At 42.7% G+C, this 288,358-nt stretch overlaps 5 protein-coding genes and 1 long non-coding RNA gene across 15 annotated transcripts; 2 read left to right on the top strand and 4 right to left on the bottom strand.

Moving 5' to 3' along the window:
- Window positions 1-3,019: 3,019 nt before the first annotated feature.
- C2h4orf46 (similar to human chromosome 4 open reading frame 46) lies at window positions 3,020-6,152 on the bottom strand. The gene is made up of 2 exons (NM_001107685.1): window positions 5,895-6,152; window positions 3,020-4,515 (listed from the first exon to the last, which is right to left on the bottom strand). The coding sequence occupies exons 1-2, from the start codon at window positions 6,072-6,074 to the stop codon at window positions 4,360-4,362; spliced, it is 336 nt and encodes a 111-aa protein (NP_001101155.1). The 5' UTR covers window positions 6,075-6,152; the 3' UTR covers window positions 3,020-4,359.
- Window positions 6,153-6,534: 382 nt separating this feature from the next.
- Window positions 6,535-28,586, top strand: Etfdh (electron transfer flavoprotein dehydrogenase). Of its 2 annotated transcripts, NM_198742.2 has the most exons (13): window positions 6,535-6,742; window positions 10,736-10,873; window positions 11,456-11,685; window positions 13,832-13,913; window positions 14,323-14,441; window positions 16,537-16,614; window positions 19,323-19,469; window positions 20,697-20,837; window positions 22,387-22,530; window positions 24,085-24,253; window positions 26,611-26,793; window positions 27,321-27,542; window positions 28,229-28,586. In NM_198742.2, the coding sequence occupies exons 1-13, from the start codon at window positions 6,709-6,711 to the stop codon at window positions 28,390-28,392; spliced, it is 1,851 nt and encodes a 616-aa protein (NP_942037.2). In that variant the 5' UTR covers window positions 6,535-6,708; the 3' UTR covers window positions 28,393-28,586. The 2 variants fall into 2 exon arrangements, with proteins under 2 accessions (NP_942037.2, XP_006232569.1); XM_006232507.2 differs by lacking the exon at window positions 19,323-19,469 and having other exon boundaries at window positions 6,601-6,742.
- A 708-nt stretch (window positions 28,587-29,294) lies between these two features.
- Ppid (peptidylprolyl isomerase D) lies at window positions 29,295-41,308 on the bottom strand. Of its 3 annotated transcripts, NM_001004279.1 has the most exons (10): window positions 41,164-41,308; window positions 39,254-39,394; window positions 37,222-37,328; window positions 34,616-34,804; window positions 33,612-33,734; window positions 33,338-33,444; window positions 32,111-32,252; window positions 30,305-30,391; window positions 30,181-30,223; window positions 29,295-29,541 (listed from the first exon to the last, which is right to left on the bottom strand). In NM_001004279.1, the coding sequence occupies exons 1-10, from the start codon at window positions 41,246-41,248 to the stop codon at window positions 29,453-29,455; spliced, it is 1,113 nt and encodes a 370-aa protein (NP_001004279.1). In that variant the 5' UTR covers window positions 41,249-41,308; the 3' UTR covers window positions 29,295-29,452. The 3 variants fall into 3 exon arrangements, with proteins under 3 accessions (NP_001004279.1, XP_063138186.1, XP_063138187.1); XM_063282116.1 differs by lacking the exon at window positions 41,164-41,308 and having other exon boundaries at window positions 36,336-37,328; window positions 39,254-39,295; XM_063282117.1 differs by lacking the exons at window positions 39,254-39,394; window positions 41,164-41,308 and adding an exon at window positions 36,336-36,442 and having other exon boundaries at window positions 37,222-37,324.
- A 19,494-nt stretch (window positions 41,309-60,802) lies between these two features.
- Fnip2 (folliculin interacting protein 2) lies at window positions 60,803-172,567 on the top strand. Of its 4 annotated transcripts, none has more exons than XM_008761100.4 (18): window positions 60,803-61,397; window positions 113,347-113,473; window positions 116,237-116,389; window positions 118,664-118,764; window positions 118,862-118,933; window positions 121,873-121,973; window positions 122,129-122,218; window positions 123,692-123,763; window positions 128,630-128,759; window positions 134,597-134,798; window positions 135,670-135,758; window positions 139,442-139,588; window positions 139,705-139,874; window positions 146,844-148,173; window positions 149,180-149,336; window positions 163,114-163,314; window positions 166,752-166,867; window positions 169,260-172,567. In XM_008761100.4, exons 1-18 carry the CDS (start codon window positions 61,303-61,305, stop codon window positions 169,336-169,338), a joined length of 3,432 nt encoding a protein of 1,143 aa, XP_008759322.1. In that variant the 5' UTR covers window positions 60,803-61,302; the 3' UTR covers window positions 169,339-172,567. The 4 variants fall into 4 exon arrangements, with proteins under 4 accessions (XP_008759322.1, NP_001258096.1, XP_008759321.1 ...); XM_008761099.4 differs by lacking the exon at window positions 60,803-61,397 and adding an exon at window positions 61,431-99,330; NM_001271167.1 differs by lacking the exon at window positions 122,129-122,218 and having other exon boundaries at window positions 61,238-61,397; window positions 169,260-170,229.
- Spmip2 (sperm microtubule inner protein 2) lies at window positions 164,745-279,237 on the bottom strand. 4 transcript variants are annotated; one of them, NM_001024301.2, is made up of 5 exons: window positions 278,687-278,851; window positions 223,981-224,213; window positions 208,876-208,934; window positions 177,623-177,809; window positions 164,745-164,898 (listed from the first exon to the last, which is right to left on the bottom strand). In NM_001024301.2, exons 1-5 carry the CDS (start codon window positions 278,745-278,747, stop codon window positions 164,851-164,853), a joined length of 588 nt encoding a protein of 195 aa, NP_001019472.2. In that variant the 5' UTR covers window positions 278,748-278,851; the 3' UTR covers window positions 164,745-164,850. The 4 variants fall into 4 exon arrangements, with proteins under 4 accessions (NP_001019472.2, XP_063138440.1, NP_001388904.1 ...); XM_063282370.1 differs by lacking the exons at window positions 164,745-164,898; window positions 177,623-177,809 and adding exons at window positions 197,607-198,961; window positions 228,393-228,628 and having other exon boundaries at window positions 278,687-279,237; NM_001401975.1 differs by lacking the exons at window positions 164,745-164,898; window positions 177,623-177,809 and adding an exon at window positions 197,607-198,961 and having other exon boundaries at window positions 278,687-278,856.
- A 1,360-nt stretch (window positions 279,238-280,597) lies between these two features.
- On the bottom strand, window positions 280,598-286,475 carry LOC134485630 (uncharacterized). Its single transcript, XR_010063834.1, has 3 exons — window positions 286,150-286,475; window positions 283,731-283,796; window positions 280,598-282,079 (listed from the first exon to the last, which is right to left on the bottom strand). It is a non-coding gene; the product is annotated as an uncharacterized LOC134485630 (long non-coding RNA).
- Window positions 286,476-288,358: the final 1,883 nt, after the last annotated feature.

Genomic DNA, 288,358 nt, shown 5'->3' with positions numbered 1-288,358 from the left:
CAGCACTCAGGTTCTATTGGATCAGCTTCCTGAAGGGTATTTGGAAGAGCTGATTTATAAAACAGGTTAGAAGAGGCAGTGGTGGAAGGCATCATAGAATGAAGGTAGTTTTTAGGAGTTGTCATGGGTGTCCTTAAGGTTAAGCTCAAGCAGCAGAGCAAAGCAGGCCTGAAGGAGGCGAGAAGCTAAAAACGAAGACCTAAAGTGTAAGGCCCTCAGAGCATTTGCCACCGTGCTGCCGTAGACCACCGACTGCTGCTAAGGGCAGTCAGGGCAAGAATCTCTAGGCCAGCAATCTCAGTGCCCATTTTCTGGTCTGGTGAGTTAGGGTATATGATGAATGGGGCGGTCAGGGGAGAAAAGCTTCTTGATGATCTTAGGGCTCCCTTTCAAAATTGAGAGTCTGAAACCAAACTCTTGGCTTCCCAGCAATCTGAAGTCTGTAAAAAAGAACAGACCTGGGCTGGAGAGATGGCTCAGCGGTTAAGAGCTCTAACTGCTCTTCCAGAGGTCCTGAGCTCAATTCCCAGCAACCACATGGTGGCTCACAACCATTCGATGCCCTCTTCTTCTATGTCTGAAGACAGCTACAGTGTATTCATATACATAAAATAAATAATATTTAAAAAAGAACAGACGTAAGCCAGCAGTCCCTCGACCTAGCACTAAGATTTTCATGACAGATGGATGGGAAGTCTGTAGACCCCAGAAGATTTACCCATAGAGACACAGCTCTGGTGCTGGAGAAAGATGATCGCCCTGGTGATGAAAGGAGGGCAGAAGCCCTAGGTGGCTGTGGGGAGGTGGCGAAAAAGCCCTGGTGGTACAGACAGAAGCCCCGGATGGGGCAACTCACATACACATACCACCACCATGACCACATAATTGCTTTGGGGGTCCCTATTCTTGTGTAAAAAGATCCCAGCAAATTTTCTTAATTCTATCTCATAAAGGTTTCTGGGAACCAAGTAGATCCTCTACTTGGTCTTCTCTTTGCCCCAATACCCAGTGCCATAGTTTGGGTCATCCATGTCAACATGGAAATTGCAATAAGCAAACATGTCTGTAGCCTCAGTTCTAATCCAGCAGCCGATCATTATGGGTTTTTAAAGTTCGCAAAAAAGTATCTGGGGAGTGAATGTTGTACAAATATTAGCTCTACTTGTAGATAGTAACTCAGCTCTCCAAAGACACATGTACACATGTATGTGTGTATATATATACACATGCAAAAACACATACACATGTAAGAGATACTTACAAGGAACTGACTCATAGCTCTGTCAAGTCTGAAAGCTGACAGGCTACTGCAAAACCAGAAGTCATCAGTGTCCAATTCAAAGGCTGTCAGAACCCTCCTGAGGGCCTTTTCCTCTATTTGGTCTTCTCCTGTTTGGATGAAGTTCACTTTACTTTGAATATAATTTGCTTAATTTTTAAAAATTTAACTCAGCCTATCACACCAGCGCTTGAGAAGCAGAATCAGGATGAGGAGTTCGTGACTGACTGTGGCTACATACAGAGTTTGAAGCTAACTGGTATATATGAGACCCTGCTTTTAAAAAAAAAAACAAAAAAAAAAAAATCTCGGGGTCTAGGGTTAACAGTGTATGCAGATCCTTAGGTTTGATCTCCGTTTCACATTTGTACACATACATACACGTATATACACACAAAAGGGGGCAGGAATATCCTTAAACCTTAACCATACCCTGATGGGGATGTGGGGGGGCCAAACAAAGCCCAGAATCAGACCAAATATCTGAGCACCTGTAACACCACCACATGAGGAGACTAAACTGACAGACCTGAACTTTAACTTCTCTCCAGTCTGCTCGGGTGTAATACAAGCAAGCATCAATAATGTGATGTCACAGGATACTGAGGGTTTTAAGGGACCTAAGGAAGAGCTCTTCTGCACACGTGCATGCGCACATTTATCTCTGCTGTCCAAAGAGGCCAGAAAAGTAAGTCAGGTCATCTGGAACCTGAGCTACAGATGCTTATGAGGCACCATGGGGGTGCTAGGAACAAAATCTGCATCCTCTCACAAGAGCAGCAAGTGTTCTCAACCACTGAGACATCTCTCCAGCCCTGGGAAATTGTTTTCTCTCAGTTTCCATGCCCTGCTCTATGAACAGATGTCACTGTCCTCAGAGCAGAAGAGTTTATATAAAATAATGCTCACACATTCTAACACAGTGCCCGTGACACAGTTCACTTCACATCACCGAGACTATTAAATTTTCCTCTGAAGTTTGTAATGAAATTATTGCCAAATCAAAGTTTCTCTCAGGACAGTAGTGGCGATGCCTTTAATCTCAGCACTCAGGAGGGAGAGGCAGGTGGCTCTCTGAGTTCAAGGTTAGCCCGGTCTGTAGAGCTAGTTCCAGGAGCCAGGGCTACCCCATCTCACAAAACAAACAAAAAACATTGTAGTTCTTTAAGAAAATGATTATCCTGAAGCTTTCTCACCAAATAAAGCACATATTATATAAAAGGGGACAATTTCTAATCCCAGCACTTTGGAAGTGGAGGCAAGGTAGGAATTTAAGGTCATTTTTGGCTACGTGGCAACTTCAAGGTCAGTCCAGTCTACATTAAAAGGCCATGTCTCAAAAACAAAGCACCTGTAGGTATAGGAAATTTCAAAACACAAATTAAGGGCCCAAGGAGTGCCTGCTTAGCACACACAAGGCCCTGCACTCAGTCCTCAGCAGGGTTGGGAGTGGTACGGGATATAAATCACCAACTGCTTAATACCATTTAATCCAAAATTAACAAAAACTTAACATTTCTGAGACAGTGGCTATGGTGAGAAAAACAAGGGGAAGGGTGTAAGAGGTGGCAACGTAAAGTTCCAATGAGTCAAACACTTGGGGGTGAGGGGATAGCTGAAAATATAAAAATACAAACTTAACCCTGCATGGGAATATATGGGACTCTTTGAATCATTCATCTTTTATGTATGATTGAACTATCTCATAAAATTTTAAATAATAATAAAAATAAACAAATTTACTTGTAATACATTTATTTTTATATATTTTTTAAATTGCAATTTTCAGAATATATAAGTATTTCTCATACAGAAATAAGCATTCTGCATTCTTTGGTACAGAAATCACACTATACATGTTGTGTGATCTTTTTTCTTTTTTCTTTTTTTTGGAGCTGGGGACTGAACCCAGGGCCTTCCGCTTGCTAGGCAAGCGCTCTACCACTGAGCTAAATCCCCAACCCCATGTTGTGTGATCTTAAAGAAATAAAATCACTTTGACTATGTCAAAACTAGTCTTTGCCCATCCATTTGTCCCCTACCACAGCTCCCAGTGAGAGTTCTAGTCACAGCAATGTATCGACACAGACATCACATCAAAGATACTTCAAACTCCTATGTATCAAAGTAGTACATGGCTTGAAGACAGATGGCACTAAATACATAAAACACAGTACAGATAAACTGGAACCTTAACACTAAGGTCAACTGACAGCAAACCCATACAAACGGTTAAACGTTAGACACTGGAAACCAACTTTAGAATTACATAAATAACTTGCAAAGCTCCATTTAATAATACTTAGCATACAGCCATAAATTTGATATTTCAAAGACAGCAATTGAACATATAGAACACCAACAAGAGAAATATCAACTATGGAAGCAGTTAAGTATAAAAATAAATAGGAAAAAAAAGTATGCATTCTATAAAAGTTTTCATTTTATGAAGTAAAAGCTTTTTTAAAAATAGTCATAGAATGAGTAAAAATATATTTTAAAATCATCATCAAAATTCAAAACTTTCTACTGGGCACGGTGTTGCACACCAGAAGTCCTGGCCCTCAAGAGACTAAGACAGAAGCCTTCACAGGGAGACTGCTTCAAGGCAAAAAAAATGTCAAATTCCCATAAAAAAAAAAAAAAAGAGTATTTTTCCTTCAATTATACTCATCGAGTCTTATTCACAGATAGTGAGTGCTGTGGGGGTGGCTGTGGGATTTGGGATAAGGGAAGTCTGTGGGGCTGGACCATGCTCCTGAAATCTTCATCGCCTGCCTCAAGAGACACACCGGGGTCAACTCCCAACTCAAGCATTTTTGTCATCTTCTCTCTAGTATGACAGTTACTTACTGATGGAATTAGCTCTCATAAAGGAAGACTACAGAAGCTTAGAGGGCAGAAAGCACTTAAGGCAAACACTGTCATATCAGGGAAAACGCATAAGCAAATAAGAGGAGTTCAGTATTCTGCTTTCACAGAGCAAGAATACTAAGAAGAGTTTCATTCTCAGTATAAATGTCTGGAGTCGGGCAGCCCCACACATGCGGTCCATGTGCCAGCATCTTCTGGGCCAGGCATTAGTTGTCGGGTTTCAGCGAGTCATAGCCTTCTTTCAGGAGGTCTCGCCACGTTTTAAGGAAACGTGCATTTTCTGTACACTTCAGGGCAAGTTCTTCCACTTGAGCTGATACTGCAGATGTGGCTTCGAGGAGTTTAGTTAATGAAAATGCCGCCTGAAATTTAATGAAAGAAAAAAGTCAAATGGGTTTGTTTATGGTATGAGGACCCAGAACCTCTAGCACTGAGCCACGCTCTGGACCTCATACACGCTTATTTTTTTAAAATCTCGTCTAACTTCATAGTCTAAATATAGCTTAAAACCTTCAATCAAAGGCCCACATGTTTTTCTTTAAAAGAAGGAATTTTCAAAGAAACACTGGTTCTTTCTTTAACCCAAAGTCTCAGAACATGGGAGACACATAGCTCTACCTGACCTACACGCAGAACCTCTAAATTTTTTTCATTATGCAAGGAAACAAAATTTCATATTGAGGAAACATACCTGCCATAAAAACACCCACTAAATATGACAAGTCAGTATTTTTAACAGAAAACACCCCCCAATTCCTGTATACTTCACCAAGGCAATCTGGAAACCTCTTGACTAAAAGTAACAGAGCCATCCAAAGGACTTCCTCATAAACCACTTTTGCTGGCAACTGGGTAAGAATAGCTCTGTTCCACTATTTTCACCCATGAACATTTATTTTTGAACTACAAAAAAAAAAAAAAAATCAGAGAACTGATATTCTGAGCTGAGCTGACAGAACATCTAACATCACACACAGCTATGAAAAACTCACTTTTAAATCAAATGTTTTCCTCACCAAAAATATATAAAGTAACACTTTTTTATATCACATCAGCATTTATTCTACACATTTATCTGCAACCAGTATTGTTTTGGGAAAAAAAATTAAAAACCTGGACCAGCACTTTAGCCATCTCTTTTGATGAAACAGTAAAAACCTGTCAACCAGTTCTAGTTTCCAATCTTTAGTGTGGTTATTCCACAACGCTCTCCCAGAAAGTTTGTCCGCTACATACTTCATTCCTCTCTCCCTCTCAAGAGTCCTTATAAAGTGACGCTGTGACCCTCCAACCACCTCAGTGTCATATGTGTTGGGAGTCAGGAAGTGATTTTTGGGAATTCGAGATTGAAAAAAAAAATCCCGTAATTTTTGCATTACAGGGATGTCTAATCTGTTCTGTCTAACCATCAGTGAAACCAATGACCTCGGCTGCCGGCTGTGATTAGCCCTGGTCCACTCAAGTCCAACACAGAGCAAGTATGCGACACACAATAAATAGCATCACCAGCTAGCCCTGGGCTGATGACCAAGAAGCGCAGGCTCAAGTCCCTGCTCAAAATGTTCCGAAGGATGGAAGGAGGCGGAGAGAGGATCCCGGTAGCGGTGCTGTGGGTGACTGCAAGCAGAAGAAGGAAAGAAAGATGCGGACGGAGAGAGCCGAGGCTAGCCCTCAACTCCAAGAACTGCAGGCAGGAGCACCCTAGCTGCAAGCAGCTCCCGGCCGCAGCGGCCACACTCACATCTCCGATCTGCAGCTCCACTTGCTCCAGCGGGTCCACCGTTGGACCGTGGCTCCGGCTCGGACCCCGCCAGCCCAAACTCACTGGCATGCTGAGGGACGATGAAGAGGCGCCTGACGACGGAGACGAGGGAGGCGGCGGCGGTGGCGAAGAAGCCCGAAACTCCTCAGAATCAGCCATGGGACTGAGCTGGTACCGCCGGACAGGACCGAGCAACCGAACCCTCACCAACTGCCTTTCGACCGCTCGCGCCCAAAGCCCACAGGCTCCGCCTCCTCCCACACGGAGTCCCGCCCCATCTTCTCGTTTGTTTCTGCCCTGGACCACAAGTACTTTTCATTTTCCCAGACAGCCAATCAGATATCAAGTCAGGCACTCCTTGCGCACACCTCGGGTCCGGATCGGGAGACACTGGAGCTGAACACTACAACTCCCAGAATGCTGAGCGACTCATCCCCGCTATGCTTCTAGTGCGCACGCGCACATGCGAGACCGTGTGGGCCTCTTCCGTACACTAGGTTCCTGGATGAGGATGACTGGGAGATGGAGTCTTCTGCCTTCTCCTCGCTTGTACGTGACCCGGAAACCTTACTGGGTATCGTGTCCTCTGTGGCGCCGGCGCAAAGCAGAAGAGGGGCGGGTACGCCGCGAAGCAAGGGCGATCAGCAGATCCCAGAGGCTGACAGAAGCTGAGCAGTAGGGGCTTCTTGGCAGGTGATGGCGCCCCTCGTGGCCTAGAAGTCCAGCGCCGTCCTCAAGCCACAGACCCGCCTCTCTCTGTTGTATCTGATCAAGTCTCCGGGTCACTTTGAACATGTTGGTGCGACTAACCAAGCTGTCCTGCCCTGGTGAGATGAAACTCCTGGTGGGGACAGATGGAGCATGGTGGATAAGTTGGGACAAAAGAGACTGGGGCCACACCTGGGGTACTGCAAACACCTCTCTCCTTGTCTGTTTTCTTAGGCTAAACTAGGGCAAAGGTCAATGCCGTCAGCGCCTGTTGGCGGACCCTGGCTTGCCGACCTTGGAGTTGCCCCAGTTGGCAGAATTAACATCTAGGTTAAAGGTCATGAGAAGAGGAAAATGTCAACATTGCCCCCTCGGTGGAGTTCCCCCCCAATGCCGGTCCTAATCCTTACCCCAAGGCTCAGGTATTATCTGCAGCCTTATTAGAAATGGGAAAGAAAGAAAAACTTGTGTGGGTTGTCTCCTTGGTTCTGACCTGACTTTCATCTTTGCAGCCATGATAGTCCAATCTTAATTGAAGTCTGACCTGTCATATCGTGTAACTCATGTATCAACAATTATGTCTGGAGTCGGAAATTTTTCTGCATTATCCTGTTAACTCCAGGCGTTTTCTGTTAAGGGTGCTTCTAAAAGCAGTTTCATGACAGTTTTAAGTTTTTACTTGAAAACAACCCCCTAATTCAAACAAGTTTAGAGGATCTTGAATTCTTTTGTAATTGGCTTAATATAAATCACTACTGAAGTAAATTTGGCTGTAGGATTTTTAAACGAATGAATGAATATATATGTGTGTGTGTGTATATATATATATTTGTTTAAACAATATGTTTTATATTCAAACCAAGTATCTATTACACAGGATATGTTATACTTTTAGAGCTATTTACAGCCTAATTTAGATGCAGTCTTGGATCCAGTCAGTGACTTTTCTTTGAATGCTGGTTTGATACATTTTCATAACTCAGTGTTACTGCTAGTGTTGACACTAAATGTGCTTAAGTATGTAATATGTATGGCTGATCTGTGTTCAGTGGACTCTGACTTTGCTTCCCTACCATAACCCTGTCTCTATTCCTAAATGTTCAGATGTCTCAAGAGAGACACCATGCTCATTTAAGTATTTATGCCTTTTTAAATGTCTCTGGTGGAAATCAGAGACCACAGATTCAATTAGTAGATGTATAAATAATAGAATTAAAGTTTGTCATATTCCACTTACTAATTTTCAGATGTAAGTGATAACTTGTATATGGTAAACTACAGTATATAATAAATACTGTTTAAAATGATGTTCGTATGTTTGAACTCAAACTGAATTACTTATTGATATCTTTCCCCCCATGATTTGGGGTAAATAAAGCTTTAATCTTGGTCTTAATAAAGTATTCCATCGTGATTGATTGATTGATTGATTGATTTTTCGAGATAGGATTTCTATGTGTGGTCCAGGCTGCCCTGGAACTGGCTCTGTAGACCAGGCTGGCCTCAGTCTCACAGAGATCCACAGAGATGCCTGTGCTGAGATAAAGGCATGCACCACCACTGCCCAGCAATATTATAATTTTTAGCGTGCAAAACAAGCTAGAGATCTGTTTCCCTTCTACTTTAAAATTATCAAAAGAAATGTATATAGTACTTACAAGACATTAGACTTCTACTCCAACTGTTTTTCCCACTTCATTCAACTTAGTACTTATTGCCTTGATGCTAGGAATCACTTGAGAAACTATTTGTTGAAATATTTAAAAATATTAACCATGTAAGTGGTGCCAAAAGATAAAATTAGTTTATATAAGGTTAATTTTTATTTGAAAGATTTCTTCTTTCTGTTTAATTGAAAGAAAAAATGTACCATGGCCTCAGGTTCCAGGACTTCAGAGATAATTACTATTTCAAAATTTGACAGGTATTAGAAGAAACTATCTGAATTTCTATTTACCTGCTGTAAATAGGGATTGCAGCTACTCCACGTCTCAGAAAGTTATGAGGGGCATTTTGTTTGGAACAAATTCACATATAGCACAGGTTGGTTATGATATTATGTAGCTGAAGATAACCTTGAACTTCTGATCTTCCCAGTGTGCATTGCTTTACCTGGTTCATGAGGTACTGATGATCCAACTGGACAAACACTCTACCAACTGAGCCACAACCCCAACCAAGACATAATATTAACATGGAAAATTCTTAACCAGTCATCATGTCCAGGAAAGTGTAAATTGTATGGTCAAAACAAAACTCGTTGTCTTTACTATTTAACTATCTTACTATCATAAGATACAATCCGAGTTAGAAAAGACCTCACTATTGTGATAGAAATCGAACAATTTCACAGGTTTTTTGTATATAACCATTGAAATTGTTACTAGGAAGGTCCTGATCCTGTTAAGAAGGGCATAATTGGTCTTGTTGTGTTGCCTCAGCTGGCTGGAAGTCCCTGTGCAGTCCAGACTAGCCTCATAGTCACAGAGATCCCCTATTTCTGCCTCTGCCTCTAGGTGCTGGGATTAAAGGCATGTCACCATGCCCATCTGAATAGCTGTAGCTCTTGTATTTCAGTCTTTGATCTACCTATCACTGTATTCTTTAACTTTTTTTTTTTTAAGATTTACTCATTTATTATATATAAGTACACTGTAGCTGTCTTCAGATACACCAGAAGAGGGCATCAGATCTCTTTACAGATGGTTGTGGGCCACCATGTGGTTGCTGGGAATTGAACTCAGGACCTCTGGAAGAGCAGTCGGGGCTCTTAACCACTGAGCCATCTCTCCAGCCCCATTCTTTAACTTTTTTTTTTGAACTTGCTTTAGGCTTTCCGATGAGTTGCAGAGCAAATACAGAGTCCCCACGTGTCTTTCCCACCTTAACATCATATATAATCATGGTGAATATCGAGACTAAGAAACTGACATTGATGAAATGTTATTATACTACAAAATTATTGAGGTTGCCATTTTCTGGTCCAGGATCTAGTCCATGCAGCTTTTAGTTAGCATACCTCCATCTATTTCAATGGGACAGTTCCTCTGCTTCTTGTCATTTGTGATCTTGATACAAGCATTTTAGTGAATGCTTCTTAATCTAAACTTATTTGGTGGTTTCTCATGATTTCCTGGTTAGACTGAAGAGTAAGGATTTTGAGGGTATGTACCACACAGGTTAAGAATCTTTCTCATGGGGTTGGGGATTTAGCTCAGCGGTAGAGTGCTTGCCTAGCGAGCGCAAGACCCTGGGTTCGGTCCCCAGCTCCGGAAAAAAAAAAAAAAGAAAAAGAATCTTTCTCATTACATCATATCAATAGCATGTGACATCAGTGTTCTGCTGGTCATATTCAAATGGTATGTGATTCAAATACCATTTGATTCACTTTATTCAAATTATAAGTACTGTATTTTTTACTATAAAGTTCCAGTTTTTCTCTTTTAATATTCCACTTATTAGAAACTATTAAGGTCCAGTCCACACTCAATAGGGGAAGAATCAAAGAATATGTGAATATATAATTATTATGTATATTATATAATATTATGAGATTTTTAATAAAAACGTGTGATTAAGCTTGGTATAGTGATAAGCACATTTAATTTCAGCCTTTGGGAGGCAGAGGCAGGTGGATTTCTGTACTTCAAACCCAGCATCATCTATTTAACAAGTTCCAAGCCAGCCTGGGTGATCTAAGACCATGTCTCAAACAAACAATCAAAAACAGTGGATTGAATGGAATTCATTTGACATAAAGAACAATGTATATATTCTTTCCAAATGTTTTTGGAAAAACAAAACAAAAATAGAAAAAAACATATGTTTTTTAATGAGTTTTTTAATATGCCATTTAATGAGTAACTATCCCTCTCAAATTCCAAACCATTCATTTTTATTATACTATCAGCCATTCATTTTATTCTCTTACTCATTTTAAGATTTGAAATTTTGCTTCATGAGCAAAAGTTAGCTGTATCATTCATATAAGAAAAAACATTCCATTTAGATTTGTGTCAATTATTTAAAATATTCGTTCAGCTGAGAGACTTTTCAGTATACGACAGATGAAAACTAATTTTTAAAAAGATACTGTTTTCATTTTTATGCAGCATATCAGTGGTTTCATGCCTTAAAAATTAAAAAGTGCCTACCTCTGTGTGCTCCAAGATGCTCTTCAACCTCTGCTGTACCTCAGATTACCACTCACTACACTATTCATCCCCGGGAAAAAGACAAAAGATGGGAAGGTAGGCCATAGTTTTCATAATATTCTTGAGACTTCCCTAGATATTTTATATTATCTTGTTGGTATTAATATTTTATTTTTCATGATAATTTAAAAGCATCCAATATATATCCCAGATTTATCAAATGTGTCACATCTTACGGCTTAGATAAGTAAAAACTTGTTGTTGTTGTTCATTTGTTTCTTTTAGAACAGGACTTCATGTAGTGGCCTGACCTTGAACTCCTGAATGTAACAGGATGACCTTCAACTCCTGATTCTCCTGCTCTTACCGCCCAGTTGTCGTGATTATAAGTGTGAACCACCATGCCTTCTAAATTTATAATAGTGGATTTCAAAGCCAAAAGTCTGTTCATGAGAAACAAAATAAGATACATACTGAACCTAAGAGAACCTGAAACTCATCAAATTATATACTTACTATAATTATTATGCACAGCCCAGAGAGAATATCTATAAATTATACTATTAAGCATGGTAAACACACTAAAACACATCTTAATGTATCCTAAACCAGCATAAGACTTATGTGGTCCTATTAATCCCAGAGTTGTTCTTTATCTTTAACCTGTTTTCCTCCCAGGAGTGAATATGGAGAGATTTGCAGAAGAAGCAGATGTGGTAATAGTTGGTGCCGGCCCAGCAGGGCTCTCTGCAGCTATTCGGCTAAAGCAGCTGGCTGCTGAACAGGAAAAGGACATCCGTGTGTGTCTGGTGGAGAAAGCTGCTCAGATAGGAGCTCATACGCTCTCAGGGGCTTGCCTTGATCCAGCTGCTTTTAAAGAGCTCTTCCCAGACTGGAAGGAGAAGGGGGTAGGACAATGATTCTTACACAAGGTCTAATCTATGCTGTCTCTACTTTCAAATTAGTAAAATAAAGAAAACACTTATCATGTAAATCTAAATTTTAAATTGTTAGGTAAATATATATATTTTTAATTTTTTTAAACTTAAATAGAACCAAAGAAAAGGAACCTGAGCCTATAGCTAAGTAGTATAGCAAGCATGGCAAGACCTGGGTTCAGTTTCCAGCACCACACACAAATGAACAATAGCTGGAAAGCTAAATATAGTTGATTGCTCTTGTACTTCTACCATGGAGGAAGCAGAGTCAGGAGGTTGATGAATTCAAGGCCAGCATAGCTCCATAGCAAGACCTAATCTAAAACAAGAAAGAAGAAACAGAATTATATCTTGACATAGTAACTCATATTTTTTAAATTGTATGTATTTACTTATTTTATTATGTATATGAAAGTCTTGCCTGCATATATGGTTGTACACCACCTGTATGCCTGGTGCCTGTGAAGATCACAAGAGAACTTCGTCCCCTAGGAACTGGAGTTATAAACAATTGAGAGCCACCATGTGGGTTCTGGGAATCAAACCCAGGTCCTCTGGAAGAGCAGCCAGTGCTTTTTAACCTCTGAGCCATCGCTCCAACACGTAACTCCTATTTTATATAACGCTGCCTATATGTCTCATTTATATACTGAACATATGAGAAGCCATGATCTTGAGAATTTCTTTGAACAATTTACCTAATATAACACTTTGTTGTTCTAAATGTTTGCCTAGTAAAGTATTATGTAGACTTTTCTGGGATAATGCAATATCTAAAACCAAAGAGGAAAGTTTAATTTTCTTCTTTTAAAATTTATTTTAGATTTTTATTTTATATGTATGAGTATTTGCCTGCATATAAGTGTGTGTATCATGAAAATGCCTGATGCCCACAGAGGTTAGAAGAGGGCATTGCATCTCCTTGGAACTTGAATTACAGATAGTTGTGGGTGCTAGGAATTGAACTCAGGTCCTCTATATAAGCTAGCACTCTTAACCACTGAGCCAACTCTCTGGCACCTGAAATCAATTTTCTAAAGAAATAATTAATGTGGTTTCTTCTAATCTCAGCAGAAAAGGGTACAAGTATGACCATCCAGAAGACTCTGTTAGTTTTCATTGCTTTCAAAATTAATATGAAATTGGTTAAAATCTTACTTCAACTTTTTCTTTTGTAGGATGAGTTATATTTGTCCTCCATCCAAAGTTAGAATATTTGTGAATATCCTTTAATAAATGTTGAATAAGTGTATAAATGTTATTTGCACTCATTTTTTGTGGAATAAACTATAATGTGAAAACTTGATTTGTGCACTCCTTCCCAAAATAGCATGGTTTAAAAAAAAAAGACCGGGCTGGAGAGATGGCTCAGCCGTTAAAGGCTAGGCTCACAACCAAAAAAAAAAAAAAAAAAAAAAAAAGACCAAAACAAAAAACCAAAAACCCTAAAAAGGGACTTACTCTGTCTTCAGGTTATCAGAAACCGGAATCATTAGATTGGCAGTGTCAGCTCTAATGTCAAAGCCCTTTATTGTCTTGAGACCTCTACACCACAGCTGTCAGTTCTACATACATGTCGAATGTCTTTATCCCCAAAAGGACAACTTTTCTAATTTTTCCTCCAACTAGGCAGAGTTTTAACTTGCAGCAGGCACCGAGGCCCACAGAGACAGGGAGGCATGATGTACACAGTTCAGACATGTTTCAAGAGGCCTCTCAAAACCACCAAGAGCTATGGGTTGGCTTTTCAGATTCCCATCTTCAGACCAGAGAGATGGTCTGTGATTAAGCGTACTGATTACTTTTCCAGAGGACCAAAGTTCAATTCCCAGCATCCACGTGGCAGCTTACAACCATCTGTAACTCCAGAGCCACCTCTGGCCTCTGTGGGCCCCAGGCACATAAAGGTACACAGCTGTACATGCAGGCTAAACACTCTTAGACACTCTTACACATTTCTAAGGAAAAAGGATTTCTGTTTCCAACAGACACAAAACAATTTAGTTACAAGGTTTTCAAAGCAAAGGAGGAGTTCCTTTTCTCTCTTCTCTTTCAGAGGCATATTCACCCAACATACAAGTAACATCATCTCCTTCCGGTTCTCATTTGTTCCCAGGCTCCACTTAACACTCCTGTAACAGAAGACAGGTTTGCGATTTTAACAGAGAAACACAGAATTCCTGTGCCAATTCTTCCAGGTAGAGTATGCACAGTCGCGAAAGCATGGGCTTGCACGGCTGGAGGGGCTGCATCTCAGTGAGGAAAACCCTCAGATGAGAACACAGAAGCCGAAATGTGGAGGACTTGCCCAGAGATGGCTAAGCAAGCTAATGAGAAGGCCAGACTAGGGTGCAGTTCTTTTGTCTTCCTCTCTAAAAGAGCCTTGAAAGCCAGCGAGGAATTTTTTATTTCAGGCTTTAATATTGACTTTATTTTAATAAGCTAGGACTATACCCAAACTTTTAAAAAATGTCATGATAGCCAAAAAGATAATGTGTATATTTATGCAGCAGTACACACTGGTTAGATTTTTTAAATTAAGTACATTAGATTATCCGAGTGCCTTAGCAATAAAATGTCAGGTTTTAAATTGCATAAAAATTGCAGGTCTTCCGATGAACAATCATGGCAATTACATCGTACGCCTCGGACACCTTGTGAGCTGGATGGGAGAACAGGCAGAGGCTCTGGGAGTTGAAGTGTACCCTGGATATGCTGCTGCTGAGGTCTGTGTAGTTTTGTTTTTTTTAACATTTATAGAAAACAATCTCTTTCTTACAAAAGTAAACCAATAATTTTACAGAGGTAAATTGTTTAGAAAAATCTTAGCATTTTAGAATAGCAAAATTGGGGAAAATACTAAAAATGCTAATCCAAAGAGGAATTGAATTTCTTCTATTGCTCCCGTCATGTGATTGAACGCCATGGGGATATGAATCTCTCTGTGGACTCCTGGTCATCTTTTCATGTATTCAGTGGAAATCATCTGCTGTGTGGCTTTGCAAAACAAGTCTATGCCCCCTTCCAAGGACACTCTTCTTGTCTTTTTCACTCTTTCCCCACCTTTACTCACCAGGTTTTACTTTCCCAGGCTACTATTCTCATTTCTTTCAACCACCATGCTGTGTAATTTGACCTCCCTCACTATTGTCGTCCTCCACCAAACACATTTCTTTCCCTTTTCAAAAGTGGCACCATGATGAATGAACTAGTTCAAACCTGTGTAGATTATTCTCCATTCCAAAAACTTCTTCTATTAGTTCCCACAGAGTGATAGTTTTTGGGAACCATTTCAAACTGTTGACCCCAAGGAATTAAATTTGAAAATCCAAAAGAACCTTCAATGTCTTCAAGACATTAAAGAACTTGTAAACAATTTGTTTAAATCAATTTAATATTCAATGAACAATAAACCAAAAATCCCCCTACTTTCACAGGCTGAGAAAGAAATATCCTTTTAAAAAGCCAGGCACCTGGGCATGATGGTGTGCCTTTAATCCCCAGCATTCATGAGGCAGAGACAGGCAGATCACTGTGAATCTGAGGCCAGCCTGGTCTACATTAGGCTAGCCAGGCCTATATAGTGAGACTCTGTCTCTATAACAGAAAGGAAAGGGCTGGGAGGATGAAGCAGTTAAGAGCACTGGCTGCTTCTCCAGAGGACCCCGGTGTAATTCCTAGCACACACAACTGTCTTTTAGTCCAGGAGATCTGCCACCTTCCTCTGGCCTCTGAAGGCACAGCATGAACATTCAGGCAAAACATAAAATATAGACATAAAATGAAACATACATAAATTTTTTTGAAGAAATAATGAAAGAAGAGTGAGAGGTAAGAAGTGTTGTGGTAAAAATTAAAAAGAACTTTTTCAATCAGTTCCTGTGAGCCGGATCCTCTCGCTCCAGCTGCGACTCTGCCACACAAGCCACCCTCTCCCAATGGTCCCCTAGGCCGTAGGTACCACGCCCCACACACACACACACACACACACACACACACACACACACACACACACACACACACACACACAGAGTTAATTTTTACATGCTGTGGCTAGCTCAAAGGCTGGGCTTTGAGCCTAAACAGTCCTCTGCTAGCAAATGCTCCCGTCCAGTACTCCTGAGACTCCCACACCTTCCCCTATTACTCCAGGTCCAATCGGGGAAGGCCACCTACCAGAATTCTTACATGACTGGTTGACTTTCTCTCTTGCATTATGTCCCATCCTTCTCCCCGATCCTGCCACTCTCTCCCCTCAATCCTGGTGACTCTTCCTTCCTCTCTTCCCATTTCTAGCCCACACAAATCCAAAGGTCCCACCTTAAGTCTATCTGCCCAGTCATTAGCTGTTGGCTCTTTATTGATTGATCGAAAAGCATTTGGGGAAAGGACCTTCAGTATTTGGACATGCAGACTCCCAACTTTGGGGCCGAATTAATTCAACGCATTAGAACCAATCCCCAACGGTTAGCAGGCTTTATTGTTTGCTTTAGTGCTCGGAACCAGACCTCAGTTCCATGTCTACCCCGTTCTCCATTGCTGCTCTCCTTGGGTCAGCACCCACCTGACCCGCTCTCCTTGGTTCATACACTCCCATGATTCCAGGGTGCAGTTGCATTGACTGTCCAGAGAGCATTTTTCTCTAGAGGAAACAGGAGTGGGGTGTCACAGTAGTTTCTCATCTTCTTGATTATGCTTCATGGTTATTTACGTTCCCCCACCCTTCTTGCTTCAAAAATAAACTGTAATCATCATCATTTCAAATATGTCAAAGTTAATATGAATCTGAGGTAATACTAAGTTTGTTTTTATCATTTTTAGGTCCTTTATCATGAAGATGGTAGTGTGAAAGGAATCGCCACTAACGATGTGGGAATACAGAAGGATGGCGCACCAAAGGTATGCCTACGAACAACAGCTATGTGCTGAGGCAGGGCAGGGCATGGCGCACATCCGCAGGCCCAGTACTTGGGAGGCCGAGGCTGAGGCTCAAGGCCAGCCTAAGCTAGCTACATACCAGATCCTTTCTCAACAAAAAGAACCAACTCAAGCATGGTATTTAGGTCTTCCTACAAACTGCACAGTATGGAGGTTTTAGAATATACTTAGTAGTATTTTTAACAATTGTTTAAAAACAAGAGACACGTTTGAGCTCAACACAAGTATAACATGTTTAAGAATAATTTTTAAAAGATAAAATCTGAGTCATATACCTGTGGAACAAACATGAAAGCTTTGATTCCATTCACTCAATGAGAGACTTAGTAAGTTGTGGCAACTAGCACAGTCATCTGCATCGGCACTCCTTCAGTCTCATTCACTCTGTTCACAGCAGCCATCTTTCGGGAAACCTAAAACTGGTTCCCTCCTCTCCTCCACGACGTCGGTCTGACAGGTGAACACAGGTGCACGTTAGCTGCAGCCGCTGCTGTGTACAATCCGTACTACAAAGCCTGAAAAGTCGCTCAGACTCACAGGAGTCACTACGTAGATCAGTAATGAAACTACATATAACTTAACAGGCATAGCTAGCACCAGGCATGGGAGCACGTACCTGTTATCCTACTATTTGGGAGGTTGAGGCAGAGGGATGGCTGTGGACTCTGTTTTAAAAGTGGGGGGGTGGGGTAGAAAACCAAGATTAAAAAAGAATGTTTTATGTAAGCCTAAATAGATTGGAGCTTCAAAAGAAAAGAATTACAGAGCTTGCAACTGTCAGGTTCTTTTCCTACCATAAGAATAAACACAAATTCCCATCACAATACATTGTCCGTCTGTGTTTACTTCCTAATCTCCCAACTACATGGTCGGCTTCTTGAGGACAGAGGTAACATACAGTTACCCTAGACCTGGTGATTGCTTATTGCTTAACCCCTTTCTCCTATTCTTGAACAGAATTAGGAATCTAGTCTCCTCCAGTAAGTTTTTCTGCTTAGAAAGCCAGTGGCAAGCACACAAGCCATGCCATGCTGCTTGCCTGTGCAATTATTCTCTATACATTATGACAACCTAATTACAAATTTGTAAAGAAATTTACATATAACAAATAGTAACGTTACAACATCACAACAAAGACCACACATGTTCCTCTCTGAATACACACATACATATGTATATATTACATGAATGTAATGTATAAAAGAAGCCAGGCATAGTCGCACATACCTATAATCAGGAGGATAAGCTGATACCCAGCGCTCAAAAGTTGCCTGGTCAACATACTGAAAAACCGTGAGAGAAGAAGAAAACCAAAAACACCATAGAAGAATGTGGTGGGGTCTCCTGCTCCATGTTTGCCATGGGGAAAAGCAGAGGTGGTTTCTGCTGTGCTCCACTCATTTTTTATCCTACTTAGCTTGATTTTCGCCTGTGACATTTTGAAACAGCTCCAGCTTTTCAGTCTGGTGGTCAACTCGGTCTTGTCTATTGGTATATGCTTATCTGTGATATGATTATATGGCACAAATAGACACCCCTCAAGAAAAAACCAATTTACCAATCAAAGTGAAAAGCGGGCTGGTTCTCTGAATGTGCCTAGCACTGAGGTAGTTCTGACTATTGAGACTGAAGAATTCTGGGTTCACTGGCAGCTTGGCCTTCACTGCAAGACAGAAACAAAAACTTAATCTATTTGACCATTAAAATATGAATGTTTCAAAAAATATGAATGTTTCATTTCTGGTATAATGCATATAATATACATACACTTATGATGTGCAAATAACTATGAAGCATTACTTTGGTATAAACCTATTAATTATATAAATAATATATCTATATACACATACACCTCAAAAAATATATTTTATAATGGATTTCCTTAATTATTGTTCTTAAGTAACTGTCACCTGCCAGATGTAAATGCAGTTAGAAAAAAGTCTCTAATTGTAACCTGTTTTTGTTTTATTTTGAGACGTAGTCTCTTCATTGTGGCCTAAGCTGATCTCAAATTCATAATCCTCCTGCCTTGGCCTCTTAAGGTCTGGGATTACAGAAGTATGCAACATGTTTGGCCTTTATATACATGTATGCATGCATACATACATACATACAAACATACCTACATACATATTTGATTAATTTTTTAGTGAGAGGGAAATTTGTTTTGCAATACTGTATGTTGACAGTAGGGAAAAGGTTAAAGTAAATAAAGCAAGTAGATGCAGAGTGTGTTGAGTGCAGTCGAATGCTTAAAAGGATGTAACTAGGCTGGTGAGATGGCTCAGCACTTAAGAGCACTGGCTGTTTGCTCTTCTAGAGGTCCTGAGTTCAATTCCCAGAACTTCATGGTGATTTGAAGCCCTCTTCTGGCATGTAGGTGTACATGCAGACAGCACTTCCACTCTTTAAAAAAAAATGATGTAACTAGATTGTATATGGTGTTTAATGCATATTTTCTTTTCATAACTCATAAGAAATCTACTGCTTTGCTTCTGATGGTAAAAGCAAACTCAGGAATGTACAGAGATGGGAAATTTAGACTCACTTATAATAAATAGTCCTGATAGTTTTCCTTCCAGTACATAGGTCTACTATGTTTTGTGTACCTAAATCGTTGTTAGCTTATTTTATCAAATACTGTTTTTTAACAAGTTTTTGCTTTTCAGACAACATTTGAGAGAGGCCTGGAGTTGCATGCCAAAGTCACAATCTTTGCAGAAGGCTGCCATGGACACCTAGCCAAGCAGCTTTATAAAAAGTTTGATTTGAGGGCCAGCTGTGATGCCCAGACTTACGGAATTGGTTTGAAGGAGGTATCCTGGTTTGCTTGTGCAATTTTAACCTTAAGTGATGGAATTTAATTTGTATTATCATGTAGTTTATAATATTGATTTAATTTTACTCTAATTTTTTCATTAATTTAAATGGTTTCTTTATAACTAAAACAGGTCAAATGATTGCCTAAATTATGTCTACAGCACCTCATAAACTTGAAAATATTTGAACCTTAATATTTCCCATAACATTCCCTTCGATGGCTTTCTCATGTGCTACTTATAGAATGGCCAAATCCTACAAAGAATTATTTATTCAAAATTATGTGAAAATATTTCAAGAAATACTCATTGTATATTAATCTATAATTTAATAAAGTTAAATGCATATTTTCTTTCTTTTTTTTTTTAAAGATTTATTTATTTTATGCATACGAGTGCACTGTAGCTGACTTCAGACGCAACAGAAGAGGGCATCGGATCCCATTACAGATGGTTGTGAGCCACCATGTGGTTGCTGGGAATTGAACTCAGAACCTCTGGAAGAGCAGTCAGTACTCTTAACCTCTGAGCCATATCCCCAGCCCAAATGCATATTTTCTTAATTTATTCTACACTCTATTAACCCTTTAAACTTGTTTTTTGTTTTGTTCTGCAGTGCTAGGAATTAAACTCAGGACCTTGACTGTGTTAGGCAAACCTTCTACCAGAGCTGCATCCCGAGCTAGTTTAAGAACTTTACAAAATCTTCCTTCCTGACTCCCAAAGGCCTCACCACCATGACCAGCATATTTTTTAAAGGGCTTGGGATGTCAGAGTGCTTGCCTAAAATGTATGACAGCCTGATTTCAGTGTCCAGCACTGAAAAAATAAGTAAATAAATATTTGTGAATAAAAGCTGGCAATGAACAATGATCTTATTGTAAGATGGCTGAAGTAAGAATGATAAAATGGCAGCTCTGAAGTTTGCTACTCCATTGATTTTCCCCTCTCCCGCAACAGTAGGCATGCTTGAGTAGCCAGTACTCCAGAAATTTTTCAATAATCTTTTCTATAGTCATAAAAGAAATACTTAATTTGAAGTGCTAATGGGTTCATCACTTTCATGAACCATTTCTTTATGTTGGCTTACAATCATTTAATTATATTTTTGTCCAAAATAATTTTGTGCTGCTTTCATGTAATTAATATTACACAATATTACATGTTACATAATATTAATGTAATTAATACTGTAAGACTTCAAGGACTGTGTTTTGTTTTTAGTTATGGGTTATTGATGAGAAGAAGTGGAAACCTGGGAGAGTAGATCACACTGTTGGCTGGCCCTTGGACAGACATACTTATGGAGGCTCTTTCCTCTATCACTTAAATGAAGGTGAACCTCTAGTAGCTGTTGGTTTTGTGGTAAGTTTTCTCCCATTGCAAAAAGTTTTACTAGAGGTATAGGGTGATCCATGTGGAAAGTAGAGCTTTATATAGAGAGAATACTTTTCTATTAGAAAGCTGACTTTTGAACTTACCAGCATGTAAAATCTCTATGGCTACTGTAGACATTCATCAACTTGCTTAGCTGTAATACTAGTAGCTCCCACACTCTAGGCACTGTTCTAGAAGGTTAGTGGAGATTGGTCAGTCAATTTTGTAGCCATCCTGTGTGCTATGAAGCATATCCTTATTATGAGCAAATTAAATAAGTCTATCCAAATGCCACAGGAACTCCTTGTCTTAGTTGCTGTTCTGTTGCTGTGAAGACACCATGACCAAAGCAACTCTTATAAAAGAAAGCATTTTATTGGAGGCTTCCTTACAGTTTCAGAGGGTTAGTCCATGACATCAGTGGTGCCAGAGCAGTAGCTGAGAGCTTTATACCCTAATCTGAAGCCAGAGAGAGAATGGGCCTGGTCTAGTCTTAACATCACCAAACCCATCTCCAGTTGCAACCTTCCTCCAACAAGGCCACACCTCCTATCCTTCCCAAACAGTTCAACTAACTGAGAACAAAGCATTCAAACATATGAGCCTGAAGGAGCCATTTCCATTCAAATTACCATAATGATAGAGGTGGGATTCATGCCTGATGACTTTAGAGCCCACTTCCACTATGGCATGCTGCTACTAAAAATAAGTTGGCCCACAGTCTGAACCTACCATTTAAAAAAAGAAATCAAACAAACAAACAAACAAACAAACAAAAACAAATCACAATTTCCTCTTCATTGCTATAGCAATAAATTATATCTTAAACATTTTGAACAATCAAGTTTCGACATCTTATAGCTAACAGCAATGTCAAGGGTTAGTGTCATAATCCTTTTACATGATTCATCATTAAATCTCTGCACTCAGTACATAATTTAACCCCAGTTGTCAGGCTTTGGTGTGTCACCCTGTGGTACTTATCCTAGTGACTCAGGCTTATGAAAAGAGAAAGGTGTAGCTATTAATTTGAGCACTGACACAGCTGTAAAAGCTGTACTTCCTCCCACTGTTTTTACACCACTTTAATTCTGCCCTAGTACTACTGTAACATAGATTACTCTTTTTGTTGCTTGTTTTTGTTTTGTTTTGTTTTTAAGGCAGGCTTCTGTGTGTAGCTCTGGCTATCCTGCAATTCTCTGTAGACCAGGCTGGCCTCCAACCAAGAACCACCTGCCTCTGCCTCCGAAGTCCTAGGATTAAAGGTGTGCACCACCACTGCCCGGGCTGGATTACTATCTTACTTGTAGAGTTGGTATTGGTAAGTTATGTAATTACAACTCCACTTGTGGATACTTATTTACAAATGCATTGAGAATCATTTTTTTAATTTGGACCTTAATTTCCAAAGCACAGTGGCTTCTTGAGATCTTCTTAATCTTTAAAGTTTTTGTAGTTATAAATGCCAATTATCCTTTTGCTTACTTTCTTACCCTCAGTGTAGTTTTCTCTGCTTTAATTTTTGTTTTGCTTTAAGGTTGGCCTGGACTATCAGAATCCATACCTGAGTCCATTCAGAGAGTTCCAGAGGTGGAAGCATCACCCCAGCATCCGACCAACCCTGGAAGGTGGGAAAAGGATAGCCTATGGAGCCCGAGCTCTCAATGAAGGTGGCTTGCAGGTAGCCTCCAGCACTTCTCAAATTAAGAACATAATTTTTATTTCATAGGACAAAACTTTAAGGAGCTTAACAAATACTTATAAATTATGCATAAACACAGTGATTACAGTATACCATGAATTTAGTTTCAAGAATATATTGAGAGCTGGAGAGATGGCCCAGTGGTTAAGAACACTTGTTCCTGCAGAAGACTGAGGTTCTGTTTCCAGCATCTGTAGCACAGCTCACAACATCCACAGCTCCAGTTCCAAGGCATCTGATACTTGCTTCTGACCTTCTCAGACATCAGGCCCACACATGGTACACAGGCATACAGCAAAACACTCATACACATAAAAAGGAAAAGGGTTATATTGATTTGATTGGGGTGGTGGTGCACGCCTTTAACCTCAGCACTTGGTTGGCTAAGGCCGGTGGATTTCTTGAACTTGAAGCCAGACAAGAATGGTGAGACCCTGTGTCCAAAATATATATTTCTAGAGATATTTTCATGGGCCTTTTGTTTACTTTTTACTAGAAAAAACCTGTGTGATTCATGCTTTCCTTTTATTGTTTTACTTACACCAGGAAACTGAAAAGGAAATTTTTCTTTTAAAAATCGTTTATCCCAACTAAGTGTTTCAGGTGGCCTGTTATGATTCTATCTCTGGTTATTCTGTTAAAAGTAAATATTTTGAAATGTTTGTTGGGTATATGTGAAATGATGAAATAAGAACTAAATGGCCAGATAAAAGTTGTTGGTACTGTTATGAAGAGTATCAGTCAGACAGATAAGATAATCTGAAAAGCAGCTCTAAAGGCTAGCCCAAATGACTTGGAAGGAGATAGCATCTCTGCTTTCAGGATTGTATTTAAAACATGATCACTTCTGCCTCTAATAGTCTAGATTCTCAAACTGTTTTAGAAATTGGTGTTTGGTTTCCTTTAATCTATTAGAAAAGTAACATGGAGGTCACATGACTTTAAAATAAAGCTTTGAATCCTTTTCAAACTGAGTACATGTTCCATGCAGTCCTTACTTCAGTTCCTACTCCCTAGACAGTGTACTTTTGTCGGCTAAGCTGAAAACAGTGGCACCTTTTTTGGCCAATACCTTTATTACTCTGGTTGTTTTATCAGAAGTTGAAAGCTCCAGTTGCTTAGAGCAGCACCTAGACGTTGTAATGCCATTAGAGTACATTCTTTACCTCCACGTACCAGACTGAAATAGACACGGACTCATTTCCCAAAATACATGTAAAGAAAATTACAATTTTCACCAAAACTTAGAAAATGTTTGAACTGTGACAGATACACATAAATAAAAGCATGTTATTTTAAACATATTGTTTTGTTAATTGTCCCATACAAGACAGGCATGGGATAGGAAGAGGAAAAAAAAATAGAAAGCAAGCCACAGTCCTAACCCTACACGCGCCGACTGTTCCCCTTCCTTGCGACACCCCTTTTCCAGGCGTTTACTCTTCTTTGCCCTACAACTTTAGGTTTGAAATATTTGTGTTTGTTTTGTCTCATTTGAGCTGACGAATGTATTATTCTTCATCTTCTTTTCAGTCCATACCAAAACTCACTTTTCCTGGTGGCTTACTAATTGGTTGCAGTCCTGGATTCATGAATGTTCCCAAGATCAAAGGTACCCACACAGCAATGAAAAGTGGAAGCTTGGCAGCAGAAGCAATTTTTAAGCAACTAACTAGTGAAAATCTCCAATCAAAGACAGCAGGTGAGAAACTCCTATATGAAAGAAATACTAAGACAGGCAGACATTTTCTTCTAAAGATTTATTTATTTATTTAATCTATATAAGTACACTGTAGCTACCTTCACACACCAGAAGAGGGCATTGGATACCATTATAGATGGTTGTGAGCTCAGGACCTTTGGAAGAGCAGTCAAGTGCTCTTAACCACTGAACCATCTCTACAGCCCCTACAGTCAGAAATTTTAACTGTCATTTTCTTCACATCCAAAGTAGAGCACCAGTGATGTCCCCTTTCAGCACATGGTACACCTGCACCTTATGGGATGATTCAAAAAGGTATCACACAAATTCCCAAGTATAGGTGGCAAAATCAGCCACCTATTCTTAGTATATTGTAAGCATAATCACAACTCTGCTGTGACAGAAAACAACTACGACCACCATAGTAAAGTAAGAGGCCGTCTGACTGGACCTGGTGGCACACATTGTTAATCAAAGAGAGACAGGCAGGTCTCCGAGTTCCATGCCAGTCCAGACTATGTAATGAGACTGTCTCTAAATCAATTAATTATAAAATGACCCCTAGCAAGTTTCTTATTCTGAAACCCAGTTTTCTCTTTGATTTCATTTTTCCTTATTATTTGTAAGTTATGTATTTATTATTATATATACTTTTATATATAAATAGATATAATTTATAAATTAATATATACTATATTCACTTTGAATCATTTGCCTATATATTATAAAATAGTATATATAATGTTATATACATTTATACATTATATACTATGTATAAATATTAACTATTTTCACTGTTATTACTGTTTACTAGTTTTTTACTATTAATATTTGCTATTTATTTTTACTGTTATTACAGTATATGTAATGTGTAGGAGTTAGGCATGCATAAGCCATAGTACACATTTAAAGGTCAGGAAACTTTCAAAAAAAATCAACTATCATTGTTCACTTGTGTACGTAGGTCTCTGCACATGCGTACAAGTTCCTGCTGAGACCCCCCCCCCCCCCAGGAGCTGGGAACTCAGCTCCATGGTTGCCAGTTTGGGGTTTGTTTGCTTTTTGGGGGCTTGTTTTGTTGTTTTATTTCTCTTTGCCAGTACTGGGTATTGAACCTAGAGTTCTACAATTAAACTACACCCCCCTGCTGTTGACCTCATTTCCACAGTCCGCATTGCAGTCACTGGTGTCCACTTCTTGAACATCTATGTCACACATCCTCTTCTCTCATGGTCTCTGCCTCTGTTCAAACAGCCAATTGGGATGCACATGGATGGCCTCCTACTTTGCACTGTTCATTATCACGCGCCATCATGTGACACACTATATATTTGGCTTAATTTATCTTAATTTATCCTGGCACCTGGAAAAAAACTCCAGCAAAGATTGTTCATTTTCAGTTCCAAACAGTGAATATAAGCCTAGTCCTTAGAATTGCACATAACTAAGAATTAGCAGGTCAGGGACTTGAGGTATAGCCTAATGGCTGAGAGATTGCCTAACATGAACAAGCCTCTGGGTTTGATTGTTCCCAAGCTCTGGAGAGAGAAAAACCAAACCAAACCAGTGTTAAGCACAGCTTGGTTATGCCTTCAAGTATCTTGAGAATGAAGATCTAGCACATGGGCTTGTTAAGAGGTAAGAAAACCAATAAAAGCCAAGGAGATACCTAGACAAGGCAGGTAGACAAGATGAAGTACAGACGGTAGATAGAGTGTTCTCTTAATTTTTCATCAAGTACTATTCCCTATGGGACCATAAGCCCTGCTGTAGCTGTACCATGCATACATAGTACCAGATGACCCTGGAATTTAGAGTTATAAGAAAGGAATACAATCCCTTGAAATTTTTAACAGAAAACCATTAACTAAAGATGCAAGTCAGTTAATAAGCAATTGTTCCCCTTAAAGATTAAATGTACCATACTAGATATAGCACTTGCCCAGTGTTCATGAAGCACTAGATTTAATCCCTACCATCTGTACCCCCATCCCCCAAAAGATTGATTTCTTAGTAGTATTCTTAACAAACTAGATGACTTTAAACAAGTTCTTTACAAGTTCAGTAGGAGGTTCAAAATCAAGGAGCATGCTCTCTGAAGTTTCTAATTTTCCTCATCTTAGATTTACACATTCTTTCCTCCCTTTTCTGCCTGTCTTCACCTCACCATCATCTGTCTGTCTCTTGTAAAGTGGGCATGTCTAATAGATTAGGGACTCACTCTATTCCACAAGACCCCAATTATGTCTGTAACCATTCTGTTATACTCAGACATGATTCTGCATGGGTCCACATGACGTTTTTAAAAACTAAGCCTCACTATCTATCTTTCACTTAATATTTGTTTTTCATAAAAGGACTCCACGTAACTGAGTATGAGGACAATTTGAAGCAATCCTGGGTGTGGAAAGAGCTACATGCTGTCAGAAATATAAGGCCATCCTGCCACGGGATCCTGGGGGTATATGGAGGGATGATTTACACTGGAATATTTTACTGGATATTGAGAGGAATGGAGCCATGGACTCTAAAACATAAAGGTAATTCAAATATACTTAATGCTAGTATTGATATTAAGTACCTATATATGGAAAAATGTATGTGTGAGGTGTACTTTTAATAAGAGAATATAACCTTGTTGTAGGGTTGTTCCCCCCCCCCTTCTTGGTAGTGTTGGGGGCCCAGGCTGCACTGCTCAGTAGCAAACACTTTCATTAAGCTCATCTCCACCCACCCTCTTCACATTTTAAACTTGCTTGTCAGAGCCATGGTAAATATGGTTCTGTTTGGATGCTGGGGGTTGGGGTTCAGGGGGTGGGGGGACAAGCCAGACATGGAGTGGTATAGGCAAGACAGTTAAGTTCAAGGCCAAGTTCTGGACCACATAACAAGACTGATTGAGAAACTGAGGATGAAGTTCAATTGTAAAAGCCTATCAGCATGAGCTGCCTGTATCACCAACACACACACACACACACACACACACACACACACACACACACACACACAGAGTGAGTCCTGGAAAATGATGTTACTTTATTAAACATCTTCCTCAAAATTGCTTAAGGCTCAGACTCTGAACAGCTCAAACCAGCCAAGGACTGTACACCCATTGAGTATCCAAAACCTGACGGACAGATCAGTTTTGACCTCTTATCCTCTGTGGCTCTGAGTGGTACTAATCATGAACATGACCAGCCAGCACATTTAACCTTGAAGGATGACAGCATACCTGTTAATAGAAATCTGTCAATATATGATGGGCCTGAGCAGCGATTCTGCCCTGCAGGTGAGTAACAATTTCTTTCTGTTCCTAAACATTTAACAATTTCCCAGTTCAAGATGCTCCCTTCCTATTGCAAAGAGACCATTAAAACACACACACATGTGCACACAACACTCTATGCTCAGCACCCTAAATGAAACCCATTTCTTGAATGTCCTGAATCACAATGATAAAATAGTAGGGATTTTGGTTAGGTTCTCTTTGGATGACCTATCTCCAAAATGCTTTCATGTCTGCCCTCATACAAATGGACTACAGAAAAGAAATACCTGTTCTCGGGTCTTTTTAAACGCTGTTCTGAAATGATGGTTCACGTGTACATGTATAGACATGACCACACCGAGTCCAGTGACTGACACTAAATTCATCCCAAGTACTGAATCCCTTAAGTGCTAAGAGCTTTCAGTTAAAATTAATGAAAACAAGATAAGTAATATGGTAGAATAAACAGTACTCAGATTTATGAAAATCACTGTATGCTCAAGTGAGATTGGAAGATAAATATTCAAGAATAAGCTCCTATCTTTGACTTGTCTGTCAGAAGGAAGGGCTGGAGTCAATTTCTTTAGCTTGTTAACTAACCCAGAGAATACTGCTGCACTTCTTTTATGTGATTAGTTTATACCCACTCACTTTTTCATTATTTGCCTTTTGTTGCATAGCTAAATATATATATAATTTTTTTACAGGAGTTTATGAATTTGTTCCTCTGGAACAAGGTGATGGATTTCGGTTACAGATAAATGCTCAGAACTGTGTGCATTGTAAAACATGTGATATCAAAGACCCAAGTCAAAATATTAACTGGGTGGTCCCAGAAGGTGGAGGAGGACCTGCTTACAATGGCATGTAAAGCCCAAGTGCCTCCACTTACTGGCACACTTGACAGCCAGTTTCTAGAATACTGTAAATGTATGCCAAACTAACCTCCCATATGTTTGGATAACTTCTGAACAAGTGTCCTTCAAACACTGAAGTAAAAAACTTTGTATCTAACGTCCCATAAAATCATGAAATATTTGTCATTAATAAAACTTTATAAATAAATAATAGAGCATCTACTTACTTTTCAAGTCCTTCCAGTACCAACAGAAACTTGTGCTACTAAGCTCCTACAATATATTTGTCTTGCAAAACTTAAAATCTTTAAGTATAAAAACAAATGTTTAGGGCTGGAGAGATGGCTCAGCGGTTAAGAGCTCCCCACTGCTCTTCCAGAGGTCCTGAGTTCAATTCCCAGCAACCACATGGTGGCTCACAACCATCTATAATCAGGTCTGGTGCCCTCTTCTGGTGTATCTGGGGACAGCTACAGTGTACTTATATATAATAAATAAATCTTTAAAAAAAAAAAAAAAAAAGGCTGGATGCCAAGATTTATTTAAAAAAAAAAACAAAACAAATGTTTATTGTAGACCACGAAAGAAGATCCAGAGCTCAACACTTACAAGCAATTTTATTGAGACAGAGCCATACCTGCTGGTTTATACACATAATTGTAACAGGTTACATCCTTCTCAACCTTCTGAGTGCTACAACCTTTTAGTGCCATTCATGACCCCAAACATAAATTTATTCTTTTGCTACTTTGGAACTGTGATTTTGCTACTGTTCTGAACCGTAAGTAAAAATATCTGTGTTTTCCAGTGGACCCACAGATTGAGGACTACTGGGCTAGAAGGTCCTCTTAGAATCTAAACATTGGCCAGATACCACTCTTGGTGAAAATGCAGACAGAAACACTTTATAATGAGATTCACTGTAATTCGTAACTTTATTAAGGAACCGATGTCAGCACTGCTATGTAAACAATGACAAAGATCAAGGGAAACACATCAGGGATTATGTAGACAGTAATATACATTGTCCTTTATATAATCAATGTATAATAGTTAAGGAAACTTTAATCCTTATTAAGCAAACATTTTTGCATACACTGCCTTCTCTTTATCTTTCTGTGCCTTTATCATTTGTTTGACTTTAAGCAATTCTGCCTGGATAGCTGGGGAGGAAAAAAGGGAAACAATTACTTTTCAAAGCATCTAAAGGATTGGAAAGAAGACCAACAACCTAGTAGTGACAATAGGCATCCTGGGCATCTCTTCGCAGTACTATTTAGACCTGGTGTCACTTTTGTCTGCATTATCTGTTTTAGCTACTCTGCAGCACACCCAATACAGAGAATGTTTGGTCACAGCCACATTCAGCTTGAGGAAGGAAGGCATGTCCCAAACTTTAGAATCACAATGAATCCTTTCTTACTGTTGACCTTCTGACTAGCACTGATGGAGTAGAACCTGCACCTAAACGGCGTTCCCAGAAGCAAGACGAAGCCATGTTAGAAGTCGAGGATGTTGCTGAGCAGAATTAGAATGTCCGCTCTGCATAAGGCAGGGACCTGTGGTATTTGTCTGTTTACTATAGTCGGTGCCTAACCCAGTAAGAGGCACTCTTTTTTCTTTTTTCTTTTTTTCGGAGCTGGGGACCGAACCCAGGCCTAGCAAGCGCTCTACCACTGAGCTAAATCCCCAACCCCAAGAGGCACTCTTTGTGGACAAAAATATCTGTCAAGGTTAAATGTACATGAGTATCCACCTTTGAAAAACAAAATGAAGTGTCACTACAAAATCCTGCAATTTACCTTTATCTCCTGGGGCTATCTCCTGCGCCTTCTTAAGATCAGCCTAAAATAGGGGAGAGAATGTAAGAATCATTAAACATTAAGACTTTTAAGGTGATTATTATAAAACAATAACAAAATTTACCAATGCTTGATCATATTCTTTCAATCCTTGCCATCCTTGTGCTTTTCGGTATAGTGCTTTAGTGTTTGAAGGGTCCATTTCAAGAGCCTATGAAAGAATTAGACCATCAGTATTTGTATCTAAAAGACCTGTTATCAACTGACTCCAACTCTCTGGAGCTAGAGGACCTGTGCCAGCCAGCACGAGGTAGAGTTTATGAGAAGAGAGCTATGAGTGGACGTGGAAAGGGATAGGGTTCTTATCAGTCTCCAGAGTGCTGTTCTCAGCACTGTTTCTAGCCCAAGTGGACCCAGACTACTGAAGAAAAAAAATTAAATAAAAGCTTAAATATAGTCATTTTTCTGGAATCCTGTGACTGGTTCAAGGACAGTCCACCACTTCCTGAAAACCAAAATCCAGGGGTATGCAAATCACATGAATGCCATGTAAGTATGTGTCCAGCTAGGTTTATAGGTAATGAGGAAAACAAGCTTACGTGTTTATCTGAGAGCCCAAGGACACTGGGGAAGAGGGGACAATTATACTGTAACATGAACAACCTTTAATAGGCATCTCCCCTAAACATTTTTAAAGCAATATATTCTGTTGGCATGACAGCTCTTAAGAGAGCAAATAGTGAGAATTTTTTGGGACGGAATATTACCTGCCTTACAGAAGTAGAGATCCAGAGTGGACCTTCTCTTTTGTACTTTCCTTATTTCATGTTCCCCTTTAAATATACGTGTATACATTTCTTATCATTTATCCCACCTACTTAAGCAAGGGATATGGGATGGCTGGGACTCCAGGTTAGCCTTGTAATCTACACAAGTACTGCTATTCCACAAGGCTACACATCCAGGTCTTTAGTTCTTGCTGAGCACTGATACATGCTCTAAGAATAATGTGCAAAAAACATTTAGTCTGGAAATTTTTCTGGATGGCCTACATTAGGACAGTGTCTATGTATTCTAATAGTAACTAGTCTGGATGCCAAATAGAAACTGCCCACTGTGTCCTATCCATAGCTTTTTGATGATGCAGGCTTTTAAAAAGTAAATAAAATTGGCCAGCAAAATGGCTCAATGGATAAAGGCACTTTCCATGCAAGCCTGAACCTCCAATCTCTGGACTCCTCCTAAGGGCAGAAAGAAAACCAACTCCACAAATGTTATCTTCTGACCCTTGGACATGCACCATGGCCATAGACATAATAGGTACAAAATGAAGATAAGCTAAGCCCAGCATGGTGGGAACGTGCTTGACCCCAGCACTTGAAAGGCCAGGCAGGAATACCTAATATCAAGTGAGCCTAAAGGACATAAGACCCTGTTTCAAAAAAGCCAAGACTTAAGTCTCAAGTCATAAAGCAAAGCAGAAAACCCTGCACAGGCAGAAGAGAAAGCATGTCTACACACACATGCTTTAGTCTTGCTTTTGAGAACAGGGTCTCCCCCACAGCAAATGATAGCTCTGGCTTCCTGACTTTCCTACCTCTACCTCCCCAGCACTGGAATTACAGGCACAGGTCACACGCATACCTATATTCTTAATCATTCCAGGCTTTGTGTTCACATGCCTAGCTCATAAATACCAATAAATAAGCAGATAATCATGTTTTGATAAATAAAAGCAAAGTACATATCAGGTGACAATATTAAAAGCAAAATTAATGAATTTACAGAAAGAACTAGCAATCCAAACTAGAGACAGGATGACTTATGTCACATTTTGTCAAGTCTCATTTTGGTGCTAGGCAATAAAAATACATTAAGGACTTTTTCTAACTTGATAAGACAAAAATATAAATAAATCATGCAGACTTACCTCCAAGCAACTGTCAATTGCCCCCTGCCAATTTGACATCTTCAATTTACAAGCACCAATATTCAGCACACAACTTAAGGCTATGGGTTGCAGTCTGGATACATCTGCTTTCTCAATAACAGCCTTTGAACTATCCAAGTACCTAGAAAACATTAATAAAAGTAACAGTTAACTCCACACTGCTTCTTCAACATTGTGTCTAATATTAACAGTCCATCTCACCCTTGAAGATCACAACTTTTTCATGTCGCTTTTCCTTCAGATGCAAGAAATTAAACCCAGAGCCTGCTAGGCCTACCTTCCCATCACTGAGCTACATTCCTAGCCCTATTTCTCCAGGTCACTTTTTTACATCAACTTTCCCCCAAAGCTAACAACTAATATTAACCCCCATACCAGTTATGTACAACTCAGGTTCATATTACACGCTTTCCAATATAATTATGTTCAGAACCCATATTCCTATATTAGGGAATTCAATGGAAAGAGGCAAAGAACTATGTAATGCTATGTGGTGTGTGTGTAGGTCAGAGAACAAATTTGGGGAGTCAGTTACTTAACTTTTACTATGGATTCCAGGAAGTTTAGGTCCCAGGTTTGATTAGTAAGTGCTTTTACTCACGGAGTTATTTTGTCAGCTATGTAACACTGATTTAGAACTGTTTAAAGATCCTGGAAGTTGAGCTGAGGATCTGTTCCCTAGAACTTAGTTTTTAGTTTCCTTTCTCTAAAAGGAATCAACTTAAAGAAACTGCTTATTCCAGATTAAAAAAAAAAAAAAAAAAGGGGGAAGTAGTTATAAGAGCATCCTAAAGCAGGGGCTAAGGTATTGATACAACATGTCAAAACCAGGCTGGGAGTGTAGCTCAGCGTGCTTATCTAACCTGCCAGGGGCCTGGGACCACGAGAACATGGAGGGACATGAAATCGATGACACACTCTTTGTTGTTGTTTTGAGACAAGGTTTCTCTGTGTAGCCCCCTGGGGCTATCCTGGAGCTAGCTCTGTAGACCAGGCTAGCCTCCTACAATCCAAAGTCTGCCTGCTTCTGCCTCCCCAGCACCACACCACCAAGAAATGTTACTCTTTCAAAACAACTGTCATTACGTAAGTAACTTGCTAAATGTGAGCGATTCTGAGTTTAGTTCATAATAATTCAGTTTATACATTCTAAAAGTAACTTATTAAAAATGTTAAACTTATTAAACTTGTTAAAAATGCTGTTACCTTAAAACCTTTGCATATTTTTTAATAGCCATCTCCCAGTTTTGAGACTTGAAAAAAGTATTTCCAATGTTTTTTAAGTCTTCAGATATTAATAAAATTTTATCTACCTGTATAAAAGGACATAAATAATGTTGGGTATTAGTAAATAATGTGACTTTAACACTATGATATGAAACATATATGATATATATACATGATAGGCTAACCAAGCTTTTAGTACTAAATATTTTAATTCACTTAAGTAATTAAAATGTGTCCATCTGAAAATACTCACATCCTTTAAGTCTATGTCTGCATCCTCAGGGAAATCTGGATGACTATCCCCAGAGCCATCTTTGGGGAATATTCCCCATTCATCCCCTTCCTTCAATTCTCCACATTCTGCAATAACACAGAGCTGAAAAAGCAGTAAGCTGAAGTGAGTATCTAGAGATCTTAGAGTCTACCTTTGCAGGCTGCATAGCTCACAGTTACATACATTACTACTCATGTGGCAGACTTGTCAGGGACACATCTATCTGCTAAATTACAGCAACTTCCTTTCTTGTACATTCCAGCTAACACAACAATGTCACTCTTCACAGCGTTTCACTGTTAGGGACTGTGCTATGAGCACAGTGGGTTGAGAACTACATCACTATGCATGAAGCTGTCTCGGGTGATACAGTCTGTCCTGTATTACTGGTTGGCACACTTCCTACAAACAGCTGGATTTCTAATTCCTGTGCACTGTCTGGTTGCATTATGGGTCTTTCATAGTCACCTTGCTGCATGGGCATTTAGAATACAATATAACCTGAAACCATTAAGCAATGTATGCAAGCTATAAAAGCAGATCAAGAAAAGTAACAAGTTCTATGTCAAACTTCCAGTTAAACAACAGTGCACTACCTTCTTTCTGGTATGTATTATAGTTAATTACTACTGACACACAAGTCTCATGGTTATGGGAAGACTTAAACAATCTAACATAGATCACTTCATTAGATCCCACTGAAGCTGGTAAGTCTTAAAATCGCTTTGTTGGGCATAGTCGTTAAATCCTGGCACTAGAGTAAAGTTAGCACAGACAAAAGGATTGAGACTAATAGACAATTCAAGGAAAGCCAGATCTCAAAGAAAAAAAAATAGTTTCAAGAAAAGTTGCCAATCTAGGTCCTATTGCCAGTATAGCAAAAGTATCCTAACCTCTTTCCTACTTTTCTGAGGCAACAATTATGCATTTCTCTGACAGGTAACTAAGCTGGTCTGTTCATTTTACTGTAACTTTTTACTTACTTTGGCAGGTTTTTCACCATTCACTTCTACATTTTCAAGCATCCTTGCCACACCTAGTCCTTTTATTACTTGACCAAATACCACATGTTTCCCATCCAAATGAGGAGTTGGAACTGTTGTGATAAAGAACTGAGAACCATTTGTATTGGGGCCTGCATTTGCCATGCTCAGCAAACCCTCCCGATCATGCTGCAGAGATAAAAATCATTAAAAGAAAAACAAGTTAGAGGCCTAGTATGAATTTCCTTTACTTGGCTTTTCACCTAAAATAGATGGGGTGTATACTAAACTTTATTTTTACATCAACTTTGCTTATAAATGTTAAGTACCTTTTGCTCTGGTTTTACTTGAAGAACTACCACCTTAAATGAACAAAACTCTTTAAATGTCAGTTTAACAAGAAGCAGGTCGTTTCTAAACTGGCCATCTGCAAGAGATGCTTACACATCACTCTTAAAGATGAAGATGCCACACTAAGGACATCTAGTAGTTAACTGTGCTCTTTCTGTGACAGTTACTATTTTTCTGAGAACCCCTATAGTCTTCCCACCATCAGAAATAGGCCTATATTATGATTCTAATTTTTCACCAAACTGAAAAAGTAATGTCCTATTGAATTGAGACAAGTTATTCAGATTAAGTATTGAAAATAATTCCAATCTATGGGTTTCATTCAGGTGAATCAATGATCCAGAGACAATGCAGAGGAATAGCCTGTACTCAGTCTGTTCCAGTCAAGCCAGTGTCCCTGCTCTTCTGCTTCACATAGCTTAGGCTTTGAAAGGCATACCTCCAGTGCGTGCCTCAGAACTCTCCCACCTGTGTCCCTCTACCCATCGACCCAAATCTGACTCTGCTTTCAAGGTCACCAAATTTTCACAATGCCACAGCAAGTTGTGTTTTTTTGTTTTGTTCCTTTTGCATCCTTTCTTTTAATCAATGCAGTGGTGGAACAAGCTGTTATCCCTGACAGCCTTCCTGGTGTTTTCCTTTAACTACTCAGTAGACAGAAAGCTTTCTTTCCTTGGCCTTCACTGTCTCCCCTATTGCTACCACCACTTCATTTTGAAATCTGTATTTCTAGTCCAGCCTGGCAAAATTTCTGCCACCTGAAGGCCCAGTTTGCCTAGCTTAAGTGTTTAAACCTCATTGCCTCTCCTACCTACAGACTTGAACTATCTAAATCTTTCTCCTATCACACTGGCTAGCTGTGGTCCATGTGCTTTTAAATCCCAGCACTCAGGAAGCAGACTAGTGATCTCTGAGAGTTTTAGGCCAATTTGTTCTGCACAGCTAGTGCCAACCTAAAAGTTGAACATCTATAATCCAAAAACCAAATTCGAACGTGTTACAAAATCTGAATCACAACTTTCACATTTAGATAAGGAATGCTCAACCTATAAAATCTATGCAAATATTTCAAAATACAAATAATATGGGCATATTTCTAACATGGAGTATTTCATGTAGAGGATACTCAACTTGTATCGAAGTCATACTTAGCATTTGCATGTGGTAAACTGTATATTATCCTTCACAGCGCCTTGTACTTTAATCTTGACTCTGAGGTACGATTATAAACAGCCTCTCAAGTTCTTTTTTACAAGCTCTCTCTGGTATAATGACAGAACCGACCAATAGAAATTCTCTTTCCAAATCACCCTAATTACCTTGTTTATATTCCTCATTGCCAAAGACATCACTTTACTTTTGTACTTACATGTCTGTTCTTAAAACGGGAATGGTGCAATACACCCCGAACATTAACCATATCCGCTAGGTGGAAAATCCCCTGACATCCTGGATATTAGCGATGGTTTTGTTGTTCTTCAAATTCAAGGATAAAGATGCACAAGTTACCATCCTTACAATAATGAGAACATTTTTCCTGGGATCAATTGTGCCATATGGAAGCTTAAAACTCATTGGCTTAACTGAAGCATATAAAAATTAATTGTAGTGAAGTTAAGTATGCTATTTTTGCCAAAATATCATACTGGCCAGGCATAAACTGGATAAACTGCTGCTTATCTGCCATTCAGTATTTGGGAGGCAAAATGCAGAAGGATGGTAAATTCAAGGTCACCTGGACTACACAATAAAACCTTATCTCAAAAAGCAAACTGTTACTGGATTAAATCCTTTTCATATCAAAGATGCATACTGAACTGGCATGTGGTGCAAGTAGTAGAGGACTTTGCCTAGCATGCACAGGACCCTGAACTCAGCCCCAGTACTACACATCCTTAGAAATGCTTATGTATTTGTCTCTTTTATAAGAAAAGTACAATCCGTACCAGGCTGCTGACACAGGTTTGTAATCCCAGTGCCTAAGAAGGGTAAGTAAAAGGGACTGGGAGTCCAAGGCATGGCTCAGCTAGGATGAGTTTAAGGCTAACCTGAGCAATAGGCAAGACCCAGGCTCAAAATAGAAAATGGCAAAGGGGAGCTTAGTGATGAACCATTTGGCTGTCATAAGAGGTCCTAGTACCAGAAGGGGGCGGGGATGACAGCAATCTAGCCACATCCAAAGTTATTTTAAATGTTAATCCAAGTATATTTCAAATACAGTCTTTATATTAGCAAAACTAAGATTTTTTCTTTACCTTATAATGAAAATTCTCATCTTCAAATTTTTCACCATAAATACTTTCTCCACCTGTCCCATTCTGATTTGAGAAGTCTCCACCCTGAATCATAAATTTCTTAATAACTGCAAAAAAAAAGAAAAAAAGAATATGACCATTAGTAGCTGAAGCAGATGCTAACTAATGAAGGAATAAAAAAGATAACTTCCTAAGTTCAACTTTAGTAGTGCCCCGACCTCCTCCCCTGCTCCCAGCTAACAGCTCTACTTGAAGATTTCTCACAGCCTAACTCCAAGTTACTTCTTACTAATGACTCCCCACCAACTCTCAGGAAACTAGTTTTCTGAGCTAAATCAGAGGTAGTCCCTATATCTGTTAAACTGAAACACAGGAGACAGACTTCGCTTCCGTCATTACGCTAACTCTACTACCATTTTATTACATGTAATAATCTTGTCTTTTCCAACAATGAGTTCCTTAAATATCACCTTATTCCTTGAAAAAAAATACACACCTACTGAGTAATGCCTGCTAAATAAACACTAAATATCCCTCATGAGGACTAGACTGCCCACCCATGTTCAAAGACCCCCAGGTTCAGCGGCCTGGGCACTGGAGTACACTGCAATAATGCACACAGCTAGCCAAGAGACAAGGAAACAGAGTCGGGAGGTACACATGTGCAGCCTCCTTGGGCTCTCTCCTTCTCAAAGTGGTACAGAGCTTACATTTCTCATGGCAACAAAAATACAGAGAGGCCTGGGATAAAACTGCCCAAGAAGTCCAGGCAGAATCCCAACACCCCCAAAATATTATATATAAATTTATAAAAATCGTAACAGTATACTCTGCCTAACATGTTCCAAAATTCAAGACTAAAAAGCAGATGTTTCATATAAATTACATTTGTAAAAACAGTGCAGACCAATCATTAACCTTAGATTTAAGAAATGGTTCAAGTGACTAGTTGCCAACTGATTTTTATAAGAATAGCTAAGCCAACTTTTATATTTTATAAGCAATGCTAAATCCACTGTATAAACTATTTCCTTAGCATTACTTATGTGTATATGTGAGTCTGTGTATGTGTATGCCATGTATGTGCAGTACCTGTAGGGGGCAGGTGTTTGATTCCCTGAAAGTATAGTTACAAGAGGTTGTGAACCAACAAACGTGGACACAGAGCACCCAACTTGGGTCCTCTTAGAAAAGCAGTAAGTGTTCTTAACTGTTCTACCATTCCTCCCTTCCCATGTTAACTGTTTTCTAGATACATTTTTATTAGCATACTTTAATACATTATGAAATACAAAAGTAAGTCAAGTTTAAAACATTTTAAAAATCAGTGTCCATTTTTTCTTTTTCTTTTGGTTTTCTCAAAACAGGGTTTCTCTGTGTAACAGTCCTGGTTGTTCTGGAACTCATGATCCGCCTGCCTTTGCCTTCCAAGTGCTAGGATTAAAGGCATGCATAACCACCACCTGGTTCATTTTTCTTAATAAATAGTATTTTAAAGAAAATTGAAAAGCTGGATTCAATTCCCTGCAATATCGGAAAATTACTAACTCTGTCATTTACTTGTTTATTCATAAATATTTACTGAATTTACTTGACTTTCATTAGTTAATAAAACAAAATGATGACTGTATGTGGCTCCTGAACTCTACTGAACCTAACCACTAGGCAAACAGGCGAGTAATGTATGTAAGGTAATAGTTTAAGCACACATTTCCAAGGTATCCCAGACACCAAACGTCCAATACTTCGCAAACAATTCTGCCTGGGCTGTCAAATGATTTAAGGTTGGCTTATTTATCTGTCATATTTTCTCTTTCCCAGTGAAATGGTTTGAAGAGGAGAGTTAGCAGAGCTGCCCAGAGAAACTTTAGTATGCTCCCACAATCCATCCTGCTGCACACCGCCAAGCCTTTATGACACTGAGCTACCACTTTGTCCAAGTGTCCATCAGGAAATTGACATTCTTCCTCCATTCCTAAGAGCAGTACTAATATCTGCATCGATATTGGACAGAGGAAGTTCATATACATACTTCGGTGGAAAGGGCATCCTTTAAAATGCAGAGGTTTCCCAGTTGTCGGTCCAGTGCCCTTTTCTCCTGTACACAATGCACGAAAATTTTCTGCAGTTTTAGGAACAATATCTGCAAACAATTCTAAAACAATTCGTCCAACTGAAGGAAAAGAAAAGGACATCTTGTCAGTTTAGTTTCTTGCAAAGTCATTTAGTTCTTGTTTTAACCACATGTTATTAACTGTAGTCACAATGTGTGACAGGTCTTCTTTAAATGGAATTGCTTACCTGTCTTTAAATGAAATTGTGCATCCTTTGACTGACATCTACCCTGGCGATGGTACCTATCATGCTACTTCTCGGAGTTCAACTTTTTAAAGAGTCCACAAAAGTGAGATCCTATAGTAATCTTATTTCACTCAGCATACCATCCTCTAAATTCAACTACAAAATTATAAATTAAGATTTCCTTCTTTTAAAAGGCAGTGCTATATTCTATGTATACAGCACACTATGTTTTCATGCTTTGAGTGACACTAGATGGGTGCTGTATGTTGGCTGATATGAATAGTGCCACAGGAATACATACAAACTCCATCTCCCAACCACGGAACTGCTGGATCTCCTTGTCATTTTTCTAATATTCCTATTTAGTCTAAGGAAAGCTTCGACTATCTAAATTTGAAACATCACACTTAAGATTACAATTATAGCATCCAGGTGATTAGCAGCATAGGAAGGACACCACAATTTAATGTACAAATGGCTTAAAGTCCTGAATCACTGAAATAATTTTCAGACTTAAAAAAATATTTATTCTGTGTGTGAGGCTGAGGAATGCAGGTGGAGATCATGGGACAATCTCTGGCATTCAGGGTTGGTGGTCAGGCACCTTTACCTGCTGAGCCATCTCAAGGGCCCTGTACTCAGAATTTCTAATCTCTAAGTAACTAACAAAACACATAGTCCAGGAAAGGTCTTAAGCCACTCTCATTGCTCTATGGAAACTGCCTCTTGTAACCTCTGAAACAGTTCCCTTCTCAACAATCCAAAACTGTAATAAAATCTGTTACAAAACAAAGTGAGTTAGTTCACGTGCAAACGTGTGTGAACCCATCCCAGTAGGTCTGGCCTACAACTCCGACATGTTTCAGAACAAGCCCAACTCAAGTTACCAAGCAACATGTTCTCACCCAGTACACAGGAGCTTATGACTATTCTTTAACCTTCTCAATGTTTCGACCCTCTAATACAGTTCCTCAACATAACTAATTTTGCTACTGTTACGACTCCTAATCTGATATGCAACCGTGTAAAAGGGTCGTTTAACAACCTCCCTCCAAAGAGTCTCGACCCACCGATTAAGCCACTGGCTTTGGGCTTCTTGGCTCTGAATACAGACATGGCGCTCAATTCCATGATGGCAAAATAGCCTACCTAAACTGCTACTATAATCAGTAATGAGGAAAAAGCACTAAGCAAATAAGTCACTTTAATATGTAAATGACCTGGTAGCTCCCGATGCATTTCAGGTACCAGGAGGCACATGGCGTGACTAGAACCCTGCAGGCACATATCCAAGAAGCGGACCGAACTATCCACCACACTCGTCAAATCATTTTATTTTATAGTAAGTGGTAATGCAAAGGTTGCAGGGAAATGCGACCAAATAAAGAGACAAACATAAGGGACGCCACGATTCCTTAAGTAGAAATTTCCAGAAACTTCCACCGGAACTACGACCATCGCCTACAAGGGAGAGGACTCAATCTGAACTCGTGGACGCCAGGTCTTGCTCTGGGTGAGTTTCAGGGTGCTATCTCCCTTCTCATCACAGGCCCCGAGCCGCCGAACAGCCAGCAGGCCAAGAAGAACCCCAGCAGGGCGGCCCCAAGCGCTAGAAGGGCTGAGCCGACCCGCGCCGCTCACCTCGCTCCCCGCCGATGTCCACGTCAAAGAAGACTCGCGGGTTCTTGGAATTGGAGGGCTTGCCTGCTGGGGATGGGTGGGACATCTTCACTGCAGGCGCTGGAAAGCAGGACACAAGTGCCTCGTGCACGAGAGGGGCTCAAACTCTACCGCACGTCTACGTTATAAGCTGGCGACACGCTGAAGACCCACTTCCTGCGCACGACCGGAATCTGCGCTCTAGTTTCCGGTGACGTCTTCACCTTCCGGTTTCTGCGCCTGTCCCCTAATCGTTTACTCCTCTAGTGGCTAGAGTGACGGTCGATTGTTTTTTTTAAAGTCCCTGCGCCGTTTCGCGGTCTTTGCTGCATCGCTGGGTGGACAATTTAGAAACCATCCTAGCCTCGGCGCCGCCACGAACTGCCAATAACTGAAACTTATACCAGTAACTGTTCCAAAACTTAGTTTAAAGTCTGTAAAATGGGGATAAAAATGCCTAATCTGAGTAGACAAGATGGTTCAGCGGCACCTAACAGTGCTTGACCTGAGTCTGATCCCCGGAATTCAGACGGTGGAAGGAAAAAGTGTTAGTACCCAGTTGCCATCTGATCTCCACAAGTATGTGGTAGCATACACACAGGAGAGCACATGTATAAATTAATTGGTTTCTTCTTTTTCTTAATGCCCACTTCGAGAAGGCGTTTTAGAGATTAAAGATTAAAGTTATGTCTGACATAAACTTGTGGCTCCTAATAACAACTGTCCTGTTACTATTACAATGTTATTGTCATTTGGCCATCACGTTGTTAGTGACCCAGTCTACAGCAAAGGCTCCAAATGCGCCGATATTGAGAGGATTTTGACTTCTGTTAAAACTGGACACGCTATTTTTTTTTTTTTTCGGAGCTGGGGTCCGAACCCAGGGCCTTGCGCTCCCTAGGCAAGGGCTTTACCGCTGAGCTAAATCCCCAACCCCAGGACACGCTATTATTATTTTTTTTTTCCAAATGAGCTTGGTGTAAAATATACGTCTTAAAGCTGAATGTGCTTATTCAGTCCTGAGGAGGTAGAGGCAGGAGGATCCACGTGAGTTCCAGGCCAGCCTGAGCTATGCAAGTAAGACCTTGTTTCAAAGAATAAAAAGGTATATTTAGAACGAGTAGCTTTGGTGGACAGGATGATTCTTTTGTTGTACAAAAGTCTGAGTGTAAAAACTAATCCAAATGTTACTCTCCTACCATCTAGTTTTTTCCAGTGTGATGGTTATATATGCTTGGCCCAGGGAGTAGCACTACGAGAATGTATGGCCCTTTTGGAGTAGGTGTGTCACTGTGGGTGTGGATTTAAGACCCTCATTCTAGCTGCCTGGAAGCCAGTATTCTGTTGACAGCCTTCAGATGAAAATGTAGTTCCTCCTGCACCATGCCTGCCTAGATGATGCCATGTCTCTGAACTTGTAAGGCAGCTCCAATTAAATGTTATCTTTTTTAGAGTTATCTTGGTCATGGTATCTGTTCACAGCAGTAAGACCCTAAGACACACAGTAAATCTGTGGCTTTTTATGAAACTCGTATTACTAGAACCAAACCAAATGAAAGAATCAAACTTTTTAAAAATTATGTGTTTGTGTCTGAGTTTGTGTATGTGAATTCAGATGCCCACAAGGACCAGAAGAGGGTGTTGGTTCCCCTGGAGCTGCTGTCATAGGTGGTTGTGGTCCTGCTTATATCCTCTGGAAAAGCAGAAAGCTCTCTTGACCTCCGAGGCCAACTCATCAGCCCTAAGAATTCAGCCTCTGAAATCACTGAAAACCAGATCTCTAGTGAAAAGACCAGCCTCTCTAAAACCACTTACTCCACCAACTGTCAGCTCCTTCAGGACAGGTCACCTGGGCTCTGACATCTCAGCAAGGAACAGGAGGAAGAGCTGTCTGAGGACCTGGTTTTACCTAGACAGAGAGGGCCCTGTCTGAAAGCATTACCATTATTTTATCCTTTCTGTTTTTCATGAGCACAGGACAATGATATTAACACATCCCACTCCAGTCTCTTTTTAGTTCACATTGCACATCACTCCACCCCAAGCAAGCAGCTAAGCATTCTGTGTTCATTGCTTCAAGAGAAAGAGCTGCCTTCCAGGCCTGGTGTTGCAGATGACTTGATTTTTCCTGGCCTCCCTAGAACTTGCTCTGTAGATCAGGCTGGCCTCAGACTCAGAGATCTGCCTGTGCCTGCCACCACTATCCCCTCCAAACCCATCTTATATAAGATCATGCATGGTTTTATTCTCTCAAAAGAAAGTAAAACCAGGCATGATGGTCCATACCTATAATCCCAGCACTCAGGAGGCAAAAGCTGGTGGATCTGTGTGAGTTTGAACCTGATTTGCTCTAAATAGAAAGGTCCAGGCCATCTAGAGCTATAGAGTAAGATCAACTAATTTAACAAGAAATGCACATTCCTGATCTAAAAGAGGAGGGACGAGGGCTGACAGAAGAGAGTAAGAAGGAAAGCAAGTACATGGCAGTTTGCCACTTGACAAGAGTGGGGGAGATTGGTGGGTTGACTGACTGACTGATTGATTGATGATTGATTGACACATCAGCCATCATAACTCTGAGAATGCATAAGCATTCACAGAGCAGCTAAAGAGATTTAGGAGCAGAGAGATCAGGCATGATGGTGCCTGAACAGCTCAAGCTGGGCTGCAGGTCACAAAGAGCAAACTTCAGCTCATGAAGGAAGCAAGAAGCTGGGGAGGGGACAGATTCCCAACATTCCTAGATACTCAACTGTTTAGGAAAAAACAGGCAGAGTGTTGGAGCACACACCTGTAAGTCCAGCACTTAGGAGGCTAAGGAAAGAAAATTATAAACGAGACCACCCCAAGACCCTACCATCAGGGGAAAGGAAAGGAAAACAACCCCCTATCTCAGGGAGTGTGCAGGAGGGAACTCTGAGCTCGGTAGAGGACCATGAGAACAGATGCCTGAGGTCAGCTGCTGAGCTGGATGCCTGTGTGCCTGGATGGCATGGAGAGCTAGAGGCCTCTATCCACTTGCCACTGTGTTGAACCTTCTGACATTTAGATCTAACCTCAGGGAAAAGGGATTCCATAAGTTGGCAATGATCAAATTACCAGTCCTTTGGAAGAGACAATTTGAAATTAGGAGTGTAATTCCAATTCTTGGGAGACTGAGGAAGTAAGATTGTGAGTGCAAAGCCAGACTGGGGTACACAGTCTCGAATGACTAAGAAGGGGGCGGAGGGAAATGGAAGAGCAAAGAGGCAGGAAAGGAGGGAAAGAAGAAGGGAGGGAGGGAGGGAAGAATGGAGGGAGGGAAGGAAGAAGGGAGGAGGGAAGGAAGGATGGAGGGGACAGGAAAAAAAAAACAACCCCGAATTGAAATCTAAAGTGAGTTACAGACAAATAAGTGTATTTCAAACATGGTTGAGTTAATGGGCATAGACTGTGGATCACTGAAGTTCCTACCAGGACCTGAGGCAAATTTAAAATAGCACACATTCTCAAAGGTAACAAATTAGAAAGGACCCCAAAGATTAGCGAAGACAGACCACTGTCCTGTTCGTACTGTCAGGCTCTGATTGTATCACTGGACTTACAAAAGGGATTGATTGTTAAATGGATAAGGGCACACAGTTACGCACTGAAGGTCGGCATCATATGCAGGTGGTCACACACAGGCAGGACTTCCTCCCCCTGGGACCTGCTCTCGCCTGGCAGAGATCCCGGAGAGGAGGCGGGATAGAAATGCAATTTCAGAGCAGGTTTTCTGAGCTGCAACAGAGAATCAGTGAAAGGCAGCAGATGCCACCAGGGGGCAGCAGAGCTTTTGTTTCCATCAACTCTGCCCAGATAAGCAGCGTCCTGGGAGTTCGTACCTCTGAATTCCCCAAGCTTAGGATTCTTCGACCATTTGGAGGCTTATGTATTAGCAAATTTTTTTTGAGGAGCAATGAGATTATTTTCTCGGAAGGGATAGTTAAAATTAATTTTCACTGTTTTCCATTGTAAAAACGTGTGTTTACCCTCAGTTGATTAAACCAATCCAGTGACAAACTTGTTTACATCAAGATCTCCATGGGAATAATTGCATTAGCTGAAGTAATTTTGTCTTCCTTTTTCTTTCTTTCTGTTTTCCGGTACTGGGAATTGAACCTAGGTACTTGTACATGAAAGGCACACACTCTACCAACTCTCTCCGGGCCTCTAAAATGTAAACACTATAGTACAATAAATCAAAAGGGCTTTTTTATTTTGGTCCATGAAGCTCTGTAATCTGCCAGAACACTTACCTAGCATATAAAAGACTCTAAACGTAAACCCCGTTCAACCATATAGTTTGATAAGGAAATGAACACATCTTTTAATGGCTTACTCTTGCTCCTGGGGGAAAAACACTCAATCCTCAGCATGTCCACAGAAGTCTGTCAGTCAATGAGATCTAGTAGACTGCCTGTCTGCATAAGCTCCTCTGCTCAGTGTACCCGTGTCAGAGACGCCAGGCCTGTGACCTGCACAGCTTTCTTCCTTGTTTGTTTTTTAAAAGATTTATATTATTTTAAACTGTGTATATGTCTGTGCACGAGTGTCTGTATGGAGGTATGGGCACATGAGTGCAGATGTCTGAGGAAACCAGGGGTGTCAGATTCTCCTGGGTCTGCAGTTAAGGCAGTTGGGAGCAGCTAATGTGGGTTCTGGGAAATGAACCAGGGTCCTCTGCAAGAGCAGTATGTGCCCTCAAGTACTGCATTACCTCTGCAGCCCCCGGATCCTTATTTCCCTTGACTTCAGTCTTTGGCTGCAGCTAAAGAAACTTCTGGAAGTTAAGACTGACACCAGCTCTCACTCGGCAAAATGAGTAGGAGGAGTTCTTTTTCACTTTCTATAGGAAAATGTTTTATTTGCCTCCATTCACGTCCTAAAGTTATAAAAATACAAATGTATAAAAGCCGAATCAATTTGTAAGATATCAGATCAAAGCCAAATACATAAAGATAAGAGAGACTTAGTGTTGGTGTCAGAAAGACATCTACATACACACACACACACACACACACACACACACACACACACACACACACACACACATTTGGCTGTTTTTCAATCCTTTATCTTCCTGAATCTGCCTGTTGAGTGCTGGGATTCCAGGTATGTATCCCCACACTGTTGTGGTGAACTTTTGCAAATACTTAAGCCTTTAAAGAGTGTTAGATTTGACCTGGCTGTGTAGCCCATGTGTAGAGCACTTTGCCTAGTGTGTGTGAAACCCTGAATTCCATTCCTATCACTATGCACACCAAGGGAAGAATCCGTCTTTCTAGTGCACAGTGCATCAGTTTTAGAATCACATGGAATAACATTTTAAATCATAGAGGTCTAATAAATGAGGTAGAATAATAAGGTTATAGTATAGTTATTTGAGGACTAAATATATCATGTAAAAACCTTCACCTTACAGTAACGACTAATAACAAATGTCACAAAAACATTTTTAAGAAAAATTTTTTCAGGCACACACTTTTAATCCCAGCACTCAGAGATAGAGGCAGCTGGATCCCTGTGAGCTTAAGGCCAGCCTGGTCTGCAGAGAGAATCCCAGGATAGCCAGGGCTATTATACAGAGAAACACTGTCTCAAAAAAATAAATAAATAAAATAAGAAAGAAGGAAGGAAGGAAAGTAAGAAAGAGAAAGAAAAATTTCAGGGATAATTTAAAACTTTTCAGTATACCTTTATTTCAATGGAAAGTAAACAATATAATGAGATTAAATTTTTAAATAACTACTGTTATTTATTACATGATTACTTAATGGCATGAGTGATCTGGGTAGTTTCAAATGGATTAATTCATTTATTTAGACGTACATGTATGTGTGGCACAAGCAAGTATGCACACATGTGGGTGTGGGTACACTCAATGATGTAGTGCTTGTCAGAAGGCTGATGTGAGTATATCTGTTGTAGAAATTTTTAATCCCAATCTGGGCTTTCTACCCCCTAGTTTTTGTAAAAACACACACACACACAACCTTTATATTGACACTAAGCCTTACACAGCGCAGAGCTTGGTAGGTATCTCTATGCTATTAGAATCTACTTTCCTTTAGATAACCCAAGATATTAGTTATATTTCATCTGGGCTGCTCTTAACGCCAATCGGCCAGCCCTCAGGGACACATTTTCATGAACCTCCCTAACCCATGGTGGCTTCTCCTCCACCTCACCTTCTCTCCCTTGTAGTTCTCCTTAAGAACATTTATATCAATTTCCACTCATTTCTCCCTTCTTTGCAGATTTAATATATCTGTGGATACATATACTTAAATTTGTTTTTATATTTAATAATATAGGACCTAGTGCTTGTCAAATTCCGGGTTACCGACAGGAAAGCAGGAAAGAAAGCATAGAGGGTAGGTATCTGCCCAGCTCATGTGCTGTTTAAGGGTTACTGTAAACACAAAGGTAGTATGTGTCTTTTTTCTGGAAACTAAATGGTCAAAGATGGGGTAGAAACCCCTGATCAGGATTAAAAATTTCTTCAACAATATCTTGCTTAATAGCTTTCCCCTCTTGTTTTCTGAGGCAGAGTGGCTCCCTGAACCTGGAGCTTGCCCCCGTCTGGCAGCTCAGCAAGTCCCAGAGAGTTGCCTGTCTCCACACTCTCAGAGCTGGGATTACAGACACACGGTGAACATGTGTGTGGAGGGTCCAAACTCCAGTTTGGTTTTTCAAAGTTACACATTCAGCAGATAGACTGAAAGTTTGGTTGGTAAACTGCTTGCCTGGCAAGCACAAGGACCTAAGTTCAATCCCCAGACCCTACTTAGAGGAAGCCAGGCAGGAAGACACTTGTAATCTTAGCAGTAGAAAGGCAGAAGCATGTGGGTGGGTCCAGACTGTTTTATGAGCTCAATGAGAGATCTTGTTGATTTTTTTTTAAAAGAGAGAGACACTAAGTTACTTTGTTTTTCTTGTATAAAACCCCTTACATGGCATCAACATCTGGAGCTTGGGTCCTCTGAACAGAGACTCTGGTGTGGGTTTTCACAGAGGGTCAGTGAATTCCTGATAAGGAGACATGGTGAACACAGTCTCTTTCCAGAGGTCAGGTGATGAGTAACTGTGGGTCTTGGAGATGGCATCAAAGGTGGCCTTGGCAAAGTTTCCCAGGTTGTCGGTGCAGCCCCTGGCTAACGAGTGAGTAGCAGTCATCAATACCGGCCAGCAGCAACAGCTTCTTGAGCACAGGGACATAGACAGATGCCCGCTCTGGGTGTAGGAGTGAGATACATCAGCACAGAGCCACAGCAGCCTGTCACCTTGTATGGGACAGTATGGGGCTTACCCCAATAGCAGCCTCTCCACACAGGGATGCGGAAAGCTTGGCCAAGATGATGGCCCCTTGGATGGCAGAGCTACCTCTCAGCTACCTCCTTGGAGCACTGAACACCAAGACCATTGTAGTCCCCAATAGCGACAAAAACCTTGAACTTTGTCCGCTAGGACGTCTGAGTCTGCATCTGCACTGATGTGACCTTTAGAACCTCATCCTTAGATGCACCCAGGAAAAAGTCAATAATGTCAGATTCCTTAATGGACTAGGAGAACAAGTAGATCTCCTCCACTTTCATGTTTTTGATCACATGGCCCAGCTTGGTGCCAGGGGTCCACTCCTTGTCTTTGGCTTTACCTCTATGAGCTCCTAAGCCTGAGCCCCCAGATACTCTAAGCCCTCCCTCCCAGTGTCCAGCATCAACATCCACTTGGTGTTTTCCTGAAGAAGAGATATAGTCTTTCTAGTTTTTGTGTGTTTGTTTGTTTTAAGGTTTTTAGGGACAGGGTTTCTCTGTGTAACCCTAGCTGGCATCTCAGACTCAGAGATGCACCTGCTTCTGCCTCCCAAGTGCTGGGATGAAATGCCTGTGCACAGCCTAGCTTGTGACCTTGTCTTAAAAAAGTATAACAAACAAAAATGAGGGACGGCCTGAAGAACAACACCCAAAGTTACAAAGCATCCCTACCTAACATGCATACCCACACAGAGTTACATTCATGTATGCATGCATATGTATATATATGTGTGTATATGTATATACATGTATTATATGTATGTATATATGTGTATATATATATTCACACACACACACACACACACACACACACACACACACACACACACACACACACACAAAGCTTTCTAGTCACCCAGGTACCGAATTCTAGATTTGGAGAACATATTTTCATTTTCTTGGTTATGGGATTGCACAAACAAAAATGTACATGCAGGGCTGGCCCTGTAGCTCAGTAGCAGAGTGTTTACCCAGCACCTACAGTGCTCAGGGATTAATCTGCACCACTGAGCAATAGAAAGCATTATCCCCCTCACACCTCATTTACACTGTTTTGTACTTTGCTTCTTTGCTTGACAATCGATATCCATTACCCACTCCTACACACACACACACACACACACACACACACACACACACACACACACACACACACACTCAGACAAGCTTGTACTTTGTGTCCCTGGCTGGCCTGAAACTTACTCTGTAGACCAGGATAGCATTGATCTCACAGAGATCCACCGGCCTCTGCCTCCTGAGTGCAGGATCAAAGGTGTGTGCTACTTGCCTGGTTCTTCATTCTTTTTGTAAGCAATGTGTTTGATTGTTGAGTCCTTCAAAATAGGTCCCTTGTGGATGGAGGTTTGGGTCTCTGTGCTTTTCCTACTATGTCCACATAGAGATATCTAAGCAATTATATTTTACAATTATGTGCACATGTGTGCACGCGTGCGTGCTTGTGTGCGTGTGTACACATGTGAATGCAGGTAACAGTGGAATCAGAAGAGGGGATAAGATTCCCTAGAGCTAGAGTCATAGGAGGATATGATCCCCCTGACAAGGATGCTGGGAATTGAACCTGCACCTTGGCAAGAGCTGTACATCTTTTTATTCTCAGAGCCATTTCTCAGCACTGTATTCACCTTTATTTTTTTATTTTTTTATTTTTGCCTGCGTGATAAATTATAGTGAAAGAAATTGGTAGTCAATAAGAGTATGCATACAGGACTGGGGATTTAGCTCAGTGGTAGAGCGCTTACCTAGAAAGCACAAGGCCCTGGGTTCGGTCCCCAGCTCCGAAAAAAAGAACCAAAAAAAAAAAAAAAAGAGTATGCATACATTTTAATTTTTGATATCTATTGTCAAGCTGTTTTGTGTAATGGCTGTACTAATTTATATTCCCCCAAGTAACATAGAGAGAACTATCTCATATAAAGAGCTGCCCCTACCAAACTATCACTAAAAATGAATTTTTAAATTTGTCTGTCTGCCTGTCTAGTGTTTTGAAACAGGCTCTCAGGTAACTCAGGTTGGAACTGAACTTGCTATGAAGTTGAAGTTGGCCTTGAACTCTTGAATCTCTGACTTCCACCATCCAAGTTCTAGGATTACAGGTGTTCTAGGATTACCACCCCTGGCTTTTCATCTTTTCTTTCTGTCTTTTCTTTTTCCAGGTTTTGGTCTTTGCAAATCAGATTTGGGAAGTCCCTTAACATTTAAAAACTTATAAAGTACAAACTTTAAATGTATTCCTTCCTAATTCCCAAAACAGTAATACTGTCATTGTTTTGCATATGAGAAAATTAAAGCTTATTGAAGTCAAGTGACTTGCTCCAATCATCCATATTTAAGAAACAGCTAAATTATATATCTCATAATAATTATTTTTGATGATTCAAGGCTTATTTCAAAAAATTGCATCATATGTAGTGGAGCAAAAAAGAGGCTAGGACAAGAGGTCTGGCACAAGTCTAAGGCCAGCCTGGGCTACATAGTGAGTTTCAGTCCAGCTACAAAGTTAGACACTTTCTAAAAAAAAATCCAGTTCAGACATTTTTCAGTAACTTCCTGCCCTTGTTATCCAGAGAATAGTCATTGAATTATAGATATGTGCCCCAGTTTAAATGCATCTTAGTAAGCAGATGTAAAGTAAACTGCCTTTAGCAGTCTCATGGTATCACCAACTTTGAAATGTCTTTCCAAGTCCAAAGCTGAGTCCTTATCATTCCCACCCAGGGCTCAGTTTCACAGCCAGCTGTACAAAGATAGATACATTTATACTCTCTTAAGAAAATGTCACTAATTCTGGCATGCTGAAGTCACAAGAATAACACACTTGAAGTCTGTACTCTTTGTACCCATAATTCAATGATTTTGAGAAACTAAAGGTCTGGTCTCGCTCCTATGTAGCTGGAGTCAGTTGGCAAGACAGATCACCAGAAACCATTTAATAGCCCCTGACACCCTTTGTCATGACTGAGAGAATGTGTGTGGGGTGACGGAGCTAATTACACAGAATCATGCACTTGTGTTACATACAGATAGAATTAGGAGACATTACACACACATTTACTGGGTGTGGGCCTTCAGCATGCTGTAGGTTTGACTTATCTGAAGTTCTCATTAACGTATCTGAAGTTTCTGCCACAGAGTTCACAAAGAAAAGGTATTATTACCCCAACTTGAACTCAGTCATTCAAGTCACCCTAAGAATCTCCTAGGTGGTACTTCTGTGGAGAAAAGAGAACATCCAGGAAATGAGTAGCCATATCAAATACAAGGCTGTATTTGCACCAAAATACATTCCTCATGGATGAAATGCACACAGGACTTTTAAAGAGTTTGAAAACTATATAGTATATATGTGTGTATATGTGTGTGTGTATGAGTATATGTGTGTATGTGTGTGTGCATGTGTGTGCATGTGTGTGCATGTGTATGTGTGTGCATGTGTGTATGTGTGTATGCATGTGTGTGTATGTATGTGTATGTGTATGAGTATGTGTGTGTATGTGTATGTGTGTGTATGTGTGTATAGGTGTGTATGTGTACGTGTGTGTGTATGTGTATGTGTGTGTATATGTGTATGTGTATGAGTGTGTATGTGTGTATGTGTATGTATGTGTATGAGTATGTGTGTGTATGTGTGCGTATGTGTATGTGTATGAGTCTGTGTGTGTGTATGTGTATGTGTATGTATGTGTGTGTGATAGATGAGAGGGGGGAGGAGGGAGCTAAGAGAAGCCCTTTAAAAGTATAATTGACTATTCAGAACCTACAACATTAAATATTAACAAATAAGACTTTCATATTCAAAAATTTTGCATAAGTAGCATACCACCAATGCCATAAGGATGACTCAGTAGGTAAAGGTACTTGTCACCAACTGACAAGCAGTGTTCAATCCTGGCACTCACATGTGGAAGGCCAGCACCTCCACTTTCCTGCTGTAGCAATACACTCATATACATATTCATACATACATTCACATACATACATACATACATACATACATACATACATACATACATACAATATGATTTAAAAAACAAATGCCTGCCACAAATCAAGCCAAATCACACACTAGAAAATGTCCACACACTTCTTGATTAATGCACAAAGAGCCTCTGCCAATAAAGAAGAGAAAGCAAGTGAAGTGGGCAGGGGACGAAAATGCATTTTTTTCCAAGTGGCTTTTAAATTGATGTCCAGACTTGTTCAAAACAAACAAACAAACAAAGAAAGAAACAAACAAAAACCCATGAAAATTAAAACTACACTCTGTCAAAAACCCAGCGTTAGCCAGGGATGGGGCTACAGGTCTGTAATCCCAGCACTCAGAAGGCAGAGGTAGGAAGATGACCACTAATTGCTATGGTCTATATGGAAAGTTCCTGGGCAGCTTGGGCTTCATAGAGAGACCCTGTCTAAAAACCAAAACCAACAAAACCCCCATCCAAAGCAACAAGTTAATAGTTCCTGTTGACAGGCTGTGGGGAAACTGACATGTCCGTACATTATTAGTAGAAGAAGTCTGCAACCTTCATCAAAACATAAAGGCCAGACAGATATGGTAGTGCATGGCTGCGGTGCTAGCACTTCAGTGCCTAAGACAGGAGGCTTGCCCAGAGTCTGAAACTAGCCTGGGATATTTATATTTAATAAGACAGCGTCTCAAATAAATAAACAAACCCACAAGGCTTTGACCCCTCGGTTCTAGGGGAATGCAGCTCTGAATAGGATGGTTTGCAGGGATTCATAGAGGAGGAAATGAGCTGCCCCGATGTCAGGGAAGGAGTCCGTGCAGAACACCAATGCCTCACTTGAGAGTAGTGTGCAAGATGTGTACTATAAACTGCAGGAAAGCCTGCGAGCTGGGTCAGAATAAGCAACAAGGAGAACAGTGGGAGGCAGGTGGGAGCAGCTTTGGCAAGCACAACTTGGAGGGACTGGTAACTCACTCTAAGGCAAGGGGAAACCACTGAGGTATCGAACTGAGGCCTTATTAAACATGACCTGCATATTTTAAAAGAGCAGTCTACTGTCACAAAAGGAACTAAGCAGTGGGTATGAAGAACATTTGGTAGGGAGTGAGAGGTGATGGGATTGAATAGAATGGCAGCAGTAGTGGGTTCAATGGCCAGGTTACAGGCACCTTGTGACTGAGACGTTTGCTTGATTCTTTCATTGAGATGTTTCTTGGTTTCTGGCAGCGCTGGTGACTGACTGAACCTTAGACCTTGCACATACTAAGCACACACTCTGTACCACTTAACTGTATATCCCAGCCCACTGGGTGTATTTTGAAATCGGAGCCACCAGGATGTGCTGGCAGCTGAATCTGGGATATACAGAAAAGGATCTAAAAATGATCCTAAGATTCTTGGCATGAACGACCAGAAAGACAAGGTTGTTGCTGATGCAGTGAAGAAGGCGAAGAAAGTTGCAGATTTGGGGAGAAGCTGGCTGTTAAAGTATGGGTACGTGGCTCTGCAGTGTAGCTCATACGATCCTAACAGTAACTGCAGCAGGAATCAGGAGTTCAAGGTCATAGTGAGTCTGAGGCCAATGTAAACTGCCCGAGACAACAAACAAACAAACAAACAAACAATGATCGGTCTAATTGACTTTAGAGGTGTGGAAAAGCTTCGAAGTCAAGGCCAGACTGGGCTATGTGGGGAGACTGTCTCAGAAGGAGGAGAGATGGGGCTGGGCATGCGGTGCACTCAGGAGGCAGAGGCAGGCAGGTCTCTGTGAGTTCAAGGCCAGCCTTTTCTATAAAGTGATTTCCAGCTCAGCTATGGCCACCCAGTGAGGCTGTCTCCAAAAAATAAATAAAAAGAGGAAAGATGTGTGTTAGATATTCAGGGACTTGTGCTTCCTGGGAGCATCTAGGCTGAGGCTGTCAATCAGAACTGTGTGTAAAAATACCAGTTACAGCCTGAGAACTAGGTGAGAGAAGCAGCAGAGTTGGCGTAGACAGAAAGAACTGAGGTTTCGGTTGTCGGGAAGTTTGCCCAGAAACAGTCTCAACGAACAGACCGAGGGGGCAAGGATAACTCATCTGACAGACTAGGCATTACAGGAGCAAAGGGGTGCTGATGTGAGACTGGGGGAGGAAAGACCAAGAAAGAATATGGGTTACAGAACAGACATCTAGAGGGTGAAGTGAGGGAGATGCAGGACACCCTGGGAGTTCTTACAGTGTTGATGGAAACAAACAAGGAGAGAGGGGTGATGGAACTGAACCTCCTGGAACTATAAGACAGGGTCAAGGGGTCAAGGAGAGAGAGAGAGAGAAAGAGGCAGAGAGAGAGAGAGAGAGAGAGAGAGAGAGAGAGAGAGAGAGAGACAGAGACAGAGAGAGAGACAGAGAGAGAGACAGAGAGAGAGAGACAGAGAGAGAGACAGAGAGAGAGAGACACAGAGACACAGAGACACAGAGACAGAGAGAGACAGAGAGAGACAGAGAGAGACAGAGAGAGGGACAGAGAGAGACAGAGAGACAGAGAGACAGAGAGACAGAGAGAGAGACACAGAGACAGAGAGACACAGAGACAGAGAGAGAGACACAGAGACAGAGAGACACAGAGACAGAGAGACACAGAGACAGAGAGACAGACAGAGACAGAGACAGAGAGAGAGACAGAGAGAGACATGGGGATAGACAAACAGGAAGAGATGAAGGAGAGACGGGGGAGAAGGGAAGGAGGGAGGGAAGGAGGGAAGAGACAGGTGGCAGGGAGGAAGAGCTGTCTGGGAGTTCAGAGGCTGCTCTGAGCTCTTGCTGCTGCACACAGGAGTAGGACACAGTACACAGTAGTCCTAACTTGGGGTGGGGGAGATAGCTTTATAATCTTTAAACACTTTAAAGAAAATGCTAGATTCTTCTCAGGTTTCTGGGTCTGGGCATCTTAGGATTTCCAGTGACTTCTTCCCAGCCTCATTTTGAGGCCAAGAAGCAGAGCAGCCCATAGAACAAGCAGCTCAGATCAGTTCGTTGGCATTTTGTCTAGGCTCCGCCCCACACAGTTACCTGGCAACAGCCAGGCTCACTATAAAAGGGGCTCCTTGCCCTCTCCTCTCTCTCTTGCTTTCTTGCTCTTGCTCTGTCCTCTTGCTCCTGCTCCCCCTTCTCCCCATTCACCTACCCCCTCCCTCTCCATGTGCTCATAGCCGGCCTCTTCTCCCCTCCTCTCCTCTCTCCTCCTCTCCTCCCCTCCCTTCCTCTCCCTACCCCTCCCCTCCCCTACTCTCCCCTCTCCCCCCTCTCTGCCTTTCTCTGTCTCAACTCTCTCAACTCCCCTCCCTATGTCCTGAATAAACTCTATTGTATACTATACCGTATGGCTGGTCCCTCAGGGGGAAGGGATGCTTCAGCACCGGACTGCTTCGGCACCCCCTCCCCCCACATCTCACTACACATCCATCAAACATATTCCTTCTCAATTTTTATAAAACACAAGTTCTTTCACAGAACTCTGCAGGCTGAGTGGACCATGGCTGGCTCTTCACAGGGGTCAGAGGAAATACCGATAGCGTGGTTCTACCACACCACAGCCTGTCATCCATTTTCTAGGGTTTGGGATTCTTTGTGGCTTTTTTCTGGCACACCCCCAGAGCCTTCCTGAATTAAGTCTTTCATTCATTCATGTATCCAGCAAGTGTGTTTTCCTTAGCAACCAGTCTAGCTTTATGCCACACACCTAGGAAACTATTAACAATCTCATTAGAGTTTCCAGTCCATTTGAGAAAACGAGAGAAAAAGATGAGAAGGAAAAGAAAAAGCACATTTAAAGTAGCCCAAACCAAGAGGAGCTGGAGTTTGAGAGCAGCCTGGGCTACACCAGCAGCAGCAGCAGCAGCAGCAGCAGCAGCAGCAGCAGCAGCAGCAGTAGCAGTAGCAGCAGCAGCAGCAGTAGCAGCAGCAGCAGCACCAAATACCCCCAAATTAAAAAAAAAAAAAAAAAAGCTGTATGTGAAGCCAAGAATGGTGACCAAGGCCTGGAATCCCAGCACTAGGGAGGCTAATTGGGTGAATGTTGAATCGGAGACCATTCCAATCCACAAAATATAACTCTGCCTTAAACAAACAAACAAACAAACAAACAAAAACAATACCGGCAAACTAATGAAAATTCCATGTAAGGCTGGGAAGGAAGCTAAGTGGTAGAACCCTGGTCTAGTATGTGCAAGCCCTGGGTTTAATTCACTGCTTTGGGGCAAAAAGAACACATGCAAGTAAAGGAAGAAAAAATGGGGCAGTATGTAGGACACAGCACTATTAAGAACTATGAATGAAGAAAATGTCTTCACTTTTGATAACTGCAACAATCTGGAGAATTTTATGCCAAGCCAACAAGTCTGGCGTAGAAAGATAAGAACTACATGGCCCTGCAGGTTTACAAACCTAAACAGACTAAATTCACAGAGGCAGAGAATAAAATGTGGCTATTGGAGAACAGGGGTTAGGGAATCAGAGAGTGGGGAGATTGACCAAAGGTCAAGTCTCATAAGGAGTAAGTTTTCTGAATGCCATATGTTGTTACCATGGTGACAAAGCTAATAATAGTGTATAGGGGATAAATATAGTGTATATTCTTTGTGAAAAGAATAGGTTTTTAAATGTTCTCTTCACAAAAAAAGAATGCTAGCTAATGAACAAGATGGATATAGTTATTAAAAATTCAGTATACACAATATCCCCACCACCACCACTACACACCTGTACACTCCCAATTATGTACACATAAAGTAAGAATAAAAATGTGGTGAGGCATGATGGTGCACACCTGTAATCCCTGGCAGTTGGGAGGGGAAGCCAGGAGGATCTTAAATTTGACACCAGCCTGGGGTACACAGAAGATCCTGTTTCAAAATGGAAATGAAAACAGAGCCATGAGGTAACTCAGTGAGCAAAAGCACTGCTTCATCCCTCCCCATCCCCCAAGAAGGATAGAGCTGGGGAAAACCTTCAGAGAATAGCTAATAAAACAGAAAATGTACTTGTGCTCTGCGCGTGCGTGCGTGCGTGTGTATGTTGGTTGCAGGAGGACTTTGTGGAGTTTCTTCTCTCTTCTTACCTTTAATGTGAGTTCAGGATCGAGCCCGAGTTGCCTGGCTTTTAGGTACTGGGACAGGCATGGTGGTATATAATGTAATCCCAGTAGTAGGGGCAGGGGGGATGGGGAGATCCAGGTCATCCTCAGCTGCATAAACAAGTAGAATCCAGCCTCCACTACATGAGTCTCTCTCAAACCAGCACCATGCCAAAATGCAGGTAGGTTTCTAAAAGGAGGAAATGTTCAATTATCATGTTGATTATGAAAGTTTCCTGATTTTAGTATCACGTGAATGGTCTCCATTGCGACAGTGTCGGGTAAATGGAGTTGTATCACCCAGTGTCGGGTAAATGGAGTTCTGTTTCAAATACTCAGGATCAATTTACATGGATTTGCTCCTCTATCACTGGGCCATACCAGAGATTTTGAGATCTTACATATTTCTTAGCTCCAACTCTGTTTACTGGGGCAATGATTTCATTAATTTCTTTATTTTGAGGTAGGTCTTGTGCAGCCTAGATTGGCCTTGAACGCCATATGTAGCTGATGACTATCCATCTTCCCATCTTTATCTCCATTCTGAGTGCTAGGATTATAGGCAAGTTCCACCATGCCTGTCCCCAGGGAGTATTACATCTCTCAACAATTATTTCTAACTATACTACTACCATTACTACTACTACTACAAAAAAAAGAAAAAAGGTAAAATGGAAAAAATTTTTTGTAATTGGTGGTTTTTGTTTTGGAGACAGTGTTTCACTTTATAATTCACTGGCAGCCCAGGCTTGCCTTGAATTTGTGGCCCCTCACATGCTGTGATGTATGAATCATCATATCCCACTAAGGATATAGAATTTGGAATCTCCTACAAGGTTGATTCAACAGTGAAACAAACCATTACTCTTAGATCAGCCTTCGTTCCTTTATTGAATGGCACCGAGTCTGCAATATTCTTTAAAAGATTATAAAAGTAATTTGGGGAGATTATCTTTGTCATTATTCTAGAGCTGTAATTAATCACTGAAAGAGAGGAAAACCTGATGAAAGAAACATTTTGAAATATTAGAAAAAAATTGATTGACTGGGCTGGGCATGCAGCTCTGCTTGTTTAACATACACAAAGCCCAGCACTGGGTAAACCAGGTGAGTAACACATGCCCATAATATTAATATATATATTACATGAATCACATGAGAACAGAGTAGTTTGCTCTAGGTTAAATCCCCACTACCAGCAACAAAAAACTGTAATGGGACCATTGGAGTTGAGTATTTTCTCTGGCAGACAAGGAGTTAAAAATACAAATTTCCTCATGATACAATAAGCAATAGAGAACAATTTTAAAAATGAAATTCTCTTACAGATTTTTGGATTCAGATAAAATTTCTCTTCTAACAGAAAGCATCTGTTTAGAATAGCAGGACGTGGACTGATAGTGATGACCAATACCTCTCTCTTCACCATATCTTTTCCTGGTTTCATCTTAATAATTACATCTTAGTTAGGAGGGAAGAAACCTCTCCTGTTTTCCCTCTAGCCTCTTCAAGAAGGAGGAGTACCAGGTTTCAGCAGGTCACTAACGGTGTCCATGATAATATAACAGAATCAAACTAAAACAGACTACAGAGCATGTATATATGGAAACAAGTCACATGAACTGGTAGACCGGCTTGTGGAAAACAGCCCTCACAATTCTCGCTTTCCATTTTCTTGTTATTCTGTCATCTCCAAGCATTCACAGTATTCCTGTTCTTGACATACAGAGCCATGTGGCCGTACTAGAGACTGAAGCTAAGAAACGAGGAAGCAGGGGTTGGGGATTTAGCTCAGTGGTAGAGCGTTTGCCTAGCAAGCGCAAGGCCCTGGGTTCAGTCCCCAGCTCCGAAAAATAGAAAAGAAAAAAAGAAAAGAAAAGAAACGAGGAAGCAATCGCTGGATTGGGGGCCTTAGGCAGCTCAGAGCTATGCCCCACCTCCTCTTGTGATCACTTATTTGTGAAATATGTTTGCTTTTAAATGTGTAAATACCCTCTTTTTCTGTTTGTTTTATTTTTTTTTTAACTGCGTGTGTTTGCTGTGTAACTTTGTGCACGCGAAGTGTCCTAGGGGCCCCAAAGAGGGAGGAGGATTCTCTGAACTGGAGTTCCACTTAGTTGAGTTTTCTGACCCACTTTCTGGGAAGCACTCTCTAGTCCTGTACAAGAGCAGCTTATGTTTATAACCACCGAGCCATGTTTCTCCATCTTTAACTTTTCTTTGATCAAGTCTAAGAAATCTTGGTAGGTCATTTGTTCACCGTTCTCAAATTTGGGGGAGACAGAGTTGAACTCAAAAGTAACTCCAGCTCAACTACCTACCAGATGAAGCACGTTAGAGGTCTAGGCTGCAAAACAGATTGATAAACTGTTTTGAATGTGGTCAGACTCTTCCTAACCGCAGGTTCTTTAGCGTCTTGCACCACAGCACATTAAATTCTCAGGGGGTCTGAGGCGTGAAAACACTGGCAAATGAGTCTAAGCACACACCCTTCTTCTGTAAATCAAAGTATCTGCTGCGATTTTTGTCTTATGTGCTCTGTCTATGTGAACAGGAACTAGGAAAGAAACCATTTGAGTGTATATTTGGGCTTAACACACACACACACACACACACACACACACACACACACACATGGGCTTAGCACACGTGCAGCTTTTTCTGTGACCTACGTACTAGTGGGACCCAAGATACCAAACAAAACGGTGACCTGAATAAAATTTATATTTAAAATTGAGCCTGCAGATTTACTCTGGTCCTGGCAGCAGCTTGCTGGGACCTCAAATGCAGCAGGGGCCAGAATATCCAGCAGCAACCTCTGGCATCAAGTTGCTCCTCCAGCACACACTTTCCTCTAGGGAGTCCTGTACCCGACAAAATGAGGACAAAGTTCAAGGGCTTTTGTCCCCAAAGAACAAAAACCCCTCAGTGGGTCAAGTGTGCGAAGACTCATGCACCCCGCCCAACTCTTCAGCCCCAGTAAGCGCCCGGCGAGTGATAACTTCGGGCGTGCCCCTAGTGATGTCGGCGCAGGGCGGGTAAAGCTGGCCAATGGAGACGTGAGGCTGCCATGCTCCTCCCTCTCTCCCGCGCTCCTCCCCACCTCACCCCCGCTGCGGTCATAATTCCCTCCTCCCGACAAGCCTCTCACCACTCCACCCTCCCCTTCCTTGGCGCTCCTCCTACATCGCCCCTCCGGACACACTCCTTTCTCCCACTCCCTTGTATTCCTCCCCATCACTCCTCCCAACACGTTTCTCTCTCCATCTCCTGCGCTCCTCCCTGTTCCTCTGGCTCCTCCCACTCCCTCGTGCTGCCCTCTGGCGCTCCTCCCCCATCCCCTGGCGCTCCTCCCCCTCCCTCGTGCACCCCCCGCCCTGCTGTCCTCGTGCTCCTCCCTTCCCTCGTGCTCTCCCTCCTCTTCTTCCCGTGCTCCTCCCTCTCCCTCGTGCTGCCCTCTCCGCGCTCCTCCTCCCGCGGGAGCGAGCTGTCAGCCGGGCGGGCCGGCTCCGTCATATGACCGGCCAGCGGCCGCGGCGCCGCACCTTCCGTCCGCTGCAGCGGTCCGGCGCTCGCGCCCCTCTGGGCGGCCGCGCCCCCGTCGCCATGGCCCGGCCGCGGCCGCCTTGGGCTGCGCGCTGAGCCGTCGGGTCCCGGAGCGTGGCCGCCCGGGCAGCCGCGTGCACGCCATGGCCCCGACCCTGCTCCAGAAGCTCTTCAACAAAAGGGGCGGCGGCGCAGCGTCCGCCCAGGCCCGGCCGCCCAAGGAGGAGCCGGCCTTCAGGTGAGCGCGTGCGAGCCGGAGGGAGGCCGCAGGCGGGCTGCATGGAGACCGGATCCCCGCGCCGCCCTGTCCCCTCCTCCTAGGCGGGACCCCGCGCCACCCGGTCCCTTCTTCCCAGCTACTCCTGGGAAAGACCCTTGTTTCTCAGTCTCCTCTGTCCGGATGGGACCCCACGCTTCTCTGTCCCCTTTCCGGGTGAGATCCATCCTCTTCCCTCCCTCATCGAGTCCTTCCAGGTGGGACTCCTCTTTGCACTTCTTTCAGGGTCTCAGACCTGCGAACCGCCCTGTCTCTTCTCTATTGCTCCCTCTGTGTGGGAACCTAGCGCCGTCCTCCTTCCTTGCTCTCCAGGTCTCCCCAGGTGGGAGCCCCGCGCCATCCTCTGCCCTTCTCCCTCAGGTGCTCCACAAAATTTCTCCATATGCTCTCGTGTCTGAGCACCGCTGGGACCGGTGTGTACCTTCCAGGGACTCTGGAGGGAGAGTCACCTGCGTCTCCCCTGCTCCAGAGCCTCTAAGCTGTCATTTTGCAGGCAACTCCAACCTGCTGAGTATGTGACAGTATTTTGAAGTTGGAAAGGGTGAAGCCACGGGGAAAAAAAGCAGCTTCTTTCTTGCAGTGTGTGACAAGCTCGCCAGCGGATGAATAAAAGTGTGTAATTTCCTTATCAGTTAGAAAGGCTGATGCCGCATGATGAGTGGAAAGGGAGGGAAATGCTTTTATGACACGTCTCAGGTTCTAATTTAACAAAGCAGAGCTGATATTTAATAGTTCATCTTCGGAACACATACCTTTGAATTAGCATGTGTTAAGCTTGCTCAAAATCCACAGCTCTAAGTGGCTGTCTTGCATTTTCGTCTAAGCAGTGGACTCGCTGGCCAGTATTTAAACTCCCTGTACTATTCTGCCTTTGAGTGATAAGTTTCCAAAGATGCTTTCCTGGGTCCTGTACTGTCTCTCAGCCCTACTAGTTGAGAAAACCTTTTATTTGCCGTTTAAGTTTTCAGCATTAAAAAAAAAAAAAACCCCAAAACTAAACCAAAACAACAACAAAACAAAACAAAACAAAACAAAAAAAAACAACAAAACCTGAACACCTCACATCAATTGTGGCCTTCTGGGGGTACTTTATGTCCAGAATGTCTGCAAAGGCAGTTTCTTGTTAAAGATGTATACACTCAGTACAACAAACCTTTCAAAAGTAAAACTTTGAATTTTTCTTTTTTGTTTTAAAGACTTGATCAGGCTGGCCTCAAACTCTCGGCAGTCTTCCTGCCTTTGCTTCCCAGGTTCTGGGAACACAAACATGAAGCATCACATTTGAAATGAATTTTGATTAATTTTCATGTTCCCCATTGCATAAAAAAATTCATTCAAAACATATACAGACCCTTACTATAGTTATACAAGATTTTCTTTTAACTTGCATTTCCAAATGGTCTTATGTAGCCCAGGCTGGCCTCGATCTCCTGATTGCCCTGTTACTGCCTCTCAGTTGTAAGATTACAGTAAGCCAGAGCTACCATACCTGACCCCAACTCCGAGAGAATGAGCATTAAGCAGAATAGCATTTGTTTGTGTGATGTTTGGAAGGTAAGTTGTGAGGGTTCCTTATATCACAGTGTCATTTCCGTCAGGCAGACTGGTCCTGAGCTTTTTATTTGTCTGCTAGTGATGCTGTGCAACGTCTCTGAATTGTAGAATTACTTTGGAGTCAGGACACGTAAATTTTTCTTGGATTCCCAGACTAGATCAAGATTCCAGGTTTGGAGAGGGAAAGGCTTGTCTAATACAGGTGTCTTCACTTCGGCAGCCCTTACAAAGGACTTTACAGCCATTTGAATGCCTGTGGAGATGGCGTCTCGGTCCTTGTCGCTGTTTCTTGAGTTCCCCGTCTACTTGTCTACCACCACTCTTTCCACGGATAAGGTTAAATTTGGTGTATTTTGAGCAACAACATCAAGAACTAAAAAATGTGGCTATATTTAGGATTTGTCCATATTAGGAAAGTTGATTCCCACTTTGTGAGCACAATATTAGTACCACATTCTGTCTTCTCATTGGTGTATAAGGGAGAAAAAATGTAGTCTTTAAATTTTTTTATTGCATCATATATTTATGTGTGTGCATGTGGGTGCACATACTCAAGCAAGTTCCACAGCACGAAGGTGGAGGTCGGGGACAACTTTCAGACCTCTGTTCTTCTCTCCTACTACGTGGGGTCTGGCACTCTAACTCAGGTGATCAGGCAACAAGTACTCTTGCCTGCTGAACCACCTTGACAGCCCTCAAGTGCTATTGTTATCAGTTGTTTACCTCAGTTTTTTTTTTTTTTCCTTCAATAAGCTTTTTGAGGTGGATGTTTCTGAAGAATTTTGAGATTGCCTCTCTTCCCCTTTTGAGACAGAGTCTTATGTAACCCAGGCTGACCTAGAAGTCAAGCTTTCTCTCAGTCCTCATGTGATCAGATGCTGGGGTTACAGATTCACCAGCATGCTGGGCCATGTGTATGACCTCTCTTCCCATCTGGGCTTTCCTCTCCTCATCATCCTGTAGTTTGCCTGTTGTGTGTCAGTTTGTTGTCTAGAGCGAGTGGCTCTAGTCCCACACTGTTTCCAGATCTTATCTGTCAGCCATCACCTATAGAGCATTGTCACAGTCAAGAGTATACCTCATACATTTCTTTTATGATCTGGGAGCCACCCCCTCTTGGTTTTTTAGTATGCCTTGGTAGAGACAGAAAGAATCAAAAGAGGCTGAATTTACAGTCTTACCAAAAGCAGTCAGGAGCAGTAACAATTGTATAATTGTAATGTTTTCGCAATGTAGATCCTGTTTAAAATCATAGTGTGACATTTGAGGAAATTCTTTTTGCTGATCTTCCAAGTGGTTTTCACTTTTAATTAATTGATAGGTATCAATTTGAATAACCCTCAGGCTAAAAATGAATACAGTTCAGAAACAGAATGTCTGGATTTAGGTCAACATGCTTACATAGTACTTAAAACTTCTTTTTTATGTATGTGTGCCTGAGTGTATGTATGTGCATCTCATGCATCCGAGATCCCCTGGAGCTGGAGTGACCATGAACCCTCATGTGCATGCTAGGAAGCAAACTTGGATCCTCTGTAAGATAGTAAGTGCTCTTAACGACTCAGCCATCTCTCTAGCCCCTACATAACATGTTTTAATGGTCAGGGTATATCCAGTCAATGTGTGCTGTGTCTCCCTTATATTTGAAATATTATCTTTATTATCTATATTATCTTCTTTCTCCCTTTTACTGAGGACCAAACCCAAGGTCTCATGTATGCAAGTTAAAACATTATTTTCTTTTTAAGATTTATTTTATGTATATATGAGTACACTGTGGCTGTCTTCAGACATTCAGAAACACCAGAAGAAGGCATCTGATCCCATTACAGATGGTTGTGAGCCATCATGTGGTTGGAAAATTGAACTCTGGACCTCTGGAAGAGCAGTCAGTGCTCTTAACTGCTGAGCCATCTCTCTAGACCCCTAAAAACATTATTTTAAGATTGTTTTTGTTTGTTTTGGGACAAAGTCTCATGTAGCCAAGACTCCTTCTGCCTCCACCTCCCAAATGCTGACATTACCATTGTATGCCACGCTATCCGTGGCTCTTGTATTATTATTATTTTTTTAAATGTTTCGGTGGGCTTCAGACTGAACCTAGAGCTTTGCACATGCTAGGAGTTTTCAGGTTTTTATTCTTTGGGATTTTTGAGGCAGGCAGCCTAGACTGGTCTGGAACTGCTGATTCCCGTGCCACACACTTGAAGTGTGTACGTGATGTGTGTTTAAATTGCAGGCATGCACTATTTTTTTTTTTTTTTCTCGGAGCTGGGGACTGAACCCAGGGCCTTGCGCTTGCTACGCAAGCGCTCTACCACTGAGCTAAATCCCCAACCCCGCAGGCATGCACTATTATACTTGGCTCTTATTTTTGCTTTTGGAGACAAGGTTTTTCTGTGTATCCCTGGTTGTCCTGAAACTTGCTCTGTAGTCCAGGCTGGCCTCAAATGAGATCCACCTGCCTCTGCTGTCTTAAGTGCTGGGATTAAAGGCATTTGCCACCATCACCTAGCTTCTTGGGTTTGTTTGTTTGTTTGTTTGTTTGTTTTTTTGTTGTTGTTCTTTTGTTTTTAATATATCTAGTAAATTACTAGACCAGCTTCCACTTAAAAGGTGGTGAAAAAGATGGGCTGCTGTTTGCTTTCTTTTATTCTGGATTGGTTAGATGAAGTGAACATCATGTGGGATATGGAGAATAGACGAGAGCATTGCAGCTGCCTGGTAGTTAGCTGAGTAAATGCCACTGAGAGGGAGCTTTGTGGTAATTAGCTGTGTAAATGCCACTAAGAGGGAGCTCCCTTCTTTCCTCTAGTCCTGAATACCTAAGGCCAAATGGCCTAGTTATTGGTAATCCCCATTTGTTCTGTTAGAACAATTCAAATAATCTGGTACAGGGCTGGGATAAATAGAATTAAATCCACTTACTGCCAGAGAGTGGCTACTGCCAGTTTACAGCTTGGCCTTCCACCTGTACAAAGCCTGCTAGGACACCCATGCTATGTGCCCTAGAGTTGAGGGTGGGAAGTACATCAGGTCACATACTGAGTAAGTAGACACACTGTAGAAATGATGACAAATATAAAACATAAGCCAAAGTCGGAGAATAGACATGGCTTTATAATCAGCTCAGAATTAAGAGCTCACTCACCATTCTTACGGTAGGTGTGATTTGGAGGAGACTGCCTTCTTTCATAATGCCAGCTCCCAGCGTGTGGCTAATTCTAATGGGATTGTTCTAAGGTAGGGTGGAGAATATTCTAGGAGGACAAGGTGAGAGAGACAGACGGAAAGAGCTGTAGGTACATGATGTGTGTGCATTTGTATGGGCATGCATGTGCCACAGCATGCTTGTGCTCAGAGGACAGCCTTGGGTACAGGTCCTGGCTTTTCACTTGGCTTTAGACAGGGTCTTGTTTGTTTGTTTGTTTTGTTTTTCTGTTGCATTTTCCACTAGTTGACCCGCTTCCAGGAATTCTCTTGGTTCTGCTGCTGGGATTACAGACTTTTGTGCTATGTGGCTGGCTTTTATATGGGTTGTAGGGATTCGAAGTCTTGTTCTTGCATTTCCATGGCAAGCGCTTTTACCCACTGCAGCATTTTCCTAGCTCCATGCATTCACACTTTTAATTCCCCAAAAACAAGACTGTGGAGATGTCCTTTCCTGCCAAACTGGCTTTCTCTTGACATAGCTCCTGTTCTGACATATCATCCAATACTGATAGCTTATGCTAGTGATATTAGCAGAGGTGAATAGGGAAATTGTGCTATCTAATGCCCCTAGAAGATCCACACGCCGTGGTGCATGCCTATGTCCTAGCTTTTGGGAGACTGAGGCAGCAGGTTCAGGAATTGAAGGCTAGCCTCAGCTTTGTATAGGGAGTCAGAGGGCAGCCTGGGCTAAGTGAGACCTTGTCACAACAAAATAAACAAAAATTTATCTTGAAAGACAAAATGGGGACACATACTACCTCATGTAACATGTTGACATGAAGTCAAACAGTACAACTGTAGACTTTTCTGCTTATCCAGTGTTAAATCTTAGGCAAAACGATACAGTCCTATGTAAAGTAATTTATTTAGGTGAAGAGTTAATGAAGTGCATTAAAAAAAAAAAACTTCCAGAGAGAATAAAATGCAATTCAAAATGATTTTAAGTAGGAACAAGTCATCTTAGGTAATGAAGTTTAGTATGAGTCTATTGAAGCTTTACTAAAAATTAAAATATTTTCTAAGTTCAATTTCTTCCCATGGAGACTTGAGAAAATTGAAGTAAATATTCTCCCCCACCTCTCTCTCTCTTCATTTTGTTTCCATATTGTTGATTTTTAGCCTTGATGTAGTCAGTAGTGGAACACAGACCCTGTGATTTCGGAGAAGCATTAAGGACAAATAGCAGGCAGCATTTCAGGCCTGTACACACGTGACTGCACATTCAGAAATACTTATAGAAATGTAGTAGTTTTTTTCTGAGTTATTTGCAAGATTTTTTCCCCATCCCAAACACTTACTTACCTGGGAACAGACGAAACCCATTCCTTTGTAGAGTTTAGTTCCATTCTGCAGCCCTGAATTTGATATGTCAGAGACAATGCATCCTGAAGCTGCAGTGTATCATTGAGATGACACCATACTCTTCCATAGTACAGGGGTCTGACATGTTACATATTTCAGTGGCTTTTAATCACGTTTAAAATTTTTCTCTGGTGTAAATTATATGGAACAGTGGGTTTCATTCAGGCACTTTCATACATGTGTGTAATGTGCTTTACTTAAAACCATGGCTTTATGACATTTCCATACATGTACGTTATATGTTCTTACATCAGTACCCTATTGCCCCCTCATCTCCGTTCTTTCTTCCCGGTCACCTTCTCCTACCTCAAAGTTTTATAATCGAGAATGAAATTTTAGTTGAGCTGGAGTTGTAACCTGGTTGGTAGTACTTACCTAGCATGCAGGAAACTCTGGGTTCCAATCCAGCACCATGTAACTGGGTGTGACCATGCATGTCAATGCTATATAATCCCAGCTTTTGGGAGGTAGAGGCAGGGGGACCTGAAGGTTAAGGTAATTCTTGCCTACTAGGTAAGCTAGAGGCCAGTCTGGGGGTACACTAGACCTACCTAAGAAGTTAACTTTCTACCTCTAACCGAAGAGATAACTGAAAGATAACCGAAAGGTTCCTGTTTCTAAAATGATGTGCTTGTGGTGGATTTCAATATATAAATGAAACGTAAATTTAATATAAATCTTCTGGCCAGTCTTGCTGAGGCACCTGTCTGTGAGCCTGGGAATGGCTTTTCTCTAGAATTGGAGCATAGTTCTACTGCCGAATGTGGGTTCCCAGCGTTGCTGGAGATGTCTTTAGAGAAGGGTAACAGAATTATTTTTTTGAGACAGGATCTATGCAGCCCAGCCTTGTACCCAGTGTCTTCCTGCCCAAGGCTCCTGAGTGCAGGCAGGGATTAAAGGGATGCCTACTACGCTGGGCTAGGTTAGATGTTTATAAAGAAAAACTGTATAATTATGTTTTTGTTATTGTTTTTCTTTGAGTCACAGTGTCACTGAGTAACCTGGGCTGGTCTGGAATTTGATGTGTAAACCAGGCAGGCTCCACACTGTATCTTCCTGCCTCGAGCTGTACTGTGCACAGCTGCTATAAATAAGTTCTGAAATGTGAGGTTGCCATGTCACATACTACTGTTGGGTGAAGTTTGTGGGATTGAAATTTGGACCTGGGCACATGCAAAACTTACAGCTCCAAGGAGGACATTGGAGTTTGTTGTTGTTTTTTAATTGTTGTTAGTTTAGGTTGTGTTTCTGTGGTTTGCGTCTAAAGATCAACTTAAGGAAGCCACTTTGTTTCTTGGCAAAGGAAGTTGTTTAAAAAAAGAAAAAGGATCTTTCTTGCCTCCTTGCTTTCTCCAACTGCTTTGGCTGTGAGCCCGAGCCACTGGTGGGTGACTAGGAGGTAGGAATGGAAATTGTGTTACTTCTCTAGCTACTGTTTTCCTTGTGTGTGCAAAAAGGGACAGATGATTTACAGGGATAATGTGGACCTTTGGGCTTGGGTTGTGAGGTCATGTTCTTGGCTATGAAAGTAAGTTGGTGAGTTCCTCTCTCCCAAGCATTCTTTATCTCAGGTTTGTAAAACTGATTATTATATAAAAGAGGAAAAACAGGATGGACTTTTCCAGCTCACTGGGCATGTAATAGTGATTTCCCTCCACCCCGCCCCGTCTGTAAATGGAACATGCATGACTCACCACGGCCACACAAGGCACTTGTGTAACCCTGCCTGAATGGGAGGGTGGGATGAGGATGGACGGAGATGGGCTGGCATCCCACCTTGTTCAGTAGGCTCTGCCCAGCTGCCATTGCATGGACTTCTGAGAAGGACAGTGTGCCTTCTCACATACTGTGCTACAGAGGCTTGAAACAGTGCTTTCTGTGTGTACCAAAAGAAGGCAAGATACCAATGTAATAAAAATGCGGTCAGTGAAAATGTTGTAATGTTGTAAATTCATGTTCTGTAGTAGAGTGTTCTTCTGTTACATAAGATTTTAGTGTTAAGAGCCAGGGAGATGGTTTGGTGGGTAACAGTGCTTGTCATCAGGCCCGGGACCTGAGCCCAATCTCTGAGTCCTACATGGTACAAGGAGAGAACTGACTCAGGCAGGTTGTTTATTGAACTCCACATGTGTTTCATGGCAGGTGTGTCTACATACATGCATGATGCCTCAGATATTTAATCTCTCTTTTTTAAAAAAATTATTTATTTTATGAATGTGAGTACAGATAACTGTCTTCAGACGCACCAGAAGAGGACATTGGCTCCCATTATAGATGGTTGTGAGCCACCATGTGGTTGCTGGGAATTGAATTTAGGTCCTCTGGAAGAGCAGTCAGTGCTCTTAACTGTTGAGCCATCTCTCCAGCCCCCTAGATATTTAATCTCAGTTGGGGCTTTCTAACCCACCTTTAGTCATTCAGTTCCTAGATAAAATGCACACAACTTCTATATTTATAATAAGCCTTAATCAGCACTAGAGCTGGGCAGATATCTACCCTCTAAGCTATTAGTTTTTACCTCCCTATAAATAACCCTGAGTTATAACTTGACACATTACACATGGGCAGCTCTTACTCCAACTGGCCACATGGTCAGTTCTTATGATCCCTTACCCCATGGCATCTTCCTCTCTCCTCCTCATGGTCCCTCTCCAGACCCCAAGCCCTGGGTACCCCAAACTCTGCCTATCTCTTTTCTGTCCACCTATTATAGGCTGTAGGCATCTTTATTTACCAATGAGGGATAACTTGGGGGACAAGGTTACATAGTATCACTTGTTTATGTGCAGATTCTCTCCTTCCTGGGGGCAACCAGGTCTTGGGGGCCAGTATTTAGCATTACAATACAAGCAAAAGGCCAAGCTTCAACAATTTTCCTTTCTTGTCTAAAAAGATTCTTTTATAATAATAAACAACATGCAATAGGAACAATTATGAAAATTATTAGGTAAGAGTTACATTTAAGGGGTTGGGGATTTAGCTCAGCGGTAGAGCGCTTGCCTAGCGAGCGCAAGGCCCTGGGTTCGGTCCCCAGCTCTGAAAAAAAGAAAAAAAAAAAAGAAGAGTTACATTTAAAAAGTCTAGTTTGCTCATCTTTGGCAATGTTGTTGTAAAAATATAAAAAATAAAGTTTCAGTGTCTTTTATCCCACTAGGTCTGCACCACAGTGCCCCAAGATATCTGCTAGATATCTTGGCAGAAACATATCCCAACTCCACGGTGGCCCAGTGTTTCTTGCTGCCGCACACTTTCCTACACTCAAACCATCACATAAAAGAACACACAGCACAATAATCTTTGACCCAATTGATAAGCTATAATTGCCCACTTAATCATACAAATCCCGGTGCCTTCCATCCCTTAGGAACATTAAATAACAACCTGTAAATACACAGAGCGGAATCTTAACATCAGCCTCCATTGTCCTGCCACGGCTTCTCTCTCTCCCTCTCCTGTCTCTTTCTCTTTTCGTTCCAGTCTCCTCCCGCTCCTTCAAACTTCTCTCCCGCCCATCCTTCCTTCTCCTCCAATGACAGGCCTCTTTCTATCCTGTACCTGCCCCTCACCTATATTTTACAAATTCAATGGGGAGAAGGTTCAGGTGAAGTCACCTGATTCCTGAGTAGTGACTAGGCAGCTGTCCTTGGGGCAGTGGAGTTACCATCAAAATACAGATAACTCCAGGGCAAACCACAACATTTCCCCCTTTTTGTCCAGTTAAAAAGCCTTTTCATTTATATATAGAGTACAATTATTACCATTCTACAGTTTATAAAACATATGATATATTCAACACCCTGTCCATCACTATATCAGTTAAACAGAACATTTAGTTATCCATTCCAGCTTAAGAAAGGCCTAAAATCTATATTATATCTTGGCTAGCTCGTATACTATCTGATAACTATCCAATAAAATATGTATTTTCAGAGTTAAACAGCCTGATAGGCTATGAGACTGTAATCAGTCTTCAACCCCGTCAGAAATCTTTGAATGAGCAAATATCTATACACATAGGAAGCCTAACATGGCTTCCAGAACTGAGAGGTTGTAGAGACAAATCTCCACTAGCAAAGTCCCCAGTTAGCAACTTGTGAGCACAAGTCTTCAGCCTTCTGGCCCAAAATCAACTGACAGACCCTTGAAATGCAGATTTTGAAGGGCTGATCACCCTGTCTTGGCAGAGTTTATCAGTCAACTATTCTGCATAATTTGTCCTTTTCTGGACAGTATCAGTCTGCAGATGAAACAGGCAGTTTTGTGTAGTGGCTGCCTAACCACACAGTATTGCCTCACCTGGAGGTAGAGATGTGCACATTCTTCACTAAATCCACAAAGGGGAACCGTTAGGAGCAGATATGTCTCAACAAAAGATAAATAACTTTAAATCTCAAGTTTTATCGATTTTTGACATTTTTGAAAACCATCTATCTATATAAGACAATCTGGACTGTTGTCTTTATATCTTAATAATATCTTGAAAGTACTCTCACAAACTCAGAACCATGAATTTGCTATTTGGTCCTTAACTCACATGTGTAATCAACTCAGAAGTTTATAATGACATCAATAGAAGGACTGGCTGTCAACCTTGTACTTTTAAACTCTTTTAACAAATAAATTCTATATCAAAGCAAAGATATGATTTTAGCTTAGTTACCAAATGAGATTATGACGGTACAACTCAATCTAGCTAATTCCTCCCTGTTAAATTACAACCGATTCTAAATTCCTCATTAAAAACAACTTTAGAATAACCACTTTCAGCCCCCCAAAGTCCAGGGAATTGGGCGACGACTTCTCTATAACCTTTTCAAGCTGTACATGGGCGTTGAGATATCCTTGGGAGTAGGGGGTAGGAAGAATAAAGCAAATGCTGTAGCTGATGTGTCCTGACTGGACCCAGCTGAAAGTCCTTGAGACCAGGAATCCAAGTAGACACACTCTGTAAAATACAACTCTCAAGACAAAAGTTTAGAATCGAAATCTCTTTTTGTTTGATTCTCCTGCATTAATTTTTTCAGGCTGTCTACCTCTATCAAATCTGATTAGTATGACTCTATGAGGTTTCCAGAGCCTAATCACACTTTTTAAAAACACAAAGACAAAATCTTTCTCCCAAAATACTGTGTTCCTTAGTCTGTAACCAGAAAAGCTTGTATCTTGCACTCTCTCCCAGAGTTATAATATAACCATAAAATTCAGAGTCACATCCATTATGAAGATTAAACAATTTTTTTTTTTTTTGGTTCTTTTTTTTTCGGAGCTGGGGACCGAACCCAGGGCCTTGCGCTTCCTAGGCAAACGCTCTACCACTGAGCTAAATCCCCAACCCCTAAACAATTTTTTAAAAAGAAAGTAAGCTAAATAATGAGCCTGATAGGCTTTTGTACTCTGTGATATCAGGAAATTAACCCAAAATTCCTGTGGAGCTCATGTTAAGAGAATCTGAGCTTCCTGTTGTGGTAGATATAAAAAATAACCACAAACCCTCGCTAGCCGGCGTCAACAAGCCATATGGCCTTTAGCGGGGTAATTCATAAAACAAACCAAATACCTTCTATCAATTCCAATATCAATAAGCAACATATCAAACCAGGACTTTAGTCCAAAATATATCATCTGTTAAGCTCTCTACCCGGAGCCACAGATTCTTCTTTAACCTTAATAACTTCTATAATATATGTCTGCATTCAGTCTGCCTGGTGTTACAGACATTCATCACAACTCTCTACTTGGAGTTAGTAATTTTTCCCTCTCTAAGTTCTGAACCGTGGATGAAAATCCCCACCTAATTCAGGTAATCTCTTTACTCTCTCCTTTCTAAAAACAAACTTAATCACCTTTTAATAATACCTGTAATTAAAAAGTAGCTTGTCTAACTAGGATTTCAACCAAAATTCTCGAGTCCACGTTAAAAAGAATATGAGTATCCTGAAAGGCTTTCTAAACAACTTTCTTTAAAAAGCAGCTTTTAATCTCTAACTCTTTGAACTGCCATTACTTATTACACAGCCTGGGACCTATAGTCTGCCAGCCCAGGCTGCTTCCCTGTTTTTTTGTTAAATTCCCGAGCTTGAGATATCACATGACTTAACATGGCGCTGGCCTCCTCTTAGAAAATAAAAACTTTATCTCAACTCTTAGGATTACTAGTGGATTCTTGCCCATCACATTGGTTCGCCACTGTTATTGTAAAAATATGAAAAATAAAAAAAGTATGGTTGTCTTTTATCCCACTAGGTCCGGCACCGCAGTGCCCCAAGATATCTCCTAGATATCTTGGCGGAAACACCACGGTGGCTCAGACCAGTCGCCCCACACTCCATTACACTTAACTCTACACATTAAAGAACACACAACACAATAAACTTAGATTCAATTGATACGATATAATTGCCCACCTAAACATACAAAGCCCAGTACCATCCATCCTTTAGGAACATTAATAGCAGCCTGTAAATACACAGAGCAGAATCTTAACATCAGCCTCCATTGTCCTGCCACGGCTTCTCTCTCTCCCTCTCCTGTCTCTTTCTCTTTTTGTTCCAGTTTCCTCCTCTTCCTTCAAACTTCTCTCCTGCCCACCCTTCCTTCTCCTCCAATGACAGGCCTCCTTCTGTTTTGTACCTGCCACTACCTGTATTTTACAAATCCAATGGGGAGAAGGTTCTGGTGAAGTCACCTGATTCCTGAGTAGTGACTAGGCAGCTGTCCTTGGGGCAGTGGAGTTACCATCAAAATACAGATAACTCCAGGGCAAACCACAACAGGGCAACTCTGGAGAGAGTATTTTATTATTTGTCCTATCTTGGTGAGTTCAGAGTTCTGTATCTAGGGGTTGGGGATTTAGCTCAGTGGTAGAGTGCTTGCCTAGCAAGCACAAGGCCCTGGGTTCGGTCCCCAGCTCCGAAAAAAAAAGAAAAAAAAGAAAAAAAAAAGATTTCACCAGAGTTCTGTATCTAAATCACTTTCTATCTTCTATTACCTTCCTAAAAACATCTCTTTAGACCTACAACATCTTCTTAAATCCTAAATAATTTAAGCTTATAGTAAGGCTGACTATGTAGTCTTCAACCCCATCAGAGACCTGTGAAGGAATAAATATTACCTGAGTATGCAGGAAGTGTAGGGTCGCTTACACACACACACACACACACACACACACACACACACACACACACACACACACCTTAAAACGAGAAGTCAGAGGGACAACCTGTGGATGTTGGTCCTGTCCTTCCACCATGCCGGTCCTGGGGATGGACCTTTTTGTCAGGTTTGGTGGCATGCACCTTTATCTTCTTACTGGCCCTCTGCTTTAAACTCCCAGTCCCAGTCCTCCTATTTCCACCTCCCTTGCTGGCTGGGATTATAGATGTATGCCTTCTCACTGTACCATGATTTACTTAATTTGCAGATAAAGCTCTGAATTTGTACCTAGCATATAGTGTACAGTGGGATATATATTGTTTTGAAAAATGATTTTTCATCACTTTTCCTAGAATTAAAACTTTTTTAAAAGTACTATTTTATTCTGTTTTTTTTACTTACAGGTATGAGTGTTTTGCCTGTATGTATGTATGTATGTATGTATGTATGTATGTATGTATGTATACTGTGCGGATGCCTGGAGCCTACAAAGGCCAGAAGAGGGTGTGCAGTCCTCAGAAATTGGAGTTACAGAATATTGTGAGTCATCATGTGGGTTGGTTGAACCAAACCCAGGTCCTCTGCAAGAACAGTGAGTGCATTTAAGCACTGAGCTATCTCTACAGCCCTGGATTTTTTTTTTAAAGTCATAAATAAGAGCTTGTCTGTATTCCATAGATAGATCTTTAAATTAATGGTCATTGCCGCTTTTTTAACCTACTGATACCTAATAGAAAATGAAACCTAGTTACTAGGTATCATCCTGTCTGTGGGTGTGTAGAAACTCATCCTCCCAGAGCCCAGGGGGAGCCTGCACACCTGCTGGGCGCACTGTCTGATTTCCCCTAAACTTACTTGCATGTTGTTATGGCAACTGTACTTTTTCACAAGTTGGAGACAGGTTAGATGTTAGCCCGCACATTCCTCAAGAGATGGAACAGTGTTGATTTAGGATGTGTGAAGAAAAAATGACAAGTCACTAATCCAGACACTTTAGTCTTTCACACCTTAGATGCCAACTCTCTTCTCTGACCCTCACATTTGCACATGCAAGCACACATGCACACACACATGCACACACAAGCATACACAACGATTTTAAATGATTAAAAACCAGAAATCTGTGTTAGTGCTCACCTGCACTTAGGTGAGGTGATGGCAAGGTCCGTTACATAGCAAGTTTCAGGCCAACCTGGTCTACATAAGGAACTTTAAAACAAAACAAACAAAAAGCACTTTTGTTATAGACAAAGAAATGTTTCTCTTTTTTCCTCCCATTAATAATTAGTATTTGTTTTCCTGGCTACAAAATAATAGAGCAGGCATTCAAAAGGATAGATTGATAATCTCTACCCCAAAACCAGAACCAAAAACCTTGTCTGAATAATATATCAGACACAGTCAGTGAACCTCACCTATGAAACTCTGGCATTCCTGTGTGTCAATAACAACAAAAATGTAGTATATACACACAAGTGATGTGAATTAATTTGTGGTAAGACAAATCAGGTCTCTGACTTAAGATACAGCTTACCTAGTTATGAAATTGGTGTTGGTATGTCAGAATATGCAACAGGCATTTTATCTGCATATTGGATGAAATAAGAGTCTCCAGAAAAAGTATCAATATTTTCCATGTAGGTTTTTCCATTGATAAATTAACTTGAAAATGGGTTAACAGGAAGTATCATTAATGGTGGCCCAGAGTGTGCATGGCATGAACTATGAGTAAACATTTCCCCTGAGCATATCAGGTAGCGGCTGTTTGCTTTAGAACGGTACATTGAATAAGTTAGTTGCTAGGGCATAAGGAGATGGCAGGAGCAAGTGGCACCAGCGTGCAAAGATGGACTCTGGGTAGTCTATGTGTTCTCAGTGTTCAGAACTGTTCAGTGTACAGTTCTGTGGAGGACTGTAAACGTTGGTAGCTGGTTCTTACTACAAAAAGCTCTCTGTCTGTCTGTCTATCTGTTTCTCTCTCTTTGTATGTATGTATGTATGTATGCATGCATGCATGCTTGTGTATTGCTTACTGCATATGTTCCCGAACAAATTGTATATTTGGGTTGTTTTTTTTTTTTTAAGATTTATTTTTGTTTAAGATTATCATTATCTTTTTTTTTTTCAGAGTTGGGTCAAATGCTAGTCAAGTATTGTACGACTTGCTTACGTACTGAGCCACAGATTATTAATATCTTCAAACCACTTTTGTTTATATGTGCGTATGTTCCCCAGCATGTGTGTGGAAGTCAGAAGACAACTTTGTGGAGTTGGTTCTCTCCTTCACCTGTATATGGGTTCCAGGGATTGAATTTAAGTCATCAGGCCCAAGATTATTAATTTTTAGATGAACCTGGTAAAAAAGCAAACACATTTTATAAGAAAGATGTGCAAGTCTTACTTGATGTTTATAGTTTCTTTCCTCAGGGGCTACTATTATTCTATTTCTTTTGTATCCTTCTATAAATATTTTATGCAAATATAAGGAAATATTCTTATTTTTGTTTATTTTGTTTGTTTGTTTTTTGTTTTTGTTTTTGTTTTTTTTCAGAGCTGGGGACCGAACCCAGGGCCTTGCGCTTGCTAGGCAAGCGCTCTACCACTGAGCTAAATCCCCAACCCCTTCTTATTTTGTTGCATACAGTGTGACATTGCAATATGCTGTTTTGCTAACCTGTCTTGTGTTTGTGTATGTGCACGTCAATAAATGTCCATGCTTACACATGGACGAGGAGGCTAGCCAGCGCTCTGCAGAGTTGCTTTCCTTCATATTCCCTTGAGCCAGGAGAGCTCATTGAACCTGGAACCTGCCATTTTGACTGACAGCCAGCAGGCCCCACTTGTCTCCACCCCCAGCACCTTGGGGTCAGAGGCACATGCAGCTGTGCCTTACTCTTCCATATGTGTTCATTGAGTTCAGGCCCCGATGCTAGAGGAGCCGGCTCTCTTCTCCTGAGCCACCAACCCAGCCTACTGATGAGTAGCTTGATTTCCTTTGAATAAATGTGTGCATACCCATTAATTTAGTTGTTCTCTGGGCTGCTAGACATTGAAGTCAGCTGACAAGCCTAGATTATTCTCTTAGAGACCCTGACTTTTTGTCTGGGCTTTCAGTGTCTATGAAACCCTTCCCAAATAATTCATTTTGATGACTGATGGCTTATTTTGATTGAAATGACGAAATTCATGCTTAAAGAAAGGGTCCTTATGCATAGGTCAAGTAGATTTTCAGGGTAATTTCTGCCAACCTCTGAGTTTCCACTTGCTGTCACGCTTACCAGTGGCAAAGCTGGAGGCTGTTTAGGAGATGATTTAACCACAGTACACTGTGCGGTGGGAGTGAACTTGGATACCAGCTCACGCAGTGGTGGTTGATCTCACAAGTTCAGTGTTACTTATGTCATTATAAGACTTGGCGTTCATTAGGCACATGTGCATGCATCCGTGTGCATGTGGTATAGCACCCAGGTAAACACTGGGTGTTTCCTCAGTTGCCCTCATATTCTTCAAGACAAGGTCTCTCACTGAATGTGGAGCTTGGTTTGGTTCTAGAGTCACAGACGCACACGGTGTAGCTCCCAGATTTCAAATGGGTCCTGGAGATCTGGTCTCAGGTACTCATGCTTTATTTGACCTAGCCGTCTGTTTGTCGACCTGAATAGCTCAAAAGAAAAAGCTCTTGTTCATAAAGACTTAAAAAGCGTATGTAGAGATGGTCATTCTTTAGGCATTGTCATTATGCTGATCAATGACAAACACCAGTTGTACAACAGGAAAACTACAGAGTTAGTGTCCTAGGATACCAAATGATTATGAATATTTTAACATACACTGTTTACTATAAATTAAACATTCCAAACTGTTAAGTATCTAAGTCAAATATGAAATGTAAATATCAGCAAATATGAAAATAGGTGACCCAAGAACTGGAAAGCAAAAAGGAAGTTAAAAAAAGTGTGACGGGACGGGGTGATGATTGTGGACAAACGGCAGTTATATCTTACACTATGGAGACATATTTTCAGACGTGTTATCCTCCAGCGTGCTAAGCACTGTTGGTATTGTGTGGCTGGTTTGGAGAGTGTGAAGGGAACGGATCTAACTTCTGCTTACTCCAGCCAAGACTATTAATGTGCACCCTAGCTCTAGTTGGTGTAGATTCATATCCCATGATTTGTGCATCACTGTGTCTTCCCCATAAACCCAATTTGCACTGAACTTTGATCTTAACACTGCTGGCTAAGCCCCTTGTGCTCCTGCCCCTTGAGTACTGGGTTTATAGGCAGGCATGGCCATACAATAGGGCCAAGCCTCATGCTAGATTTTAAATTTATTTCTTTACATTTTATTATTCATGGGTAGGACCTGCATGTGTGTTGATGAATGCACACAGGGTGCAAATATGGAGATCCAAGGACCTACTTTTGGGAGTCCTTCCATTGTGTGACGTGGGGGGATTAAATTCAGGTTATCAGGCTCAGTGGCAAGTGCTTTCTCACTGACACTTTGCCAGGTCCCCATTATTCTTTGCTCCCTTCTAGTAGTGAGTTTTACAGCTGGGGCCATTGAAGTTAATATTGTATTTAATATAATATGAGGTAGGGTGAGCTTGACTTGACCTTGTATGCCAGCATGTTGTGGGCCTTTCCTGAGAGCTACGAGTAAATAGCTTTTCCCTCCAGATAAGATGCTAAGGATAGACCAAAGAAATGAATCCACCCAAGTCCAGCTTGCTCAACCAGTGAGTTTACTGGGGTGACTTACAGAAGAGCAATGACTAACCTGAAAGCTGAGTCCCCAGACCACAGGCTGCGCCACACCAGTCCTTTCCGCAGCAGTTGCTAACTGCTTATATGACCTTAGGCAGAGGCCCTGTGAGTCTTGTAAGATTTCTGAACTTCAGAGCCTGGTAAGGTTGGAGGGATTCCTGAGAGGTCAGCTTCCCTGGTCTCCAGGAGGAAGTGTTTGAACTCACAGGAAGTAGCTGGAGAACATGAAGAATGCTGGCGGTCTGGAGGGTTCATGCCAACTCAAGGTTCCTGCAAGGTTCCATCATCGGAGCTGTTGTTCCACTCACCAGGCTGTGGTAGGTAACCTTGTGGCTGAGGTTCTGCCATGCTCTTTCTTTCAGTTTTAATTTGGGTGTGGGAGGGAGCTGGGATTGAACCCAGGGTCTCACATGTGTTAGCTGTGCCTCTGATTATTTTAGAAACCTTTAGTGTAAGATACTGAGCCTACAGCGCACCATTTTCTTTCCTTTTGCTTTTTAGATTTTCTTTAAAGATTTATTTATTTATTATATATGAATACACTGTAGCTGTCTTAGACACACCAGAAGAGGGCATTGGATCTCTTTACAGGTGGTTGTGAGCCACCATGTGGTTGCTGGGATTTGAACTCAGGACCTCTGGAAGAGCAGTCGGTGCTCTTAACCGCTGAGCCATCTCTCCAGCCCTAGATTTTCTTTCTTTTTATTTTGTGTGTTATTGTTTGGCTGAATGTTTGTCTGTGTATGCAGTGCCCATGGAAGGCAGAAGAGGGCATTGGATCCCCTGGGACGGAAGTCTCAGATGATTGTGAGCCGTGGGTAATCAAGCCTGGGTCCTCTGGGAGAGCATCCGGTATTAACCACCGAGCCACCTTTCCAGGCCCATCACTATCTACCTTCAGAGCTTTATCCCAGAGACACCATTAGTGAGGAGAGCACATGAAGATAAAGCCTTGTTTTCTGCCCATTTAAAAATGCCGAGAGCAGGACCTGGGCTGTACACGTGTAATTTTAGTATTTGGGAGGCTGAGGCAGAAGGAGTGAGAGGTCAGGGTTAGCCCAGGCCACATAATGAGTTCTAGGACAGCCTAGCTCCAGCGAATCCCTGAAATAAACAAAAACAAACTCAGATGTGGGTTTGTATGATGTCAACCTTTGGGAAAGTAGGTTTGCACACGCACACATCTCCCCGTCTTCCCAGAAACGGGAGGGGCCGTTCACTCACTGGTTTTGGCTCTGCATTGCATACGTTCTCTTGGGTTTCTTCTGGCCTCATGTAGTTTCAAAGATCCATCTAGTTTAAGGCTGAGATTTGCATTGGAGTTTAGCACTATTTACCTGCTGTCCTGCTTCTGCTGCTATCTCATCAGGACAGATGGATGGATGTACAGGTGCCTCTTTAGGGATAACTGGGCAGGATGTGAGAAATAATAAAACCAAGCAGTAATATTTTAAGTGACAGCAGGGTTTGAGCCCAAGTAACCTGGGAGAATGGTAGCATAATTAACAGACATGGGTACTTAGAAGGAGAAAGGATTTTTAAAAGGAAATGTATTTGGTTTCATGTGAGTTGTATTGAGGTGAAGTTGAATACTCCAGTAAGAACGTATGATGTTAGAGTTGTCAGAGAGATACTGGCTAATATTTGCCAGAGTACCAGAATAAATCTTAAACTCTTTGAAAACTTTCTTTTTTGCCGCCACCCCCCCCCCCACACTAATTTCTTTGTTACAATTGCTTTTCCAAGCTCAGGTCAGCTGCCATCTGTGATTTTCTTTGTTGATTGCTTCAAAGGGGATGCTGGTCCCTCTCAACTTGTGAACATAGCATTTTATTTCTTTTATGTGGCAGTTAATAAGCTCTAAACCTGTTTTTTTAAACATTTGTATGTAGGTCTATAATTTGATTTTGAGACATTTGTGAGGGGGTGGGGAGGACTACAGAAAAAAGTGTAAGGGGAGCTGTGAGTGGAGGCAGTATGGGGGGCTGTGAGTGACAGGTACTACCAGAAGAGGGAAAGGGAGAGTGGGGGACTCCCAGTACTATGAACATTGTGGAAGCCTGTTACTTTGTAAGCTAATTTTAAAAATAAAAATGTCTTTACGAGTTGTAAAATTAAAGTCAGCACAACTATTTTAGAAAGCAAAACTTGCGGAAGTGTCATTTATGCTTCTTTTTTCCTTTTTCAAACAGTTCAGTTTGGTGTTGCATTTAGTGACTGGTACTTCAGTTTTTTGGAAGGTTATTGTTTTGTGGTTCTTTATATATTCTAGATATTAAATACTGATGGAAAGTATAGCCGATAAAGGCCTTCTCCCATTCTTTAGGCTGTCTTGTCTGTTCATTCCATTGATAGTTTCTTTTGTCTGTTGAAGCTTTTAATTTAGGGTAATCCTATTCATCAATTTGGAGGACCGTTTTCTGTGCTATTCATGTGCCATTCACACATTTCTAGCCTATACCTCTCTCCGCAAATGTTTTTCCTTAGCAGGTTTGCATTTCTTGTTTCTGTGTGGTCCTTTAGTTCAGTGGTTAAGAACATTGGGTGCTCTTCCAGAGGACCTGGGTTTGATTTCTGGCACCTACATGGTGGCTCAAAACTATCTGTAACTCCAGGCTTTTGGGATCCAATGTCCTCTTCTGGTCTCTGAGGGCACTGTGTGAATATGGTGCACAGATATACATGCAAACAAACACTCATACAAGTACAGATAAAGAAATTCTTAAAAATTAAAGAATCCAAAATGGACTGATGGATCCAGTTTGATTCTATTTTAGTTTTAGTATTATGCCTCTGCTAGTTTGTATTCTTGTGGTATGGAAAATGTTCCTTCTGCCTACTTTTTCCTTGTCCTGTTCTGTACTTGAAGACTGCTATTTGTGTGTGTGTGTGTGTGTGTGTGTGTGTGTGTGTGTGTGTGTGTGTGTGTGTGTGCGCGCGCGCGCTCACGTTATGTGTCAAGGTCTTTTGTAGCCCAGGATGTCCTTGAACTCACTATGTAGCTGTCTGAGAATGGTGCTCAGCTCCTGATCCTCCTGCTTTCCCTGTTAGACTATAGGTCATTGTCATTGAAGCCACGCCATTAATCTATGTGCGTTTGTATTGTTTCATTTGCTTCTTTCTGACATTGACTCTTAGAACAGATAGGCACCTCTAAAAGTCAAACCCAGCCTCCTTCATTTTATTATAGTGAACTCACCTCAGTCCTTCACACAGTGTTGACTTTCTCTTTGTGAAGGTTCTTTGCTTGGGACTTGCCTTTTCCCTCCCTTCTTTGTTTCTATTTCAGCAGTATTCTGTGGAGCCCAGGTTGCTCTTCAGCTCATGCTCCTCCAGCCTCTGCCTTCAGGGTACCTAGATTACAAGAGTGCTCCGCTGTGCCTACTGACTGCCTGTCACTGTTGACCACATCATTACCCGCTTTGGTGGTTAGGAGTCAGGTTCTCTCCCTGAACCTGGAAATGTCACTGATTGGCTAGACTGCCTGACCAGCAAGCCACAGATACACAGACACACACAGACACACACACACAGAGATACATACAGACACACACACACTCACACACAGCCCCTTTGATCTTTTGCTTGGGGCTTTTGGTAATTTTAGTAGAGGCACATGATAGAGAAGATCTTCTATCTTCTAGTTAGACCTAATGTTCTTCATAGAAGCTTCTAGAAGGATTATGTACTATACTTTGTCCTTCTCTGGAAGAAGCGTCCTCTTATTTATGGACAGGTCTGAGTTGCTGCTTCTTTTTTTTAAACTCCGAAGCCAAAATACTGTGCTTGGGTCAGGTATAGTGGCACATGCATGTAATCCCAGCATGTAAGAAGCAGATGCAGAAGGATTGCTGCATGTCTGAGGCCAGCCTGGTCTACATAGTCATTTCAGAGTTACCTAGGGCTAAGGAATAAGACCTTGTCCCAAAAGGCTTTAAAAAAAAAATCTCAAAACAAAACAAAGAAACAAGAAAAAAACAAAAAACTACAATAACAAAAAACAGGCTGAAAAGGTAGTTCAGTCATTAAGAGCACTGGCTGCTTATGCAGGAGACTTGGGTCTGGTTCCAGCACCCTCGTGGTAGTAGTATATAACCGTTAGTAATTCTAGCTCCAGGTATCTGACGTCCTCTTCTGGCCTCTGAAGGTGCAAGGCGTTTACATAGTGCACATTCATATATACAGACAAAACACTCTTTTTTTTTTTTTTTTGTAATAGAATAGAGTTTATTCAGGGCATGGGGAGGGGAGTTGAGGGAGTAGAGACAGAGAAAGGCAGAGAGAGAGAGAGAGAGGTGTGTGTGTGTGTGTGTGTGTGTAGGAGTAGAGGCTGGCTGTGAGCATGTGGAGAGAGTGGGGAGGGGAATGGTCAAAGAGAGGTTAAGGAGCAAGAGGACAGAGCGAGAGTAAGAGAGCAAAATAGATCTTTTTTTTTTTTTTAAAGCCAGAAAACCAAGGAAATTATTCAAAGCATTTAGATTGACTCACTTATTTATTGGTATATGTACACGTGTGGGGGCGCACAGGTGCACACATGCTGTGGTGCACATGAAGGTCAGAGGACAGTTTTTGATAGTTGGTTCAAACTCATCTGCAATCATGTAGGTCCCCAGGATCAAACTTAGGTCCTCACATTTGGCTAAAGGTGGCTTTGTCACTGACACATACTTCCCCCTACTCCCACAAATCATAGTCTTTGTCTTCATTCTTGTTTTTTAAGAAGTTGCCACGTCAGGTACTTTTGTGCCACCGTGGGCAGTTTCACTCTAGAAACCATTTAAAGTAGGAAAGACTGATTTTGAAGGGTTCAGTCCATGGTTATTTGGCTGCAGGTCCTTAGTAAAACATGGAGGCAATGGGAGCATATGGTGGAACTTCTTCATGGTGGGCAGGAAGCAAATGGGGTGTGGGGGGTGGCGAGCAATTGGACGTTCCTTAAGCAAACATGGCTGCACTAACAGCAGGCTGCGCTCAGGAGAGCACTAAGCCATTCCTATTATAGTCTGCCTCTAATCTGGTTATTGCCCTGCCCGGCCCACCTCCTGCTCTCTGAACCACACTCTCAGGATTTCCTGGCATTCAGTGTTTGTTAGTAATCAGGTGTGCTGTTGCCGCAGTGTAGTGGCTCAAGCCTCTTGACCTCTTCGCCTTTAGATACTCATCTTTATCCGAGACCAACAACAATGTGACAGGAAACTCTGCCACAGGTGAATGGCTTTGACTGGAAGTGGGAGAGTCTGTTTTTCCAGCTTCCGGGATAAGTGGCTTAATCCTGGCAGGGGTGGGAGTGTGGTGGGGAGTAGAGGGGAAGGTGTTCAAGAAGAAGGGTGCCTTACCTTGGGGGTAGGGGACCTGGTAGAGGACCAGTGTGATAAGAGTTTGTTGCAGACCTGCTATGATTGATTGGTCTGAAGCCGTTAAAGGCACATCAGAAGAATGAAAGCATCTTCATTCGTCTAATGCTGAAGAATCAATTTTCTAGGTACAGTAGTTTGATGGCTAATCTTGGTTTGTGAGCTTGACAAACCTGGGAAGAGGGAGCCTCAATCAACAAACTGCCTCCATCAGACTGGCCTGTAGGCATGTCTTTGGGGCATTGTCTTGGTTGCTAATTGATGCAGGTGGGCCCACAGACCACTGTGGGTGGTGCCATTCCTAGGCACATGGATCTGTGCCAGCTTAGACTGTAAAAAAAGGTAGCAGAACAAGCCATGGAGAGCAAACCAGTATGGAGCAGTCCTCCCTTGGTCTCTGCTTCGGTTTCTTCCTGAGCATCTCTTTATGATGTAAGATGTAAGCCAAATAACCCTTCCTTACACCAAGTTGTTTTTGTTCAATGTTTTATCACAACAGCTGTGAAAAGTAGAAGTGACTAGGGATCAACTGGACTTGACAGTCAAGCTCCCCTACCCTCCACCCTCCACCTGTAACACCACACTCTGAAAGGAGCAGTGTGCGTGTGTGCGTGCGTGCGTGCGTGTGTGTGTGTGTGTGTGTGTGTGTGTGTGTGTGTGCGTGCGCGCGCTCTTTCTTCCTGAGGAGCGTTTCCTCATTTATTAGGATAATGGCTTTTGTGGTACTCAAACTATCACTACCTCTTAATTTATGCTTCTGATGTGTGTTTTGAGCTAGAAGGCTAAGCGTAAGAATGAACTTGCCCAACCCCTGTGTGGGGAAAACAAACTTATTTTCAAACTCACTTTCTCCTACTCTCTTTTCCCAACAGATGCTTTTGACCTATGTGAGGTTCTTTATCACTTTCCAAGCAGGTAACCAGTCAGTTCTGGATGCCTCTGAGGTGTTGAGATCCAGGTCACTTTTGACACCATTTCCCTGAATACTTATGGGAAGTTAGCATCATGTCCCACAGGCTGAGGAATTACTCACAAGACTCCTCCCTGCAGATGCCAGTGCCAGGTGGTTTCTTATGGTCTGGCCCACCAGTTGTAAATCAGGGTTCCCAAAGTCCTCTCTGCAGATTTGATTAATGGACTTGAGTCATTCACAAAACTCAAGGAGAGAGGTGGAAGCTATGGCATCCTTTTGGAACATGTTATCCTCCAAGAAACTCCACGTGTTCATCTTTCTGGAAGCTCTCCGAGACTCATGTCAGCTCCTGGTGGAAATTGCATGGACTTGGTGGAAGCGTGGGCACAGTGTTTAAATGTGGTTGAAAAGTCTGATCTAAGACTAAGAGACTGGGTGGGACCCAGCGAGGCATCTGTCCAGGTTCTACAGCCCTCTTTCTCCTGAGTATGGGGCAAGAATAAAGTGAGAGCTTTACCTTCTAGCAGAGTTGGTAGGTCAGAAGAGGGTAGAGAACATGGCTGAGGAAAAGAGGTATTGTGGTGCCTACAGCCTGTTGCTCTAGTGTCTCCAGTCATTCTTCATTCAAGAGCACGGCCTGACAAGTCCCGTTCCAGGGCTGGAAGCTGGAATGCGCTGCCCTGTGGGAGTTCAGTTTGAGAAGGTTTATTCCCCATTATTCTGTCAAGGGGTGTGATGGGAGCTGACTGCACACACAGGAGGCCTCGCAGAAGCACTCGGCAAGGGGTTGCTAAGTGTCTTTGTTCAGTGGAGACTTCATTTTACCTTTTCCTTCTCTTTCTCTTGGTTTTTGGGAGAGTTCTAGTCCAGGCTGTCCTTGACCTTCCTCATCCTCCCACCTCTAGGAATGCTGAGATGGTCGCATCTGCCACCAGGCTTTGCTCCGTGATTTCCCATAACTAAACCATAGTTAGGATTTGCTGCCAGTTTTCTGAAAGAAGAGGGGGGGGTGGGGAGCGGGGAGTGACAAAGGAAGGCGGAGAAGCCAATGAGGTGAGGTGTGGTTGTGTGTGTGTGTGTGTGTGTGTGTGTGTGTGTGTGTGTGTGTGTGTGTGTGTGTATGTGTGTATCCTGTCCCCCCCTCCCTCCCCAGCTGGGGACTGAACCCAGGGCCTTGTGCTTGCTAGTCAAGTGCTCTACCACTGAGCTAAATCCCCAACCCTGGGTGGTTGTTCTAAGTAGGAATCCCTGCTTTCTCCTAAGCACCCACAGCATTGCTTTGGGTTCCCTCTGAAAGGTTATTTTTATTTTAGTGTCCACAAACACTCCAGACTCAGAATATTTTTCATTTTTGTTATTGTTTCTTAAATTTTATTTTGTGTGGTGGTGCGTGTAAGTCAAAGGATAGCTTGTGGAAATTGGGTCTCTATTTCTGCCACGTGGGTCTGGGGATGGAACTCAGAGTGCCAGATTTCTTTTCTCTCTCTCTCTCTCTCTCTCTCTCTCTCTCTCACTCTCTCTCACTCTCTCACTCTCTCACTCTCTCACTCTCTCTCTCATTTGTGTGTTGCATCCTGGGAATGCAGAGATTACTTGCTTGCAGTCAGCTGCTGTTGAGAATGCTGGAAGTGTTCGGTTGCCCCCGTAAGCCTAGGATTGCCCTGCCTCCTTGCTCAGCAGCTTCTCCCCCACGTTCTCCCCAGCTCACCCCATACACAGACAGCACGCAGTGGCGTTGGGGACACTGAGAGCATTGCCCTTTTGGAGAGGAGAGACAGAGACCCAGCGAGAAGGATTTCCACATTCTTCTTCATCTAGGAACTTTCCTTCCTGAGAGGAGCCAGAGTTAAACCTGGGTATAGTTCTCGCTAAGAAATATTCACAGATGCCTTCTATATTTCAGGAGCTGTGCTAGAGTCTAACAAGAGGCTCTGAAGTGAGACATGATGGTGTGCTTTCAGGGCTAGTGCTAACAAGTGAACGGAAAACCCATACTCTATTGCATACTGACAGTGTAATCCATGTTGGTTCACCTGTTCTCTACAGTGTCCCACAGTGTGACTGTGGGGAGAGACCCCATCCCTGGACACGCTGGTTTTGATGTTCACTTTATAGGTTTGTCTTCTCATGGCTCAGTTTTTCAGTTCCTTGTCATATGATTTTCGTTATTATGGCATTTAAGTCTGGTGAATGTGAAGATCCAGCAAATAGGGGTAACGATTCTTCTCAGTTCTGTTTGCGTAGGGGTTGGGGAGACAGTCAGCTTCCGCCCAACAGTCACCGGTAACTTTGGACCCTGCATTTCAGCCATCAAAATCTGCTACTCACCAGGGATTGGACCTCCTTTTTGTTTCGCGCTGGTTTCAGTGACAGAAGCTGCAAGTGGAACAGAGGCAAATCACTTGCCATCTTTGTGGTTCTGAATCTCTGCTGCCCAGCTCAGTACGATGGCAACACGCAGCTGGTGCTACTCCAAATGTGTGTAATCTGAATGGAGATGGCCTCTAAACCACTGAGGTATGGTGACATGCTGTGATCCCTGGACACCAGAGGCTGAAGTGGGAGGATTGTTGAGGCCAGTCTGGTTGAAAGGCTAATCAGGCAGTTTCAGATACAGTTTCCTTTCTTGAGAAGTTCCTTACCTAGCCCTGGAATTCAGAAAAGACATCCCAACACTGCTGTGGGGTGAGATGTGGAAAGAGAGTGATACTTTACAATGGCAACTAGAATACTAATGTTTGTGGAGATGGTGCAATCCAAGATTTAAGATTTGCTTTCAGTGGATAACACCCTCACACCTGCCTTTATGGCAGTCTTCACAGTCCAGATGTCCTTGCAAAGTTATGATCCTGGACAGGAGAAGGCTGAAACTGTCTTCTAAGGTACACACACTGTGGGGGAAGAGCTGAGGCCTGGTTATGGCTAGGCTGTTCTGTGCTCTAAGAAGCAAATCCTTCCAAGTGCATTCTGTCTTCCTGTGGAGGATGTTGGGAAATTCTTACCGAGTGAATGACCTTGGTTTCTTCCTAGTGAGCTTACACGGTTCAGCTCTGAAAGTCACTTGGAAGGTGTTTCAGACAGAGGAATTGGTGTAGTTACAGGTGTTGTGATTGTGGTATAAGGGGCCTTTGTCAGTGGAAGAGACAATTTGGAAGCTAATTATTTCGTAGATATAATTATCTGACTTGTATTGACTTGTTGTGCAGTTTACCCTTCTCTGTGGGCTTTGCAGAATCTATTTTAGATTGTGTAATTTTTTGGCGATTCCAGAGAGCCGGCTGCATTTTGAGGGTTGGAATTGAAGTTAGGAGGTGACTGATTTTTAGTAAAATCATTTGCCAGATGTTGTGGCCACTTGTTTCTCTTGACTTTGTGTGGTGTGAATCTCATGCTGTCCTCTCTGAGCTGTCAGCACACAGTGAGTACTGTGGACCTTGTGTACACACACAGACAGACAGACAGACAGACAGACAGACAGTCCATCGCCTTTGTCTGGAGCCCAATAGGTTTTCAGGGGGTTTCTCAGCTGCTCACATGTATTTCAAAGCCCTTGGAGATGGTAGAGTCATAGCTGAGGAGACTTACGGATGTTTGAGGAGTTTTCCTGAGTCACACGGACAGTGAGTAACTGGGCCAGAACTAGGTGTGCTTGTCTTCTATCCCAGCCTTCTGTGACCAAGCAGCTGACTTGGCCCCTTCCCCCTGCATGCTCTGATGCCTCCTGAGTTCCTGGTACTCAGGCTTACCATGAGGCGCTTACTCAGAGAGATGTATCTGCTGATTCACAGTTCAACATCCTTTTCCTTGCCTTCCCTTCTCATAAATTGATTTCTACATATTCTTTTTTTTTGGTTCTTTTTTTCGGAGCTGGGGACCGAACCCAGGGCCTTGCGCTTCCTAGGTAAGCGCTCTACCACTGAGCTAAATCCCCAGCCCCTGATTTCTACATATTCTTAAGCAGCAGATGCAGCTTTTTTTTTTTTTTTTTGGGCTATTAGAACCTAAAGATTGCTGGATCTTTCTTAATTAGTGATGCATTTGTTACACAAGAAGCTTTTAATTTTAATTTTGTTCTGATATAAACATGTTTGTTGCCCATTAATCTAAAGAAGACAGGAGAGAGTCATCTTTTAACAAATACTTTTATTTATTTGTGTTTTTTAAAGTTTATTTATTTATTTAGTTGGTTTAGAGATAGGGTCTTATGTAACCTACCTGGTCTACATAGTGAGTCCCTAGATCAAAGCTTAGTGTATATTATTAATTAGGTATTATGGCATATAGCTGCTTGGCTCCTGGGAGGTGGGTGGCTGGGGGATCCTGAATTCAGGTTGTCCTTGACTGTACAGTAAGCTCAAGACTAGTCTGGGACACATGAGACCTTGTCTCCAAAAGCGAAAACAAGCACTAAACAGCACTAGCAAGGCCCTGCCTGAGTGCTATCCCCTGCCCCAGAGTTAAAAATGTAAGAGAGGACTTTTCACAAAAAGTCTCTTTTTCAGGGAGACTCATGAATCAGTCTAATGTGGGACAGGTGTGTGTAGGACAAGGCATATGAGGAAGTACAGAGGGTTGTGAAAAAATGAGGCTTACCACAGAGGGCCTCCCTGCTGATCCAACATAGTTACAACTTAGCTGTGGTTAGAGCATGTGAAATGGTGCTTCTCAGTCCTGCGTGTCTTATGACCCTGCCATATATAGCACTCTGCAGTGCATGCTCAGTAATGGGTACTTGGTGCAAATTATTTGTGGAGAAGTTAATTGCGCTACAGCGTTATGTCCAAATAAAAGAGAAGGGAGGATTCTGAGGCATTCTTGTGTAGGTGCATTTCCAAACCTATTTCCCCCAAATGATAAGATTCTGCTAAGAATAATTTAGTGTTGACCATGGCAGCACATACCTGTGCTCTCAGCACTTAGGAGTGGGAGGCATAAGGATCAGAAATTCAGAGTCTTCCTTGGCTACATGGAACGTTTGAGGACAGCCTGGGGTATATAAGATGCTGCTCCCCCACCCTTTCAAAAAGAAAAGAATTTCTGCAAATGCCCTTCAGAATTCCAGAACACCTCTACTTCTGTGTACCCTGCTCACATGATTTTCAGGAAATGAGAGACCTGTGAATGATTCCAGACATGATGGCCTTAATCCAACAATAGTTCAGCTTCCAACATTCTAAACAGGACTGGACTATTGATGACAACCTGCAGACATCAGAGTTAAATTTTAAAAAATTATGTAATGCGTGTTGCTAATGTTTTCCAGTGGTTGATAATCTTTTTTTTTAATGTGTCTGAGTGTTTTGCCCAAATGTATGTCTGTGCACCATGTGTATGCCTGGTGCCTTCGGAGGGCAGAGGAGGGCATTGAATGCCCTGAAACTGGAATTATGGATGGTTGTGAGCCACTGTGAGGGTCCTCTGCAAGAACAAGTGCTCATAACCACTGAGTTGTCTCTTTAGTCACATAACTATTGATAATCTTAAAATGAGTGTGGCTATCATTAATTTTACCCAAACAGAGGAATGGGCTGCAAAATTATACATAAAAAATACGTGTTTGAGGTCTCTGATACTGGACCTCATAGGAAAAAAGCAAACACTAAAACAAAAAATTGAAAGTCTATCTTCATGCTTATTTTTCTCAGACAGGGACACTTCATGCATGGTCAATCTCTTATTAGTTCTCCCTTCGTGCCTTTTTAATGACAAGGTATGAGAACAGAGTAGCTGCAGCCACATTTTATCACAGCTCTTTTTTTTTTTTCTTTTTTCTTTTTTCTTTTTTTCAGAGCTGGGGACCGAACCCAGGGCCTTGGCATTTGCTAGGCAAGCGCTCTACCACTGAGCTAAATTCCCAACCCCTTATCACAACTCTTATCAGAGCTACTGTTTCACAGGATAGGCAGGGGAACCCCTGCAACCTTCTCACCTCCCCTCATTCTGTGCTGTCAGCAGGCAGCCACTTCCTTAGAGAACCTTTGAATAGCTTTTTTTTTTTTTTTAAAGTAATGTGAATAGTTTAGAATTTTCCCAAGATAGTGAGATGGTTCAGAGGGTCAAGGTACTTGCCACTAAGCCTGAGGATCCAAGTTTGATCCCTGGATCCGGTTGTGGAATTAGAGACCCAGCTCTCAAGTCGTCCTCTGATCTCCGTGCATACTCTGCCACACCCACAGGCAGCCACACAATACATAAGTACAATTCCACAGTGTTTGCCTGAGTGGGCTGTACCTCTCCTTAGCATTAAAGTCCCCCAGTGAAAGAATTCCACAGTCTTGTTTGTAGTTATGTCTCTACATTGTTGCTGACTTAAAGAAATACTAACAGTTATGGTAAAGAAGTGTGAGTGGATTGTACCCTTTGACAGGGCAGGCGCTTTTGAAATGGTTACTTACTGGGTTTTTTTGGGTTTTTGTTTTTTTTTTTTTTCAAATTTCTGTGAGGTTGTATTGGCTCTGGTTGATTCCTGTACTGTAAAACCTACAGAATCAAGAAGTGAAGGGATCATTTCTGGGAAAATATTTATCTGAAATAATAAATTTATAATAAAACAATTAAATTGTAATTCATAATAAAATATAATTAATTTTAATAATAGAATAATTATAATGAGTAAAATACAAATCTATTTGTAGGTAATAAATGCATATTATTGGAGAAATAGAGACTAAATAAGGGAGAAAAAGAAAAGTAGGCTCAGTCTGGCTCCCTTAAGACATTCTGATATTTACTTCTAGTTTAGTTTTTCTATACTTCAGAATACACATAATATCAAACTGTGTATTAACTTTGAGTCTTGCTATTTTTTTAATTTAGTGTGTTAGTAGATGAGGGTTTTTTTTTTTTTGTGTCCATGAACACACAAAAGAAAGTCTTTAGTGCCCTTAGTGACTCTTCAGAGTATGGAGATGGCGGGGAGAAGATCACCTAGATTCTAAAAGAGGAACAATAGAGCTTTTTTGTTTGTTTGTTTGCTGTAGCCCAGGCTGTCCTTGAATTCCTATATAGCCCAAACTGGCTTTGAGCTCATTAGAGAGCCCAGGCTGTCTTTGAATTCACTGTATAGCTCAAAGTAGGTTTGAGTTCATTATGTACCCAGGCTAGACTTGAACTTTCAGTCTTCCTTCCTTAGCTCTCAGAATGGTAAAATCCTAGGCATAACTTCCAAGCACGGCTTTAGGAACCATAGATCCTCATGAATTTTCACGTAACTTTAAAAAAGATTATGCTGGGAATAGCCCCAGAGATGGTCGTGCTAAGCATGAAGTATGCTTAAAACTAGAAAAAAATCGTAAGCATGCTTATTTGAAGTCAAAGCAGTAACCCTTGGTGATTTTAGTGTGCTTTGGTGTGGGGTGAAGAGAGAAATGGGTTGGAAGGGAAGAGAGGAGGAGTATGAGCAGGAATATCCTTGTTGAAGAGCAGTGAGAGCCCGCACCCTGCCCACCTAACTGAATGCCAGGCTGGGTAGTCAAATGGCAGCAGAATGCAAACCCCGTGGTGTGCTTGGCTGCTGCACAGGGGATGTTTACAGGTGAGCAGGGCAGGGTTCATGGCAAGGTGTCTGATAAGAGACTTAGTCACCCACAGAGCCTGTGACTGGGGCCTTGTCCTCAGTGCTAACTTAGAATCCAAACATTCGAAGTGGCAAAGGATTCAAAGTAGTAGAGACAAAATTGACTTGAGACAGTGATATCCGGTGGTTTGTACAGGGGGTCACACCCAGGTGGGTTCCTCTGGCAGAACAGTGTGAGGGTGCTCGTGATTGAGCCTCACGCTCACTCAGGATAAATCATGGCCTGGCCACTGACAATCACAAACTTCAGCTTCCTTCCGTCCTTCTCTCACTCGTCCACTTTTCTTCCCTCCCTCCCTCCCTTTCCTACCACACCTTTCTCTGCTCCTTTGTACGCTCCCAGTTTCTGACTCCCTCATGCCCTCCATTATCTCTCTTCCCCTCTCTTCTCTTCATGGTGCTGGAAACTGCACACACCAGGCAATGGGCTAGCCCTAGCTCTAAGCTACATACTCTATACTCAGTGCATTTTTAATTTTTGAAGCAAGATCTCAGTAAGTTGTCTAGGTTCTCCTTGAACTCACTATATAGAGCAGCCAGACCTTACACTCATCATCCCCCTGCCTCAGTCTCTTAGGTAGCTGTGATTACAGGTGCACAGCCATGCACAGCTATTGTTTCCCTTTCATGTGTTTGGTTCTGTCTGTTAAAAGGCCACATTACCACTGCCCACTTCCTGTGATTGAGAGAAACCCAGGGAACAATTCCTGGCATGCAAAATAAGCACTCCATGCATCTAGCTAACTATTATCTGTTTTGTACAACTGAGTTTGTATAGATTGCCAAATTTCCTGACTGTCATGCTTGTCTGGTGAGTGGAGATAATACAGATGTGTTCTGGCACAGATAGGCATGGGTATTGTTTGATTACATACTGAATTGGCCTTGTGAGGACAGGGTGCTGTTGAGTCACTACCTACTACCTCGGATCCCATCTCTGACCAACTTGGTTCCAGTCTTGAATCTGACTCTGAAGCCCCTTTCTTAAAGCACGCTGTAGCAAAAAGTTCTTCCACTCCCTAACCTCAGTCCGCTTGCAGTAGGCTAGCATGAGATCTTCCTTTCTTCCTCCCTCCCTATCTCTTTTCTTTCTTGGGTCTCTTGTAGCCCAGGCTGGCCTCAAACTTGCTATGTACCTGAGGATGACCTTGAATTCTTGATCTTCTTGCTTCTACTACCTCTGGAGTGCTGGGGTTACATGTCTGAACCATGAGTGTTGGGTTTTGTTTTTTCTTGAGACACAGAGTCTTATGTAACTCAAGATACTTGCTGACATCATACAGACTTGCTTTGTAGCCAAGGATGATCTTCTCAGTCACTTTCTACCTTATTTTAGGGTAAGTTTCTGCCACTAAACACAGAGTTCATTTATTCAGCTAGACTGACTGGCCAGCAAGGCCAGGCATCTTCCTGTGTATGCTTCCTCAGTGCTGAGATTACAGGCATGCATTGCAGTGCCTGGCTTTTGTGAGGGTGCAAAAGATGGAGCTCAGGTACTCAGACTTGCTCAGCACGCACTTTACTGACTGAGCCATCTCTACAGCCGTAGCCTTGACTCTGTCCCTCCTGCCACTCTTTGAGTTACAATACGCAGAAAACTACATATTTTACTTGGGCCAGTGTTTCCATCTCCAATATTGAAATCAAGGAGAGCACCTCTTAATACTCTCAAGTCTGTTCTTAGACACATTTTGAAAAATCACAGCTGTGCTGTCAGTTGTCTGGAAGTGGAAGAGAGAAAGACACAGTAAAGGGTCAGATGTGATGCTGTGGCCTGCGGTTTTGTTTCTCCTGAAGATAATAGGAATTGGTAGAGAAGGATTGCTTAAGTGGGTTTATTAGATGTGGGTACATTGCAGGAGCTTGGCCAGGTTTTACGTTTTTCTTCTCTAACCCATTCCTCAATTGTGGCTGTTGAGTTGGGTTTTCATTATGTATTATGTATTGTGAACACTGCTTCCCCTTTCACAGTATGAGGTTAGAGAGATACGCAAATGCACCAGTATTTAACCTGAAACTTTCCTGCCTTTAGTTCTCCTAACTCTGCATCAGGTGTGGAAGCTCACATTCCCCTGGTGTCCAGTCTTGGAGTGGAGGTGGTCCTGCAGCAGTGTACTGAATGGTTTTGGAGAAGACTGCATGACAGGAAACAGTGCTGTGGGTGATCAGAGGTTCTCATTACACGCAGTGGACATTAAGTACAGTTGCTATCTAAGTGATTCGCTGTTCACTGGTCAAAACTTGCTGTTTTGTAGGACTGATTCAGTCCTGGGATTTGTGAATGGAAACAGTGCAACAGCAGTTTAAACAACTGACAGGCTGGGACTGTGTCAGGAGTAGAGCACATATATAGCATTTGTGAGGCCCTGGTGTCAACTGTAGCCTGTAGTCCATGCCTTTCAGATACTGCAGGGCTCCCTTGCACCTCTGTTCTCTCTGGCCCTGCCTCCTAGCACCTGAGGCTTGCTGTGCTATGACCCAGCCAGCTGAGGCAGCAGAGGTTGCAGGCAGTGTGGCAGCTGCAGCTGAGCTGTGGCGTCTAGTCAGTGACCACAGACAATGATTTTAGGTGCCCTCTGTTTTCTGTGATGTGTGGCTGAGCTTTGTGAGGGAAATAGGGAAGGCCACCATGAGTAGGGCCACAAGTAAAACTGGTAATCATTGGGGGACGTGAGGTTTCACAATGTGAGGACCCATGTGAGTGGATGGTTCCATTTCAGGAGAAAGATGATTCAAAATAAACAGCAGTGTTGAGCTCAGGAGATACCAATATACCTTTTCTTACCTCTGTCAATCCTGGGAGCGCTCTCATGTCTCAGAAAGATGGTTGTGGTGAGACAGTTGTTTTTCATTTACTGCAGAAGTTTGAAGACTTATTTAAATGTGAGACGATTTGGGTAGAAAAGAGGCTTCAGAATTAAGTATGATGGTGTGGTTTTTGTATTTTATTTATTTCTATCAGATTTTGAATTACAGAGTTAAAGATTAAGGAACATAGAGAGGAAATGTAGAGAGAAAATGTTGCTTTCACATTTTTTTGTAAGTTTCGATGTCTTTTTTTCTCATAAGATATGATGTGAGTCATATTGATTGGAATGACCACAAGATCTCCAAGCCTCTGTGGGAACTTAGTAGCAGGGGGAGGTTGTACAGTATTACAGACAGTCTGTCACAGAGACATGATGCAAATATGGAATGCATTCTAAGCCCTCAGAAGTGTCTACACCAAAGGTAAAATTCTCTCTGTGGCTCACAGAACAATGCCAAGACCCACTTTTTATATGCTAAGAATTTATAAACTACTAAATGTCCTACAGCATACTTATTATAGAAAAATAAACATGCAGTAGGTATTAAAAAAGGGGACAGGGACCTGGGTCATATGGAAGATTCCCATTGGGGGCATATAGTTACTGATTAAGGAAGGGGTTAAGTAGTGAGGTTCTTTTAGTTTCTGTTAAGAGAATCCCATCCAGATGCAGTCAGCTCCCTTATCATCCAAATGTCATGCTTTCTTTGGTCTGTTACTCTTGTTTTAAATTATTTTATACATACACACTTATCTTGGGTAGGGGATAAAATAGTTGTATTTATGACATTATTTGGAATTACTTTGGAAATTCCAGTTTTGTGGCTAAACTGCTAAGTGTGTGTATAATGTTGAAAAAGAATTTCATGACAGCTGGTGGTATAGCACAATGACTAGAATACTTGCCTAGCATGTATAAAGCCCCTGGGTTCTATCTTAGTCTCCCTTCCCTTTAAAAATGAGTGTTTTATGATCTTTCCTTAGATACTAGTCAATTACAGATGGACGTTTTAAGGCAAATATCATTTGTTTTATTATTAACTGTTTAAGACAGTCTCATGTCCCTCAGGCTAGTCTCAGATTGTCTCTGTCTCCCCAGTGCTAAGACTTGATGTGGTTCACCACTCTGTGAGGTGCTGGGGACTGAATGTCAGGCTTCAGGCATGCTGGCCAAACATTCTACCAATCAGCCTCCAAATTCATATTTTACACAAAAGTGAGGTGCATTTCCCTAGTGCTTCTGCTGTATAGAATTTAGTATTTGTGCCCTTTTTTGTTGCTTGTTTGTTTGAGGCAGGGTTTCTCTGTGTAACAAACCCTGGCTGTCCTGGACTCGGTTTGTAGACTAGGCTGGCCTTGAACTCACAGAGATCCGCCTGCCTGTCTCCCAGTGCTAGGATTAAAGGTGTGTGCCATCCTCCTATCCGCACTCCTCCCGCCCCCCACCACCCGCAGTTTAAGCCATATTTAATCAGTCTTGAGCCTGTCCTTGTTTCTTTAGCAAGCTTAGTCTGAGCATCAGATGACTGGGAGATACTGAATTTGTTCTTTAGTAGGCCATTTGTGTCCCCAAGCTGCTCCGTCCCTTAATATGGAACTATTTTTTATAATAATTTGAATATTCTTTCTTTTTTTTTTAAAGTTATTTTAGACAGTTCAAAGGAAAAAAGAGAACCCATGACCAGACTGTGGCCTGTAGTCCAAGCTTTAAGCCCCTTCCTGCCAAAAGGAATTCATTCTCTCCCTATCTGTGTCTATCCTGATACCATCAATTTAGCGATTGCCACAGAGAAAACAGTTTGTCCTCATAGGTGTGTCGCAATCTTGATTACTTGGGACGGCTTCGTTTTTTATTTCATTTGGGGGCCTCGGGTGCGAGGGAGCCTCCGGTCTCATGTATGGCGTGTAAAGTGTCTTAAGGCAACTGCGGCCTGGCCCTGGCATCGTTAGTTTTCCTTACCTTACATTAGTGGATAATTTATAAAGATAACTTTTAGGACTAAGAGTGTAGGAAGAATCCACCAGACCTTAGGGATAGACCCAGTACTACTTTCTTCAACCCAATTCCAGGCAAAAGGAATTAGTACCGCCCTGTTTTTGTCTCTAGCCTTGACCTGTGTTTAAGGGACCCGTGGATCTTATTCTTTTAGGGAAAACACTTTCTCCACGAACCACCAGCTCAAATTTATCGCATAACATTCTCATACCTAGGTGAGCTATATTGATGTCAGAAGCCAGAATTGTTCTGGTATTCAGGTAGTTCAGGGCTTTCTCAGCTTGAATATGCCCAGGAGTTCAACGCAAGAGTTAGGAGGCTTTTTACTGTCAGTTGCTCTCATTATCCTTACTCCCCCGTCCCCACTCATGACGGCCAGACGTGCCCCGACTCTGCTTCTCATCCCACACATCGTCTTCTACATATTAAGATCTCCATTTGACTGTTGTGGGTAACCATCCTTCCCTCACTGTGGACAGAGTTTTGCAAGGTTGGAGTAGCAGCTGTCAGCTGATACATACTCACATGAGAACCATTAAGAGGGTGGTGTGGCCAATGTCAGAGCAACCTTGCAGCTGAAGGTTTACCCAGAGCCACATGAGCTGGGCTCGTGACTAGTGAAGGCAGGACTGCGTGTAAACTCAGCTCGGGATGCAGATGGTATGAGTCAGTGCAAGCTGCTGGACCTGTTGCGTGCACTAGAGTACAGGCTTAGGAGAAGCAGGGAGAGATTTGTACTTGTCTTTTATTATGGGTTTACTGAGAGCACATCCGCTTCTAGAAGTCATCCTGGGCTTCATTTACATGATAAATGAACGTTCCTTTTTTTAAAGCTCCTAAAAGAGGAAGTTAGTAGTAGCTTGGCTCTCGTGCTGGGCTTGGAGTGGAGTGAAGTGATCTTTAGACTGAAGCTGCTGCTCGTCACTGTGGAATATCCTCAGATAACGAAGGAACTTTCCAGAATGCTCTAGTCCACACTGATGGTCAGGATCAACTGAAGAGCATCTGTGCCCTCCGGAGATGTGTGGTGGTACAGCAAACAGTACAAATTGGCCAGTAGGCCAACAAGAGTCAGCCAGATGTGTGACTGATGCCACTTCTGGTGTTGGGAGGATTTTCAAGACACTTGTATGTGCAAAGATCTCAAAATGTGCCAGAGGAGGACGGGACACAAATTCCATGGTGCTCAATCACAGGTATGAATGTTTAGTTCTATTTAAGTCTGGAAAATACTAACCTTACTAGACTATAAGAAGTTTTATTGATTTGAATTATGTTTTCAAGAATGTTTTACATAGGAGAAATGTGGTTATTGGTGGCTTGTAGAAACAAGTCCTTTCCTCTGTAGAAAAGACAGGTATCCTTAGTGGCTCTTAGTAGTCTGTTACTATCTTAGCGTCTTAAGTTTTCATTACCTCTGCTGGGGCCAACTTTTACGGAATCAGTTGTGTCCTCATTTGGAACCCTGAGTTTTATAAGGTGAAAGCTTTAACTTAGCACACTGAGCACCAGAGGATGGGATGGGGCAAGGACTGGAGATGTGCTTTGGGATAGGCCAGCTTTGTGAGTGCTTGAAGCCGGCTACGGAGGAGAACCTGGTTCTACTCTGGAAAACGCCTTTCATGAGAAGGCTGTGTTATGACAGAGTAACTCGAATCGTGAGCTTAGCCATAAGGAACACAGTTGGACCTGCACCACTTAGAGTCTTTCTCGTTATTTTAGCCTCTTTTTTTTTTTTTTTATTTACTTACTTTATTTCTATGCGTGGGTTGTTTCACCTGCTTGTATTTCTGTGCACCACTTATATGCCGGTTGCCCGTGAAGGCCAGAAGAGGACGTCAGATCTTTTAGAACTGGAATTACAGATGGTCGTGAGCTACCATGTGGGTTCTGGGAATTGAACCTGGATCCTCTGGAAGAGCAGTCAGTGCTCTTAACCACAGAGCCATCTCTCCCAGCCCCTTTATCAACTTTGGAAGAATTAGTTTCTCTATAGTGGAACTTAATTGAAGCGGTCATTTCCCAACAGTTGGTTCACATGCTATCTTCTCTTCCAAAAGCACCTGTTCATAGAGCAAGAGGTTAATGAATGACATGGAACATAGGAAAACTAAAGATGTCACTTTTGTTTGTGTGTTCGATACTGCTCATCAAGAAAGAAGAGTTGAGTGGTGGGGGTTAGCGGAGCTACGCCTGGGAGTCACACCACAGGGCTCACTAGCTCTGAGTCCCACTCCTGCTGCTGAGCTATGGGGTAGGCTCAGGTTGTTTCAAAGCCTCCCCTGGGAGTTCTAAGCTGCATCATTAGGACAGTCTCGCTTCTACTTTCTTATTCTTCCAGACTTCCAGATCCCCTAAATGTTATTTGGGGAGGCCATCCACAAAGAATATTAACTCCAATGCTTTTCATACTTTCAATAATCTTCTCGTTATGACTTATACTTTTCACCTAGATACTACTTTAAATATCATAGAACACTTTGCAACCTGTTTTTTTTTTTTTACTTAAAATTTTTTTAAATTTTTATTCCTAGCGCTGAAAGGATTAAAGGTATATTTTCTGTATTTGAGTTTTGTGCAGTAATGACTTTATGGTAAAACCGTAAGTGTATTCAGAATGACTTGGCTGCACTCGGTTGACTCCAGCTTTGCTGGCAGCATCCAGAGGGGCATAGCAACCAGGAGCAGTCGAACATGTCTCCCCTCTGTCACCAATCTGACTCTGCTCACAGCAGTGTTGCGCTGCCTCAGTCTGCTTAGCACTTGTTGCCCAGTCCTCCACAGTGAGCACAGGTATGCTGTCTTCTGTCCGCATGTCTGATTCAGTGCTCAGGGGAGCTTAGTGGCTCAGTGGCCAAGTTTGTTTCTTCCAGGGGCAGTTTGGACCACCTCCAGAACACAAGGGTCTTGCCCCGCCCAGGAAAACGTGCGTTTGAAATTCACAGGAATTCATTTCGGGTCAGACCAGTTGCCTTTTCTGCTCTGTTCCCCTTCCTACAATCTTAAAAATGCATGTGTGGGCTGATAAGATGGCTCAGCAGGTAAAGAAAGGTGCTTGCTGTGAATCTTGTCAACCTGAGTTCAATCTGCAGCTCTCTCACAGTGGAAGGAGAGCACAGACTCCCCACAAAGTGTCTTCTGACCTCCAGATGGGTGCTATGGGGTGTGTGTGTGTGTGTGTGTGTGTGTGTGTGTGTGTGTGTGTATTACTTGAGAGCCACACAGACATAAATAAATAAAAGGAAATACATACACACATACATATACACATATATACAATATTCATTTATTTGTTACTTATATAATGTGCTGATTTCCAGAATTCATTTTAGAGCCTTGACTAACCCCAATGGTAGCTGTAAATTATTGACCAGAGCTTGCACAGTTGGGATCTGGCTCCCAACTGCTCACTGTTTGCCAAAGCCATGTGGCAGCCAGAGAAATGCACAGCTCACTTTTTGCTCTTATGCACCTTAAATTATTTGTTTCAGGTCTCAGTGGAGTATATTGATAAGCTCCGGCTTTTTATTTACTTGCTTTTGTCCCCCTCATGAGTGTCCAATTATGTGGAAAAGGAAAGGTCCAGCAGGTACAGCAGTCACGTGGTACATGTAGGTAGCATTGGCCCCTTGGCAGCCAGTGCTGGCAACAGCCCAGAAGAAAGTGCATTCTGGCATCTCAGTGTAGCTCACGGGTAGAAGCAGTCTTCCGTATCTTCACTTCCATATTCCTGTTTTCCATAATGACAACAGTTCATGGAATTCCAGAAATCAGGATCCAAAAAATTTGTATTTTAAACGGTTTGCCAATAAAGAACTCCTTTCTAAGACTGAGTTGAAATCTGGTAAATTTGCAGTAGGCTGGGTATGCAGTATAGTTTTCAAATAGTCGTTTCTTTTGCCGTCCTTAAAATGTAGATTGTAGCAAATCTGCTGATTTTTAATTTTTCATTTTTTTCCTATAAAATCTGAGAATCTTGGGAATATTTACCAGCTGTACATATAAGAAGCAGTCTCTCAAGTGTCAGAGGAAAGTTGGCCTGGCCTCGCCTTGTCGTTGGAGTAGTGAGGAAATGAAATAAACACTTCAGAGTCAGTCGTGCTCTGCAGTTTCAGATCTGCAAGTTTGAGTTCAGAAGAAATTGTGTCGTGTGTCGTGGGGGCTGGGAGGAACTCAGGTGGGGCTTGTACTGTGCCTGGGCCATGCCCAGGGTCCATCCCCAGCGCCAAAACCACACTGCATCAGCAGCAAGGTGGGGAGAGGAGCCCTTGGGTGAAAACCATTTCACAAGGAAAAGCTGCGGATGGTCGGAAGTGGCTAGCAAGTTCTTTTCAGTGACGAGAAGCGGACCATGGTATGGAGGGTTACTAAGTCGGGGCCACAACACCAGCTGTAGACCTAAAGGCAGAGACACTAAGGTGGGAAATGCAGAATTCTGAAGACTTTCGTAAAAGGCCCTTAAAAGAAAGTGTAACTATAGGCTCCAGGCGTGGGAAGTATTTTTCACTGTGTTCTGTACACAGAAACTGTGAAAAACATTCTGCTTAATAGGAAATGTGTTAGTTGGACAGGTTGAATGGAACAGGGAGAGAAAACAAAACACAACACAAGCAAACAAATGAAAACCCCAGCCAAAAGAGCAGGCAGCTGGCCATCATGCGTTCGTGACTGCTGGGTGTGACTGTCAGTGTTGAATGTGTCCAAGGTCTGCCCTCCCCAGGTCCCTTCCCACTTCACTGTTTATGTGCAATGAGGAATTCTCTTTTGTCGACTGTAGAGCAAATCCCCACTGCTGGGTGATTCTGGTTTGGGAATGTAGTCTGAGGCTAAGGGAATCCAGAAGGAATGCTGTGGGAATTTAATACTGCAACAGTTTTGGGAAGTTTTTGTCTCTTCTAGGACTCATCCATTACTAGGAGAGAGTCAGCAGCACACATCCAAGGGATTGTCACAGAAGCAGATGACTGACCTAAGTTTTGTCTGGGACTTATTTTGATAAGCTTTGATGGTAGCTGGGCACTTGTTAGTCACCATATGTAATCCAGGCCAGTGTGACAGTGGCCCTTCGTCACTGCAGTCTGCAGGCCAGCCATTGAGCAACTGCTTGATTTCCCGTGCTGAGCCTGGGTGCCTGTTGGACTGCTCCACAGTTCCTGGCTCTCCTGTTCTCCTTCCTGTTGAGTCAGGCTCTGGTTTAGCCTGTCTTACTGTTTCATTATTTTCTTTCTTTCTCTCTCTCTCTCTCTCTCTCTCTCTTTCTCTTTCCCTCCCTCCCTCCCTCCCTTCCTTCCTTCCTTTCTTTCTTTCTTCCTTTTTTTTTTTGATTTTTTTTTATTCACATTTCAAATGTTATCCCCTTTCCCGGTTTCCCATCCATAAACCCCCTATTCCATTCCCCTCCCCCTTCTTCCATGAGGGTGTTCCCCCTCCCCATCCACTCGCCCCTTCCTGCCTCCCTGCCTGACATTCCCCTACAGTAGGGGGTCCAGCCTTGGCAGGACCAAGGGCTTTTCCTCCCATTGGTGCCCAACAAGGCCATCCTCTGCTACATATGCAGCTGGAACCATGGGTCTCTCCATGTGTACTCCTGGGATGGTGGGTTAGTCCCTGGGAACCCTGGTTGGTTGGCATTGTTGTTCTTACGGGGTTGCAAACCCCTTCAGCTCCTTCAGTCCTTTCGATAACTCCTCCACTGGGGACCCCATTTTCAGTGCAATGGTTGGCTGTGGGCATTTGCTTCTGTCATGCTCTGGCAGAGCCTCTCAGGAGACAGCTATATCATTATTTTCAAAAGCTGGTTAAGTGCTGAACCGTGAGCAGCAAGCCCTGGTGGTGACCTGAGTGTAAACCAATACCACACTCAGCCACAGGGCAAAACTAAGCAGAACATGCAGAGGTCCAGAAATACACCTAGTCTCCATACACTGGAACGTTCTTCACCACGGCACACATTATCACCCAGAGTCAATTCATATTTGAGTCCACTCTTCATGTTATACATTGATGGTTTTGACAGCTGAGTCTTACAGAGTACTTCCAGTACCCTGGAAATCAGCTTCATCTGTCTCCTAAGTAGAAACCATCTTTTATAGAATGCCATTTGATTAGAATCATACAACAGATAACCTTTTCAGATTGGATTCCTTCACTTAGAAATAGCCATTGAAAGTTAATCATGTCTATTCATGACTTGATAGTTCAATTCTTCTTAGTTCCGAATCATCTGCTGGCTTTTTTCTTACCTAATGAGCAACTTCCCCATCCAAGTGTTTGCAGTTCATCAGTGAAGCTGCTGCAAACCGCTGTGGTTTTGCATGTGTGTTTCGTCTCATTTGGTTAATAGCAAGAAGCTCAGCTGTTGATCATGAGAGAAAGGTTGTGCTCCGGTTGGTAAGGTAAAGCCAGGTTATCTCCCAGAGCATGAGAGCCAACATTTGGATGGTCTGTGTTCTACATTTTGCTCACTCTCAATATTGATTTTTAGTTGATACCTCACTTCTGATTTGCATTTTCCTGGGTCTTTCCTTTCCTTTTGTTTTGTTTTTGAGACAGGAGCTTATCCGTTGCCCTGGCTGACTTGGAACTCACTGTGTAGACCAGACTAACCATGAACTTGTAGGGTCCTTTTGCCTCTGTAACACTGCCGGGCTGATTTGCATTGCTCTAATGACATAAGATGGGGAACACTGTCCATGCTACCTGTTCTTTTTGTGAAGTGCCTCATCACATCTCGTCTACTTTTTAAATCATGCTTTCTTTTTAAAATTAAAAAAATATCTTAGGTGCATAAGTGTTTGCCTGCATTTATGTGTGTGCACCTTGTGCGTGCCTGGTGCCTGTTGGTTGTCAGGCACCGTGTGGGCACTGAGAACTGAATTCAGGTCCTCTGCAAACCTAATCACTCCTAACCACTGTGCCTTCTTCCCAGCTGCATGTTTGCTTGTTTTTGCTTGGTTCTTTAGTTGGTTCGTTTTTTTGGTTTTGTTTTTGAGATAGAGTCTTTCTATGTAATCCTGGCTAGCCTGGGACTCACTATGTAGACCAGGCTGGCTTTAGATTCAGAAATCCACCTGCCTCTGCTTCCCAAGTGCTGGGATTAAAGACATGGGCCACTAGGTCCCTCCCATGCTTGCTTTCTTATCAAGTTTTAAGGCCTCTTTATTTTGAAGAACAATACTTTATTATATATGTCTTCTGTAAATGTTTTCTTTTTAAAAAATGTTTGTTTGTTTGTTTGTTTGTTTATTATGAGTGTTCTGTCTTCACACACACTCGAAGAAGGAATCAGATCCCATTACAGATGGTTGTGAGCCACCATGTGGATGCTGGGATTTGAACTCACAACCTCTAGAAGAGCAGTCAGTGTCCATAACTGCTAAGCCATCTCTCCAGCCCCACTAGATGTTTTCTTTTACCAGTTAGTGGCTTGTCTTTCTATTCAGTTGACGATATTTGATAGAATTGATAAATTTGATTAAATTTAAATTTTAGTAATTTATCTTACCAGTAATTTGTTTTGTGGACCATGTCTCTGACGTTGTATGTAAAAACTGTTGACCATGCTCTAAAGTCATCTATATTTTCTCTTGTAGATGTCCTCTGGTTGGTTGGTTTGTTTGTTTGTTTGTTTGTTTGTTTGTGGGACAAGAACTTTAGTCTGCACGCTGGGCGGTCTGGGCTGGAACTCACTGTGTATAGCCTTGGCTAATCCCAAACCTAGGTGATCCTTTAACTTGAGCTTCTTCAGTGCTGATATGGCAGGCATGAGCCCCACATCTGGCTGAGTTATAGAGTTGTGAGCATTACATTTAGGTTTGTCATTAATTTTGATCTTTGTAAAGAGTGGAAGGTCTGTGTTTTGTTTTGTTTCTCATGTAGATATCTAGTACATGTGGTACTCTTACATGCACATAAAAAGAAAATGAGTTGGGGCTGGGGATTTAGCTCAGTGGTAGAAGCGCTTACCTAGGAAGCGCAAGGCCCTGGGTTCGGTCCTCAGCTCCGAAAAAAAGAACCAAAAAAAAAAAAAAAAAAAAAAAGAAAATGAGTTTATTTTTTAAAAGTATGGTTTTTAAGGTGTAGGTTACACATGGCATGGTAAGGGATACCATGAGGTAATGTAGACCTCAGTAAGGTGTTCTTTGTACAGCCATCTATTCCAGTTGTCCCATACACATTCAGTTATGTACATAAGCAAGAGGAGAATTAGGCAGGATGATTTTAGACCACTCCATTATTTTATAGGAGTAGAAATATTGGAGTAAGATGTCGTGAGAAAGGCTGACTCTTGGCTTCAGGCCTTCTGACATCCAGGGCAGTGTTCTGCTCTTTTCTGTGCATGGTGGCCCCTGGAGAGTTGAGTGTGGCTGATGGTTCTGTGAATGCTACACACACAGTGTTACTACCTCTTTCCAGGTTTACCTGATGTGACTCTGAGTTCAAAAAAGACAGAATAAACTGTCTTCTTTGCTGGATAGTTCCTTTTTCTAGTTCCCAAACCTCAGGCTACACTATGACACATACTGTGATGTTTTGTTGTTACTGTGCAAACAGATTATGTATGGACATAGGCGAATTTTAGCCTGTGACCTTTGCTACCATTATAGTATTGTTTCAGAATTGGGGAATGGAAAACAAGCTCAGAGGTACAACTTCCTTGGCATAAACCTTTGACTTGCATCTTTGAATAGGGATCATTTATATTTATGCCCAGGAAAAATGTACAGACCTGCAAGTTTATGCATCCTTTTGGTCTCACCTTTAGGTATAGTAAGTAACTACCAATGGTTCTGCACTCCTTTATGCTGCATTTCCAAAATCTTAACATTTCTGAAAAATCAACAAGTGATCTGAACTGATATAAAGCTATCTATAATATTTGTATTTAGCTTCCATCTAATGTTTGTACTTAACTAGTATTTGTATTAAATATTCATCATGTGGGCGGTTGTGATTTGATTTGGGAGTTTGGTTGCCTCTTACACTGTGAAGGACGTATTACATAATATGTGGTATATGCAGCTTTCTAAAGTCTAAAAACAAAATCTTAATTCTCAAACATCTGGCACTCAAGAATTCTGCTAAGGGATTCTGTATCTGATTTGGTTGTGAATTATGCTTCACAGAAGTTGCTTTTGTGCTTAATCTGCCTTTTTACAAACTTGTAAGTCACATAAGGCACCAGGTTTGGGGAAGCTCAACGCCAGAGTTAGTACTTTTCTAAAACGTCAGAGTTCTGGGTAGCAGCTGTTGAGGCTGGAATGATGGCTCAGTAGTTGGTTATGTGCACCCACTGTTCTTGCAGAGGATCAGAGTTTGAATCCTAGCACCCATTTTATGCCATTCACAACTGCCTATGACTCCAGCTCAGGGGCTCTGACTCCTGGTCTCCAAGAGTACTGTACATATGTACACACGCACATAAATAAAGATAATAAGAAAGTCATTTTGGATAGGTGACTCTGTTTACTGCAGTGAACACTAATATCAGGACCTCTGTTACATGAACTGCGGATCTGTTACTGCCATCTGTGTTTTTTTCTTTGTTTTGCTTTTCTCAAAAGAAATAGCTTGCTGCTGGGTAGGAAATAGTGAACATTTTGTGCTGAAAAGATGAATTATGATTGCTGCCTCAAACATAGTCTTTGGATTGATTACTGGCATGTGCCGCCATGCCTCCCTCAAACTTTTGGAGAGATTTCTGTTTGTATTTAGAATTTGACTTGTGAGTGAGAGGCAGGAACATGTGAGGGTTGTAAACAAAGAGTGTATTTAAGAGCAATGGGGCTGTGTCTTTATGATTCAGTAGGTTTTATGGCAACAGAGGCCATGATCCACCTACCACCTGTCCCAGTGCCTGGGACACCGCTTGGCACACAGTGCCCAGGCAGGAATTGCCTAGCAAATTGACGGCATCTGTGAGTTTCTGTTGTTCGTATTACTGCTACTTTGAGACAGGGTCTCGCCGGGTCACCCAGGCGGTCAGGGACTGGTGCTCCTCCTCCTGTGTCAGCCTTCATGTTGGGGTTATGGGCATGTATGGCTATGTACAACCATACTTGCATAGTTTGGCTTTAGTAACATTCACTTGGATAGCTTAAAGTTCCTTATCCTAGCTGACTCTTTAAATATTGACACTGCTGGATCACAGGACTGCCTTGACATTCTTCGCATGCGTTTACTTTGGCTATATAATATTGCTCCCTTATGCTGAGACTAAGAAGGGCGTCACAGAACATGGCTTCAGACCTGGACATACTGGTATTACATGTTATAGTAACAGTAAACACAGGAATTGGTCTTCTGGAACATAGCAGATTGTGTGCCACAAAGAACATAAGGACCACCTTGCTTCTTGGGAAGGGTCCCTCCTAGAAACTTTGAGTATCCTAGAGCAGTGGCTCTCACCCTTCCTAATGCTGTGACCCTGTAATACAGTTCCTCATCCTATGGTGACAATAGCCATAAAGTTATTTTTGTTGCTACATAAAATTTTGCCACTGTTATGAATTGTAATATAAATATTGTTGACTATAGAGGTTTGCCAAAGGGGTCTTGAGGTTCTGAACCTCTGCCCTGAGACTGTACTCGCCTGAGGTCAGCTCTCTACCTAAGATCCTGTCATTTCCTGTCTTGGAAACTTGGAGTTAGCACATTATCATTAGGAAAAGAAATAGAGATTCTTTGGCTGAGTATTTGAAGTCTACATACATTCTAAACCAGCCTCTCTATCTCATTCAGCTCATGACTGTTCAGCAGGAGACCCACCCAAGGGCCCCCAAGAGTGCGCTGGGCACCATTTGCCTCGTCTGTGCTGTTTTCCGGGGTAGGACTTGTTCTTCTACTCCTGTGCCTGTGCACAAGTCTCAGTCTAAAGAGGACTGAAATCCTGAGGCTCACGCCCATTCTACTGCAGCATGATCACACTTTAGCTTGTACATCTCCAAACCTTCTTTCTAAACAAGGTGTGGCTCGTTAGGACCCCAGCACATCTATCTATCTTGGGGAAGGCTTTGGAGGTGGGGGAACACAGCTATAGTCATAACATAGTTGTTATAATACATGGTATATATCTTATTTAACCTTTTTAGAGTGACTTTGGCTTTTATTTATTTTTGCAACAGGGTCTTGTTCTATAGTCCGGACTGACCTTGTGGGTCTATAGTACATACATACATACATACATACATACATACATACATACATACATATACTTCAAACAGACGTGTGTTCTATCCCTCAGATCCCTTGCGTCATTCCTACTGTTACCTTTCAGGGAAATAGATTCATGCTTTGGTTTCGCGCTTTGTGCTCTTGCTGTGGGATCTGAGAAATAGGACGTTCTAACCAAATGGCACTGTGAAGTTTACCTGTTTCTTACCTTTTAAACATATGCTTAGCGCTTGTACATCTGGGTCATGGCGCAGAAGCTGAGGGCAGAGGACCACGTGGGGGAGTAGGTTTTCTCTTTCTAACATCTGGGAAGTGGCTTATGCCATCTCCTTTTTGTAGATTCTCTTTCTCCCTACAGAAGCTGCCTCAGACCCCCAGACTATAAATCAGGCAGAACTGAGGCTGAGATTGTCTTCTAGAGAATCTCATTGCCATACTTGGCTGTAGTTTTTTCTAGGAATATTCCTGGTGGCAAATGTCAAAATAACGATTGGCTATTAAACCAAAAAAAAAAAAAAAATTATATGGGAGAAGAATAGAGTTTTTCTCCTTTCTTATGAACTACTTTGAGTTTGGGTTTAAAAAAAAGTTGGACATTCCAAGATTTCAAGATATATATAACTTTCTCTTCTTCCTCTTTTTTTTTTTTTTTTTAAAGACAGGGTCTTACTATGCAGTTCAGACAGATCTAGAAATCACTGTAGGGCCTAGGCTAACCTCAAATTTGCAGTCCTTTTACCTGAAAAGTGCTGTGGTTATAGCTAAATACCACCACACCAAGCCCACCCCCACCCCCAGCTGGGGACTGAACCCAGGGCCTCGTGCTTGCTAGGCAAGCGCTCTACCACTGAGCTAAATCCCCAACCCCAGCTCTTACCTTTTTTAATGAAAAAGAATATGGATTTAACAAAATGTTATGATCACTATTGAATTTGAATCATTCTATAGATGTTATCTTTAGCCTAACTGAAATTTAAACCGATAGTCCTCCAGAATTGCTTTGTAAACTTTGCCACTTTGGCAGAATGTGATTTTATGAGCAAATTCAAACTGTACAAGATACTATGAGACTAAGTCTCTTTCTGTCTGCCTGCCTGACTTCCTTCCTGCCCCCATCCCCCGCCTCCCTCTCTTCCTCTTTCTCCCTCCCCTTTTTGAAACGGGGTCTCACATCAGAGTGGCTTGGAACATGCTAAGTAGAGGAGACTGTCCTCGAAGTCAGAAATCTGCTTGCCTCTGCTTTCCGAGTGGGAATACTGGCATTAAAGATATGTGCCGCCATGCTTTGGGATTAAATCTTTGGTTTTTTGTTTTTCACTTGTAATAACATTACCCCAGATACTGTTTGTTTGGTTTATGGTTTCGGGATGGATCCCGGAGCTTTTGTAAATGTTAAGCAAGCACCTTCCTACTGAGTTGTATCTAAGAGTTACCATGCCTTCTTCCTCCTCCTCCCCCTTCTCCAAGATTTATTTATTTATTTTGTTTATGTTTCAGACACACCAGAAGAGAGCATCAGGTCCCATTACAGATGGCTGTGAGCCACTGTGTGGTTGCTGGGAATTGAAGTCAGGACCTAAGAGCAGTCAGTGCTCTTAACCACTGAGCTATCTCTCCCACTCCCCAGCCTTTGTGGCTTTAACATACATTTCGGTGGGAAGTTTTATTGTTGTTTTGGGTTTGTTTTGTTTTGTTTTTGAGACAGAGTCTCTCTATTTTGTAGCCTTGGCTGTCCTGGAGGTCACTGTGTAGACAAGGATGGCCTGGAACTCACAGAGATCTACCAGCCTCTGTGTTGGGGTCAAAGGCATATGACACCACACCCAGCCAGAGAGAGTTTTAATAGCCTTTCATACATTTAAAATTTGGCAGCGTGGGTCCTCGTCATCAGACCTGGTTTGACTGACATCTACAGGAATACTGCATTCATAGGGTCACTGGTCTGCGTGCTAGCAGGTCCTCATTCCACTCCACTTCTGCTTTTCTCCACAGTGACTCTCTCTCTCTCTCTCTTCTCTCTCTCTCTTCTCTCTCTCTCTCTCTCTCTCTCACACACACACACACACACACACACACACACACACACACACACATACCCGTCATGAAATGTAGGCTGGGCTGTAAGTGTGGGGTGGCTTCCACCCATCAGCTTGGGGTCATGTGGCTTGTCTCATTGGTCATACCTTGATCACTGACTGCCTCTGACCTAAGGGCAGAGGAAAATAGTTTCCAAAATAAATTTTGCCACTGTGCTCCATGTCAGAGGGCAAGGCTACAAGGCACAACTTAGAAAACACATTGGTGACAGAAGGGACAACCAGAACTTTCTATTTTTTGTTTTTCCTGCTTAAGAGAACAGATCTGCTCCCCTCAGAGAATGTGCTTCAAATTAACTGCCATTGCTTGAAACAGGGAAGGACCAAGGGTGCCCAGCTTCTCACAAAACCATGGCCTTCTCACTTCTGGGAGGGAGCATGTAGCTTTTGGAGCTTATATGTATGCCAAGCTTGTGTGAAGCCCTTTACGTTTTTACTTAATCCACAGAGCACGTTTGTGAGGTCAGCAGTTAAACATTGATCAGTCCAGTGACAAAATGGAAGGGGAAAGTCTTTGGGTTTGAATCCACCTGAGCCTGGCTATATTTACACGGTCTACTGTGAAGTTTTCACTTGTCCCCCTGTCCATTTGTCACCACCCCTTCAGTGTCTTCCCCGTATCCTATAGCAGAGTCTGCCTGAACACCCTTCTGCTTCAGGTACGCCTTTTAGATTCTGCTTTAAGCTGTCTCTTCCCCACCTCTGCTGCTGGTCTCTGCAGCAAGCAGTGTGAGGGGCTTGGCTCCCCTGCCTTCCACTCCCACGTCTGCTTTTCTTAGGGCAGTCAGCTATCTGATCTTATCAACCATCTGCTTTCCTTGGCTGCTCTTTGTGTTCAGAGCTTATCCTGTCTGGGCCTGCTTCAGTCCCATCCCCCAACTCCCCGACCTCATAGGCCAGCTCTCCCCGCCTTTCCTCTCTCCCTTTCCTGTGCTGCACTCTGCTGTTTTGTGGTGTTGGTGTTAACTGGTCATTCTTCATATCTGGTTTAAAAGTAGACTTAAGTCCTCAGTGACTTCTGTGCCTGTCTCCTTAAATCTCACTCTTTTGAGCCAGGGTCTTCCTGTGTAATCAGGATGGTCTAGTTCTGCAGCAGTTCTGCCTTAGACTCCCGAGTGCTCAACTTATAGATGGGAGTCACTATGCCAGGCTCTGAGACTCTCGTGTCCTTTAGTTTTCCTTTTGAACTTCAGACAGTTTGTAGTTACATATTTTTATGTAAGTTTTAGGTTAATAATACCACCTCCCCCCCAAGCCTTGAACTTCATGAGGGCATGCATCCAGTCGGTTTGATTAATTGGTTTGATTAATTATTGATTCCCTTGCACCTACTACAGAGCCCCGAATACAATGCAGACTACATTTGTGTTGAATGGATTGCTAACGATGTGTTGAATGCACACTCTGTAAATAGTTCCCTTAGTTTCTACTTTTGGACCGAATTCTTTACTGCTGCATGAACCTGAATTTTCTTCTTAACATCTTTTGTTTATGAGCAAACTGTGTTGTCCCTTTTTGCTAATCATCATGGTTAGCAAATGCATTTGATTTCAAAGCCTCTGTATCAAGCCAGACATGCTAAGGTAATGTAATAACCTTCCACTGTGGAAATGTTGGCAGTTCCACCTGAGAGGGGGTGGCAGCCACAGCGGCATAGGTGCTCCTTTAACTGGTGTGCTCCCACCACAACCCAGGCATCTGACTTAGCCTTCTCTGTGTCCTCACAACTTCTTTCTGCCATTTGTGACCACACTGACTGTGGAAGGCAGTGTTTTCTCCCCAGTGATTTATTATTAGAGTGGCCTTGCCACTGTTGGCATGGGAATTGTGAGCATTTGCGCAGCCAATTTCTGAGCACGTTGGCCGGAAATTGTATTTGTTTGCCCACGGTCGGTCACACCAAGCATTGCGGATAACCGACTTCTCTCTCTTTTGAATTCACAGTTGGTCGTGTTCGGAGTTTGATTTGAGTGACATTCGCCTGATAGTGTACCAGGACTGCGAGAGGAGAGGCAGACAAGTCATGTTTGACTCCAGAGCCGTGCAGAAGGTGGAAGAGACAGCAGCTCAGGTGTGAAATACCGACCGGCTCCAACCTCTCTGCTCTGTGGTGGGCTGCTGCAAGGATGCAGGTGGAGAGGCAGAGCGGCTCTGCGGACACTGCTGGGACTAAAGCAATTGTAGGCCAGCAGTGGACCCTGACAGCAAGACAGACGCCATGCTGGCGACTGTAATCCAGTAGGATTTTGTAAGCATCAAGCATAGTAAGAAAACACATTGCTGAGATTCATAACGTGCTAGCATGTTTGCTAGACGAGAAGGCCATTCTGTCCAGATTTCCTCATAGATAGTAAACGTGCCAAGTATGGCCCATGCTTCTAATCCAGCACGAGGTAGGCTGGGGCAGGAAGAGTGGGGTTTGGGGTAGCCTGGGCTATGTAGTAAGGCCATGTTTCAAAAACGAAAATAAATAAAAGGTATCATGTAGCACAAGGTCAAACAAAATGAAAAAGCTTCCTCACTGAAGAATCTTAAGAGACTACTGTTTATACCCCTTCTGACTGAGGAACTGTTCATTGATTTCCCTGTTGTGGGGAAGGGGATGGTGGGAGGTAGGAGGAACTTGGGATGGAGAGTAAAGGCAGGAAAGATCTTGACCCCTTTGAGCCAGACTAGGAAAGATAAATATAACACCAAAGAACTTTGCCCTCCCTGGTCTCCCAAAATACTCTAATCTGTCGCCGTGGCTTCACCATTCACTTCAGTTCATTATTTGTTCAGATGCTTACAGATGAGATAAACCCACTGGTACTCACTCTTTTCTTGGTTAATCGTTTGGTTCCCATACTTAACAAATTCTGATAGTTTATAGAATTTGTGGCTAAGTAAATGAACAGTTGTAACATGACCTTTGATCCAAAAAGGCCAGTGGGCCGTTTTCCAGCCTCATTTTGATTTGTTAACAATTATGCTGTGGGAGTATGCCTGCTACTGCCTGTGTGGACGTCAGAGGACAACTTTGTGGAGCTGGTCTCTACCTTCACCTTTGTGTGGGGCCCAGGATCAAACCTAGTCACAAGACTTGTGGGACATAGAGTTTTACCTACTGAGCCATCTCACTGGTCCTAGATTCTGCTAAGAATCTTTGTTTGCAGGAATGAAATGTTTGGTTTGAAGGCAGTCGAGCAGGGTAATAGCACTGTACTTACAGAATTCTGCCCGACTGCCAATCGTCACACTAGTGGTTGGGCATGTTAGGTGGACAGAAGAGAAAGCCAAGGAAGCACAGACTCACATTCGCTTTAATGGTAGACTGGGATCAGAGGCTTAGGTGAGCCAGCACTTGATTCTTTATTTGCTGGACAGGAAGGAGATGTCTCTCTCCAAATGCTTCTGACAGATGGCTTAGCTGGGTACTCTCACTCCATCACTAGAGCTGCTGTGGTGGCAATGACAGAGAAGAAAATGACTTCCTAGGGAACTGGAGTCAGTATACCTAAGCAGGGATAACTTGATAATCCTGACACAGGCTTTCTTTGAAGTAAGTACTCATTAAATTAAATAAGCAACTTAGGCTGAGGAAAATTTTTGTAGCTTGCTGAGGGCTGCAGGAGAATCTAGTTGGTAGCCTTCTTACTGTACCAGGCGCCATTTCCAACTACTGGTCATTGTTCTGTGCCCCTGCAGCCCGATGGGACTTCCTGTCACCAGTTTTCAGCCCTCTGGGAGGCTGTTCTGGTTTAAGTGGTATTAAGTAACAGCTGGAGCTAAAGAGCTTGTTGAGAGAATGCCGGATGCTCGGGATTAACCCTATACAACTTCAAATTCCATCACTGCTGGAGTGCCTGCTGTGGACCAGCACATACTGGGTTTTCTTTACATTCCTTTTCCAATCCAACCCCTCCTCAACCACATCCTATTGATAAGCACAAAACACCATGAGTTTGAATTGCACATGACTGCAAGCATGTGTTAGACCACCATTGTGACTGTCACACTGGAGATTAGATAAGCTGCTATTGCATTCTTGGGTTCCCTAGCACATGCTACAGAAGGAAGGAAGGAAGGAAGGAAGGAAGAAAGAAAGAGAAAAGAAAAGGCAGGGCAGAGGAAACTCAATAGCAGTCTTTTTCTCAAGAAGGCTTCTGTAGGGTGAGTTCTATTCTGGGGCAGGTGAGGGTCACTCTCAATAAAAGTTAGAAGTGAGCAAGTGAGAGTAGGTAATCCTCTTACCTCTGACCTTGGAGGACCAGGTTCCCATCACATGCTCCGTGGCTCACAGTTGCTCCTGTCCCAGGGTTCGGCCCTCATCTTCCACAGCTCCATCCTGGTGCCTTTCTTACCTGCTGCATTAGGAATGCTACAAGAGACACAAACCTGCATGTCCAGGCTAATAGGTTTCTTTCTCAGTGCCATGCAGTTGATAACATTTTGAATGTTAGTTGCTCATCTTTCTCCTCATGAGCGCCATACATTATGGCTATGTAACACTGAAATCTAAATACCAGAACAGGGACCAATATGTGTTTATGACTTTATGGTATAAATGTAAATGTAGGTACTGACACTTGAATTATTTAAAGAGAGTAACATATCTGTCTATCATTTATCTCCGTGTCTCAGTCTACCCAAACATACCACCATTTTCTGGGTAGTATCCCCTTCCCAAATATTCCAGGCTCCCAGGAATGATGCTTTTGTTATTATAAAGAAAAATTAAACAAAGCTTTTGGTTTTAATGCAATTTAGACACCTAAATGTTTTGACAGATTTCTACTTTATAAAGCCTGATACACGTGATGATCCCTTACCTTGCCTGCCTCTCTTAACCCAGAAAGCAGAGGACGTCCCTATTAAAATGTCAGCGAGATGCTGTCAGGAAAGCGGCAGTGTCAGCAGCAGCAGCAGCAGCAGCAGCAACAGCAGCTCTTCTCAGAGCTCTGGGGGATCTTCACAGCACGCTAAGGAGCAGCTTCCAAAGTACCAAGTAAGACATGCTGTCTCTAGAACGGCCAGTGATCTGTTTGGACATGAGCATCTCAATAGAGGGCGCTCTTGTTTTGATTTGTTGTTGTCATTTTTGTTTCTGATGCAAATAGCCTCTGCCTGACTGTGTAGCCAAGAATGACCTGCAACTCCTGATCCTCCTGCCTTCACTCCCCAAATTCTGGGATTACAGGTATGATCTGCCTCAGGCTTGTTTTAATTTTTGAGACAGCCTTCCCCTCTAGCAAAACCAGGTATGGAACTGATCATGTAACCCATGCTGATCTCAAATCTTCCTGTCTCAAGCTCCCTAGTGCTGGGATTACAGGCAAGCGCCACAATAACCAGCTTCCTGTGTTCTTATTTTCAAATCTGTAACAGAATCTTATCTCTACTGCTGCTGGTAAAACAAGGTCAGGGTGATTATCCCAGCAGCCACAAACAAGCCCTGAATTTTAAGACCTGTGTGGTACACAGGTTATAGAGCTCAAAGCTAGCTGAGAATCCCAGTTAGCACATGGTCTTTGTTCCAAGAAAACGCAGATTATAAAACAGAGAGAGTGGGTGGAATTTATTAGTAGAGAATATGAGAAATCAGTTGGCTTGTATTTGAAGTGGGAAGAAGTCGATATGAGCTGTAGTCAGATATAAATCTACCCTCTATTACAGGACCCCGAAAGTTTATCTTTCTATTTCCTCTTTGTCATTATGAAAAGGTAAGGTAGGTGTGTGTGTGTGTGTGTGTGTGTGTGTGTGTGTGTGTGTGTGTGTGCGCGCGCGCGCGCGTGTGTATAGATACGTATATATTGGAGTTTAAAACACGGGAATGATTCAGGGAAGTAATGGTGGGAGAGTCCTTTATTCTTTGAGCTAAGAGAACAGTTGTAGGGGCTGGCTGTGCTGATGCACCTGTAGCCCGTTAGTTTGCTTTTTCACTCTGTCTTGTCAGTAAGGGTGTCAGCATGACTGAGCACAGTCTCCAAAAGAGTGGTTCTCACACAAGGTCAAATGTTAGGTATCCTGCATGTCAGATACTGACATTATGAACATAATGGTAGCAAAATTAGAGTTCTGAAGTAGCAACAAAACTTTCTGATTGGGGTCACCAAAACACGAGGAGCTGTATTAAAGTGTCACAGCATTAGGAAGGCTGAGAACCATTGCTTTTAAGGTGCTTTATAGCTGAAGGAAAGGTCTCGACCTAGAAATAAGCCATAGGGGATCTTCCTCTGTAAATAATGAAGCATTTGGAGAACGGTGGGAGTTCAGGTGAGAAGGACTGTCCTCCAGGAAACAGATCTATTCAGGGGCTGATTTGAGAAAGACCTTTCTTTCAAGTAGGAAGGTAATAGTCTCAAGTATGTTTGATAAAGCCAACTAGAATGTGTCTACCAGATTTGAAGGAAGATGGAAAGTGGAATATGGCGGCCATTGTTAGAGCAGACAGATCAATCAGGCAAAGCCAGGCTTCTCTGTCAAAAGCTGGCACCCCATCCTTCAAATAAAAAGATGGTAAAAAGACATGAGAGACTGGTTGGAAATTGGGAGTGTTTTGAAATATTTTTACAAGGTTTTAGAACAGTAAGACCACCTTTATCTCTTAGATCCTCACAAAGTCCTGCTTGAAATGTAAATCACTTTTCTTTGCTGTGGTAAAGTACCACAGCCAAGGTAACTTACCAAAGGAATTGTTTGGGTTTAAGGTTCCAGAGGGTGACTCAGAGCCTATGATGGCAAACCAAACACATGGTGGCAGGAGCTGGAAGCTAGGGTCTCACATCTTGAACCTCCAGCATGAAGCAGAGAACAAACTGGAAATGGCAGGAGTCTTTACCTCTCAAAGCCCTCCCCCAGTGACATACAAGGCCACACCTCCCAAACCTACCCAGACACCAGCTGGTGACCAAGTGTCGGGACATCCGAGTTTGAGGGGAACACTCTCATTCAGATGCCCACACCCAGTGATTGAAATAATACTAAACCATGCTTCTTTTCAGGATCTACTCAGTATCCAAAGAAGAGCTTTCCTGTTTTCTTCATAGTTCAGTTTTATAAATGGAGATGATAGTCTTAGATGTGTGAGCATATTGTATATAAAGAAGATTTAAAAGCAGTAGTATTTGAATTATAGCAGGTAATCACTGTATAGACGATAACTATAAGGTGATCATCTGTAGCTTTAGGATGCATTATGATAGCCTACTCAACTGGAGACCCAAAGATGGGGAGACTGCTTTCTATTGCATTGTTACATGTTGTGTTTTCCTGTGCGCAGTACACGAGACCAGCATCTGATGTCAACATGCTTGGGGAAATGATGTTCGGCTCTGTCGCAATGAGTTACAAAGGCTCCACCCTGAAGATACACTACATACGGTGAGGCTGCCCCTGCGCTGCTTGTAAGAACTGGAACGCTAGTACTGACCTCCTAATTTAAAAGCACATTTCTCTCCTCTTATCTCCTCTTTTTTAGATCTCCTCCACAACTGATGATTAGTAAAGTCTTCTCTGCTAGAATGGGCAGCTTCTGTGGAAGTACAAATAAGTAAGTGCGGATTTTGCATCCCTTATGCTTTTATGTGTGTTTCTAGATACATTCTTGAGGGTTACAGACATTTTAAATGAATGAATATCAAGATAAGGACAGAATAATGGAGGGCTTCTGGTCATATTCTAATAACAGCAAGTGAAATGTTTTAGACTTTCTTAAGTGGCCCTAAAGACAGATGACTTTGTTTTGGGAGAAAAGGTCTCGTGGCCCAGGCTGGCCTTGTACTCAACTAGATGTGTAGCTGAGGATGCCCTTGAACTCCTGATTCTTCTGTTTTTCCCCAAGTCCTGAAGTAACCGGTGTGTGTCCTCTACCCTTTGTAGGGTGCTAATGAGTGAGCCCAGGCTCATGGATGCCAGGCACAGGCTGTGTGCATTCTATCCCCAGCCTGACCGGTGACTCGTTGCTTTGGCAGATGCATCTGCCTGTACTCATGTCTACATTAGAAACCTTCCCCTCAGCCAGACCCTGGAGTGGTGGGGTTCTTAGTTTATACACACCCTCCCTTCTACCCTTCTGCATAACTAGAATACTCACATGTCGACTTGCTTATCAGGAACATCTCTTTATGCACTTTGAACTTTTAAGGAGAAATACTTGGTGTGTTGTTGTTGTTGTTGTTGTTGTTATTTTGAGACAGGGTCTTTCTGTGTAGCCCTGGCTGACCTGGAACTAGCTCTGTAGATCAAGCTGCCCTTGAACTCGAAGAGATCTGTCTGCCTCTGCCTCCTGAGTGCTGGGATTAAAGAGACCTGCCATCACCACTTGGCTGTTACTTGTTTTTGATACAGGGTCTCACATCATAGGCTCAGGCTGGCCTTGAACACATTATATAGCTCAAGCTAGCTTGGAAGTCTGAGTGGCCCAGAATGACCAACTCACTGTGTAGCCTGCCATGGCCATGAATTCATGGACCTCTCGCCTCAGCACCTTGAGTGCTGGGATTACAAACAGGAGCTACCATGCTCAGTTTACATTTTTAAATAAAATAATCACTTGTTATACTATTAATATAAAACTTGAAGGTCATAAATTAAGGGCATGCTTTAGCTGTATTATGCAGGCAGTTTTTTCCAAACAACCCTGGAACAATGTGTGTGTGTGTGTGTGTGTGTGTGTGTGTGTGTGTGTGTATTCATTCATTCATTCATTCATTCTACTGTATATTTTGGGACCACTAAATAAGTAAGTCTTTGGCTACCTTTCACTAGATAGTTTAATCACTTACCTTTGGAGCATCATGATTTAAGCTAATATAGAAATTTATGTTTACTTTATTAATTCACTCATATATTATATCATGACCACGGTTTCACCAACCTCCTCTCTTCCCAGTCCCTCCCCTCTCTTCCTTTCTCCCCCTAATCTACTCCCTCTTCATTTTCCTTCAGAAAATTGCAGGCCTCTCAGAGATAGCAACCAAATGGCATATCAGGTTGCAGTAGGACTAGACACTTCCCTTCCTATTAAGGTTAGAAGAGACAACCCAGTAGGAGGAAAAGGATCCCAAAAGTACACGAGTCAGAGACAGCCCGTGCTCTCACAGTCCTACAAGAAACCCAAGCTACACATCTATAGCATATATGTAAGGTCAGACCCTTGCAGGTTCCTTGATAGTTAGTCTAGTCTCTGTGAACCCCTATGAGCCCAGATTCTGTTGGGTGTTTGTAGTGTTCTCAATCCCTCTGGCTCCTACAATCTTTCCTCTCCCTCCTCCACAGGATTCCCCGAGTTTTGCCTAATGTTTGGCTGTGGGTCTTTGCATCTGTTTCTGTCAGTTGCTGAGTGAAGCTTCTCTGATGACAACTGGGCTAGACACCAATCTATGAGACTAGCAGAATATCATTAGGAATCATCTCATTGACTTTTTTCCAGTCCTGTTTAGGTCTATGTCTCAGCTCTCCAGCCTCTGGGTCCTGGCCCTCCAGGTAGTGTCAGTGGTGGGTTCCCTTAAGCTGGACCAGTCATTGGTTGGCCGCTCCCACAGTTTCTGTGCCACCTTTATACCCTGGTACATCTTGTAGGCGGGACAGATTGTAGGCTTTGTGGCTGGGCTGGTGTTCCAATCCCTCCACTGGAAACCTTGCCTGGTTACAGGAGAAATATTTATTTCTGATTGGGGGAGCAGGGGAGCTGTTCAGACATGATCTATGTAGCTGTAGTCCAGTCTGGCATGGAACACAAGCTCTTTTGCCTCTGCTTCGTGAATACTGGGACTGTAGACATGCACTACCATACTTATCTGATACTTGTTTTCCCACTTTTTAAAAAAAATGTCTTTGGCATAATGTAAATGTTTGTTTATCTCGCTAATTATAAAAATATTGAGTTCATTTTTAAGTAAAAACTAGTTTTTTATCATTCTGTTTTTTTCAGAGTATTGATATTTAGCTCCTTACTAAAACAATAAATTAAAATCTGAATCATTTTTATGAGCAATTCTTTTTTTCTTAAAGTGAATCATAATTTTCGATATGTCTTACTTCTGAAACAGATCGCTAAATTATTAAGACTTAAAATTAATTTCTTTTGAGTGTCTTTTGAAAACCCTCGAAGTGAAAGCAGTATCTTAGGTGTCAGTTTCTCAAGCAGAGTTTAAAAATGAATAGTGGTGTGGAAACGTCAGTCACCGAAGCAGAGTGTCTCATTTCAGTGTCTCATTTCAGACTTCTCAGTGGTCGAGAATGTAGGTGAGTAGGTGGTTGTGTTGACTGGTTGCTTCCAAAACATTTTTATTTTCTTCCAACAGATTGCCCCAACCTATCATTATAAAACATCGATTGTTAGTTATTGTTGTTGTAACTGTTGAAACTTATTTATAGAGAAAAATTTTGAGTAACTGATCAGTTGTCGTCTGTAACTAGGAAACTATTCAAACATTTTTTTGTTAACCTCTTGATGTTTTTTCTCTTTCCCTTCCCATCTTGATTTAGTCTGCAGGACAGCTTCGAATACATCAACCAAGATCCTCAGGCTGGAAAACTGAACACAAATCAGAACAGTTTGGGTCCTTGTCGTACTGGAAGTAACCTAGGTAAAAGAGACATGTGAACAGATAGCTTTTTCTCTCTGAGTGCTACAGTTGGGGGCATGGTTTGCTGTTTGTTCTGTTCCGGTTTAGTTTTGCGTTATCTTTAACCTGTGTTTATTTGTGTGTGTGCCTTGCGTCTTCTGTGTGTTCTGCTCTAGGTCTGCTGCAGGCTTGCAGTGGCAAACTGCTGCAGGGGGTGTCAGAAGGAGGACCTCTCCGGCTCACCCGGAGCGCTTCTTTCTTTGCAGGTTTGTGTGGAATGCTGAGCACAGTGTGACCCACACACGTTAAAACTCCTGTGCAGGTTCTTAGAAAAATAAATCCATTCATTCTTCTCTAGAAACCCAAAGGGCTTCCGTGGCAGGAGATGCTAATTTCAAACTGAGCTAGAATCGAGCTGTTTCGAAGTTTCAGCCATGAACTTCTATTGTGAATATCTTTGCTAGTGGTCCAAATGTGAGCTGACTGATCAGAAATGAGCCCTTAGTGTTTCTAGAAGACTTAATTTCTTCTGCTTTTCCCAGGCTTCCTCTGCTGCTGTGAGCTGTTTCTCTTTGCTGTGGCATCTCTCCCCCATTTACTCACCTGGCCCTTACCTGCATGGAATATCTAAGTCACTCTATTAGAAGCATGGGAAGGCTCAATCACACACCCCCTTCTCACATTAATTTAATCAAATCTGTTAAATGCAATCGTCTAGGTTCCTTACAGGTGAGGTAATCTTGATATTCTGGGGGTTTTCTGGGATTTAACTGGTCTTGCCAGCAAAGGTTGCTCAGTGTCCTTTGTAGCATGATTAACAAGCACACTGTTCGTGACTAACATTTAAAGTTGTGAGGAAGGCACATGGGATTTTTTCCCTTCTGTTCCTAGCCTAAATGTACATGCATTGTAGTTTTCTGGTGCCTAATGAAACTGATACTACCATCCTAGCTCCTTAGAGCAAGTATAGCATATTTATATATTCCCTTTAAAACTTGGAAAATAAACATGCTTTGAAAAAATACTAGCAAGGATGTTATTCATCCACAAACAGTGACTTCTTGTTCATTGTAAAATTTTCTAGAACAAATTCTCCTCTACCTTTCAGCTCTGTAAGTGTACAGCTCAGTCAGTCTGAAGCCTTCTAGATATGCGTGCTACTTAAGCATGCTTTTCCAAATTTATACCAGGACATGAGTTTTTTTCTGAATAACTATAATACCATGCATGGGGAAAAGAACTGGAGGAAAAAGCTGTTAGGAAGTTAATGTTTTCTGTATCTGCTAAGAGACTGTGTTATAAATAAACATTTCTAGATGTACGAAAAGGTTTTTAACTATTTCTCTTCCCAAGCTGCTTACAACTATTACTGAAACTGATTGGGTGTAAAGCTTTTGAAAATATTGTACTGTTTAAGTATATTAATAATGAAGAAATGGCTAGAGTGGAATGCTGGTTCTATTTACTGCATGGATGGTTTAATGTACCTCTTCTCTTGTAATAGCTGTCATTCAGAAGAGTCTCTAGGCTCCAGCATGAAGGGCAGATGGGTTGTTGGTTTTGTTTCTTGGTTTCTTGTGAACTTTTTATATATTTAATCTGTTGTCTAGTTAGTTGCTATTATATATTAGTCCAGCAATAACAGTGGCCCACTTTGAAGTCTAGAAATGACTGAAGTCATCTTTAAAATGCTTGTCTTAGGGGAGCCTAATAATATTTTCCTTGTTTCTTTGTCTTAGCACACAGCACACCTGTTGATATGCCAAGCAGAGGGCAGAATGAAGACAGGGACAGTGGCATTGCTCGATCAGGTACCTGCTTATACTGCTTTAACTGATGCGGTGGGCTCTCTGGAATGGGAACTAGGAGCTGGACAGGTAGTCTTGCTCTGTGCTTCCCCCAACCCTTTTCTATTTTACTCCATATTCTGAATCTTGTATGTCTGAGGGTATGAAGCCTCGATGGTCCTCATCTCAGAATGATTGTGCACACACTAGTTTTATCTACTACTTAAATTCACATGAGGCTAGTGTATGTGTATGTGTAATAACCTTCCAGCAGGGAGCTTTGCTATGCCATTGTACTAGGGATTTGTTGCTAACCGCTTGGTAAGAGGATGGAGCAGGCCTGTGGTGGTCACTCTGCCTATGACAATGAGGGATGCCAGCAGCTGAGTGCCACCCTTTCCATCCTGTGATGCTGACCTAGATTGTACCTTAGGTACCCTTCTCATCTTGCCCAAGACTGCCTTAAGATCCCCCAGTTTCAGCTTTTGTACACAAATCTGCTTTTAATTTTTCATTTATGGTTCAGATTTGAGGTTAGTTCCATGTTTCAAGGAACCAAGGAGGAGACATGTTGGCCTTTGCCTGATGAATGCGCACCCTATAGGCAGCCTTCCAGTGAGACTGAGGAGTGTCCTACTGGTTTGTCCTATGACCTTTGACTCCTTTACCAGAGGCCCACCAGCTCAGTGGGACTAGCTTCAGGCCTTGTTATCTTTCCTCCTATCTTTTCACCGTTTACCACATGCTGAAGCTCCCAGATTCTGCCTCAAAGCTCAAAGCAGTTACCTGTTCAGCTCTGTTCCCAGAGTCACCGAATGCATTAGTTGATTAATCTCCTAGTTTGGTTTACACATGTGCACATCGAGGCAGTTGATGGCTCGCAGTCATCAGCAGACTTTCATCATGTGGCACTTTCCTTAGTTTCCCCCCAGTGTCTTCTTATGCTCGAAGAACACAATGCATTTGGCTGTCATGCCTATTAAGACTGTTCTGTTTTGATTTTGTTTGTTTTTTGAGACAGGGTCTCTACATAGTCCTGGCTGTTATGGAACTAACTATGTAGACCAGACTTACTTTGAATTCATAGAGATCCACCTGCCTCTGTATGTCACCACACTGGTCTCTTCCGACATTTTTCCTCAGACCTTCTTTGTTTTTGATAATCATTATGGTTTTTTAGTCTTGGTTTCACTATTTGAATATGCTTGCTTGGTGGATTTCTCATGATTAAACTGTGGTTGTGGGTTTGAGCTGCATAACCACAAAAGTAATATACCACCCTGCTCACATGGTGTCAAGGGTATAAACCAGCAGCATGATTTATGAATTCAGTTACTGACCTTGTTTATTAGTGAGGTTATATTAACTGGGTCTCTATGGTTCACTATGAAGTTGATTCCCCTTGGCATTTGTGCACATGCCTTACCCTTCACCTGAGATGTGTTCTCTTTTCTTGAGGGGCAAGAGTCTGCAGAAATGATTTGAAATTTTCTGCAGGGACATTGTGTTTTTCTCATTTCTTAACTTATACTTGGTTATTATTTCAAGGACATTTATTTTTCACTTTGGATATAACCGAGTAATACTTATATGTGCCTAAGCTGCCCAGGCTTTAACCCTGGGAGCAGCTGTGATGCTGGTGACCTGCTTTCATGCATGGGGTCAGGAGAGGCAAGCTCTGACACCCTGTTCCAGTACTGAGTACTTGTGAGTCACCTGCCGTTTCCTCTCCCAGCCCTAGCTGGAGTCAGAGCATTTGTGGTTCATAGACTGTCTCTGGAGGGCAGCACAGTCTCTTGTGGATAGTCTGAAAAAGTCTTCTGTATCTATATTTAAAATAAAGCTAATTTAGAAAATCACTTGTGAAGCGGGCTTGTTGAGTTGTTGATCTGGTTGGCTTTCTAACTCACTCTCGCCCAGGCAGGCATTGAGTTTATGATCCTCCTGTTCAACTTGCACACCTGCAGAAAAGATCATTTTTAAGGGGTCAATTGTAATTCTCAAGTTGGAGGCTAGAGAGATGGCCCATTCTGTAAAGTGCTTACTGCATAAGCGTTGAGGACCTGCGCTCAGCTCCACGTGAGAACTGGTGGTGCACTTCTAGAATCTCAGTGCTTCTGTGAGAGATGGGCAGTGGAGGCAGGACGATCCTCAGAAGCTCTTGAGTCAGCTGGCCTGGCACACACAGGAGTAACAAAAGAGAAGAGTTTAAGTAAGGCCTTGGAGAGAGGACACTAGTGCAGGCGTCTAGGAAGTAGCATTTTTAGGACTTGGCACATGGGTTACCAGGGAGGAGGGTAGAACCATGCACAGCTCACTGACTTCTGACTTGAGGAAATAAGTGGGAAGATGACGTTAACCAGAGTCAGGCAGCATGAGGCCAGCAAGGGAGGCACAACTGAAGGTTTTGGTTGGTGTCTGTCTGTCTTTCTGTCTGTCTGTCTGTCTGTCTGTCTCTCTCTCTCTCTCTCTCTCTCTCTCTCTCTCTCTCTCTCTCTTTCTCTCTCTCTCTCTTTCTTTTTACTAGAACTGTTCCCAAATTCTCCAGTTGGGAATCATCTGCTGTATTTTAAATGAGAAGTTGTCTTGACGGGGATGGGTCAGAGCACCAGAAACCTCCTGAGTGCTGGGATTCTCAATGCTGAGCTGGCAAGAAGCTTCTTTCCCTTTCTGTGTCCCCATAAGTTTTTCTCTTCTGTCCCACCTCTGCTTGGAATGTCAATTTGGACTATGTGAGTTATCAGTGCGGCTGCTCTAGAGTTTTATGTCCTAGCTAATTCAGAAACTTTAGGATATTTTGAAACATGGCATTTTTATTCAAGGGTCTTTTCTAGGAATGCCAAAACTTAAATGGTGCTTTTGAAAACTTACCTGTTTACCAGTGATACAGGCCTTGTCCATGCTAGGCAAGTTTTGTGCTGCTAAACTGTATCCCCAGCCTCCTCTGAGACAGAAACTTTGAACTCATCTCTGTAGTAGTCCAGCTTCCTAAATAGCTGGTGTTACAGGCCCATGACACTAAGCACAGCTTAGGGGACCTTCTGAAACTGTAAAGTCATTTTGTGGTTAAAATGTATTGCCTATAATTAATTTTACTAATTATGTTTATTAATCTTCTGTATTTGAAAATGAGGGTCAGAAGCTGGGCATAGTAGCACATGTCTTTAATCCCAGTACTAGGGAAGCAGAGACAGGTGGATCTGTTTGTGAGTTTGAGGCCAGCCTGGTCTACATAGTGAGTTCCAGGTGAGCCACAGTTATATATACCTGGTCTCAGAAAACAAAATAAAAAAGAAGAATGAATGAGTGAATGAATGAATGAAAGAAAGAAAAAAGAGGATCAGGAGAGGGGAAATTTCACATGGAAGAATTGCTTACTTTGCCTTAAGTTTTACCTCCAAAGAAAGAGTGAAGAAATAGGCCAAAGGAAGAAATACATGTAAGTAAGCTTTACAATACGCTGTTGACTAAGTTGTATACATGGGCTATGTCTTTAGAGATCTGCAGTGCACAATCCAAGGGAAGGATTCCTTTGTATTTATAGTGTAAATCCTGATCATGTGAGCTCTGGTTATATCTGCAGGTTTGTGGATTAGGAGTCTGTGGGACTAAGAATAGAAAGAAGGTGGCTAGGATTCTTACTTCCTCTAGAATGGTGGTATGCATCTGTAATCCCAGCACTGTGTCCAGAAAAAAAAAAAAAAAATGCCTGTGTGGCTTTCCCCCCTTCTACCTGCAGAAATTTTTGGAAGAGAGAAATTTTAGTCTCCCCCTGCTGGCTATGAATGGCAAAAAAAAAGTAGAGTGTGTGTATTTGTATTTTTGGCTACTTTAGTGGGCTCTTTTCCTACCAGCCTTCTCCCCCTTCCAACTCAACACTAGGTAGGGGAGAAAGAAGGTTAGAGGGGAAAGGAGGCATCTGTATCATTAGACCACCTTCTGCTGACGGGGCATTGAATTCCTTAGGGCAGTATGATCTTTGTGGTCAGATTTCTTCTTCTTTCTCTTTGCTCACAACCACTTCACAAACCTCAGCAGCAAAGGAAGCAACAGCCTCCCCACCCTCTCAGGTCTCTGGCATTTTATACCCTCTTATGAGTCCCCAGAATTTCAAACTATCTGCAGCTAGCAGAACCCTATCCCTGTGAAAGCACAGACAGATCAACATTCAGTGGCTGTGGACAGTCTGAAGCAGTCACATGTCCCACACCAGGGATTAAAATGTAAACATAGTTACATAGCATTTCTATGTTTTTAAAGGAACAAAATCCTCAGAGTGTGTGTGTGTGTGTGTGTGTGTGTGTGTGTGTGTATGTGTTTATGATGTTGAAATACATATTGCATACAATTTACCATTTTCCACTCTTTCTGGAGGTTGGTTGTAGGGAGGCTCTGTAGCTCAGGCTAGCCTGGGGCTCAAAATTACATAGCTAAGCTGGCCTAGAACTTAAGATCTCCTTCTGCATCTTTAGTACTGTACTACCATGCCTGCATGAATCTTTTATTCATTCATTCATTCATTCATTCATTCATTAATTCATTCATTCGTGGGAGGGATGAGTGAGTGAAGATGTATGTGCAAATGTATAAGCATGTACTGCATGAGTTTGTGTTACATGCTTTCCAAGGAAGAGATGTGAGCATTTCTGATTTGGCTAGGATGACTGGCCAGTGAACCCCAGGGTTTCTCCTGTCCCTTCTTCCCCAGAGCCAGAATAACAAGTGCATACTAGTAAGCCTAGGTTTCCATGTGGGTTCTGAGTAGTGCCCCCAGACTTTGAGGAATCCATTGCAAATGTACAGCTCTGTGTCGTTGAACACAGTTGTGCTGTGTATCGTAGAGTGCGTTGTAAGGACTGGATTTCACATTCGAAATGCACTTCCTTGCAGCTTCACTGAGCAGCCTGCTGATCACACCCTTCCCATCTCCGAGCTCCTCTACATCCTCCTCCAGCAGTTACCAGCGCCGCTGGCTTCGAAGTCAGACCACGAGTTTGGAAAATGGCATCTTTCCAAGGAGGTGAGTTACTTGTTTCCTCTGGCTAAGGGAAGTGCTAGTATAAACAGCTTACAGAACGGACAGACTTATATCCTTGCCTGTGGTCAGGGCAAGAAGACCGGAAACCTTGTGATTAACCCCAACCTAGCCTGAAGTTTATGCATTAAATTGTTTAAGGAGATAGTAAATTAAAACTAAGTAGGCTGGCCTGGAATACAATCTGTAGCCCAGACGGGACACAGTCACCATCTTCTACTTCTGCTTCCTAAGGGATAGGATTATGAGTATGTTGACACTGTGCCCAGCTGCAGACCTATATTTTTATTTAGAAGATATTGGGGATGACTAGATAGCTATGCAATGTAGGTACTAAATTTGGTGATGATTTAAAGTGAATATGCTGTACAAGCAAGAAAAGGTTACCATGATTCCAGTATGATATTTGAGGCATAGTTCCTTTGTGGTACTTAAAGTCTTAGATTAAATAGGTGTGGATAAGAGTATACATAGCCTCAAGTTCCCTTCTACCTTGATCAGCTTGTTTTTGAACCTGAGGTTTATTCAGTTGTGTACAGAGCATACATTCGATGCCATGATAGTAGCATCCTGGCCCTTGTTTTTATATCTCAAAACATTTAAATGGAATTTTCACATCACTAAACTATTTGTGCCAATTAATTGAGTTTGTAAATTGCCTAGTAGTCACCGTGTTTGAGAGAATCTGTGACGATGACTCAACCATGTGCTTATGCTGAGGTATTCAATGACCAGTAGGGAAGATGACAGTAACAGGTGCCAAGGAAGATCAGTGCACGATACACACCATGAAGGCATGGAGTACAAAGGAACGGGATGGGGAAACACAGTGGTGGGGACTCAGGAGGAAGATTAGCTGAGCAGTGAGAGCTCGGGTCATCTCTTCTGTTCCTCTCACAGCCCTAGGGAGCATCATGGAAAGGTTGCAGCTGCTGCTTCACAGAGCCGCTGCTCTTTAGTGAGTGATGAAATCGTGGAGTCAGATGTGAGGGCAAGTCCTAGCTTTGTCCTCATCACACGTGTGCTAGAACATATTAACTGGGTTCTAGTGGCATATTCTCATGCACATTAGGATGGTAACAGGTTCAGCCGTGGCATTGTTAGGAGAATAAAACTAAATGAGTGAATCAAGTCAGACCATAGGTGATATAGGGCAAATAAAACATTGGCAGTGCATAGGTGTAAGCCTAGCACTTGGGAGATGGACTTAGGGCAAGCTTGTGTCCAAGGCCAGCCTGGGCTACAATTCGACACTGTCTCAGAAAAAAAAAAATTTTTTTTTTGGACTCTCGAGACGGGTAAAGGTACCTGTTGCCAAGCTTAATGACCAGAGTTTGATCTTAGGATCCATACAGTGGAAGAAGAGAGCCAGCTCTAGGACGTTTCCCTGTGACTTCCAGATATGTGCGTAGCATATGTTTGCAAACCACATACACATACAAAATCTAAAAAAGAAAATTTTTTTGAGACATGGTCTCTACATAGCCCTGGCTCTCCTGGAACTCATTATGTAGACCAGGCTGGGCTGGAATTCAACCGAGAACCACCTGCCTTTGCGTCTCGAGCGCTGGGATTAAGGGTGTGTGCCACCATGCCCAGCACCTTTTTCAACTGCAGATATACTATTGGCCAATGGGACTTATCTGCCACTGTCATTGCTCTCGTGGGTATCAGTATGGCGGCGTCTGTGAAGGTCATGTTATCTCCATCCTGGCTGCCATCCTGCAGCTTCTGCAGTGGGAAGAGATGGATGCAGAAGGCTGCCATGGGACTGCTCTCTGGTGCAAATGCTTTTTCATTCCTTCAGATTTATGTCTGAAGCTGTCTGCAGTATTTCCAAGCCTATGCCCCTGAAATCCCAAAAGCAAATTGAAGGGAGACCTGCGCTGGGAACTGTGAGTCCTTACTGAGCCTCCACCTAAATAAGTGCCTTACCTTCAGAAAGCCTGGCCACATAGTCAGGTCTGCTGCATAATTAATGGGACCAGTGCGATGTATGTGAAAATGCAAGGCCCCTACTCAAAAGGCAAGAAGAATGCTAGTAAAGGTGATAAAATGTAAAGCTCATGTTTAAAAAAATCTTACTTAAAATACAGTAGTGGTGTATGTGAATAACAACATAACACAAATCCTGAAATTAACATCTTTGTGTTATAATTTAATATAGAACAAAACAGTATTATGATTCACCCTAAGCCTTTTTTTCTAAGATTGATGTCCCACTGTGCTGTCCTGACTATGCAGAAGAGGAGGCACAGCGATCAGTGTACTGTGTCGCAGCCTGTTTTGTAGGAACGTGCAGTTGAGGGGTCCAGTAGCCTCCCTCTGCTAGTGATTGCTCCCTTTTAGGAAGTATGTGGTCTAGAAATTGAGTTTCCTCCCTCTGTTCATTCCCATTCTCTGCTCTGGGGCTGACACTGACCTGGAGCCTGGAGTTCTGGTACACGGTGCCTCTCACAGCTGAGTGCTGGGGTTGCTGATCCACACCACCACTAGAACAGAACTCCGACATCAAAACCTTCTGGCTTTGAAAGGAAGTAGTCCCGTGGTGGTTTACACCTTCAACTTCAACACTCAGGGAGCAGAGACAGATGTATGTGTAGCAAGTTTCAAGCCAGCCAGGGATACATGATGAGACCATATTTAAAAAAAGAAAAGTAAATTTTAATTTTAATATAAATAAGTAGAGTATTCTTCTTGAAGAGAGTTACATGTAGCTAAGCATGATATAAACCCTAAAGGCTGGTTCCACTCTGACTTCAAGCTACTTCATTGTGCTAGATGGCAAGCTTGGGGTATTGGACACCTATTTGTATCCTGCAGCTAGTAATAGTTCTGCTACCTGTGGGGACAGAGGAACCTCAGGCATTTCATCCCTTAGGGAAAACCATCCAAATTCCAAAGGACCCAAACATGGAGACATGCCCCTTGCAAGCCTTTTAGTTATTAAATTGAGCAAAGTTGCCAGTGGTACATTATTAGACTTTCATAGGTTCAATGTTAGTTAAAATCTGACCTCAACAATAATTGTGCTTGGCAGCTCTGATATCAATTATAGTTTATCCATATGTACTAAAATGATGATAGTTTTTACTTTGAGTGATTATGACTTTGAGATACTTACATATATCAATATATTCTTAAGTGTAACAAAACACAACTTCATTTGTTTATCTAGCCCTGTAGTCCACAGTAGCTGACTCACAGTCCTTCTGCCTCACTCTCATGTGCTAGGGTGTGGACTACCATGCCTCCTCTGCTTGACTTCTCTGTATGGAAAAGACTTAAGTGTGTAGCCATGGTTGTTTTGCATGTGTGTGTGCATGCGCATGTTGAAACTCCCTGACTGACCTGAGTGCTCTGGATCTTCCCCCTGCTGCATCCATCACAGCATCTGTCAGCGTGCACTAGAGCTGCTGGCTGAGCCTCTGCTCACTGTTGATTCCCAGCAGCCAGACTGGTGAAGGCGACATTCTGGTTATAACTCTAGAATCATTCCCAGGGTCTTCTGTCCCCAGGCAAGCACTGCTTCCGATTCTGTACTTAAAAACAGCTTGAGATCATACCTGAACCTGAAAAGAGTGTGAAAAAGTATCTGGCTGTACAGTTGGAGTCTTTGAAACATTCTCAAGCATTCTTTGTTGTGGAATAATACTTAAAAAGATAATTAGGATACTCTATGACCTGATTTGTTTCGGTGCGGACAGTTGATCCAGGACTAGACTGAAGTCCAGTGGCTTTAGATGTCAGTAGAGATGTGTGATAGACAGTAAGATCTAGTCTCTTTACAACTAGGGAAGTTTTCCAGCAATTCAGCAGGTGGCACTCTCCACTATGATAAAACTGATAGCTGAGTTGACCATTGTTTAGAGGGTAGAGAAGGAAATGAATAAGATAGCCCAGTGTTGATCAGTTTGAGTATGAAAGTCCGTCCACCTTAGCTTGAGGAGGAATGGAATGATACATGTGACTTACTTTTGAGAAAGTAGAGAAATAGAACACTCAGCAAAGAGACAAGCTTTTACATTATCACACTGAAGAATATTTTGTTATTTTTGTTTGTTTTTGAAACAGGTTCTTACTATCCCAAGCTGTCCTTGGACTTGAGTTCAAACATATATCCTCAGGCTGTCTATCTCAGCCTCTTGAGTTGGTGGGATTGCAGATGTGCACCACCACACCTGGCTAGAATTTCTATATGCAGAACAGAAATAAACTGGGGCATAGGAACAAGGAACAAGCTTAATACAGGGACTTTACAACCAAGAGTAGGAGCCTTTTTGAATCTCGGGTCACTTTCTGTGTGAAAATTTGCGACAGTCCGCATGATTCTTCAGGCCTTTTCTGGTCACCAGGATCTGCAGATTTCTCAGTGAAAAGAGTTGGTGGTTTGTAAGGATATTTGGTGTGTTTTCATGGCACCTGCAGATCAGGAGCGACCTCATCACTCACACCCTCATCCCAGACCTGGAGGGATGTTGAAGAGAGCAGAAACATTCGCTTCAGAGCCTAGAGCAAGAGCAAGAAGCTCACCTCCCTTCTTTTATGCATAGCTTTCCCAACCGTGCAGCTTTGGGTGTATGTCAGTCAGTGTCAGTAAAAACGCGTGTGCTAGTGAAATCAGATATAGCCTAAAACTTACAGGACACTGCACACTGTGAATCAAGCCTTAAAATGGTACATTTGGTGACAAAGAAAGTGTGCCGCATGCTGCAGTGTGGCAGGCCAGTTGTACTCATTTGCAGTGTACCGTGTCCTTTACTTTATTGTAGAACAAGACAATTTTTTTAAAATTTTCCCTCTTGCTGTTTGTAGCTCCGTGGTAGCTCTCCTGACTCTTCCTAGCATTTAAATAAGAGTCGTGGCTAAACTGTAATTGTATTAGTCCTAAGATGGATGTTAAGAATCTATTGGCTCTGTAATTCTTTACTACAGAAGCAGTCTTTTGACTATATCAGAAGAGAGTTGAGCCTTTCTGCCTAGTGGATTTCCCAGAGTGCTCAGTCAGTTAATCACATGGCTTCATTAGAGCATTAGAGGAGTTACTTCATCTGCTGGTTTTAATAGCCTTGGGGGCGGTGCCAGTGAGTGTTGAAGCATGAATATTCCACAGGACCCATCTTCTGAGTCTCTCATTTGTTCTTATCTATGAACAAAAACAAGGGCCTGTGTTGTGTTTGTTTCTTTTATATCCTAGGGCACACATTTGCCAGAGAGCACTGGAGACATGAGAGGACAACTTTGAGGAGTCAGTTCTTGCCTTCCGCCTTGTTGAGGCAGGGTTTCTCTTATTTCTCCTGTGTCGTATGCTAGGCTAGCAGGCCTGTGAGTGTTCCACCACCAATTATTCTGTCCTTGCCTCTCATCTCACAGTGGGAATGCTGGGATCGAGGTTGTGTGCTGCCACATTGATCTTTTCAGTGAATCTCGGAGATGGAGCTCAGGTGACTGGGCTTGTGCAATGCAGTAAAGACATTTATCCCCTGAGAGCCTCTCTAGCTAGAACCTGTGTTTTGATTAAACCAGTGTCTCCTACTCCTAAATGCAATTAAAAGGGTGAGAGTCAAATGTTTAAACTGCCACTGACTTTCGTCTGAGCTCCTTCGGATGGTAAGATGGGAGTGTGTAAGATGTGTAATGGTAAGTGTTATCCTCCTGGTTTTCCTGATAAGTACTAAGAGAAGAGTCTGAGGTAGATGGCTGGCCCCTGAGCTCTCACTATCCTGTATGAGCATCCTGAGTAGCACCCCATGACAAGACCGCTTACCTCTAGTGACTCACAGATGATGCATGGCCACTTTTCAAACCTAATTTTCCTCCAGGTCAACAGATGAAACATTTAGCTTGGCTGAAGAAACCTGTAGCTCTAATCCATCCATAGTTAGACGGAAGAAAATTGCCATCAGTATCATCTTTTCCTTGTGTGAGAGAGAGGCCGCACAGCGGGATTTCCAGGACTTCTTTTTCTCCCACTTCCCCCTGTTTGAATCTCACATGAACAGGCTGAAGAGTGCAATTGAAAAGGTAAGAGTCTCTTACTCTTGCTTCCTCTTGTTCTCTCTTGCCCCTTGATCCCTTCTCTCCCCATTTCCTTCTTCCACTTTTCTCCACGTGCTCATGGCTGGCCTCTACTCTATTCCTTTACTCCTCTACCTCTCTCTCTCTCTCTCTCTCTCTCTCTCTCTCTCTCTCTCTCTCTCTCTGCCCAACTGCCCTCGTCTGCTTTATTTTTTTAAGATTTATTTATTTATTTATTATATGTAAGTACACTGTAGCTGTCTTCAGACACACCAGAAGAGGGCATCAGATCTCATTATTGATGGTTGTGAGCCACCATGTGGTTGCTGGGATTTGAACTCAGGACCTTTGGAAGAGCAGTTGTTGCTCTTAACTACTGAGCCATCTCTCCAGCCCCCTATTATCCTCTTAACTCCCCTCCCCATCCCCCGAATAAACTCTATTAAAAGAAAGAAAGAAAGAAAAGAAAAAAAAAGTTAAGGGATGGGGGTGCAAAGTCCTGAGGCCAAGTCCAGGCAATGAAAGGTAACACAATTGTGACTTACTGGCAAATAGGGGAGGGGTTTGCAGTTTAAAATGGCACATTATGTGGGAGCTGGCCTGCATAAGGAGGTTAAAACATGTCCTGCTATGATGACCCTCAGGATTTTAAAGGCTGGAGACCAGGGTGCTGTAGGGAAGAACGTTACTGCTTTTTTTTTTTTTTTTTTTTTTGCCGCTCCCCCTCCCCCAAGTTACTGCTTTTTGATAAGGGGAAATGTCATTACAGTCAGGGTTTTAAATATATTATAGCATCATTGTTCATTAATGAGTCAGCAGGTCAGTCATAGAGGAGTTTCTTCTTAGAGAGTAACGTGGCTCTCTCTCTTCCATGAAGGCCATGATCTCCTGTAGGAAGATCTCTGAATCAAGTCTCCGTGTCCAGTTTTATGTGAGCCGTCTGATGGAAGCCCTGGGAGAATTCAGGTAAAGTTCAAGGTTTGAAAAGACAACAGGAAGTGAAGAGCAGTGGTATGGCCAGCTGCCACGAGGCTCTGTCTTAAAGAATTGGGGACTGGCAATGTTTAGTCATCTTAGTGACCCTGTCCCATGAGAGCAGGGTAAGTAAAGCCAAGCATTTGAGTAATCCTCACTGTGCCTGATGGCTTTTTTTTTTTTTAGATTTATTCATTTATTATATATAAGTACACTGTAGTTGTTTTCAGACACACCAGAAGAGGACATCGGATCCCTTTTCAGATGGTTGTGAGCCACCATGTGGTTGCTGGGAATTGAACTCAGGACCTCTGGAAGAGCAGTCGGTGCTCTTAACCACTGAGCCATCTCTCCAGCCCTGCCTGATGGTTCTTAATGGGATTAGTTTTTTTGTTTGTTGTGTTCTTGGGGTGGGGGTTGTCTTGTTTTGTGTTAATTTTGAGAATGGGTCTCACTGTATAGTCCTGGCCGGCCTGGAATTGCCTATTAGACTGAGCTGGCTTCAAACTCAGAGACCTTCCTGCCTCTGCCTCCTGACTGCTGGGATTAAGGTGTGCATTACCACATCTGGCTTAATGGGATTATTTTCATCACAATGAACCAAAAACTAATATTTAAGATGTCTTGTAATCAGTTCCATGATCTTATGTCTGTTGTCCCATAAACTTCAAAGGCAAAGCCTTTTTACCATTTGTACAAATGTTAAAACTTGGGTTCAAGGACCCTGCCTGTGCCCTGAGCACATGGAGAAAATATGTACATGTCCTGGAATCCTAGCTCTCATTTGTCAGGGCTCGTGTAGTGCACACGTGTGCCTGCGGTACACGTCCTAGTCTGGATTGTGTGACGCCTTTTCTCTGACTCCGTAAGCAGTTTCTAACCGATCTAGGGCTCTACCAATCATTAGTGAGCCCTGGTTTCCTCTACTCCTTGCCCACAGAGTGTGGTTAGCGGGGCGATCTGCTGTCAGATGGGGTTTGTCCCCACTGCGCTCATCTGAGTCTCTTACCAGAGAATGGAATCTCACTGTGAAGCACTGTGCCAAATAGCTGAGGGGTTAGAAAATCACAGTTCCTAGAACGCTGGGACATATTTTGCTGGTGAGCTCAATGCTGCTAGAAGCAAAATCGCTACTGTTTCTGCCCTCCAGCTATAGATAAGGAACTGTGTAGGTCGTTTCATTTGATGAATGCCTTGAAGGTGTTGAGTAGGCCATCTCCAGTGAGAGCAGCACTGGATTGTCATGTCGTCCTGCCTGGTCCCATTCAAAGCTGACTTCTGCTTGAGAGTCTGGATGCTAATCTAATCAGACTAATCTTTCAAAGGTGAAAACCTGAATATAAAAACCAAAGACTGTGCATATAGAAGAGTTTTATACTTTGACAGTGAGCCCTCCCAGAAACAGACAAAATAGTGTACTGGTATTTAGAGATATGAATTCTGTTTTATTTTCAAGACACATTTTCAGTGCATAGCTCTGGCCATCCTGGAACTCAGTATGTAAAGCAAGCTGGTCTTGAACTCACAGAGATCCACCTGCTTCTGCCCCCCAAATGCTGGGATTAAAGGTGCATGTCACCACATCCAGCTGAGACATGAATTTTATAGGTAAATCCTAGACCTTGCTACTGTAATCATCTTCAGTGCTACTGTTCTTTTTTTTTTTTTTTTTTGGTTCTTTTTTTCGGAGCTGGGGACCGAACCCAGGGCCTTGCGCTTCCTAGGCAAGCGCTCTACCACTGAGCTAAATCCCCAACCCTCAGTGCTACCGTTCTTATAGATATGTTTTTAAGTGAAATAGAATGATATCACTCTCACGTTGGTAGACTGCTGTTGTTACATACCTATATGCACAAATATATAAACGCGCTTGCTGAATTTGCTCTGTGTAAATGCTTTCAGGGATGAGCACTCTGCACTGGACAAACAATAAGGACGCTCATCCCTAGAAGAGGAGACTCATTCTCCCTCTCTCAACAGTCTCTAGTTGCCTGTGGTGTTTAGTTTCAGGTGGACCCCAGGATAAACTTCCCCCTTTAGAGTTAATGTGCCCGTGGAGATTGCCGTTGTTCTGCTTTTGTTTATGCAGCCATTTCTAGAAGAGACTATTCACTGTTCCTGATGGTTGGGCACTTGCAGTCTTTCCATTCCCTCTTCCATAATGTTCCCAGAGCCACGGGCGGGGAGCTGTGATGTGACTTATTCACTGGGGATGGGATCCCCAGCATCTTTTGATCTCTGCATCGTCCAGTTATGGAGTCATAGCTTCTTAACTCAGTAAATACTATCTTTGGAAGCGTGAAGTTTTCTGTTTCCTGTTTTTGCCAGGGTAGGTTTGTGCTCTGTCCTGATCCCTTTGGATACACAGCTACATAGTCTAGTCCAAGTATGCCTGCTCAGTCTTGATTTGGGAGAGATTGTGTTATTCATTCAGGGCTGAATTTCCTTTTTATCCCATGGAGAGTCTGAGTACATTTTTACACCTGGAAAAACATATTTGAGCCATGCAGCTTCTAACAGAGACTGCCCTGCCTGGGTCCCCATCCTAATCTCAGCGTGAAGTATGTGTGCATCCACACTGGAGGCTGGCATGTTAGTGAGGAAGAGCCATTGCGTAGCTTCTTGTCTAGAACCAGATGGGCATTTGGTTTAGAAAGCCAGCATGATAGTTAACTGAACTCAATAGAATTGAGTCACCTAGCAATCTCATTTTCAATATAGCATGCGCCTTCTTTGTCCTGCATGTCTGTGTGTGCCCCATGCACCAAATTCTAGGTAGACTTACTATGTCGCTGTAGCTGCCTCACACTCAGAGTTCTCCTGCCTCTCTCTCAAGTGTTTTGACTGCTGGTACGCCCAGCTCTTGATCTGTATTTCTTTACCTAAGAGTGCTGTGTGGATATAACTCAGTGGCTGAGTGCTTGTCTAGCTTGCCAAAAGACCGGGATTTGACTCTCAGTACCACAAAAGCAAAGTAACTAGCATCTAAAAAGGACTGTATGGTACCCCTATAAACCTGTACAGTCTTAAGTTTTTGTATAAAATATTTCAAATAAATTTTAAAAATGGTTATAAATTCTGGATAGGGACATTGAATTTTTTTTTTTTTTTTTTTGTTCTTTTTTTCGGAGCTGGGGACCGAACCCAGGGCCTTGCGCTTCCTAGGCAAGCGCTCTACCACTGAGCTAAATCCCCAACCCCGACATTGAATTTTTTAACCCTTTGTATTGTGTGTGTGTGTGTGTGTGTGTGTGTGTGTGTGTGTGTGTGTGTGTGCAGTGTTTGGGACCAAGCCCAGAGCTGTGTGCATGATAAGCTGGTACAATATCACTGAGCTTCATCCTCACACATTATTTTCTAAATGAATGTTTTTATGTTAGGGATGGTGTGCTTTTTCTCTTAAGGGTTTCTACACTGCCACCTAACTTTGCCACTCTCCTGCAGAAGCACTCATAGATAATGTGTAAATAAACATTCCTGGGTTCCAATGAAACTTTATTTATAAAAATGGTAGCAATCAGACTTGTGTGAGTTGTAGTTTGCCCACTTGTGTTCATTTATTTTTCAATTCCTTAGGGAGTGCATAGATCCACATTACAGTGTTCAGCTTTATATTGTGACACTAAGATACCCACAGTAACTACTTACTACACTCTGTCCCTTCTCTCCTGTAGAGGGACTATCTGGAACTTATATTCTGTTCCAAGGATAGCTGAACCAGTGTGGCTTACCATGATGTCCAACACCTTGGAAAAAAACCAACTCTGCCAGCGCTTTCTCAAGGAATTTATACTTCTGATTGAACAGGTCAACAAAAACCAGTAAGTAAACCCTCTTGAGACTTGCAGACCAATCCTGGGCCAGTGCATGTTCTGTGCAAGATATGCCTTATCCTGTATTTGACTAATCTGGGTATGCTTTTGTCTGTTTTCCCAAGGTTTTTCGCTGCCTTACTGACTGCGGTGTTAACCTACCACCTGGCCTGGGTACCAACTGTCATGCCTGTTGACCATCCTCCCATTAAAACCTTCTCGGAGAAGCGCACCTCTCAGTCAGTGAACATGCTGGCCAAAACACATCCATATAATCCTCTCTGGGCACAGCTGGGTTAGTACCTATTTGACTGGCTTTCTAACCAAGTCACACAAAGATTTTCTCTTGTAGGAATAAGATAAGCCCACAGATCTAACTGGCAGGCTCCTCTCCTCATCCCTTTTCCTTGCTGGCTACTTTGTTCTGCTTTCTTGAGACCTTGTAGGTAAACTGAGTCCTCCAGATGCACAGAGTCTATTCAGCCTATGATGGTTTAACTACTGACTGTTTGGGCAGATAATTTTTTGTGGTCAAGTTATGATAGGACAGGGGAGGGCTGTCTTCTAGGTCATTCAGCCATATCCCTGGCCTCCATTCATTAGATGCTAGTATAACCCCTGTCTTCCTAGAGTTGTAACCATCAAAATGTCTCCAAATTTTGTCAAATGTCAGTGGGAAGAGGAGCAAGAAAAGGAGTGAGAGCTGTTGATGGAGTGGCTAGGGAGAGAAGACCAGAGGAAAGTGGCACACTTACATGTCACTACCGCTCTGACTGTGCCATAGATCCGATGTCTCATCTGTCACTTGGTCCTTGCACTTGATGGTAGCATTACTTCCTCAACCCATATGTGTAGGCATGGTATAGTGATCTAACTCTGCATGGGTGAGCCTAGGGTTACATAGCTGGGTTTATGAGGCCTTGTTCTCAGCAAGCATTAGAATGACACACGGTATGATCACGTGACATCTGTCCCACCCATGTGCTAGAACTCAGAGTTGAATCATAGCTATTAAGGCTCCGCAGTCAGCTGCCTGGTGGACAAGATTGATCCTTGGTCAGGTCTTTTGAAAACACCCTAGTGCTTGGCTAAGAGTGTGCAAGGAGTGTGGGCGCCAGAGGCCTATTGTTCCTTGGTTTCGGAAGGCAGTCACTTAGCATTCCTGTGCCCTTCTTTTTGTTTGTTAACTGTAGGGTCTGGGAATTTGTATGTTGCCAGATAAGCCCTGTGCACACATGTCAGATGGGAGGGCCAGGACTTGTGTTCACTGTGATGTGCAGTCACTTGCATCAAGCACCATTGCTCTGGAGGCTGCTCCTGAGTCTACATCATGGGGCATTATGGAGAGAGAAGCTTTACTTGTAGGAATTCCAAACGGTAATTGCCAGGGAAAGCACTGTAGCCTAAAACAGTGTTTCAGAAGCTGTAATGAAGGCTGACACCACAGCACAAGCTTTGTTGTTAGTGCCTTGCACACATACTCACAGATAAGTGAGATTCTCACTCCTACCTGTCAGGGTCGCCCTTACTTTATAGCAATAAAAGTACTTTCTTGTCCTTGTGCCCACAAGACACAAAAGAAGATATAAATCTCATAGGGTAAGTAATAGGTGTGTCTTTAATGAATTAACAAAAGAATTTGTGGATAGTAAAACCATGTTAGATTGCAAGTGACTACACATGATTGTAATCCTAGGACTTGGGAGACTGAGGCAGGAGGATTAAAGTCATCTAGCCTGGGCTCTGTAATGAAGGTTCAAAAAAAAAAAAAAAGACAGTGCTTTATATTTTGATACTTGGTACAATGAACAGTCCTGAACTCGCCACCTCACTCAGGGCTGAGTAGCCCTGAGAACATATGTTGTTGTTCTCATTTGGGGAAGATAATTTTTTACAGTGTAGTATTTACTGCTGGAGGGGAACAGGCTGGACATTAAGGAAATACAGTGTGTCCTGCTGCAGAGTTGATTTCCAAACAGTGGTGATTAAGCAGCATGCATTTAATTAGACAAATGCATTTAGATGTCGGCATGCTTCTCCTGCGGGATTGAGCTAAGTAGGAAACACAGACTCCTTGTGTTCAGCCTAATAAGGCACAATCCCTTCCTGTGGGCTTGCTTGTTGCTTTTCATTGGAGACCATATTCCCCTGTGGGCCTTCAGTCCGCTTCCTGAGAAGTCCCTCTGGGGACAGGGTGTTGGTCAGAGTAGTTTCGGGAAGGAATGAAGCCTTGCTGAAGCCTTGCACAGAGAAGGTATCTGACAGCCTTATAAAGACAAGTGTGAGTGACTGAGTCTCCACGATCACAAATGGTGAAAGCATTTCCATGATTAGATGGAGATTGTACTTAAATTATGGTTATTTTCTGTGTGCCACAGTAGGCAAGAAAATGTAAGCTCTGGGGGCTAAACAGCAATGCAGATGTGATTTTAATTTGGTTTCCTAAGTAATAAAAATGGTTCGTTCTATCGAGGATGATTTCAGCATTACTGAGGGCTCATCAGGAGGATAGTGTGCACTTCTGTTCCTACCTGTGTGGAGTCTCAGCCTCTGAGCAGAGGAGCCCAGCTGCAGTCTCTTCACACCCAAGGAACTGCTCCTAGGGGTGCAGTGATCTGGTGCCTTTGTCCCATGGGCACCATGCACAAGGATTCCTTCCACATTAGGGATACCACCCACCAGTGGACTGTGGAAGCCAGTAGTGGGTTGGAAAAGTATTTAAACAGGATAGTCAGATAGAAACAGAAGGACTCGCACACAGGATCTGTAAAATGTGAGTTTTAGGGTGTGGAGGTGTCTGTCGTTGTAGGTGAGAAACTGTGCTTGTGGTGAGTGAGTTTTCTCCTGCTGCCTTCAAGATGCCCTTTTTGCCTTTGGCTTTTGACAGTTCAGCTTTAGGGTGTCTACTTTTACTTTTACTGGGGTTTTCCTTGGGTTTTCATAATTGAAGTTAATTGACCTTCTTGGATGAACAGACCTATGTCACTCATAAAGTTTTGCTTTTGGGGAGTCCTTGATTTAAAATCTATTTCTGCTCCTGTCTCTCTCCCTCCTCTTCCCAGAATCCCTACTGTGTGCATAGGACCATGCCTGAAGGAGCCCACAGACACAGGGCAGTCTACATCATTCATCTTTCCTCTTGTTTCTCCTCCTCAGAACAGGCAATCCCACTTGACCCGTTTTAAACATGCTATCTCTTTTTCTCCACCCTGATGAGCTCTGCTCTTCATCAGAGTCTGACGATTACATGAACATCAGACTTGGCTGTCACAAACATGGTACTTCTCATATTTCAGACACTTGTGAGGTCTCCATTGTGTAGACAAGGAAAGAAACTCTTCAGGAGGGTGTGTTTCACAGCATAATCTTTTGTTTGCAACAGTTAGTTATTTTCTGGCCAAAAATAAAAGGTAATAAGTACTTGTAAATCTGATCCAATAAGAAAGCATACATCTGTTTCCCCTCAGATAACCATAGAAAATATTGCCCACATTGATTTTGATGGTAACTATTATCTAGTTTTACCTGACCTTTACCATGACTTTTCATTCTTTGGGTGTGTTTGTGCGTGCGTGCGTGCGCACAGACCTGTGCAGGTGCATATAACCATGTCAGTACTGTTGCCGTCTGCCTTGTTCCCTTGAGAAGGGCTTTCTCACTGAATCTGGAATTAATTCTCTGTTCCTCAGCAGTTTGGATACAAGCACATGTGACTACACCTGGCTTCCTGTGGACACTGGGAAGTGAACCTAGGACCTCAGGCTTGTAGTCACTCTTACTGAATTATGTCCCCAACCTTTACTCAGCAATGTCTTCCCTTGTTATCCATTTCATTCACAAATATAATGTATTCTTTTCTAAGGACTCCCCATTTTCCATTTTTATGGAGGATTTTGAACCCTTCCTCTGTGTAAAGAACTTTGTGCTTCTTTTCTAGTTTTGATGCTGTGAGCTAGCTACACGAATAACCCTTCTTCCTGATTGGTGAAGCCCTATTTATGTACAAAGTCATAGACTGTGCTACTCCAACACTTAGAAAATTAATTTAAAATATATATCAAAATACATAAGGTTCAAGCCACCTGATAAAATTGTTACATCTGTTTATTTTTCTTTGACGTGGGAAGTGTTGCTTGTTTGTTTCATTCTTGAGACAGAGTCACTGTTTGTAGTCTAGGCTGGCCTGGAATTCACTGTATAGCCTGTGCTGGTCTTGAACTCACGATCCTCTTTCCTCAGCGTCCGTAGTAACTGGGATCATAGGCCCACACCACTAGGACCAGCTTGTATGTGATAATACACCAAAGCTGCTGTCACAGAAACACCCCTGAATTCTGAAGTGACTGTGATGTGCTGAAGCTTGGGGAGATAGGATCAGAAAGAAGGCATAGCATTAGCCTGTACCGAGGGCGGTTTTCTCAGGCCAAACCATAGCATCTTACCACACTTCTCAGCTTTCTCTTAAAGTCTAGAATGTCTTCTCAGATGCTAAGGATCCTTTAGCCTTCAGTCCTGTCCTTTTATAGAGGAAAGTGTTTGTTATCATTTCTGTCCTGCTCTTCAAATGTTTTTGGAAGCTGTGTAGTAGGGGAAACTCTGTGAAGGACAAACTTCCTTATGGTTCCCTAGAGAGAAAACTTCCTGCTCGTTCTCACAGTCTCTCTCGACCTCAGTCCACTAATTTTAGTTGTCTCTAACCTGTGGCTTCCTGCGTCTCTACGGGTGCATTCCTCAGCTGAGTCTTGACGTCCCAAGTTCTTCTTTGTACCCATCACATAGCCTGTCGTCTGTGCAGCACACATGCCAGCGTTGGTGGCTTACAACTCTGGCTCAGTTGTATAAGGATGTAGTTTTCGCTCTTAGTAAACTAAGTGCATACCCAGTCAGTAAGCATTGGCTGTCTATCTTACCACTACAATCAAATGATTGAGCTTGATGACTTAGTAGTTAGGTACCAGTACTTTTTAAAAATGTGTTCTTTGAGAGTTTTGCATGTTTTGATCATACTCCCCTTCCCTCCCCCAGCGCTTCCAGATCTACCCCCTTCCCCACCTAACCTTGTGCCCTTTGAATTTTATTTTTAAAGCCCATGAAGATCAATTTGTATTGCCCAAATATTCTTGGGCAATTCTTGGGTGTTGCCCTGGAGTTTGGTTGGTTGACTTACCAGGGGCAATACTAAGAGAGGACTATCTCTTCTTTTCCCAGAAGCTAACAGTTACCCATAGCTCCATAGCTGGGGTGGGATTTTATCGAAATTTCCATTGTCATACTGGAATTTCATTTGTCAAGACTACTGTTAGTTCATTTGTGCAGCTGCCTGTCCCACTGTGTCCACAAGACACTGTGTAGTCATCCACTGCCCCTGGCTCTGAAATTCTTTCTGTTCCCTCTTCTACAGTGATCCTTGAGAAGAGGAGGGCACAGTATTTGTGCTCCGTTTAGGGAGAGCATTTTTGCCATCTTTTATCTTCTGTACCTTGGGCAGGTGTGGGTTTCTATGCTAATAACCATACGCAATAGATAGAAGCTTCTCAGATGAGGCTTAGAAGATGCACTGGTCTATGGGAGCGACCGTAAGTCATTAGGAATACTGTGCCCATTTAGAGAAGCACAGTAGCAGGCTCTCTCCACAGCCTGTGACCTGTCCAGACATAGGTTCTTGGCTCCATAATTATGCTGGGTATGAGTTGTATCTTGTGGAATAGGACCTAACTCCAAGCAATGAGTGATTAGTTTCTCCCATGATAATTGTACCACTGTTACACCAGAGGTCATGTTTTACCAAGCCAGCTGTCTTTGTATCTCATAGGACTCTCGGTTGGATCTGACTGAGATTCCTTTCCCCTCTAGCATTCACAGCACCTTCCAGTACTGTAAAAGCTAGCCAGCTAGGGCCATAGCTTCCAGGTAAGCATCAGCTAAGTTCTCTATGTGGTATCTTCAGCAATAGCATCTTACTCTGAAAGTCTAGAGGGTAACTAACAGTATTGGCAATAGCCTGTAATGTTTGGGGTGGCAGGGGCTGGGGTCTATAGAATCTCATCAGCCAACAACTCTAAAGAAATAGCCCATTCCTGGCTCCGGAATTTTTATTTGATAGCTTGTATCTGATAGGAACACTGTTGCCCTATTGTAGGTAACTAATTTCACGAGAGAGAGAGAGAGAGAGAGAGAGAGAGAGAGAGAGAGAGAGAGAGAGAATGAATATGAATATGTGAGTGAGTGTGTGTGAGAGAGTAAGCTTCTACAGTATTTGGTCTCCACAGGACTTTTTAAAAAGGCCTTTAGTTATTTTTCCCAATGTTCCCTCTCTACCTTGCCCTTTGTTCCCCACCCCCAATTTATCCTTCTCTGTTCTGTTGCTGCCTTTAACTCTATGTCAGTGTGTTCTATAATCTTTCACTTTTCACACTGAACACAAAGCTGGCTCATCAGCCCATTTTGACCAGCTTATCAGAGCATAACTAAGACAACATTTTGTGTCCTGTAGAATTTTTATATTCTATAAAATAAAGAAAAATTCCAGGTTTATTATTCATAACTAGATACTTTTTTCTTATAAACTGAGTTTACTTAGAGTCAATCATTCTACGAAGAGAATCCTATACATACTAACCTCATTAAGTGTTTTTAATTGATTTACTTCTTATCAGTTTGGAAATTCTTGAATTTGCATTTTACCCTTAAGGTTTACTATCCTGGGATTTTTCTTTTATTTTTAATTATGTGTGTGTGCTTTTGCATCAGGCTAGTGCAAGTATCTGAGGAGATCAGAAGATGGCCTATCTAGAGTTATAGACTCAACAGGCACAGCACATGCTCTTAACCGTTGAACACTCTCTCCAGTCCTCCCCCTGACAAAGTTCCCACCTGAGTATTCTAAGAAGATTTCTAATTTGCAAGATATCTCCAAGTATGGCATACTTCATCTGGTCACTTATGCAAAGGAGTAGCTTCAGCCTTCCTTGGGCCTGCTGCTACCGCCTGAGCATAATGAAGGGCTTGCATATCCAATAGAGCCACTGCTGTGCTCTGCTGTCCTCAGCTGGATGCTGGGCTGCAGCCTGTGTTATCTTCCAGACCTGCTCTCCAGGATCAGGGGGACTGGAACATGGCCATTCCTAGAAATTCTATATCTTGTATGTCAAAAAGTGGTTGGAGGCTGGAAATCAAGTTACCCATTTTGTTCTTGTAAAGGGCAGACATATCTATGCGTGCTAACACCAGAGGGCTTTGTCTTCTGTCCATCTTTGCCCTGCAGGTGATCTTTATGGAGCTATAGGCTCTCCAGTGAGACTGACTCGCACCGTGGTGATTGGGAAGCAGAAGGATTTGGTCCAGCGCATTCTTTATGTTCTAACCTACTTTCTCCGTTGCTCTGAACTGCAAGAGAATCAACTGACCTGGAGTGGGAATCACAGTGACGATGACCAGGTTATAAATGGGAGCAAGATTGTAACTGCCTTGGAAAAAGGAGAGGTAGAAGAGTCTGAGTATGTGGTAGTTACAGTGAGCAATGAGCCTGCTCTGGTACCACCAGTCCTACCACCAGGGACATCTGAGAGGACGAGCCCTGAGCCTACAGTAGTAGCTGAGATCCCAGAAGGCATTAATACCGAACTGGGCCACAAACCTGAAAGAAACAGATGCAAGAGGCCAGAGCAATATTCTGAGGCCAGCAGCATGGGGTTCCAAGAGGCCGAAACTGACAATTCATGGACACCTCGAGGCATGTTCTGTGAGGACAAACAGAATGACCAACAGGTAGCCCAGGATTGTTCTTCAGGACCTCCCAGCTGTGAGGTGCCCAGGGTAAAAAGGAGGATGGACCAACAAACTTTCCATGAAGAGCTGCATGGCGAGATGCTAAAGAAACGAGCAGAGCGCTCAGCAGCCTGGCCCTGCCCTGACAGACATTCCCAGGAGGGTCCTCCTGTTGAAAAGGTCACTTTCCACATTGGAAGTTCCATCTCTCCAGAGTCTGACTTTGAAAGCCGCACCAAAAGAATGGAGGAGCGGTTAAAGGCCTGTGGACATTTTCATGGGGCAAGTGCCTCTGCCAGGTCTAGCATGGACACTGGCCTGACTCAAGACCAGCAGGCCTCTGGGTGCTCCTTCAAAGCTGACTTTCAGAAGGACATCACACCTCAGGACCACTGTTTAGGGGAAGAAGGTGTCTCTGAGAACAGAGGCCTCCGAGCCAACATCCGAGCCAACATGGCACATGCCGTGGGACAGCTGAGCCAAGCTGATGGCCCCCTTGCACCTTCCACTTGTACAGCAGAAAGTGGCTGGAGACAGCTGGAACAGACTAGAGATGTGCAATTAAAAGGCAACAAAGGACCTTCATCAGAGCCTGTTCCAAACAGATGTAGACAGCAGGGTGACCTGCTGATTGCTGCAGATGTCCCCTATGGGGATGCCAGTGGTAAGGCCAACTACAGGAGCGAAGGAGACATTCCCAGGAATGAAAGCTTGGATAGTGCTCTTGGAGACAGTGACGATGAAGCGTGTGTTTTAGCCCTGCTAGAACTTGGTCACAATTGTGACAGGACTGAAGGGTCCTTTGAAGTGGAACTGCCTCTACCAAGGTAACACTGCACTGGGAACTGGAGTCTGTCCATAGCCTGATGCTATGACCATGCTAGCCACTCATGGTCACATGTATCACATGCTTCTCTCTTAAATATTAGCCGATCACCACTTACACCCAGGGGTTTCCAGCCTGTCTGATCTCCAAGGATACACACCATCTTGGTGCGACTAAGTTCTTGGACAAAGGACGGTTGATGGTCTTTGCAGTTCTTGAGATACTGGGGGAGTCTTTACTAAAGTGGCCATGCTAGCAAGGAGGAGAGAGTTCCCTCATGTCTATGTAATGTGAATGGCTGGCTGTGGATGTCCTGCTTCTAAGGTGATGATAGATCCCACTCACTGAGACCCCCTCCTGCCGCTCGGGCCTCTCTATTAGCTCTCCAGCAGGTTCACGAAGACTGAAAGTTGCAATTAAAAGATTCCTTCTGTTGTTCTTCACTGTGGTGGTCACTGCTCTCTGCTGATAGGTCAGATTCACAAAGCACGCTTTTGGCACTATGATACCCAGCCTCATTCTTCATCCTTCTGACAGAGACTTTATGGTACATGTTCAGTATAATGGATAAGAATAGGATCTTGGGGGTTGGGGATTTAGCTCAGTGGTAGAGAGCTTGCCTAGCGATCGCAAGGCCCTGGGTTTGGTCCCCAGCTCTGAAGAAAAAAAAAAAAAAGAATAGGATCTTAAGTTCTTTAGACAAGTCTCACTATGTAGCCTAGGCTAGCCTTAAACTGAGAATAGGCACCTCCACATATGGCTTAAGAATGAAGTTTTAACTAGCCATGGAAATACTATATTTTTTCAGGCTTCCATTTTAATAAAAATTATCTCCTTTCTCCCAAATTCCCTCTTTTCTCACACTTATGGTCTTCTTACTCGATGACCCTGATAAGAACTACAGGAAAACTATATTTTCTTGTATTATTTGAGGTTTTGTTTCCATTGTAATATCAAAAGTTTGTGCTTTTTTAGCTGTGCATTTAATATTTCAAATGTTGTTTTAGGTCTCAGAGTACCAGCAAGCCAAATGTTAGAAATTTTGGCCGCTCACTTCTGGCAGGTTACTGCGCCACGTATATGCCTGACTTGGTGCTGCACGGAACCAGCAGCGATGAGAAGCTGAAGCAGTGCCTGGCAGCCGATCTGGTCCACACGGTGCATGTAAGTGACCAGGGTAGACCCACAGGATGACCAGCAACTGGTTCTCCAGCTCACATTGAAGGCATCTGCATAACGGATCGCTTGTATGGACATAGAGTGACATGACAGCCAGTAAGGTGTAGTTAAGAGTCTGGGGACTCTGTGAGCAGGACTGCAGAGTCCTGGAGCAGGAAGAGAGACTGCCTGTTTGGGGACAGTGAGGACGGTGGAGCACCTGGCTCCCAGCGTTCTCCTCCATCCTCCAGTTTCTTTTGCAAGAGGCGAAAGAGCAAGGGCACAGCTAAGGCACAGACCTCCGATTTTCTTCAGAGGTCAGCCTCCTGGAGCCAGAACGGGTGGGCAGAGTAAAGTGGGAGTGGATGGCTGTGGGCTAGCCTGGCAAACGTAAATTGGCAGATGGTGAGTGACAGTTTTATGTCTTTAGAAGGAAGATTGAAGAGATGTTGTGTATGGCTTGCTTTTTATCCAGACCTTGCAAGTTTCTAAAAGCAATTGGCTTTAACTGATTTGTCATTGAGCTCACTCTGATAGCCGGGTTATAGAACGATTTACAGGTATTACTGGGAAGTTGCCTGCAGCCACTGTTAAGTGCTTTTCTGTTATCTACAGCATGACAGGAGCTGAACACTTAGAGAAACTGTGTCAATGTGATGGACCTGTTTTAATTGTGCTGCCACTGGGCAGATGTGCAAGCATAGCTACTTTGCAATTAGAAACATAGGCTATCTGTGCAATAGGGAGAACCCTTGTTGGCTCATTAAGATTGTTGGAATGTGGCTTTGTTATCTCCTTATTGCACAGTTTTTGTTTGTTGAGGGGAGGAGTTTCTTCAGAGTAGAAAAGAAGACATTGTAGGTCATCTTTAGCCTTGAGCATCCACCCAGATACAAAGTGGACACAGGCTCAGCAGGCTAAGGTTGCTTGTATGAAGTAAGAAGGGCTCAAGTGGGAAGCAGAGATCAGGATCCTGCACCCCATAGAGGTAAAGAGCTGTAGAGGAAGTAGGTGGGATCTGTGCAGGGCCTACCCAGCATACATGTGCTTACCCAAATATGCCTAGTCCCACACACTTTAATCAGACAACTTCCCTCACCGGAACTGTCCTGAAATAAAACTGAAGTTTCTGTTATTTACAAGTGACTCACAGTTCCCTTCATTCTTACCATAGCTACCACACACTTTCTCTTATCATTTCAGAGGTGCTCATCTATCCATCCCATAGTATAAGCACAGGGCCCTCCTTACATGGTATCATGTCTCTGCACTGTCCTCAGTGTGCCTGTCCTTTGTGTGTTTAGCATGTGTTGGGACGTGATGGGACCCTGTTTATGTCGCCTCCTGCCTGTGTCCATACATGCAGAGCCCTTGGGTGTTTGCTTTCTGTGCTGTGTCGGTTTGATTCCGAAGGATGTTGGTTTTGTTCCTTTCACCTTTTCTCCACCAAGCCACAGTTCTGCTCCTAACAGAGGCTCAATTAGGCTGTAGGAGCTAGCGGTTGTCCTCAGTGACACTGAGCTCATGAGCTGCTGCACATTTTCCCCAAAGTGCCCAGATTCACTTCCTAACCACCATGGAAAAGCAATTTCCTGGTTGATAACCACTTCCACCTTATCTGTGACACAACTCAATTTCTAATTTCTGAATATTTGATTTTCACTGTTACCATCTACCTCTGTAATTCTTTTATTTGAGGAAATGGCCATATCTACATTATCATTCCTCTTAGAGCTTTTCCGTTTTCATTTTCTCCCTTTTAAAAACAGTATTTTTACACTGGAGGAGCTCTCATATCTTTAAACTATATAGTCATCTTGAGAGGTTAAATTTTATTAGGCATACTAATTTATTTCGTGTGATGTGAGTGCTTACAAAATGCAGTCATGTGCATACTGTTATATAGAAAATTGTGGATTGCTCATAAAAAAATCTTCAAGTTTTAATAATTTCATAATATGTCCAGTTAGTGGATTTCCAATTTCATTTAACACTCATCATCATGAGTTTTGCATTTGTTTGTTTGTTTGTTTGTTTGTTTGAAATGAACTCTCACTGTGTAGCCTCAAGCTCTAAGCAGTCCACCAGCATCTGCCTCCCAAACCCTGGAATTATAGGTGGGCACCATCATAGTGGTCCTGAGTTTTGATTTTGAAATGGAGTTTCACGTAGACTGCCTCTCTGATTCACACTCTGGTCTGTAACAATGTTGTTCTGTTTTTACTTTAAAAGGCACTTAACTTCCATTTACAAGTACTTGGGAAATAGATGTATTTTTAAAACATTGGTGAATTAACCATTCGTAAGGGACAGTGACTTTTCTGAGCCGAGCACATCGTCAGGAAAAGAAGCAGAGATAAGGGCTATGTGTACCCTGTGCACACTGAGAACTTATGGGGGAGAAGTGGGGGAATCCTGTGCACCACTTGCTTTCACAACCTGATTTGGGAGTATAAATAATTCCAGTCTCGTGTCAGGCTTTGGGGCTTGTGATTCCTTTTAAAGAAGGATTTTGAATAACTTGGTAAAAGCAACTCTGGTAAGTTCTTGATTGTTTTTTCTTAGACTCATGCATGGTTTAGATTATAAAATCTGGCTTTATAAATGTGCATTATATAGCCACAACAGACTAGCTTTCTTTGGAGCACAAGGAAATTTCTTTCTAGAACATTCAACATCAAGAGTATCTTTTTATTCTTTTTGTTATCCTAGACTCTTACAAAAGATATCTTTTGCCGTTTACTTTCATGGCTTTCATTGCCTTTCTCAAACACTAGGACTCAGGTTTTCTCGCGGTGTTTAACCCGTGCTATTTTTCAGTCTGATATTTGAACTCTTTCCTCCTAATACAAGTTACCCAGCCTCTGTAACAGTCCATGGTAACTTTCCCTATCAATTAAACGTATCCTTTCCTTCACCTTCCTGTTCACTGAATGAGAGGGGACACATGCATGAGCCAGCAACACTCATCTTGTGACCCCCCCCCCCCCCAGGCAGCCTCGTCTGTCTTCTGTGTCCCGCGTGCCTGCCAATGAGTGCAGCCAACTAGGCAGTGTTGGTGACCAAAGTGAAGGCAGAGGAGGGTGACAGACCAGTGCCAGGTAGCTTGGCTCTGAGTCCTGGTGTCACTACTCACCGAGACTTCCAACTAGTCAGCTAACATCACTTAAACCTAAGGATGATTTTTAGAGGACACAAGAACAGGGAGACTAGGATGCAGTGAGTAAGAGTTTGCTTTCCATGTTGGGGAGAAAGCTCAGTAGGAAAGTGCTTGCCCAATAAGCATAAAGACATGTTTGATCTCCAGGACCCATGCCTAAAATCCTGGGTGTGGTGCCATGCATTTATAATCCAGCACTGGGGAGGCAGAGGTGGAATGATCCCTGTAGCTCACTGCTGGCCACGCCCAGCCTCCTCATTGAGGTCCTCATGAGAGAACATGTCTTGAAAAACAGGATGGATGTGTGCATAGAACACTTGAGTTTGATCTCTGCCCTACATTCGAGAAGTTGGACCTCCAAAGAGGCAACCTAGGTCTGAATCATAGCTCAGCTCCTATTGGCTTTGTGGCCGTTGGGGGAAGTGTTCATCCTATAAAATAAAGTGTACTGATTTCATTTGAGTTTGAAAATTTCCATAATCCACATCAGGTGTTGATTCCAGTGCCTGGTATGCACTACTAAGCTCTCAGTAACTGTTAACTATTTAAACAGGAAGTGTGGAAAATCCTTATAAATGGTAAAGTAGTGTGACATGTTATTAACAGGTAGACAACACTGTGTTAGTTGAAACAGAATTACTTCAGAGTTTAGAAAGATGTGCAAGTGTCCTCAGCACTTCTTTGGTTGTGGGTGTTAGACACTGAGAGCACTGCTGGAGGTGGCTGAGTTGAGCCTGAGCAGAAGTTTGCCCTTTGTCATGTAACAAGGAGCCGACTGGCTTCTCTTACATTAGGTAAGGTCATCGGGGCTACAGTTGGCATCATAACAGTGATCTAGGCTTCGGGCATTTTTCAGACCAATCTATAAATAACAGTTGACTATAGCAGCCTGTTCCATTTAATTTTAAGAGCAGCAGCAGCAGCAGCAGCAGCAGCAGATTGACTCCAGAAATATCACATAGGAGTCAGTAGCACAGATAAGGAGGTTTGCTGAAAGCCTGGCTGTGATACGCACTCATGAATACTAATTAATTCATGTGGGCAACCAACCAGCCAGACTACAAAAGAACAGCCTGTCCCATCAGACAAGAAACCATTACTTAAGTAGCACATAGTATTAAATGCCTCGGGTCAGATCAACAGGCTAGAGAGGAAACCATTTTGGATGAGTCCCTTGTTTACAACACCCTGGCTGTTTTCGTTTCTCTAGGTTACATTAGTAACTCGGGGCCTGCAGCTCTGCCTTGTGCAGCTGGAGCTCTGAATGCAACCCCACCTGGGATTGGGAGATGTGTTTCGAGGGCTTTTAAATGAAATGAGTTATGTTACTGTTTGCTTTTTCAGACATCATCTTACCACGTAGCCCGGGTGGGCCTTGGAACTCGCAATCCTCCTGTTAGTTTCCTGTTAGCTGTGTAGAGTTCTGGGATTATAGGCATTTGTCATCATGCCCATCTCACTTGCCAGTCCCCCTTCTTCCCTCCTTCCCACTGACCTGTTACCTCTAACTCTTAAAATACATATTTTACCTATAACTGGATTTTGAGGATCACCTTTTAGTCATAAAGAGGACGGAAATCCTTACAAATGATCAGGGATATTATTTAGTGAGATCTTTGCATTGTGTGTGAGTATATATGTACATGCCTTCATACATATACATCAGTATGCATACATGTCCACGCATCTACAAACATGTGTCACTCCCTCCCATAGGCCTGCACTTACTGCGAACAGAAACAGAGGCTTATGTATTTCTTTGTATTCTTAGTGTGTCACCTGGTGCCTGGTGCATGAAAAGTGCTTGTTCTTTTTAAGTAACTTCATAAAACTGAGTTTAGAGCATTGTAGGTTTCATATTAGACTTGAAATACTGATGGGAATTTGCCTTTTTCTGGGGCAAAGAGATATGTGCATAATCTTCCTTCAGAGTCATGAAGAGGAAGAGTGGTGTATTTGACATGACGCCTGTCGCTCTTTGGGTTCATTTCATATTCTTTTACATTTATTTACTTTTATGGGTATAGGAGTTTTGCCTGCAAAGGCCAGAGGAGGAACTGGAGTTACAGATGGCTCTGTGAGTTGTCATGTGGGTGCTGGGAACTGAACCCCAGGTTCTTCAGAAGAGTGTTTGATTTTTTTTTTTTTTTTTTTTGGTTCTTTTTTTCGGAGGTGGGGACCGAACCCAGGGCCTTGCGCTTCCTAGGTAAGTGCTCTACCACTGAGCTAAATCCCCAGCCCCCTTGATTTTGTTTTATTTTGTGTGTTTTTTATTGACTCTTCTTGATTTCACATCAATGCATTCCAATCCCACTCATCTCCCATCCCTTCATACCCATCACCCATCCTTGCAACCTCTCCACAAAAGAAAAGGAAAAGGGGGGGGGGATCTTGTTGTAGAAGCTGCAGTGTATGACAGTGTGTCTCATGGTCTACCCTTTTGTCCACACTTCTTTACTTGCAATATTCAGGCTTCTGACTTCTGGTTCTCTGTCAGTACTACATCCTCACTGGGGCCCCTCTCAGATACCCTGTTGTTGCCCTGTGACATAAAGCTTTGGATCTGTAGGACTGGCTTAACCTGGGCCATCTCTACAGTTCCCTGTATTTATTTTCTGTACTAAGGTCCTTTGGACTTTCTGTCTTTTCTGCACACTGTTTCAGAGTTGAGCACATGTCTACTTTCATTTTCCCATTTTCTTTTCTGTATGAGATACTTAGACATTATGCCAACCTCCACAAAAAGCTGCAAACCTTCTCTGGCATTGAAGCCACACACTCCGTCATGGGACTTGGTTCTGGGACTCTGTGACCTTGTACACCTTGTTGCACCTTCAAACTGAATCTGATCTCAGCCTGGCTGTTGAGCTGGTGGTCACAGGCTGAATGTGGGCGTCATCCCAGGAAGCACAGTGACTGCAGCCACAATCACAGCACACAGAGGCCAGGCTTTTCACCCCTCCTGCTCATTGTGCTGTTCGGAGTGCCCCGTTCCTGCCCTGTGCCCATATTGGTCGTGGTGTCTTGTGGTTCTCAGAGGCCTCCACCTCCCCATAGCTCAGAGTGACTGCTGCACTTGCTGCCCCCTTCCTCTTAATTTGAGATAGGATCTTGCTTTGTAGCCCAGGCTGACCATGAATGTGAGCTGTTCTTGTCTGATCTACTAAGTGTTGGGAATACAGCCAGGCACCATCGTACAGGCTCTTGTCTCTTATCATGTGACAACTCTTCATTCTTAAGTGACTAACACTAAGCCTGTTTCCAAGAGAGAAATTCTGCTAAACAAATGTACAGATGGGATGTGAAGTGTAATTGTTTCTTCTGAGTCTTCATATGCACTAGCAGTCTGGTGGTGGCCTCTTGGGTTTCCTGACTGGCTTGGCTCTCCATGGTTGAAGGAAGTAGGCTGGAGAGGAGAGTCATGCAGTGGCAGACTTACTTTATCTGTTGGAAATCACTGGAGTGCCTTTTATATACGACAGGCTTATCTCTTACTCAGAGCCTCAAGTAGGAGGATTCCAGTGACTCGGTGCACCAGTGACATGGAGATGGCATTCTCCCTGCCAGCGTGTATGAGGACGTTATTGTTGGACTTTTAGGTTATACACCTAGGTCTTGGCAGTTCCCAAAAGCTACGCTTGTCCACCATCCCCAATATACCAAATAACTCGACGGTGTCCTACAGAACTGATAACCATGTAATTGTGCAGGACGCAAGCTCGGCTGGACGGTCTTCTATCCCCAGCAGTTGCTTGTACAGCTTCAGGGAGGGATCTCAAGAATCCTTAAGCAGTAAGAGCTCCTTGGGGCGTATTGCATTGCCTTTCTGAACCTTGTAAGTGTCATTTCCTGAATCTTAATAAGCGTCATTCCTCCTTCTAGGAAGGAATGTTCTAATTCTAAGGAAATTTCTGTCCACCAGTTTGTGTTATTACACACCTGAGTTTGTATGGTTTTATGTATGTATGTATGTATGTATGTATGTATGTATGTATGTATGTATGTATGTATGTGATAAGATGTGACCTTAAAAAATTCCACATGAGCCAGTACTTGAAAGGTCAAAGCAGGAAGACTGGGATTTTAGGGTCATCTTTACCTACATAGCAAGTCCAAGTCCAGTTTGAACTACATGAAATTGTCTCAGCACACCCCAGATCTGTTTAGTAAACTCTGCCATTAAGGTATAGCTAATAAGAAAAGGTTGATGTTAAAAAGAAACATAATTCTGGGCATTGAGGCACGCAAGTTTGAGACTAGTGTATGAGTCCCAGACTAGTCTTTGACTGTGTAGCAAATAAAAAAAATTAATATAATTCAGTTTTCCTTTGTACAGTGTGGTGCTACACGTGCTTTAATTATAGAACCTTCCCAGAAGAGGCTTGTTAGGTAAGGACCAGGCAGGGTATGGTGCTGTCTTTGTTAGCGTTTCTATTGCTGTGGTAAAACACCATGACAAAAATGAAGTGGAGGAATTTACTGTAATGCTAGTGCTAAAGGGGCTGAAGCAAGCAGATCAAAGTTGAAAGCCCTCACTGGTCCCATAGTGAATCCTGAGGCCACTAAGGCCCGCATACTGAGGGCATATCTCAAAAACACTAGTTAATGAAGCTCTAGGGCATAGGATGTGTGTGGTTTGTATTGCTGGAGCAACCCAGAACATGGGTTTTAAACTTCTTCCAAGCCTATAAGCTCAGCAGTTGACTTATAGGCCAGTCATAATGCATTGAAGCTGACTCCTCTCCAGTGGGCCTGCTTCTATCGAAAGGGCTATCAACAGTCAATAGAATCAATAGAACTCGTGTCATCTCTCTGACCCTGTAGAAGTTGAGCTCCCTCACTGTACAACCAGTGGGATCTCTTGATGTTTTTATCATTTCCCAGCTGCTTTTTCCTGGCTCTTTTTTAAAATTTTAATTTAATAAACTATAAGTCCAGTCCCCATCCCCCTCCTGGTTCACCTTTCCTGATTCTTGAGAATCATTTCCTTTTCCTTTAGAAGATTCTTGTTTTCCAGCAAATAAGTAAGCAGGTTCTAAGTGATTCTTTGAGGTGGATGTACATGGCTAACTCTACAGGAACACTAGGGAAACTGAGTGTGAAGTCTTTATTCTAAGAGTGTATAATTCTTGTAGTGTTTGAAGGCACTCTTCTGAAAGTGCTGAACGTTCTTCTCTTGTGAGTCTGTGTACCTAACAACAAACCCATGCTGTGAAGGGAGAGCAGGATGCTGGGACTCCACCATCTGTATGTGTGCAGCTTGCTAGTTAGTTAGTTAGTTAGTTTGTTTGTTTAGTTTGACACTCACAGATAGCACAATCACTGGGCACAGAACCTAGCATCCTAATTTCCCCAATTATTCTACGTTAGAAATCTTCCAGTGGATCTGCCACTTGAACTAACAACCTCCGACTTCCTACATTGTGTCCACCCGGCTCCCACAGTCCGAAAGACAAGTTCCTTTCTCCTACATTCTCTTTTCCTCCCCAGACCCGGAAGTCCTGGCTCCTCCTTGCTCGGTGTTTAGTTTCTCGTCGTCTTTATTATTCAATCAATTAGGGGAATTTCCACTATGCCTTGGTGTCTAAACTACAGTGAGGATCTGTGTTGGTGCTGCCATGAGGCATCAGTAGATTAGGGTTCTAAGTTCAGGTTCGAATCTCCCCCTTTAAGCTCCCACTATGTGCATTAACTATATCCCTGCATCTGTTGGTATATAATTTACATTTGGTCCTCACAGAAACTATAGGAGGTAGGCATTAGCCATACTTACCCAGTAAGTTAACTGAGAAGGTTCAAATGATTATTCCTGGACTTCATGGACCGTGTGCAACTTGTTATAATTCAGTAGGTAGCAATTCTCAAGTTCCTGCTTCTGTGCTAGGGAGGAAGCTTAAGGGAACTGCTGACCCACAGATCCCATGTCTCTGTCTGTGTTCTTTGTCCTTGCTCCCATGCTCCCGTGACCTAAAGGAGACTCAGTGTACTTTTCATGAGTGATCTTCCCCTTATGTTTCTTTTTCTTAATGAGTTGCTTTAATTTTATATACCAACCCCTCTGCCCTTCTTGACCATAACCCTCTGCTGTGATTCACACATAAAGAATGCTCTTCTTCAGTGCTTAAAACTACTCTTCTCATTGGTGGTGGTACCATACAGCTTGTATCACACAGATTGTTGGGCAACTGGATTGACACGCGCCCCTTCCCTCCCTTTTTCTGCTGCAGGGATATCATATAGGAAGTTAGGTCCTAGGACCCAAATCACCTACAAATCAGTGTTTTAAAGACTAGATTTTGAAGCTGAGCTTGGTGACAAATGCCTATAATGTGAGCATTCAGGAGTCTGAGGCAATAGGGTCACTGTGAGTTTGGGGCCAGCCTGGGATGCATACAGTTAGGCATACAGTTAGTACCCTGTCTCACAGAAATACTTTTAAAGTTGGTTCTCTAAGAATGCGATGAGCATGCTTTTAACTTATGGTATGCTGGCACGTGGCCAGGGGTAAATGGATGAAGGACAGATTCGAATTGAAAGGCCAAGCCTGTGGATGAGACCTCATCATCGTGCTGTGAAATCGGACTCTGACTAACAAAGCCTCGAGGGAAGTTCTAAGACCTTGGTGCCAAAGGAGCTGCATACTCCTCAGGCATAGAACCCAGCACTCAGCTGCACCCCTGTCTCTAGGGGTCTTTAGCTGTCTGTTGTAGAGAATGCATTTAATGTGTTACAAGTGTGAGGGAGAACAGAGTGTGTGGGAAAACCTTGGAACCTTCTGTAAACAAGAGTATACCATGAGAATTGTCTTGGCAAAAATGGCCTCATTTGTTCAAAATACCTTATCAAATTCTTCATTGGTACTTTTGCTTAAATAAATGGACAATTAGACCTTGCATGGTTGCTGACTCACTATGATGGGGGGGGGGCATCTTGATAGAGGGGAGACAGCAGGACTTATCAAGAAAGAAGTCAGGAAGTTCAGATAAGCAGCTTAAACAACCAATGGCCAGCACAGGGTGCTGGATGGTATCAGATAAGGACAGAAGGCAAGCCAGTACTGGTTTTCTGTAGGAAATGAGTTAGAAAAGTGCTCGCAAGCATTGGCTGTGCAGTCTGCTCCCCTGGGGCAGGGAGCAGAGCATGGAGCTATAGTGGCTGTGCTAGTGCGAGGCCCTCGTGTGCACGGAGGACACAGTGGGCTCTGTCAGAATGCCTACTGGTGAAGAAGTCACTTTCTGATCAGTTTGTTTTTTGAGCCATAGGAACAAAGGAGAAAAGATGTTTCATTATTTATTAGGAGAATGCAAATTAAAATGACTACACAGCCTGTCTGATGGCTACAATTGAAAACATACAGTCTGAGACAAGGATCCATACAAAGTAACAGAAGCTGGGAGATGCAGCGGATGGCAATGGAGCCACTTTGCAAAGTTAGGCCTGCACATGAACCAGCGTTTCTTTTTTTAAGATTTATTTATTATGTAAACAGTGTTCTGCATCCATGTACACATGCAGACCAGAAGAGGGCACCAGATCTCATTATGAGATCATGAGCCACCACAGGGTTGCTGGGGACTGAACTCGGGACCTCTGAAAGAGCAGCCAGTGTTCTTAACCTCAGAGCCATTTCTCCAGTCCTCCTGTTCTGTTTGTAGTGGCCAAACATGTGAAACAATCTCTCTTCATCTCCTTCTCCCTTTCTCTCTCCCTCTCCCTTCCCTTCTTGCTCCCCTTCCTCCCTTTTCTCTCTCCCTTCCCCCGTCCCTCTCCTCTTTCCCCTCTCTCCTCTTTCTCAACTTATTTTTTATTTTATATATATGAGTGTGTTTGTCTACATTTAGGCATATGTACCACATGCATGGCTGGTCTATACAGAAAATGGCAGATTTCCTAGAACTGGAGTTACAGACAATTATGAACTGCTATGAAGGTTCTGGGACCTGAACCCAGGTCTTCCACAACAGCAATATAGCCGTGCCATCTCTGGATAAATGAGTCGTGCTATACTCTTACAAGAGGGTACTCAAAAATACGAATAAGGCACTAAAATGCAATAATTACAGCTATATCTTAAAAGAAGCCAGACACAAAAGATTATGGACCATGTGATCGTATTTATATGAAATTCTACAAAAGTCAGAACAATAGTTCTATGTAGGCTTAGATTTTTCAAAACCTACTTTATTTAGGGTTCTTAAACGTTTCAACCTCCCTCCTAACCCACTGACCATAGGTAGGGAAAAAAAGGTTGATAGGAAAAGGGTGTTGTGGACCTGTTTAGAAGTAGTTCCTTGGGGTGGTTCCACTCATTGTTGTCGGGATACCAAGCAATAGCAAGCACCAGGTGAATCAGTTGAGGTGGCTTGATCTAGCAGAAACAGCGCGGCTCCACCATTTAGGTACAAGTCATGGAATGGCCAGAATCAGCAGGAATACCATGAGAAGTTCTATGGCACATTTCTCTCTATGAAGTGAACACCAGCAAAGATCAGCTAGGGAAGCGTTGCATGGCATAGCAACACAAGAGCGTCCTCCCGCTGTTTGTGGGGTTCCATTTATCTTCTTTCTAAACATCGTGCACCCTCTCAAATGTCTGTGTTCAGCCCTTTTACAAGACAGCTTCCAGGAAAGCATCATGTGAGACGACTGAGTTGTTAAAGAAACCAGAAATGTCCACTTCAGTTCTAGGAGGCGTAGTATTAGTTGTTGCTGGGATGACTCACTAGAGAGGTCTGACTACAAAGGAACTTGAATTTCTGTGGTCCTGCAAAATTTTAATACATGATTTTGATAGTGGGTGCACAAGTGTGTGTGTGTATATGTATATATATGTATATATATTTGTTAAGCTCATCCAGTTTACATATATAGTGAGTGAATTGTAACGTGTAAATTACATCAATAAATAAGACAAAATGACGTTCAAAGGAGTATAAAAGGCAAACTTCCAAATAGCACACCAGTACCCTTCCAACATAAAATGATGGATACTTATCAGCCATATGACCCATGGGACACTTGCATAAGGCTAGGAAGATTTTATACTCTAACATTATGACTACTATTTTTAATAAAGTTTCTTCATAGCAAAACAATCAATTTGATAAAATTAAATGTAATCATTCTGTTATAAAACATCACACCTACATATTATTCATATCTGTACTCCCAAATTTCGAGATCAGTTTTAAAAGTCAGGCATTAAGAAAATTAATCAGAAAAACAGCCTTTCTGAAGATTTAAGGATAGAATATTAACAATGTCAAAATTATCTCCCAGAAACTAGGAGTAGTATTCCAGATGAGAAAAGCAAGCTGCTGACTGGTAAAAAAGCCTCCCGTAGCATGTGGATAGATATCAGGTCTCAGTGCTCCTATAACATGCTGCTGTCCATACCACCCGTGGAGCACGTGCAAGACTTGAGGCTTTGGGCTTGGATGCAGACCATCCCAAGGGAGCTTTTACTATTTTACCACCAGCTCCTGCTACTAACTTGTCACATATATGAATCACTAGCTCAGCTATTTAACACCTACAGAACTACAGTTTCCATCTCGGATCTCTGGATCTCTTGTGGGTTGCTACAGGAAGGCAATGAGTTCAGAGCAACTACAGGTAGAGCAGAAGCCCAATTGAGAGATGAGATGTTTAGGAGGCCATTTTCTCTGTTATTTCAAGGTTATCTTACTTTGTGTTTATTTTCTGTTACTGTGATAAAATACCCTGACAAAACCAGCGTAGAACAGAAGGGTTCACTTTGGCTCACTGTTTGAGGTCATAGTCTGTCACTGCAGCAGGAGCCTGGGTACAGCTGGTCACACTGCATCTGTGGACAAGCAGGAGAGAGTAATGAACGTGTGTACTCTTCACTTCCTCCTATATAGAGCCCAGGTCCCAGCCTAGGGAATGGTGCCACCCATCATGAGCCAATCTTCCCACCTAAAATATCCCAGTCAAGACAGTCCTTTATAAGCATGCTCTAAGTCTCACTTGACAGCTGAGATTCATCATTACAGACGTTTATACCTTATGATACAGTTTATTATGAAGTATTTTTAAGAAAAAATACTCAGCAGCCAGACTTTAACCTTTTAGATTCATCTGGATCAATAAGTTCTCAGCCTCATTATAATTGATTATTAGAAATTATTGGTATGCATAACCACAGTTACTAAAGAAACTTTGTTTAACAATTAAAGCTGTAACTTTAAGGAATTGGTGCTGGTGGTGGTAGTATTGTGTGTACACATGTGTACACATACATGTCTGTGTATATGGAGGCCAGAGGTCACCCTTGGGTGTATTCCTCAGGTTATCTGTCCACCTTCTGATATTTTTTTGTTTGTTTTTAAAGGTGTGTGTGTGTGTGTGTGTGTGTGTGTGTGTGTGTGTGTGTGTGTGTGTGTGTGTACATGTATACCACAGCACATTTGTAGGTCAGGACAACTTGAGCGTGTCCTTCTCAGGCACTGAACTTGGATTTAAGCGCTGCTTCAGCAGCACACCTCTCTGAGTACCTGTCAAGTTCCAGGCTTCTGCAGTTCGCACCTTCATCCTGTAATCTCAGACAGCACTCTATCCATTCCGAGCTGAGAATGCCAATCCACCGTCTCTCTCTTTCAGCACCCAGTGCTCGATGAGCCCATAGCCGAAGCCGTCTGCATCATTGCAGACACTGACAAGTGGACTGTCCAGGTGGCCACAAGTCAGAGGAAAGTGACGGACGCCATGAAGCTGGGCCAGGATGTCCTGGTCTCTAATCAGGTGTCCAGTTTACTCCAGTCCATCTTACAGCTCCATAAGCTTCACCTCCCCGCTGATTTTGTAAGTATTTGGTCTTCTGCCATCAGTAATCATATAGCTGGAAAATGGCTTTTATTCAGTATTCTGATTATAAAAATCACAAGTTCGGACACATCATTTTTAATATATTGAAGGTTAGCGTTAAAGAAAAATGGAGCATGCAGCATCAGACCTGCAGACCGGGCACAGGACCGGACGGAGCAGAGGACAGTGCCTTCTGTACAAAGCAGATAGTAAAGTAGATAAAGGGAACAGAGCCTAAAAAGCAATCAGAGTCCTCCTTGGAGAGCGTCTAGACGGGTCCGAGACCAGCCAGTTTCTGAAGGGAGTGTAGTTTCTTCTGTTCTGTGAGCACCCTCCCAGTCCATTGCAGGTGAATGGAAGCACTTCAAATTTGGAAGTTCTGTGTAAGAACTTAGAACATGGTGTCAGCTGTTCCTTTCCAAGTGGGATTTGATAATCACTTTTGTAACATTTTAAATAGAAATGAAGAACAGCCTAGAAAGTCCTAGAAAATTATTTGCAGTTCCTCCCTAGTCTGTGGGATAGATTTAACAAATTTCTTTTGATATGTGGTATGTGTGCAGAGAGGTTGAAAGTCTGTTTAGGGAATGAGAGAGAGAGGTTTGTGAAGGGGAGGAATGAAAGGCACATAACTGGCAGCTTAGGGACAGTGGCCATAGGGATGCACTTGCAAGTGCCTGCCTTTCTGCTTTCCTTCCATCAGTGCAGGATTGCTTTCTGCAGCACAGCCTGAGCTCAAAGCTTCCACCTTCCTCCTGGCCTCAGGAAATAGCACAGAATTATTTAACAGCAAAACAGGAAGCTGAGTATCCGTTAATACACTGACTGCCACTTCACTGGTCACCTAAATTCTTACGGTGGGGTCCTCAGTTGCACCATTTTGCACACAGTCAGGACTTTGGTGTGGGCTTTCTAAAGATGGGTATGGACACTGTCATACTGTAGCAGGTCAGGAAAACCTTGCAGCATCCCTGGATTTCACTTGTGTGGCGGATGATTCTGAGTGTCTTTGAAGCTTAGGTTTCTTGTTTGCATCATGAAGATGTTACAGATATGCTGTAAGGATGCTCTGAGGGCCAGAGAGGAAGCGCTGCTTTTTTTTTTTTTTTCCAAAAGTGTCAAAGTACCACACCAGCACAGGTAGCTTTAAAACTCACTTGCATATATATTCACAGTCAAAGGGTGGTCATGACAGCCAACTCCAAGTTCTACTTCTGTGCTGCATAACCTCCCAGAGCCTCAGCTTATCTGTACATCTGAAAGAGTGAATAAACGTACGAGTGTGCTTCATGAGCTTAGGAAAAGTAGTTAATTCATACGAAGCACTTGGAATCATGGCAGATTTTACAAGCCACCAGTAAGTCAGTCTGATTGGCATGTCTTGGTGACAGTTCAGCAGTATCGAAGGTGTAAGAACTGGCAACGCCTTTCATAACAATCTTTATTTGGCTCTTAGCTGAAGCGTGCTCTGCAGACTGTGGGTCCAAGGGGCGTCAGGAGCACCACTCAGCGTTATTATGATCTCACTTTATCCTAGAAGTGTTTTGATCTGTCCTGATTTTGAGACTTGAATTTCCTTTTCTGTAAGGGAAGGAGGAGATATTAGACCCTGTGGTGGTGTTACTGTCTTTACAGATGCTGTCATTGGATTGTCTAAGACATGGTTCTCATTGTCTGACATCTTAGCTATCAAAGCAATAATTTACAGAACATTCCTTTTGCTTCATTTGGTAGAAACATACATGGCCACTTGGTAATACATGGATGACTTACTTAACCTGGGAAAACCAAAATCCAGAAGAGTTCCATCTAAGCACTGCTTACATATGAAAGGAAAAAAATAGCTAAGTTTTAGAAGTTGAAAATTGGGTTGGGGATTTAGCTCAGTGGTAGAGCGCTTGCCTAGCAAGCGCAAGGCCCTGGGTTCGGTCCCCAGCTCCGGAAAAAAAAAAAAAAAGAATAGAAGTTGAAAATTACATTGCATCTCAGGAATAAAATCTTACAAAGAAGGGAAAACTACTCAACATAACTCTATTTGATTATGAAGCTTTAAACTATTTTTTTGTAAATGTGGTTTTTTTTTCATTTAGTATACAGTCCTAGACCCACATTGCATCATATACTTTTTCTGTAGACTAAGAACGCTATACATAAACCACTTTAAGACTTAAGAAGTCACTATAATTTGAATGTTCTTGTTGTGTATCTTGTAACTCTTATTAAACACTTACAACTTTATTCCATAGCGAACCAAAAGTTGGTAGAAAAATTCCTCTGCTACTTCCCTATGCTCATTTAAGGGACCATTTCTGAGATCGGTGGTATCCCTTCAACTTGAGTAGTGCTTACATGCTGTTGGGCTTGTCCCTAGCACAGTACCTAAGATGCTAACCAGTGAAACACTGAAAGTGCCCTTGTCTCACAGACACTTTGTCTGCCCTGATGTTGATCAGCCCAGATGGTCAGGATCAACATTTTCAAATGCATCTGTTAATCCTTTTACCTTGAAAATGAGAGGACTGATGGTCCAGAAGGAAATTATGCATGATGGAATTACCCTGCCAAAGCCTTCGAGTATCTCCCAGAGACACTTAGACAGCTGCCTGCCAAGTGCAGAAGCATTTGCTGCCGGTGAGAGATGTAGATGACTGCAGTTCTCTAACCACTGAGGCTGGACACCATCCCAAGGGTGAAGACATCCCCCAAATCATGTCTCTCCTATTGCTACTAAAGACTTAGTTAAAGGATACTCTCGATACCAAAATAAAAGTGAGGGACATTGTTCCAATCATTCTGCTTTTGGGAATGTATTATGCCAGAACAGTCTGAGGTGTAGGAAGAAAACAAGAACTAAAACATTTTCCACAAAATTATACCCCAAATGTAGATTTCCCCATGGCTAAGTAAATAATGGTAAGTTAACGTTCTCTAGAGCATTGGCCATAAACATGGCACAGTAAGGAACTCTTAAATATGAGATTATTGCTAAGTTTCTTAATGACAAGAAATTTTGTGAACAGAGGCATAAAGGACGAGTGCAAAAATCCACTTTTGCAACTCACTGCTCAGTAGGGTTTTGATACACTTAAGGAGGAATGTGGTGCTCAAGAGACTTAACATTGACGACGGTATTGACCATAAGACTGGTTCCACGGAAAGAGAGTTGACAACTTAAAAGCCAAAAAACAGGAATGTTCATGCTTATGGAATGATTTAACTTCTGTGAAATGTTTTCTTTTAAAGATACTAGAATGATACCATATAACAATGTTAATAGCTATTTTATGAAAAACTCAAGCTGGTAGTTTTGGGGGTTAAATCGAAAGGGGGGCAATTACAGCTGTGTTTGTAGAACTAACTAAAGAGAAGCCCCGCTCTGACCCTGGCGGATGCTGCAGTTGTAGTCCTCATTGTGAATGCTGTTGGCTTTGCAGTGCATCATGCATCTGGAAGACAGACTACAGGAGATGTACCTCAAAAGTAAAATGCTTTCAGAGTATCTCCGGGGACACACACGTGTGCACGTGAAAGAGCTGAGCGTGGTGCTGGGGTGAGTTCTGGGAAAGGCTGGCCTTTCTCCAACGTGTACTGGCTGCAGTCCGATGCAGCACGCACATGCACACATGCACACACACACGACCTATTGGCCTGTGTCATTCTCTATCTACAGGATCAGTATTTCTCACTGTGCCCAGGGACAGTCAGAGGTGTGCCCATTCCCCAGTGAGTTGCAGCTTGTAGGCTGGAGTGACATTTGATCTAATTCTATCTCTTCATTCATAGTGACACTGTAACAGTGTAAAAGACACAAGCTATGAGGAGTAGTAGCTTGTCTTACATGGTGGAGGAGGTGGGAGGCTCTTTGAGTGGACCTCCTGAGCTTACTCACCCAAGGGAAGACCTGCTCAATACTAAGAATGTACACTATCTTCTGAGGACACTTGTCACACTTTATCTACAAAACCTTCTGACTCCACTTTCATTTCAATAGAAATAACAAAAGGGACTATACCTATGAGGGATTTCCCTCATATTCCTGACGATGATTCTGCTAATTTGGAATAAGATACTACTATGCCTATAATGTCAGCCTTTAATTTTTTTACTAAGCCTGATAAATTTTTGTTTTATTTAGTTAACTTTGTTTTCCTTTTCAAGCAAGCTTTTTCGTTTGCTTTCTTGCTTGCTTGCTTTTGAGATGAGGCATCACTGTTTAGCCTAGGCTGGCTTTAAATTCAGAATCCTTTAGCTTCAGCTCCTCCACTATTAGTATAAGCACGTGCCACCATACCTGCCTCTCAGTGTTTTTTTGTTCTTACTTCTGCTGCTGCTATTGCTACTACATGTGTATGTGAATGCATTTGCGTGCCACATATATGCACATCCACATGGAGAGCAGAAGAGGGATATCTGATCCCCTCAAGCTGGATTTACAGGCTGTTACAAGATGGCAGACGTAGATGCTAGGACATGTGCTCTTAACTGCTGGGTCATCTCTCCATCTCTTATAGTATTAGTTAACAGTTAGACCTCAAATTCTTATCAGATTTTTCTATCTTTTACAGCTAGATTTAGTTAGTTTTTCCTATTGTCTTAGTCACTGTTCTATCACTGTGAAGAGACACCATGACCAAGGCAACTCTTGTAAAGGAAAGTATTTAGTTGGGGCTGCTTACCGTTTCAGAGGTTTAGCCTGTTGTCATCACAGCAGGGAGCATGGTGGCACACAGTTAGACATAGTGCTGCAGAAGGAGGTGAGAGTTTTATATCCTGATCCAGCACCGGAGAGACACTGGACCTGGTGTGGCTTTCAAAGCCCACCTCCAGGGACACACTTCTTCCAACAAGTCCACTCCTAATCCTGCTAATCCTTTCAAACAGTGCCACTCCCTGGACACTAAGCATTCAAATAGATGAACCTGTGGCTGTCATTCAAACCGGCACACACCTGTTCTTTTTGGGTAATCCATTCTAAAGTATTTTCCCTTTTGGAGGCATCGAGCTTTTGCAGTTAACTTGTTAGGTTCTTCTGCTGGTTTTCCTTCTTAGCCTCATACTGTAATCCTGCCTCAGATGCCCCACTGCTGGCTCTATTCTTGTGGTTACAGGACTTTATCCTACTGTCAGACTCCAACAAATGGCCATTCAGTCTTAGAAAAACAGCGAATTTTCAGAGAAACAATTAGGATATATTCCTCAAACTGAAACCCTCCAGTTCTCCCCTTCCCACGACAGTTTACCAGCATATTATACCCAGTGCGCTGTAAAGGTCAGCCCATACCGTGTCCATCTGAAGTGATGGAACCTCTTCCTTTTCCTCAGAACACTCAGCTCAGTAAGTTGCAGGCCTGTTGCTTGAAGAACCTGCCTTGTCATTTCCTAAGACTGGTTTAAGCTTAGCGTAAAGGCAGTATGCCTTCAAGAGGAAGGAGATGATGAGGAGACCACAAAGCACAATGTAACGTGGTAATGCAAGGAGATAGAAAAGTCACCCTCGGGCATGACTTGGATGTCCCCTGCTGGGAGAGGAGCAACCTTGTACCCACTGTCCTCTAGGGTGAACCTCCTTTGAAACGGTGTCTACTGGGAGGTCTTTTCTTTTTCTCATCTCTTTTACTCACATGTTTTCCTTACATTTTATTTGTTTTATGTATGTAGATCTATGTAGGAGCATGCATTTTCCAGGGTGCATGTGTAGGAGTCAGGACAACTTGCAGAAGTCAGTTCTCTCTCTCCTTCATCATGTGAGTCCCAGAGATGAAACTCAGGCCATCAGCCTTCACAGCAGGTGCCTTTACCAGCCAAGCCATCTTGATAGCCCTGTTTTACGTTTTCATTAGTTTTAAAAGATGAGCTAGACTAGAAGCTGGTGCCTAGAGGTAATACTTCCTTATGAAATGATGCAGTTTTCACACACTCTCCTTGCATCTATTAACACTCAGGATTGAATCCAGTGACCTGCCTCTGCTGACTGCCATCGCCAGCACTCACTCTCCGTATGTGGCTCAGATCCTCTTATAGCCGACTGCAGGACCAGAAGGAGGAAGCTCTCTCGATGATGGCAGAGGCCTGAGAACACGGACCAGTCGCCCGCTCGCCTGCCGGCCCGCCCGTCCGCCTGCCCCTCGTTATTCATTCGTGTGGCTGCTGCCTAGTGGCTGGTACATTGGGAGGCTTGTGTTTACTCCATGCAGTGGCACATTGTGATTGTTCTGGAACACTCTGAGCCATTGTCTCCCAGGAACCAAAAGAAAGTAGCCTTTCTGTGGGAGGGAAGCACCACAGTCAAACTAGGCAGACACCCCCATGCTGTTGAGTAGAATACTGAGGGCTGACTCTGGAGTAGAGGGTAACCGATATCTAGAACATTCCAGCAGGAAGTGTTTCCTGTTCAAGCAGCTACTGTTGGACACAGGATGTGGAAGAGGATCGCCTGTTGAGGAGAGAGTGCTCAGGAGACCCGTGCTCATCCCTTCTCAGAGCTTCCTGTCATTCCAGTACAGCCACAGGAGGTCTGAGGGGGATTGCTGGTGCAGTAAGCCCAGCAGTCAGGCAGCATGCTGTTCGGAGGGTGTTTTGGAGTACTGCGTAGTCCGACACTGGGCGCTCCTCTCTGGATTCCGTGTCTTTAGGCTTCTCCAGAGAGACCATTTACCAAAGCTGTTTCCATGAGCTCAGGCTCAGGCTCTTCTGTGGCTGAGCTCGTCCAGCCCAAGCCTCTTTCCTGCTAACAGTCAGCGCTGATGCCTGTTGATTCTGTAAGGTGCAGCTGCCCGCTGGGGAGGGAACCCTGCAGCTCCGACAAGGACAGCAGGCAGCTCAAACATTCAGAAGCAATCCATGTGCGATCTCAGTTCTTACATGATCAGTTCTGCACTTTTTAATCCCTTTCATGTTCTTTAAAAAAAAAAATCTTCCCAGAAATTTACTTGAGCATTTATAAAACTTACCAAAGTGAAGAACTGTAAAAGTCCAATTGGTCATTAAGTCTAAAGAACCTTAGTTTACTGACCATAAAACAGTCTATGTTAAATACTTTAAAAACAAAAATTCTGGTGTTTAAAAGACAGGAGCCAGTCAAGTAAAGTCAAACACTGTCAGCTCCTCAGACCTTCCCACGAGTCTCTGATGCCTGAGAATGTGGGATAGCTTCTAGGAGCTCTGTAGTTTATATCTGATCAAATCCAGATCCATGTGACGTGCTTGTCTCTCTTCATTACAAATACAAGTTGAGGCCATGTGCTCCTCATGCTACTGGGGACAAATGCTAACATTATCTCTTAGAAGTGGGCCAGAGCATGGACTCTCACGGCCCCCTCCTTTTCCTTTTTTTCCTTCTCTCCCTCCTCTCCCTCCCCCTCCTCTTCTTCCTTTCCCTTCCCCTCTCGCCCTAAGCATCTCTCACATTTTGTGATATGTGAAAATAGATGGTGCTTCAAGGCACTTAAGATCTTTAATCTGCATTTTTCGTATTTCACAAAGTTGAAGCGCCCCATTCTTTTAAATATCTTTCCATTTTCTATGACCTGTTTGCTGTTTTCAGTTTCCTGGCTCTATGATGTCATCACTTGCCAGGGAACCCCACATGTGGCTCAGCTTTCCAGGCACTTGTTTTTCCTGGGTGTGGGTGAGCTATCATGGCAGATTTCATAGCCACCCTTACCAGCTTAGAACTTCCCCCTTTCTCCTGGCTTCCCATTTTACATGTGGACTCTGCCTCATTCACCAGCTTCTGAGGTTTTGGAGAAAATAACCCAATACAGAATCAGTTCGTTTCTTGTATTGACAGCCAGAGCTGGGACTTGAGCTGTCATCAGGTTAATTCTCAGCTTCATGAAGAAAAACTTAGCCCAGCACTTCAAAGCCCGAAAAAAATTAAACCTGCCTCTTAATCTAATGTTCCAAATTTCAGAAGTGGGAAACCCTGGGCTCACATAGGTTATCTCAGCACCCCATCATCACTTACTAGTACAGAGAAAGATGTGCTGCTCTTCTCCTGGCTCCCAAGGTATGAGGCGTTCACATTTCCTTTGTCTTAAGTTCAGCCTCTTCTCAGAGGTGAGAAAACAATAAACAAATCATCTCATGGACTCCTGTTGAGACACACCACATCCCGTACCATGGATGGCGTCGTTCTGTCATAGCCGAAGAGTCCAAAAAGGTATCTCACCTTCTAGGCATAACTCAAGGGAAAAAATTTTTTTTTAAAAAAAATGTTTAAATAAAGAAATCTACCTCAGTTGACAGGATTCCACCTATCCTTGGGGTTTCTTCGGCTCTCAGTCTTACCTGTTAGGTGTCACGGGGCAGCACTGCTTGTGTGACTAAGCAGGCACAGCAGAGCAGAAGTGTGTCAGTGTCCCGTGACGACCTCTTTCTAGCATGCTGCAGTTTTATATTAAGTTGATAAGTGATATGAATGTATAGGCAATTGTGTATGTTCTCAAAAAGGACAATGGGAATTTAAAATGTAGCGTCCACACTTGTGCATAATCCCAAAGTATCTTATTTTATCAGTGTTAAATAGCTTTTGTACAGCTTCAGCCCATTTTCCAGACGTGTGCTGTTTTATACAGAAAGTAACTCATGTTCTCACACCTCATGGAGCTGCGTTTACACATCGCAACTTTTTAACTTAACCATGATTTTTCAGAATTAACTTTTTTGGAGGGAGGAAATTCCCCACTTGCTAAATAATACTAAACAGTGTCTGGGCTCTTAAAAATCAGGTCTTTGGATTTTATAAACCAGGCTGTAGCTTTTCAGGTTCCTCATTAGTAGGATGTAAATACAGAATATAAAACAGCTCTCGTTCTTTCAGTCCGGAGTTTCCCACTGATGCACTCTTAGGTGTTATGTTCACACAGACTTGCGTCATTAAACTGAAAAGGTCCGTAGCTTCTTTTAGTTAATGTGAACCCTTTGTTTTTATTGTGCTTGGCGGAGAAGAATACAATTCTTGTCTAAATCAAGCAGCCCCCTTTGAATGTTAATTTTTTAAATGTTAAAATTTGGTGGACATCTGGAACTTCTATTTCCATTATGTTTAAATTTCAGTGTTTTAAAAAGGAGACAACTCTGAGCTGTGTTACTATTGATCTTTCATTAAGAGAAATTGATAGGACTGGTTTCTAAGTCAGCAGAGTGGATATGACTGTCAGTGTGCAGAGACTTTTTCCTAAAACAACATTCATGTATTGTTTTGATCCATCTTTCTGTGACATTTGGTGCAATAAACTTTTTGAATTTATCTTGCTTATTTTCCTGGCGCTGCATGATTTGTTTGCTGCATTTAATCAAATACAGAATCTCTCGGTGACTTTTGGTGAACCAAGGTCACTGTATGTCAGTACTCTGGAAGTGCAGGGAGATTTTGGTTAGCAGCCTGCTGAGTGAGACCACTGGCCCCAGCACTCTGTTGAGCTTTGGGCCAGGAATGTCAGGAGACAGGTCCTGGGGCCCATGAGAATGCCCCAGAGCCAGGCTGTGTGACCTTTAATTGCCCTACCTGACATTCACTGTAATAAATCTGTACTTAATAATCTAAGCGGAACACTTGTAGTTTCTACCTGACATTAGCATATGATGAATTTTCCAGGAACGTAACCGTTGTCAAGCCCAAGGTTGTGGATTTACTTTGTAAGGACTTTAACAAGCACTCACTTGATCTTTACTGGGAACTGATGGACTTTTGGAAATTACAGCAACAGCAACAGCAGCAGCAGCAGCAGCAGCAGCAGCACCTGTGGCTCTTGTAAGATCAGGGCAGCAGTACGGTGCATACCTGTCAGTGTGCAGTTGTAGCCCTTGCCTGCATGGAGCCCTGTGTATACACATAGGCATCTCTCTACCTCTTTATATCTAAGCTCCTTCTCCAAAATGAAAATGTTTACATAGCGAATCCAGGCCAATGGCTCAACTTGTGCCAAGCCTTATGACCTAAGTTAGAGCCGAGAACCCATAAGGTTTGGAAAGGAGAGAACAAGTGCACACAAAGGTCCACTTGCCTGATACAAGTACTGCAGAGACCAGTTCAGTGATACTTATAATTAAAATGGAGTCAGGTAGGAACATAGTGGTGTAATGCCAGCTTATAAAAAATAGACTCTTCTATCTACCTCTTCCCCCTTCTTCCGGATGATCTCAACTGTGTGGTCTCTGCTGGGCTCGAACTAGCGTGCAGACCAGGCTAGCATTGAACTTGTGACTATCCTCCTCCCACCTCCCAAGTGCTTGGATTACAAACTGAATCACTGTGATAGTTTGTATAGGCTTGGCCCAGGGAGTGGCACTGTTGGGAGGTGTGGTCTTGTTGGAGTAGATGTGTCACTGTGGCCGTGGGCTTAAGACCCTCACCCTAGCTGCCTGGAAGTCAGTCTTCCACTAGCAGCCTCCAGATGAAGAGGTGGAACTCTCAGCTCCCCCTGCACCATGCCTGCCTGGACACTGCCATGCTCCCGCCTTGATGATAATGGACCTGTAAGCAGCCCCAATTAAATGTCATTTATAAGAGTTGCCTTGGCCAAAGAGTCTGTTCACAGCAATAAATCCCTAACTAAAACAATCACCAAGCCTGGCTATTGTCTTTCACATAATAAATAGCACGATTAACCCCTTACTGTGACTTCTCCTCTGCTCTTCTACCAGGCTTCTCCAACCTCTCTCCCTGAACTCTGAGGGTGCAGCCTCTACCCCCTCATTTCTATAACATGATTTCCCTATACCCAGAGTATGTTGGGCTTTTCCTCCTCTCTGCCTCACTTTAACCTTCCCCTAGTTTTAGTTGAGTTACCGTAATGCTCTGCAAACTCACCTCCATTTCATACCAAAAAGTTCTAACCAAGTCTCCCCTGTGTTGGTTTCTAAACTTTGCTGAAATGATTTGCTCTTGCCCCGAGGGCTTTAGCATCATACACTGAAGTGAAATTAGTTGGCTGGTCAACATCATCACCAGGTAGTCTATACGTGTACAACACACCCTGGTCATCAAGCATGGTAGGCACCACTGAGCTATATCTCCAGCCTCTTTTTTTTTTTTTTTTTTTTTTTTAATTTTGAAATAGGGTTTTCACTAAGTTTCCCAGACTGGCTTTGAATTCAGTGTTATCCAGGCAGGCTCCTGCCTCAAGCTCTTGTGTACCTGAGATTACCAAACCTCTACCACCATTCACTTTCTTAATTTTTTAAGAAATGGGATCTCACTGTGCAGCCAAACCTGGTCTGGCTTTCCTGGTCTCACGCAAATCTCCCCTGAGTAGTTGAGACCATGGCGCACTCCACCGTGCCCAGCTTCTCTTCACTCTACCGTGAAGCCATATTGAAGTACTTGTACTCCCCTGAAGGCTGCTGTTGCCTTTGCCCTCCCAGCTTCCTCTGTCCCCTTGTCCAACCAATTCCCCTTCTGTTCTGTCCCCAAATTCAATTCATGGTCAAGTCCTCTGGCACCATGGTACTCAAGGTCCCCAGACCATGAACAGCCGCCCGTGTTGCCTGGGAACTGTACAGAAATGCAGGCAGACACTACCTGATCCCCATAATCTGCATCTGAATTCGGTCACCCAGGGTTCCTGTGCACATTAACCATTCCTGCACTTCAAAGGCGGTGACAGAAAGAACGCACGAAGCAAAAGGATGTTTTTGAAAAAAGAATACAAGCCATTGAGGTTACATTAGTGTGTTGGAATTTAGAGGGTCTCAAGAGCATTGGCAAGTGAAGAATGAAGTAGAAATGAATGGTGTTCTATGTCATAAGCTTTACAACATTTAGGTCACTACTACTTACTGAGAAGAAAAAGATCGAGATGGAAATGTAAGAGAAGACAGAACTTGAGAGATGTTTGTAATTTTTAAAAAGAAAGGAATTTAGTGGGAGAAACACTTTTGCCCAATTGAATTCCAAAAGTATTTGTCAGCGTGTTCTAGGTGAACGTGTACAAGAATGTTTCATAACGTGCTTTTTGGTTTTTTTTTTTTTTTTTACAAATAATATAATTAACCTCTCAAGTTCCTAAGTAGAGAACTATAGCCAGTAGCACAAATAATTAGACATGCCGACCCTCTCTAGATGAGAAGCTGTGTAATACTGTGACAAGGACAAGTTTTTACTTCTCGGTGGCTCTTGGTACAACTATAATTCTTTCAGCATAAGAATGGGAGCTATGCCAGCATGGTAGCACCTGCCATAATTCCATCCAGAGAGTCAGGAGTTCAAGTTCATCTTCAACCATGTAGTAAGTTTGAAGTCAGCCTGGGCTATATGACACCTTGTCTCAAAACAAAGAAGGGGGACATGGCGGCCTCTTGGCCTCTCTAGCAGTAGTGACTGCCAGCGTTCACTGTGGCCTGAGTGGGCAGTGACATGTGGATGCTTCTCTAATGTATTCATTATTGGCTTTTGAATATATAAGAATGATTGCTTGGAGTTAGTTCCAAGAAGAGGGGTTACACAAAAAGGAGGTAGGAATTTTCTCAAATGTCTACAACTCTGTGAGCCTCCAACCAAACAGACGTGGACAATGAGTTTCTAATATACTCTGAAATTTTAAGAGAAAGCCTGCCTGATGAAAAGTTTATTTTGAATTATATATATATACATATATACATACATACATACATACATACATACATTCATACATACATACATACATACATACATTTAGAAAGGACGTGACTGTGTGTGCTCACTAAGGATGTGCTGAACCCACACCTGGTGCTCCACCATGTGACAGGGTTTCCTATGCAGCCTGCAGAGAGGTAGCAGACGAGTGAGTCCACCGGAGAAAACATGCCGAGAGCATCCCTACAGCCTTCAAAGGCAGAGATAAAGACCGAGACACAAATGGAGAGAAACAGATAACTAAATATGATGCATGGCCCTACCATAAGTCAGTAAGGTTTGATTATGAATTGTAGATCAAAATCTTAAAATTGTAACCATGACTGGATGAGAGAACATCTTTATTTTTAGGGATTACACCCTGGAGTGTCAAGAAATAAAGGGGATTTGTATCTTCACTTGCCTTCAAATGGTGCATGGGGGCTGGTATATACATATACATATATATTATATATATATATTCAGAGTGAGGAATATACATCAAAGCAAGGAAACTTAATTGATGGATCTGGAAGAAGAGTGTATAAGGTTATTCTTGTAAATGTTCCTCTGTAAGTTTTAAAACATTTAAAAGTTAAAAAATAACTTCTTAGTAAAAAATTGAATGTAAAACATAAAGGCTTCATTTAGATTTAGTGGGTGATAGGAGGCATTTGGAACTAAGGTGTGATTATACTCAAAATGCATTCAATAATGTGACTGGCTCAGCTCATGTCAACCAGTGTTAATCATTACCTCAAAATCATTGCGGTCCCAAAAGTCAGCCCACAGGTGGAGGCTAGCACCTGAACTACTCCCATGTTCAACACAAGTGTCCCTGGGCCCAGGGCCTTCCCAGGAGGACAAATTCAGGTCCCTCACGAAATGCTTCAAAGATAGTAATGGTTGCTGAGCAAGGTGGCAAAGCATGGTAATTTCTGGGCAAGATCGCCATCTTGGAGGCATGGTAAGTTCTGTGTGAGTGAGTTCTGAAGACTTCTTTAAGGAAGCGAGATACTCTGTGTACAGCACAGGAGTCCGAATGGACATGAGCTATTCTAGTTTCCTTCCTGTCATAGACACTTTCTTGTCAGACTCTATTAAACGCTGGATGGTGTCAAAGTGCACTGTGCTGTGGGATTATGCGGAAGGTCCAGGTGGAGACTTTGTTTTCTCACACAGACTTCTGAAGAGGACTGTGGAATGTATGATTACACCTCCTTTACTTGATTCTCATATTCCCTCCCCAACATTTTCAGGAAAGTACCTGATGTCCCCATCTTATTTATTCTTAAAAGCTGTGACACAGCTTGCTAGGATCCTGTAGGCACTAAGGGGCAGTCAGAGGAGTGAGCTGGTGTGTGTTTAATGTTCTGAGTGTGTGCAGGGATTGCAGGGGAGTTACAGGTTTACTTCTATTGTACAGACTTGTTTTCTCAGCTTGTGGAGATTAGGGCCTGACCATTCTCTGCAGGTCAAACCATGTGATGGATAAACATCTGTAGGGGCAGGACCACACAGCCTCCTGTTTTCTTACGCTATAAAATAAGACTCACACCCAGCTCCCCAACACAGTGGACACTTGCAGCGGAAATCTAATCTGAATCACAGTCTGGTTGGTAGGAAACTAAGACACCATTAGAATCAAATTACACTCTCTAGTCCTCAGCAGGGCTTTTCTAGGGATACGTCAAGAAAATGGCAGCTTACCTTCTCTTCCTTGCTTGGTAGCTTGGGCAGCCTGGAGGGTGGGGTGCTCCTTAGTAACTTACTCTGTTTAAGAAGAATAGCCCGTTTGGAGTCTCTCTGCTGGATGTTTTCATAATCTCCCATATTCCAAGCGAGAAAACCACGACTGTATCCTTGTTGCTGGTTCAGAACAAAAGGCTTCGGCTGCCTGCAAGAGGAACAAATAGAAAATGAAAGGAAAATAGAAAAATTGAAAGCAAATAGAAAAGGTCTAGAACCAGCTGCCAGTCTTCAGTGGGAGAGACAGGTTCATTTCTCACTGTTTGGGGAAATTTCTGGCCACAGAGCCAAGGGCCTCTGCAAACCTGGCCTGCTTACCTTCCACTGAGGAGTTTCTAGGTGTTTCCCACACTCTGCATCTCCAGATGCTCAGTTGCTGGACATCCCTACCCCATGGACACCTGATAGAAGCCATAAGCACTCCCGTCTCCCCATTGTCTGTGGAGCCCAGTCAAAGCCATGTGTGGAAGAGACTGTGAAGCAGAAGGAAGCCAAGACCTAGTGAGATCATTGGGTGCATGACTGCTGCTTTTAAGGTTTCATGGAAACTAGGAAAAGTGCACTCCAGAATTCCAAAGTCTGGCTTTAGATGTTTTAGGAAGAAAATCTCCCAAGCAGGACCAGGTTTATGGTGTAGCCTTGATTGCTGTGGAACAGACTTCAGTTCAATCAGCAGACTCTTGATTATCCTATGTGACAGTCTTACTTTTTTTTTTTCCTTTTCTTTTTTTTCGGAGCTGGGGACCGAACCCAGGGCCTTGCGCTTGCTAGGCAAGCGCTCTACCACTGAGCTAAATCCCCAACCCCGACAGTCTTACTTTTATGAAGAGGTACATCTTGCTGGCAGGCTGGTAGTGTAGCTTGTAGGTCCCACAGCTGGACAAGATTATCGATGGCTCTTCTCCTCCCCCCCACCCCCAACATCATACTTAGCACTTTCCATGCTTGAATCCTAGCCAGCAGGGAGGAAACACTGGCTCAGTTACAGCTTGATTTCTCTGTGTCCTGCAACCAAACTACATAGACTCTTCAGAACGAGGGTCTTAGCATCGATTTCTGGTGGACAACCAAGACCATTGGCCTTTGGCCTGTGCAGTTCCGGTACTTCTGAGACTCCGACCTCCCATGAACAATACAGAAGAAGGTATCCCATACCTTTCCATGGTTTTGGTGTCCATAGTTTATGTCACCTTCCTTTAGCTGTTTTCCACAGTCTATCTTTGCCGTTGTCATTGAGGTTTGACCTGGTGTGTGTAGCCATGAATCTATTTATCTGGGTTCTATTGAGCTTCCTGAATATTCACCCTTCTGTTTGGCAGTGGCGATAATGTTGTCCAGTGATGATTCTGATTGTATTAAAAGTGCCATATGCGTCCCCAGAAGTTTCTGCTCAGTTCAATGGTCAGCCAATGATGGCCAGAGATTTTTCAATGTCTTCGATCATTGGGGATTCTGGTCTTTTTCTATATTGAGGTCTACGCCTGGTCCTGGAAGGCGGGTTACTGTGAAAGTTAGCATTAGTCTACCCTTTGCACAGTGCCGAAGTGAAAGCCTGGATGATCACAGGCCTTCTAGATGTATACAGTGACCTCCCCAGACATCCTGCCTTCTAGACTCCTGGAGCTGTATCAGCCCTTCTCACTCTCATTCTCTGCTCTGTCCCTTTAAGACTTTTTAGGCAGGTGCTGTTTGCTCCAACTCGTTACCCTACTGATAGCTGTGATATTGGATAACTGCTGCTCATTTATTTTTGACAAATGCCCATGAGACAGAGCTGTTTATACACAAAATGAACTGAAATAATTGAAAATTCCGGGAAAGGAGCTTTTCCTGGGTTTTCAAAACAGGTTAATTATGACATTTCTTTGTGTGTGGCTTCCTGAAGGTCTTCAATCCTCTGTTCTACCTCCAGGAATTGGTAGACAGCTGTTTCTCGTGGATATTGTCTTTTAAGGCAGTTGGTTTTCAAGCCTGTCCTGGAGTTATAAAGGGGACAGGCAGTCACACACCCTGAGGGTCATAGGCACCACCATTTTGCTTTAGTGCACTGAGAATGGCTGTGGTTGGTTTTCTTTGGTTGTTGTTGTTCTTCTTCTTCTTCTTTAAAAAGGTAATTTTTATGAGTTGATTTTCATTGGGTGGTTGGTTTATTGTTCTTTTGGTCTAGTTTTTGTTGTTTTGTTTTTTGGTTCTTGCCAGTTATTTTTGTTTGATTTGTTTTGCACAGGCATATTTTTTTTTTTTTTTGGTTCTTTTTTTCGGAGCTGGGGACCGAACCCAGGGCCTTGCACTTCCTAGGCAAGCGCTCTACCACTGAGCTAAATCCCCAGCCCCGCACAGGCATATTTTTAAAGGTTCTTCCTCCTCCATTTCTGAGACGTCACCCACGTTGAATCTCTATAAATGAAATAGAGACTCATTTAAAGGAGATTGACTGTCTCTTCTCTACCCCTCCTCCTCATGCTGCCCTTGGTTGGCCCTGAGTTCCCACTAATGCATCCTGGTGGCACTTACCATCACCATCCTGTGTGCTGGACTGATTGCTCTCCACACTTTCTAGTCTGATATCCCGGCAGCTCTCTGGTACTGGGGCCTCATCCTCCTCGGGAGTACTTGCAGTCTGTGTTTCCAAATCTCTTCTCTCTAGCAGTTCTCGGGCTATTTCAGTCATACCTCTTTTTTTAAGTACATGTACCTCTTTGTGTGCACATGTGTACCATGGTGCATGTGTATAGGCCAAAAAACAACTTGCAAAAGTCGCTTCCTTTCTTCTGCTATGTGGGTCCCAGAGATCAACCTCAGGCCATCAGAGCTGGCAGCGAATGTCTTACCTGGCGTGCCATCTCTTCAGTCTGATTTACATTCTTTTGAATTTTTTTTAATTCTTTCTGCCCTGGGACCATTGGCACTATCTTGAATTTTACCTAATTCTCGTTTTTTAAAAAGATTTATTTTAGATTAAAATTTTTGTATATGTTTTACCTGTACACATGCGCAATGCTGCAGAAGCCAGAAGAGGGCGTCAGATCCTCTGGAACTGGAGTTTAGAGGTGGTTGCGAGCCATCCTATGGGGAACCAAACCCAGGTCCTCTGCAAGAAGTACCAAGTGCTCTTAACTGCTGAGTGACTTTCCCTGCGTGCGTGTGCGCGTGTGTGTGTGTGTGTGTGTGTGTGTGTGTGTGTGTGTGTTGCAATTGAACAAGAGATTCACCTCTATTATACAAGTTCTCCACAACTAAGCCCTAGCACAGTCCATTCATGTTTCTGTGCCTTTAGTATCTTCAGTGGGTTCTGACATAGAACGCACTTACAGTCTATTTTGCTTGCATCAATAACTTTTTTCTTTTTTTTTCTTTTTTCTTTTCTTTTTTTTTTTTTTTTTTTTTTTTTTCGGAGCTGGGGACCGAACCCAGGGCCTTGCGCTTGCTAGGCAAGCGCTCTACCACTGAGCTAAATCCCCAACACCAATAACTTTTTTAAAATGTATTTTTCTCCTATCTCCAGTGAGAGAGCCTGTGGTCCTGCACACAGTGAAGGATTTGGCAGACAGTGGTACTGATCTTAGATTGACTGCTTCTTTTACTATTTAAATTTTTTTTTATTACGCAACAATGTTTAATATTTCTCCTACAACTGCCGGTTCAGAGATGACCAAATTTTTCCTAGCAGCCGCAACATCGAGAAGTGAACTGAGGAGAGAAAATAGGCTTCAGCACTCAGGAAAGACTGGCTGGCCCTTGCTTACGTGTCTAAAATTGACAGGACAAGCTTGGCTTTCATTGTGGACACTTGTGTCAGAGGAAACCCTCCAGGTGCTGGAGAGGACCCTTGAGGATGGGCTGTGCTTGCTCTAGGTGTCTAGCCTTCTGTGAGGAGCTGGGACCCCTGTGGACTCCATAGCTGCTTTGGTTCAAGACCAAACAGTTCAGTGACCTCTTGCTCACTGGCTTGAATGTTTTCATACGATAAATAAAGTAGCTAGTTATTCTGAAGCATCCAGTGCCCAGCACCCACGGTGCCTGCAGCCACCCTTTCTCCTCTGTCTGCTGCGCTGACCCACATCTTGTGAGCTCTGTCTGCTGAACTAAAAATACTTCTAATAAGTGGTTAAGCGGCTGTCTGTCTTTTGGATCCTGAGGTTAAATTTTAAAAGTACTGTGTTAAGTTCTAGTGAGTCAGCCTCCCACCTAATCCATAGCACAGTGAATTACTCACTTGAATTTTAAATAGAGAAGCTTCCTTTGCGGCTTTGGGTTTTCCGTACCTATCATGAAGTGATGTCATTGTGTATCCGTGTATTTCTAGCTTTTGCTGAGGACCCTAATGACCGTTCTCTCTTAAGTTCCTCCCTAAGGATCTGGCTCCTTCAGCGGCTGCTTCCTCAAGGCGCCATCAATATTTGTTCTTTCTATTTCTGGAAGTGAAAAAAGTCCCATTGGCAAAGGGGAAGTTTTGAGCTACACATGCAGAAGCACTTGGCAGGTCTAAGGGACCTGTGTGTTGTCTAAGGGACAGGTCTGTCCTTCTACCCTCTCCTTGAACCAATCACAGGAGACCTTTATCTTCATGGATCTTTTTCTATCTTTGGTGCAGCCCAAACCTACCATCAGATCTCCTCAGAGAGAGCTTTAAGGTGAGTTTCTTCACATTTTCCTTCTGCAACCTAGCCTTCTGCATGGGTACATGGGACAGATGGAGGACTATTTCAGAGATGTTGGGTGTCTGAGAAGATCATTCCTACCCTTGGTGTGGGTGCTGTCCACGCCAGCACCAGAGGCCAGCTGGGCTTGAATGCAGCCAGGCACCACCCGAGCCCTTCTCCAGCGCAGACGTTATGAAGGTAGGATGGGGTGTCAGGATGTTCCAGATCGGTGCTGCACATGTTGTAAGAGAGTTGAGTCCAGCTTTGTTTCTTTTGGTCGACTCTCCCTTTTAACACACCACCCTAGAATTATTTATGATTATGCTGTACACTGCTCTCTAAACACTTCATTGTTTCACTCTGGCATGATACTTATTTGATCCTGGATCAACAGCCTATCATAGACATCACTAAAAACAACAAAATGTTGTTTGGGTTTGTTTTGTTTTTGTTTTTGTTTGTTTGTTCACCAGACAGATCAAAAGAGCATACATACTTGACAGTTACCAATAGAAAAATGTTTAAATGCAAAGGGGTTATCCTAGGGTAACTATTGCCCAGTAGAAAAAGAAAAGGGTTTATAAAAAGAAGCTATCCTTTTTTTTTTTTTTAAGTTTTTTTCCCCTTTTTATTTAGGTTTCTCTGTGTGTGTCTGTGTATACGTGCACGTGGCTAATGTTGCCCAAAGACAGCACTGGAACTGGAGGTCCTGGCAGTTCCTCCCACGATGGTTAGGACTAGATGCTGGTCCTCTGCAGGAACAATAAGTGTCCTTAGACAATAAGCCATCTCTCCAGCCTCGAGGAGCACGTTTTAAATCCACATGCATGTTTTGCTTAAATGGTATGTGTATATATCATATGCATGCCAGGAGAGGATGTCAGATGCCGTGGAACCAGAGTTAAAGATCATTGTGAGAGTGCCCTTTTCCAGCTGGAACCAGGGAGGCTGTGCCAGAGAAGAAAAAGAAGGCCGCTGCTGTGCCAGAAACCCTTAAGAAAAAGCGAAGGAATTTCACAGAGTAGAAGGTGAAGCACCTGAGGAAGAAGTTTGCTCTGAAGACACTGCGAAAGGCAAGGAGGAAGCTCATCTGTGAGAAGGCAAAGAACTCTCACAAGGAGTGCAGGCAGACGGACTGGACTGAGATTCACATGGCGAGGACGGCGAGGAAAGCTGGAAGCTTCTATGCCCGCAGGGCCAAAATTGGCTTTTGTCATCAGAATTTGAGGTATCAATGGAGTGAGCCCAAAGGTGTGCAAGGTATTGCAGGCACCTTTGCTAAGCTCAACAAGGCTTCAGTTAACGTGCTGAAGATTGTGGAACCGTACGTTGTATGGGGAAACCCCAACCTGAAGTCAGTAAATGAGCTCATCTACAAGCGAGGCTATGGCAAAATCAATAAAAAGTGGATTGCCTTGACAGATAATGCCTTGATTCCTCGATCTCTTGGTAAATTTGGCATCATCTGCATGGAGGATCTAATTCATGAGATCTATACAGTTGGGAAACGCTTCCAGGAAGTAAATAACTTCCTGTGGCCCTTCAAACTCTCTTCCCCACAAGGTGGAGTGAAGAAAAAGACACCTCACTTTGTAGAAGGTGGAGATGCCAGCAGCAGGGAAGACCAGATAAACAGGCTTATTAGACGGGTGAACTACGGTGTTGCTGGTGGTATGTTTATAATCTGGTCGGTTAATAAACAGTCACAGCTTGGCTAATTAAAATAAAAAGATCATTGTGAGAGAGCCCACATGGGTGCTGGGAACTGGATCCAGGTCCTCAAGGGTACAGCAAATGCTCAACTGATGAACCACTTCTAGCTCTGTCCATTCCGCGTGTCAAGATGCTGTGCTTAGTAGGTAGAGTCCTCAGTGGCTTTTAGAATTCTCTAGAAGGCACATATCATACTTGCTTTATGTTTAGGCTTCAGGATGCTGGAAAGCCAAAGGTCTATCTTTGAATTTAACAGCCTACTTAAAGACAAGAAGTAATATTGAACCCAAAATTATGGTTAAATAAGACAATCGACCCCAAAGACCCAGAAGCCATTCACTCGTGTAGTTCAAACTTGTGTAAAGGGTGACATGGATCTATACTGTGACCCCTTGGGTGATGATCTGCTTTTTTCAGTAAGCTGTTCCCTCAGGTTTTGTTTTGTTGTTTTTCTTACAGTGTCAGCGATGTTTTGTTGTTCCTGTCTTTAAATGATAGTTACCTTAGCCAGATTCTACGGTATAAGCATATATCCAGTACGTGTTCAGGGACTTTCCAGATGTCCACGTCACGTAGTAAAGACACACAAGGATGCGAATACGCATTTTAAAAACGTGCTATCCCTAGAAACAAGTGAAATGGGCACTAAGGAATTATGTGAATGCTAACCTTTCAAGGATAGTCATTCGTGATGAAGCGCGGGAAGTCTGTGTGTGTGTTATATACATGTACATGGTAGTGCGTGTGCATCTGTTGTGTAGAGGGAGACTGGAGATCAGAATGGAGGGTTTTCCTCAGTTGCTTTCCACCTTACTCTTTAAAACAGGGTCTCTGACTGAACTTGGAGACTAGTTGGCTAGTGAGCCCTGGGGATCCTCTTCTGTCTGACCCCCCCTACGCTGATCACCTCCACCCGCTTCCCTACCTACCCTGTGCTATGGTTAAAGATGTGCTTGTGTGTGGGCGCTGGGGATCAGCACTCAGACCACCCCTCTTTTGCTCAGCAAGTGTGTTATTTATAGCCATCTTCTCAGCCTGGGCGGTCATCTTTTTTTTTTTTTTTTTTTTTTTGGAGCTGGGGACCGAACCCAGGGCCTTGCGCTTCCTAGGTAAGCGCTCTACCACTGAGCTAAATCCCCAGCCCCTGGGCGGTCATCTTTAACACCTGCCTGCATCTCTTGTTTTTACTTAGAAGTTTCTCCATCCCACATAAAGAAAAGGTCCACAGTTTTCGTATCATTAATAGTTCAAAAAAACAAGTTTATGAAATGGCTCCTATATGACAGAAATTATATTGAAAGGGTAGGTAGGGAAGAGATTATTTAAATGTCAACAATGGGATTTCCTATAGCATAAAATCTATCCAATTGAAAAGATAAAAATCAAATTGTTTCCCCAAGAAAGGCATTCGAGAAAGTATGACAGCTCCCCTGAGTTGCCAGTCTGACTCTGACACACGTTCGAATGACACTTAAAATGCTACTTTTAAGATACAGAAAGGGACGTTGGTTGGACAGCTTTCGTTTTTCCCTCTTGGAACAAAGCACCCACTCAGAGACTGCTCGGTCTTGTGCATTATTGCACGCACATATGCTTCAGACCTGGCGTTGTGGTCACTTGAGTTTGATTTATTGCTTTTATTTCCCAGGAGGCATAGGCACTTTATTGTAGAGGCGTTTTAAACATTCTACCACGAGGCTGAGTTAAAGAACGAAACAAGAATCGTCTCAGTGCCTTGAGTGAACGCGTCTTCGTTAATTTACCAGATTGGCTTCCTTCCCTGGACTCCAGAATGTGACTAATGATGTCACCAGCACATTGCTGGTTGCCCTTCTGGACTCCAGCTGGGCTCCCTACGCAGGCTCTGCAATCTACTCCAACCAGTCCTCTAGCACAGAACAACAGCATGCTGCAAACGCCGCCGTTGCCAAGAACCTGCTTGCAATCTAGACATACGCAGAGGGGTTGGATGCTTCTCATTTGGGGTTTTAAAGTGACATGAAATGGCCATTGCATCAAGCATTCCCATGCACATAGCCTCAGAAGCAGGTGCCCAAATACCTAATGGATCATCCGAGGCCCCCTAGTAGGAGTGCAGTGTCACTCCTGACTTTGGCACATAAGCCGTCCAGTGGCTCTTGCCAGCCTCCACAGCCCAGGCTTCCTTTGTTTATGCTGGTGCTTCCTGGACATCCTTTGCTTCTTTGTGAGTGGCGAGGGAAGAAAGCAAAGGCAGGTTTGCTGTAGCTGCTTGGTGTCAGTTTGGAGCACGTCCCTCTCTCTAGATAGGAAATCTATTCCTTTATTTTTTATGTTATTTATTTATTTATTTATTTATTTATTTATTTATTTATTTATTTTTTTTGGTTCTTTTTTTTCCAGAGCTGGGGACCGAACCCAGGGCCTTGCGCTTCCTAGGCAAGCGCTCTACCACTGAGCTAAATCCCCAACCCCAATCTATTCCTTTATTAACTACAATGAAACATGGTGCAATTTGTTTTTACTCGTTTGCAAAACTGAAGCACACACAATGGACAAATGATGGTACCCCACTACTCATCACTGAGTGGACAAATGATGGTACATTATATGCATGCTGGGCTTCTGAACTCAGGGTCTCATGCTTGCACAGAAAGCACCTTACCCATGAAGCCTTATACCCAACCTCTAATGGGATTTTAAGAAGAAATTAGGGTTAGGGTGTCACTCAGTTGTTAAGCCCTTGCCTAGCATGCATAAAGCTATGGGCTCAGTTTTTAGCCCCACAAAACAAAAATAAGAGAAACATGAGTGTGTTCTTTATGAGAAGAGGTTGTTAGGACATAGGTACAGAAGGACCCACAAGACACACATGGAAAGACACATCTACCTTGCTGCTGTTTAAGTCACCAGCTCGTAGCAGCCTTGCCACAGAACTCAGCATGGCTCAGCCCAGGCTCCAACTCCCACTGATGACATGTAGAAATAGGACGACATTGGGAAATGTCAAACAGCATCAGTGAAGAGTAGCAGAAGATGCATTATGGAAGGTTTATGGGACACACAACCCAGCTTTGTTAATGGACGAGAAGTTAAGACGTAATAAAAAAGCTTCAAAGAGTCACCAAAGAGACGTGAGCTAATTTGGATTTCCCGACACTTTAAAGTTTAGGAAACAACTCAACTTTTGGATGTTTAGGAAACAACTCAACTTTTGGATGGCGATTATTTGGTCAAAGTATTGATTGTTTACAGGAAATTCTGGCCATGTGGTTAGGATAAGAAAGAGATGTCATGTGTTTTATACTAGGAGACAGGGTATCCTGGGGATGGGGTTAGTAATGGAGAGAGAGAGGAGATAAGATGGCTGTCCTCTGATGCTTGCTGAATTGGAGAATGCTGGTGCGCTTTGTATTGCAAAAGTGGAACTCGGATGGCATTATTTCCTTCTATTTTCTACTTTCACATTTAGTTCACTGGAATGCTCCGAAAGGACCTCTGAACGAATTCATTTGTTATGGTGTTGGGGATGGAACCCAAGGCCTCCTAAGCAAATGCTCTATCTTTGAACCGTAAAAATCTCTCCAAGCACAACTCCTCCAGTCCTTTGGGACTTGAGAGGTTTTGTTGCTGTTATTGGGGGGTGGGTGGGGGGCCCTATAAAGCTGTGGATGTACATTTTCAGAGAACAAGGGGCAGCTTTGTGAAACCCAGTTCCATTTTTACGTGAGTTTGGAGATCAAACTGGGATAATGAAGTTTACTCTGTAATCACTTTTACCTGCTGAGCCATCTCTCCATCCCTACAGTGGGGTTTGACAACTTGCTTGCTATGTGGGTCCTGCCACGTGGCCTGTTGAGATGCTTCAGGCTCACGATTTCATCCCCTTCTCCAGAGCCATAGTTAGCCATTTTCCCAAGATGCCCTGATTCCTTTTGGTGTGAAGGTGTTTGAAGGATCTGAATACTAAGCCTGGTGTAGGATATATGCTTGTTTTTCAGCACTCAGGAGACTGAGGTAAGACTGAGGCCAACTGGGGGTGCAGAGTGAGTTCAAGATCAGCCTGAGCTACACAGTGTGATCTAGTCCCTAAAACAAACTAAAAGAATCTAAGTACTAAGGTGTGATGGTTTGTATATGCTTGGCCCAGGGAGTGGCACTATTAGAAGGTGTGGCCCAGTTTAAGTAGATATGTCACTGTGGGTATGGGCTTTAAGACCCTCATCGTCGCTGCTTGGAGGTCAGTCTCCTCATAACAGCCTGCAGATGAAGATACAGAACTCTCAGCTCTGCCTGCACCATGCCTGCCTGGACGCTGTCATGCTCCCGCCTTGATGATAGTGAACTCTGAACCTGTAACCTCTGAACCCATAAGCCAGCCCCAAATAAATGTTGTTTTTATAAGAGTTGCCTTGGTCATGGTGTCTGTTCACAGCAGTAAAAACCTAACTAAGACAGAAGTCTCTAAGAAGGGACTGGGGTATTGCTGTGATAGGCCTGACCATGCTTTAGTTTGGAAGAATGTGGATTTTGGGATGTTGGGAAACAGCAGTTGCGCTTAATGGGCTGTCTTAGTAGGAATATGAAAGACTTTGTTGCTGAATATGGTTTTAACTGTGCAGACCTGGCCCAAGAGATTTCAGTGGAGAAGAATTTCAGAATGTGGCCTAGAGACTGTTTTTGTGGTATTTTAGTGAAGAATATGGCTGCTTTTTGCCTTTGAAGAGTCTACCTGAGTCTAAGGTAAAGAGATTTATATTAATTGTATTGGGAAAGGAAGTCTCAGAAAAGCCCAGCAGAGACTTTGTTCTCTGGTTGAGTCTCATGAAGAGCGTTTTGAACAAGTGTAGCAAGCTTAAAAAGGAAAAATATAAGGAAAAATATAAAATATGTGGTTCAAGTATTAAAGAGGTACCAGGAAGTGAAATGGAACTAAATTCCATGTTCTAGGAGATAACAGATTAAGGGATTTGGGGGCAAGATCTTACCCAGCTAAGTTTAGATCCAGGCACGATTGTATACACCTTTAATCCCAGAAGACAAAGTCAAATAGATCTCTAAGTTTAAGGCTACCCTGGGACAAAGCAGGTTCTAGGTGAAGAAAACCTTAAATCTAGGCATGGTGGTAAACGCCTTTAATCCCAGCATTACAGGAGACAGAGCCATACAGATCTTTGAGTTCAAGGTCAGTCTACAGAGCAAGTTCCAAGAAAGTCAAGCTTAGACAGAGAGGGAGTCAGAAAACAAAAAGCTGGTAATAGAATAAGGGGGACCATGTTCCAGCTACAGAAAGCAGTAGAACTTAGCAGCTTCAGCCATGTGGCTCTGGCTTTAGAGTGATGTTGGTTAGATGTAGCTAAGAAATTAGAGGTGATTAGGAAGAAGCCAGCATCACGGGTGAAATCTTCTGGGAAGTGTTTCCTGAGAGCACAAAGAAGCTGTGTTCCAGGGATAGCCAAGGTTGTATCTCGTGCTGCAATTGTACTTGGTAACGTGTAAGAGTTACCCAGGTGGTACTGGTTTTGAAGCATGAAGGTGTCATAAAGAGTAGCTGAGGCTTGGCACTGTGAGAGGCCATGGAAGGCCATCAGTGAAGGTGCAGCCTTAGTTATAGTTGACCTGCCAAGATTTAAGAGGTCATGCAAAGGATTTGAGGCTTGGCACCATGAAAAGAGCCTATGAGAGGCTATTGATGAAGCCGAGTTACACCAGAACAGCAGCAGCAGTGGAGTGGATCAACCTGAGCTTAGAGTGCTACAGAGGGCAGAGCTGGAGAAGTGATTCCAGCCCTTTGGTGGAGCCCAGAAGATCATGTGTGGATCCCAAACATTGAAACAAGAAGCTGTAACATTCAAGCTGCCTTGGAGACCCCAAGATTTTTGAGATGCTAGAGCCCTGGGATGTCTCCTGAGGAAAGCTGCTAACAGCAAGTGGAAACAGCTCAGGAAAAGAAGTTTGTTGCAGTCAACAAAGATGAAAAAAGGAGTTGGAGATCTGAAGATTTCTTTAACATCAGACATGGAGCTACAGAGTTTGGAGTTTGCCCAGCTGGTTTCTGTAGGATGATGTCATACAAGTGAGGCAGGTACAAGATAGAACGAGGCCTGTCATTGGATGAGAAGGAAGGATGGGCAGGAGAAAAGTTTGAGGGAAGAGGAGGAGACTGAAACGGAAGGAGAGAGAAGGCAGAGAAGACAGAGAGAACATGGAGGCTGATGTTAAGATTCCACTCTGTGTATTTACAGGTTGTTATGAATATTCTTAAGGGATGGATGTGTATTGGGCTTTGTATGTTTAGGTGGGTAATTATAGCTTATCAATTAGATCAGAGGTCATTGGGTTGTGTGTTCTTTCTTGTGGTGATTTGAGTTTGGAAGAGTGTGTGGCAGCAGAGACACTGGGCCACCATGGAATTGGGATGTGTGTTTCTGGCAAGCTATCTACTAGATTTCTTGGGGCACTGTGGTGCCGGATCTAGTGGGGGTAAAAGACAGCTATTTATTTATTATAATTTTACAACAACAGGTTTCCTGTATTACTTTGGGGATTACAATTAAATGACTGAATGGATCTTAGAAGAGAACTTTGGACTTTTAACATTGTTGAGACTGCTATAGACTATGTCAACTTTTGAAGTTAGACTAAATGTACTTTTTATTATGCTATGGCTAGATATGGCCCCCCCAGACCCATGTGTTTGAACAAGTCTAGGGGAGCCAGGGAGTAGAATGTGATGGTTTATATATGTTTGGCCCAGGGAGTGGTTAGAAGGTGTGGCCCTATTTGAGTAGGTGTGTCACTGTGGGTGTAGACTAGAAGACCTTCTCATCCTAGCTGCTTGGAAGGCTGAAGGTCAGCCTTCAGATGAAGATGTAGAACTCTCAGCTCTGTCTACACCATGCCTGCCTGGATGCTGTCATGTTCCCCACATTGATGATACTGGACTGAATCTCTGAAACTTTAAGCCAGCCCCAAATAAATGTTGTTTTTATAAGAGTTGCCTTGGTCATGGTGTTTGTTCACAGCAGTAAAACCCTAACTAAGACATAAAGGAACTCACAGCTGCTGAATTGATCCTTATGTCTAGGTCTTTGGTCCAATAATATAACCCAGTAGAGGTTATGAAACCATCTGTAAAGTCCATTCTGTATGTCCTCTGCTTGCAAATGCCTTCAATGATTGGGGAGCACTTACCTAGAACACGAGAAGATCTGGGTTCATCCCCAGTACTGAAAATGAAATCCCTTGGAATAATTCTTGCCTTTGGTTGAACCATAAGCTGGAAATGCACTCAGGTTTAAACAATTTTATATTTAAAATGGCTTATTTTGGAATAAGGAATGATATAACCATGGCCCTAAGCCATGGTGACTTCCTGTTTTTGTTCTTGATGTTGTCATGACCATATGTGTCGAGGTGGATCTGAGGAGGAGGTACCACCTCGTTGGTGTCTTACTGAACAGCTGCAAAGAGCAACTTAGCTTCTGGGAGAAATGTCTTGAAGGCCTCAGCTCTGCTCCGTGAAGAAGACATTTGTTCAGCCACCCACCATGCAATCCATCTTTGAATTTTAATGAGTTAGCCTTTAGGCTGCTAGACAGAAAACAAACCAGACATTCTACATCAACCCTGCCAGCTTCACACACTGCCTCCGAGACTAGAAAGGAACTGTTTTTATTATCGAATACATGATAACTGTGCTCAAAGAGGAGTTTGTCTGAACATCAAATTACATCTGTAAACAGGGACACTTTGGACTCTAAATCCAGCCACCCTCACGGCTGACCCTACCCATCCTTCAGTTTGGGTAGCCTTCTCTAGATTCCTGCCCAAAGTTAAACTTTCAGCTGTGGGCTTTGCTTCTGTGAGGTCTTTAAGTCCTATTGTTAACTAATAATGAACTATTATGTTTTTAGGTATCTGAACTAGCATCAAGTCTACTACCTGCCCACAAAGACTGGTTGATTCGATATTCCTATCGCTGCATGCTACCATCAACTGTAGAGTGTCATTTCATCTGTGTCTGCTCCCCTGCCCCTAACCAGTCCCCTGCAAGGTGATAAGTTCTTCAAAGGCGAAATTCATCTTATTCCCTTGGAATAAAAAAGCAGCAGTGATGCTGGACATAGAATCTGGATTATAATCTCTGAGCACAAGATGCTGCTAAGGATCCTACATACCCAAGAACCGACATTTAAAGACAGGGTGCTTCGTGCCATACACACCCTTACCCTAACACTACTGTCAACACCTGCATGTATATTTTATTATCTCACTTTGAGAGCTGCTCCCTGTTTAGGCCAGCTGGAGATCTTTTGACTGTTTGCTGTGAGGAGTTGCTGTAATATTATGTTAACTAAAAGATTACACCCAGCAGTTCAGTTTCTCTTGGATTCTCTGCCAAGGCAGGTTATCTCTTCTTAGAACAAGTGGAAAAGCTCGTTCCGGTGAACACAGGGCCTCCAGCCATCAGCCTTCAGCCTCCAGCAGGAGAAGACAACAGTGAGCCTCTGGCCTGTCACATTCTCTTTAGTAGCTAGCTCAGACTTCTTCCCCACATCCTCAAGCCCCCCTCCTCACTTCAGATTGTCAGCGCTCTCAGTGGTCCTGGATAGGACAGACCCTAGATAAGACTTCACTTGCTGTTACATAGTACTCTTTAAGGATTGTTAAAAGACCGGATGTGTGCTTGTTTAAATGACAATGCCCCCCCCAGGCTCTTAGGGAGTGGCTTTATTTGAAAGGATTAGAACCTGTGGCCTTGCTGAAGTAGATGTGGCATTGTTGGAAGATGTTTATCTCCGGAAGGGTGGAAGGGTCAGGGCTTTGAGGACTCTAAAGCTCAAACCAGGTTAACTGTCTCTTTCTCCTGCTTGCCCATCTAGATGTAGAACTCTTGGCTCCTTCTCCAGCACCATGGTTGCCTACATGCCACCATGACAATAATGGACCAAACCTCTGAACCCGTGAGCTAGCCCCAATTAAATATTTTCCTTTGTAAAAGTTGCCATGGTCATGGTGTCTCTCAGAGTTTTCTGTGGGATCTATTTTACCACCAAAATCTTAAAAGACTTATATGTTCACAAACACATGCACGCACAAGACTTCCTGGAGAACACCAAGGCCATCAGACCCAGGCGCCATTAATCCCCACCTCACGCGTTTACCAGCAGGGTGGCTCCTTTCAGTTTGAGAATGAGGGCTTCTATCCAAGGCCACTTTCATCTCCCGCCCATGAACCTGCAAATGTATCTCCCCCTCCCACAGAGAATCGCTCCTCAGCCTTCAGCTCTGTGATGCACCTCACGTCCCAAACAGTTGCGGGGTGAGTGCCTGTAGTTGCTATTTTCCTGTCCTTCCCAATCATCCGGAATTTTCAAAGACCATAGTGTGTGTGTGTTTATTTCACTTACCTGCCATTCCCCTGCCCCCCACCCTTTCTGTGTTTCTGTCATTTCAGATAGTCTTTCCCCCAAGCTGTTCTGTTCTTGCTTAGACCATTTTTAACGTCCTACTTTCTTCAACAGATACTGTCCAGTTCATAGCTTTTATTAATTTTGGCTCCCAGATTTTTGTTTCTGATTTTCTTTTAATTATTTCTCCTTTGGTAAATAAAAGTTTTAATTCCCTACAAACAAGCGTGCTTTCTTTTTCTCTGATCTCATCCCATATTTTCAGCCACTGAGAGCGCTGACAATCTGAAGTGAGGAGGGGGGCTTGAGGATGCAAGAAGTCTGAGCTAGCTACTAAAGAGAATGTGACGGGCCAGAGGCTCACTGTTGTCTTCAAAACACACCACCTGGATGTGCCACGGCTGAGGACCCACCTGACTCATCATCTCGGCCCTTCCTCCGGTAAAGGACGTGCTTCTGGCCTCAGTCTGAGTTGCTACACTGTCCAGTCATTCAAGTAGGGTTTTCATTACCTGACCTTTGCCTTTGTTGTGCACATTTAATAATGAATGCTGGCTAATTTTATTTTATTTGTTATTTTTCTCTTGTTGCTTTCAATTTTTATCTTTATGTATACGTGCATACAGATCTACTTGTCTGTCGTGTATTACCTGCAGTGCCCATGGAAGCCAGAAAGGTGTTGAATTCCCTGGACTTAGAGTCATAGGCAATTGTGAGCCACCCGATATTGGTAAATATAAGAGTATCTAAAACATCTGTGGCCATGGTGTGTTTGTGGCTTTACACATTTGCATGGGCGATGTTGAAAACCTGAGCACCCTGTCCTAGTTAGCTTTAACTGTTAACTCAACCTAGAGCCAGTTGAAAAAGGAGGCTCAGATGAGAGGTTGCTCAGATCAGATTGGCTGCAGGCATGCCTGGGGAAGACTGTATTGATTGCTAATTGATATAGAAAGGCCCAGTCCACTGTGGGTAGCACCACTTCCTGGGTATGTGGTCCTGGCTGTCTTAAGAAAGGTACCCAACCATGAGAATGAGTGAGTGAGCCAGCAAAGACCATTCCTTTCTGGTTTCCACTTCAGCTTCTTGCCAGTAGATTGTTGCCTGACCTCCCTTAATGACAGTCTGCTACCTGGGAGTGTAAGCCAGGAAATCCTTTCGTCCCCTAAGCTGCTTTTCATCAATGCTTATGACAGCTCCACAAATCAGAACATGCCCATACCATACCTTCTCCTTTTAATTTTTCTTTCTCTGGGCTCTTTCCTGTCATAACCTGTTTGGCCAAGACTAGTTTAGGTCAGCTGTTTATTTGTAGATTGTACTCTATCCTTTGATTGCCATGAACCATCCCAACCGGTGTCTGGGATGCTGAAGAACGTAGATGATAGACCAGGGAATATACAGTGTTCTCTCTCTCTCTCTCTCTCTCTCTCTCTCTCTCTCTCTCTCTCTCTCTCTCTCTCTCTTCTAGAACAGATAGGCAGGTTTAATTCCCACTGTCTGTGTTACCAGGAATTGGCAAGGAAAGACTCATGCTCTGAAATGAGCTGGATTTTTCTTCATTTAGGCAATCACTAACAGACTAGTGGATTTTCTTCTTAAAAGACAGAAAATCGTCCTCATCCTCAGCTGCCTTTATTTCTAATGAGTAGCTCTTTAACATCAGTTGCATCTAGCCTAATTTCGTTATGATGAGGACACGCATTCGTTCAACAAACATACGCATCTACCGTGCATTTTTTCCTCACAGCATGCCCTGGATCCCCAGTTAACTGATCAATCCTATACATCCCTCCTGTCCCGTCTCTTCCGGCATGGGAAGATGGAAGCTATGGCTGTTTCTTGAGTCCTCAAGCCTAGCAGGTACCTGGTGAACACTGAGCACTTGGCCATTTCTTTTTAATTCTAAAGTTCCTTTTTAAAATTGTTTTTACATTTAAATGTGTGAGCGCGTGTAAAAGATGTGTGTGAGAATACATAACATGGCTCATGTATGGAGATCAAAGAACAAAGCAGGAAGATAGTTTTCTCCTTCCAATATGTGGGTCCCAGGGATTAAAGCCAATTCCTGAGGGTTGATTGTAAGCACCTTCTCTCACTGAGCCATCTCCATGGCCCCTGGGCCAATTTTTGAATGTATAAACCAATATCAACAATCTGTGTGGCTTTGCAACAAGAACATCCTTCCGCAGGAGACTGGGATGGTCCTCATACCAGATGACCTTCCAGAGAAAAATTTCTTGGATACTTACCTGGTGAGAGGTAAGGATGGGAGGAGGAGGGGGCATGGAAGAACGAGGAAGGAGGTTTTAAGGCTAGGGACCAAAGGGTCAAAGTGAGAATGGATGATGTCATCCTCAAAATCTTGGAGAACTTTGGGTAAATTGACATGACTCTGTGTGTGTGTATCTGTGTGTGTGTGTGTGTGTGTGTGTGTGTGTGTATCTGTGTGTCTCTGTGTGTGTATCTGTGTGTGTCTGTGTGCGTATCTGTGTGTGTGTCCGTGTGTGTGTGTGAGTGTCTGTGTTTGTCTGTATGTGTGTGTCTGTCTGTGTGTGTATGTGTGTGTGTGTGTCTATGTTTGTATCTGTGTGTGTGTGTATCTATGTGTGTCTGTGTGTGTATCTGTGTGTGTCTGTCTCTGTGTGTCTGTGTGTGTATCTGTGTGTGTGTCTGCCTCTGTGTGTGTGTCTGCCTCTGTGTGTGTGTCTGTCTCTGTGTGTCTGTGTGTCTGTGTCTGTGTGTGTGTATCTGTGTGTGTGTGTCTGTGTGTCTGTGTTTGTATCTGTGTGTGTGTCTGTGTGTGTGTGTATCTGTGTGTGTCTGTGTGTGTATCTGTGTGTGTGTCTGTCTCTGTGTGTGTGTCTGTCTCTGTGTGTCTGTGTCTGTGTGTGTGTATGTGTGTGTGTCTGTGTGTGTGTATGTGTGTCTGTGTTTGTCTGTATCTGTGTGTGTCTGTGTGTGTGTGTATTTGTGTGTGTCTGTGTGTGTATCTGTGTGTGTGTCTGTCTGTGTGTCTGTGTGTCTGTGTGTGTCTCTGTGTGTGTGTCTGTCTCTGTGTGTGTCTGTCTCTGTGTGTCTGTGTGTGTGTGTATCTGTGTGTGTGTCTGTGTGTGTGTGTCTGTGTGTGTGTATGTGTGAGTGTCTGTGTTTGTGTCTGTGTTTGTATCTATGTGTGTGTGTGTGTGTCTGTGTGTCTGTGTGTGTGTATGTGTGAGTGTCTGTGTTTGTCTGTATCTGTGTGTGTGTGTATCTGTGTGTATGTGTCTGTGTGTGTCTGTATCTGTGTATGTGTGAGTATCTGTGTTTGTCTGTATCTGTGTGTGTGTGTATGTGTGTCTGTGTTTGTCTGTATCTGTGTGTATGTCTGTGTGTCTGTATGTGTGTGTATGTGTCTGTGTATCTGTGTGTGTGTGTGTGTGTATCTGTGTCTGTGTTTGTATCTCTGTGTGTGTGTGTGTGTGTGTGTGTGTGTGTATGTCCTCACACACATGGCCAGCACTGGACTTAGCACTGGATAAAGTGCCTCCTAGATATTTACATTTACACCCGTAGACCTGTGCTGCTCTCACCATAGGCCAGAGAAGCTTCTTTTTAGCAGTGGACAGCAGTCTCGAGAGTGCTGAGAGTAAGAGACCCAGAGCTCAGCCCTGAAAGGGCCGTCTCTATTCTGTGGTGACCTCTCCATCATTATCGAGGTTCAGGGAACATCATAGAAGAGGAGGTAGAAAAAAATGTAAGAGTTGGAGGGTGGGGATGAATGCCCGGAGCCATCTTCTGGACATGCTGTGACTATTGCAACGCTGACCTCACAGAGCGGTGGTCCTACACAGGACTCACACAAGACCAAGCCCCATCCCCCGAATCCCAGTGTACACGGGGCAGATGATCTCCAGGCCCTATCATTCACTGAGGAGCTGCTAGCAGTTGACAGTTGCTAGGGAAGGGAGAATCATTCTTTTACAAGGGTATTCTCACTGGTAGGATTCCCATGCTACGGTAGATCGCCTGTCACCCATGCTCATATGAGCAACACTGGACTTAGTGACTTATTAGGAAAAGTAAAAGACTTAAGTTGGGGGTGGGTGTTGAAGAGGATATAGAAGGAGGTCAAAAGTAAACATTCAGTCGATATGATCATATTTCATTGTGTATGAAATTTCATATATGGAATTCTCAAAAATAAAGAACAAAATGTTAAAAAGTAATAATCTTTGTATTAGAAAAGAACGGGGCCTAAGCTCGTGGAAACTGGACTGGGCTAGCGGGTGCCACGATGATGAACAGATAAGCGAGCAGTGCGGATGGGGGAAGGGCGGAAGAGTGGAGCAGAGCATGCACTGTGGGAAGAGGCAGAACTGGTCCTTGATGTCACCGAGGGCCATGTGTGCGTCAGTGGTCCTGATGCAGCCAGGGACTGGGCTGATGTCTGTGGCCTTTGTACTACCTAACTCCATGCAGATCTCCTCAATCTATGCTTCAGCCTGAAGCCGGGTTGATATCCCTGGGCTGTATGTGAGTGGTTTGGGCTGCCATCTGAAGCCATGGAGCTATTCATGGTCCCATCTGCATGGTACTGCATAGTACTGCATCTGGGGTCTTTGTTGATGTCTGTGGTTAGGTATGTGTTACTACCTGGTGTCATGCAGATGTCTGCTGCCTGTGGTGCCACCTGAAGCCATGTCTGTGGGCTGCGCTGCTTCTGGGGGCCATACCAATCTGAGTAGCCTCTGCCACCTGAAACCATGTTGATTTCTGGGACCATGCTGCTACTGGGGGCCACATCTAGGTCTGTGGTCCTACTACCCCCAGAGTCTGTGTTGATGTCTGTGGAGCCTGTTAACAACTGCAGGCCATGCACATGTCCATGATCTATGTTGTAACCTGGAGCCATGTTGATGTCTTTGGGTCGTGCAGCTGGGGGCCATATTGATGTGAATGTCCTGTGCTGCCTCTGGGGACCGTACCAATCTGAGTAGCCTCTGTAGCCACGTGATGCCATGTTTATATCTGGGATTAGGCTGCTACTAAGGGCCACGTCTGGGTCTGTGTTCCTACCATAGTCAGAGTCTGTGTTGATGTCTGCGCATGTTAACAACTGAAGGCCACGTGGGTGTCCTGAAATCATGCCGATGTCCCTGGGTCGTGCTGCAGTTGGGAGCCATACTGATGAGAATGGCCTAGACTGCCTCTGGGGGTTGTACCAATCTGAGTAGTCTGTGCTGTCCCCTGAAGACACATAATCATGGCCTGTGCTGCTACTGTGGACTATGTCTGGGTCTGTGGTTCTACTACCCCCAGAGTCTGTGTTGATGTCTGGGGGGCATGTTAACAACTGCAGGCCTTGTCCATGATCTGCGCTGCCACCTGAAGATATGTTGACATCCTCGGGTTGTGCTGCAGCTGGGGGTAATAATGATATGAGTGGCCTGTTCTGCACCCTGAGGCCTGGTTGAAGTCCGAGGTCCTTGTCTGAGTCGATCTTCCTGCCGCTGGGGGTTGCGTTCGTCACCAGAAACCATGAGGAACCCCATGGTCCATGCTCCATCTCACTGTAAAGAGCAAGGAAGCTACTTTGGCAGTAATATTGATGAGTGCAGACTCACAACTCAAAAAGAGGGGCATGGAAGGCTTCTGTGACAACCTCTACCCCCTTCCCATGCCCGTCCCTCAAACAGTGACAGCCTGAAAGGAAGCCATCAAAGAGGACTCTTAAACATTGTGATGAGGATGCTTAGTTCTGGCAGCTGTGCGGGTGAAGGACTCAGTTTCCCTTAGGGGCGGGACGCTGGGACTTTGACCATGCTCCAGTGAGTATATGGAAAACACAAATTGGACTTGGTTTTTTGTTGTTGTTGTCCTTGGGTGGGGAGGTCACAAGGGGTGGGCGGCAGACATAGAAGGAGTAGTGAGTGCGATCGGGGTATATGATGTAAAATTCCCAAAGAATCAATAAAAATGTTATTTTGAAAAAAAAAAAAAGGAAAGAACGAAAAATGGCAGAATTTTTGCTACTTTCTGTTTCTGGAATTCTCTTCAATGCCCAGACACTGAGAACCTTAAAAATAGAAAGCTGTCAAAATTTATGGATGTTTTGAGAAAAATAACTCCACGAAACAAGCACACATTTCTCTTCCAATACATTTTTAAATAGTGGCTGTCATTAAGTCTGCTAGCTTAACAGCTAGTTTTGGCAGGGGTTTCTTAAGAACAACAGGCACTTTTCTACATGGCACTCAGCGATTGCTAAATAAAGGAACACCATACACCTGTCTGAAGAAATAGAAAGCCCTCCTTATTCGGCCTGAGAATGTTTCCTGGGCACTGATGATCCTGGTTTAAGCTGGAAATTTTCTTCAATTTAGAAGTCCTAGTGATTACAATTCTAACTGTTGCTGTTTTCCTATACTATAATTAATTATTTTTGCCAAGCCAAAAATGGTGCTTTTCATCATTCTTTTTAAAAATTTAAAGGAATTTAAATATAACATGCATCTAAGTAGTACTAAACACATCCCTTCTTTCTCTGCTACCCTTCCCAGCATTCTTTTCCTCAAAGTGACTTTGCCTACAGCACCCCACTCTGCCTGCCTTGTCTACACTGATGCTGCTTTGGGCTCTGGGTGGCCACGTTCTTGCCTCTTTTCCTTTATTGGCCTCTGAGGAAACACTTCGCCCACCATGTTTCTTGGTACCTTGTCTCCCAATGGGTCCTTTCTTTGTCCTTGTGTTTCTCCCTTTGACTAGATAGCATCCCTATTCACTCTCTGAGGGAAAATGCTCAATGGTAACTTTCAGTTTGACAGGTTTGGAAATGCCCACTTTCTATCTCCTCTCACAATCACTGACTGAACATGGAATTCTACACTACACATCATTCTTTACTTCTAGGGTCCAAACTGCAGCAGATGGGGTAGGTGGCACGCTGCTCTAACAGCTCCCTGTCCCATGTCCTGGAGGCACCTGCTTTCTTCTGGCTGCTTTCTGCACTCTCCTCATGCTTATGACGATTCTCAATGACCTCACAGCACACTTCGTTAGTCACATTTAGTGAATGGTTTCAATCTGGAAATCATTCATTCCTGTAAAGGACATTTTCTTGAATTACTGTTTTTCTCTTTTCTACTTCCCCTGGCTTCTTTCTGGACCTTCTACTCATTGAGTATTAGAAAATTTAATTTTTATATTTTCTTATTTGTTTATCTTTTAGAGTTTTTGTGTACTTTGGGGGGGAAATCAACTCAGGTAGTATGGATTTTTATGCTATAGCTAATCTTTATACAGATGCTTTCATCAATGAAGATTTTAAAACATCTTTCATATATTCTTTAGACAATTTCACACATGCACACAATGTATTTTCATCCAGTTTCATCCTCCTTTTCCCCTTCTGACTTCCTCAAGACTGGATCTCCTTCTGCCAATCCATTTTCATGTCCTCCTGCTAAAATGTTGACTTATCTTGTTGGCTGGCCCTTGTGTGGGTGACCATAATTGTACTGAGTTCATGAGTTCAACAGCTGTGTTATGTCCAGAAGATAGCACTTCACAGAACCTCTCCCCATCTGCCTGCTCTTAAATTCTTCCTGCTCCCTCTACATTGAAATCCCCTGAACCTTGGGCGAAGAGTTGATATGGGTGTTCTCTGCAGGGCTGAGAACATTGACCAGTCACTTATTCCCAGCCCTTTGACCAGCTGTGAGTTGCTGTGTTAACTGCTGCCCACTACAGAAAGGAGTTATCTGGCTAAGGTTGACGACAGTAGCGTTCATCTGGGGGTAATAATATTTAGAAGGCAGTTGGGCAACATGTCCATTTAGCAACAGACGTAGGTTTACCCACCCCAAGGCCTAGCTCCTCCTGGGCTTTGGTCTTTTAGGCAGGTTTACCAGATATGAATTCCTTCCTACGGTATAGGCCTCAAATCCACTAAGAAAGTAGGATGTTGCCCCTATATACTTCACGTCACTGTGGCACACCTTCTCTGGCAGGTCTGTGTGACAGCATACACATACATACATGCACACATACATACATGCTGTGTGCACTGATGCTTTTCTCTCTATGGCCTATGATACTTGAAGCATTACAAAAGCTAGCCAGCAGGCAGGCAGCCTTGAGGTCAGTTTCAGCTTGATTTCTCTGTCTTGCAATGAAGATGTCTTGTGTCTCTAGCAGTTTAACTATTTAATAATGGCAAGCAAAGAAGAGCAACGGCAATAGCCTGTATTGTTTGGGGACCTTTGGGGGCCAATATACCACAGCAAGGACTTTAATAGATGCATTTGATTTCTGATTTCAAAGCATTTCACTAACTGAGAAATAGTTATAAAATCCAGTGCCTGATTTGCTAATTGTAGTTTCAGTTTATGCATTGTCCCAGAAACCAAGTCGTTGGTTTCCTCTTAGGTCCTTAAGAGTGTTTCGGGTGACAAATTTATGGTTCTATCACCCATTGAGTCCTTGATGTATCCCAGTGTCCTAAGTGTTGTATGGGTAACAATGCTGTCTATACCATAACCCTGCATAGGAGATACTGTCACCATCATTTTAAAGACAAGGAAATGGAGGCCTTACTTAAATAGCCTGTCTCAAAGCATCATGGCCACAAGATGGTGTATACCAAGAACTGGATTAAATGTAAGGGAACTAATGGGAAATCAAAGTCCTTCTGTGTCTCACAGTCTCACAAGGAAAGTGAACATGCAGCAAAGCTGAATCCATCTTTAACAACGGAGTTAAAGAGGGAGGGCCAAAGGGATTGTTACAGGAGTCACAGAGGATAGATCATGTAGAAGTTGCCTTTGGAAGCATGAATCGGGCTTCCAGAGACCTGGAGGCCCTCCCCATTGTGTTCATACACTGCTTCCCATGTGGCCTTCTCCTAAGCGGGCATGATTGTATTCCATTTTTATTTCCTGTTAGTACGGCAGGGGCCATGCTTGGATGTAACGTTGGTCCCTTAATACCTGTTGCATACAATACGCTCACTTGTGAAAGTGCAGGTGGACCATCATCGGAGACTAAGTTGAAGACACGTGGGAGGTGTTTGGAGAGATAGTTTGAAGGTGATTGTAGGCAGGTCAAAGAGCCTTTACTAAGGACTACCCACACAGAGAGACGACTACAGCAGGGTTGAATAGTAAAACCCACAGAGACAATGTCACATGGTGGTGATGGGTATCAGTGTCCTGTGTGGAGCAGCTCTCTGACTGGGTGTCAGGGATGGATATAAGTTTGATTATCTTGATTCTCACGACAGATATGGGGACACTGAAGCAGGAGGGGAGTTAGAATCATTGATTCAGTAGGGCTATTTGAGATGGTCAGCTGGCTGCTTTTTAACTCTGAAGATTGGACTTGTATGTGAGCATTGCTTGTTTGCTGTTGATTGCTCAGGTAATGAAGACTGCATTATGGAGAAAGTGGATTTTATCAATTAATTAGTATTATTTTTATTTGAAAAAAGACACACCCTGAAAGGATTGTTTTGGATTCAGATCATAAAGGATTATGGGAACACTGTCCTTCCCCAAACTTGGCTTCTAAATTCATGGAGCTTTAGAGAACCCACTGCTTTTCAGATGACTCACGCCCAGCTAACACACAGTAATGCCAGTTACCAAAATAAGTGAGCAGGTTCCAGAGAGCTGCAAGAATTTTCCCCTGAGAAACAATGAATTTTTTACTATTCAATCATTTAAGAACCTTATTGTAGTTTGAATATGTGTGTGTGTGTGTGTGTGTGTGTGTGTGTGTGTGTGTGAGAGAGAGAAAGAGAGAGAGAGAGAGAGAGAGAGAGAGAGAGAGAGAGAGAGACTCTCACTGGCCTAGTCTGCCCATTAGACTAAGCTAGCTAGCTGGCCAAGGAGCCTCAGAGATCCTTTGATGCTATTGGGATTACAAGGATATGCCACCATGCCTGCTTTGTTTTTTTAATGTGGGTTCTAAGGATCAGACTCAGATCTCCATGCTTGTGAAGAAAGCACTTTACCCTTGACTGTCTCTCAAAGGTCCACGTTTTAAAGACTTGGAATCTTTAGGCCCACAGCTCCTCCTGTGTGTGTGTCTCTCTCTCTGCTGTCCAGGACCAGAAGGTAGCAGTGCTCATCTGTCCTCTCCTCTTCTCCTCACACCCCCCTCTCTCCTCTTCTCTCACCCACTCACTGCAGTGTACTGGGTCATCAGGCTCAAGCAAACATGGACGGAGACCTTTGAGACTATACGCCAGGGCAAAGATCCTCCTTTTAGGTTGATTTTCTTGGGCATTTTGTCACACTAATGGGAAGCTGACTGATGCAAACCTCTCATTTGAAAGATTGTTGTTAAAAGTTTGTTCTCATAGGAAAACAAGAGAAAGAAGGTATTCCTAGTCAGCCTTCCCTTAAGTGTTAAAAGCCTATGGGGTGGGATCTATACTGCTACAGGATTCGCTTGTCTCTTACAACACAGAACTCTGCCAATTCATCGTTTACCAGTAGAGTCTCTGATGACCCCTCTAATTGGAGCATAAACTGTTCCTGTGTTTCCTTTCTTGTGCCGTTTATTCTTGTTGACATTAGAAGAGCTGTGTGTATATGCTAGAAATACCTAGCTGTAAGCAGAGGAGACTGTATGGAGATGAGTGGACCATCCAGTGGTCTAGCTAGGGAAATCTGGGCTATTTAAAGCAGGGATATGATTAATTTAATTTAGGAGAAAAAATAAAGAGCTAACTTCACATGGCATGACTGCACTCAGTGTCCATCCACGCCCAGAATGCTTACATCTGACTGCCAAGAGAAACAAGAGTGAAAAAGCCTGTGAGAACTCAGATTCCAAGCACCTGACACACATCGGGCCACCATTTCATATCTGCTGAACTACATCTTCACTGTTCTGTAAGACTCAATAATTGTACAACACAGCACATCATTGATTTAATACAGCTTTGCATTCTCAAGAGAAAGAGACTGTGTGTGTGGATGCTACATTAACTACTATTATAGAACAGGACAGTGTGACTTCAAGTAAATGAATATTTAAAACTATGCCTATAGATGGATGGAAGCCTGCAATGTTCTCTGTTGGATATCTCATCTAAGAAACAGTGGACTCTTGCCTCCGTTGTGCCAACATTGGCCACAACATTATTCAGTGCTGGGATCACTAACTCTGATCATCCTGCTACCATGCTACTTTTTCCGAAGCCACTGATAACTCCAGTGTTTGTCTGCTGCTGTTTTCCTTGCTTTCTGTTCACTGCTGTTGAGTGCCCCTCTTAGACTCTTCACTCCCTGCTATCATCCTGTCATCTCAAGGGACCTTTATCTTTCATTGAATCTGGCCTTGCGGGAGAAACCCTGCTCACAAGGCTCCATCCCTTCTCTCCTCATCTAGTCTTGTGGCTCTTGGTTCTGGCTGGTTATCATAGGCAGGAAGGGAGATCTATTTAAAACACCCAAGGCCCAGATCCCAGCTTAGATCAATGGGAACAGTCAACTTAAACGGGAAGGTTTAGCTTGATGATTGAATTTCTTCACCAAACCCTTCTGGCAACATTAACATTGCTTATGAAACAATGCATGTATGCACTTGGCTGTCATTTTGGAGGCATTGTCTCCTCTCTTCATTCGTCTGTATGGTCTGTTTTCTTTAAAAGCTCAACTGAGTCCCAGCTCTCTATATTTAGAAGCTCTTTAATTTAGAAGAAAAAAAATAAAGAGTTGTGTTCACTGTCCATCCACGCCCACATCTGACTGTCAAGAGAAACCAGAGAGTAAAAAGCCTGTACACTAGGCTTTATTTATTTCAGGATAGGTCTGTACAAATGAGATGTCTCCTAGCCGATCTTGTCACAACTGTTCCTGTCACCTACCATCCATTCTCCACACAGCGTTCCAACTTTCTAAGAGTGACCGTAGCAAAGGGATATGGATCATGTTACCTCTGACTTAAACCTTCCCGGGGATCTCTATGTTCTTAGATTAAAATCCATACTCTCCAAAGAGGTCCCCAAGTTTCCAGCAAGTCTAAGCCCCTTGTCTTCCCACTCTCCCTGGATTTTCTGAGATCCAGGCATAGATCCTAGTTTGATGCTGGTTCAAGTATCTCCTGGTGCCAGGAAGAACTCATACTCGACTTTTCAATATCACCTCGATAACAGACTGAATTCCTAATTGGACATATACTTATGAATGAGAGGAGACAAGTTGTAACAAGACGGGTGTATTGAAAAGCATACTTGGATTAACCAACAGGAATTTTATCCAAAGCAGTTCACTTGCTCAGAAACCCTTCAAGCCTTAGCAGGTTGTGTTTTATCGTGAGCTGTTGTATCACAAACTGCATGAAACAGAGAAGGATACAACGGTTTTTGAGAGAGCCTGTCCTATAGCCCAAACTGGCCTCAAACTATGTAACCAAGAGTGACCTTGACCTCTTGATCCTCCTTCCGCTTCTTAGATGCTGCTATCTCAGACATGTACCACCATGCCTGGCCCCAGGATGGGAACTTGTTCTCCTCCTCCCTACCCTACTTGGCTTCTTTAAAAAACAGTGTCTTGCTAGACAGTCTTTGTTGACTTGGTACTTGCTAGATTGCTCAAGCTGACCTTAAACTAGTATGGCCTAGGACAGGGGAGATGGCTCAGTGGTTAAGAGCACTGGCTTCTTTTCAAGAGGGCCCAGGTTCAATTCTCAGCACCTAGATAGCAGATCACAGTTTTCAGTTACTCCCGTTCTGTATCAGATACAGAGTTCTGGCCTCATCAGGTGCCAGGCATACACATGGTGTACAGATAAACATGAAAAACACCCATATACATAAAATAAAAATTAAGGTTATAAAAGTGTTTTAAGAAAACTAAAAAGTATATTAGTTCCCCAGTATTACACATATACACATATGCCAAGAAAGGCATGAATGTTGCATGTTTTTTTAAAAAGCCATATAATTGTTTTACAGTTGTATATAGTTGTGTACATCAATCCTGGCTTGTTTGCTATTGTAAACCAGCCAGACTTTCAACTGGAGAAGCGCTGCTGCTGTCTGAGAACAACAGAGCACGGAAAGAGGTTGGGAGACTGAATACTAACAAGCTCAGAAAAGAGAGACCCTCAATCCAACCAAAACCATGGGAATTGGACATCTGCACCATTGGAGTTTAGTACCCTAGCCAAACTATCTTGACAACTCAAGAGTGAGGCAGAAAGGTTTCTAAACAGTACAAGCTTAGAGTCACAAGACATAAGCATCCTCCAAGGCACCTGTGTCTGATTTGTTAGAATTAGGACCTCCACCAGAGGCCATAGAAGAATGTACAAACTACCAACATTCAATGAAATTTCACCTTCTCTAACTGCAATTTTCTGGTTATGGTCCTACTTATTAATTCATATTTGTTATGGTTTGAAATGAATGGGCCCCTAAAACCCATATGTTAAAGGTTTGGTCCCAGTCTGTGGAGTGGCAGAGCTTCTAAGGGGTTGAGAGTATATATCACTCAGTGGTATAAAGTATGGTCATGGTTAAGCCCTTGAACTTGGTCTCTAGGATTCCTAAAAGGGAGGAAAAAGAGGGGGAGGAAGAGAGGGAAGAGGAGGAAGAAGAAAGAGAAGAAGAGGTGGGGAGGAGGAGGAAGAGAAAAGAAGAAATAATACTTCAGAACTCTGGTGATTGGGAATATGCCCAACTGAACCTTGGAGCCCTAATTCTTTCTTGTGTCTCTCATGGGGTAAATGGCTTTGCTCTACTATGAGATTTTTACCATGATGTACAGCTTGGCCTGAAGGCAGCAAAGCTAACTGATCATGTACTAGAACCTTCAAAGCTCAGAACCAGAAGAGTCTTTTCTCTCAGTAAGTTGATTATCTCTCAGATGTTTGTCACAGAAACAGAGAACTGACCAAGCCATCATTCACACAGGCAAACTGATTTGGGTATTTTTCCTTCTTAAACGTATGCTCAGATTCCAAACTTAATTCACAATCCCCTAAGTACAAGGATTTTTTTTCCATAAGATATTTTGTATCCTTATGACTTGGTACAAGGTATAAAATGGTCCCTAGAAATAAAGGTAACCTTTCCTCTCTAGGAAAAGTGTTCACAGCTTCAGTGTTTCTCAGATACTTTCCAAGAAGGTATTTATATTTAAAGAGTAGCACATTCACGCTTTACCACCAACGGTTGTTAAAGGTGTTCTTAATTTCCAACAGCCTCTCTCTGGTGGCTTTCTCTGCTGAGGAAAAGCTGATGGAGTATTTACGGGAGATGTAAGCAATGTTCTTCAAATGAAGGGGATGGAATCTTTTACACAGAATGCATGCCTTTCATGCAACACAGTGTAACTCTTTCTATGTGGCTGTTCATAGGAGCAGTGGCTGTCACGAACAAGTCACAGATATTGCCCAGGGAGATCTTCTGGACAATGCCTGACAAACTTTTAAAAATATCTGCTTGACTCTATTTTATGTATGTGAGTGTTTTGCCTGCATGTATGTGTGCCATGTGTGTGCTCGGTGCCCATGGAGTTCAGAAGAGGTCATCAGATCTTCTGGAACTGGAGTTAATGGATGATTATGAGTCACCATGCAGGTACTGGGAACCAAACCCATGTCCTCTACAAGAGCAGGAAGTCTTTGTAACTACTGAGGCATCTTTTCAGCTCCCAAGGGGCTTGAGGTCTCTTCCTATGTGATCTATTTTATGTTAGTAGAAGAGGCCAAATCCAATAGTTTTGTACATACTAATACTGTATCTTTCAAGAATGAAAACTGGAGAAAAGCAGCAGCCCCTGTCCTACCCCCACCTCCTACACTATCATGCCTTTAGTGCTGTCTGACTTTCCCCTCTGGGCATCTGGATTGTATTCCATCGCATTAGAGCCCAATATTTTCTCTTCCCAGTAATTTAACACACCTAGGGCTACACATGTTTAATGTTTGTTAGCGGCTACCTTAGGACAACATGAATTCAAGCCATTATGTGACTTCAGTAAGATTATGTTTATTAACCAAGACTACCTATTATTGAGGTTTCTAGGCCAACAGCAAGCAATGAAGTCTTTTTAACACACTCTCCTCTCCCTCTCTCTCTCTCTCTCTCTCTCTCTCTCTCTCTCTCTATATATATATATATATATATATATATATATATATTATATATACATTGTTTCTCTACAGAAAACCCACTTACAAAGTTAAAACTAATCTGCTCATTGGTGTCTACCCTTCCCAGCTGCTGCTGTAGTTTCCTTCCCCATGGTAGTCTAGCACTGACTTTACCATGTTCTTTTGCTGTCTTTTTTCCCTAATTACACTGGCAGAAGGTAAAACTTACTGTGTTCATTAGAAATAAAAATTTGTGATTTTTTTTACCTCCCACACAAAGCTATATGAAGCAATGAAAATAAACTAGAAAAGAAGCTGTCCCTAAGTTAGGAAGGAAACCCCTTAACTAAAGGAAAATACCTTTACATGTACTTACCAAGGGTTTTGATAGCGGTGGGTTAATCTGTCCATCGCTCGAAGACTTAGTTCGCCGTGCTGTAAGAGGAGCAAAGCTAAAGGTCAGTCCCATTCCTTAGTAGGGATCCATGGTTTAAACTACGGATCTATAGTCCTCCTCAGAAAGGGAGTCAGGATTGAAAATGTAGGAGTGCTAAATTCAGCTGAAAGAAAAATCAGAGGAGATGGTTGCTTCCTAAACCGGTAGCTGCTGCTTCCTGAACTCAGAGGAAGCAGTCGATAGGAGCTCCGCTCCCTCTGGGTGAATGGAAAGGGCTGGGGAAAGGGCTCAGGGATTGTGTGGTCTAGCCTGGAGTCCCTGGGTGTCCCCAGGGATTGTGTGGTCTAGCCTGCAGTCCCCTGGGTGCCCCCAGAGGTTGTGTGGTCCAGCCTGCAGTCCCTGGGTGCCCCCAGGTCTTTCTGACCCTGGAAGGAGGCAGCACTGGGGACTATCAGCCCCCATTTAGGTGGGCAGTCGAGGGTTCTTCGGATCAGCAAATGTGACCGCACAGTAGGAAAGAGGTGGCGTTAGATGCCTACAGCATGTCTGAAAACTCTGGTAGTTGAGAAACTATTTGGTAGCTAAATATCAGTTTCACATTTAAAAAAAGAAAAGACACAGAATCCCACACGGTGCTGTGTGCACTCAAATGATCTATTAATCCCGAATGAATGATCCCAAAGTGCCGGCGTCTTCCTCCCCATCTTTTAAAAGAAGCCGGGAAACAAGGGTGTCATGTTCATATTCCGAAGGGTTTGGGTTTACAATCATTTCTCAGTCTGCCGTACTACAATTGAAAAACTACAACATGAAATATCAGAAAGTGTTTCACTTCTGCTCCGGAACGCATTTTAAACATTTATATTGATAGGAGGTGCCAGATTCATAGCAACTCGAGAAGTAGCAATACCGGTGAAACGTCAGCAGTAGCTGGCAACCCCGGGTGTTCTCATCCTTCTCTGCTCTTCTCCAAGCGATGGCTTAGAACGACTTTATAGGCTGCCTGCCTGAATGTCCTATGTGTTCTATTTCCTTATGCTACCGGCTTTCTCGGGTGACCCAAAATGGCATCCTTGTTCCTCACACAAAAAAACTCGTGTACAATGGAAGACTCATAAGCGTTTGCCCATCAGTCAACAGAAAATGTCTAAGTAGTGATCTGCAAACGGCGGCAAGGTCATGGCATCACTTGATTCCTAGCAAAAAATTAAGTTCCTGAAAACTGAATTTGCCTACCAATTCATAAATAATCTTATCATCACCTTTGCACATCATATACTAAATATACTCAGATTTAGGTGATCTTCTTTGATCTTTTGCTACTCTATGTTTAATAAAAGCATGAATCTCCTTAGGAAATACTAAAAAATATCTTTTCCCACATCTCTTAGAGCTCCACGTGTTAATGTTGAAATGTTATATTATCTGAAATAAGCTTACCCTTTTGTATTTTAACTTAGTAACAAAATACACCGCGATTTATTTGAGCAAACATACTCACTGAGGCATTAAACCTAATGAATTCACAATCATATAAACATTTATATTGGTCCATTATTCATAATGAGGAAAATATTGAACAATAGATTAGTACAGCTAGAGAGGTAACTCAGGGGTAAAGCACTTGCATTTCAATCTGAAACTACAAATAAATAAACAAGAACCTAAAATGTTTATACACTCCACCAAGAAATAATATTTTAAAGAAGTTAGTGAAAGAGACTTTTATATATCCTCCAACATTTTCATTTACCAAATATAATTATAGGTTCAAATTAGACACTTACTATGAAGGCATGTGTAAATAAGTCTAGGTATTACTTAAAAATGAAACGCCTGCTAATTACATCTAGCAACTGCGAGCTAGACACATTTTCCGAATGAATAAAATCTGCTAAAATTGGATTAAATTAATTGCATCCATCTGGGGCTAGCTCTATTGGACAGCCATTGCTTATCCCCCGCCCCCGCCTCCCCCCCCCCCCCAAGCCCACCTCTAGAATAGCCCTGCCATTCTCAGGCCATCTTTAAGATTGTTTAGAGGAATCCTTGCTTTGCTATGATCTTCCACAATGCTTTTGAGAGGGTATCTGATTTAGCTTTCCTTACTGGAAAGGATCATGTTATCCATGTCTGTAACTATGGGCTTTTTCATTAGTAAAACGGACACAATGCGATGTATTTCAAGAATGCGTACACACTAAGGTTTTCTTCTCCTGCCTCCTTCCTTGGAAACACTGGGCTCTCAGTACCAAACAGTGGAGTGGAAAAAGCCCCTCCGACTAGCTTTTGTCATGCTAATAGGTTTGTTCTCTTCTTGCCTCAATTTGCAAAATATTACGGTTAACCCCTTAGGTGTCTTCCTTCCCACAGCCAGTGATAAAAGCACACGCATTGTTGTGACTGGGCCACTACACTGCATAATGTTGCCTATTTTAGACTGGAATTATTGAATCAAGAAAGGCAGAAAGGTCTTTGCAAGAATGGGGCATCTGAAGTATTCATTTTATATTCAGAGCAAGGATTGAAACAAAACAATTGTTTCTGGAAAATGTCAGTGTTTAAGGCTTGGATTCTGTGATGCATTTTGAGAGAGAGAGAGAGAGAGAGAGAGAGAGAGAGAGAGAGAGAGAGAGAGGAGACTGACTCACATTTCATTTTATGCCCTGTTACAGATAAGCTTGAGGTTTGACATGAATGTTTTTGTCATTGTTGTTTGACTGCAATGTTTTAAATAATTTGAACTAATAAATCAACTTTAAGTAAGCAGTAAACACTGGGTTTTTGTGAGTCTGTCAACTATGGAGCCAGAATCGCTACTTTCTGTTGTGTATTTGAGTAGTGTGCAAATTCTATTGTGGTTTTTATGGTGCTTTTAACACTATAGGCAGAGAGAAACATTAGCCACTAGATGCCATTCACTAACCCCTGCTGCAAGAAATACTATGCCAGCATGATGCATACATACCTCTTAATCCAGAGAACAATGCTCTGAGCGTTTGCTATTAACCCTGTGGTAGGCAGAGTTCCAGTAATCCCCAGAATTCTCATTATCTAGTAAACATACTTTTCCCCCAGATATTCAACCTAATACTGATCCAAGGCATTGCTGTTGAGGGATTTTTAAGTATAATCCATACTCTAAAAATCCTTTGAACTTAAGAAAAGTAGATTTGCCCAGTGTGGTAGGCTTGTAATGCCATTTACTTGGGAGACTGAGGCAGGAGAATCATAATTTCTACTTCTTCCTAGGCTACAGAGTGCCTAGGCCAGACTAAACAACTTAGTGAGACACTGTCCCCAAACAAAATGTTGAAAACAGACTAGAATGGAGCTGTGTTAAGGAGCACTTGCCTAACATCATGCCTGAGCTGTAGGTTTATTCTCCAAGTACCACACACACACACACACACACGCACACACACGCACGAACACACATGCACACATTACACATACAAATTCACACACACATGCACACACACATACAAATTCACACACACATGCACACACACACATACACACACATACACACACGCACACACATACACACACACGAGAGAGAGAGAGAGAGAGAGAGAGAGAGAGAGAGAGAGAGAGAGCACCTCAGTTAGCCTAACCTAATCAGAGCTCACAGAAGACCCTAAACTTCTTGACGAAGGGGCTATAAAGTTGAGGGCCATGAGACCTGAGAAAGATTTCCTTAGTAGCTTTGAATGTTAAGTGAGTCCTGTGGTTAGGAGTTTGGGCCTTCTCCAGCTGAGAATGGCTCCTGGGTAACACATATCCCTATAACTACAGGGTAGTCGAGTCGGCCACAACCATATGAACTTGAAAGAGATGATAGTGACACCTTGTCAGTTTTGGGAGACCCTGACATCCTCAGACTTCAGACCTATAGAACTATGAGCAGATGCATAGTACTCCATCACATTTCTGAATTTGTGGTTATTTGCTATGGAGCAATAGGGAAAACAATATAATCTCCATTTTAGAAGTGGTATTATAAAAATATTAGTAAACACGTGACAGAAAAGGGGGAAGATAAAAGTCCCCAACTGTATCCATTTAGCAGAATGATACAGTAGATTCTCCCCTAGGGCCTACGACCTGTCAAGACACAGCATCTTGGTCTCAGAAACAGTGCCACACGAGTTTCCTCTTATGCAGCAGGCCTTGAATCTAGTTTTAAACAGCGGTTGCTTACTCTCTTAACACTGCTGCCGTTATTACACCGGCAGTATAACCTGCCAGGTTGGTTGTCATTATAGCTCGCTGGGCTTACAATTGGGTAAGACTGACGAGTACCTTTCTCTTCCGGGGGCACACCTAGCACCTTCCAGTGCTGTAAAAGCTAGCCAGTAGGGTTTTTGATAGAATGGTTATTTTTACAATATTAATTCCGCCAATACACGAACATAGGGTGCCATTACATTTTCTAGTGTCCTCAATTTTTTCTTCAGAGTTTTAAATTTTCCATTGTACAGTACTTTCACCTGCTTGGTTAGGCTTATTTTATATATATTTTATTTTATTTGACGTTATTGTGAGTTTGAGTGTCTCTTTCTCGGTGTGTTTATTGTTGCTGTAAAGAAAGGTTACTGATTTTTGCCAGTTGGTTTTAGATCTTTCCATTCTGCTGAAATTGTTGATTGTACCTGGAGATTTTCTATTAGAATCTTTGGGACCTCATTGTGTAATATCATCCTTTATCTGCAAATAGAATGATTTTACTCATTCCTTTAAAAAAAAAAAAAAGCTAGCCAGTAGGGATGAAGCTTCTAGGTCAGTACCAGCTTGATTTCTTCATGTTCTGTGCCTCAACTATGTGCTCTCTTTAGCAATCCAGTCTTATTGTTAAGTTCCAGAAGGCAGCCAAAAACAATAGCAGTAGTCTATAACGTTTGAGTTGATGGGACCCCTCCTAGCAAACAATGCCAAAAGAGGCAAACCATTCCTGGTCTGGGTTTTATGTTTAACAGCTTTTGGTGTCTAGGTGATACTGTTCGCCTCCTCCTATTACAGAGTACCTCCATTTAAACACACACACACACACACACACACACACACACACACACACACACACACATCCCTTGGGAGTTCGAGACCGGCCTGCATATTTGCATATTTTAGGAATCCTTTATACTATTAGGTTTCCAAAGGTCTTTAATATAAGTAATCATTTCCCATACTCCCTCTTCCACCTTGTGGTCCTGTTCACCACCCACCTTAATCCTTCTTCCTAATTAGCCCCCACTCCCTTTCCATCCCACCTGCATTCTTGTTTGTTTGTTTTTCAAAACAGGGTTTCTCCGTGTAGCCCTGGATTTCCTGAAACTCAGTCTGTCGACAAGGCTGGCCTTGAGCTCAGAGATCTGTCTGCCTCTGCCTCCTGAGTGCTGGGATTAAAAGCATATATCAACTCTGTCTTTTTTTTAAATTAATTAATACATTAAACAACAGTTTTACTGTTCTCTGGGAGTTTCACAACATGCATCCCAATCATACTCATGTCCCTGTCCTTCCTTGTCCACCCACCCCCCCCCCCCGTGACCTCTTTCCCAAAAAAGTAATAGTAAAGATAAGAACTAAAAACACATCTAATTTGTGTTCTCCACATCCCTCGCCCCCAGCAGATTCCATCCACTGTGGAGAGCCACACTTCAGCATTCCTATAACAAGAGTTCTGTTCAGGGGCTTCCTGTCTAGGCTGTTACTTTTGGAGGAGGAAGTACTTGGGAAAGGAAGGGTTGCCACAGAAGCCTTCCATGTCCTTCCCTCTCGACTGTGCATCTGCAGTCATCGATATCACAACAAAATCAGCCTCTTTGCTCTTCTCAGTCAGCAGGAGCATAGAGCACAGGCCTCCGACGGTTTCTGCTGACAGCTCAGACCTCCAACATGGCTCCCAGCTGCAGTGGGACCCCAGACTCAGACCAGGGCCTTAGTGGTTGTACAGGTCCAGACATTACCACCAAGTGGTAGCGCAGGGCACTTAGATTAGTATGGCCCTTAGCAGTAACATGTCCCAGGGACGTCAACATGGTTTCAGGTTGCAATACAGTCCACAGACATCACATGGCCTTTAATGGTAACATGGGCCATGGACATTAACTCAGACCCCAGTTGTAGTAGGGCCACGGACCTGGTCACAGCCCTTGGGCAGCAGTAGGGGCCCTGGACATCACCATGGCCTCAGGTGGCAGCACCTGTATTCTTTGTAAGCCACATTTGGTTTTTGGTTTATTTTGAAAAACAACATTTTATGTAACCTAGGCTTGCTTAGAACTTCTGAAACCCTGGCTCCATCTTCCAAATGATATCATCTTAGGCATGTACTGCCATGCCTAGTCGCACGTTAAAGCCACAAACATAAATTTGACTCAGAAGTTGTATGTTTCTGTCATTTCTTCCTTGTGCTCTTCTAGGGAGGCAAATGGCTTCCTAATGCATTCTGTCCCTCAAAACGCACTAAGACTTTCTTTCAGAGAAAGACCAGACCTATCTTTTCGAGAGTGGTTCTCAGTGGTTAAATGGATAGCTGGCCTTCTGACATCAACCCTATAGCCTTGTCCTCTTGGTGAGTTCCATCAGGGCCTGGATCTAAGGAGATTCTACTTTTGAAGCTACTGAGAGCTTCCCAGATCACCTTGTGAAATCACTGTGATCTAACCAAGTGCCTCCTTTGCAATTGTCCTCACTCTTGGATTTGTCTAACGTGCTTGCTACTGCTGTTGGTTCTGGAGTTAAAAGGTGAGTTTCCCCATTTTTGTTGTCCAATTAGCTCTACTTCTAGCGCTAGAGTGTCCCTCACTGTGAAAAGTATTTTTCACATCAAGGGGGCAGGGGGTGGGGGGAAGGTAAATAGTTTTCCAACAACTGTATTGCACTTGCTGGGAAGAGAATGATTCCTAAGCTACTCTAATGCATGCTTAATTTGTTTTCTGTGTGAATGACAAAGGCTGTGCACGAGAACAAAAGCAATTTCACTTTTTATGTCTCATCATTCTGGATCAGCATCTACCCCATGCTAAGCACCAGGATGGAGAAGCGTGTGGTACTGATATTGTCAGTAGAAAGTCAGAAAGTCAAAGCCAAATGCACTACTGAAAGCCCTGCGGGGGCTCGGGACCACAGTGCCTGGCAAGAACCACTCTATAAACTTCAAGGACAACTGTTAAACCCAAGATGCACAAGACAAAGACCAGTTCCACAATTTTCGAGCCAAATTTGAAGCGAGCTTAAGTACGCCAAGAGGGTGGGCTCCGGTCAGGACCATTCCAGGATTCCCAGGAAAATGTGATGAGGTACATTTTGCAGAGACTTAGAAAGGCACACCCATAAGGCCTCCATATGTCCCATCAGGTATAATTAGGGCACGCATATATCCTGAAGGACTTCCTGCCTGGGTACCTCTCACCTATATGTGATCAAGCACACGGGGAGCAACTAGGTCACGGGAACTTGTTTAGGGGAGTGAAAACATAAACAGAAGCCTCCTGCATTTCAGAAAGTATCTGTCCAGATCTGATCAAGGGGCTTACAGGTTAGAGCGGTCTTGTTTCATGGAGCTCTTAGGCACAGGAACTAAAACTTAACTTCGGCTTTTCCACATCAATACCACAAAGCAAAGCCCCACTCTGCCTGCCCTCAATTCTTCCGTATTTGAGGGAGGTCCTGAAGCGTTCATTTGTAGTTTTGTGTGTGTATGTGTGTGTGTGTGTGTGTGTGTGTGTGTCTGTCCTGTCTGTCTGTCTCCAAACACAGGGCTGGGACCACATGCATAAGGCCCTCTACACTCACTGGATCCTTGGATTCTTCCTGACACGCTTGGCTGAGGTTCCTTGGCTTGTGAGCTTCAATAGTGGGGAAGCAGAGAGAGTGCCGCACGTCTGGTGTCGTCTGCTCCACATTCTATGCATTTTTGTCAGCATAGCTGAGGCCCTCTGCAAGGACTGTGTGAGTAATAGAGGAAGCGATCACTGCAAATTTATAACGCTTTAAGGATTTCCTCCAGTGACCTTAAGAGGAGAGCATCGAGGCCAGATTTAGAAAACAGATGTCCTGGCCTTTTATCCATCTGTGCTTGTGGTATTAGACCACGCACAAATTGCAGAATTCTTCAGCAATAAACTCTCAAAACGTAACTGTGGAGTCAGACCAGGTTTACTGGACCATATTCCAAGCCCATCAATCTTTTCTGAGCTTCTTGTCATTATCCAATGATACCAGTCGAAAGTCTAGGGGATGTGCTTAATTTCTGTCTTCAATTTAAAGCTTAAATTTAATGATTAATGGAAAAGCCCTTACCTACATTAGAAATGCACTCAAGATGTTACATCAGGCATTGCACAGTATTAAGTTGTCCTTACAACTGAGGGATAAAAGTTCCTTACCAGCTTCATATAATAGTACAGGTCTCTTTTCCTTTGTTTATTTTTCCTTCCACTATATCTACATCATAATAAAAATGGTGGAAAACAAGGGGGTATTTATTTTCCAAGTCACCAACAACTCCCTGCAAAGTCTACCAGTGAGTGAAGAAAGGTGCCAGGTTTATCTGTGAGACAGGCCACTGGCTGCTGTGATACCCAGAGAGATACTCATTTCCAAATGGACTGCATTTTTAAACCATCAGTTATATTTTAAAATTTTGTTTTAGCTGATATTTAAAAATGATGCTTTAATACATGCATATACTGCATAGAAGAGTTAAGTCATTTGAGACAGACCTAGCTCTTCAAACGTTTCTCATCTCTGCGTGGTGAACGCTTTCAGAATCCCTTTCTGGGAGATTTGAGTTAGCTATTTAATTTACTGCTATTCAACTCCAGCTCAGTCCTCACTGATCGACCCACTCCAGTCCCCTCTCCCTAGGCCTCTGGTAACCACCCTTTATCATCTTCTATGAGCTCAACCCTTAGGGATTCCGGATGTGAGAGAGATCACATGTCTCTCTGCCTGGCTGACACTGTGATGATTTTCTTCATAAACCTGCCCCAAACATAGGACGGGGCACGCGCACCAGCTACACAGGCTCAGCCATAGATTTATTTTTTTCTGGAGATTCAGATTCTTGCAAGACTTTATATGAAAATTACTTTCTTCAATTTGAGGAATCCCATAAACGCAAGCATTGTAAAACAGCAGAAAATAAAACATGAAGGTTAAAGGGGGCGTTACTATATTACATTCAAGGAAGAAGGAGGCTTTGTCCTCCCTCACAGGCAGTCAGCATGTGCCATGCTCACTAAGGCTTCCTGGGACACCATGGAAGAATGTTACTGTAGCCCGCACTCAGAAATGAAAGGTGCCAGTGCAATTGCTTTTCTGTTAAACCAGAAACTATTAGATGCAAATGATTGGATGGTGTAAAGTTGAGAACTAAACACTACACATCTCAGAACAAAGCACTTCAAAGACATAGCTGTTTGAAGATTTATATTTTTTCTTGCTTATAATTGTGTGTGTGTGTGTGTGTGTGTGTGTGAGAGAGAGAGAGAGAGAGAGAGAGAGAGAGAGAGAGAGAGAGTGTCCATGGGAACAGGAGGGTCAGGTGCCCTGGGGCCGGGTCCCAGACAGTTGTTACTTGTCTTTTGTGGGCGTTGGGAACTGCAATAGCAGTACAGACTCCACTGCTCAGCCCATGCATAGCTGTTTTAGAAAAAACATTTTGTTATTTGTCTTTTATAACTTGGTTGGAAGGAGGGAAGCTTTATTATGCTTTTAAAAGAAATCTCTGGCTGAGGTTGTGCACTTGCCTAGAAGGCATGAAGCCCTAGTTTCAATTTCCAGTACCACCACATAAGACTCAAGACTGGTGGCGGCTTTAACAATCATTCTAAATAAACTCAAAGGTAAGTGAAAAATTTTGGAGTGAGAAGAATACCCCCTAGTTCTGAATTTTAATGTTCTGCAAATTGATAGCTCCACAGTGGCAACGTTTGTTGTTGTTGTTATTATTATTAATATTATTATTATTAATTATTATTCTTATTTTTTTGTAGTTGGATTTGGTAAAGGGGAGAATGATATCTTACTGCACAGGAACAATGAGAGACGGGTCATCTGCTGAGAGTGTTTTTCTAGCTTCTATAATACTACTGACAATATTTGATTTATTTTGAGGAGCTATAAAATACTTCTTCGATTGAAACTTCAAAAGTAATCATGACAAAATTATTATTCCATCCACTCTCTGGCTGGTACTTAAGAACAACTTACAGAGGAGGCGTGCTGTGTACGGTGGTGCTGAGTGGGAAGGTGGGAGAATGCTGGCAGAACATGGAGAAAGAGACAGGTAACTAGAACTGACCCAGAGGGACACCGGCCACAGGGATGTGCACACGAAGGCAGCTGAAGCCCAGCCTTTCGCTTCAGTCTGCACCTTATTCTCTTACTGTGGCTTCACGTGTCTGAGGTGAAGTCCTGGCTCTGTCAGTTATTAGCTGTGGTCTCATGTAAAGAGCTTGCCTGTCCATACCACAATCAGCTGTCATAGAGGGGATCACGCGTGTCCTCATTAACACGTCCACTGTAGGTGCTTTCTTATTTATCTTTCCTAAATTATTCACTAGTGAGGAAAATGTCCAACAAACCAACCAATTAGGATAAACTGAATCCATCCACCATGAAAAACTTTAGTATCTTATCTGAAATTCGTTCAAATGTCATTAAACTGTCAAAAGAAACCACTAGAAGATGCCATAGAGTTCATGGTGGTTAAAACTGTGGCAGAACTAGGAAAGCTTAGAAAATTTTTGTTAACCACATCACATACGAGTTTACAGGTAGATTTCTGTGTTGTAAAACACAATGATTGTAATACATATTGCAGGGAATTGATTTAATGTTGTCTTGGGGATCATACCAATAAAGAATGGCTCACCAAGTCCAATATGACATCATTTCTGTGGGGAAAGCCACTGACTTAAATCAATTTGTCACGAGGTCAGAGTGCAGGAGCAGAAAACGGGCATCAGGAAGCCAGCTGACCTTACTGAGTTTGGGTTAAAGCAAGGCCGGGGGGTGGGGAGGCAGGCACTGGAGAGGCAGTCAGAAGGCCACAGGCATTGCCTCAATTGGCTTCATTTTATTCCTATAGAAATGAAATATGTGATTTGGCAGAGACCAAATCCATTTAAACAAGAAGAATGCACTGCTCTTAAATCTAAGCGAATATATATATATATATATATTATATATACATATAATATATATATATATATATTCAGGTATAAATAGCTGTAACACATAGAGAAAGAGAGACGAGAGAGAGAGAGAGAGAAAGATACAGACACACACACACACACACACACACACACACACAGAGGCACAAACACACACACACAGACAGAGAGACAGAGACAGAAGAGTTGTTCTGACCGCCACTGTGTGGTAAGTGTTCAGGTGTCACCCATCATGAAGGATATTATCTCCCTGCTCAAGCCAGATAATTTATCACATGATCTGTGGAACCCTCCTTTTGCCCCACACAAAGAGAGCTGGCCCCAGGTAGGAGGCAGCCGCCCCCAGGCACTGTTGAGGAAGTCCCTTGGAAGTGCCTGAGCATCCTGGCTGCAGGTCTCAGAGTGACCAGAGACTTAAGAAGCATGGCTGCTGGAGCTCTACACATCCAGAAAAGGTCGGTGTTAAAGCTGCAGTTCTGAGCTATGATATACAATATGCTGAGAAGTCTGTAGTCAGAAATGAAAAGTGGCCATTTTGATGTAGAATAGGATGGGCAAGAAATGGCTACAGATGTGCACAAAGTCCCAGGGAAACAAAGCATTGCCTAAATGACACTCTCTATCCTCTATAAGGTGACCTTAGTTGACACTATCACTCTCTTCTCTTATTATTTCCTGCCCCTCCAATCTCTCTCTCCCACACACTTCTATTCTTTCTCCTTTCTCTTCTCTCTCTTTCCCCTCCTTTGTCTCCTCCCCAACCTTCTCTCTCTTCCTTGTCCCTGCCTCTCCCTCTCAATTCCCTCTCTTTCTCTGCCCTCCCATTCTCTTATGTTGAGGCAAGATCTACCTATGACCTTGAACTTGTGATTCCCCTGCCTCGGCCTCCCAAACAGTGGGATTACAGGCCTGCAACACTAGATCTGATTCCTTATACCTCGTGTGCTTTCAGCAGGTCTGTATACATGGGACTGGTGTGCTTATCTTCAAATGTAAATTCATGTGCTGGATATGAGTGGATGAAAGTAAATGGGTTAACAAGGAATTGAAATCTGAGTCTAGACTTAAAATTTCATGTTCCATGCACAGGAAATCAGGGCTGGGATTTGCAGGGGGAAGATTAGCAGCCCCAGTGACACAATTCTTAATGGGTAGGTCAGTTGTAAGTGGGCCTTTGTTAATAGGTGCAATCTTTTTCAGTTAGCACAATGCTGTCATTCCCAGAATCTCTCCTTAGTCTAAAAATCTAAGTCCAGTGGTTCCTTTAAGGAATTGTCTAAGATTAAAGAAAAGGAGGCCAGGATTTTCGAATGAGTGGGGGAGGGGGTTGGGGAAAGGGAAGGCGCTGTATGAGGGAAAAGGGAGGAACATGATATAGTTCTATTTTAATGAAAAGAAAAAATGCTCAGAAACCAGGTCAAAATAAGTCATTTTAAAATTATTATTGTTGTATTGCAACCCCATAGGAAGAACAACAGTATCAACTAACCCAGACCCCTCCGAGCTGCCAGAGATTGAGGCACCAACCCAAGAGCATACATGGGCAGGTCTGTGGCCCCAGCACATGTATAACAGAGGACTGCCTAGTCTGGCCTCAGTGGAAAGGATGTGCCTAATCCTACAGACACTTGATGCCCCAGGGAAGGGGATGGGGGTTGGGGGGGGTGTGAGGTGGGGGTGAATGGAGGAGCACCCTCTCAGAATCAAAGGGGGGTAAGGGTTGAAGGACTGGGAGAGGGGGGCCCAGGAAGGGGGAGCAACATTTGGTAATAACTAAATAATTAATAATAAATAAATAAAATAATTTAATAAAAAATAAAATTATTTTTGTTTTCTAGTTAGCAGTTCTAGAGAATGTATGGGAAGGAAATTGTTATTAAACATTTATTATTACAATTTTTATCCATTTACTATATAAAGTTGGCTGTTGAACTTTTTCACTTAAGAGTTACCATTAGGTTTCGGAGCATAGGGTAAGAAGACGAAATCAAGAAAGAGAACAAAGTCTGACCTCAACCCACTTTTGGGGTGGAAGTGTATGAAGAGGAGGAGCTGGTCAGGCTCTTACAGGGGTGGGCGGGGCCTTTGGCTTGGTAAAGTTGATACAGCTGTGGAGGGTACTTGCACAGCAAAACATTTTTCAGAGACATACAGCTCCCCTATTCTGGAACTGTTTGGCCAAGCAAAGTAGCCTAACTTGAGAAACTGCCTGCCTCAGAAAAGTCCCTTTTGAGATACCCATGTGGTCGACTTTTAACTGCTGGGCAGTAGCAGCAAGATGGCCTCAGCTAGACTTGTGGTTTTCTGTGGCTGAGGCAGTCTGTCAGTTACAACATGCTTCAAAGAGTGTTTGGTAATTATTTATATAATGTGTCATGATAAGCGTGTTTTATTGTACAGTTTGTATGGTTTTGGTATTGGTGGTGGTCTTTGTTGTTTTATAATTTTTTCCAAACCCTAGTAGCAGCAGCTCCTGAGGGTCGTGGGCGTGCTCTGCTTTGCCTGGTCTCCCATGGCATTGCTGGGTTGGTTGATCCCAAGGCGCTTGTGTCACTTGTGTGAGAATTGTGAGAACTACTGGCTTCCTCACCCCTTTTTAAAAATAAAAAATAAAGACAAAATATGAAAACACTGAAAAGAAGAAGAAGAACCTGTCTAACATTGTTACAAGACAGGTAGGAATTGCTGTTAAGATGGCAGGACTTACAGAAAGCTTCATAGTTTACAGCTGAGCAATACCAGTTTCTGTGCAACACACACACACAAACACACACACAGGCACACACACCACACAGCAGACAAGCACATTCCACACCCACACATACATGATACATGCACACAGACCACACATGCATATACACACAACCCACACACAATACATATATACCACACATGCACCCACATACACCACACACCACAGTCCTCATGCAACACACATACACCATACAGGTACACACACAGGCACACACACACACACCACATACCACACACCACACACCACACAGGCACACTCCACACCCACATACACACAATACATGCACATACACTACACATGCATACACACACAACCCACACACAACACATTTATACCACACATGCACACACACACCCACAACACACAAATACTACACATGCACACACACAGTCCCCTTACAACATACATATACCTTACATGTACATACACGCACACACACACACACACACTCCACACCATCCGCCCCACACTTCACATGCACACCATACATGCACATGCAACAAGTTTCAAAAGTCAATGTGAGAAACTCTGGAAGTTCTGCCATTGTGTAATATATCGTCAGTGTGTGGAAGGTGCTAAAGTCTGTCTGTAATAAATACATTCGAATTCTCAGACACAGCTTCTAAAATCACTGTCACTTCTTTCTGCTTTCAAGATGAGTGTGTGGGCCTTGGTCCACACTCTCCAAGGTAACAAGTTAAGGGTTCCAGACTTTAGAGCCCCAATCACCCACACAGCGTGCTCAGCAAAGTGACATTCAAGATCTGACACTGGTTTGTTTGGGACTTTTTTTTTTTTTGGTTTGCTTTGCAGACTGAAACTCGGCATCACCTTCTTCCCACAGCCCACTCACAGAGCAAAACAGGGGGGACATGTGCAAATGCCCCCGCACTCACATGACTCTGGTGCATTCCCTACCCCAGCACAGGGCTTCACTTTCTATCTCTCCTCTCATCTATTAAAAGGGCTAAAAGGACAAGTTGCTAGTAAGTTTGTTACCCCAACACTTACCGTCCTGCAAACCTTAAATGTCACTACTTCTCAGCGTGACTCAGGAGCTGGCACTGTCTATGATGCAAACTCACAGTGAATTCAAATCAGAACACAAGGAGCTGACGGAGAGCATGAAGCTAGGAGTGGTACCTGGATATGAAAGCCACTTTCCACTCTTGATCTGTTGAAGAAACTGTACTGTGGTATCCCCCAACCAATTCCACCAGTGTACTCGTGTTTATACTTTGCCGGCAGGCTTCTGTTGGAAGCAGACCTCCATAAATATCTGAGATCTCCAGTTTTCTCTAATGCTGGACGCTTTTCTCCTATATAGGCGATATGCTGGTGAACTTTAGGCAAGTGGTCTTTTATGTAGTCTGGACCTTAAGGAGACAAAGAAAAACATGTTTAAAACCTCCACATTTCTCTCTCTCCTTCCCTCCCCGGCCCCTGCCGTGTGTGTGTGTGTGTGTGTGTGTGTGTGTGTGTGTGTGTGTGTGTGTGTGTGTGATTGTGAGCTCGCACCCATGCGTGTGTGTGGTTTCAGGTATCTCAGCCCAGTTTACAAGATCCTGGGAACGAACCCCTTCCCGTTCTTTTCTACAATGTCTTTATTTCAATTGTGGAATCAACAACATGGCTCTTCTTCCTGTTCCAAGGCGTGACTGATTAGAAGCCCTTTACAGATTAACTTGATGACTCCTTATTAGCAGCTGTGGAAGACAGACACTAACCCCTCATCCCAGTTTAAGATCGAGGAAAGGGAGGCATATAAAGATCGGTTCTTTGTTCAGTCAAAGCAAAGAAGCTCTCCACACTGGCCAGGCCGCCTTCAAAGCTGGGCTCTCGTTGGCCCCACTAAACTGTTTCAGTTGTAATTAGTTTTAGATACATCTCAACTCTAAAATCCCTCATCCATGCCACATTGGCCAGGGCTAGCCTTCACACTGGGGGGTTTCCTCTAGATAGGACTTCTTCATGAGAGTTTGAGCCCCTCAAATGTTTTAGAAACAATTGGAAAGTTGAGAATGTGACTTGATAGGACAGTTATACCAGACATGTTGACTCTGGGAAGGGGCAGTTAACAGTAGCATTTTAGATGTAAAACAATAAAACCAATCAGTGTAATGAGAAACACAAACAAAAATCCCACGTCCAGGCAAAGAGCACTCGGGTTTGCGCTTGGAAGTTGATGATGTGAATGAAAGTCTCAAAGGAAGAGGCGTCTTTCTAGAAGGATGCCGCAGTTGACAGAAGAACAAGAGGCTGCCACGGTCTGGAGAGGAGCTTTAAAGTTCCAGGGCCGTAAGGGGTGTAAGATTAGGGGTGTATTTGGAGACACAAAGTACTTCATTTCTGTTAGCATAACAACGCTTGACTGGAGACACTGTAGCCGAAGGCTGAGGCTCATCCAGAGCTTGATGTTTGCAGAGAATGAGGAAGCTAAGGCTTTGGGCCGGGTGCCCCGTTACTGTGGGTTAAGTGTGGGACACCCTCCCCCCACCCCGCTTACACACACACACACACACACACACACACACACACACACACACACACAAAGCTCCAGTGTTTAAACACTTGGTTTTCAGGTAGTGGGGTTATTTTGGAAGGCTCTGGCACTTTGGAGGTGCAGGCACACTGAAGGCAGTGGTTGAAGCCCCAGAGCCCTGCTCCCCTTGCTGTCTGCTGTCTGGGCTGTGGAGGACACACTTTAACTAGCTTTGGCAGCCATGTTTTCCCTGCCAAGATGGGCGGTGACCCTTTTTAAACTTAACTAAGAGAAACCTCTCCTCTCTTAAGTTGTTTTTATCGAGGGCTCTGTCACAGCCACGGAAACCAATAACCAACAGAAGGACTTAAGGGCTTAGGCATCTCTGGAGGCGTTCCGGTGCCCTTCAAGGTCTGAAGAGAACTCTGGAGAACCAAGTTTGGCAGGTGTTTTTATTCCCTCATCGCCATAACTCGCCACGAGGCACGCACACTCACCCAGGAATTAATTTCCCCAGTGAACACGGTGTAGCCTCAATTTTATCTGCTTTGGGATTTCACTGGTAAAATATAGACCCTCCATCTTCCTTCTGACAGCTGCTGAGGTCTCCTCTCTGTAATTGTCACAGGAAGCATTTCGCCATCTCTGAAGAGAGTCAGATACTAAAGAACTGAGCGCTTTGTTGGATTGCAGACCAGTCTCTCCCAAATGTTTTATTAAATGCTGCTCCCAGGACTGGAATAGCTCACAATAAGCAAACACGCTTCTAATTATAGAATCGGAGTTGAGTTTTTTGTTTGTTTTTGCTGTTTGTTTGTTTTGTAGAGGTCACTTTCATCCATCCCGCAGCTGCTGAGAGGTTTAGGGAAATAAATAGCTGTGAATTTCAGTTATGGTTAAAAAAAAAAAGAAAAAAAAGAGAATAAAAGTGGGGCTTTAGGTGTGGCTGAGTGGAAGAGCATTTACTTAGCATAGACAAGACCCAGGGTTCATCCCCTGCACCATAAAAAAAAAAAAAAAAAAAAAAAAAAAGACAAAAAGGACTGTGGTTGTGAGGTTTGGTTTGGTTTCTGGTGCTTGGGATGGAACCCAGGGCCACACACATTCTACCACAAAGCTACACTCAGTTGAGAATACACCACTGAGTTTAACTGCAGTAGGTGGCTTTGTCCACAGCTGGCCGTGTGACTCAGGGAAAGTCACACCATTTGTGCAGTCTTAGTCTTTGTATCGTAGTGTTGCCCCCTCCAAGAGAGGGAGAATGAGTTCTACTTAACACAGTGTGTAGCTGAGAATCTGCTCACATGCCCCTAATATTCTTTTGATTGGTGGCCTTTCAGCTTGAGGCTCTGTCTTACGTATTGCAGCTTTGTATCTTGGGAATTTATGGAATTACTAATGAATGATTTTGTGTGTGTGTGTGTGTGTGTATGTGTGTGTGTCTGTGTGATTTTCTTATTCTGAATAAATTTCAAATCCTTCTGAACTCTTTGAGATTAAAGGCCATCAAAGATTTTCTGTAAAGTCCTCAAAGGAAATTGTTTTGGTTTCTCTGCTTGTTAAAACCTATTTCTTCAACTCAGTTCTGCCCTCGTAGGTCAAAAGCAGCCATGGGGAAACAGGTAAACAATAGCTATTTCCATGCTCCAATAAAGTATTACGAGAGGGGCTGGGAATGAGCCTAGAGTGCTTGTCTATCATGCATGCAGTACTGGGCCCCACACTCAGCATGGGAACCTGGCCTGATGTAAAATGCACATAAAATCCCAGGTACTGAGGTGGAACCAGGAGGAACAGAAGTTCAAAGTCATCCTTGGCTGCATAGGGAATTGGAGGTTAGCTTGGCTACATGAAAAATACACATGCACATGCACATGCACGCACACATGCACGCATGCATGCACACACACAGAGTCACACGTAAATCATGCACTGGTGCACATACACACTTTATGGTGCTCTCAGCTTTCCAAGTAGAAGCATCTGGAGATGAGCTAAGCTACATAATGCTCAACTTGTTCATCCATGCCAAATGGATGGGGGGGAAGTTTGTCGGGACAATTGCTAAAGCAAAAGCAACCTGACTGGCTCTGGATTCCCACTGTGACAGCATTTTACTAAGACAAACCCTTCAGCAATGTGCCCAGTACACTCGCAGGGAGGCTTTGCACCTCACAAGATGCACCTCATTGCATCCACAAGCACGTGAAATAAGAAGCTGGTCCCCACCAGCAATGCCACAGAGCTAACGATAGGACTGTCTCTTCCAGGACCTCTTACCTGGAAAGTCCAATCAGAACCTGCTCGCCCAACCCAAATTCCAGGACAGGTCAACACAGGAAGGGTTGCAGAGGGGTCAAAAGGAGATACTTTTGTTTTCTTTTATTCCCTGTAACCTTCGTGTCTTTAATACATTTGAATCTATTCTGAACTATAACGGTGGTGCTGTGTAATGTATTGTATTATTTATTAGTGTAGTTTTATCTGTGTGTATGTGTGTGTGCCAGTCATGTGCAGGTGCCATCCACCTTCAGGTACTCACGGAGTACAGAAGAGGGTGTTGGATCCCTTAGAGTTACAGGGGTGGGTGCTGGAAACCAAACTCAGGTCCTCTGGGAGAGTAGCACACAGCCTTAACCACGGAGCCAGCCTACTCTTGTTTCCATTAAAAAAAAAAAAGGCCCTGGGTTCAGTCTCCAGCTCCGAAAAAAAGAACCAAAAAAAAAAAAAAAAAAAAGAAAGAAATTCGTATTTATCGTGTCTAATTTCTCTAGTAACATTTGTGAAATAGCCAACGGTAAATTAAAAGGATTGTTTCAGCATTTTATAAAGGGTTATTATGTTTTTTATTCCCTCCCCACCATGGATGAACATTTATTTATAGTACACTGACCCACCTTACACTCTTCCGTATTAGTTTGTAAACTCACTGTTTTAGATGGCATGTTTTATTTTTTTTTTATTTAAAAGAATCTTAAATTCATTTAGGACCTTTATTTCTGAAGATCACAGGTTTCCCTTTTTCTTTTCTAAAGTGTTATTTATTTTATTTTATTTTGTGTGAGAGTCTTACCTGCATGTATGTGTGCACATCATGTGCATGTCTGGTGCTCTGGGAGGCCAGAAGAAGGATGCCCTGGAGCTGGAGTGACAGAGGTGGTTATGAACCATCACATGGGTTCCTGGAACTGAACCCAGGTCTTCTGTAAGGGCAATAAGTGCTCTTAGCTGCTGTTCCATTTCTCCAGTACCCAGAAGGAACGTTGGTTTTTTGTTGTTGCTGTTTTTGTTTGTTTTATTTTCTGTTTTCTATAAAAAACATAGTCAGTGTTTTTGGTGAAACATTCATTTTTCCTTCTGATTTCACCAACTTCCTAAGGAATGTCAACATGATTGTGGTCAAACTTTATCAGATTAAGCTGTTTGTGAAAAGCGGGCTGGCATGCAGAAACTTAAATCAATTAATTCAGTGTTATTTATACCCTATGCTAGATTTAAAAGCCATGGAGTCTAGAACTTTTTAGGGTAACGAGATTATAGCTGTATATAAATTTCATTTGCTTCGACGTATTATTTTTCGTTTTCTCACAGCCATTTAAAAGAAAGCAAAACAATCCCGGACTTCTTGGTAAGTTTTGGCTCTGTGGGTTGGTAAAGAAAGTGTCAAGTTACATAAAAAATAGGCACTGTTCCTGAGGAAGAGAAGAGCTTTGGAAATTCCTGAACGGAGGTAACAGGACAGCTGGAAATTGCAAAGAAACAGAGGGATGGTGCACAGACGAGAAGGCGGACAGCCCTGGGGTGCCTGGCAGGGAGAGAGAGACAGAAGCTTATGCAAAAGATAAGTCACGGGGTTGGGGATTTAGCTCAGTGGTAGAGCGCTTGCCTAGGAAGCGCAAGGCCCTGGGTTTGGTCCCCAGCTCCGAAAAAAAAAAAAGATAAGTCACATAGCTCCCATGAAGTCTGTCAGTCCTATGCAAGGGACAAGCTCATGGTTTCCCCCAGCCTCAGTTCCAGTTAGAAATCTTGCAGAAACAGTGGCTTCCCCTGTTGGATGGGTCACTAGCAGAGATGCTCTAGAGGCTCAGATGTGGCCAGTAGCCATCTTTACAAGGACCCTGGACTACCAGGAAGACCTGAGAGAGCAGGGGCCAGAGAGGCAGGATAGAAGCCAGTCCTGATAGAACAATTATGCCAAGTGAGAAAAACCCAGTGCTGCTAAGCTCCAAAGTGCAGGCACTAGGAAGCTTGCATAGGGATAGGTAGCCATTCTCTTGGTAGCCTGGGGTCAATGTTATTAACTGAGAACCACTATTCTGTTTGCTAGCCCCTGGCCCTGAGGTCAGCCAGTGGACAACCTCTACAGCCTCCTGTCTGCGTCGCTGTACTTCAGTCTGACGACTGCTGACCCACCAGTCGTATCCTATTGTGGCGGTGGTTGCTTCCTTCCCTGGCAACCCCATTTGGGAGATGGCTTCTTGCTGGAACATTCTCTAACCCGGAGGCTTCAACTGAAAGTCTCTGGAAGGTGGGAGAACTTGCTTAGCCCAAGACTTTAGAAATAACTGGACAGCATAGCTCCTGATACACAAAGAAGGGGGACCATCAAGCGAAGACTGCTCTGACAGACAGCAGATACTTTTCCGGTACAGGCTCAGTATAAATCATCACAAAGTCAGATGCCATCGTCCATATGACTGACACCCACACACCTGCAAGTTTCCAGTTTTCAAGGATTCAGAAAGAAACGTTTATAGTACTGCATCTATTTGGTTTTTTTTTTTTTTGACCCTTCCTTTGCTGTATTTCAGAAGTTTTGTTGTTGTTGATGTTGATGTTGATGTTGATGATGATGTTGTTGATGATGATGATTGTTTCCAGACAGGGTTTTTCTCTGTAACAGAGCTGCTCACAGAGGCCTTTGTTCCCCGAGTGCTGGGAATAAAAGCATGTGTCACCACATTCAGATAAGTATTTTACTTTTAATTCTTTTAAAAAAGCTATTTTCATCTCTGCACTCAGGAGACAGAAACAGGTGGATCTCTGTGAGTTCGAGGCCAGCCTGTTCTACAAAGCAAGTTCCAGGACAGCCAGGGCCGTTACACAGAGAAACCTATCTTTTTTTTTTTTTTTTTTTAATCGTGTCAAGCCAGGAGAGGAAGAGAGAGAGAGAGAGAGAGAGAGAGAGAGAGAGAGAGAGAGAGAGAGAGAGAGGAGAAACCTGTCTTGAACCACCCCTCTTACCTCCCCCCCCCCAAAAAAAGAAAAATGCCACTGGGGAATGTTGACCCCTTGACTTTCTTTGCTTCTGAGCGGCAAGATGTGAGCATCCTGCTCTGGTACACATCCCCGTCACGAATGTACCGTGTCACAGCAGGTTCAAAGTTTTCTGAGTCAGAACAATGTTTCTCTCAGTCTCTCCCCTCACTCTATGACCCAGGCTGACTTTGAACTCACGACCCTCCTTTCTCAGCCTCTGAAGTACTATTTCCCTTCCTCTCTTTAAGTTCATTTGTCTCGAGTATTTGTTATAGCAGCAAGAGCTTGGTTAATGCTGCTTTCTTTTCTGTAAAAAGTCTCCAATCTTCCAAAGTCCAAGTTGGATTCAGCAGACCGACCGTCTTTCTGTGTAAGCGTCTGAAGGTAACAGCTGCGTCTAATTTACCGCTGTTAACTTCGTCCCCTTTAGGTATGTATCCAGACTGGCTTCAGATTCTTGGGTTCAAGTGATGTTGTAGCCTCTGCCTCTCAGCTAACTGGGACCATAGGCAGGTTACTGTGCCTAGCTGTGTCATTGATCATTCTTAATGGTGTTTTGCTTTCTATTGAGACTGAAGAAAAATGCCTCAAGAAAAATAAACGCTTCTTTAAATGCACAATGAATAATCTAACTTCAAGAACGGCCTTAAACTTTCCTATTCTGATAAGGCGTTGAAGGATAAAGTCAAAAGAATGTTTTTAATTACATGCATTCATGGATTCATATATTTATAATTAGCTCTTGTTTGATATCATTAATACATTGCAATATTCACTCTTTAAAAATATGTAACTTTCTTTTTCTCTCCCCCTTTCATTTGGAACGGGGTCTGATTATGGCTGATCTGGCTGTCCTGGAACTCCTATGTAAACCAGACTGACCTTGAACTCACAGGGCTCTCCAGTCTTTGCCTCGAAAGTCTAGGTTTAAAGGCATGGACCACCACACCTGGTTCACATAACTTTAGATCTTGTAATTGTGCTCTGAAATGTGTGAAAGCAAGTTATATGTAATGAATCTCATTTGGTGGTTGAATGAATAATACAAGCACTGTCAGCTTACACACTCTTAAAATGCCACTTTATATTTTTAAAATATGTAACCCATGATCTTCATTACTCTAGGTCTAGGGTTATCGAGTGGAGTCACCTGCTCCCTCTAGGAGCTCCGGTAACATCTGGAGACAGCGTGGGGCTGTTACACGTGAGTCAGAGATGCTGCTGTGGTCCAGTGGGTAGACACCAAGAGGAGGTAAAATGTGCTAGGATGCATGGGAAGTTGTCCCCCGGCAGAATCAGCTGGCCCCAAGTGGCACAGGCATGGCTGAGAACCCCTACTTGAAACTAATGCAGGAGACAACACAAGGTGCTATTCAAGGAGAACATTGTTGCTAGTTAGAGATACTGGCTGTAGGTTGTAGTGCTTTACCAAAGCAAGAAGATAGGGGGGTGTAGCACTGCATAGGCATTCAGAGAACTGGCTTTGGAGTCAGAAAGGTCTAGAATGCAATCCAACCAGTTCTAACAAGTTGGAGCTTAGGCTGTTAACTGTAGAATCAATGCCTGTAGAAATGTAGAGATAAAGCCCTTATCTAGTCTGAAGCAGGCTTTGGCTTTAAACCTCACCACTGGGGGCAGGGGAGAAGTATCACATTCATACCCACATGAACACTCTTATACACACGCGTGCGTGCACGCACTCATGCATGAACACACATACGCATACACATACACATACACATACACATACACATACACATACACATACACATACACATACACACAACCAGCAAGTCCTGGAAGTGATTTGAGAAATATTAAATGAGGAGAGGTGGTTGGTATTCAGAGAAATCACAGTCAAAAATAATTAGAAATGAATGCATATAAATTTCTTCTATATCTAGAACATATAATAGAATGTTTTTGTGGTTTGTTTGTTTGTTTGTTTTGCAAATAAACAATTTATCTACACACTTGGACTTGCCATCTGCTGGACATTGTGTTTTCCTATTATGAAACTTGCCTGAGGTGAATGCTAGCAGCAAACCATTGAACTGAGAGCAGGATATCCGTTGGGGGAATTAGAGAAAGGATTGAAAGAGCTGAAGGGGCTTGCAACACCATAAGAACAACAAGGCCAACTAACCAGAGCTCCCAGGGACTAAACCACTATCCAAAGACTATACATGGACAGACTCATGGCTCCAGCTGCATATGTAGCAGAGGATGGCTGGGCACCACTGGAAGGAGAAGCACTTGGTCCTGCCAAGGCTGGACCCCCCCAGTATAGGGTAATGTGGGGGAAAGGGGGTGGATGGGGAGGGGAACATCCTCATAGAAGAAGGGGAGGGGGATGGGATGGGGGCTTATGTTCGGGAAACCAGGAAGGAAATAACATTTGAAATGTAAATTTAAAAAAATCCAATAAAAAAAAAAAAAGAAACTTGCGGGTTGGGGATTTAGCTCAGTGGTAGAGCGCTTGCCTAGGAAGCGCAAGGCCCTGGGTTCGGTCCCCAGCTCCGGGGGGGGGGGGGGGGGGGAAGAAACTTGCTTGTACTTGAGCCATGTTCTCTCTCTCTCTCTCTCTCTCTCTCTCTCCCTCTCTCTCTCTTTCTCTCTCTCTCTCTCTCTCTCTCTCTCTCTCTCTCTCTCTCTTTCTGAGGTTGAGTGTCTGCTCCACCTCACAGACCCACACTGCAACTTGCAACTCCAAGTGAGATTTATAAGGGAAGGCTGTTCTCTCTCACAGCTTTCTTATAGAACCCAGGACCATCAGGAATAGCACCACCCACAATGGGTTTGTGCCTTCCCGCATTGATCACTAATTAAGAAAATGCTCTCTAGGGAACTCACAGCCCCATGTATAGAGGCATTTTCTTAATTGAAGTTCCCTCCTCTCAAATGACCTTAGCTTGTATCAAGTTGACATAAAATAATCCAGCACGATGATGTATAATTGATATACGCTAACAAGCATTTTAATATTAGTCTGAGGAGACCATGTACCCACCCTTGGCAACTATTGTTGCTCAGGCAGACCCCAGACCTCAGCCTTGGTCAGAGAAACAGTGGAAAGTAAGTGATGACTGCTTGCTCGGTACTGAATGAGATGTGTTCACCAGCCTCCTCTCAGGCTCGGGGATTCTGGGGATTCTGGGGACTTAGTCGACAAGACAGAGTGAGAATGACAGCTGTGGAATGACGTCTTCCAGACATGACATTGACATTGCATGCATGACTCACAGAAACTGACTACCTCACAGGACCTGCAGGAGAGTGGGCCCATCAGCATTCCATTGTGGATAGGAGAGCACCTTGGGAGGCCCCGCCTCTCCCTGAGGAGCTACTGGCGTCCATTGTTGGGGGAGGAGGAACATTTTTTATTCTCAGCCTTGAAGCTATGAGTAACTTGTCCATGTTTCAGTAAATAACCCCACACCTATGCTCATGTGAGCAGCCTGATTAAACCAGCAAATCACACACACACACACACACACACACACACACACACACACACACATACAAAGATAGGAAAGGAGACGGGTACTAGTTGGGGGAAAGAAGGGGTTAAGTGAAAAGGGATTGGGGACAACAGAAAGTGATGAGAGGGAGCACAAATGCATTATATCCATGGATGCAATTGCCAATGAAGGCTCTCATTCTGTGTAAGTGACTTAAGAAACAAAAGAACATTCGGTGACACATAAAAGATCTGTGATATATATATATTCTGATTTCTAGGACAGGGTGTGGCTCAGAGGCAGAGCCTGTATGAAGTCCTGGGTTCTTCCTCCAACATTAGAGTAAGTGTTGATTCCAGCATATGTAAGAAGTTAGGTTTCACTGGAAGGCAGCCCTGCTGAGCTCTGAATGACTTTGTCTTTGTGCATGGCTATTCTGGGGCTATAGCTGCATAGAAATGATCTGGCCTCCAGACCTGAAATGGTTGCTATGTGTGCCTTACAGCAGTGTGTGCATCTCTGCTTAAAAACAAACACTGTAAGCCCTGGGGAACACCAACTCTTGTTCTCTCCCTTGCGTTTTGTAGAGAGGGTTACTGCATATATTCTTTCATTATAAAGTGATGTCCTCAAGTATAACCATACAACCAGCAATGTAATTACAACATACCAACAAAGAACCAAAGGGTCGAGGTACTGACCTCATCCAACTTTGTGCATTCGTAGGAGGCAATGGTAAGGGCGGTGGTGAAGTCTGCTTGTGTGCGTCAGGAGTATTTCCCTCTACATCTTGTAGCTGACTACCTAGAGGCCAGTGCCCTCTTTTCAACTGTTAGATAACCTCGTTCGAGATGGGTGTTTGCCTTTGCCTCACAGGCCTCAGGGTTAATCCTGATTCACACCAGGCCTGTCATCAAGATTCCTATGTTCCTGTCTGTACTTGATTTTAGAAAGAGATGAATAACTCAACCATGGAGAAGACAATAGAGAGGAATTTATCTAGAAAGGACACCCTTGATGATTAAAAGCAGACACACAGGAGTAGGGTGTGGCTGAGGGATAGAGTACTTTCACAATGAAAAGCCTGCCTGCCTCCACCTTAGGCTTGAAAGCTATCTTGCAGTTAAGACAAACTAAACTCATTCCTGTCTATAGTTAAACCTCTGCTTCTCAAGGATTGGGCTATGTCTCCCCACTTGTAACCCTAACTACAAATGGTTCTGCACTACTGCACCACCTGTTCCAGAAATGTCAATCACGTCTTTGTTTCAAAAGATTCTTCATACCATCTTGCAACCCTCTTGGTTTTGAAAGGTTGTATGACCACCCATGACTACCATGTTATACCCACTGTGCAACTGTGTCTTTGTTTCAAGAGGCTGTTAGGACGAACTTGTTTGTTCTGCTTCTGCAACCCCACCTATTTTGTCAAATCCCCATTTGAAAGCCCCCTACCCTCAGCTATTAAAGCTTGTCTTCCTCACATCCTTTGGTGACTTCTCTAACCCTATCTTAGGGCAAGGCAGCCTGTGTACACAAATAAAAAATCTTGCCTTAATATACCGCTTGCTTTAATTAATTTGCCCATGATGTTTTGAGTCAGTGGTCTTTCTCCTCCCTTCTTTGGAATTAACAATAGTGCATAACGTCTTTTTGATAGTGAGGGCCCTGCCCTGAATGTAGTCTGGTATCAAGGCTACTTCTATCTCTTCTGAAGAACAGTAAACATTTCCAGTAGGGTATAACATGGTCTTTTTAATGAAAACCCAGAAAAATAGAAGTTATGCCTTATTAAATTTTGGGGCTGGGGATTTAGCTCAGTGGTAGAGCGCTTACCTAGGAAGCACAAGGCCCTGGGTTCGGTCCCCAGCTCCGAAAAAAAAGAACCAAAAAAAAAAATTTTTTTTTGTTCACATTGACTGGGACCAGGTACGTTGTAATGTGTTCTCAATGCTGTTTGAAACAGGCAAAACCATCACATGGCATCTCTGAAGCTTTGTACTCAGAGTTTCAACCTATAATTCTGTGTACGCTTCTCACATTGGCTTTCCTATAGAAGTGCTTTGGCCAGTAGCTGCTTAACCTAAGGATCCTCAAGAAGGTTCATTGTCTGAGAGAACTCTAGTGCACAGCAAAAGGTTTCTGCCTGACATTTGCTTGGCTAGTTTAATTGCTAGTCACTGTTAGTAAGCATTATTGTGTCCATTAGAATTCACTTCACATCCAGCCTGACCCTTGCTTTCACTGGAGACACCACTATAATTCCAAATTATGTCTGTATTTTCATTTGATTATCATAAAACCCTATTAGAATTTTCATCTCCGAATTTCTCTGGATTTCTTCTTATTTATTTCTGTGGTTTATTCCATTTTGATACTGAACTTAAGGACTGGCCTCCTGAGGCACTATGATACAATGATGGCATTTCCCCATGATCTCTTGTCCTTCTCTCTTCTTTTAAAATGAAATGCCTTCTTTGTTGGCACAGATTTTCTCTGGAACATTTCTTTTCTGTTACAGGATTTACAGTAATCAGTCTTTAGAAAGGTAACTGCTAGAGAGAAAATATTTTCATCTATGTTACGTTATCTGAAAATAGCTTCCATTTTTCTTAATCTGTCAGAAAGCAGTTTAGCTGGGTATAGAATTCTTGGTTGATAGTTCTTAAGAGAATAAAAACATAAAAAAATTGTTCCACTTCCTTCTGGTTGGTGGTTGTGGATGAGAATTTTCTCATTTGAACTGCAGTTGCCTACATAAAGAACAGGTTTAGAACAAGCACTCCCATCCTCTGTAGGGTGGGCACTACGGGGAATGCTGCCTGCATCTCTAAGTGTAATGTAAATGTGGAGAAGGGTTTCAAGTCAAGTCTAGGACTTTATTTAACAATGGAGATGACTACAGAAAAGCATCCTAAACAGTCTTGTATCAGCTCTTGCATCCAGGTTCCTGCCTTGTTTTGAGAGTTCCCATCCTGACTGTTAGTGATGAACAGTGCTGTGGAAGTGTAGTCCAAATAAACCCTTTTCTCCCCAAGTTGCTTTGGTCATGGTGTTTCATCATAGCCATAGTAACCCAAGCTAAAACAAGCAGAGTGGACCTCATTTTGTCATTTTGTATATACATAATGAATTTGGATCATAGTCATTCTGCCCATCCCTCCTTTCCTTTCTACCCCTGCTCATCCCCTTCCTCTCTTGAGTTGTCTCCCTTCCACTTTCACGTCTTTGGTGACCCACTGAATTCTACTAGGACACTTACCAGAAGCTTGTGGGAGAAGTTTAAGGAGTGAGGCCACCTGGTCAGCAGCTATACCGCTGAAGAAAAGGTTGCATATAGATCTTCAGGGAGGAGGAGTGGAGCCTCATGAGTTCCTCCATCTCCATACCTGGATGCTGATCTACCCAATCTTATTCAGGTCTTGCACAGGCAATCACAGCTGCTGTGCGTTCAAGCCTACAGAGCTCATCTCCTGCCTGCACGCCAGAGTTTCATAACACACTTCGCCTTCCTCTGGCTCTTATATTATTTCTGTTACATTATTACAATATTCTCTGAGCTGAATGATCATTTTCATGTATACAAAAAAAAAAAAAAAGCCTAGATTTGTCTCACAAGCCACCATTTACTGACCTCTGATTTAAAGGACTCATCCTACTTACTTTTATTTCCTGCCACCTCTGTGCATATTTTAATTAGCAAGGTATTTAAATTAGTCACATCTGTCATGGCAGAAATAGGTATTTCATTTAAATATAGTCTTTCTGTCTGACAAGTGACTACATTTTTACAAATCTGCATTTTTAAATCATTTTTTGCGGTTTGTTGTTACAAAGATTAAACCTCAGGTATTCACTAAGAACTTATTCTACTACAGAGCTCCACATGTAGCTGAAGACTACATTTTTCACTTAACCAATAATGAGAATAATGAATCCTATTTCAAGTTAGGACCTATCACATTTGACGCTGCTTTTTTTTAAGATATATTACCTTTTTTATTTGTTTGATTGTATTTAGTTATTTTTGAGACTGGATCTCTCTCTATAGCCCAGATTGTCCTGAAAGTCACTAGATCAGGCTGGCTTTGAACTCACAGAGATCTGCCTGCCTCTACCTTCTGAGAGCTGGGATTAAAGTCAAGTACCACTGTGCCCAGTAGATTTATTTTAATTTATGTGTATGGGTATATAAATGTGAGTACTGGTGACCTTGGAGGACAAAAGAGGGCATCCAATGCCCTGAGACTGGAGTTACAAGAGGTTATGAGCCAGCTTCTTGGGTGTTGGGAAGTGAGCTAACTTCCTCTACACAAGTACTTCATGCTCTTAATTGCTGAACCTTTATTTAACTCTGTGACAACTGGTTTCAATTTTATTAGAGTTGCATATATGACCAATGAGAACATGCAAATTTAAAATTAAATTTCCAGGGGGAGGGGAAATGAAGAATAAAAGGGTGTGTGTAGCAAATGGTCTGTGGAAATACTCCCATCAGGTAGGAACTGGAAACCACGGAGACAGTGGGGCGTGATGCTCCATCACACTCTGAGTAAGACCTGCAATTACCACCCAGTCCAAGGGAAGACAGTTCTGGCTGTGCGTGCGCACACGGCCTCCCAGCTCTGCACTCTGCGCTACTGGAGCAGTGAGTGCACCACTGACTTAATATAAGCTTGGCTGCAACAAGAAAAAAGAAATCTACCACTGTCGATGTAGGTCTTGACCTAAAGACGATCACTGGCAAGTTAAAAGTATAATTTATTAAAATGGCACTAATTAGCCTGGAAAAAAAAGAATACAGCAATTCTCTCCCTGAGTCCCAGGATAAACAATGCCTGTAAAAAGAAAGGCTTGTCAGTTTCTAATGGCAGTGAGTGATGTAAGTCAGGGAGGGCAATTTAGACAGGGAGCAGCATTTCTCAGTCTTTTGAATTATGGAATAAACAAAATAAATGGCCAAAAGTACCCTATTAAAAAACGTATGACCCTGGGGTTTGCATTACTGAGAAGCAGCTAATGGTAGAAGGCAAGTAAGTGGTCACAGTGGTCTTTCTCTTGTCACTTTGTAACACCTTCAACTTCTGAGCACAGAATAGAGGGAGCCTCTGGCTTCCATGGCAGTGGGGAAGTGGACCAAGAGCTTTTTGAGCTCCTTAAAGACCTAGAATTCTCGTCTTTCCACTTTGAAAGGAGTTTCTTCTATTCTGCACTTTTATTTTCTTCCTAACACTCTCATGAAAAAGAAAAGTTTGCCCCTTTTTGTATGAATATTAGTTTAATGAATTATAGTAGATGCCACATCTTATAAACCGTTGCTTGACCCAAGCTTACAAAGATTTCTTCCTAAAAATTTCATAATTTTAGAGTTTAATATTTTTTGTTGATAGGTTTTGTTTTGTTTTTTGTTTTTGTTTTGTTTTGTTTTGAGACAACTATGTAGCCCAGGCTGGAGTTCCACTGATGAGTCTCTTGCTTTAGCTTTCAGAGTGCTGGAATTGTAGGCATATGTCACCATACCTGGTCTTAGTTGTATGTTTTATGTAGAAGTCAATACACAAGTCAGTTAGGATTTTTTTTTTTTTTTGTTTTTGGGGGTTTGCTTTTGTTTTGTTTTGTTTTTTGCATATGACACTTTCCAATTCAGGTTAATTTTTTTTAACATATAGTGAAAGATACAGATTTAAGGTTTTGTTTTACTTGTATGTAAGTATAGCATCACTTGTAAACTCTACTTTGTCCACAGGACATCGTACATTTGCTTCAACTGTATGCATCAGTTCACATACACACACTGTTTGTTGCCTGGATCCCTGCATAACGTGTTTCTGACTGTGGACAGTTTGACTCCCCTAACGGGCACCCGAGTTACTGTAACTTTCTCTCCTCTGTTCTCTTAATCGTTCTCATCTGTCACATCTACACATTTCCTCTCTCGCACTTTCTCAATTTCCACTCTTCCCTTAAAAACTCTCACCTTCTGCAGCATGTATTTATGGTCACTGCAGGGAACCATTGCCTTTGATGGCTCTTCAATTTTCCTCTCATCTCGACTAAGGAAATTGCGAGGCATTTTATTTCTGCCTGCATTTATGTCACCCTCGATGTGTAATTCACACTCTGCCCTTTCACCTGGGGTTTCTTGTGGTTTGCAGTCAACCATTCCCCTTTTTGTTTGTTTTGGTTCAATGGCAATGTGATGATGTGGAGAGAACTGAGCCACCATCTGAACTCTGCTCCCCCTTAGTCTATAACCTGCTTCAAATGCAGTCTGGGGCCTGGTCTCTTCATCCAAACAAAACAAAACAAAACAAACTAAACTATACTGCCAACTCTCCCAGTCTGTTGTCAGCACGGAGGAGGATATATTATTGTTAGTATATGTTCTTCATGTCTTCTCCTATGCCCAGCATATAATAGATGTCTAGTGCCACTGATAATTCTATTATATATCTAAATGGAATTACATATTCTAAATAGATTGCAGCTATTAGAAACACTAGCCATTTGGCCTAAGCAGACAGAGTGTAGTCTAATCCACCATTCTCCAGGACCTGCTTGCCAAAAACCTAGCATTCTAAGACGACTGACAGTGCAGGAATATTTTAATTTAGAATAAAATAGAAGATGCTGGGTATCAAAAATGGGATTCAGAGACTACCTTAATTTACTCTAGATTTGTCTTGCTTTTAATTAATTAGATATTAAAACAACCAAGAGTTGTATTCTGAATCCTGAGATTACTAGCATAGCAAATGTTGCCAAAACCTAGACCACAGAAATTCCAGCCTCGAACTTGATGCTAGCATTTTGTACCTATATCACAATTTTCACGATTTGTTTTGTTTTGTTTTGCTTTTGGAGTCCTGGGGATGGAACCCAGGGGTTTGCACATGCTACACAAGTGCTCAACCAAAAAGATATCCCAGCCCAAATTAATTTTTATGTGTACAAAGCAAACTTCTAAGATGAGCTAATGGGTCAGGCCAGTAGTCCCAGACACTCAGGAGAGTGAGGTAGGAAGAGCAAGTTCTAAGTACATTCAAGACTAGCTTGTGAAATTTAGTCAGACTTTGTTGCAAGATAAATGGGAAGAGAGGGGTGGCAAAATACTTCAGTGGTAAGAGTTCTTTACTAGCATGCATAAGGGCCTAAATTTATATTTTGTATAGCAAAAGGAAGAAGAAAAAAACTCTCAAAAAGCTTGTAGGCACTCAATCATAGCTAATTGAGGCTACTAGGTCAAGAATGTTTAATTAATGCTTCTAGAAACTTACTTAAAAAGCCATCAACTGGGTTGTTTGGCCCTTTGGATGCTCCAAGCTAACATTAACCCAAACTTAATTGAACAAATGTTTAGCTGCGCTTGCCAGTGAAGGAGCCACTAGCCATGTGTGACTTGCTATGTGTGACAGAGAAGAAAAGGGTACCCCATTTTAAAGGGTCCCAAAGAAAGACTATAAAGTGCCTGTTACTAGGTTCCCAATTAGTGAAATGATAACGTTTTGGAAATACTGGATTAAACACATTATTATAGTTATTCTTAATTGCTTTTTTCTTTCTTAAATGTAGGTCACGGACCTAGAGAGATACTTTAAAGGGAGGTTTAAAACACTGGCTGTTTGATTCCCAGAAGACTAGGGTTTGATTCCCAGCATCAACATAGTGGATCACAACCGTGTTTAGCTCCATTCCCAGGGGATCCCAGTGCTTCTTCTGGACTTTATGGGTACCAGACATGCACTTGGTACACAGACATACATGCAGGCACACATCCACACATAAAAATGTATTTAAAAGCCTCTTAAAATGTAGTTTATTTTTTATTGTCTGTGTGTGATTCCCACTGCATTTCCATCGAGCAGTGCTGCTGGTCTACAGTTTAGAAACGTGTGAATACAGTGATACATAGAGCCAGTGGCTAAGAATAACTGTGGCTCATTAGGGTTTAACAAAGGTGTCGTAATGTCGTTAGTGAGATGGAGGTGTTTAGTGCACTCATGATTGCCTAAGCTACCTGTACAGAAGGCTCATTCACAAGAAAACAAATCTGAGTGCCCACATTTCTGCAGAGGAAAAGCTGTAGGCCTAATCTGTGGACACAGACGCCACACCCTGCCAACACAACTTCCCATTCAGTGTTACTCTTCCCTGAAAGCTGTCCCCAAGGGTTCTGCCACTAATGGCTCACAGTCGGGTCCCTTTTAAAGTGAGATTACACTCCCTCCAGGATATGTTGCACATGCTGACATCTTGAGAACATCTAGTTTCTCACTCAACCTAATATTCATCTTTACTCCTGTCTTAGCTTTGAACAAAACACTGACCAGGAATGGGGAGTGATGAACTTCTCTAGGAGGTGACCAGTGGAATGGTCAGGGTTTGCTCTAGATCTGATGAAATGTTTACATTTTAAAAAGCCACTCAAAGACAGAAACTTTTTCCATTATGAAAAACAGTTTGGTGGGTCCTCAAAAAAATTAAAGTAGAACTACCATATAGAAAGTAGAAACCTTGACGTGCCACTCCTTGGAATGAGTAAAACATCTGGAGGATTCTACACCTGCAACTCAGGGATGTTTGCACATCAGTGTTCACTGCAGCTCCATCCACAAGAGGCAAGTTATAGAATCAGCGTAGGAGCGCATCAACAAAAGTGGGCAAAGAAAATGGGCAGCATACATTATAAACAGAGTTTCTTCAGCTGTGAGTAAAAATGGGTTGGTGTCATCTGCAGGAAGATAAATGGAGGTCATCATGCTAGTTAAAATATGCAAGACTCAGAAAGGTAAATGTCATATTTTCTCTCATACACTGAATCCAGATTCAAATGTATATATATGCAATATTTATCAAATATATTATACTTGTGTGTATATATATGTATGTATAATACAGAAGCTGAGGGAGAATTTTTTGCTCTGAGGGAAAGGAAGACAGCAGAGCAGGAATAAGATAGAAATGGAGGGCAAACGTAGAAATATGAGCAGCATACAATGATGATGTACAGTCCAGCGTTTTATATGCTAATCAAGAACGGTTGTGGTGGCGCACGCCGGTAGGATTTGCTGAAGGAGGCAGAGGCAGGAGGATCACGAGTTCGAGGCCAGCCTGGGCTACACATTTAAAGGGGTTGGGGAATTTAGCTCAGTGGTAGAGCGCTTGCCTAGGAAGCGCAAGGCCCTGGGTTCAGTCCCCAGCTCCGGAAAAAAAGAACCAAAAAAAAAAAAAAAAAGAAAAAAGAAAAAAGGGAAGCTTAATGCCAGAACTATCATACTCACAACATAATAACAGATAAATGAAAAAATATGTCAAACATAGGGAGGTACACTGCTGGGAATTATAGAAACTGGAGGTCAGAGAGTCGAGCTTTGGCAGTGTCCACCTTCCCTGAGAGGGCAGAGTTTCACCTGGTGTATGTGTGTCTGGGGTGCAGCTCAAAACCAAAATGTTAGTCCTGGCCAGCTCAGCATCAGTTACAGCAGGAAACCCAGAGTCTAACGTTTCCCCTAGTACCATCCCAGGAAAGCAGCAGGGTTTTCCCTAATACTTAGTGAAAATTTATTTAAGAAGAGAATGATTACATAATAATAATATAGTTGTTATAAGTTTATTGAGGTTTCAGGACTTGTGGGAGGTCATCCCGCACGTGACCACCCAATGTCCAATATTCACAAGGATTCTTACGATCAGATGCTTACACTGTTACTATGACTTGATATTTTTATAAATTGGAGATATAATGCCTGTCTTACAGACTTGGAGTATCTAAATGAAATAACTCGTGGGAAGGGTTAATAGAGCTGATTATAAGCAGCCAGTGATGCTACACAGTGAGAAAGATGAGGGGCAGACACTGAGGACTCACTGGTCTATGTCCATTTTCATGTGTTATTTTAATGCCCATTTGTATGATGTTGGCTATTTCTTGGTCCAGATATTTCGTATATGAACATAGTTCATTGTCTCCTTTAATCCAAGAATATACTTTATTTCACAAATTCCACCTTTTTCAAGCTTTTTCAACACACTATAATTGGAAAAATATTGCTATGTTGTACAGTCAGTTCTCAAAACATATTCTTTAAAACACGAGTGAAATGCATTGGAGAGCCCCTTATGTTAGACATGGGATAAATGTAAAATATTTAAAAGCAGCCATCAAGAGAAAAGGCTTCAACTTTTAACCCTTGAGAGAATAAAGGAGATTGTGGAGCAGGGGAATTGGGGAGACAGTGATGGGGTGAATTTGATCAAAGTATTTTATACACACTTACAGAATATCCCAATGAAACCTATTACTTTGCAATGAATAAACATTGATAAAAAAAACCAGGAAACAAAATATAGTATACTGTACCCATTAGAGCCTCTGCAGCAGTTAAAAGAAAGACTCCATGGAGCAGCTTGGGAAAGAGCCTGCAGCCACGTTATCAAGTAGAAAAACACACGATAGACAAAGTTTCCCATCAGATTCTACTTTTTTTTTTTTTTTTTTTTTTTGGTTCTTTTTTTTTTCGGAGCTGGGGACCGAACCCAGGGCCTTGCGCTTCCTAGGCAAGCGCTCTACCACTGAGCTAAATCCCCAACCCCCATCAGATTCTACGTTTTGTTAGACAGAATTTCATTATAGAGCTCCAGCTGGCCTGGAACTCACCATGTAGACCGGGCTGCTTCAAACTCACAGGAATCCACCTATCTTTGCCTATCTTTGAGTACTGGGGTTAAAGGAATATGCTGTCTTTATACTCCTGGCTCAAGATGGCTCTTTTAGAAAAACTAAACTAAAACAACTAGATTAAGCACCCTAGATTTATATATTTGGGGGGGAAACCCTTTGACGCTATTCAATTTCATACTATCAATGTGATGTCACTGAATATAAAGTCAGAAAGAGATGCTGTTCATAATTGGCTTCCTAAAGCAGGAATAAACTGCCTCTCATTGCTATGCGAACAATGACACTCTCCAGTGTCCTGATTATAGCATGGTGTCTTCTGCAGCACTGAATTGATGTGTTCACTTTACCAATGAGTCTCAAATTGTGGTCTCACAACCAATACCATCAGCATCGTCTAAGAACTAAGGGCGAACTCTTCGGCTCATGATTCTCGGGCAGTCTGAGACTCGCCAGCAAAGGGATACTGATGTTGTGTTTGAGAATCACTGCTGGACACTGGTGCAGCTACTTCTGAGGGGACAGAAGCCCCAAGGCGCTTTTACCGTGTTAATTAGCAATAGTGTTGTTTTCTGATTCACATTTCTAATTATAGATTCTAAAATTGTAGCTTGTACAATCCCAGAGCCAAAGAGACACGGATGCTCCCAGTTTCACTTGAGCACTAAGGCACAATAGGCAAGACATGAAGACAAAGTGAGGTCCACCATCTGACGGATAAGGGCGATGCTGTCCATTCATACCATTCAGCCACAAAACGATGGGTTTTTGTCATGTGCAACATCATAAATGGTACTGGAGTTGATTACACTACACAAAATAATCCAGCTGGGCACAGAACAAGATAACCATGATGCTGTTCATATATAGGATCCAAAATATTTCATCTCAGGGAATTCCATGATTTCATGGTTACTACAGGTTAGAGAGAGTATTTGAGGCAGAAGATGGGGAGAGGTTAATTCACTGGCCCAAGCGGCAGTTAGCATCAAGAGGATGATTGCATATAATGCACTGCACATTTCGAATAGCTTAAAGAAAGTATTAAAAAATAGTATTCTTAACTATTCTTTACTACAAAGAAAGAATAAGTAGGTAAACAGGCATGCTTCACCTGATTTAAACACTTCACAATGTATACAGGCGTTGAAATATCATGCTTTTCACATGGTATGGGAGAGTTTTATGTTTCTATGTCTCTGTTAAAAATAAATTTAATTGACAGACAAGGGCTCCCAGGAAGGCAAGATGGCTGACCCCCACTTCATGAGGCTCAAAAGAGGATCTTGCTATGGAGAAAGATGGGAATGAAATGTCTCCAAGCTGAGAGAGTGAAGAAAGTGAGGACACAGGCTTCATCTCTTTAGAGGGTACCAACAGGATTGGGGGGGGGTTATGACAGTACAGAATAGAGTAGTAATGAACTGGACCAAAAAGCTCTATAGAAGGCTGGATTCTCTGTCACTGGAATCCACAAGGAAGCCACTAAAGATGACATTTATGACAAATTCAATTATTACGGGGAAATAAAAATCATCCACAAGTGTACAGGATACTCAAAGGGGTATAGTCTATTTAAGGATAAAACTCCAAGAGGTCTGGGCTGCCATGGAAGGACTCAATGGTCAATAGCTGATGGGACCATTGGTCAGTGCAGACAGTTGATTTGTTCAGTGTCCACCCAGCGGCAAGAGGACATGTGACTGAAGACTGAATAGGAGCCCAGACCTGAGATGCTGCTGGTTGTATTTTGTCCAAGTGGCTTCTCCACAATTCCATTTGGTCCACGCAAGCTTTGAACCAAGGATTGGGTATAACTCCCACTTAATTAGCATATTACCCTCTCTGGTGGCTAGATTTTGGGGTTGTTTTTTTTTTTTGAGTTACAAATCAATGTTTCATTTTTTATTTTCCTCAATTTGAAATTACCTTTCTGTTCTAAACTGTTTACATTGAGGGATTATAGATTTCTGGAAAGATATTCTACCAGGGATGTATGGGATTCTGAATTTTAACCAGGGCTAGACATGGGAAGACAAGAGAGGGACAGATTTTCTTATGGTTTTACAGAGTAACTATTGTGTTCCAACATCCTCTGTTGTGAACAAATGGAGGTTATATTAAAAATAAACTTAATTTAGAGTAGGAAGGAAAGGGTACCAAGTCACTGCTCTCAGGAGCAGGACAGCAAACATTCCTACCAGTGTTCCTGTGATTTATTTGCTATGAGAAGCTCTGGGAAGGGGGAGTTGGGAGCTACTAATTATGGGTTTTTTGTTTTTTTTTTTAAACTTCTAGAATAAAGATCATGGGCAAAATTCCTGGGTTAAAACAGACAGATGCCTGTTGTTTTGATGGCCTTATGAAGCTTCTTGGATTGTTGTTTGTTTGTTTGTTTAGAAATTACATCAATGTAGCCCTAACTCAGGTATACCAGAGAACTATTGGCAGAGAAATCCACATTTTTGCAGCGTGCTGGGAGAGCTTGGTGAGAGCTGTAGAGGTCAGAAGATACAACCTTGTATCCTGGTGGGGGTCTTGCTCCTAGCACATACTCATCCAATTACAAAGTAATTTTTCAGTAACAGAAACATTTTCTGTTTGGGGAACATTCCATTTTCTTCAATGCATGGGGTAAGATCTGCCTTCCTACAGCAGCCACAATCTGGCTTGAATTCTAGTGAGAACTCCTCCTCTTTCCCGATTCCTCTTTTTCCTCCCCCTCTCCTCCTCCTCTCTGATTCTGTCTGTGTGTCTGTGTCTCTCATTCCTCTCTCTCTTTCCTCCCCCACCTCCCTCTGCCTCGATTTTCACGTATGGGAAGGCTCACAGGATATATATAATATGATTCTCAGGCTTGGTGCCATGTTGTCATTCCCTTGTTTATTTGATGACACAGGGTCGGCTACGTAGTCCAGGCCATCTTTAAACCGTTACTCTTCTGCCTCAGCTTCCCAAGCTTCAGGATGTGTTCCACCACACCTGCTGCACCCTGTGGTTTGAAGTATGGCCATACAGGGCCAGGGGGATAGCACAGGGTACAGTGTCTTCAAACCCCAGAACCTGTATGGTATAAGGGAAGCACTAACTCCAAGTTGTCCTCTGACACCTCCCACCACACACACACACACACACACACACACACACACACACACACACAACACACATGCGCGCGCCCCACATTAAATAATGTGGTCCATTCAAGACAGTCTCTTGACAAGCCCTGACTGCCATGATTTTCAGCTTTGTCAGAAGTGTGTCGCTCTCTATGTCCCTCTTGAGTTTACTGTCTCCATGCCAATGACATCATCCCTACCTTTCCACTTCGATTGATAACTAGCTCCATGTGCAAAGTTCATATTTATTCCTATTGCATCATGACCCTGTTTGTTTGGATCCCCAAAACAGTAAAGTTCTTTTACAATTTGTCATCTAGCTTCCCACTTTCTCTTTTTTTTCTGGGTTTGTGCTTTCGTTAGCTAACAGCATGCCTTGTCTTTCTGCATAAAATCACTGAAAATACCATTGGACAAGACAAAGCTACTTCCTTCCTTTCTCCTCTAATCAATTACTGAAGACCAAAGCTTAAAAAAACAAAAAACCAAAAGAATGGAATGTCCAGGTGGAGTAAACCTGGACAGTTAAATATTGACTGCCAGCTGCCATTTCTCCAATGTGTCTCTCTGATGGGAAACAGAACTCACAGTGACAGTAAATAATCCTAGGAAATGATTAGAATGCCTAATAGGAACCAAGAATTTGAAATATAGATTCCTTGGGTATGTACAAATGGGAATTTAAGAACAGTCCAATTAAGAGCCTTTAGTACATTTTTTTTAATTAATTGGATTTTGAGATTCACACTGTACCAAAAACCACTGTTAGAAAATTTGTTTTACAATTTTCCCCAAGGCTTATGCTTATCAAACATCTTCCTCACATGGTTTTTTAAACATACAAAAATATAAATGGTAGAACACTTCTGGGAGACATCCTGCTTAGTGCAGAGTGCCAGCTGAGTTTCACACTGTGGAGACACACACACCTACTCACAGGCAAGTCTACCTGGAACTGTGTGGTTGTGTGGCTGCGTCAGCTAGAGGGCTGAAGAAAATAACATGGTCACAAATCCCACGGTTCAGTTCAGACAGCACATCTGAGGTCACAGACGAACCCAGTGAGAAGAGATTAGAAAATGTGTTCGAGGCCTGGGAAGACTGCTCAGTGAGTACGCGCTCACTGGGAGGTGAGAACATGAGTTCAGATCTCCCGGTGCCACATAAAGGCAGACATACATAGTTCATGTTTGTAAGCACAGCACTCTAGTGGTGAGATGAGAGGCAGAGACAGGATGATGTTGGGCCAGCTAGCCTGGATGCACAGCGCCAAACAAGAGAGCCTGTCTCCAACAAGGAGGACACCTGAGGTTCTTCTCTGACTTCCACACTTACTGATAGGAACACACACACACACACACACACACACACACACACACACACACAGAGCACACACATGCACACACACACACAGACACACATGCACACACGCACATACACACAGACACACGCACACACGCACACACACAAACACACACTGAGAGACAGAGACAGAGATTTTTTTTAAATGTGTACCCTCGGCTGTATCTACTTGATCTACTTGTAGTATGAAATTAAGTATGTGTCTCTCTCCCTGCACAAAAATCAATTCAAAGTGGATTAAAGACATTCATGTAAACCTGGAAAGGACTCCAATAGCACAAGAATTAACAAATAGGATTGCATGAAATTAAGATGCTTCCACACCACAAAGGAAATAATCACCAGAGTGAAGAAACAGCCATAGGAATCAGAAACAAAGACAACAAACATCTCTGCTAACTACACCTTAGACACCTGTGTGTATTACTTTCTAGAACTGCAAACACTAAGTCCAATAGAAAGGAAGAAAATCCAATCAATAAATGGGCTAATAAAAAGAATGAACAGTCGTGAAAAGGGAAAACACAAACGACCAATAATGTTTGAACGGTGGTAGTGTCCTTAGCCTTCAGGGCAACACAGATGGAAACAGCTTCTAGATTCCATCTCATCCCAGTCAGAATGGCTAAGGAGACAAATGGCCACAGATGCTGGTGAGGGTGCTGATGAGGATATAATTGTGCGGCCACTGTACAGCACTTCCCTGTACTCTCCGCTCACCTCTCACACTCTGCCCCTTATTCTTAGAGCTTTGCTTTTTTCTCCCACTGTTAGCCCCTTTTTAACGTAACCTTCCATAGATTCCGAGATCTCTACAATCTTCATACCCTACCACCACCCCAACTTTCCGTTCCTAGATATTTTATCCACCTTTTAAAAAAGTTCAGTGTTGATCTAATACTTCATCTTTTTCCTCATCCACCCTCCATCCCTCCTATCCTCAGTCTGAATGACTAAAATCTGAACCTATGCCTTACGATCCTTGGTTGTTTATCCTCCAACAGTTATTGAAGCCAAAAGGGCCGCCGTCATTCGTGGGCTACTTTGGCTTATGCATAGTGGTTATCAAGCAGCTGTAGTTGCCCTCTCAGTGAATATCCCACCCAGGGAACCTATAGAGCTTAGTCCAAATACCCTAAGCTCCTAACCTGTTTCAGAGCTGGACATAGAATCCCTGATCCCATGTGTGGTAGGTAAGGGCTCTGCCACTGAGCTGTGTCCCCAGACACTGAAATAATTTTTAACAAGAAAAGCACACTGAAAGCAACAAGCTTCAGTATGAAACACCAAGTCACTTACAAAGGTGGACCCATCGAAGAACAGCAGATGTGTCAACTAAAAGTTTAAACTCTAGGAGGGCCCTTGGGAAATAAGTGCAAGCCCAGAACTTCTCTACTCAGTAATCTGTCAAACATGGAGGGAAAATAAAATATTTTTTGAGATAAAATAGATTAAAGGGTTTTATAACCACTAAACCAATTCTACAGAGAATAGTTGATGAAACCTTTATTCTGGAGAGAAAAACAAATCTATCTATAAGGCCCTTGGCAGAAATAAATCACACTAGATTAATAAATAAACAAGGGGCAAAAGGGAAAAAGTACAGCAAAATTAACAGAAAGGCAGAAGTCAATATATACCTTTCAATAATAACTGTCTATTAATGGTCACAATTCTCCAATCAAAAATAGATTAAGAGACTGGATTCAAAGGCAGGACCTCTGTATGCCATTTCTGGGAAACTTAGCTCACCACAAAAGGCTGACATTATCTTAAGGTAAAAGGGTGGAAAATGGAGTTCCAAACAGATGGATCAAGAAAATATGCAGGTGTCGTTGTTCTAATATCTAAAAAGATAGGCTTTAAACCCAAAACTAGTGAGAAATGGTAAAGCAGTTTCCTACTGATTTAGGAAACAACGCAAAAAGAATATGTTAAAACATAAATTCCTTGAACACAAGAACATCTGATTTTATCAAACTAATTTAGATGTAAAGTCACAGCTTAACCCTAGCACAATAGTAGTGAGTGATTTCAATACTCTGCTCCCCCTAATTTACAGGCCACCCTAACAATCCCCCTCCAAAAAACAAAACAAAACAAAACAAAACAAAACACAACCCAACAACAACATAAAACAAAGATCTGAATTCATTGACATCATAGATTAAATCAATCTAACAGAACAATTTATCTAAACGCTGCAGAATATTACATATTCTCAGCATCTCAGGGATCTTTCTCCTAAGTAGACCACATATTAGGACACAAAATAATTAGTAACAATGAAATAAGACTAATAGTTAACGAGAAGCCCTAGAGCAGACATAAATGCCGGTGTTCTTATTTAACAATAAAACACTATTGAACAATGAATGGGTCTGTGGAGACATCAAGGGGGGAATAAAAATATTCCTTAGAATCAAATGAAAATGAAGAAGCAAGATACCAACCCCTTGGGATGTGATGAAACCAGTTCCTAGGAGGGAAGTTTATAGCCCTAAGTATCTGCTTAAACCAGAGAGATCCCAAGTAAATAATGTAATGATACACCTTATAGATCTGGAAAAGGAACTGGCCAAATCCCACATCAGCAAAGGAAAGAAATCATGAAGACCAGGGACCAAAAAACTATAACACAAAAAAACTAATAAAACAATGTTGGTTCTTTCCAAGGATAAACATGATAAGAAAAACCCTTAACCAAGCTAACCAGCAGAAGAGACAGAAGATCTAAATAATAAAATAAGAGGCAAAAGACAATCATTAGAATGGATACCAAGGAAAATCAGAGAATTAGGGCTTATATTAAAAAATATTTTACCACATTAGAAAATCTAAAAGAAATTGATTTCTAGACACATATTTCCTACTAAAATAAAACCAACATGAGATAAACTACTGTCATTTTTCTAAGTGGGAATTATGTCAAATGGCTTCCTAAGCATTTTTTTTATAGCCATAGATTCATCCTGCTTTCAACACTAGTCAAGGAAGATTCTTTTTGCAGAAGACAGTGGTTAATGAAGCGACCTAACTGGTCTAAGTGCTTAGAATGAGTGACTGCAGCTGCTCAGCCCTAAATGGAACATTATCCTAGTTTCATTTCTACTGTGATAAAACAGCTTGACAAAAAGCACTTCAGGGAGGAAAAGGTTGCTTTAGTTCCCAATTCCGAGCTCTAAGTCAATTATTGGAGAGAAGTCACAGAGGCAGGAACCCGAGACAGCTGGTCACGATGTATTAATAGTCAAGAGCAGAAAGAGACCGATGAAAGCTTCCTTTCAGCTAGCTTGCTTCAGGGTCCAGCTGATGAAACTGAGTCACCCACAGTGGACTGAGTCTACATCAGTTAACAATCAAGACCATTTCCCACAGACATGCCTATAGGCCAACCTAATCTAGGTAACTCCTCAACTGAGTTTCTCTTTCCAGGTGATTGTGGGTTGTTTTAAGTTAACTAAGTACATAATATATCCCGGGACAACTTGACACACAAGTAGACACATCACTTTAAGTTGTAATTTTCCACCCAAAGCTCTCATGCTCATTCTATAACACTTTAAAAAGTATTTTAACTGTGAGCTCCTGTAAATAAGAAACAAGTCACATACTTATTCCAAAAAGGGGGGAATGGGGCATAGCACTAAACTATCAATTAAGCAAAACCCAATGTCTAGCAGTGTAAATACCAAATCTGTGATTTAAAGTTCAGCATCTAGAGCTTATCTTCTGAGCCATAAATGGCTTGGGAAGCCTCACCTACCCAATTCTGCCATCTGTAGCATACACTTTCCCTCTGAGGTCATGGTCCATTTCCTACCTGCAGCTATCTTTGCTAGATGACCCACAATTCTTTCCTCTTCAATATTCTGGGAGCTCCAATGCAAACAAGTGGCCTCTTGGGGCCTTTGCAGGGACTCCAACCATACCACAAGGTGGCAAGCCTCAGTTACTCTCTATGACTCCCTTGGTCTTGCACTCTTCATGACCTCAAAACAAGTACTGCTTAGATGACTGTTTTATTTCCAAGGTCTCCTGAGCTGTAGCCTGGTCCTTGGGCATGGCTATATCGGCTTCTATGTGCCTACACTGAGGAAAGTTTCCTCTTGTCCAGATGAATCCTGGAAGGCCTCATTTCAGTGATGTTGATCTCTTTGACAATCACCCCCAGCAGAATAAGCATGTAACTGATCTCTAAGGCCAAACACCACATGAATATTCCCTAGTCCAGTTGACAACAAAGCCTTTGTCCCCTTCTGGAACGTAATCTGGGCCTCCACTTCCTATCTTCCCAGCTTCTATAAGGACAGGTCATTAAGCCCTGCCCACAACATTCAACTGATTTTCCAGCCCAAGGTTCCAAAAAGTTTTCCTCATTCTTCCAGAAAATAACATGGCTGAATTCATCACAGCAGCAGCCCTGCTTCCCTGGTACCATTCTCAGTTCTGGTTTCATTCTGTTGCTGTGATAAAATTCTCTGAGAAAAAGCAACCTAGGGAAGAAAGGGTTACAATTCCAGGTTACAAGTCTAATGCTTTAGGAAGTCAAGGCAGGAGCTCCAACAGCTGCTCATAGCACATCCACAGTCAAGCATGAAGAGAGCAAATGCATCTTTCCTGGATTGCTTGATGCTTATACTCAGTCTTACATAGTTCTGGGCCCAGCCCATGAAATGGTACCTCCCGCATACAAGGTGAGTCTTCCCCACCTCAATTAACAATCAACACAAGCCTTAGACGTACCAACAAGTTAACTTGATCTAGACAATCCAATTGATGCTTTCTTCTCAGGTGATTCTAAGTTGACATTCAAAAGGAATGATGACAGACTTATCAACTTCCCCTACTATTGAAGAGGGAACGAGAATAGCATAAATATAGCTAGAAAATGCTGGGAAATACTGTCTTCTGGGTTTGAAAAGGCTAATGTACTAAAAAACTCACAAGGACTGCAGTTACCTGAACAAGCTCAAGCCAGTCAAAATCACAGCATGGGGAGGGGAGGGCCATCCCAGCTGAGAAGCAATAGGCAGTTGATGTCTTCCGATGGAGAAGGAGTCATTTTTCTCTGGGGTGTGTGACTGCTGAGAGATTACCACTGCTCCAGTGAATGGCCTCATACTCATGCCCATATGGGAAGTACTAACGAGACACAGTGGGCTATCAAGGAGGAAGAGGAGGAGGTGGGGTGATGGGAGGAGGTGGAAGAGACATGGAGTTATGAGAATTGTAGAGAAGGTATCCTGGGGAGAACAAAGCTGCAGCCTAGGAAATTGCTGATGAGGTATTAGAATGTTAAATTGTTGTGGCAAAAGGAATGTAATTCCTGAGAAAAACACTGTAAGATCCAGTAATTCCATTTCTAGATAGACTCCCAAAGGAAGTGAAAGTATAAACAGACATTTGGGTGCCCAAGAACACAACAGCATTGTTCACAATGGCCGAAAGGTATAGAATCAACTCAAATGTTCATGGAAGGGTGAATCATGAAGAGAATATGTACATGTTAGTCCATAAGACAGGCCATAACAAAACACCACAAACTGGGTGCCTTTATGAGACTCTTAAGTGTTTTCTCAAAAACTGGAGAACAGAAATCTAAGACCAAGGTGCCATCAGGGTTGGCATCTGGTAAGGCCCTCTTCCTGGTTTATAGATGCCACCTTTGCTGTTTGTTTATATGCCCTTTCCTCCATGCTTGTGTAGAGAGACAAAGCCTGGACCCATGCATCATCATCTAGACACCAGTCAGGTTAGGGCCCTAACTTTATGACCTCACTTAACGTGAATTATCTGCAACAAAGCCTCAAATACAGACATCGCAGTTGGGGTATGACTATAAGAATCTGGTGGGGGTTGAACAATTCAATCCATAATAGTATGCAATGGAGTACTATTCAGCCTTTAAAAGGCAGAAAATTTCTGTTCTGGTGAGAAGGCTCAGTGGGTAAAGTGCTTGCTGTTCAAGCATGAAGGCTTGAGTTTTAATCTCCAGCAACCATGTAACAAGCTAAGTATGGTTGTATGTACCCCATTCCTGTATGTATCTCATTCCTGGGGAAGCAGACAGACAGAAGGACCCATGGGCTTACTGGCCAGCCTAGTCAAATCAATATTCTCTATGCTCCGATTTTATCTCAGGAAACAAAGTGGACATAGAGGAAGACACCCACTATTGACCTCTGGTCTCCACACTCAGGCCCACACACTCACATACACAAGCACACACATGCACAAGTATGTGCACATACATACACCACCACCACCACACACAAGAAAAATCTGACACATGCTGTATGATACAGGTGACCTTTGTGGACAATGCTAAGTAAGATAACCTGATCACTAAGGGCACTGATGCAGGTTCCAGTTAGATGAAGCTCTTAGTGCAACCAAAGTCACGGAGCCATGGTGGAGGAAGGATCGTTAGTGTTGAAGGGGACGGAGGTTCAGTTTTCCACAGGGAAAGCGTTCTGGAATGTGATGGCAGTTGCACTACAGTGTGAAATGTACTTACTGCTGCAAGCATAAAAAATGGTGGGAACTATAAATTTTGTGCTGTTTACTATGATTCTGTAACAAAAGAATACGACCCAGCAAAGAGCCCTTAGATTACAGCATTCTAATTTCAGTCTGATATTTACAATGGGAACTCACTTTGACTAAATCCGATGCTCCAAACAACTGTGAACCCATCCACTTTCCCTGTCACTGTGATGTGCATCTACCCTGTCACCTACCCACCAATGATCTAATGTCTCTGTGTGTGTGTGCATTTGTGAGAAACACGTTGATGTGTTTCTTCTGATCAGAGTACCCCATCATTTATCTTTCTATAAGATCTAAATCCTCAGCTGGATTGTAACAGTCATTCCCAAGTATTATCATCACGATGATGATAATTTATATAGTTACTGGATTATGGGGAAAAATCAGTCCGGGGACTTCCAAATTTTGCAAGAATATAAATAATTAAACAACACTGTCAAATGTGAACTGATGCTAAAATAAGAGAACAGGAAAGTCCCGGGTGAGTGTGCCTCCTATTTCTTTGTCTTCCCTGGCTGATGTCAAATGCAGCAGCAGTCATAACCTAACAGATATTTGTTGATAAATTAATCCATGTATGTATGTGCCTATCACAGGAAGATTTGCCATAACGAAGGACAGGAGGAATCCTGAGTCCCAGGCAACCCGCTGTCAGAAAGACCTGTAGGCGACACATTTCCTGAGAGCCTGACATTATTGCAGGGATAATTCTTTTTATAAATGCAGCTTCATGCATTCTCACGTAGACGGCAACATTTTTCAAGTTGTCGCAGAACATTTGGAAATGAAATTTAACTCAATGCCATTTATTCCCTTGGCAAGGCAGGGAAAAGAAACCTAAGTGTGACTTCTGCACATCTGCCTGAATGCATTGGCAGGGACAGATGTCAAGCCTGCTAGAAGGCAGTTGGTTCATCTGGCTAGAAGAAAGAGAACTACAACAAAGAAACAGGGCTTTTTCACTGCTTTGCCATGTAGCTTAGACACAAACAGGAGTAATGTTCACTAAACAATCATGACAGAAGATTAGAAACTTAAGATTTGGAGCAGTTACTGTATGACTTGAGCAGCTAATAAATTGGGCACAGCCTGCTGTGAGGTGGAGGCAGGAGGATCAGAAGTTCAAATCCAGGGTGAGTTGCTACAGCAAGTTCAAAGCTAGCCAGTGGGCTACCAGAGATATCATCTCAAAAAAACCAAAAACCGGGCTGGAGAGATGGCTTGGTGGTTAAGAGCACTGGCTGCTCTTCCAGAGGTCCTGAGTTCAAATCCCAGCAACCACATGGTGGCTCACAACCATCTGTAATGAGATCTGATACCCTCTTCTGGTGTGTCTGAAGACAGCTACAGTGTACTTATATATAATAAATAAATCTTTAAAAAAAAACCAAAAGCCGTAGGATGTTTACATTTTGAATTGTGTTTATTATATATACAACATCACATTGTTTGATGGGGAGAAGAAAAGAGGGTCAGATACGGCCCATCTCCTAGGGAGCTCATAACAACCAGATCTGAAAGCAATAGAGGAAACCAAAGGCAGCACACTTTAAGATGCAGGCTGGCAAGGACTTTCTGAAAGGATTCTAACAGCATGGGGAAGGCTCTTGGGGATTGAAAAATGGGGTGACATGAAACTGTAAAATCTCTACACAGCAGAGGAAATAATTATCAGAGTGAAGAGACAGAAGGCAGACAGGGAGAGACCCTTTCCCAACTGTATACCAGAGGATTAATATCTAAAATTCATAGACAATTTAAAAACTTAAATAATTGTCCTTCCCCAATCACCTAACCAAAAATAGACAAAAGAACACATAGATAGTTCTTAAGAGAAGAAATACAGAGGGCTAATAAGTGTATGGCACAGCATCCTTGGCATCTAGTCAGAATGGCTTCCATTAAACATTGGGGGCAAGTTCTGGTGAGGAGGAAAGGCTAGGCCTCACTCGTGCTGGTGGGAATGCAGCCTGGTGTGGTCACTGTGGAAATAAATACAGAGGCTCTTCAGAAACAAAAACTAGAACCACCGTTTGATCTAGCTGCAGAAGTGGACGTTAGATCGCAGACACGCCTGCATGCCTGCTCTCACTGCTGCACTGAGCACAGTAGCCAAGATCTGGCTCTGTCCGTCAACACAGAGACATCTAAAGAAAACATGGGAAACAAACGCAACGCAATTGAATTGTTACTAGCACGCACTGCTGTCATTTGGAGGAGAATTGATGGAATTGGAGATCACACTGTAAGGCAAAATAAACCAGATTGAGAAACGTTAAGTACGGAGTCTCTCATAGTCAGAATCCAGGAGTGTGTATGTGTGTTGTACCAGAAACTGAAACTCACAGGGTAGCTGGTCTAACTTAAGTTTCTTACATCACAAGCCTTCAGATTTGATGACGTGTAAGAGGCTGGAGTGCTGAGTACCACCACGTGGGCTGGAAATCCATGAGCGTGGGGGAGCGTGGGGGAGCGTGGGGGAGCGTGGGGGAGCGTGGGGGAGCGTGGGGGAGCGTGGCGGAGCGTGGCGGAGCGTGGCGGAGCGTGGCGGAGCGTGGCGGAGCGTGGCGGAGCGTGGCGGAGCGCAGGTGCAGAAGCAGCGCACATGGGCAGCCGGGCTAGCCAGCACCAACCCTCTAAACGTAAGTACACCGTTCCATCCTGCCTTCAAATCCCATGGGATGGCCGCAGTTTTTAACTTGCCAACACTATTCAGAGACGGGAACCCTAGCCCACCCCACAGGCCAAGCCTCCTAGATTTGGGTCAGGGTGAAAAGTTCTCTCCTGTGACATGTTATGCCTCTTAGCTAAACATTCAGAATCTGACATTTTTAGGTGTTATATTTATTAATTCTAGAAACTGGACAAACCCATGACAGAAACAATTAAAGTACAATAAAGAAAAATTAAAATTGGGGGTTTTGTCTCTATTAAACTATTAAACTCATGATACCTTAAAAACAATGAAGCTATGCTGGAATTTCTGGACAGTTTGGGGTACCTTCAGTTCCTTCCTTGGAGTTACAGTGAAAAGGATAGATGGGCTGACACACATTGTCTTCAATCAAGAGGACTAGCAGCTCCAAAAGAGAAGCTGAGATGAGGAAAGTAAACCAAATAATAAATATAATCAGAACATATATACATGTATGGATTGAGGTTTACCAGCTGTAGTCCAGCCAATCCAGCAATGACTGTCTACCAACAGAAAGTCCAAGAATCCAGCAACAGTGTAGTCCATGAGGCTGGACGTCAGAATCTGGAAGAAGTAGGCTCTAAGGCCAATGAAGTGAGAACAAGGACAAAGAATAAAATCCTCTTTCTTCCTTGTCCTTTATATATGCTGATGTGAGAAGGTACTTAGGGTGTATTCCTACCTTAAATGGTTCGGATTTAAATCAAGTCTTCACACTTTAAGTGATCTGGATTTGAGGTGTGTATTCCCACCTCAAATGATGCAATTAATACAACCTCTCACAAGTGTGCTCAGTGACTTGGGTTTTTAGTTAGGTCTAGATTAGTCCTATTAACCACCAAGGAAGGCCATCCCAGCCCATCCTGCTTGGGTTCATCTCAGTGGTTTCCAGAGGAAGCATTGAAGCCAAAGAGGCTGTCCTGGCCAGGGTAGCAACAAAGGTCAGTGTTAACGTGGCCAACTTACTCCGTTTTAACTCTTTTTTTTCTCTTTGCTAGGCAAGTGCTCTACCACTGAGCTAAATCCCCAACCCCCGTTGTAACTCTTAAAAGTCAATGATCTAAAGTCACTTCATCAGAAGCCAATCAGGAATGTTGGTCAACTTAGATCACAACATATGTGTCTTTGGCAGCAATCTGGCCTGCATTGCTTGCAAAGGCGAGTGTTTGTGTGTGTGTGTGTGTGTGTGTGTGTGTGTGTGTGTGTGTGTGTGTGTGTTAATCAGCTGTGTTCTGATACTGAACTCGAAGCCATCTCTAAGATTCCCTAAATATTCTTGAGTAACAACGGGAATGAAGCAGAGACCAACAAAGGGTCTCTGAGATTCTCATTGCAGCTTTACCCTTGTCCTTCCATCCTTTGGAACTGCAGGAGAGAAAGGAGGTGGAGAAATGAGCGTGGGCAGTGATAGGCGAGGGCTGAGAAAGCACCAGTCACCTGCTGAACGCAGAAGATTCTCTCTAGGTTGCTAAGATGAGCAGGATGCTGGACTCGCTGCTTAGAAACCATTTTTAAAGAGGCTTTGCATTTGAGTCACTTGTTTAAAATATTATCCACTCACCTGGTATAGAGTTTAGATTCTGGAGAGTGGACCCCTGCCTTGAGCCATGTTGGGGTAAGCGGTTTGTTTTTTTTCCCTTCAGTTCTTTTCTGGAACTGTTCTCTGAACTGTGAGATATAGATTAATAGATGGCTCTTACTTTGCCCACAATATATAATTTTCCTGTGGGCACAATCACAACATCATGTCTGGTTCAGCCTGCCAACACTCTTCATTAAGGCACTCTGTGATGGAAGGGGATGCATAGTGACCATGTGGCTATTTTGTATGTGTAGTTCTAATTGCTGTCATATCATTATAGGGAAACAATTGAACGAATTCCTACTCTAATTTGGAAATAATGTTTTTTTCTGGTGGTGTTTTGGGTATTTTTAGTTTTGGTGTTGTTTGCTTGCTTTGTTTTGTTTTGAGACAGGTTCTTACTCTGTAGCCCCGCTGACCTAAGATCTGTTATGTAAACAAGGCTGGAAGAAATTCACCTGCCTCTGCCTCTCCAGTGCAGGGATTAAAGGGTGGAGGTTATGTGTAAGCCTCTTCTGGAGTTGACGCCTAAGATCATTAAAAGAAAATTACAACAAGGGAGCAAAGAAGAAAGCCTTCCACATGAAGATTTGTGGGCCAAGACATCTCCACCCCTGAGATCTAAACCATACAGGCAGATCCACACTCCCTGGTACTGATTTGTGAACTGAAGCTTCTTGAAGCCAGGGCTCAGGCCTCCCAGGGTCAGCAGATGCATGTGGCAGAAACTCATTCATGGAACAATGATAATGGGGGTTCCTGAACAAGACATACATCAACACTAACAGCTTCTTACGTTTCTTCACACAAAAACACACACATACAGTCCACAATTCAGCCAGATCTCAACTCCCCCAAAGAGGAGATGGAATTTACAAATCTTCTACGACTTTCCCACAAACTCATTCCAATCTTTATCTTAGAGGCTTGAACTCGATGATATGCTATGATTTACTTTGGGTCCACCCCAGGGAGTCTAGGATACTCCCCTTCTTAGAGGGAAGGAGAAGAGGCAATCTCTGGGTTTTGTGTGTCAGCTGTTTGTTTTGTATCCAAGCAAACAAGCTGTGGCAGCTCTCCAGGAGACACATGGGCCTCTCAAAGAGTGCATGCACACAGGGCCCACACACTAGTGACGAAAGGGTGGGTGCAGCTCAGCAGTGGGAGTCACCTGACTTCCACAGGGCCACCAAATCCTCAGAGAATGAAATGAATGCTATGGACCAAGGATCATGGGATCACCTGTTTGGGAAGGGAGGGGGGTTAATTTTGTTTTTGTTTTTGTTTTCTTCTTTTTTTAATTTAGCTCACACGATGAGCTTATCTACTTTTTTTGTGTGTGTGCAAAAGTGGCATTAATAGCTTCTTAGCTTGTAAGTTGAACTCTTGAGAATCTAGAAATCTTAACAAAGAGAGATGTGGGCAGAATCATTTCCTTTCCAGGAACAAAGAATCCACGGTGCCGGTGCCAGTGCCGGAATGCTGTCAGCAATCGTTCACTAATCTCCCTTTCTTCACTTTGCTTTGTTTGCCTAAGTTTTGACAACTTAGATTCCTATTTATCCTGTCACTGGCATCATCGTTCCTTGGGCTGAGACGTAGATCTTATTTTTATGTAACCACTTACAGAATAGTATAATGAACATTAATTTGAATTATGCAAAATGCTCCCATTTCTTTCTTTAAAAAAATGTGGATCAGGCATGGTGGCTCATGTCTTTAAATCCAGCACCCGGGAGGCAGAGGCAGAGGCAGAGGCAGAGGCAGAGGCAGAGGCGCAGAGGCGCAGAGGCGCAGAGGCGCAGAGGCGCAGAGGCGCAGAGGGGCAGAGGCGCAGAGGGGCAGAGGGGCAGAGGGGCAGAGGGGCAGAGGGGCAGAGGGGCAGAGGGGGCAGGGGGCAGGGAGGCAGAGGCAGAGGCAAATAGATATCTGAGTTTGAGTCCAGCCTGGTCTACAGTCAAGGCTATACAAAGAAATCCTATCTCGAAAACCCCCAAAAAATATGAAAAATAAAAAGATCATGGGATTTTAGATTACTTTTTAAATTAACTGTTGAGAGCCAGGTACAGTGGAGTCTTGTGTGTAGTTCAAACCGACAACAGCTAAGATTAGGTCAGTAGTTAAAGACCAACTGAGACGATGTGGCAAAATCTCTTCTCTAGCCCCCCAGTCCACCCCAAAGGACTGTAGGTCAATCAAGCCTTCTGGTCTTCTGGTTACAGATAAGGCAGACTTTAAGGAGTGATAGAGTTGGCCCATATGTGCTCTTCAGGTAGCAGAGTTTGGAGAGTCCCTATTGTTCTTGGGGCAACTTTGTTTCCCACCATGTGCACATATGGCAGTAGCATGGCTCTAATGTCAGTTAGCTGAGTCCGTTGCAGAGAGATTGTGCATGCTATCTCGATTGGGGGAAAAGGATGCTCCAATCGCTGGTAGACATTATTCCTTGGCATGTTTGTGAGAGTGTCTGCAAAAGACTAGCACTGGAATTGGTAGACTGAACGAAGAAGACACCCTCCAGTGTGAGGGCCCAAGAGAACCAATGCTGTGTACAGGCGTGCTTGCTCCCTGCTGGGACCCTCCAGCAGCTGCCTTCCTAGTTTGGTCACGAACACTGGCTTTCTTGGTTTTCCTATTTCCAGATGGACCACAAGTCACAAGACTTCTCAGCATCTGCCATCACATGAGCCAACCCTTCTCAATAAAGTTCTTTATCTGCCCATATATCCTGTTTGTCACAGGAGCAGAAGCAGCTTTCCGGATGGGTCAGCACACAGCAGAGTACATTTAACATTGTGGAAGGGGAGAGTGGCCCTTAGGAAAGGGTAGTCCAAGTGCAGGCGTGGGTCTGAGCTTATTACAGATAGTCATATTTAAGTCACTTACAACAGCCACACGTACAACCCCAGTGTTTCCAAACATGGTTCATTCATTTTTATTTTATGTATGAGTGTTTCAGCTGCATTTACATACGGGTACTGTGTGTAGGTGCATCTGGTGCCCGTGAAAGCCAGAAAAGGGTTCTGGATCCTCTGGAATTGGAGTTATAGATAGATATAAGCCTCCGTGTGGTGATGGAAAACAGGTCCTAGTCCTCTGCACAACAGCCAGTACATTTAACTGCTGATCCATCTCTCCTGCCTCCAGTTTTGACAGTTCTTAAAACATCTGTGTTCTCTCTCCTTTCCTCTCTCTCCCTCTCTCTCTCTCTCTCTCTCTCTCTCTCTCTCTATATATATATATATATATATATATATATATATGACACACATACACACACACATTTACTTTTTAGTAAATAAATGATTAATTGGTTCCTAGGGTAAAATGGACAGAATTATAGACTAATAAGATCAAACCCCAGGCTGCAAGAGTCAAATTAATCCTTTTTATATCAACTCACAGGGAGTTAATACCGCTGTTCCTATTTTTCTTACATCTGTTCACTCGTGTGTGTGTGTGCCTATGCAAGGAGATCAGAAGACAGCTTGTGGAGATAGGGCCTCTCTTTCTACCATCTGCATTCCTGGGATGGAATTCACACCCTCAGGCTTCACAAAGTGCCTTTGTCCTCTGTGATGCTTTGCTAGGCCAACATCTGTATTTTGACCTCCAATAAAGTTTATAATTTTATTTAAGAGATTACACTGAAAAAAAAAAACCAATAAAGTTCATATGCCCTTGGTCCTCAACCATGGTACATTGCTACTTTCCTTCCTGCTACTGTGTGCTTACCCCCACATTATCTTTACTTTGGAAAGTGTTACCCCAAATAAATGATCTAAACACTTCACTGATTTGACATCTCCTTCAGTGCCAATATTCTTGAAAATGTCAGCAGTCTATCCTTGACAGATGATCCATGGGGTATGTTTTTTGAAAAGGCATTAACTGTGGTCAATAAAGCCTTTTTGACACTTTTAATAGGTGTGGGGAAAGGATCTACCTGTCTTGAGATAATTGCAAGAAACTGGGGCTAGCAAGACAAGATGTTTTATTCCTTATCCCTCACTGTGACTGAAATTGACTGGGATTACGGGCAGCACATAGGGTTCTGCATGTGTTGGTTTTACCCCTGGAAGAAAAGAAAGAAGGGAAATGGATCCAGAGAGGCAGGCAAGATGTTGCCTATAGGAGATGTCATCTCAGCCTGAACACCCTAAAGACATCACCGTATTCTTCCCGACTAGAAGACGGGAGGATTTCCATCAACCAAGACTCTAAAACCTGCCTTTCTTTCCAAGATATTTTAATGGAGTCTGTTTTCCTTCAGCCTTCTTGCAATCATATGGTAAGGAATGTATTTGTGAAGTCCCTAACAGCATCACAAATCACCTATCTTTGGGCCTGATAGTCAGGTGCTCACATGAGTCACTAGTGATACGTGTCAGATGATAGACAAGTCAACATGTACTCAGAGCTCAGCACGTGCTAGCACACTTAGCTCAGGACCTTACTGCAGATGATAACTGGTGCTGCAGGACATAACATCCTGTCCAAGGTCACATAGTAGGTGTACAGCGAGCTGGGATTGTTTGAGTCCCCAGTACTCTACTCTGTGTGAACCCTGAGAGGAGACCAGAGGCACCACTGGAAGCCTGGCTACAGCTGGGCTTGTAGGCTTGCAGGAATCAAAGTCACATAGAGGACATAAAACCAGTTGCTTAGATCATCTTAGGGTTTTGTTTTCTTTTGTTTTGTTTTTCCCATTCCTTTGCCCATTAAAAATACTTAGGAAGGTCGAATGTGGCGGTGTATAGCTTAAATCCCAGAACTTGGTAGGCTGAGACAGGTAGATCTTTAGAGTTCCAGGACATCTGGATGACATAGACAGCTGTCACAAAACAAACAAAAAGTGCGTGGGACTTCAGGTTTTAAAAGAGAAAGTGCACTTGGTTGGCTCTTAAGGGAAAAGGAGGGGTTGGAACATTGGCTGTGCTGGAAGAGTGCCGGTCCAGCCTTGTACAACTCCACATACAGTCAAGGCATGGGAGACAATGCCTGCACAGCAAGCACTCAGAAGGCCCAGCCAGGAGGACGAGAAGTTCAAGGTAGCTCAGCTACACAGTGAGTTCAAGGCTACACATGAGGCCTGTCTCAAAAAGTAAAAGAGGGAAAAAAACTCCTAGTTTTGTTGTTGTTGTTTGTTGTTAGATTTTGTGTTGTGTGTCTTCACCTTAGCATTTTCTTCTCCCAGATAATTATTTTCTCTATTTTAGTGACCAAGTTCATATTAAGTAAGTATTATTATTTAATACAGGAAGGTTAGGAGGAAAGGCTCAAATCAATATCTGATTTTCAGTCATTACTTCTTCAATAGAAACGTTGTGTGTCTTTGTATTTTACTAACAAGCTTTCCAGCACATAATGTCAACCAAGGAATGCTTTGTTCATTTAAACTAATCACATGAGTGTGTTTCTCCATGATTGGGCAGTGTTCTTATAAAGCCTACAAGGTGAGGAGGAACAAAGAGATGGTTCAGTGGTTACCAGAGGTGCTGTTCTTACAGAAGATCTAAGTTTGACCCTAGTACCCACATGGCAGCTGTAACCACCATCTGTAACTCTGGTTACAGGGACTCAAAAGGGATCCTCTGGCCTCCATCAGTACCAAGCGTGCACACAGTACACAGCCATACAGGCAAGCAAAACACTCACACATGTGAAATAAATACATCCTAAAAAACAATACATATGGGGTTGGGGATTTAGCTCAGTGGTAGAGCGCTTGCCTAGCAATCGCAAGGCCCTGGGTTCGGTCCCCAGCTCTGAAAAATAGAAAAAAAAGAAAAAAAAAACAATACATATAAAAACCTACGAGGTATCCACTTGGGAAAATCAAGATAAAGGTTCAGAAAGGCAGGTGAATTCGCCTCCCTTCCTTTAGCTTGTATAATAATGGGGTTTATTTGTTCTTAAAAAACAAAAAGCAAAAAAGCTTGTCCATAGACATCCTCCCCCTAGGGTTGGGTCAATGCTGCTCACCTCCATGGCAACAAATCACATCAGTGATGGTTAGGTCAGCAGTTTAAGGTGTAGCGATTGACTTAGAATTGCAGGCACTCCCCAGGTAATGTCTTTTGGTGTGGTACTTAGGTTTTTGTAAAACTAATGATGTGTCTTACTAAAAGAAAAATTTTTGGAGAAAAATATTAAATATATGAGCTCACTGCTCTTGGTCTTACATTAAGTACCTCAAGAGTAAAAAATGTCATCAGTTGTCATTATGAAAGCCAGAAGCTTGCTTCAAACGCATGGCTTCTCGGATCCCATCAAAAACTAATTTCCAAGTAAGTTGTTAATTTTTCTCTTCCCCTCCCCCTCCCCCTCCCCCCTCCTCCTCCTCTTCCCCCTCATCCTTCTCCTCCGCCTCCTGCTCCTCCTCATCTTTCCACTTTTGGTCTGGATCTTGGATTATCAATCATGCTAGGCAAATGTCCTACCACTGAGCTACAGCCCCAGCCTTGTGTCTATTTTTATTCTATTTAGTTGTCCCTGGTCAAAGAGTTGTGGTAAGAAGTTGAACACTGTGCACAGATTCCAGTGACAGCACAAATGACTCAAGGCAAATTACATACTATGCCAACAGGACGAGTACAGTATAAAATAAGTTAAATATCAACAAATAAAATGCAGCTTCACCAATCTAGCGTCTCAGCTCATTAGTGTGTATGAGCCTTCGTTGTGAATCCCGTTTTGGAAATCTGAGCTCTTTCCTTTGTGGACTGAAGTCCCGAGACTTAAGCCAAATGTGTGTGTAGCAGGAGAGCTGTCTCGCTCCTTCCTCAAACAGGAAACCACCGGCAATTCTGTGTGAAGTCATGTTCTATTTTTAAAATAATTGGATTTGAGACATAACTATTAGTGTGACAGTTTCACAGGGCAAGAGATGAATAAATAGGACTGAAACTCAAGCTAATGGAGTAATACTCTTGAAAATTACATGTACACTTGGGTCTCCTTTACCCCTTCCCAGCACACTAGCTCCTGCCCCTTTCCTAGAGGCTTCTGGGGCTTATTTGCTTCTAACACAAGTCATATGCAATGGCCACCCTTTTAGAAAGGGGGAGCGCTGCAGTACTCCTGCCTTCCATACACTGGTTTCCTCCTACACAGACTATGGCTGACTAAATGTGTTAGCTTTTTTACTAAGCCTGCAATCTGAGTATTATCACACAAACAACCCGGACACAAGAGGCCAGGCAGAGGCTTCCATTCTGTGTGAACTAGGCTGGGTAAATGATTCCGCACTTCTGAACTCTGAATAGTGGTGGCTTCAGGAACAATGTCAGGTTCAACTAGATCATCTGTTCCTCTGCTTCTGTATTTAATTGATTATTCATGAATTTTTCTGACTGCGCCTTTCCGTGTTGCTTAGGCTGTTTTTTAAACCCTGGGCTCAGATACTCTTCCTATCTCTTTTCTGCAGGAGTGGTGTGATGGAGACTACCGGTACGCAACCACAGCATACACTGCTTAGGGGTTTTTTAGTGTCCCATATTCACTGTTTAATACCTAGCTTTATTTTGGGTCAAGTGGAAATTCATGAGACAACCCATCTTGTAAAGAATGTATTTGTAAGCCAGGCATGATGGGACATATCTGCGATCCTAGCACGGGAGGCTGAGGCAGAAAGTGTCAGTCCATGACAGAGCACAGGAAGTTTGCAAAGTCAGGCCAGCCTAGAGCGCATAACGAATTCCATATTAATTACATAGGCAACCCAAGGAGATCCTGTTTCAATAACCAAAAACTTGGGTGAGCAAGATGGTTCAGCGGGCAAAGGCGTTTGCCACCAAGCTTAAAGACCTGAGTTCAATCCCTGGGACACGCATGGTGGAAGGAGAAAACCAGCTTTTGCAGGTTTTCCTCTGAGCTCCATATTCATGCTTTAGCGTCCATGTATGTTCCCCCACCCCAACAAAGACTATGGTATTTTGCATATTCCTGATGGCTAAGATGTTGAATACTTCTCAAGTATTTATCAGCCATTTGTAGTTCTTCTTCAAAGAACTGTCTATTCAGTTCTTTAGGCTATTTAGGCTAGCTGATCAAAGTTATTTGGGTTTTAAATGTTTAAAAAAAATTCTTTCTCCCTCTGATGAATGGTTGAGAGATTTCCCCCTACCCCACGCTATTCCATAGGCTGCTTCTCTCTCTGGTGGTTATTTCTTTTACTGTACAGAAGCAGCTTTTCAATTTCATGTGATCCTATTTGTGAATTTATAAGATTATTTCACCGTGCTGTTAGAGTTCTTTCCAGAGACATCTTACCTATACCTTCAAATATTTAATCTATATTCTAGAATTTTCAATATTTAGTTGAAGTCTTTGATCTATTTTTGATTGATTTTATGTTATGAATCCAATTTTATTCTATCTGTAAATACCCAGTTATGTTTTTTACACAGTCTTTGCCAAAACTTGCACAGCTGAAGCTATGTGAGCATACCTCTAAGTTTTTTTTCCTCTTCCATTGATTTGATATGTGAAATAAAAGTTCCACTGCCTCTTAATGGTACCACCCCATAGACTGGATCTTTCACTTGGACATGTGGAGGATCTTCAAGATGTAAATGACAGCGTAACTAATTCCTCAAGAGCTGAAGTTGGTTGTAATTGGGGCTCAAGAGGCAAATTCGGTTTACATAGGATAAAGTGCCAAGTTAAATGACATATCAAGGATGCAAGTGACAAGCCTAGGATGTGAGATGGTTGTCATGGACACTCAAGCCAGTTTCTGCTGCAATTAGTAAGTAGTGGGAGAAAGGACAGACAACTGCAAGCCTTGAAAAGACGTAGAGGAATTGACACAGGTGAGCTGTGCACCTCGGGCAGGCTTTCTTTGGATCCTTATTCTCACAATCAATTATGGAAATATATGTGTGTCATGCATTTGTGTTTGTGTATGTGTGAACAAGTGTGTGACAGGCAAGTGGAGGTCAGAGGTCCATGCTGGGTACCTTTCTCTAGTGTGCGCTACCTGATTCTCTCTTCTCTCCTCTCTTCTCTCTCTCTCTCTCTCTCTCTCTCTCTCTCTCTCTCTCTCTCTCTCTCTCTCTCTCGTGTGTGTGTGTGTGTGTGTGTGTGTGTGTGTGTGTGTGTTTACCACTGCATTTAAGTGTGTGAATGCAGGTACACACGTGCCTTACCACACATGTGTAAGTCAGAAACAGCCTCTGGTGCTAGCTCTTGCCTTTCCCCTTTTTTGGAGCCAGCACCTCTTTGTGATTTTTCCTTTCATGGGACAGCTGGCCCACTAGGCTAGCAGGATTTCTAGCTTCCAGGCTTTGCCGGGCTGCATTACCCTATAAGGGCCTGGATTACAGATGCTCAAGAAATAGATCTAGGTTTTGCATGGGTTCTGGGGATTAGCCCCAGGGCCTCGCCCTTATACTTTATCAAAGAAGCCATCTTTCCAGCCCCACCTTATTGCTTTTGAGTCAGGATCTCTCATTGAACCTGGAGCTCACTGATTGGCTTGACTAGTGGCCCCGAGAGCTCCAAAGACCTATGCGCCTCTATCCACCCAACCCGTGTTAGTGTTATATATGTCCACCCCAAGCCTGGTGCTGGGAATCCAAACTCAGGTCTTCATGTTTGCTCAGCCAGCACTTTATCCACTGGGCCATCTCCCCAGCCCTTAAAACTACAATTAGTGACAATTAGAAAAATTTACTTATGGCGTGGTTATTATACAATGTCGAAGAATAATTGCTAATTGTATTAACTGATATCACGGGACTAAGGTTATGTAAGAATAGTTTCATAACTTTTAGAGAGGCAAATGCTATATATGTATTTTGCTCTAAAATATTTTGGTAAAATAAATCAATGTATAGGCTAAATATGGCAAAATTTTGACATTGAATGTGGGTGATAGGTAAGAGATCATTGGCATACATTTTATTCATAGTAGAAATTTCAAAAGCTAATATGAAAAGATTTATACATCCTTTCAAAATAACTAAAGTTGATTTTTTAATATTACTGAGCTTAAATACAGTATTCATTATATTACATATAAGCCCTTAAAGCTCATGTCATTAATACGAATTATGTGCCTGTTTGCTAATTCTGTTCTTCATAAATAAAAGTAAATGTTAGAAAAAAGGTTTTAGGAGCTGGCTCAGTCAGTGAAGTGATTGCTTTACTGTGTGCTTGCGTTGTGTTCACGTGTGTGAATGTAGGTGAGTGTATAGGAAACTGAGTATGGACTGATAAATTCAAAAAGATCTCAAGTGTCCAAGAAGATTCTTACATTGTCAGCAGTGACAGTGACTAACATTGGCTTAAAGAAAGGAAGAACTGTAAAGGAAGAAATACAAAGTGTAATGGGGACAAAAATAGCTTCAAAATCAGTCAGAAACCTAAATGAAAATATAAAATTGTAGGTCTCCTAGGAAACACAATGATCTATCTAAAAAAGAAAGATATAATGGTATGTTTATGTATGTACATTTTATGAGCACGTATGCCTGTGTACTATACATATGCCTGGGATCCCCAGAGACTAGAAGAGGGCTTCAAATCCCCTGGAATTGGAGTTACAGATAGTTACCCTCCATGTGGGTTTTTAGAATTGAGCCTGGGTCCTCTAGAAGAGTAGCCAGTGTCCCTAACCCAAAAATTACTTAATTATACTTTACACATGTGAGTGTCTTGTTTGCATATATGTGTGTTTACCAGATGTGTGCAGTATCTGCAGAAGTAGGCAAGGATGTCATAACTGGAGTTATAGAGGCTTGTGAACTGCCGTGTAGATGCTAGGAAAGGAACTCAGGTCCTCTTTAAGAACAGCCATTATTTTTTGATTATCTGTCTTTTGTTTGTTTATTTACTTATGGGCTCTGCTTCTTTGAGCTAAAAAATGTTTACCATTTTAATGTTTGTTTTGATTCTGATACAGTTTTTACACTATACATTGCACTCACACTAACAAAGAGAGCTAACACTCTGAGATTGAGAGATTTCAACAGAAAATCAAAGGATAATTATAGCTTCCACCACTGAAGAGCTTTTGGTCAGCACGGCTAGGTCTTAATGAGTTGATTGCTTCCCCTCCAGAATACATATTTCCTCTGAGAGAATTGCACTCCCTTTAGATAAGAATAACTTATGTGTATACCTTTGCATATCTCCTCTATGTTAACAGCAGCAACCTTCCTACTGTCTACTATCTGGCTTAAACAATCACAAATAAATATTAAAAAATGAAATGTCAATACAGGCCATCCCAGTCAATGTTACATAAAAAATAGAAGAGGAGATCTTTCTGTATGACTATAAAATCTCATTGTATTTTAAAAAAATGTTACAAGGATAAGTGATAAAAATAATACATAGATTAGATATAGATCAACATGGATATATAATAAACTAGAAAGCTTTTACAAGTTATAAAGGTCTGAGTCACTTATTTAAAGTATATAGAGGATGAGACTTAAAGGTATTATACATGATTTTAAAGTTTCTAAGGTCTAGGATTAGTAATTACAAAACAAACTGGCTAATGTATGTCAAGGTTTATTTTAAACTATCTGGTTATTAAATGTATTACATAAGTTTAAAGTATCAGTCTAGTGAAACTGGTCTTTTAGGTGTCCTATTTATCCATCTTCCATACAGGGTCAAAACAGGTGTGTCCCTGTCATCTGAATGACCCATAAGACCTACAACTTTGGGGTCTGAGAGTGGTATGATATACAGGTTCTTTGGACATGAACAGTTCATCATTACTTGAGTTTTCAAGCCTCTAATCACTCGCAGATTACCCGGTTGGATGGACCTTTTCCAGTATGTAATAAATCTGCACCCCCCTGGTTTCAGGATGGAACTCCCCTTTGACTGGTGAACGCCAGTGTTCTAAAGAACACTGCACTTCTGAAGGGGCGACATGAGGTGCTGATCGACCTGTCCTGGAGGCACACACCTGGTTTGAAGGAAGATAACTTCTAAGAACCCTCTCATTAGCCACATCCTATCAGATTGCCTACAAGACGAAAGGTTTAACCAGACCTCTAGCTGTCAGTCACAGCCCTTGGCAATGTGGTCATTTATGGGACTTTTGGAGAAGATGACTATGTTTGGACTGTCTATGTTAACCCTCAGTATGTGCTACTGAGCAGCAGTCCCTCGATTCAAGAGTGGGGTATATATCCTTGAAAATTACCCGAGCCCATCGTATCCCATCTGTACTCAGTGCATCTGCTCCTGAGATCCTTCTCTTGCTTCAGCAGCCTTCCTTTCTTATGGTTCCCATGTACCTAATGGTATGTGGCGTGGTCATTTTGGACAACAGGTTTTCATTAAAACTACACCAGGGTCTCACTGGAAAGCAGGTTATTTAGGTCCTATTTTAACTAGCATTTTTGCAGTAGTCCAGAATCTACACCCCCTTCCACAGTGGCTCTTGCCCAACAGGAGCAAACTGCCCATTTTGTTAATGAGTTTAGCAGCAAGTACTCTTAACCACAGAGCCATCTTTTCAGTCCTGACAGTGTGCCCTTTGGTTTGGTAATAAATTAACAGCGTATTAGAGACAAGTCCCATGAGGACTGGACGGGATCTTATGCAACATTGGTTTAATAAAGGAAATTTATCCAAGATACATGGAAAATTCTTGACTCACTGATAAGAAACCAAAACTGCCCCCACTTACTGTAAATTGGGCAAACTTGAATCTATGACACCGAGGAAGGCAGAGACAGCAATTAACTATATGGAAATATGCGTAGCATTGCTGACTGGTAGAGAATTATGAATTCACAGAGCAACTGCACATCTGCTAAGATAGTTAAAAGAAAAAATAACAGGGTCCTATGTGCTTACCAGGACACGAGAGCTAAATGTGTGCCCCTGCTAATGGACACACAAAATGGCAGAGTGAATTTAGAAGATAGTTGGGCCACTGCTTACGAAGCTGTACTGGTTGGATTTTTGTTGTTGTTTGTTTTACTTTCTGTTGGTGTGTGTGGATGTTAGCTCGGAGCAGAGGAACCTCAGTGGAGAAACTGATTCATCAGATTAGCCTGTAGGCACGTCTGTAGGGCACTTTCTTGATTTATGTGGGAGAGACAGACCAGTATGAGTTGTGCTAGCACAGGGCAGGTGGTTCTCAGTTATGTAAGGAAGCAGGCTGAGCAAGCCATGGAGAGCAAATCAGTAAGCAGCACTCCTCCATGCTCTCTGCTTCAGTTTCTGCCTCCAGGTTCCTGCCTTGAATTCCTGCCCTGTCTTCCCTCAGTGATGGAATACGACCTTGGATATATAATCCAAATAAATCATTTCCCTTCCCTAAGGTGTTTTTGGTCTCGGTGTTTATCACAGCAATGCAAAGCTAATTAGAACAGAAGCTAAGCATTTGATGCACAAATCACGCAGCTAGAGATTTTTTAAATTGACTTGAAAGTACATCTAGCCAAAAGCATGAACACAGATGTTTATAGAGGTTCCGTTCACAAGTGCCCCAGCCTGGAAAAGAGCCCTTAAAAGGTGAATACATTAGCAAAAAGAAGAGCTGCTTTACAGAGTAATATTTTTCAGTAATTTGGGGGAAAAAAATCAGCCACTGAGCCATGAAAGCCCTTTTATTTGTGTAACGAAAAAAAGACACCAGTCTAACAAGCGCACATAGGGTGTGGTTCCAGCTCTGGGACATTATAGAACGGGCAAGGTTATAATACATGCCTCCGAGTGTGGCAGTTTGCTTGCTTGCTGGCTTATTTTACATTTTTGTTTGGTTTACATGCAGGGTCTCATATTTTGTCTATTAACTATATAAATAGATAGGGTGGTCCTAAACCTGTGGGATAAGGGAATCCTCCTACCTAACTCTGGCTCGAGGGCAAGACTGAAGAGTAAAACTATCAGCAGTTGCCAGGAATGCAAGAAGAGAAAAGAGAAAAAAATGAATGAGGCAAAGGGAATTTTTAGGCAGTTAAAACTGTTCAGTATGCTTCTGTGCAGTAGCTATACTTAAGGTGTCCTTAAGAGTTTGCCCCCCTCCCAAAAAAAACCCTAAAGGGACGATTTAATGTATAACAATAAATAAAATGACTTGGGAAATGCAAGGAGGATGATCTGAGGTCGTATTCAGACTGGAAACCAACAAAACCCATACTACATGTAGGGGACAATTCAGCAAGGGGGCTGGAGAAGAAAAACTGCTAACCCTAGTAGCTAGAAATGAGGAGAGTTTTCGAGAACAGAGGCTAAAGGAGCTGTAAGGGAACGCCGTACTTGGCTGGTGAAGTTTTGCCCACAGGACCAGTTAATAACAGATCTGGATCCTGGGCGTGAATGGAATGGCAGTGGGGAGGGAAGCACATTTCTCACACTGCAGTTGAGACTCAGAGATAACCCAAAGGAAGTGGCCAGAATGACCCCAGGGGAAAGAATTACTGTTAGACACAAGATTAAAACTCATCTTGAGGGTTAGAAACAGCCCCCGCGTGACTCAGTGAAGGAGAGGAGAGGAAAATAGACTTACTTTAGGACTGAGCTCTCCGTAGTCTCTTATTATCTTCTCATTGACCAGGTAAGGGTCTCTGTGTTAATTACCCAGCAGAGAGGAACTACTGACATTTAATAGCTGCTGACAGAGGAAAGTCAGCTTTTTTTTTTTTTTTTTTTTTGAGGTGCCGTGACCCCTGGTAGGTCAACTGCATGCCAGGACAGAAAACCAACTCCCCAAACTAGCTGGGCAACACAGACTGGACTGTTAGAGGAAAGGAAACACAAAGGAAGAAATGTCAAAGTTATTGGGGAGTGGGGTGTGTGTGAATATGTTCAAAATGCATTGTATAAAATTCTCAAAGAATAAAAAGAGTGTTAACGAAAGGAAATAAAGGCTCAATTACAATTAGAGAAAGAAAGGAAGAGCTTTGGAACTTCACAGGGTCACAGGACAGTAGGAAGGGGCAGGAATGGAGGGAGATGCCCTAGAAGTAACCAGCCCACCTCAGTGCCTGCAGGGGAGGAAGGCAGAAGCCTTAGGAAAAAGGTCAGCCTGGTGGCTCTGGTAGAAAGAGACTGGCAGTTCTTCCCACAAGCCCTCACAGGCCTCAAATCCAATTACAGGTTTTGCTAAGACAGTGACTCCTCTGGAGTGGGTCATCAGTGGGGAAGAGTTTCATTTTGTCCCTCTGTAGAAATCAGAGGGCTCCCAACTTGAGATTCATGCCGTGTAAGAGATCCAACCCTTAACACTATTAACGATACTATGTTATGCTTGCAGACAGGAGCCTAGCATAACTGTCTTCTGAGAGGCTTCATTGTGCAGCCGACAACAGTGGCAAAGACCCACAATCAAAACATCAGGTGAAGCTCGAGGAGTCTTATGGAAGAGTTGGGGATAGGATTGAGTCAAAGACACCACAAGAAGACCTACAGAGTCAACTGACCTAGACCCATGGGAACTCACAGAGACAGAACCACCAACCAAAGAGCATTCAAGGCGGAACCTAGGCCCACTACACATATGTAGCAGGTGTGCAGCTTGATCTCATGTAGGTTCCCTAACAGTTGGAGCAGGGGCTGTCTCTGACTCTGTTGCCTGCCACTGGATCCCCTTCTCCTACCTGGACTACCTGGTTGGGCCTCAGTGGGAGAAGATGTGCTTAGTCCTGTTGGAACTAGATGTCCAGGGTAGGGTGGTACCCAAGGCGGGCGGGGGGGGGGTTGTTACTACCTCTCCTCAGAGAAGGGGAGGTAGTAATGGGGAGTAAGGGTAGGACTGACAGTAGAGGAAGGAGTGGTCTTCAATTGGGATTAAAGAGAATAAAAATAAATAAATTATTGAAATAAAAAGAAAGAAATCAAGTCAGAGGGCATTGGGTGGACATCATGTTAGAAGGGAACAGTGTTTAAAAGTGAGCTGACAAGGGGACATGAGAAGAACAGCCACAAAGAGCCTGAGTTTAGCCAGCCATGAACCCAGGGAAAGAGACAGTCCTGAAAGCAGTTATAGACTACAAGAAGGCTAAATGAATCAGGATTGTGAGTTCAAGGTCAGCCTAGACTACATAGAGAGAGCCTGTCCACACACTCCATTTACTCATCCGGAGCTTAATATAGACACAGATGGTTGGTGTACACACAGCATTATCTATAGATACATACTTAGCATATATGGATGCAAGTTAGCATATACAGACATATGTCCTTGTTCTGTCATTCTAACTGTCCGAAAGAGACTACCTTCCAACAGCCAATGGTCACCCATGGCACCTGATAAAAGAAACAAAGAGAAGAGTCGATTCTAGGACTAGAGCCAGAGGGAAAGGAGGCAGAGTATAAGTCAACCAGCCCTATTCCCCATCACGGTATGCCAAGGTGGGCACAGCAGGCAGCAGAAGGAGCACAGTAGCCAAAGCTGGACCGACTTTGCAACACCAATTGATTAGCATCTGAGCCGAGCCCAAAGTATGAATATTCATGAGTTCATATGCATGTAAATGGTGAATCAGTGAAAAGATGAGGAGATAACTCTCTGGTGCAGAGGTGTTTCAGATAAGTGTGCAAATGCGTCAGCCTCAAGGAAAAGTAGAGGGTGCACAGTAGTGAGAGGGGAGAAGAAATGACGTCATCATTTACCAACTTCCACTTCCAAGGGATAACTATGGTCAGTATCCACAATATAAGTCAGGTTTACATATTTGTACAACAATGTCACTTTTCCTGTGTGATATCTCTCCTAAATAACACACACACACACACACACACACACACACACACACCCCTATATGTACTCTAAAACTGACCAGATCTAAGCAAGAAGATTCTTATAAATTTACACAGCTCATGGACTCCTGGGAGGTGTGGCAGCTAAACGCCATGTGGAATAGAAAAGGACATTAGGTAGGACTAAGAATGTCTGAATAAAGTGTGCATTTTAATTAACATTTTAGTTAATAATAATTCATTGCTATTAACTCAGGAATTGTAACAAGTTACCCTGCTAACGAAAAGTTCTCAGCTGAAGAGATCTGGGGCTAAATCATGTGCTTAGTGTTCACAAAGCCCTGGATTGAACCCTCAACACTAGATAATTGAGGAAGCTGTAGTGGGATATGCAAATGTTCTGTACATCATAAATTTCCTGTAAAACACAGACAACCCCTACTACCCATCCTTTAAAAGACTAGTTAAAGAGACTCGACAGTAGGACAGATTTCTGACACAGGAGGGAACATCCAGAAGCATTCATTCCTCAGGCCTCCATGTGAGTTCTTGACTACTGCAGACTCACAGCCGCCCAAGCCAGTTTGTTTATACAGGCCTCAGCTTTATCTTGGTTTGTCACTTCTGAAATTACCTGGACAATCTGTAGTTCTGCGCCCATCCTGAGCCAGCTGTTCTGTGGAAGGGGGTGAAGGGCTGCTGCTGGCTTTATTCTGGTTGCTATGCTCTGCCTGTTGTGAAGCAAGCCAGGAGCAAAGGAGACCTTTTACATAAGCTCTAAGACTGGAAAAGTTGGTTCTGTCGGCCCCAAAAGATTTACAAGACAGAAGTGGATGAGACCAGTGATAAAAGACACACACATGCCCACAGTAAATGAGCAATGAATTGTTTTCTGTAAGGTTGTTAGATATGCTTAGAATTGGGAGGGAAAAAAGATAAAATAAAGGAAATAGGATGGAAATTTGCTTTGTGTCCGCAGGACTTTGACATAATTCGTCATGTTTTATGGTTTGTTTTTAGATTTGATTATAACTTCACACACACACACACACACACAGAGAGAGAGAGAGAGAGAGAGAGAGCGCCAAAATCATTGAAAGTGTAAGTTAAAAGAATAAAATATAATCCAACAATTTTATGAGTGTTAAAGTACATCTTTCTTCTTTAAAACAATAAAATAAAATAAAGCAACCTTCTTTCTTTGTTCAGTGTAATATGTGAGCTTTTAACCTGGCACTCAAGAGGCAGACTAATTAATTTAATTAAGGTCAGCCTGGTCTACAGAAAGAGCTCCAGGCCGGCCAGCCCCGCCCCCCCAAAAACCAACAAAAACATAGAATAATGCTTAGAATTTTACATTTATTTTAAAAGTAACCTATTTAATTTTGCTCAAATTACTATCCATAAAATGGGTTCAGTTGTAAAAGATGTAGGACATCTAAATCACTAATAGTGGAAATTTGACCAAGATACTATTATTATTATTGTTATTGTTATTGTTCTTCTTCTTCTTCTTCTTCTTCTTCTTCTTCTTCTTCTTCTTCTTTTTCTTCTTCTTCTTATTATTATTATTTTATATGAGCACACTGTTGCTGTCTTCAAACATACCAGGAGCCAGCATCAAATCCCATTACAAATGGTTGTGAGCCACCATGTGGTTGCTGGGAATTGAACTCAGGACCTCTGGAAGAGCAGCCAGTGCTCTTAATTGCTGAGCCCTCTCTCCAGCCTTGATCACAATACTTTTTATTAACACCAAGCAGTTTTCCATACACTAATCATGATTATGCTGTAGAAAACCTTCGTTTTTACCAAGTTAGCTTTGGTAGACTGACAGTGGCTACAATGACCTGTTGATAGCTACAATGTATCCATGACGGGCACAGTCACGTGATTATTTCACTGTTGCCCCTTTATGTGAGGGAGACCACTTGCGACCACTTAAGATTTCTGAGAAAATGAAGACATGCTCTGCTCACCTGTGATGACCATGCGCTTTCCCACCGTCTCAGAGAGTGGCTCCCGGTGTGACAAAGCCATGGCCGAAGTTTCAACTTCTTTGCTGCAATTACTGCCTGAATGTCCTCAGAACAGTGAGTGCACCAGTAAGTGGCAAGGACCGTGTCTCTGCTCTCCCTGTCTGTGAACTTGGCTGGGTGGTTGCCAAGGATGCTTTATGAGTTGAGCAGATGTTCCAGAGCCAGAGTTCTGAATTCCAGTTCCCTAGAGCAGACAGAACTGGAGTATGCCCAAGAGCTGCATCCCACCACCTCTGCCCCTTGTCTGCCTACAACCAATCAGAAGGCTCTTGTCCACGATGTCCTAAGACAGCTTACCAGGCTCTATCGCCCATGTTTCTCAGCATTTTTAAAGAATGTCCTAGAGGGACAAATTGTAGGGAACAAAGAAGGAAAAATACAAAGCATGATCACCCCTAAGATACAGGGTGCTTGCCCTGAGACAACTAGACCACACAGACATCCGTACACCAGGATGCTTACACAGAGGTCCTTCCAAACAGAACTGTTTCCCAGTGTGCACAACTGGAGTTGTGTTCCTGGCTTTCTGTGTTGTTTCCTTTGACTCAAGCCTGTATCAGACTACTCTATACTGGTTCATAGTTACAGAATCTTCTCTACTCTGAGAGGCTTCCCAATCCTCATTACTGTGTTTGAGGTATTGGCATCTCTCTATGAAAAGACTCTTTCCTCAAAAGAGCCATTGTCTGATTATATTTTTAGATTATATATGTTGAATTATACTTTTTATACACATAGTGCTATAAAATATAGCATAACATCTGCAGCTGTTTTGCCAACATCTTTAGACTAGACTTCTGGAAGCGATATTGTTGGTTCAAGGGGAAGCCATATAGACCTTTATTCTCCCACCCCATAATGGTTATATCATTTTGAATTCCTACTCACAGCTTCTGAGAATGCCTGTTTGGCTATTCCTGTCACTTGGTCACAGAATATGCTGTTCAGCTTTGGTTTTTCCCCCAGGAGACAGATAAGACATGGTGACAGTACTTCGTGTTTCTCTTGTTGTTAGTGTGATTGGACATCCTTTCAGATTCAGGCTGGAAATTGAACCCAGGGACTTGCACACGGTAGTTAACTCTCCTACTGAACTAGGCCTCCACCCCATTACTGTTTATGAATCATTATCAAATCTCGTTCTATTGTGTTTTCATCCAGGCCGTCTTCTTTTTTTCAGATCCTATGTCTTAAAATAATGAGCTAATGTTCTAAAGAGACACACAAATTTGGAGGGGTACTTTGGGGAGGGAAACAAATAAGAATATAAGGACACATACGATGACAATGATGCTGCCATGACAAAACCTGGTGCCTTGAAAGATAACCTTAAATTTTAATTAAGATTAAATTACTTACAAGACATTAATGATACAATATTAATAATGAAATATTCATGCAAGGGTGACTCCAAAATGTAATGAGGGAAATGATCGTTACAGTAATACATGCTGTAAAGACTTAATTTTGCTCCCTGAGTCATGGGAACATGGGTATAGCCATGGGTAGCATGGTGCATAAGGATTACATGTAGAGAGGCAGGGTTTCTTTGAAGAGATAATAATACCTGAACTGTGTTAAAGGGTAGCCAGAAGCCAGGATATGGTTGGGAGATCATTTGGGGACAACTAGAACCAAAGGCTAGAGAAGAGAAATGGTGAACAGAGCACAGCTAAAATTCAAGTTCAATGATGCTAGTGTCCTGTTAGTCCTCTTGCTGTTTAAACCCTGGGGGATTAACTTGTAACAGGTTTGGTCCACAGTTTGTTAGTTCTGTATCTTTGGGGCTTGTGGGGAGGCAACGCATCATCACAGGGAGTGTATTCATGATGGTACAAAGCTACTTGTCTCATGGCAACCAGGAAGCAAAACAAGAGAGGGAGCTGGGTCCCAATGCTCTCTCCAAGGGCATGGTCTGGAAGACCTCTCTCCCAGTAGGTTACACTTACTAAAGATTCTAGGACTTCCAATCAGCTCATAGTCCTGTCAACCTAAGACTTCAGCCCATAGGAAAACGTCTGGACAACAACAGAGAGCGAGCTGGTGAGGCGGGAGAGACTCTGTAAGCCCCTCAACCTGCAGTGAGGAGCACCTAAGGAAGGCATCTGCGTAAGCTCACGCACCACGTCTGTCTTGGGTCAAAATTAAAATCACTTGGCTAGAGAATACACTTGATGAAAAAGGCCTGCTGTCCCATCACTCATAGGCAGCTGTTGACGCTGATGAATACAGGTGATAGAAAGGTTCAGGCAGAGCCTCCAAACACGAACAGTTTTGACTCATCCTTGGATAGAGGCTGGAAATGTTCTTAGTCCTGTCAACAGGTCTGTTCTTAGTAGAAGCTGGGAATGCCTGAAGGGAGTTTATTACCATGTTTTCTCTAAATCTCACTGGTTTATTATCTCTCTTCCCCTAAATGATCATCCCTGCCTGGAAACTGTATGTGAGGACGTGATCAAAACAGAGAGGCACCTGGACAAACCAGTGCATTTTCCCATCCCTTGCCGCACCTCAGTTTCTGGTGGAAGTGCTATAAACACCTCAGTGGCATCCTACTTCCGGGCCTCCTGCACACTGTACAGGAACTCTGCCTTCTTTCATTTAGGCTCCCACCTGTAGTATTATAAAACTCCTTTCTAAGCTCACTCTTCCTGTTCATGAAATTCATTCTTAAAATTCATGTGGCAAGAGACCCGGGAGCCACTGGCCTAGAATTGCTTTAGTGGTTGTTAGTTTGTCTGGGACCCCAGCACCCCAAGTTATGCTCACCTGAGCTGAGAGGGAAAGCTTCCATTGTACTCAAGGATCCCCACTTTTCTGAATCAACATAGCCCAGGAAAGGGAAGTTCCTGATCCAAGTGTGGAGTGACAGGAAGGGAAGAAGTGTGTGGGAACCACATACTGAGGGGTGATGGTGAACATGATTGATGTCAGCTTTCCAGCTTTGTTGAATAAGATCAAGAAAACAAAGATGAAATGAGAGCCAACCAATAAAGTAACAGTACTGGTGATAAGGTGATAACATCAATTAGATATGGATTTGTATATGTTGCACGGCAGGTTAATAGAGCTGTTAAAAACTGAAGCCCCAGCTTGTCATAAAATATTATGACAGCTACCGAACTCATTGTAGGGAACCCACGATGATCTCTGTCAGCTTCCTGGCTCATTTCTAGTAAAGAAATCACTGTTGTCAATGAATCAATACCAACTCAAGGTTTGCTGCCCAGCAGGAATGAAGTCTTTTCACTCTCTTGCTTTGGTAATTTAATAGTTACTTCAGAGCTCATAATCACTTCAACAGATACAACTGTAGAGGCCAACATGGTGTCCCTGTAAAGACATCTTGTGTTAATGTTTAGGAAAGAATGAAATTATGCCTTTTTATAATAAATTTAGTGACACTGAAACACAATAAGAAATATCTATATAGGTAGATTTAGGTCAAATTTGCTATAATTATATCACAATCAAATGTCTTAATTGTGGGGATTGCTATGACCATTGTTAATTGTCAACTTGACACAATCTAGAATTACATGAGAAGACAGTTTCAATGATGGGTTATCTAGATTAGATTGCCCTGTGGATATATCTGAGGGGGTATTTTTATTATAATAACTGAGCTAAGAAGAATGTACCCACTGTGGGGGGCACTATTCTCTATGTAGGGGATTCTGAACTGCATAAGAATGGAGAAAACAAGTTAAATACTAGCATGAATTCATTGCTCTCTACTCTTGACTGTGGTTAATGTGACTACTGTTTCAAGTTCCTACTATCTTATCTTCCCCTCAGTGACAGACAATTGCCTGAAATTGTGAGCCTGAAATAAATCCTTCCTGAAGAAGCTTTTGACAGAGTATTTTGTTATAGCGACAAGATCTTAGCATAAGGGTCTCTGAATTTGATTTCCAGCATTAACAGGAAAAGTCAAGGAAGGGGAAAGGGAAGAGGAAAGGAAAGGAAGGGCAAGGGTCCAAGAGAAAAAGAAAAAAAAGAAAAGGAAAGGAGGAAGGAGAAAGGGAGAAAGAACGGAAGATGAAAAGGGAGGATGGGAGGGACAAGAGTAGCTCAGTACAGTTTGCAAGCTGGGGAGCTTTGTGACTCATGTGTCAATGGTTCTTTATTATACTTGTCTGTGTTAGATCACAGATACACCCCTGATAAAAATCAGGTCATGCTAGCTTGCATGCAGTCTGTCCCTTAGGACAAAGACCTGGCAGGTGCCTGCTGCTGCTGTGACTCTGACCGTGGGGAAAGCAAGCCCAGTCTTCCCACACCCCCACTTGCTGATCAGGAACAAGGCAAATTTGAACTACAGTCCCACCTAGTGCCTGCCTCCTGGCACAGGCTGCCGTGTGATCTGCCATCCCTTAGAAACCTGTAAGGGCCACAACCCCCCTCTGTTCAGGGATTTGAAGGATCTTTCCTTCAGACCCTTATCATGTTGTCTCTCCTAATGGTGCTGTTCTTTGGGACCTGAAGGGAAGGCTCCTTCTCCCTTTGTGGCCCCATGGAACTGCCTGTGGTCTGGTGCTGCTGCTTCTAATGCAGTCTCACTTCAAGATCTGATCATGATAGCCAGTAGTTATGAAGCACACTCTCTCAGTAAATATCATTCTAAAGGGCAATTCACGTCAGCTACTTTTTACCTACACATAATTTCTAATACATAGTAGAGACAAGACGGAGGGTCTTAGACATACTCCGTACGTGCTCTAGCACTTAGCCATGCATCTATTGCTTTTTCATATATTTATGTTGAAACAATGTCTCCTTAGACATTATTACCCTCAGACTCCCAGAGACTGGCCTTGAAGTCAAAAATTTCCTACTTCTACCTTCCAAGTGCTGGGAGTACAGTCCTATGCTAACATACCATGAGTTTCTTTACACTTTTTATTATCAAACATTGGAACGCCTCATAAAAAGTGTCCCGGATTTAGAAACGAAAATCCAGAAAACAAACACAAATACTTACTGACTTGGCTTCAAGTCCCAAGTATTTTGAACAATACTGGCAAGGTGCTTTTTCTTGTATGGCAATCTGTAGAATAAATGACATGTGTGTAAAATGGTTATCTGTATTCTGGACACAATATATACTCAATACGTTTTAATCCTGTTACTGCCCCTTGATGCCACCAACCATGCTTTCCTGAAAAAAGAAATACACATGACAAATGAAAATGTAAACTGTGACCATTGCTTACACTTCTTCATCCTTAGGTCTGCCAGACTGAGTCAGGAGAGGGTCCATAGCCATCTCCCTCCTCCTCATTTGGCTCAGGCTTGGGTAAAATAGTATCATGATGTCAGTCTATGCACTCAACTTCCACATTAAGACAAATCTACATTAAAATCAGAAAGCATCTCCACTGTTGACACCCAATTGCTACACTACCTGTTAAAAAGCAATAATTAAAACAAGTGAGTCGCATGCCACATATCTTACAACCGCGTGTTTCCATTGTTAAGTATGACGTCAGTCATGATGGAGATGGGGTGCTCCTTTTTCCCCTGAGCCTCTTGATCTCACAAGATGGAAACAGCTGGGACTCAGAGCTCAGCATGGCTTGTTCTCAGGCCAAGGTGCTTTCTCCTCTGTTCCCCCTTTAAAAGCAACCTCGCAGGTCTTTCATTCTGGTGCTGTGACCAGGGGTTTATCAGGTGTGTATCAGGGGTTTGCTCGCTTGATGTGTCTTCCTACCTATCCCTGGTATGATGTCTGGTGAGGCCTTTTTCACTGATTCATAAAGAAACATAACTGCCATTGCTATGTGTCAGACATGGTAGCATGCTGCTTTCCTGGAAGTCTCCCGATTTCTGCACATAATGGTGGCCCTATGACCCTGGTTTACTGATGAGGTGAGCCCCGAACTTTAGTATGGACATTTTGTCTTACTATTACTCATAATGGAGATCAGTTCCCAAACCTGACTGTTTCTGGCTTTGGGTGATTGACATATAATTTTAATCTTCAACATGTTTTTCAAAATGTTGCTTTTCGTGATGGAAATTGTCCCTTATGAAATTTCTTCTCCGAAGAAGTGATAGTTAGCCACTGTTTCCTCTTGGAGCGATTACAACTTCCCAGCCTGTGAGCTCCAATGAGGTCCCGACAGCATTCCATCTTAACCCCTCCTAAGTTGACATCCCTCCCACAACTGGACAATCAACTGCCTTCCAAGCTGTTATCTGTCTCCGTCTATCAACTTGAATCTCTGAAGGTCTCAAATGTCCTACTTCCTTCTCAGCACCGCTATAAGCTCTTGCCTTCTACATCCTTTTGTTTTGCAGTGTAAATCCAAGGCCTTGCATGGGGTAGGCACATACACTGCCACTGAAATGCACCCCAATGTCTGTGCTTCAGGTTTAACTTGGCTGCTGGTAGGAGTGCCTCTGTACACTGACCACTGGGTAGAGCAAAATTCTGCTAACCCCTAGACGCAGCTCTCTCAACTGCTGTTGGGACCCTGGCTACTTATGACACCACAGACGACTATTTCAGCTCAGACTGTGTCACGAGAAGAAGGAAAACATGTCCCTTTTTTGGGGGGGGGGACATTTTCTTACAGGGCTTCAGGAAGGGACTGCAGGCCAAAATTGTAATAATGGTTCTCGTTCAGAGAGAGGATATTCTAGAAAGAGACCTGTGACTTTACCTATCAACTATCAGACAACTGAAATAACACACTGCAAAGAACTAATAGACCCCTCCCCCACACTCCAGAATCCTATGCTGGGGAAAATAATTAAGCCCTGGTGCCAGGCAGAAGAGGAACTCCATCCCCGGAAGAGACTGCTCCATTCCAAGAGCTTACCGTATAGTTGACACATGCTTATTTCTTGGCTTTTGTTTTTATTTTATCTACAATGTTATCACACTAAGGAATTAAAAGGATGGAGAGAAAGGAGGAGGTTTATTTTCTGTAGTTCGGACAAAGTTTAAATGAGTCCATTTTTCTTGATCAATTTTTGTAGAAACTCCAAAGAGATACTATCAGTCCATTCAAACAATGGTTCCTAAGGAACTGGAATTTTCCAGAAATCTTATGCTGAAAGAAGGAAAAGGCTGAAGCCTGGTGCCAGTGAGAGGAGGTACTTGTCTCCTGAAGAGAAATTTCATAGTTTTGTAAAAATGATTAGAGCCAAGACAACCAGAGGCCAGAAGAAGGCACCTCCTCATCTTGACCACTACTGCTTAGTTACTTATATAAAGCCTATCCTCTTCTCGCAGTGAATAAGTCATTTTACTGCTTTGTACTCTTACTCACTTCATTAATTATTTTGTTGAGGGTTGGTGACCTTGCCTAACTTGCTAGAGCAGCCAGCAATTAATTCCAGTAACAACTTTGGCAAGCCAGTCAAGGGGGAAAAACTGAGAGTCAGACACTCACCGTGCCTTAGTCCTGGGTGGAGAGGAAAGACGGTACAGTTCTATGTAGCTGGTGGAATTCCTTTACTCCAGCCACAGCTTCCCCTGTCAGGTAGTGAAGCACAGAAATGAGTGGCTGGATTTTGTTTTTGACTTGAAGAAAGTCTGACTCTTGTAAATTTCCGGCTATCCTTGGACCTTGGGCTTTTTCCTCATGTCGATCTAGAGGCTCTTTTGATCTGTTGGAACTGTTTGGGCTGCTGTCCTTGAGTGATTGGCTCTGTCTTTCAGAGCTTTTCTCAGCTGTTTCGGTTTGTTGAAGTGTTGGGGAGTTCCACCATTTGTTTGACAAGCCTTATCCATTTGGAAGCTCCTGTGAACAAATTGGGTGTGCCGTTGGAATATTTGGGCATCTGCTGGGTGACGGGGAAGGTTGAAATGTGCTGCCCTTTGGGGGCACTGTTGAACTGATTGAGCCAGAGAAGCAACAGTGTTGAGACCTGCGTGATCACTTAGGTAACCATGGGAAATGTTAAGCGTATACTATCTTGGTTTCCTCTAGGGAGAATTCTATCTGGTTAGTCTTCTGTAATCTTTGATGCTCTCTAAGACAGCATGGGGACATGACTCATCTTCCTCTAAGAGTTCCTGAAAATGACACATGGTGAGCCTCTGGGTGCTTCAGTTTTTAATTTGCATGTGTTGAACTTATCACAAACTAAAATTACTCTTCTAGACATGCCTGATTTGGGGTGTATACACATCTACGTACTTGGGCATGATTTCTGAACTACATTAGTATGCATTGCCTGCTCTCTCTCTCTCTCTCTCTCTCTCTCTCTCTCTCTCTCTCTCTCTTTGAAAATATAGATTAAAAAGTAACAATTTACCTTTTTTTTCTTTTTTTCGGAGCTGGGGACCAACAATTTACTTTTATACTATGGAATTTGAGACTGAAAGAAAAAAGACCTACCTCATCAGTTAAAATGTTAACTAGACAGTTGAAAGGTTAATTTTTAACTCCTTTCCTGATAGAATGATTTAGGTCAGGCAAGACCGTTTGTTATAGACCTATATAGACCAGGCTGGCCTTGAACTCACGAAACTCCACCTTCCTCTGACCCCATCAAGATTTTATATTTTATATTTTCTTGTTGATTCTGTTGAGATTTTGACTAGTTAGAAAACTCTTTTGCCAAAGTCAAGGGAGACTTAATTTAAGTCTTTGAAAAGACCATTTTGTAAGCACCTATTTAAAAAGATTTTATTCCCTGTATGTCTGTGACTAGAAATACATGGAGTTGTATGTCCAAAATCTGTGTATTATGCACAAGATTGCAGAGTTAAGTATGTTTAAGTTCAACACGTGCAAAGTGCCCAGTAAGTGCTGTTTCATGCAATACGCACTATATGTAGACTGTCAACATATAAAGTGAACACTGAAGTTCTTTTGACATTTTTACTATTTTGAGTCAATACGATTGATATTAACACCTGCCATTTGGAGCCAAATGTCTATTTGCCTGACTTGGTAAATATCTCTCATTATATATGAGGTATATTTCTATATCAAAAATTATAAGAGTGCTTCTGGTAGTCACTAGTCCGAAATTTATAAGAGGTCAAGTGTTTTTATTTTTGTCACTGCTGTAGATGTATTATTCTACTGAGCCATTAATTCTAAAATTTGTCTCAAAATCAGAAGCTGAGTTGACTAAAGACCTCTGTGTGGTTGCTCGGTGTATCAGTGCTAACGGTTGCTGGCTTCTTTATATATCGATGTATGCTTGTCCCTGCTGCAGATTAGCGAATCTCTCGACCCTCGACCCTCGTCAGAGGAGCCTCTTTCTGCAGTGGACGGTAATTAACAAGAGACCCACAACTGGTCAAGGTGCAGAGAGGCTCAGCCTCAGCGGGGCACCGTCTCACACTCTTTCCTCCCGAGGCTCAGGTATCATTGCGGGATCAGAGGGTTAAAGGATGTAAGATCCAGAGGTTGTGGATTACCAGACTACAATACAACAAGGTTTTCCAGACAGACAGGGAAGTTTGTACATACGAACTCACAGTGCTTGCGGCAGCGGGCATAAGACTGGGGCAAGCTCAAGCCAGACCAAATCCCAGCATTGAGAAGTGAACTCAAAAGTCTCACTGCCGGTTGAAGAGCCTTTGGCAATCACAGCGCTTGAGAGAAGAAAAGTCAGTTTTCTTTCAATGTTTGGCCCCTGGCA

The sequence above is a fragment of the Rattus norvegicus genome, chromosome 2 (assembly GCF_036323735.1).
Source record: "Rattus norvegicus strain BN/NHsdMcwi chromosome 2, GRCr8, whole genome shotgun sequence".
NCBI lineage: Eukaryota > Metazoa > Chordata > Mammalia > Rodentia > Muridae > Rattus > Rattus norvegicus.
Note: the sequence above shows the minus strand (reverse complement) of the source record. Positions and strands in the feature narration are given on the sequence as shown.

What these genes read in the sequence shown, in the direction of transcription:
- C2h4orf46 (NM_001107685.1), bottom strand. Translation starts at nt 6,074, where the DNA reads ATGGCTGATTCTGAGGAGTTTCGGGCTTCTTCGCCACCGCCGCCGCCT. An exon ending in TGGAGCTGCAGATCGGAGAT is followed by an intron (nt 4,516 to 5,894) that starts GTGAGTGTGGCC and finishes ATTAAATTTCAG; the next exon opens with GCGGCATTTTCATTAACTAA.
- Ppid (NM_001004279.1), bottom strand. Translation starts at nt 41,248, where the DNA reads ATGTCCCACCCATCCCCAGCAGGCAAGCCCTCCAATTCCAAGAACCCG. An exon ending in GGACATCGGCGGGGAGCGAG is followed by an intron (nt 39,395 to 41,163) that starts GTGAGCGGCGCG and finishes CTTTTCCTTCAG; the next exon opens with TTGGACGAATTGTTTTAGAA. An exon ending in CAGACATAGACTTAAAGGAT is followed by an intron (nt 33,445 to 33,611) that starts GTGAGTATTTTC and finishes CCTTTTATACAG; the next exon opens with GTAGATAAAATTTTATTAAT.
- Etfdh (NM_198742.2), top strand. Translation starts at nt 6,709, where the DNA reads ATGTTGGTGCGACTAACCAAGCTGTCCTGCCCTG. An exon ending in TCCTGTGCCAATTCTTCCAG is followed by an intron (nt 13,914 to 14,322) that starts GTAGAGTATGCA and finishes TAAAAATTGCAG; the next exon opens with GTCTTCCGATGAACAATCAT. An exon ending in TCTCCAATCAAAGACAGCAG is followed by an intron (nt 24,254 to 26,610) that starts GTGAGAAACTCC and finishes TTTTCATAAAAG; the next exon opens with GACTCCACGTAACTGAGTAT.
- Fnip2 (XM_008761099.4), top strand. Translation starts at nt 99,155, where the DNA reads ATGTGTGGTGGTACAGCAAACAGTACAAATTGGCCAGTAGGCCAACAA. An exon ending in TTCTGTGGAAGTACAAATAA is followed by an intron (nt 118,934 to 121,872) that starts GTAAGTGCGGAT and finishes ATCTTGATTTAG; the next exon opens with TCTGCAGGACAGCTTCGAAT. An exon ending in GAAGCCCTGGGAGAATTCAG is followed by an intron (nt 135,759 to 139,441) that starts GTAAAGTTCAAG and finishes TCTCTCCTGTAG; the next exon opens with AGGGACTATCTGGAACTTAT.
- Spmip2 (NM_001401975.1), bottom strand. Translation starts at nt 278,747, where the DNA reads ATGGCTTTGTCACACCGGGAGCCACTCTCTGAGACGGTGGGAAAGCGC. An exon ending in AAAGCGCATGGTCATCACAG is followed by an intron (nt 224,214 to 278,686) that starts GTGAGCAGAGCA and finishes TGTCTCCTTAAG; the next exon opens with GTCCAGACTACATAAAAGAC. An exon ending in CACCGCTATCAAAACCCTTG is followed by an intron (nt 198,962 to 208,875) that starts GTAAGTACATGT and finishes TGCTCTTTACAG; the next exon opens with TGAGATGGAGCATGGACCAT.